At 49.2% G+C, this 274,206-nt stretch overlaps 78 protein-coding genes and 1 non-coding gene across 79 annotated transcripts in view; 36 read left to right on the top strand and 43 right to left on the bottom strand.

Annotated features, from left to right (window-relative positions):
• The window catches only part of GIQ15_06852 (phospholipase D), a gene marked incomplete at both ends in the record, with an annotated part of 5,446 nt that extends 1,796 nt beyond the window's left edge, over positions 1–3,650 (bottom strand). The window contains 2 exons of the mRNA XM_033554269.1: positions 1–3,420; positions 3,534–3,650. The exon at positions 1–3,420 is cut by the window's left edge and continues 1,592 nt beyond it. Of these exons, the coding sequence (XP_033403784.1) occupies positions 1–3,420; positions 3,534–3,650 (3,537 nt within the window). The remainder of the gene's footprint in view (positions 3,421–3,533) is intronic.
• Positions 3,651–4,371: 721 nt separating this feature from the next.
• GIQ15_06851 (uncharacterized protein) lies at positions 4,372–5,521 on the top strand (the record flags this gene model as incomplete). The annotated part of the gene is made up of 2 exons (XM_033554268.1): positions 4,372–4,720; positions 4,797–5,521. The coding sequence occupies 2 exons, from the start codon at positions 4,372–4,374 to the stop codon at positions 5,519–5,521; spliced, it is 1,074 nt and encodes a 357-aa protein (XP_033403783.1).
• A 405-nt stretch (positions 5,522–5,926) lies between these two features.
• On the bottom strand, positions 5,927–6,457 carry GIQ15_06850 (60S ribosomal protein L28; the record flags this gene model as incomplete). The annotated part of the gene is made up of 2 exons (XM_033554267.1): positions 5,927–6,145; positions 6,251–6,457. The coding sequence occupies 2 exons, from the start codon at positions 6,455–6,457 to the stop codon at positions 5,927–5,929; spliced, it is 426 nt and encodes a 141-aa protein (XP_033403782.1).
• A 3,979-nt stretch (positions 6,458–10,436) lies between these two features.
• GIQ15_06849 (uncharacterized protein) lies at positions 10,437–12,953 on the top strand (the record flags this gene model as incomplete). The annotated part of the gene is made up of 5 exons (XM_033554266.1): positions 10,437–10,546; positions 10,601–11,339; positions 11,393–11,512; positions 11,575–12,867; positions 12,942–12,953. 5 exons carry the CDS (start codon positions 10,437–10,439, stop codon positions 12,951–12,953), a joined length of 2,274 nt encoding a protein of 757 aa, XP_033403781.1.
• A 2,551-nt stretch (positions 12,954–15,504) lies between these two features.
• GIQ15_06848 (uncharacterized protein) lies at positions 15,505–17,504 on the top strand (the record flags this gene model as incomplete). The annotated part of the gene is made up of 3 exons (XM_033554265.1): positions 15,505–15,766; positions 15,820–15,953; positions 16,008–17,504. 3 exons carry the CDS (start codon positions 15,505–15,507, stop codon positions 17,502–17,504), a joined length of 1,893 nt encoding a protein of 630 aa, XP_033403780.1.
• Positions 17,505–17,958: 454 nt separating this feature from the next.
• GIQ15_06847 (transcription elongation factor spt6) lies at positions 17,959–23,892 on the bottom strand (the record flags this gene model as incomplete). The annotated part of the gene is made up of 7 exons (XM_033554264.1): positions 17,959–18,448; positions 18,511–18,767; positions 18,845–18,957; positions 19,417–19,665; positions 19,752–23,406; positions 23,486–23,665; positions 23,725–23,892. 7 exons carry the CDS (start codon positions 23,890–23,892, stop codon positions 17,959–17,961), a joined length of 5,112 nt encoding a protein of 1,703 aa, XP_033403779.1.
• A 1,227-nt stretch (positions 23,893–25,119) lies between these two features.
• Positions 25,120–26,894, top strand: GIQ15_06846 (uncharacterized protein; the record flags this gene model as incomplete). The annotated part of the gene is made up of 4 exons (XM_033554263.1): positions 25,120–25,410; positions 25,476–25,633; positions 25,810–26,227; positions 26,286–26,894. The coding sequence occupies 4 exons, from the start codon at positions 25,120–25,122 to the stop codon at positions 26,892–26,894; spliced, it is 1,476 nt and encodes a 491-aa protein (XP_033403778.1).
• Positions 26,895–27,872: 978 nt separating this feature from the next.
• On the bottom strand, positions 27,873–29,399 carry GIQ15_06845 (IFRD domain-containing protein; the record flags this gene model as incomplete). The annotated part of the gene is made up of 2 exons (XM_033554262.1): positions 27,873–29,139; positions 29,203–29,399. The coding sequence occupies 2 exons, from the start codon at positions 29,397–29,399 to the stop codon at positions 27,873–27,875; spliced, it is 1,464 nt and encodes a 487-aa protein (XP_033403777.1).
• Positions 29,400–33,256: 3,857 nt separating this feature from the next.
• GIQ15_06844 (salicylate hydroxylase) lies at positions 33,257–34,600 on the bottom strand (the record flags this gene model as incomplete). The annotated part of the gene is made up of 2 exons (XM_033554261.1): positions 33,257–33,556; positions 33,614–34,600. The coding sequence occupies 2 exons, from the start codon at positions 34,598–34,600 to the stop codon at positions 33,257–33,259; spliced, it is 1,287 nt and encodes a 428-aa protein (XP_033403776.1).
• Positions 34,601–41,140: 6,540 nt separating this feature from the next.
• GIQ15_06843 (uncharacterized protein) lies at positions 41,141–42,535 on the bottom strand (the record flags this gene model as incomplete). Its single annotated transcript, XM_033554260.1, has 1 exon — positions 41,141–42,535. The coding sequence occupies one exon, from the start codon at positions 42,533–42,535 to the stop codon at positions 41,141–41,143; it is 1,395 nt and encodes a 464-aa protein (XP_033403775.1).
• A 2,131-nt stretch (positions 42,536–44,666) lies between these two features.
• GIQ15_06842 (uncharacterized protein) lies at positions 44,667–46,892 on the top strand (the record flags this gene model as incomplete). Its single annotated transcript, XM_033554259.1, has 2 exons — positions 44,667–46,525; positions 46,607–46,892. 2 exons carry the CDS (start codon positions 44,667–44,669, stop codon positions 46,890–46,892), a joined length of 2,145 nt encoding a protein of 714 aa, XP_033403774.1.
• A 591-nt stretch (positions 46,893–47,483) lies between these two features.
• GIQ15_06841 (uncharacterized protein) lies at positions 47,484–48,508 on the bottom strand (the record flags this gene model as incomplete). The annotated part of the gene is made up of 5 exons (XM_033554258.1): positions 47,484–47,743; positions 47,802–47,885; positions 47,939–47,969; positions 48,028–48,278; positions 48,331–48,508. The coding sequence occupies 5 exons, from the start codon at positions 48,506–48,508 to the stop codon at positions 47,484–47,486; spliced, it is 804 nt and encodes a 267-aa protein (XP_033403773.1).
• Positions 48,509–50,346: 1,838 nt separating this feature from the next.
• Positions 50,347–52,115, bottom strand: GIQ15_06840 (uncharacterized protein; the record flags this gene model as incomplete). The annotated part of the gene is made up of 4 exons (XM_033554257.1): positions 50,347–50,922; positions 51,055–51,135; positions 51,199–51,417; positions 51,546–52,115. 4 exons carry the CDS (start codon positions 52,113–52,115, stop codon positions 50,347–50,349), a joined length of 1,446 nt encoding a protein of 481 aa, XP_033403772.1.
• Positions 52,116–52,972: 857 nt separating this feature from the next.
• Positions 52,973–59,254, bottom strand: GIQ15_06839 (negative mitosis regulator; the record flags this gene model as incomplete). Its single annotated transcript, XM_033554256.1, has 1 exon — positions 52,973–59,254. The coding sequence occupies one exon, from the start codon at positions 59,252–59,254 to the stop codon at positions 52,973–52,975; it is 6,282 nt and encodes a 2,093-aa protein (XP_033403771.1).
• A 382-nt stretch (positions 59,255–59,636) lies between these two features.
• On the top strand, positions 59,637–61,675 carry GIQ15_06838 (uncharacterized protein; the record flags this gene model as incomplete). Its single annotated transcript, XM_033554255.1, has 2 exons — positions 59,637–59,728; positions 59,773–61,675. The coding sequence occupies 2 exons, from the start codon at positions 59,637–59,639 to the stop codon at positions 61,673–61,675; spliced, it is 1,995 nt and encodes a 664-aa protein (XP_033403770.1).
• A 1,629-nt stretch (positions 61,676–63,304) lies between these two features.
• Positions 63,305–66,529, bottom strand: GIQ15_06837 (phosphatidylinositol-4-phosphate 5-kinase its3; the record flags this gene model as incomplete). The annotated part of the gene is made up of 3 exons (XM_033554254.1): positions 63,305–64,012; positions 64,071–65,031; positions 65,094–66,529. The coding sequence occupies 3 exons, from the start codon at positions 66,527–66,529 to the stop codon at positions 63,305–63,307; spliced, it is 3,105 nt and encodes a 1,034-aa protein (XP_033403769.1).
• Positions 66,530–74,390: 7,861 nt separating this feature from the next.
• On the top strand, positions 74,391–76,017 carry GIQ15_06836 (uncharacterized protein; the record flags this gene model as incomplete). Its single annotated transcript, XM_033554253.1, has 8 exons — positions 74,391–74,514; positions 74,567–74,583; positions 74,798–75,079; positions 75,283–75,401; positions 75,467–75,680; positions 75,738–75,787; positions 75,850–75,911; positions 75,959–76,017. 8 exons carry the CDS (start codon positions 74,391–74,393, stop codon positions 76,015–76,017), a joined length of 927 nt encoding a protein of 308 aa, XP_033403768.1.
• A 2,641-nt stretch (positions 76,018–78,658) lies between these two features.
• Positions 78,659–79,862, bottom strand: GIQ15_06835 (histone H1; the record flags this gene model as incomplete). Its single annotated transcript, XM_033554252.1, has 7 exons — positions 78,659–78,817; positions 78,869–79,087; positions 79,154–79,221; positions 79,276–79,406; positions 79,468–79,490; positions 79,654–79,679; positions 79,793–79,862. The coding sequence occupies 7 exons, from the start codon at positions 79,860–79,862 to the stop codon at positions 78,659–78,661; spliced, it is 696 nt and encodes a 231-aa protein (XP_033403767.1).
• A 4,394-nt stretch (positions 79,863–84,256) lies between these two features.
• Positions 84,257–85,108, top strand: GIQ15_06834 (essential for mitotic growth 1; the record flags this gene model as incomplete). Its single annotated transcript, XM_033554251.1, has 2 exons — positions 84,257–84,556; positions 84,632–85,108. The coding sequence occupies 2 exons, from the start codon at positions 84,257–84,259 to the stop codon at positions 85,106–85,108; spliced, it is 777 nt and encodes a 258-aa protein (XP_033403766.1).
• A 2,544-nt stretch (positions 85,109–87,652) lies between these two features.
• GIQ15_06833 (uncharacterized protein) lies at positions 87,653–89,687 on the top strand (the record flags this gene model as incomplete). Its single annotated transcript, XM_033554250.1, has 2 exons — positions 87,653–87,828; positions 87,884–89,687. 2 exons carry the CDS (start codon positions 87,653–87,655, stop codon positions 89,685–89,687), a joined length of 1,980 nt encoding a protein of 659 aa, XP_033403765.1.
• Positions 89,688–90,901: 1,214 nt separating this feature from the next.
• Positions 90,902–92,209, bottom strand: GIQ15_06832 (Ubiquitin-conjugating enzyme E2-16 kDa; the record flags this gene model as incomplete). Its single annotated transcript, XM_033554249.1, has 6 exons — positions 90,902–91,047; positions 91,134–91,347; positions 91,501–91,546; positions 91,705–91,826; positions 91,956–92,111; positions 92,168–92,209. 6 exons carry the CDS (start codon positions 92,207–92,209, stop codon positions 90,902–90,904), a joined length of 726 nt encoding a protein of 241 aa, XP_033403764.1.
• Positions 92,210–92,713: 504 nt separating this feature from the next.
• GIQ15_06831 (glutaryl-CoA dehydrogenase) lies at positions 92,714–94,131 on the bottom strand (the record flags this gene model as incomplete). The annotated part of the gene is made up of 3 exons (XM_033554248.1): positions 92,714–92,760; positions 92,821–93,840; positions 93,918–94,131. The coding sequence occupies 3 exons, from the start codon at positions 94,129–94,131 to the stop codon at positions 92,714–92,716; spliced, it is 1,281 nt and encodes a 426-aa protein (XP_033403763.1).
• Positions 94,132–94,839: 708 nt separating this feature from the next.
• GIQ15_06830 (WD40/YVTN repeat-like-containing domain) lies at positions 94,840–99,781 on the bottom strand (the record flags this gene model as incomplete). Its single annotated transcript, XM_033554247.1, has 5 exons — positions 94,840–96,092; positions 96,921–98,551; positions 98,615–98,733; positions 98,792–99,229; positions 99,296–99,781. 5 exons carry the CDS (start codon positions 99,779–99,781, stop codon positions 94,840–94,842), a joined length of 3,927 nt encoding a protein of 1,308 aa, XP_033403762.1.
• Positions 99,782–101,548: 1,767 nt separating this feature from the next.
• GIQ15_06829 (uncharacterized protein) lies at positions 101,549–103,006 on the top strand (the record flags this gene model as incomplete). Its single annotated transcript, XM_033554246.1, has 2 exons — positions 101,549–101,598; positions 101,656–103,006. 2 exons carry the CDS (start codon positions 101,549–101,551, stop codon positions 103,004–103,006), a joined length of 1,401 nt encoding a protein of 466 aa, XP_033403761.1.
• A 443-nt stretch (positions 103,007–103,449) lies between these two features.
• On the top strand, positions 103,450–105,415 carry GIQ15_06828 (uncharacterized protein; the record flags this gene model as incomplete). The annotated part of the gene is made up of 2 exons (XM_033554245.1): positions 103,450–103,696; positions 103,818–105,415. The coding sequence occupies 2 exons, from the start codon at positions 103,450–103,452 to the stop codon at positions 105,413–105,415; spliced, it is 1,845 nt and encodes a 614-aa protein (XP_033403760.1).
• Positions 105,416–106,390: 975 nt separating this feature from the next.
• On the bottom strand, positions 106,391–107,710 carry GIQ15_06827 (C3HC4 finger protein; the record flags this gene model as incomplete). The annotated part of the gene is made up of 3 exons (XM_033554244.1): positions 106,391–106,411; positions 106,469–107,595; positions 107,650–107,710. The coding sequence occupies 3 exons, from the start codon at positions 107,708–107,710 to the stop codon at positions 106,391–106,393; spliced, it is 1,209 nt and encodes a 402-aa protein (XP_033403759.1).
• Positions 107,711–110,085: 2,375 nt separating this feature from the next.
• Positions 110,086–111,159, top strand: GIQ15_06826 (nudix hydrolase 14; the record flags this gene model as incomplete). Its single annotated transcript, XM_033554243.1, has 2 exons — positions 110,086–110,490; positions 110,629–111,159. 2 exons carry the CDS (start codon positions 110,086–110,088, stop codon positions 111,157–111,159), a joined length of 936 nt encoding a protein of 311 aa, XP_033403758.1.
• A 2,265-nt stretch (positions 111,160–113,424) lies between these two features.
• Positions 113,425–114,213, bottom strand: GIQ15_06825 (HAD superfamily hydrolase; the record flags this gene model as incomplete). The annotated part of the gene is made up of 2 exons (XM_033554242.1): positions 113,425–114,162; positions 114,205–114,213. The coding sequence occupies 2 exons, from the start codon at positions 114,211–114,213 to the stop codon at positions 113,425–113,427; spliced, it is 747 nt and encodes a 248-aa protein (XP_033403757.1).
• A 3,454-nt stretch (positions 114,214–117,667) lies between these two features.
• On the top strand, positions 117,668–118,550 carry GIQ15_06824 (uncharacterized protein; the record flags this gene model as incomplete). Its single annotated transcript, XM_033554241.1, has 3 exons — positions 117,668–118,122; positions 118,176–118,485; positions 118,536–118,550. The coding sequence occupies 3 exons, from the start codon at positions 117,668–117,670 to the stop codon at positions 118,548–118,550; spliced, it is 780 nt and encodes a 259-aa protein (XP_033403756.1).
• Positions 118,551–120,231: 1,681 nt separating this feature from the next.
• On the bottom strand, positions 120,232–121,141 carry GIQ15_06823 (aldo-keto reductase; the record flags this gene model as incomplete). The annotated part of the gene is made up of 2 exons (XM_033554240.1): positions 120,232–120,567; positions 120,626–121,141. 2 exons carry the CDS (start codon positions 121,139–121,141, stop codon positions 120,232–120,234), a joined length of 852 nt encoding a protein of 283 aa, XP_033403755.1.
• Positions 121,142–122,146: 1,005 nt separating this feature from the next.
• On the top strand, positions 122,147–123,772 carry GIQ15_06822 (feruloyl esterase B; the record flags this gene model as incomplete). Its single annotated transcript, XM_033554239.1, has 1 exon — positions 122,147–123,772. One exon carries the CDS (start codon positions 122,147–122,149, stop codon positions 123,770–123,772), a length of 1,626 nt encoding a protein of 541 aa, XP_033403754.1.
• Positions 123,773–126,600: 2,828 nt separating this feature from the next.
• Positions 126,601–130,566, bottom strand: GIQ15_06821 (Sec8 exocyst complex component specific domain-containing protein; the record flags this gene model as incomplete). The annotated part of the gene is made up of 9 exons (XM_033554238.1): positions 126,601–127,584; positions 127,640–127,747; positions 127,806–127,951; positions 128,010–128,145; positions 128,214–128,657; positions 128,717–128,833; positions 128,887–129,854; positions 129,914–130,087; positions 130,152–130,566. 9 exons carry the CDS (start codon positions 130,564–130,566, stop codon positions 126,601–126,603), a joined length of 3,492 nt encoding a protein of 1,163 aa, XP_033403753.1.
• Positions 130,567–130,987: 421 nt separating this feature from the next.
• GIQ15_06820 (DNA-directed RNA polymerase III subunit Rpc3) lies at positions 130,988–133,143 on the bottom strand (the record flags this gene model as incomplete). Its single annotated transcript, XM_033554237.1, has 4 exons — positions 130,988–132,013; positions 132,078–132,878; positions 133,028–133,084; positions 133,135–133,143. 4 exons carry the CDS (start codon positions 133,141–133,143, stop codon positions 130,988–130,990), a joined length of 1,893 nt encoding a protein of 630 aa, XP_033403752.1.
• A 419-nt stretch (positions 133,144–133,562) lies between these two features.
• Positions 133,563–135,182, top strand: GIQ15_06819 (processing/enhancing protein; the record flags this gene model as incomplete). Its single annotated transcript, XM_033554236.1, has 4 exons — positions 133,563–133,820; positions 133,922–134,096; positions 134,170–135,032; positions 135,087–135,182. 4 exons carry the CDS (start codon positions 133,563–133,565, stop codon positions 135,180–135,182), a joined length of 1,392 nt encoding a protein of 463 aa, XP_033403751.1.
• Positions 135,183–135,853: 671 nt separating this feature from the next.
• GIQ15_06818 (mitochondrial DNA replication protein YHM2) lies at positions 135,854–137,077 on the bottom strand (the record flags this gene model as incomplete). The annotated part of the gene is made up of 5 exons (XM_033554235.1): positions 135,854–135,908; positions 135,978–136,650; positions 136,730–136,845; positions 136,911–136,935; positions 137,023–137,077. 5 exons carry the CDS (start codon positions 137,075–137,077, stop codon positions 135,854–135,856), a joined length of 924 nt encoding a protein of 307 aa, XP_033403750.1.
• Positions 137,078–138,015: 938 nt separating this feature from the next.
• On the bottom strand, positions 138,016–141,735 carry GIQ15_06817 (citrate synthase; the record flags this gene model as incomplete). Its single annotated transcript, XM_033554234.1, has 10 exons — positions 138,016–138,204; positions 138,264–138,564; positions 138,630–139,185; positions 139,247–139,307; positions 139,369–139,416; positions 139,476–139,560; positions 139,642–139,706; positions 139,771–139,898; positions 140,579–141,351; positions 141,725–141,735. 10 exons carry the CDS (start codon positions 141,733–141,735, stop codon positions 138,016–138,018), a joined length of 2,217 nt encoding a protein of 738 aa, XP_033403749.1.
• Positions 141,736–142,614: 879 nt separating this feature from the next.
• On the top strand, positions 142,615–145,540 carry GIQ15_06816 (uncharacterized protein; the record flags this gene model as incomplete). The annotated part of the gene is made up of 8 exons (XM_033554233.1): positions 142,615–142,734; positions 142,812–143,057; positions 143,313–143,415; positions 143,564–144,586; positions 144,651–144,684; positions 144,742–144,910; positions 144,973–145,177; positions 145,236–145,540. The coding sequence occupies 8 exons, from the start codon at positions 142,615–142,617 to the stop codon at positions 145,538–145,540; spliced, it is 2,205 nt and encodes a 734-aa protein (XP_033403748.1).
• Positions 145,541–150,290: 4,750 nt separating this feature from the next.
• Positions 150,291–153,265, top strand: GIQ15_06815 (plasma membrane ATPase; the record flags this gene model as incomplete). Its single annotated transcript, XM_033554232.1, has 4 exons — positions 150,291–150,728; positions 150,778–151,008; positions 151,059–153,156; positions 153,219–153,265. The coding sequence occupies 4 exons, from the start codon at positions 150,291–150,293 to the stop codon at positions 153,263–153,265; spliced, it is 2,814 nt and encodes a 937-aa protein (XP_033403747.1).
• A 1,344-nt stretch (positions 153,266–154,609) lies between these two features.
• GIQ15_06814 (Trehalose phosphorylase) lies at positions 154,610–159,076 on the top strand (the record flags this gene model as incomplete). The annotated part of the gene is made up of 10 exons (XM_033554231.1): positions 154,610–154,801; positions 154,864–155,261; positions 155,323–155,598; positions 155,664–156,128; positions 156,186–156,295; positions 156,355–157,020; positions 157,732–157,924; positions 157,986–158,127; positions 158,191–158,565; positions 158,627–159,076. The coding sequence occupies 10 exons, from the start codon at positions 154,610–154,612 to the stop codon at positions 159,074–159,076; spliced, it is 3,267 nt and encodes a 1,088-aa protein (XP_033403746.1).
• Positions 159,077–162,007: 2,931 nt separating this feature from the next.
• Positions 162,008–162,497, bottom strand: GIQ15_06813 (uncharacterized protein; the record flags this gene model as incomplete). Its single annotated transcript, XM_033554230.1, has 2 exons — positions 162,008–162,361; positions 162,420–162,497. The coding sequence occupies 2 exons, from the start codon at positions 162,495–162,497 to the stop codon at positions 162,008–162,010; spliced, it is 432 nt and encodes a 143-aa protein (XP_033403745.1).
• A 1,391-nt stretch (positions 162,498–163,888) lies between these two features.
• On the top strand, positions 163,889–164,945 carry GIQ15_06812 (uncharacterized protein; the record flags this gene model as incomplete). The annotated part of the gene is made up of 2 exons (XM_033554229.1): positions 163,889–164,236; positions 164,442–164,945. 2 exons carry the CDS (start codon positions 163,889–163,891, stop codon positions 164,943–164,945), a joined length of 852 nt encoding a protein of 283 aa, XP_033403744.1.
• A 209-nt stretch (positions 164,946–165,154) lies between these two features.
• Positions 165,155–169,049, bottom strand: GIQ15_06811 (DNA-directed RNA polymerase III subunit RPC2; the record flags this gene model as incomplete). Its single annotated transcript, XM_033554228.1, has 5 exons — positions 165,155–167,975; positions 168,043–168,444; positions 168,507–168,730; positions 168,799–168,933; positions 168,996–169,049. The coding sequence occupies 5 exons, from the start codon at positions 169,047–169,049 to the stop codon at positions 165,155–165,157; spliced, it is 3,636 nt and encodes a 1,211-aa protein (XP_033403743.1).
• Positions 169,050–173,213: 4,164 nt separating this feature from the next.
• GIQ15_06810 (pumilio domain-containing protein) lies at positions 173,214–177,229 on the top strand (the record flags this gene model as incomplete). The annotated part of the gene is made up of 8 exons (XM_033554227.1): positions 173,214–173,525; positions 173,966–174,381; positions 174,485–174,734; positions 174,824–175,838; positions 175,895–176,061; positions 176,117–176,230; positions 176,285–176,471; positions 176,526–177,229. 8 exons carry the CDS (start codon positions 173,214–173,216, stop codon positions 177,227–177,229), a joined length of 3,165 nt encoding a protein of 1,054 aa, XP_033403742.1.
• Positions 177,230–183,566: 6,337 nt separating this feature from the next.
• GIQ15_06809 (uncharacterized protein) lies at positions 183,567–184,951 on the bottom strand (the record flags this gene model as incomplete). Its single annotated transcript, XM_033554226.1, has 6 exons — positions 183,567–183,595; positions 183,797–184,127; positions 184,185–184,436; positions 184,486–184,689; positions 184,752–184,819; positions 184,888–184,951. The coding sequence occupies 6 exons, from the start codon at positions 184,949–184,951 to the stop codon at positions 183,567–183,569; spliced, it is 948 nt and encodes a 315-aa protein (XP_033403741.1).
• A 497-nt stretch (positions 184,952–185,448) lies between these two features.
• On the bottom strand, positions 185,449–185,826 carry GIQ15_06808 (uncharacterized protein; the record flags this gene model as incomplete). The annotated part of the gene is made up of 3 exons (XM_033554225.1): positions 185,449–185,514; positions 185,611–185,725; positions 185,795–185,826. 3 exons carry the CDS (start codon positions 185,824–185,826, stop codon positions 185,449–185,451), a joined length of 213 nt encoding a protein of 70 aa, XP_033403740.1.
• A 2,259-nt stretch (positions 185,827–188,085) lies between these two features.
• Positions 188,086–189,604, top strand: GIQ15_06807 (uncharacterized protein; the record flags this gene model as incomplete). The annotated part of the gene is made up of 2 exons (XM_033554224.1): positions 188,086–188,212; positions 188,286–189,604. 2 exons carry the CDS (start codon positions 188,086–188,088, stop codon positions 189,602–189,604), a joined length of 1,446 nt encoding a protein of 481 aa, XP_033403739.1.
• Positions 189,605–190,552: 948 nt separating this feature from the next.
• Positions 190,553–192,498, top strand: GIQ15_06806 (heat shock protein 60; the record flags this gene model as incomplete). The annotated part of the gene is made up of 3 exons (XM_033554223.1): positions 190,553–190,687; positions 190,775–190,916; positions 190,988–192,498. 3 exons carry the CDS (start codon positions 190,553–190,555, stop codon positions 192,496–192,498), a joined length of 1,788 nt encoding a protein of 595 aa, XP_033403738.1.
• Positions 192,499–195,314: 2,816 nt separating this feature from the next.
• Positions 195,315–196,214, top strand: GIQ15_06805 (cytochrome c oxidase polypeptide V; the record flags this gene model as incomplete). The annotated part of the gene is made up of 3 exons (XM_033554222.1): positions 195,315–195,642; positions 195,840–196,033; positions 196,128–196,214. 3 exons carry the CDS (start codon positions 195,315–195,317, stop codon positions 196,212–196,214), a joined length of 609 nt encoding a protein of 202 aa, XP_033403737.1.
• A 1,339-nt stretch (positions 196,215–197,553) lies between these two features.
• GIQ15_06804 (1,4-alpha-glucan-branching enzyme) lies at positions 197,554–200,140 on the top strand (the record flags this gene model as incomplete). The annotated part of the gene is made up of 8 exons (XM_033554221.1): positions 197,554–197,668; positions 197,751–197,875; positions 197,919–198,060; positions 198,119–198,231; positions 198,284–198,975; positions 199,031–199,366; positions 199,424–200,054; positions 200,114–200,140. 8 exons carry the CDS (start codon positions 197,554–197,556, stop codon positions 200,138–200,140), a joined length of 2,181 nt encoding a protein of 726 aa, XP_033403736.1.
• Positions 200,141–200,577: 437 nt separating this feature from the next.
• Positions 200,578–202,700, top strand: GIQ15_06803 (ATP synthase subunit beta; the record flags this gene model as incomplete). The annotated part of the gene is made up of 8 exons (XM_033554220.1): positions 200,578–200,588; positions 200,654–200,844; positions 200,997–201,082; positions 201,149–201,191; positions 201,273–201,589; positions 201,644–201,881; positions 201,945–202,556; positions 202,621–202,700. 8 exons carry the CDS (start codon positions 200,578–200,580, stop codon positions 202,698–202,700), a joined length of 1,578 nt encoding a protein of 525 aa, XP_033403735.1.
• A 1,405-nt stretch (positions 202,701–204,105) lies between these two features.
• Positions 204,106–208,187, top strand: GIQ15_06802 (ATP-dependent Clp protease ATP-binding subunit clpX; the record flags this gene model as incomplete). The annotated part of the gene is made up of 6 exons (XM_033554219.1): positions 204,106–204,148; positions 204,202–204,845; positions 204,902–205,831; positions 206,166–206,688; positions 206,857–207,041; positions 207,090–208,187. 6 exons carry the CDS (start codon positions 204,106–204,108, stop codon positions 208,185–208,187), a joined length of 3,423 nt encoding a protein of 1,140 aa, XP_033403734.1.
• Positions 208,188–214,958: 6,771 nt separating this feature from the next.
• Positions 214,959–216,074, bottom strand: GIQ15_06801 (F-box domain-containing protein; the record flags this gene model as incomplete). Its single annotated transcript, XM_033554218.1, has 1 exon — positions 214,959–216,074. The coding sequence occupies one exon, from the start codon at positions 216,072–216,074 to the stop codon at positions 214,959–214,961; it is 1,116 nt and encodes a 371-aa protein (XP_033403733.1).
• A 748-nt stretch (positions 216,075–216,822) lies between these two features.
• Positions 216,823–218,062, bottom strand: GIQ15_06800 (ribosome biogenesis protein BRX1; the record flags this gene model as incomplete). The annotated part of the gene is made up of 2 exons (XM_033554217.1): positions 216,823–217,699; positions 217,761–218,062. The coding sequence occupies 2 exons, from the start codon at positions 218,060–218,062 to the stop codon at positions 216,823–216,825; spliced, it is 1,179 nt and encodes a 392-aa protein (XP_033403732.1).
• A 402-nt stretch (positions 218,063–218,464) lies between these two features.
• GIQ15_06799 (uncharacterized protein) lies at positions 218,465–220,053 on the bottom strand (the record flags this gene model as incomplete). The annotated part of the gene is made up of 4 exons (XM_033554216.1): positions 218,465–219,337; positions 219,391–219,558; positions 219,653–219,896; positions 219,974–220,053. The coding sequence occupies 4 exons, from the start codon at positions 220,051–220,053 to the stop codon at positions 218,465–218,467; spliced, it is 1,365 nt and encodes a 454-aa protein (XP_033403731.1).
• Positions 220,054–221,227: 1,174 nt separating this feature from the next.
• GIQ15_06798 (uncharacterized protein) lies at positions 221,228–223,261 on the bottom strand (the record flags this gene model as incomplete). Its single annotated transcript, XM_033554215.1, has 1 exon — positions 221,228–223,261. The coding sequence occupies one exon, from the start codon at positions 223,259–223,261 to the stop codon at positions 221,228–221,230; it is 2,034 nt and encodes a 677-aa protein (XP_033403730.1).
• Positions 223,262–224,066: 805 nt separating this feature from the next.
• On the top strand, positions 224,067–226,520 carry GIQ15_06797 (uncharacterized protein; the record flags this gene model as incomplete). The annotated part of the gene is made up of 1 exon (XM_033554214.1): positions 224,067–226,520. The coding sequence occupies one exon, from the start codon at positions 224,067–224,069 to the stop codon at positions 226,518–226,520; it is 2,454 nt and encodes an 817-aa protein (XP_033403729.1).
• Positions 226,521–227,066: 546 nt separating this feature from the next.
• GIQ15_06796 (uncharacterized protein) lies at positions 227,067–227,798 on the bottom strand (the record flags this gene model as incomplete). Its single annotated transcript, XM_033554213.1, has 3 exons — positions 227,067–227,517; positions 227,595–227,647; positions 227,727–227,798. 3 exons carry the CDS (start codon positions 227,796–227,798, stop codon positions 227,067–227,069), a joined length of 576 nt encoding a protein of 191 aa, XP_033403728.1.
• Positions 227,799–229,155: 1,357 nt separating this feature from the next.
• Positions 229,156–229,761, bottom strand: GIQ15_06795 (uncharacterized protein; the record flags this gene model as incomplete). The annotated part of the gene is made up of 2 exons (XM_033554212.1): positions 229,156–229,587; positions 229,660–229,761. The coding sequence occupies 2 exons, from the start codon at positions 229,759–229,761 to the stop codon at positions 229,156–229,158; spliced, it is 534 nt and encodes a 177-aa protein (XP_033403727.1).
• A 951-nt stretch (positions 229,762–230,712) lies between these two features.
• GIQ15_06794 (uncharacterized protein) lies at positions 230,713–231,405 on the bottom strand (the record flags this gene model as incomplete). Its single annotated transcript, XM_033554211.1, has 2 exons — positions 230,713–231,243; positions 231,313–231,405. 2 exons carry the CDS (start codon positions 231,403–231,405, stop codon positions 230,713–230,715), a joined length of 624 nt encoding a protein of 207 aa, XP_033403726.1.
• An 816-nt stretch (positions 231,406–232,221) lies between these two features.
• GIQ15_06793 (uncharacterized protein) lies at positions 232,222–232,735 on the bottom strand (the record flags this gene model as incomplete). Its single annotated transcript, XM_033554210.1, has 3 exons — positions 232,222–232,451; positions 232,545–232,617; positions 232,697–232,735. The coding sequence occupies 3 exons, from the start codon at positions 232,733–232,735 to the stop codon at positions 232,222–232,224; spliced, it is 342 nt and encodes a 113-aa protein (XP_033403725.1).
• A 1,500-nt stretch (positions 232,736–234,235) lies between these two features.
• On the bottom strand, positions 234,236–235,057 carry GIQ15_06792 (uncharacterized protein; the record flags this gene model as incomplete). The annotated part of the gene is made up of 1 exon (XM_033554209.1): positions 234,236–235,057. The coding sequence occupies one exon, from the start codon at positions 235,055–235,057 to the stop codon at positions 234,236–234,238; it is 822 nt and encodes a 273-aa protein (XP_033403724.1).
• Positions 235,058–236,862: 1,805 nt separating this feature from the next.
• Positions 236,863–236,937, bottom strand: GIQ15_t0040. Its single transcript has one exon. It is a non-coding gene; the product is annotated as a tRNA-Arg (tRNA).
• Positions 236,938–237,317: 380 nt separating this feature from the next.
• GIQ15_06791 (uncharacterized protein) lies at positions 237,318–238,212 on the bottom strand (the record flags this gene model as incomplete). Its single annotated transcript, XM_033554208.1, has 3 exons — positions 237,318–237,844; positions 237,904–237,970; positions 238,177–238,212. The coding sequence occupies 3 exons, from the start codon at positions 238,210–238,212 to the stop codon at positions 237,318–237,320; spliced, it is 630 nt and encodes a 209-aa protein (XP_033403723.1).
• Positions 238,213–240,512: 2,300 nt separating this feature from the next.
• On the top strand, positions 240,513–240,983 carry GIQ15_06790 (uncharacterized protein; the record flags this gene model as incomplete). Its single annotated transcript, XM_033554207.1, has 1 exon — positions 240,513–240,983. The coding sequence occupies one exon, from the start codon at positions 240,513–240,515 to the stop codon at positions 240,981–240,983; it is 471 nt and encodes a 156-aa protein (XP_033403722.1).
• Positions 240,984–241,227: 244 nt separating this feature from the next.
• GIQ15_06789 (DUF829 domain protein (PaxU)) lies at positions 241,228–242,136 on the bottom strand (the record flags this gene model as incomplete). Its single annotated transcript, XM_033554206.1, has 1 exon — positions 241,228–242,136. One exon carries the CDS (start codon positions 242,134–242,136, stop codon positions 241,228–241,230), a length of 909 nt encoding a protein of 302 aa, XP_033403721.1.
• A 536-nt stretch (positions 242,137–242,672) lies between these two features.
• On the bottom strand, positions 242,673–243,964 carry GIQ15_06788 (ubiquitin fusion degradation protein 1; the record flags this gene model as incomplete). The annotated part of the gene is made up of 3 exons (XM_033554205.1): positions 242,673–243,490; positions 243,551–243,899; positions 243,962–243,964. The coding sequence occupies 3 exons, from the start codon at positions 243,962–243,964 to the stop codon at positions 242,673–242,675; spliced, it is 1,170 nt and encodes a 389-aa protein (XP_033403720.1).
• Positions 243,965–244,423: 459 nt separating this feature from the next.
• On the top strand, positions 244,424–245,791 carry GIQ15_06787 (uncharacterized protein; the record flags this gene model as incomplete). Its single annotated transcript, XM_033554204.1, has 1 exon — positions 244,424–245,791. One exon carries the CDS (start codon positions 244,424–244,426, stop codon positions 245,789–245,791), a length of 1,368 nt encoding a protein of 455 aa, XP_033403719.1.
• A 340-nt stretch (positions 245,792–246,131) lies between these two features.
• Positions 246,132–246,464, bottom strand: GIQ15_06786 (transcriptional regulator; the record flags this gene model as incomplete). Its single annotated transcript, XM_033554203.1, has 1 exon — positions 246,132–246,464. The coding sequence occupies one exon, from the start codon at positions 246,462–246,464 to the stop codon at positions 246,132–246,134; it is 333 nt and encodes a 110-aa protein (XP_033403718.1).
• Positions 246,465–248,730: 2,266 nt separating this feature from the next.
• Positions 248,731–250,725, top strand: GIQ15_06785 (uncharacterized protein; the record flags this gene model as incomplete). The annotated part of the gene is made up of 1 exon (XM_033554202.1): positions 248,731–250,725. One exon carries the CDS (start codon positions 248,731–248,733, stop codon positions 250,723–250,725), a length of 1,995 nt encoding a protein of 664 aa, XP_033403717.1.
• A 683-nt stretch (positions 250,726–251,408) lies between these two features.
• On the bottom strand, positions 251,409–252,188 carry GIQ15_06784 (citrinin biosynthesis oxidoreductase CtnB; the record flags this gene model as incomplete). Its single annotated transcript, XM_033554201.1, has 1 exon — positions 251,409–252,188. One exon carries the CDS (start codon positions 252,186–252,188, stop codon positions 251,409–251,411), a length of 780 nt encoding a protein of 259 aa, XP_033403716.1.
• A 1,199-nt stretch (positions 252,189–253,387) lies between these two features.
• On the top strand, positions 253,388–254,331 carry GIQ15_06783 (uncharacterized protein; the record flags this gene model as incomplete). The annotated part of the gene is made up of 2 exons (XM_033554200.1): positions 253,388–253,577; positions 253,652–254,331. 2 exons carry the CDS (start codon positions 253,388–253,390, stop codon positions 254,329–254,331), a joined length of 870 nt encoding a protein of 289 aa, XP_033403715.1.
• Positions 254,332–256,455: 2,124 nt separating this feature from the next.
• On the top strand, positions 256,456–258,086 carry GIQ15_06782 (carboxypeptidase A1; the record flags this gene model as incomplete). The annotated part of the gene is made up of 6 exons (XM_033554199.1): positions 256,456–256,777; positions 256,843–257,081; positions 257,134–257,254; positions 257,325–257,480; positions 257,557–257,679; positions 257,770–258,086. 6 exons carry the CDS (start codon positions 256,456–256,458, stop codon positions 258,084–258,086), a joined length of 1,278 nt encoding a protein of 425 aa, XP_033403714.1.
• A 664-nt stretch (positions 258,087–258,750) lies between these two features.
• Positions 258,751–259,575, top strand: GIQ15_06781 (thioredoxin domain-containing protein c; the record flags this gene model as incomplete). The annotated part of the gene is made up of 1 exon (XM_033554198.1): positions 258,751–259,575. The coding sequence occupies one exon, from the start codon at positions 258,751–258,753 to the stop codon at positions 259,573–259,575; it is 825 nt and encodes a 274-aa protein (XP_033403713.1).
• A 1,098-nt stretch (positions 259,576–260,673) lies between these two features.
• GIQ15_06780 (uncharacterized protein) lies at positions 260,674–262,379 on the bottom strand (the record flags this gene model as incomplete). The annotated part of the gene is made up of 2 exons (XM_033554197.1): positions 260,674–262,300; positions 262,369–262,379. 2 exons carry the CDS (start codon positions 262,377–262,379, stop codon positions 260,674–260,676), a joined length of 1,638 nt encoding a protein of 545 aa, XP_033403712.1.
• A 243-nt stretch (positions 262,380–262,622) lies between these two features.
• On the top strand, positions 262,623–262,957 carry GIQ15_06779 (uncharacterized protein; the record flags this gene model as incomplete). The annotated part of the gene is made up of 2 exons (XM_033554196.1): positions 262,623–262,770; positions 262,818–262,957. 2 exons carry the CDS (start codon positions 262,623–262,625, stop codon positions 262,955–262,957), a joined length of 288 nt encoding a protein of 95 aa, XP_033403711.1.
• Positions 262,958–264,856: 1,899 nt separating this feature from the next.
• GIQ15_06778 (uncharacterized protein) lies at positions 264,857–266,263 on the bottom strand (the record flags this gene model as incomplete). Its single annotated transcript, XM_033554195.1, has 1 exon — positions 264,857–266,263. The coding sequence occupies one exon, from the start codon at positions 266,261–266,263 to the stop codon at positions 264,857–264,859; it is 1,407 nt and encodes a 468-aa protein (XP_033403710.1).
• An 867-nt stretch (positions 266,264–267,130) lies between these two features.
• Positions 267,131–267,678, top strand: GIQ15_06777 (RING-box protein 1; the record flags this gene model as incomplete). Its single annotated transcript, XM_033554194.1, has 4 exons — positions 267,131–267,247; positions 267,314–267,392; positions 267,448–267,518; positions 267,580–267,678. The coding sequence occupies 4 exons, from the start codon at positions 267,131–267,133 to the stop codon at positions 267,676–267,678; spliced, it is 366 nt and encodes a 121-aa protein (XP_033403709.1).
• A 1,638-nt stretch (positions 267,679–269,316) lies between these two features.
• On the bottom strand, positions 269,317–271,166 carry GIQ15_06776 (uncharacterized protein; the record flags this gene model as incomplete). The annotated part of the gene is made up of 5 exons (XM_033554193.1): positions 269,317–270,220; positions 270,283–270,612; positions 270,676–270,749; positions 270,810–270,831; positions 270,901–271,166. The coding sequence occupies 5 exons, from the start codon at positions 271,164–271,166 to the stop codon at positions 269,317–269,319; spliced, it is 1,596 nt and encodes a 531-aa protein (XP_033403708.1).
• A 1,453-nt stretch (positions 271,167–272,619) lies between these two features.
• GIQ15_06775 (yqcI protein) lies at positions 272,620–273,564 on the top strand (the record flags this gene model as incomplete). The annotated part of the gene is made up of 2 exons (XM_033554192.1): positions 272,620–272,795; positions 272,847–273,564. The coding sequence occupies 2 exons, from the start codon at positions 272,620–272,622 to the stop codon at positions 273,562–273,564; spliced, it is 894 nt and encodes a 297-aa protein (XP_033403707.1).
• Positions 273,565–274,206: the final 642 nt, after the last annotated feature.

Raw genomic sequence — 274,206 nt, 5'->3', positions numbered from 1 at the left:
TTCATTGATGTTCGCTGAACCGATAATGGCAACCCGGTCATCAACAACCATGCATTTCGCGTGGATGTATAGCTGTTCTGTGACTAGGCTCTTTCTCGGTCCGATTCTACCCCATGACCTCAGACTGAAGAATTGAATATAATCCTCAGGCTCGATGCCACGAGCACGTAGACGACCGAAAATGGAAGTTTCACCGCGACAAATACTTCTGTACTGGCACTGCATGATCAACCTCACGCTAGTACCGCCCTCCGTATCTACCGTGTTCTGGAAACCAGGCATAAGTGGTATCAAAATCACTGCGCGCCATGCCTCATCATTATCAGCGGCACGAATAATTCTCTCCACCAGTGCATCGCCTATATGGTTTTCTATCTTCTTCCCTTCAATTTCGCAACTGCTGATGAAAAATTGATTCTCGATGTAAACGAAATGATCAGACTTCTCGATCATTTTGACGTACGCATTCATTATGCTGCATTCGACAACATCGGGAGTACCCGTAGACCACATGCTGCTTGATCGCACAATTTGGATTTCGCACGTCCCATCTAGACCCAGGGCTTCAAGGTCAGCAGGATTAAAGTCTGGTGGCGGCAGAAGGAACGGAGTCGGTCGCGTAGGCTTGCGCTGACGAAGAATGTAGTTCCATCTTTGGACGAAGTGGCGGGTAAGATCTCGAGCTGGTTGTCCTACTACATGCATAGATATATCATGCCATGGCATGCGTGGAACAACCTCACGGTCATACATCTCTTCATAAGGCTTATCCAGGTCATAGAAATCTTGAACCCGCGGATTCGAATAATCTTTGCCTGGCCATAGCTGACAATGATCCGCATCTTTGGGGGAGTCTGTCATCTCGAACCCAGTAAGCTTATCGTCTGTCATTAGATGTTGCGGTGTATCCCATCGGCCAAAACATAGATCAATCCCACCAACAAACGCCAACGTATGATCAACAATGCAAAGCTTCTCGTGATGGGCCCAAAAGAATGTGTTCTGCCTGAACTGATTTGGAGACCGTTGAACGAAGACGTTGGGGTGTAGGTCTAGAAGGGAGAATTTTGAATATTCAGAATCGATAGGGATGGCGGAGTTGATGTTTCGATACATGATAACGAATACCTTGACACCCTCTTGCGCCTTGCGTTGAAGTAGACGGTCGAGACGCCATTTCTGACTGATAGCAGCAGGACGCCGCATGTAGAGTTCAGGGCTTAGCCACCAATCGTGAATGTATATAACATCCTTTGCCTGGCTAATTGCTCGAGAAACTACCCACATATAGTCACGTCCGTCTACCAGCCATTGTGCGAAACAGTTTGGCCGCACTGGAGCAAAACTATCAAATCGGTTTGGTTTAGCCCATGGGGTTGTGTCTATCATTAAACGAATAGATTCTTCAAATTGGCGAAGCTGTCGTTCATTCCTAGCAAGCAGCCGCATTCTGCGTTCTGAATTCTGGAGTTTTAGCGTGTGGTGTTGGGGGTGCTTCGCAGACTCTTTCGCAGATTTAGCTAACTCCTTGGGATTCTGATCTCGCAGTCGGACCTTCTGAGCTTGAATCTGGAAATAGGAGTCGACTAGGAAGACGTCATAAATGTGCATTTCCTCTGGCGAGTCGACACAGACTATGTAGCTATGTCGAACCAAGAACCACTTGGGAGAATGGCGCGATTTCACTAGGGACGGGCTTAGGGCCTTCCTGAAATCCAACCCTTTCGAGGACTGGATTACCAAGTACCCTTCCTTGCCGTGATAGCTTCCTTCAGCCGCAAGACGGACGCCAAGGGCGGAGAGTTCAAGGAACTTGCAGAGACGGTTACTATCTGGCCGGAAAATTAAGAAGCGTATCATCTTTTGCAAATACGATTCTAGCTTCTTCCGCTGTCTTTCGGGGTAAGTATCCTTTTTGATCATATTGGGCGCCGAACCGTCTACAGCTCTATCAGAATTGGCAGGGGCTTCGAGCCGTGAGGCTAAACTGGATCGTCTCCTGATAAGGCCAACTGATGACCTGCGTTTCTTCTTCCTTGATCGTTCATTTCCACTAGTTGCGTCGGCAGCGGTATCTTCTGCGGCTTCGTCCTCCTCATCTTCAACGTCGCTTTCAAGGCCACGGACACCTCGCATATATGGAAAAGCACTCTTTGGGAAATGCGGTAACTGGTTCCCGGAGTCATGACTTCGTAGCTGGATGTATCTCTGTGTGCCAATCTGAAGTTTATATTTTAAATGCAGGTTGGCAAAGTCTTTGAGTGTCCTATGAATTATCCATTTCATACGGGTCACGCCGTTGCCATACTCAAGCTCAATGCGGAAAACAAGGTGACGGTCGCCCGAGTGGGAATCAAACTCGCTGTCCGTTACATGGACCTTGAGCTGTTCAAGGAGGATAGGAATGCGCCTACTTCCATGTTCGTCTCTTTGAAACATACTGGCTAATAACAAGGCAGCGGGCACACCTGAAGTCAGTTCGGCGAGCAGTTCGGCAGACTTTACGTGGTCAACCGTATTAGTTTCAGCTCTCTTGCGCTGACCGATCATCTTGAAGCCGGCTTTAATCTGTCTCCATTTCTGCGCACTAAGGCTCGAACCACGCTCAGCTTTATGGCGTCGCCAGGCTCCGCTGATGCCATCTCCATGGTCAGAGGTGCCGCCGAAGCCTGTGAGACGCCGTAGATTTGTTGGACGTCTCTCATCTTGGGACGTGTGTCCATCGGTCCGTTGGCCAGTGGTGCTCCGTCCGCGCGTGCTCTGTAACCAATTGCTTCTTCTGCGCCACATGTTGTCCCGGTTCAACCTATCTCTCCCCTCGTCTTCAGAGACACCTTCTCGCAGATGATGAATTGGCGAGGTCAGCGGGACGGTGTTGGCAGATTGGGGGTCATTGATGGGGTTGAGCGAGTTTGCAGCCGACAAGGTTGATTTCGGGGTAGACGGAGCAGTTTGAGAGAGGTCCATTGGCGGTCTCTTTGTCTTGCGCTTCTTCCTCTTCATTCGCACCCCAAATCCTGCTTCTGAACTAGATTCAACATCCGCGTCCGCGTCGCTTCCACCACCTCCATCGTCTACCCTTGGAAATCGAAAGTCTGCCAGGTCAGACGCCAGCCCCGCGCCATCGGACATGGTCCTCTCGTGGGACGGCCCCTCTACTGGCGAAGCCGGGCCAGCTGAACGAGAGTTGGAAGGAGCTGCGGCGAAGGCCCTTAGCTTGGACATGAATTGAAAGTGCCCACGTTTCGGCGCGGTATCCTCATCAGCTGTGAGTACGGAAGGTGTTCGGGAGTAGGAGTGTACAGGCACATCGTTCTCGCCCTCTGGCCGGGCAAACTGTACACTTCTGCGTGCTGTAGGGGTCGATGTACCGGTTACGTAGTGTAGCCCGGTCTCGCTCTGGGGGTAATCTTTATGAGCCTATAGATATATCCGAATTTGGCCCATGCCATTGCGAAGAATCAGCAGCTGGAATTGAATATAATAAGGGTGTTGAGACAGCAAGCAGGGTTACTTGGTCCTGAAACACTGACAGTCAGAGTATGCTCGCCCTTGGCCAAAGGATCAGTGCTTCTGCCGCCTTGCACTTGGGCTGTGTCCGCAGGGTTTACCTGCCCCTCCTGGCCTCTTGTTCCGCTGTTTTCGTCCATATCTCCGTGCAATTGGCGTCTTTGTCAAGATGACAACGGGATAGAAATATATCAACAAGGGGCAGACGTATCGCTGCTTCGACGCCTAGCGAGCCTTTCAGGAGTCTGTCCTGGTGCTCAATCCTTGCAGCTATAAACACCTCGTCTGTCAGTTCCCAGCATGCAGTGTTGATAGGAAGCAATCCGCCTGTATATTCGTACAAGCTGGATGGGGGTTCAACTATACCACTGTATCATATCGGTAGGCCTGCGGTATCCCCAAGGGCCTGTGTCGAGTTTCTTCTCCCCTTGCTGGTGTTGTAGCCAAAGACTCTCTGCGTCTCGGACGTTGGCTCCTTGTTATCCTCCTTGTTCTTCTCCTTGTTCTCCTTGTTGTTCTTCTCTTGCTCTTCTCCTTGCTCTTCCGCCGTCTCAAACCCCGTGCCGCATCGGCCCAATCAGGACAAGGCAGCGTGGGGAGGATGAGTAAGCAGGGACACATCACGTGACTAGACCTCGACCTCGGCAAAACAAGCAACAACTACAACATATAGAAGAACAAGATAGAGAAGAACAAGATATAGAAGACAGGGAAGATATAGAAGATATAGAGAAAGACAAGAGAAGGACATAAAGAATAAGAGAGGATAGGTAGAGAAGAGAGACAGAGGAGAGATAGGTGAAGAAGTGGCTATCTCCCTTAGTGATATCTATGGCTGACCCTATGGCATCAACATACTCGATGTCGCTCCCCGAGATATCCAAGAAAGAGATACCCGTCTCAGGGATCATCTGCTCCGTCTACGGACTCGACGAGATACCCTCCCAGGCAAAGGAGGTATCATGCCTCTACCTGCTGCACCCACGCTCTAATACCCGGGCGTCCATGGAAGGGACCGCCTGCGCGGCCGTGGCAGACTGGAACAAGCGTCTGGCTGCTAACCAGGTTGCCCCGAGCGAGAAGGACAAGGGACTGGTTGCCGTCTGCTTCGACCAGCGGAACCATGGCTCGAGAGAGGTCGACAAGCGGTGTAATGAGGCGTGGAGAAAGGGGAACCCGAACCACGCTCAGGATATGTTTGCCATCTTCAGTGAGACTGCCTATTACATTTCCCTTGGTTTAATAAGAGCATTAGAACCGTGATGAGTGCCGCTAATACAGAGTAGACGGGACGACACGCGATGTGTCTATCCTGATCGACTACATGGAATGCTACCTATTCCCTAAGTTAGAGCGGAGAATCACCAACAACCTCGTCCTAGGTGTCTCTCTTGGTGGCCACGCAGCATGGGGCTGCATCCTTCATGAACCACGTATTACAAGCGCTACCATCATCATCGGCTGTCCAGACTATACCAATCTGATGACTGACCGGGCGCGGCTTTCAAAGCTGCCTACTTGGACTAACAGTAATCCACCCGGCTCCCAGTTTCTAGGCTCAGAGTCCTTTCCACAGCCTCTGATGGAGAGATTGAAGCATTGGGACCCCGCGAGTTTCTTCTTGAGCCAGATGAACGATGCCTCGCTCAAGGAGCCAATGCGCGGCAGCTCTATACGCGAACCGACAGAAGACGAGAAGGCCTCTCTCCGGCCATTGATGAAGCAGTGTTTGGCAGGGAAGAAGATCATGATCCTCTCCGGTGGCGCGGACAGGTTGGTCCCGTATGCGCGTGGTGAACCGTTTTTAACATGGCTGAAGAAAGCTGTTGGGCCAGATGGGTGGTACGCGGAGGGAAGGATATCGCTGGAAGATATCATTTTTGACGGAGTGGGACACGAGGTTACGCCCGCTATGAGGGGGGAGGCCGTCAGGTTTATCGGAGAATGCCTTTCTGTGGGTCAGGAGGATAGTTCATCGAGATCTGCTATGGTTAGGACATCCAAGATGTAAACGATCGATCCATGATAATTTTACGACACAAAAGACCAGAACATGATTTGAAGTATAGGAAAAAGGATTCTATTCCACCTATGTATTGTATGGGATAGACTGATTTCGTAACAGGGAGAGATGGGGATGTCCATAGCCCATCAAACCCAGGTTCAACCCGCCACAGTTTTCGATCTTCTAATCATCATTAAAAATTTTTGGTTTGTAAGATCATTTCACTGCACTGCATCAAGCCGTTCCGTTGCCCCAATCCCATGCTTGAGATGCAAAAGAAAAAAAAGCACGCAACGTGCGATCGATCAGTGAGTCCTCGCGCCACGGAATTGCACGGCACAACTAGCCACCTCCCTCCATCCAACAACAGGTACAGATGTTGGCAGCGAACATCGATCGTCCACAGGGCATTTAGGCAACCAACTCAACAACACCACCGGCCTCCTTGATCTTTCTCTCAGCCTCCTTGCTGAAGAATCGTGCTCGTACAACCATTGGGATCTCTGGCAGGCGGCCCTTTCCGAGGACCTTGGAGTAGCCGAGTGGGAGGAGGTCGAGGACGGGAGCGGTGTCGGGCTTCTTGTTGCTGGTGTAGGCGTCGCGGGTTTCAACTGGAACGAGAGACCATAGCTGCCCGACAGATAATTAGCACTTGGGATTCCCAATGTATTTTCTCAGCAGCTCGCACGCTTCTGTGCGCTAAACTGCTCGCTCCCTAGAATTCAATGGTCGTACCTTGTCCAAGTTGATCACTGGTCTCCAGAACTGGTTCTGCGTCTTGTGGAAGTATCGCATACCAACCTTACCGAAGTAACCGGGATGGTATTTGTCGAGATTGGTTCGGTGGTGATGCTGACCACCAGCCATACCACGACCTCCGGGATGCTTGCGGTGCTTTCCTACACGACCGTAACCAGCAGAGACATGGCCACGGCTAGACATTTGATCAGCGGACGCTCTCGACGAGGACTCTCAGCGCACCAGGCGGCGCATCGCGGGGACACGACTGGATGGAGGGACTCACTGCTTTCTCGTCTTGGTGAGTCTGGTAGGCATCTTGTCGGAGGCGCGGTGGTCGACAAGACGGTGATGTGGTCGATGGAAGATGGTGAAGTTCACGCTTTCTCTCGATGTCCAACTAAAACTTGCTCTTCTTGGCCGTGTGTTCGCTTAGGGTTAGCCCTAACTCTGGATTAGGACATGCTTAGTCATCTTCTTAGTCATATTATTATATAATCATTCTGCTTACGTACATCGTGACTTCCAACGTCCAAGGCAGAAGGAAGATAGAAGGATGAAAGAAGAATACAGAGTAGACAAGAGGAGTAGGTTAGATGTTGCGCTGTCTGCGGCTGAAGAACTGCTCGAGGCGCCCGTCTGCGGCCCCCGACTGCAGACTGCCCCTGATCCAGCCAGGCAGCTTCCCCTGAATGCGCTCAGCCCCGTACCTCCTATCTATCATCAGGATAGCCGCATAGTCCTCCTTATGCCGTATGGCACGCCCAATGCACTGGTTCACCGTTCGCATACATGTGTTTTCGTAAAACGCCCTGCTCGCCGCCTTACCACGGGCTTTTCGTTCCCCTTCTGACAAGGACGCGTCAGCAACCTCGTATGCTCTCTTCTCGACATGCTGCAGCTTCGCCTGCCAGATGGCGTTACGGGTGTTTGGGAACGGGAGGCCAACGACAATCACGCCGCGGCCTAGGGCGTCGGAGAAGTTGATGCCCTCCGATAGCTTGCCGCCCATCACGGACAGCAGGAGGCCGCCTTTCCCTGCGTCGATGGAGGCGGAGTACTGCGATAGGAGTGAGTCGGCGGTGTTGTTGCTACCGTTGATGGATTGGGACTCGTGGAAGATAGGCTTGAGGCGGGAGAGGGTGGCTAGGATGCTGGACCCGGAGCCGGAGGAAGGGCGGTCCCACACCTTTAGGACGGTGGCTAGGTAGTCGTAGCTGGGGAAGAAGACGACGACCCCGTCAGGGATGGCAGAGCAGAATCTTGCTATCGTCTGGCCGAGGCTGGTGATCTATATATCGTTGGATTAATTACTGGAAATTTCGGACTAAAGGATGGCATACCATTTTCTCGGACCGTCGTTGGTCAAAGGTGAAGTTGAACTCGACGTTGTCCACCCCCTTGTCCACGGCTATCGCTATCAGGTTGTCCTTGGGTATGACATGTCCATAGGTAAACGTCTTTATCTTGTCTCGTGGCATATACGAGAGTAAATGGTCCACGTAGTCGTCCATCTAATCAGCAGTTAGCAATTATCCATGTACATGTACGTGAATGGATATGCAAACCGGCTCCATGGTCCCTCCAGCAAGTATGACCGCCCTCGAATCCTCTACAAGCTCTTTAAATCGGCTGGTGGGATCAAGTAGAAGATACTTCATCTGCACGTCGCCGCCGACTTTCTCGTAGAACAGCCGTCCTTCATCTGACGGGTCCATGAGCGGAAGCAAGAAACTCTGGACATGGAATATCACTGGCATTCCACCGTATCCCTTCCGGCTGTCACCATCACCAGGCTTGGTAGTATTGGTATGCTCGATATACCCATCCACTTTCCTAGCCAACTTACTTTCTCTCAAATACACTCCCAGCTTATGCGGGTTGATCATGTCCGCACCCCCCTTTCCAAGTTTACCCCCGAGGACGTCCTGTATCTTCAGCTCTCCATCTGCCTTGTCGGTTTTTGACACTTCATCCAAACATCCAACCATGCATCCAACAAGCCTGATGAGCTGGGCAATATACACGCGGTTTCTACCGCGGAGACGAGTCTTGAACCGTCTTGCATACGTGGTTATCTGGGCCAGGGCAGTTCGTAACTGCTCCAACGAGACGGTGACTGAGTGGATGTTCACAATTGCATCCATGAGGTTATGTGCCTCGTCGATGATGATGACGCTCTTTTTGACAGAGAGGTTGAGTGCTTCACGGGCGGACTGCTGTAGTAGTAAAGGGTAAGGAAGGGTGACTACCTCTGTGGCCGGAGCTCGCATGGCAGTGCGAGATGCATAGTATGGACACACGCCTATTCTGGTGCCGAGGGAGGGTAGGTCTTCGATATCGCTGACCCGAGAGAGCAGGTGGTCCTGGAATTTGGAGGTCTTTAGCTCGTTGTCCTTGGATGGGAGATAGGGGCATTTGTGTTCAGCAGCGACGTTGGGCCGCTGCAGCTCGAGACATCGTTCGTTGATGGCCGTGGGGGAAGACAGAGACTGGACAGACGGGTTGATGCAGAGGGTCTTGCGAGAGGCGAGGGGAGTATGCTTGATCCATTCTTCGTCCTCGTCTTCGCCTATAGACGTATCACCGAAACCAGGAGGGATGCTGGATACAGGCACGACACGACGCATCTCATGCGCAAACTGGATGAGCTGGGAGTGTGTTCTCGAGCAATAGATGATCTTGACGCTCTCTTCATCGTCATCTACATCCGGCTGCTGGGTAGACGGGCCTTTCAGCTTTTCCAGCAACGCCAACGTATCAGACGACAAGGGGTTGGAATCGTCCTTTGATCGTCTGGCTGTCTCATCACCGCTCTCGTAGTCATCCAGCTCAAAGTCTTCCTCCTTGACTTCTGATTGAGATTTCTCGTTATCCACGCGCTACCCGGGGTATCAGCATCACGTCGACCGTAGGGTATATATATATATGTAGGAGAGTACCATCTTCTTGAACGCGCGAGAGGCAAGCTCAAGCTTCTTCCTGTGACGCTCTTCTGCCTCGCGGACTCGAGCAAGACGGTCTTCCAGCTCCTTTCTGCGGGCGACGAGCTCCTGTGTCCTCTCGCGTCGAGCATGTTGGACCATCCACTCCGGCTCGTCATCGTCGCCGTCTAATAGTATCAGCATGCATTTGACGCGTGTAGAACCGTAGAGCCATACCTTCATCCGCCTTTTCCAGAAAGACGGAGCGTTTATGGTCTCGTAGCCAGGCGAGAGAGCCGCATATCAGACTCAGAGATTTGCCCTATCCATCAGATCAGCCTGCTGCCTGATATCATAGCTAGATAGCCGTACATACAGTCCCTGCGAGCGTCAGTAAGATGAATATCTGGTCTCCATGCCACTCTTACCTGTCGGGCTCTCGAAGATGCCAACGCCGCCGTCCTCGATGCAGCCGTAGAGCGCGTCCATGAACTGCGTCTGGATATCGTACGGCGTGTACGGATGGCGGAAGTCCTTGTCCATCCTCTCTATATGTGTCTATCCTCTGTCTATCCTCTGTCTCTTCGGTATATCGTCTGGATCTCGTATCAGCGATCTTCGCCCTGGTCCTGGTTAGTGATATCCTCCGACGGCAGGGAATATCCATCTCAACGGCGTCTACGGACTGACCTGTTCTCATCTGTCACTTGCTCTTCATCCTGTCACTTGCTGAATGTCATGGATGGTCAGCTAAAAATAACTAGACCCTGAGGCAGTGCTTCTCCTCCGATCACTATAACTACGACGACTTCTACAACTTCTACTACAACTACAACTTCTACGACGACTTCTTACAACCTCAACTTCTACACTTCTACACTTTGAATACAGCCTCTACACTCACCCTCCTTATCATCTCCATCCCTCGCTGTATCATCAGCTACTTGTACGCATCTATCCTTGCTGTGTACCCCGCCTGGTCACGCAGAACAGCAGCAACTAACTATCATAACTACTACTAGTTTGTTATACAGCAAAGAACTCGACCATCTCTGTCTTCTCGCTGTCTGTCCAGACACTCTCATGCACTGCGCCGGGTGGACTCATCCTCCAAGCCCACCGTCCAGGGCCCTGGCCAGCATCCCAGCATCGTCCCCAGCCTGAACCAGCGGCGGCGGCGCCCTCGGACACGCTCAGCATAGCGTAGCGCCCTTTTTCCCCCCCTCGTACTTTTTTTACGACCCTCCGCCGAATACCCCATGGCAGCGCCGTACGACTCGTCTCGTCCGCCGCGCTTGGGAGCGACTTTCTATCCAGGCGCCGTCGACGACTACCAGATGCCGGAAGTCATCTCGCCTGCTCCTCAGAGGTACGCCCATACACCATTAACAACGTGGAGACTGCGCTAACAGTGGCCCTTCAGGGTCATGCCCGAAGTCCCAGAGAACATGCAAGATAACCTCGCGCACTTCGAGCTCGACGCCGCTGGCCCTAACTCCAACCTGCGCCCTCATCAGCAGCAGCAGCAGCATTTCCCAAGTCGCGGCTCCTCGATGAATAACCAAGGGGGATTAGGCTACTCTGCTCCAACCTCTCCGTCCTATCCCCCGCAGCAACAGTATGGCGGCGGTGGCAGCGGCTACGAGGCCCCCAACTTTTCTCCCTTTCCACCTCTGATCAACCCTCCCCCCAACGTACCCCCCAGTGACGAAGAGCGCGAAGCCAACCTCGAACAGGGCCGTGTGGCCGTGCTCGGCTCCAACGATGCAGAGATGCAGCTTGCCTGGGCGCAGGATGCCCTCTCCTACGTCGAAGTAGCCATGCAGAACGAACTGCGCAACCAGGTCGCCTACCCCCCGCGGCCGCAGACACCGCAGACGGAACACCAGCTCAAGGCTGATGCCATCAACATTGTCACATTCCTGGCAGAGCAGCGACATCCGCGTGCCATGTTCATCCAGGGCATGTGGCTCGAGTTTGGCAAGTTTGGGTTCCGGGTCGACAAAAAGGAGGCGTTTCGATGCTACTCGCGGGCCGCTGAAGGTGGCTATGCGCGCGCAGAGTACCGTATGGGAATGCAATTTGAGAGCTCAAACGAACCGCTAAAGGCTATCAAGCATTACGAGAACGGAGTCAGGCTGGGGGACTCGGCTTCATACTACGTAAGTCCTACAAGCCCCAATGCAAGGGTCACGGCTGGTCTAACGATATACAGCGCCTAGGGATGATGATACTGCTGGGCCAGCATGGCCAACGGCAGGACTACGCTGTGGGACTTGACCATATACGCTACGCAGCGCAAACATGCGACGAGAACGCCCCCCAGGGCGCATACGTATGTCTCACACCATCCGCAATTACCGGTGGCCCTTTACATCACCACTAACAATGGTATAGGTCTACGGAATGCTGCTAGCTCGTGAACTTCCCCAGGTCTCGATCCCTGACGAATACCTCACCCACGACCTTGGCGCTGCCCGCATCAACATCGAGAAGGCAGCCTACCACGGCTTCGCAAAGGCACAGGTCAAAATGGGCTCCGCATACGAACTATGCCAGCTAGACTGTGACTTTAACCCGGCTTTATCGATTCACTACAACGCTCTGGCTGCTCGTCAGGGTGAACCAGACGCCGAAATGGCGATTAGCAAATGGTTCCTGTGTGGACATGAAGGCGTGTTTGAGAAAAACGACGAGCTTGCATTCACCTACGCCAAGAGAGCAGCTCAATCTGGCCTGTCAACTGCTGAGTTCGCCCTGGGATACTTTTATGAGATTGGTATCTACACTGCTGTCGATATCAAGGAAGCTCGAAGCTGGTACGCTAAGGCTGCTGCGAACGGAAACAAGGACGCCTCAGGGCGAATTGAAAGTATCTCACGCTCCAAGACGCTATCACGCAAAGACCACGAAAAGGTAGCCATCCAGCGTATCAAGACACAGCGTACCCAGCAGCGCTTTTCACAGCAAACCCAGCTCCAGCAGGGGCAGCCAGTACAAGATACTCTTGAGATGCCCGACCCATCCCGTATGAGTCTCCATGACCCCACTCGACCAATGTCAGCAGCACCATACCCAGACGGTCCCCCGTCAGGACGCTATGGACCACCTCGACCAGGCCCTGGTCCAAACTCACACTCCTACGGGCCCGGGGAGCCTCGCAACTCTTCTGCGTTCGGTATCAACCCCAATCTCCGCGCTCAGTCGGTTGGGCCGCCAATGGGGCCACATGGATACCCACAGCAGGGCCGTCCGCCAATGGGGCCTGGGCCTGGTCCCGGTCCTGGACCTGGAGGACCTGGAGGGCCTGGAGGGCCTGGTATGGGATCAGGGCCACCAAAACTAGATATTGGATTTTCTGCCCCTCCAGACCTATCCGGCGCAGATAGGAGGAGGAAACCACACCGTCCCCCTGGTGCTCCGGGGCCCGGTCCTGGTCCTGGGCCTGGTCCAAACCGTATGCCTTCCTCTCCCCCAGGAGGAAGAGGTCACGGCGGGCCACCTGGCGGACCACCAGGCGGAAGACCCGGCCCGGGTCCTGGACCTGGACCTGGACCAGCAAGTCAACCGCCCAAACCAGCTGCCAGTCCAGCAGCAAAACCACCCTCTGCCGGGCAACCTGGCAAAGGTAAAGGACCCAAGACGTTTGAAGAGATGGGTGTGCCGCAGGGTAAGACGGAGAATGATTGCGTGAGTTTCTCCACCCGGTTAAAATATGATATATGATATTGCTTTGAGTATCAAGAGGCTAACTAATTGAGTAGGTTGTTATGTGATTCCTTGCCGTGCTGGTTAGGGACGGGAAAGGGGCAACCATTCGCAGGTCGTTCGCTGGAAAAGTCGATTTGCTACATTGTTTTGTTCTTTTGGTAAATTTATTGATTAATCCGGAGCAATGTCTCAAATATTTCCCTTTTGGTTTCCTTCCTTGCCTCCTTCTTGCTTCCCCCTTTTTGATGTTATGTCCTCTATGAAATCCACCTTATGTATGCATTATTTATATAGCACTTGTTCTTCTATCCGTTCTTCTTCCTTCTTCCATGCTTCAGGTCGTTTCTTGTCATTTCGCATAGACTCTCGAGGTTCATTGCGATGCAGTTTGATAGTATTTTCTTCTTGGGATTTGCACTGTTATTTTTCTCCTTGTTTGCCATTATTTCTTTCTTTTTTGCTTTGACGTTGGTACGTCTTCATAGTGTATTTGCATCTGGTGCTGTGTCTATCGACTACCCGCCGGCTTCCTGTCCCCATTACTCATATTTGCGGTAGTAACGTCTAACCCTCGGTGGCCGATATGATACGATCTACCTGATGCGTTGAATAGAAGTCCACTCCCATATTTCATTCAACTCTTGGACCGTAGCCCGGTTCGTTGCCTGTAACGAGTAGAAGTAACCACTCCATCGTAGCTGTACTCTCTTTATATCAAGATATCACTTCTTATCCTAAAACGGACGCGGTCAGTCGATTCTGCCGCAGGATGTCCAGATTGGGAAGTTATCACGACGTCCTTCTCGACGACATTTTATCCAGCTTCAAACATCAACATTACGATGAGGATAACAATAAACATACAATCTGCAGGATAAAGAAACGCCATGGCACCCAGAAAGGAGAAGGCGGACAAAGGCGAGAAGAGCGTTTCGAACGAAGATGGTGGGTGTTCATTTCCAGCTTCAAGCCCGTCAAACGCGGGAATACTATCGGTCCTAACAGCTATCTACTTCTATTTGACGACGCAGGCTCGACTATGATTCTTAAGTATCTTCGTAAGCATGTCCTAGAAATCATTCCCATCTCGAGAACAGTTATGCTGACCTGGATGAACAGAACAGCAAAAGTACGCAGTTAACACCGGCCCTCAGCCTTTCATCCTCCATCTATATGATGAGACTCTGCTAATCTACAGATATTCCTATTGACTTGATAGTCGACCATACTCAGTAGGTTGAAACCTTTTGATTTTTCTTCGTTCAGACCGGGAAGGCTGGCTAACCGTAGATAGGCAATTGATATCAGTGCCAACCTGCACAACAAGGTGACCAAGGGTATGTAGCATAGACTGAAGAAAATATCAGGTATATTCTAACATAGACCGTCAAGCATACACAGCCAAGGCATTGAAGAGCATGCATGAACGAAAGCTGCTCGAATGCAGAGTCTCAGGTATAGGTGATAGGGTATCCCGTCTAGGACTTCATGCTAAATGCAGTTCTAGGGAAACAAATGGTTTACCACGCTGTGCAAGAGGCTGCTAACGAGGCAACTCCCGAAGAGCTCGCAGCCCTAGATGACAAGATCACGTCTCTCAAAGAAAATCTTGAAACAGCCAAAGGGCGAGAAAAAGAGCTCAGGACGGAGCTTGCCGTGCAAAGCTCCCGTGTCTCGAGCACAGAGCTCCTCGCGCAGATCGGCCAGTCAGAAATTAGAAAGACTACGCTTAGCGATCAGCTTGCCCGGCTTTGCAAGGAGACGGCTACGAGCAGGATAGTGACGGAGGAAGAAAGCAGCCGTGTCAATCGAGACTGGGCAGCGTGGAAGAGACATGCTCTCCTACGCAAGCAAGCCTGTCGAGAAACATGGTTGAAATGCACAGAGGTGTTACCCGAGAACGTCAAGAGCAAAGACGAGCTCTGGGAGACGCTGGGGATGGAGGGAGAGCTGTAGAGCCGTCGTCCAATCGGGGAGCAATTGGCCGTGGGGGCAGATCTGGGGGAAGGAATGCGAGGACAGAGTGATGATTAAACGGTAAAACGGTTCGGTCTCTGGAATTAGCCATGTCACGAAACGCTGATGATGGACATACGGCAGCAACCAAGGATTTAGCTAGTGAGCGTGACGGCACGATGGCGTCGGGTATTACCCTCCAGGTCAGCTGCAGTGAGGTCAGTCGCCGCGAGCTCGCCGTAGCTTGCAGGTCATGAGCCTCTCAATTTGAGTTGTATGTACCTCTAAGTTCCAGTTTCGATGACAATAAATGCTCATGCTCACACTCTCGAAGACATTCATCGATGACTAAGGTCAAAGCTTTCCCCTGCAGTGAATAACTAACTGTTAAATATTTAAGTGAAACTCCTCGCATGCCTCCAAAATTTCTTCTCTCCTCCGGGCTCTTCGAGATTGGTGATTGCTGCATGGCAGATCTTTTGCTCGTCTGCGCTTTCTCCTCCCCATCCACTAAGCGCGAGACAGCAAAAAGCAGCTAACAAGCTAAACTCCGAGACTTTTGCCCCCTCCGCACCACAACAGCCTTCGATCCACGAACCCTAAACCTGCGGGAAAAATCTGTTGGCTGCTCTCCTCCTGCGACCTCCTCCCAACCTCACGATGCAGAAACAGCCGCCGACGCAACCACGGCATCACCCACCACAACATATAGCACAGCAACAGCAGCAACAGCAACAGCTGGACTCGAGGACTCCCAACGACACTCTCGCCGCTACTGCTAGGATGGCTGGAGGCGATCCGCGCAACAGAGCCCCGCTTCCTGTTCCTGGAGGTCATGGCCCATTCCCACAGAACGAGAATGGACGTAACATAGCACCGTTTGATATGGCACGCAGCCCGCCAAACCCGCCCGCCGGCAAGAGTGTGTATCTTCTCACTGACTATGGTGATACTGTGGCTAACATGAATGCGCAGATACTAAGCATGTTCCTTGCAAGTTCTTCCGCCAGGGAACTTGTCAGGCCGGCCCGGCGTGCCCGTTCCTACATTCCACAGACAACACTATCGATTCCGCGCCGTGCAAATACTTTACAAAGGTGATAATCCGCGTCTGTTCAGGGGATTGGGTTGGGCATAGGTAGCATAACTAACAGTGTGAGTAGGGAAACTGCAAATTTGGAGCAAAGTGTGCCCTCGCGCACATCCTGCCCGACGGACGACGGGTGAACCGGCCCAGTGTCGGCTTAGGAGGGAACCTCAATCTCGGCGGGCGAGTCCATCCGCCACCTTACCACGCACAAGACTCAGCTCTAGCAAACTCGCTTCTCTCACAGCAACAAGTCAACGGGCACACCGCGCGATACTCATACCCCTTCGCCTCCCAAGATGAAATGCAACTTCTACCCCCACACGCTCAGCAACTTCAGCAGCAGCAACAACAGCAGCAGCAGCAGCAACATCCATATGGACACCACCAATACGATGGTTCGATCCCAGTTATTGATGCCGGACTAGTATCTGATTCAGGCTCCAAATATGGCTCCCCTCCTGAAGAAGCCCGCCTCCCCATGTCTCCCATCGGCCGCACCGCTCTCGATGCCCCTTTGCCCGCCTCTTTCGACAGCCAAGGCATATCTCACATGGCGCGGTATGGTCCTGTTGCAGCTTCGATGCCGTCGAAATTCAGTCTAGACTTCTCTCCCTCGCCTTCTCATTCTCACCGACCTAATGCCGCCCCCGACGTCCTCCGCAGTCTGCATGATACGGCCTTTGGCTTGGATAGGAAACCACTTGGACTCGGTTCCTCTCCTCCTGTTGTCAGTGCAGATGAAGGCTCCAGTTTCCGTGTAATGCACTCGCAGCGTGTGCCCCGCCAACGCATCCTATCCGCAAGTGTTCCCCGCCCTACCGTTCTTGACGACTGGGAGGACAACTTCACCATGGAGGAAGACTATCTCCCGACGAACCTACATGACGATGTACTTACTCCGCAAGAGCGCATGCGCCGGCTCTCTCGCACAGAACAAGACTTATCAAGCAGCAGCAAGGACCCCTCCGGGCTCGGCATAGGCATTGGAATCGGGGCATCTACCAAGGTGGGCTCCCCACTAGCGTCCAGCCCGTCACGGTTTGGTGCACTATTTGCCAAACAGCGTCAGCGGAAGGAAGAAGAAGCCCAGGCTGCGCTCGCCCAAAACGGACACGTCGGCTCGCCGCTACGCGAATCTGTACTCGGATCACGCACATCTGCAGGCACCATCCGACCCATCGGCAGTTTGCCCGGATCTGGCGACATCTCACCCTTTGTTGCTAGTCCTCGTCAATCTTCAATGTCTATGATCTCCGAACAGCTAGGCAGCACATCACTTCACCCTAGCTCTGCACGCGCGCCAACAAGCAACCCCCGTCTTGAACGCAACGTATCTTCACCCGTGAGCACGGGCCGAATCGACGAGGAGCAAGGTGACCTGGTATTCTCTATGGAAGAAGAGGAAAGTAATAAGCGAAGTAGCGCATCTTGGGGCGCTAACAAGGGAGCTGCAGTCAGCGAGGGTGAAAAGAGTGCTAATACAAAGGCGTCAACGGCTGGTCAGGATAAAAAGGACGGGAACGGAAAATCTTACCTAAAAATGGAGTCTTTGTATGGAAATCGATCTTGATGATCTTTTTGTTTTTTGTTTTTTTTGCTTATTTTCTTGTTTGCATGGTGATGCTTGGTTTGCTGTGCCTTTTGTCGCTTGATGCTTTCAATATGCTGACGCTCCTTTAGTTCTTGTACTTTTCCTTAAAATTTTGAGTTGCTCCTCTCGCTACTTTCCATTCTATATCTCCCTCGGCTCTTTTATACATCGGTCTGCTGGAGAGTTCTGTTCCGTTTTCCTTTCTTCTCCTTTACATTTCCAGGCGCACGTCGAAAATTTACCTGTTACTTTTGCATATCATAACCTGTATATATATGTTCAGATACATACACCGATTCCCGCATGCATAACACCACAACGGATAAACCATTACTGATAAACTCTGTCATCTATCCTTGATAAATATATTCTTTGAACATGTCTTCTTGCTTCTCTCTTTTAATTCTTAACAGAGTGTTCTATGATCGAGTCCTCATCTCACTATCTGTAGGAAGCACATAACCGAGCCATCCGCCATAGTCTTCTCCTTATAGATGTTAAACCCACACTTCTCCAATAGCTTTATACTTGGTGAATTCGCCTTGTTCACATTTGCGAATACCCTCTCCCCCTTGCTATCACCATCACCATCCTCAGAGGGGACTCTAGGCAAAGCCCACCAGGCGTCCAGGAAGGCCCTGACTGCTTCAGTGCCATACCCTTTGCCCCAGAGGTCGGCGTCGATAGAATAGCCTATGTTGGGAATAGGTAGAAACTGGTTCATACCAACGGACCCGATGAATCTGCCAGCTTTTGGATCCTGTCCCGGCTCCTCTTCTCGCATCATTACGGCGTAATGGAACCTGAAGGCTTCGGTTTCTGACATTTGAACCTTTTTGCTATCCATCCATTTATGTATCGCAGGGACATCTGGAGCGTTATATACCAAATATTTCAACATGGGCTGCAGTGCCGGAATCTCACTATAGCCGCTGAATTAGATGCTATAGGGGTAAAGGAAGGATATATGTCTGGCATGCCATACCGCCAGGCCTCTATTAACTTAGTATTAACCCTGACCAGCTCAGAAGCATACTCGTACTTCATCGGTACGAGAACCGTTCGCGGAGTAACTATTTCCTTTTCATGACATGGCAAGGCCACTCGAAATGGCTGTGGCGGTGCTCCGCCTGTAGGATATTTGACATTCTCGTCCTCGTCAGGTTTTTCGGCAGCCATATCGAAGGATTTTGCGCAGATAAAGAAGAGAGACGGGTAAGAAAATTTGGATAGGAAATGATCCTATATCGCGATACCTATGGGCTATTAAATAGTTATCACTTCTCGATGAGCTACGAGCAACAGGGTTTAGTAAATACGACGCTGCCCACAAAGGGCGTATCCACGTTCCAAGCAGCCTCGCTGTCCCGGCGTGAAATAGAGGTCGTGAAGGAGTCAAAGGCGACATCAAATGACAGGCAGGTGACAGGGTCTAGGAACATATTTAGCTACTGTTATGACTCAGGCATCGATCAAAATGTTTCGTCTGACAAGGGGCATGTTGAGGGGCGTTTGAAGGGTCGAGCACGCATGCTTGTTGATTGTCTAGGTGGCTAAAGTGTAGTACATTGTTTCAAGGAATAGGAAATGGGTAGTAGAAAAGCTGGAAGCCATGGATGAAGAAATAAAGTACATAGAATAATGGCTTGCTTGACAAAAAAGGAAGAGCGGCCCAGCGACGTTATGCAAGCTGCAAAGCGAAATGAAAAGTAGAGTCGACTTAAGGAGAATAACGTTCCATAGATGCTTTTTCCCATGTAGTTTGTTCCGGTCTTATATTATTATTGAAAATTTTGTTTTTTTTCGAAATGGAATGAGCAGCAGTAAATGACGTAAAAAAACTGCTGACACCAACTTGCCTAGTCCAATCGCCGTCTTTATTACCTCCCACGTCGCTGCTGCGAGGCAAGCATATTCGCATGGAGGAGCTTGAATCCATTACACAAAGCTCTCATATCAGGATATGGAGTTCGCTGAAGCTCGTAGCCTTGTGGTATCACCTTCACAGGCCAGCTGTTCAGTGGTGCCTTTAACCCGGCCTTGAAGCAGAGGTTGAAATAACCAGGGTGTTTGGTATCGAGACAGAACGCGTAGGCAGACCGTTTGGGGTTGGCAGTCGTGTAGGTTGTCAACCAGCCCTCTGTAAATCGTTAAAGATATGGGTTAGCTCGTGTTGGATAGGTATATATTCAATGTTGGCAAACAAGGATAGCTGTGAAAACGTACCTGTTGCTTCTTTGGTGCCGCTCTGATACTTCTCATGGACCATCATATCATCCACCTTCTTCGCCATGGCCTTGACATGGTTGACAATCAACTCATCAAGATCGGTATACGAATACTTGCCTCCAATCTTCAAAATCCTTCCAACTGTAAATTCATTCTCCTTATCCAGCTCCAGCACATCGACATGCTGGTATACCCCATCAGCAACCTTCCAAGTAACAGCAAGATGGTCGTGGCCCTTGGATGACGGACGAATCACAACATCACCACGGCTTTGTGGTGCAAGGAACTCTTCAGCCTGCTTGCCGTTGAATGGCCGGAAGAGGGGATGTTTAATTACACGCAAGGTGCGTTGATCCGTCTGAGTCTTTTCCTTCATGGCCTCTTGATCGGCACGCTCTTGTTCTTCATCCCACTCGTCGCGCATGTGGTCTAGTTGTCGGCGGTAGGGCTTGCTTACTTGGTCTTCTCGGAGAGAGACATTCGCAACAAAGGCTTTTCGGTTCAGATAGAGAATCTTTGCCAAAGCAGTCTGGTGAGGTGCGTATAAGCTTCGTACAGGAATGTCGTATCTATCAGTCATCTCCATCTCTGGAACAAGGGCGTCAATGCCACAATCAAGCTTGCCGTCAATGTGGTCATCAGAAATCCTCTTGATAGTAATTGGTACAATCATGCCTTGAGCTAGTGATTCGGTGGTTTCACCAGTAAACATGGTGAAAATGGCATCAGTACCGAGGAAGACAAACTGTTTGCGGAGTTCTTCGTACGGTTGCTGCAATTCTGCACGAATTGTCTCAAGCGTAGCTCTCTTTCGCTGGTTAAGATTATTCTCCAGCTGCTCGGCGTATTCTTCTAAAAGAAGATCATTGACTTTATCTTGTGCGTCTTCTTTGATAAGCTTTCGAACAATTGCTCCTTGTCCGTTCTCATCGGTCTCGGCTTTGATATCTTCCTCATCAAGCTCAAGAGCGTCTGCAGCAATCTTCCTGCCAATATCGTAATCCTCAGGGTGCACACGAGTATTGTCTAGGTAATCAGTATCGGGGTCTGCATTGTCATAGTCAATGTAGAGGAAACTGGCGCAATTGTTCCACACTTTCACACCCATGGCCGGGTACTGAGCATTTACACCCAAGAGTTCCATACGGCTATTGACCACACCGCCGTTCATGTTTATAACCTTCAACAGCTGTGAAGCTTTTCGAGGACCAAGACCGCTAACATATGTAAGAAGGTTCGCTGTCGACACGTCGCTAACAGCCTCGTTGATATCAACACCAACAAGGTTCACCATGTCAACCAAAGCGGTTTCCAATTGCTTCAGTAGCTTCTCTTGAGGGATGAGCTGCTGGCCGGGCCTAAATTGGATGGATACAATATCCCTGCCTAGTGAGGCGTATTCCTTCATTGGGTTTTGGAGGTATTTCGCCAGGGCGACACAATAACGGCTCTTGGGGCTGAAACCTGGGTGATCCAACTCGGCCCTGCGACTCGTCTGGTAAAGCCTGGCAACTTCGTCGTTGACAATGACGACCTCCAGGATATCGCTAACCTCCTCATCCCGATCATCGGTGTAAAACGCACCTCGAAGGTCCTTCGACTGGACAAGCTCCGATAGCTGTTTGTATAGTTTTCTGGTTTCGGGTGAAAGTCCAGAAACTCCAATAACGTCGGGTTTGCGGCGCTCAACAAGCTCAACGAAGGCCTCTACATCCTTCCCGTCGGATATCATGCGATCTGAGTCACCAAGGGCAAGGTCAACAAACTTGCCGTGCTCTAACACTCGGCCATCCTCTTCAACCCAGGTCCAGTAGATGGGGTCTTTGCCGACGATTCCAGATCCGTTTGTAAGAGAGAGGACACGTGGGATAGTACCTAGAATCATTCCCTTGGGTTTATAAGGGGCCTGATCCAGTCGCTGCGAGAAAACTTCTCTGCATTCCCTTCCAACATGATTCTCACATTCCGTTCTGATGTTCTCTTTAACACCCTTGCTCATGATCTTTTCCAGTTTGGCAAGTGCCAGGTCTAGAACATCCTTTCGTTCCTTGTTCCAGGCATCTGCGATTTCACTGAAGTTATCGGATTGAATGTCGGGGTATAGACGCTGCTTGAAGGAGTCGAAATTCTTAAAGCGGACCTTGATATCAACGAGGCCTTCGTCTTCTGCCTTAAGCATTCTTAAGAAGAGCTCAGGGCGTCGTGCGATGTCCGAAAGCTGTTGGTCTCGTAGATATTTGAACTCATAGTAAGGGTGATGTTCATCAATCTTCTTCAATCCCTTTTCAGTTCTGAAACATTCGATGACTCCGCTCATGTAGAAGGCCTGTCTCATGACTTTCCGGACCTTGGGGCTCATGGTGAGTTCCTCAGCAAACATTGTTCGAGCGGCCTTCATGGCATGGTTACCGTTCGTAAAGCTCGAGTCGAGGAGGTTATCAGCCATGTCATCCGGCTTTTCACTAGCGTCGTCGATATATTGCCTGCGCCCTGCCTTCATCGCGTTCTGTGCAAAGGCGTCTGGCGTGATACCGAAAGCACGAACTAGCCCGTAGGCTCGGCTGTTGCGTACTCGCTCGAAGAATGTCTTTGTTGAAGTTTTGCGGCGTTGGATAGAGGCACCGTTTTCTCCCTCGTTGCTGTTGAAAAGGGAGATATCCTTAAGCTGTGTGGAGTACTGGAAGTAGAGGTAGTCCTGGGCGTCCTGTAATTCTTCCATGGTAACAGCGGCCGGAAGCATTTCCTCGAACATCTCATCCTTGACGTTAGATATCGTCTGTAGGTTGTCGTACGTAGTCTGGAGGGTATTTCGCTTATCGACAAGAGCGCGGAACTTCAAGTCGTATTCGAAGATATCCCACAGGTCAATCATACTTAGAAGCTTCTCGGCCTCGACGATGTATTTTCCTCCATCTGGGTTTGTTCCGCCATCTGGAACTGGTATCTTGACGGCGTGGATGAGGTAGTCCTTTCGGTGCTGGAAGATGAAGGGTACCTCCCAGTCGTCCGTGACCATAAACTCGAGGACTTTCGCCACAGCCCGCTGGAATGGATCGTGTAGGTCGGCGTCAAGTCGCTTCTTTAACAGCATCAGGTTCGATATCCAAACTGCCTCTTCGCGGAACTGCTCTTCTGTTAGGACGACATGCTGGTATGGCTTTCTGGCAAGCTGGTAACGTTCTGGCTCATCAGTAGACCGTATCAAATTATCGTCATCAGTCATCATCTTCTCTGCAAGCTGCGACGGCTCGAAGACGTCCTTTAGGTCCAGCTGTTTTTCTTCATCTTCCTCCTGCTCCTCTTCCTCGTCTTCCATCTCGAGGGCGAACAGGTAGTCGTTTCCATCACCAAAGGCCATGCGCATATCTTCGAGAGCAGCTTCATCAAGCCCGGTCGCTTCGGTTACGGCGAATCCAGAAAGGCCTTTCCTTGCCGGGCGGGCAATCTCTTCGTCTTCCTGTTGCCGGTCGTCCTCGTCCGAGAAGACATCTTTCTCGATGAAGTCGTCAAGGTCATCGTGCATGTTTCTCCGGTCCCGGCCGCGTCCGTATGTCTCTGCTTCGTCCTCCTCATCGGAATTGAAGATGTCGTTGATTCCCTGTACCTGGTCTCGTCCGACCTTGTGGCCACGCTTTAGGCGCTTGAATTTTGACTATAGAGAGTAAGAAGTAGAGTCAGTTATATAAAGTCGCTTCCCATGCAGCGAAATGTCAGATATCGGCATGTCATACCTCATTGGGCATGGGCAGGTCAAAGTCCGGGTTGTTCTCCCTGATCAGATAGAGATCATCTTCATCCAGCAGCTCGTCCTCCTCCACGCGCTCCTGCCTTGGACGTTTCTTCTTCTCTCGTCTTCTGCGTGTGCGTTCTTCGTCCTCTTCATCTTCATCGACGATAAAGCCTTCTCGGACCTGGAACAATTACCGTTAGAACCGTTATTCTTGCGGGGGGCAATGGCTATAACACGTACAGCGCGAACCGCGTCCTCGTCTTCATCGTCCAGCTCTTCTTCGCTCGAGTCATCGTAATGGCCGTTTTCTTCCGGTCCCTTGCCCTGCTCACCACCCTCTTCGCCGAACGACTCATCCTCCTCGTCGTCCAGCACAGCTTCGGTCTGCACTAGATCATGGGTGCTCATCGTGAGGGCTTCTGGCGGAGGGCCTAGACAGCAGGGAACGTCGAGGTGCAGGCTGCTCAGTGGTCGCCGGGCGTAACAGCGGCCGACCGGTCAAGGATATCGAGAGCGAGGCTTTGCACAGGAGAAACTGTCGTGGGCGCGAGCAAAAACTCCCTTTGGCAAAAGAACGAGAGTTGCCCTTTTGAGGATGCTTCTTCCCAGCTGCAGTCCCACGCTAGTCCTAAAAGGTAAACGCGCGCCAGGCGTCTAAACTAAGCTACAAGCGACTATCACGTTACTTCTTACCTAAGCAAGCCGAAACACGCTATCAATAGGAGCAAGTCGGAGTTGGGCATCACTTTTATATATATATATGTATATGTGTATCTATCGACCAGGAGACGACGAAAGAGAGATCTGAAACAGACGGACGGCCCCCAAGAGGAGCTCGCTAACCGCCTCCCCTCGACGCAGTCACGGTGTGAGGAGCCGGCAGGGCAGGGTTCGCCGTCGAGATCGGATGGGGATCTCCCTGTCGCCCTTCGATGCGGAGTACTAGTAGTTTTATCTTGAAGAGTTAGGACGTAACACCCTGTAGAAAAGCATCTCCGGCGCCCTTCTTCTTCTTCTTTATTTTCTCAGGGCCCCCTTGTCTACGTCTAACGTAAACATCTGCAGTACGGCCTTGCGTGAGAGGTCTCGCTCTACCGTCGTCGGCGTCCATTGGCTGCATACGTCCCCGTCTTCATCTTATCCCGCCGTCCAATACCTCTCTGTAACTCGCACCGCATCTAACAAACGGCGGATAAGCCAACAAGGGAGAAGAGCAAGGTACTGTCCCCAATCACTGGCGCTGCGGAGGGCTTCTCACTGGCGCCCTTTTTTTGTCTTTTATACTGCTACGGATATGGACATGTATGGCTGATTCGCTGTTCTTTTTTTTTGCTCCTCATCCAGGACTTTCTCAACATCTCTCCCTCTCCATCCTTCGTACACAGACAGATTTCCCTCGTTCAACGTCTACAGAACTATACGACGCCAGACTGCGATTTCGCTGCCGTACTGGTTGGTGGAACCTCCTCTCGCTTTGCGGTGCCACCCAAACGTTCTGTTTGACCCTCGATCGCTATCTCGACCACAACATATAAGAAAGAGCAAAACGCCCTATTCTTGCAGATCTTCTGCAGAACTTCGTCCACCCACGTCGTTTTTGTCCCTGGAGCCCGTCTCCACACAATCACAACCACCATGGCGGACGCTTTCAAGGCCCGCTCGCTGAAACGAAAGAACGTCAAGGGTCTTGCTCTCAACTCGGCCAGCTCCAAGACCGGCCTCAAGCCCTCTGAAGGCGATTCACAGATCCCAGGAGCTATCGGAAATACAGACGCCAACAGGACGGATACGCTGGAGATTGGTCTGGAGTTTAAACTTGACTTGCGGAGTGAAGACCTGGTGGTGCTAAAGGAGCTCGGTGCTGGAAATGGAGGGACCGTCAGTAAAGTGATGCATGCCTCGACGAAGGTCGTCATGGCCAGAAAGGTAAGGCCGTCTCTATAGAATCTCTCTCTCGGCCAAAGGTTCTAATGTTTTCTGGTCTGGAATAGATTATCAGAGTCGATGCGAAGGAGAACGTACGGAAGCAGATTCTCAGGGAGCTCCAGGTGGGACACGACTGCAATTCGGCACAGATCGTCACATTCTACGGTGCATTCCAGAACGAAGCCAGAGATATCGTACTTTGCATGGAATACATGGACTGCGGGTAAGGGCACACCCGCTTTATCTGTGATTACAATGAGTTACTCACTTTTTACATAGGTCTCTAGATCACATCTCGAAGAACTTTGGCCCGGTCAGAGTTGACGTGCTGGGCAAAATCACCGAGTCAATCTTCGCCGGACTGGTCTACCTCTACGAAGCCCACCGGATCATGCACAGAGATATCAAACCATCCAACGTCTTGGTGAATTCAAGGGGCAGCATCAAGCTCTGCGACTTCGGCGTGGCAACCGAAACAGTGAACTCGATAGCGGATACTTTCGTCGGAACGTCTACCTACATGGCGCCGGAACGTATTCAGGGCGGCGCATATTCCGTACGATCTGATGTTTGGAGTGCTGGTCTGACAGTCATGGAATTGGCCGTTGGAAGGTTCCCGTTCGATGCCTCTGATACGTCGGCGGGAGACAGGGCGAGTGCAGGACCCATGGGTATTTTGGATCTACTTCAACAAATCGTCCACGAGCCAGCACCAAAGCTACCTAAGAGCGATGCCTTCCCGAAGATATTAGACGACTTCATTGCAAAGTGTTTGTTGAAGAAGCCTGAAGAAAGACCAACTCCACGACAGTTATACGTAAGTCCCTCTCTCGTTCCCCCTGATATACATCCATTTTCTAATCGTCTACCAATAGGATCACGATGCGTTCATCCTAGCGGCTAAACGAACCCCTGTCAACCTCCGGGAGTGGGCAATCAGCATGATGGAACAGCACAACAGGAAATCGTATCTTGCACCTCCTGCCCCCAAGGCCATCACCCGCGACGGCGGATCAGGGGAGGCACCCTCCCGGTCTCGCAACCAGGAAGACACACCTCGCCAACAGATCTTCGCCTCCCAGACCTCAGGGGAAATCCCCCTAAACATCGCCGGAGATATCACTCCCCGCTCACGCCAACAAGGTCCCTATGGGGCCGCAGAAAGCTCTCCGTCAATGGGCTTTGAGAAACTCTCAATCAACACTCAGCACCAGGGCCAGAACTACTCATCCTCTCACTCCCAGAATCATGGCAGTGGACAAGTTCCACGGGGCTCGCGCTCTCCCTATCCACACTCCGCTACGTCTACCTCACAGGGGCCCTTCGCCGTCCCTCGCCCAGCCCCTTCGCCAGGCTATCTTTCTACCAGAAATGGCTCCCAGTCTGCTGGTCTCCCACATATGACCGGTCCTCCACCAAAGGGTCCCCTCCCAATACCCCCTACATCTGACAGCTGGCGAAACCAGCAACATAACAGGATATGAACAACTCCCCTTCCCCCCTATTACAAACCAATATTAAGCATCTCATCATCTACATTACTCACGGCGCTATTTCATTTTGTTGTCATTTTCACTTGCTACTTTGCTTTCGTCCGTGTTTTTAACTACATCATTGCCTTTCATTCCCTTCCTTGATCTTTTTTATTACACTACTTTGATTACGCTCGTGTCTTTAGTTATTGTCACTATCATTGTTACTGTTGTTTGTCACTCTACTCTCAAGTTTCATACCCCCCCATACATACAGCACCACCCGTGTAGTTATCATAATAATGACCTCTCTAGCATGCATGCAATGGTACTTGGCAATCAGAAACTCATATTAGGAATGTACATAGTTCGGATGCTTTGTTTACATAAAATACAATACATGATATTTATCCGGTGGCTGGGATGTTGAATTTCGCCTCTCCCTTTCCCCACCATCCTTGACAGAAAAGATGCTGGGAGAAAAAAGGGGGCTGGGTAAAAATATTCTGACGGAAGGTCCCGTGGAAGCTGGGCGATGAATAGAAGAGGTAGAGAGAGGGGTAATGGTGAAAATTTGAACGGCATTCATTCTCATTGTTGGGGCTGTGAATGGGTTCTTCGCTCTATACATCTAGTCAACGAGTACATTGTTCCTTGATATAGAATTGAATGAAAAAAAATTCTGATCCAATGTCACCAATAAACAGACTATTAAAGAGAAATTGATAACAAAAATAATAAAAATAATATCCGAATATGCAATTAACCTCCCATCCGGCTCGACTAACCAGCCTGCCCCTTTTTATATATTTCTTTATTCACCTGTATGTGTGCCGAACAGAAGGAGAAATAACCTCGTATGAACATGCCTCGTGAAAGAAATATCAAGTAACTGTGCGGTATAATGAATGAAGAGAAAAGATAAAAGAATAAAAAAAGTATGGATCGTCAACAGGCAGTGTCAACCAACAGGAATTAAATTGGAATCAATCAATGCGACGACGAGAGAACATCGGCTCCCTTGACTCTTCCACCGCCTCTCTTTCCGGACTTGGACTTTCCACTGCTGAATGCAGGCCCGGAATTTCCGACACCTAGGGTAACCGGCAAAGTCTCCAGGATAGCTCGATTTCCTTCGAAATAGTGGTCCACGAACCCGCCTCCTAAAATTCTTCGCATCGCCGCGAGACGAATCCACTTCCACCATCTATCCACGCGCATGTAGCTGTTACGATGGAACTTGACGGTCTTTCGACTTCCGTAGTTGTGGTTGGTCTCAGCGTCAATGGCGTTGCTGTACTGTGGACCACGACGAGGGTTAATGACCGTGTTGAGGATGGATGTGAAGTTGGTGTGAAGGGATCGTTTGTCCTTCTTGTTGATATGGCGACCGGAAATATGGGCAAGCGACTCCACTTGCCTGATGATACGGTGCGTGTTATGGTATGCAGTGTAGCGTTTGATTAATTTGGCGCCATTATCGTCTTCGTCGTCTGACGGGGAGGATGAGTGCTCGTCATCGGTAACGTTGTTGTAGTTGTCTTCTTCATCTGATTCATCTTCCTCCTTTGGCGTGTAGCTCTTCTCGTAGAGGAGTGCAATGTTTTCACCAGCTGCGACCTGGACGCTGGTTTCACTGCTATCTAACTGGTCTGAAAAGGCCTCAATGGCCTCCTCGCTCTCGACTTCGAGATCTTCGATGTGGGAGGCCAGGAATCCCCATTCCTCCAGAGCTGCGGTAACGGTATCGGAATCATCGGCGGCTTCGACGTAGGCACCGTCAGACCCGGCTATTTCCAGGAAGAAAGTCATCTGCTCGAGGATGCTATCGTCACCGGCCCCGCCAAAGACGGCACATGCACTCAGGGCTCGGATAGCCGCGGCCTTGACGGCAAAAGAAGAAGAGTCCATGATGGCTCGCTTGAGAACTGAGTTCATGGCTGGGTAGATTGTGTCGTCCATCATGGTCACCGCCATTAATGATGTTGCTCTGAGGGCTAGAATCGCCTCCTTCTCGCTCGGTTCGGATCTGATGCTTTTGGCGAATACTTTGAGTAGCTCGTCCATCTTCTCCCCGAGTTCTTCCTCCTGGTAATGGGCAGTTAACTGCCGGACGAAGGAGTTAAGGTAGTCCTCTCGTCCCTGAACGGAGCTGCGTTTCCGGTCGATAAGCTCGTCGATCACATCATGCAAAGGTGCTCGGCTTCCTTCCGCATCTTGCTCTCCTTCCGGGGCACCGAGCTCCTCGGATACATTGCTATCAAATTTATCAGTCAAACTGCAGGAAAAACAAGCAGACAAATTAGAACGGCGGCCATACCTCCAAGCGGTGCCTTCGCTACGAGTATCATCGTCATCATCCTCGTCGTCTGAAGGGTGTCGACTAACGTTTCTCGAAGACTGGCGAGAACTGTGAGCAGACGGCGTCCTCGAGCTGGGATTCGACACTCCACGGCTCTGAGCCTTCCGGGAGACGGTCTTGTTGCTCTCGAGAGCACGTCGTCGAAGGTCTCGCATGGTGGCGATACTCCGACGTAAGTTGAAGATTAGATAGCTCGACGGTTTACCAACCCCTTCGTGGGCTGTGAAGATATATTTGCGGGGGAGGGGCAGACAGCTCCTTATCAGATAAGTTGTGTGGGTCTTCGCGATGGTTTGTTTTTTGGTTGCTTGCTCCGGCTTGATATAACAGATAAGGCGGATATAGATAGACAGGATGAGCGTTACCCTAAAGCCACGGAATCCGGATAAGGTCTGTGCAGGCGGGAGAGGCGTGAAGGTATGGATTCCATAAGGTAGACGGAGGGCATACGGGGTCCGCGATGGAGGAGAAAGGAGGGCGTCTGGTTCGTCTTGGGCGCTGGTGCAGCAGGGCTAAGGCAGGACAAGGACAGGAGGAGGTTCGTGGTTCAAGTTGCGGCGCGCGAACTGCCAACGTGATATGGGGTGCAGATTATGTAAGATGGAAAGGCGGTGAAGTCCACAGTAACCCTGCTTAGTAAGGGAATTATACTTGTCTATGATTGGCTGATTAGTCGAGTCAGGTGATACTTGGTCGGCTTCTGTATCGGGATAGCACGTGATATATACTTAGTCATGGATTAGTCAGTCACTGTGATGAAAGGCTTAGTCATCTTGACGAAAAGGGGTTTGACAGAACAACAACCAGGAAGCACTCTGGAGACTAATACTGACTCTAGAGACTGATACTACTCTGACTCTGGACACTGATACTAACTATGGATACTGATACTGATGATAGACGATAGCTGACGATCGATGACTGAGTTAGGGGTGAACGACTTGACATGTCAGACGGTGGTGATCCTGGTCTATCAGCTGCTATGGCAGTGTATCAGGCCTCGAGCACCTCCCATGCCATGTTTGATACGCCAAAGCCTATTGAGAGGCGGCGGTCTATCGAGTCATCTAAAGCACCACCATCTGATACAACATATCATATCCCTGCTTAGTCATAAGGGTTAGCAAACTGACTGGCTTCAAACTAGTTTCCGGGGAGAGTTTTGACCAGAGAAGACTCCAAGCTAACCAAGGTTCATGGCAGCTTTCTTTGTTGTCATACTGCCTCTCTCGTGGCAAGATGCGATTAAACCACGGCCAGGTTCACTGCCTGGCCCAGGGCCCAGCGGCAGATGATGCAGACAACGGTGGAGGCGCCCTCCGAACTCCTCCAGATAACGGATAAGAGCTGGGATTATTATTAGCATCTGCAGACATGCAAGGCTGGGCTTGAACTCTCTTTTCATGTGCCGTCCATATAACATTATCGAATTCTTTGTCCTCGCTCTGAACCTATCATCTTCGGGGCGGCTAGGAATCGGCAAGCCGTCGTTGCTCGCCATGAAGTCTGTCTGTCCACTACAACCTCTTGCAAGCCACAATCCCACTTAATCCCTGTCTTCAAACCCAAATTCAGAAGTAAGGAACTGAACAGGCTGCGGAAACGGGGGATCCATCCTCAGTTTCTCCCCAACGCTAAAAAATGCGCCGGGGTGGAGTGCCGAAGACCAAGCCAGCCGCTGCTTCACCCACATCTGCTGCTCCATTCTTCAACTTCATCTCCTCTTTTCCTCTTTCTCACTCCGTTCCTCCATCTCGGGTTGATCCGATCGTTTGGTCAATGGTTCGTTTGTCCACTCGAAGCTTCAAGTAGTGGCAAGATAGACAGTTCTTACCTGGCTCCTGGATATACTTAAAGGCGACATAGGCATCGATTCTACTTTTGTGAGAGTCTGTTCACGAATATATCCATTGAGGCCCTAGTCGGTTGCCTCGAGCCTGCACAATACTACTTCTTCTCTGCTTACAATATTCGTCTCCTTCCAATATTCGTATATATTCCTTGACCGGCTGAAGACAAAGCACACCGGATGCTTCTTTGAATTTTGCGTTGAACAGCCATGGTTGCTGTTGCAGAGCCAAGGCTCGAGGTCGATGTATGCTGAGATCCAACTACTACTCCTAGTATTGCATGACTCCTTGACCAGTTTTTTGATATTGATTTCGGGGGTGTTATCAGGCCGAGCTTGAAGACGACCCTTCCTACAGCGAATTGTAAGTGCACGGATTCCTCTATTTTTCTTATATACCCGTTCCATGCAGCTAATGCTTGTTTATAGCCCCGAAGATCAAAGCTATCTAAGTTCACTCACCTCTAGCGTTGTCAATTACAAGTAAGTCACCCGTTGGCGGCAGGGTATTGCTTGTGCCCAATAGCTGATGTTACTTCATAGATATGAGGTTGGCAGCTCCCGCTATAGATATTATGCTTCCTTCTCGCATAAACACCACTAACAAATATAGAATGGCCGACGGTACCATGCTTTCCGCGAAGGGATATATACACTTGTATGACGGAATATCCTTGCTCTATATCTCTTAACTAGGGCAGCTCTGATTTATATAACTCATAGCCCAACGATAAAGAGGAGCAAGACCGGATGGATTTCATTCACCATATTTATCTGCTGCTTCTAGATGGTTCACTTTACATCGCTCCGATAGAGGATCCGGGAAGGGTCTTAGATCTAGGGACAGGAACTGGTACTTATATTCCTCGTGGCTTAGTGGTATCTAGCTAACTTGTTATCGATATTAGGTCTATGGGTAACTGATTTTGCAGAGTGAGCATCACTCTGTAATATTTATTTCTAGTTATACTTACTAATGGTTTGTTAGTGAACATCCTACGGCCGAGGTTTTTGGTACTTCGTCACATTCGTTGCGGGTTGGTAATAAATATCGCTGACACTCTGCCTCAGGAACGGACCTAAGCGCCATCCAGTCACCATGGTACATATAAGCCTTCTACAACCTGGCCCTTTGGCGAAAAGAATCCCAAGCTAAAATTTTAACCAGGGTACCGCCAAACGTGACGTTTGAAATCGACGACTACGAAACCGAATGGTCGTACTCGGCTGGCTTCGACCTGATACATAGTCGTGAGCTAATGGGCTTCATCTCGGATCACGACCACTTCCTCGCTCAAGCATTTGCGAACCTAAATCCAGGAGGGTGGATCGAGATGCAAACAACTGACCTAAACGTTTTCTCCATCGATGGAGGGATGGAGAGAGCGAAGGTTCTACCATCCTACCTCGAAAATTTGCATAAAGCTAGCGCCATGTTTGGAAAACCTATGACTGAAGTGGGCAGCTGGCCTAGCCGTATGGTAAAGGCTGGATTTAAAGATGTTCAGGTTCAGATTTTTACTGTAAATCATTCCTCTCCTCCATTTATATCACAGGATATTTCTAATCAACATCTTATAGCTCCCAATAGGCACCTGGCCAAAGGACCCCAAACTGAAAGAAATAGGGAAATTCCAACAAGTGCAGGTTTTACAGGCCGTTGGTTCATATACACCTGCTCTCTATACACGTGTTTTAGGCTGGACTCGAGAAGAGGTCAATGACTTATGTACCAAAGTTCGGGCGGAACTCCAAGATCGCTCCTTGCATCTATATCTAAAAGTGCATATTGTTATAGGGAGGAAACCATAGTCCACCATTTCCCCGATGTCATACATACGGTGTGGGCCTATGCTACAGAGAAGATGGTTGGGCGGAGTAATGGCGCAGCGTATGGATTCTATACGATTGGCGGTTATTGGTTATTTAAGCTTCAGAGTATGAGCAAGCAATTATTTTCTACCTATATTTAATCCTGAGATTTAAAATATATACCCGTCAAGATATACATGTATGTAGCTCTTGTAAATACTAGTTCACGTGTGGGTCCTCCTTATATCCGTCTCAAGGACTAATTCTACCTGTTGATATTCATATTTCCTCGCTCAAATGGCAAGATTGGTCATTAACTGTCATAACACTGCATTATATACTACATTATATTCAAGGGATTATAACTGATTCGGCATCCGACATGAAGGTCTTCACGCGAGATTCGTTTGACCACCAAATCCACCAAGGCATTATGGCCTCTTTTAACTTATTCACAAGATACCCACAGTCTCGAACGGTCTCCCACCGCCTCGATGCCTCTTGGTACTGTTCATGTATGCGATCACGGCGCAGTTCCTTATAGACCTTGAACGCCTTTGATAGTGGAAACGATCGATATTTTGCGAGCGTGCGAGTAAACAGGATGGCATCTTCGATCGCGATACCAATACTCTCGCCTTGTGGGGGCATCTATACTTCTCTGTTAGAATATAGGGAAGACCTGTATATGAGGGGGTGAGAACCTACTGCGTGGGCTGCATCCCCCAGTAACATGACTCTTTCCGTGCACCACTTTCCGCCAGGAGGTAGCTTGTAAACCGGGAATAAGAACCAGCTATTTGACGCTGAGATCATTTCCCTTACGCAGGGGAAGGCAGAGTCGCCAAATCTATCCAGGATATCTTCCCTGACAGCATCTTGATCTGCGCCTTTGGTTTTCCATCCATCACGAGAGAGAGTTTCCTTAGCCTCCATCACTGATGCCATGTAGATACTCTCGTGGGTTGGCTCGTAGAAAGTGGCCAGCAAGGATCCCCTTCGCGACATATTCAAGCAAGTTCCCTTAAAATGTAGGTCTGACGGGACTGCTTTGCGATCCACGTATCCCTGGGCAGTGGAGATGCCGGTGTAAACTGGTACACGTTCGGGCTCGACGTGGTTCATCCGTGTCTTCGAGTGTATCCCGTCACAGCCTAGAACTAGGTCTGCCTCGATTGTCGTTCCGTCTTCAAACGACACTTTCACCCCTTTGTCTCCTTCTTTCGGGTTCGAAGCAGGCTCTTCTATCCTCACCAGCTTTTTGCCATAGAGTATATTCAAAGTGACATTCGCATAGGTCGAGGCGCTGATGGCGTTAAGCATGGCTTCCATGAGATCAGACCTCATCACCCTAAGGCCCCTAAAGCTCCCGAGCGGGTTGCCATCCTTGTCGACAAAGTCCATAGAAGCAAGCTGGTCTGGGCCGGAGTAGTTGGAGAACAGCTCGATCCTGTCTATCTCAACACCGCACTTGTTTTGTTTGAGGTGGCTGTACACCCCGAGTTTATCGAGATTCCGCAGTGCATTAGGCATCAGATTGACAGCTCCTCCTGGAGTTGTTGGCTCATCTCGAAGTTCATAAACGGTGACGTTGACAGGCTCATCTCGACTCGATAGATATTTCGCCATTGCCAGAGCCGTAGCGAGACCACTCATCCCACCTCCGATGACGCATATTTCAGAAAGGGGAGCCATGATATAAGGATGTAAAAAGGTAGATGTAGGAATATGTCGGTTTTTAGGAATGGCACTGGTATCTTGGATTGAAAGAAAAGATGGGAGCCCGATCAACCTCTTGACCTCGAGCAGATATTTATATCTCTATCATGTTGCAGGCAGACACCCACGACGGGCTCAGCGTGGCAGGCCATCGACCTGATGCCAGTCAAAGGTCGCTGAATACGAGCTGGTTGATGGAATAAATAGAATGATGCAGACTAACGAACGGCCTATCTCAGCCTTCTATTGGCCACGCATAGATAGACGCGAGTGCGAGCAACCTAGCTCCACCGCGATGAAGCTTGTCTTCAGGGCGAAACAGAAAAGGAGAACCCAACAAGTTACAATCGTGGCTTAGAACTTGACGTCGAAGTGGTCGACCGTCATAGACTCTTTCACTCACTAGTTGTAAGGCTGTGTCCTTTTATACGATGACGGCTTGCTAACCGCGTCAAGGACCAACCAGGCAGTGCTCTTCTGCACAAGGATGATGAATGACATTGTTCCTCCTCCAAAGCAGTCCTCTTATCCGTTACTCCGACAGCGACGTCCTTACGTCCTTCACATGAGCTTCTGAGCTGAAACTGCTGAATATATGGAGCATCGAGCCTCGGACGAACAGCAGCTCCAGACAGCCTGCCAAGTGCACAGCAGAAGGAAATTCGGACGCTATTTGCTCCGATGGGCCTAAAGGTCGCCCTGGATTCATGCCGGCTCAAATCTCTGCACCTTAACGTCATCTTGCTCCATAGAGTCGGCGCGACAGGGCCCGGCCGAGCAGCCCATGTCGAAGGTGTCTATCCGGCCAATCGACGGGCGTGAATGCAAGCCGGATGCACTTCACCACCGCCGATATGTGGACAGCTCTGGGCGTAGATCTTCCAGGCTCGAACTCTCCGTCGACCAAGGCCGGGCCAGAAAAATCCGAGAACCTTGATTCCTGGATTGGGCCTAGATGAGTTATACATCCAGTGTGCTCGGCGAGCTCTGCTCGATCGCCCGGCTGCCATGTCCTGCATATATATATTCATCGGAAGCCCCGGAAAAGGGCTTACCAGATCCGAGGCTCAAATAAACAGCTACACGTTAGCGGCGTGCCTTGAAGCATTGTTGTGGTATCTGGTCTATCAAGTATATAGTTGCCATCATAGCAGCTCTGGGACTGGCCACTTTTACGCCCCTCCTTCCATTCGTTCAATGAGCTGAGATGGCTTCCCAACCCCCTCCCCCTCCTTCTGGCCCCCCAATTGGACTGTCTGAGAAATATGAAAGCGAGATTGTCACCGAGATAAAACGTGGTTCAGTCGATGTACATAGCAGTAACGACAGCAATCCTGCCAACGGTGGCGAAGACAATAGGTATGAATTGGACAATGGAGGTGATGAGCCGGATGCCTTGTACGAAGCCGTTAGGACGTGGTCACCACAAACCCGTCCGGAATTGGTTCGAATTGCCTCTGCCTTCTCTAGGATAGACTCTCATCCTGACGCCCCGTCTGCAACAGAGGATGGAGGCCGGCTCAGTAGGAGAGACACTTTGGCAGGCGTCCAGATTGGCGACCCCATCCTCGATCCTAAAAAACCCGAATTCGATTTCTACAAATGGGCCCGCATGTTCTTTCACATCGTCGAGAAGGAAGGGATCAAGCATAGCAGGGCTGGTGTAATGTTTCGGAACCTTACAGTCTCGGGCTCTGGCTCTGCGGTGCAATATCAGAATACATTTATCTCGCCATTCCTTGCTCCCTTTCGCCCTGGAGAGCTCTTCGGGAAGGACAAGAATCCCGAGAAAGTTATACTCAACGACTTCAATGGAGCCATACGTGAAGGAGAGCTTCTAATGGTCCTAGGCCGACCTGGCAGTGGTTGCTCTACCTTTTTAAAGGCCATCTGTGGTGAATTGCATGGGCTTCAGAAGAAAAAGGAGTCCGTCATTCATTACAACGGAGTGTCCCAGCGCACTTTCAAAAAGGAGCTTCGCGGCGAAGCTGTGTATAGCGCAGAAGATGAACATCACTTTCCTCACCTTACTGTTGGACAAACCCTCGAATTCGCCGCTGCCGCCCGCACACCTTCCAGAAGAGTTCTCGGTGTGAGTCGAAAGGACTTTTCGTCACATCTAGCACAGGTTATGATGTCAGTGTTCGGCTTGAGCCATACAAAAAATACAAAAGTCGGCGACGACTACGTCCGTGGCGTGAGCGGTGGGGAGAGAAAGCGAGTTAGTGTTGCTGAAATTGCACTATCAGGTGCACCAATTTGCTGCTGGGACAATTCGACTAGAGGTCTCGACTCGGCAACTGCCCTTGAATTTACAAAGGCTCTAAAGATCGGCTCCCAAGTCGGTGGCATTACTCAGTGCCTCGCTATCTACCAAGCCAGTCAGGCCATTTACGATATCTTCGATAAGGTGATCGTGCTTTACGAAGGAAGGCAGATTTATTTTGGCCCAACTAAAGCTGCGAAGCAATACTTTGAAGACATGGGATGGCACTGCCCGTCTCGACAGACGACCGGAGATTTCTTGACCTCTGTCACCAACCCCAATGAGAGAATAGCCAAAGCAGGGTTTGAGAACAGAGTCCCGCGGACCGCTGCCGAATTTGAACAATACTGGAAACAATCAACGAATAACAAAGCATTGCTAGCGGGCATGGATCAATTTGAAGCTGAATACCCCCCTAAAGAAGGCCATCTTGATGACCTGCGTGAGGCACACAGTGAAGCACAAGCGAAGCACACGCCGTCGAAATCCCCATACAGAATCAGCGTCCCTATGCAAGTGAAGTTATGTACAGTCCGCGCATACCAGCGTCTGTGGGGAGACAAATCATCTACAATCGCGAAAAATCTTAGTCAAATCATGATGGCTTTGATTATCGGTTCCATTTTCTTCAACACGCCCCAGACTACCGACGGTTTCTTTGCAAAGGGCTCCGTCATCTTCTTCGCTATCCTCCTCAACGCTTTAATGTCTATTACTGAAATTAATGGGTATGTTCAAACACCTCCAAAATACAGGCCTATAGAAGCTAATAAATCTTTAACAACAGGCTATGTAAGAATATATCACATTACAATTCTAGCTACCCCCGCTAATATACGTTTTATAGATGCTCAACGCCCAATTGTCGTCAAACATGTTAATTTTGCATTTTATCATGCATATTCAGAAGCATTAGCCGGCATTGTGGCAGATATCCCCATCAAGTTCCTCCTCGCCCTAGTGTTTAATATCATTATATACTTCCTGGGAGGGCTCCAGAAGTCCGCTGCGAAGTTCTTCATCTTCTTCCTGTTCACGTTTATTACCGTCCTCGTGATGTCTGCCATATTCCGCACTCTGGCTGCAGCGACAAAGACCGTACCCCAAGCTCTTGCCCTGGCCGGAGTTATGATCCTCGCCCTTGTTATATACACCGGATTTACGCTCCAGCCTGCTTACATGTTAGATCCAACCACCCCCTCATCTTCCCTATAATGTACTTGAACATATTGAACTAACGACGGTTATAGGCATCCTTGGTTCAAGTGGATCCTTTATATTAACCCCATTGCATATGCCTACGAAGCATTGCTTGTGAACGAAGTGCACGGTAACAGCTACAAATGCGCATCGCCTGTCCCCCCTTATGGGACCGGAAAGAACTTTGCATGCCCTGTTGCTGGCGCTGTTCCTGGGGAAATGTCAGTTTCAGGCGACGCATGGGTACAATCCAGCTACGATTACAGCTACGCACACATTTGGCGCAACCTAGGGATTCTATTGGGCTTCTTGCTATTTTTTTATTTCGTCTACATGGTGGTTTCCGAAATGAATCTATCGAGTACCTCCTCTGCTGAATTCCTGGTTTTCCGTCGGGGACATCGTCCCAAGAATTTCCAGGATACAAAAGATGAGGAGGCCGCTGCTGGTGGTATTATTCACTCCAACGATCCCGCTCAGACACCTCCCAATAACAATGGCGCAGTCGGAGAAACAGCTCCAGGGGGTAGCGCTGTAGCAGTTATTCCGCCACAGAAAGATATCTTTACCTGGAGGAACGTCACCTATGATATTACTATCAAAGGAGAACCTCGCCGACTTCTTGACAATATCTCAGGATGGGTCCGTCCCGGCACACTCACAGCATTGATGGGAGTTTCTGGCGCAGGAAAGACTACTCTACTCGACGCATTAGCACAACGAACTACTACCGGCGTCATAACAGGAGACATGTTTGTGAATGGGAAGCCTCTCGACTCCTCCTTCCAACGAAAGACAGGATACGTCCAGCAGCAAGATCTCCACTTAGAGACAACAACCGTCCGTGAAGCGCTCCGGTTTTCGGCAGACCTACGCCAACCCAAATCAATTTCGAGAAAAGAAAAATATGATTACGTCGAGGATGTAATTAAGATGCTCAGCATGGAAGACTTCAGTGAAGCCGTGGTTGGAAATCCGGGTGAAGGGCTTAATGTTGAACAACGCAAACTTTTAACGATTGGCGTTGAGCTTGCAGCGAAGCCACAGCTTCTTTTGTTCCTGGATGAGCCTACATCTGGCTTAGATTCGCAGAGTTCTTGGTCCATTGTTACGTTCCTTCGGAAACTTGCTGATAATGGACAAGCAGTCCTCTCAACTATCCATCAACCTTCAGGTATCCTTTTCCAACAGTTTGATCGTTTGCTCTTCCTAGCTAAAGGAGGAAGGACGGTCTATTTTGGAGATATTGGTGAAAACTCAGAGACCTTGTTGAATTACTTCGCAGCCCACGGGGCAGAACGATGTGGTCCCAGTGAAAATCCGGCAGAGTACATGCTTAATATAGTCGGCGCTGGGCCAAGCGGGAAGTCAAAGATTGACTGGCCGACGGTATGGAAAGAGAGTGATGAAAGTCGCCATGTTCAAGGAGAGCTTGACCGAATACAATTAGAAACAGGTAAGAGGAACGAAGGTACTGAGCACTCGTCTGAAAAGGAACCCGGCGAGTTTGCCATGCCATTTACCTCGCAGCTCTACTGCGTTACCACAAGGGTGTTCCAGCAATACTGGAGAACGCCTTCATATGTCTGGGGAAAACTGCTTCTAGGACTCGCCTCGGCCTTATTCATGTAAGTCCACCGGTAACTCTCTATCGAATTAATGCACTGAAACTTACTTACTTTATATAGTGGCTTTTCTTTCTTCCTACAGAATAGCTCCATGGCAGGCCTTCAAAACTGCCTGTTCTCGATATTCATGTTGACAACAATTTTTAGTTCCCTTGTCCAACAGGTAAGCTAGGCAGCCACTTCGCAGCCTCTATAATTCTGATACTGACGAGAGGTTGTAGATTATGCCACGGTTTGTCACGCAGCGAGATCTCTTTGAAGTGCGTGAGCGACCCTCGCGTGCATACAGCTGGAAAGTATTCTTGCTTGCAAACATAATCGTGGAGATACCATATCAGATTCTCTTGGGAATAATCGCCTGGGCCTCTCTCTTCTATCCCACATTCGGCGCCCATCTATCCTCTGAACAACAAGGCATAATTCTACTATACTGTATCCAGTTCTTCATATTCGCTTCCACGTTCGCACAGATGATAATCGCGGGCTTACCCGATGCTGAGACTGCCGGAGGAATCGCAACTACCATGTTCGGTCTAATGGTTACATTCAACGGTGTTCTTCAAAAACCTAACGCCCTACCGGGATTCTGGAGGTTCATGTGGCGGGTGTCTCCCATCACGTATACAGTGGGCGGATTGGCAGCAACAACGCTACATAACCGGGAAGTCAAGTGTGCCCAGAATGAGTTGGCAATCTTCGACCCTCCAAGCGGAGCTACATGTGGCCAATATCTTCAGAAATTTTTGCAAGCCGGCGCTCTAGGCAGACTCTACAATCCGACAAGCACTACGCAATGCGAGTACTGCCCATTATCCAACGGCGATCAATTCCTAGCTGGTTCCGAAATCTACTGGAATGACCGATGGCGAAACTTCGGCATTGGATGGGCATATATTGTCTTCAATGTATTTGCGACCGTCGCATTGTACTACATGATCCGTGTGAGGAAATCTTCCGGCAGGCCCAAGAGAGCAATCAGCGTTATGATGTATCACCTTGGCAGGGTTGGAAAATTGTGCCGAGCTGCGATTACAGGACGATGGGAGAAATTTCCAAGAAAACGGGAGCAAATTGGTAAGATTTACTGAGACGAGATAGTATCCTATTTGCTGGATACAGAATTTTTTTATATATTTTTAGCAGCTCTTTTTATAAATTTGATACCTATCGAGTTGTTCATCTCTAGGAGAACAAACGATGGATTGTTACGCTATGGATAACTATGTTAATCGATAACTGATATTTCTGTGGACGGCCGCTGGACTCCATACTGCTCAATAAATGTGCCTAGGGCAGGAATAGTTTTATATCAAAATTGTGCAAGAATTACGCCATGCCACGCCATGCAGTTTTTATTTTCTATAGAGGGACGTTATATCGTTAGTCGTAAATGCAATTTTTAGAAGTACAGATATTACTGCACTAAACGGCTCCGGCCTCCCTCCTCAGCCCTCTTGTCCCGTCCCCTCCTCGCCGCCAAAGCCAAACTGCTTCCGTAGCCCACGCTCTAGCACTGGCGTGCCGACCAATACCTCCAGCCTTGGCCGGGGTTGGAGTAAGCTTATCATCATCCGAAGTCTCTTTCTTGCCATCAATATCGGCATCACCTCCGGCCTCGTCTATCATACCCGCAACTACCGATTCCCTCTCAACTACACTCCACAACCCACTCACCAACTGGCTATCTTGATCCCCCCATTCCCCTTTACCCAGGCGGTAGAGCACACGGCCCAACACCTGCCATGCTAGACACCGTTGAGCCGGTACGGTAGAGCGTGATAAAATCGCGAGTTCCGGCACCGTATACCCTGCAGCTTCCGGGTCAGCGGCATGATGATGTAGGCCCATTGATGGGGGTAGGGAGAGTGCCGTGCGAGGTGGAAGGATAGTTCCGGTAAGTGAGAAGCGGATGGAGGCTGGCGCGATGGACGTTGCGGTGCTGGAAGGGTGGTAGGCGGACGATGGGTCAGAGTCGGAGTCTGAAGGGCGTAGCCATGAGAGACTTGATGACGAGTGAGGGGTGTCGGGGAAGTAGTGGGTTTGGAGGTCGGCGAGGAATGAAGGCGAGGATGGGTCGAGGTTTGGCATGGGTGTAGAGCGAGGTGGCGGACGGGGGAAGTGGATGGGCGGCGGTGGTTGGGAGGCAGGATGTAGGCCGGACGGTGGGTTTGCGGGTGGAAGGTCGTCTGGTTGGATGTATGTTTGTTCTTTATCGTCGTCTTTGACTTCTTCAAGGGTAGCTTGCTTTGTTGGGATATCAAACGAAACCGATTTCTTCGGTGGTTCCTTGAGAGAGGCGGTGGGACTCGATTCCAACTCCTTAACATCGTCCTGTTTGGCTCCCTGCGATACCTGCTGATCTTCCTCGATGTTTGCTCTCCTCAGCAGCCTTTCGATCAAAGATGTCGGCAAAGCAGCCCTCAGCTCAGCGCGTTCAGCTTCGATCTCTGCCTTCGACATGGCCTCCAGCCTTCTCCTATTTTCTTCGTCAATGGCCCTCTTCTCGTCTACTTCAGTAGAAACATTGTCCTTTGCCGCAGGCTTGTCATCATCAGTGTCGACACCTGCGTTCTCACGCTGTCGCCTGAACGCGGACACTTTGGTGCGTTTTCGGTGCGCTGGGAAGCCGGTGGTGGTAGGTGTCGATTTCGGTGTCGGCGCCGTGGGAGGAGTGGGTGCCGAGGGCGTCCGTTCTTGGATATCGTTCACGAAGCTTCCAAGGGATGGCATGGCGGTAGCTGTAGTTGTAGTTGCTACATTGTCGGGCTCGTCATCGTCGGAAAGGTCAAGGTGAAATCTCTCACCGCGGAAGGCCATGGTCAAGCGAACGTAGGCTACGGTCAGCCACAACCGTCAGCGCCTGTATTGTCTATATGTAGACGCTGTGTGTAGATGTATATGCAGACGCTGTATGTAGATGTATATGTAAACGCTGTATGTAGACGTGTATGTGGTATGTAGATGTTGTGATGATGAGAAGATTGTGTTTGTCCCGCCAGTCTGGGCCGAGCACGGGACCTGAGGCTTAAAACTCTAAGTCCTAATCCGGTCTAGCGTGGAATGGACGGACCTGCAGACGCTAAGCCTAAACAGGGACTAGCGCAGGATATGCACGAGGCGGGCCGCTAAGCCCAATCGGGACATGGGGGCCCTTATTCTTCGAACGACAAACATTCAACGACATCAGAATCTCGACATCGACACTGACGCCCGGCTGGAGGATGTAAGGAGACACGGACGACGGGGAGACCGACGAGGCAGTCGTGAGGGCGAGAGCAGCAAGGTGAGTCAGGCGCGTGGTGGTGGAGCTTACCTGCGTTCTCGTGACCTGCCTAGCTAGAGCGCAGTCAAGGAAGTGAAGGAGTGAGCGAGAGGAAGTGAAGATATACGAGCTTCGGCGGGAGAAGCTGCTGGCAGCAGGATGACCTAAGCTAACAGTTACTAGATGGTGAATATGATGCATCAACTCGTCATCCACCGATCCTCTGCCGCAAGTACTGGATACTGGGTACTGGATACTGGATACTGGATATACTTTGACAGAGGACCGATAGACCGTGGACTAGAGGATACGTCGACACAGTGAGCAGCATGCCCAGATATCCAGATGTCCAGTCTGTCAGCCTATCAGCATGTCAGGACTATGCTGGTCGTTCGATATAAAACGGCTTGACGCTCTAGATATTAAGGGTGACGGGCGCCTCCTTAGTCATCAGGGATGCGCCTGTTATGCGCTAGCCACTAGTTCCTCGCTGCTCCACGCATATCAAGTCTTCGGCTTCTCGATCTCCCTGCTCGAACTTCCTGCTCCTGCGGCCGCCAAGCTCCCCTTTGCTGCCATGTCCAGTGTACGGAGTTATGTAACTTGCTGTTGGCCGTCCGCCTATCTGGAGAAGGCCGTCCGTCAGCTGCTGCCCCTGCTGATACCGTACGCAGCAGCCGTGGCTCCGTAAGTAAGCCCGCTACCCGGGGGCCTGCTCCGTACGATGTATACGCCTGGATACGATAACTGTTAAATATTGAAACTGGCCTGGACTGGAACTGGATGGACTGAGGAGAGGATGTGTAATTAGCGATTAGCCCGTCCCCCCATTCACGTTCATTCTTTGCTTTGCCTTTCTCCATCCATTGATCATTCGCGTAAGCCTTGCCTGCCCGTCGCCTGCTTCTGCTTTCTTTTAATCTCTCTCTCCTGCTCCCTTTTTCCTTCTTCTCTCCTTCTTCCTTTCCTTCCTCCTCTTCTCTCTCCCTCTCTCTCTCTCCTGTTGCTGCTGCTCGCTGCTCTTTTTGTTCCCGTCCCCGGTTCGGAGGTTATAGTCCCCCTTCCCTTACCCTCTAGCTATCAGCAGCTATCGATCCGCCACGCCACGCCAAACTTGAAGCTCGAATTTTCTTCAAAACCAACGTACTTGTTTCACCATCCCCATCTCAACTTTCCGTATCCTGATCCACGTCAACTCCTGTGCATCCGCCAACACAGTCTCTTTTTCATCGCCATTCTGCACTTTCTACGATCCCGCACCAACGCCACTACCATCACCCTAAACTAATCTCCCCTTCCTCTATCAGTTTTTTATTTTGCTCTCGATAAACAACGAACAACGAAAACACACAACACGCAGCTGTTTTCCCAGGCATCCTCGCTACAACAACACGTCACGCCTTTCTCGTCCGCGTCCATCTGACGGCTATCTCGGTACCCGCCAGCCAACGAGTCAACCAGATTAAAATAAATAAATTAATCCAGCTGACTCCTTCGCCGTGAGACTTGCTCGATGATGTCCGGATGAATGGTTTTCGCCATTCCTCTCTGACTTCATTCCCTGACTTCTCTCTCTGACGTCGCTCTCTGACTTCTCTCTGCGAGAGCCCGACATTCCAACTCCAGGCCCAATTCAAACGAACCCGACCCCGAACACCCGCCATCGCGAACCCACGCATCAGCACGATGGACGAGAAGAAGCCCGCCGTGCCTGACGAGCCCGTTGCCGGCAAGAAGAGTGGCAAGGAGAACAGGCGAAACAGCAAAGCTCCAGCCACAAATACAGACACCAGCCATATGCTTAGTCAGCCAGACGCCACAGCTCCCAAGCCGAAGCGTGTCCGAAAGCGGAAAGACGACGACGACAAGGCGAAGACGAAGAAAGAGAAGAACTCGACCGGCGACAAGGCCGCGGGAGGGAAAGACGGCGAGTCGAAGCCCAGGCGACAGCGCAACAGCAATGTCAAGGCCGCAGAGAGCTCTGATGCCACCGTCACAGCCGCATCGCGAAAGAAGGCGAAGCTGGAGCATAAAGCTGATGAATCTACAACGACGACAGCATCAACACCTTCTGCAACGCCGCGACAGGCAAAGATCACAGACATGGTCCCCATGAACTCAACTCCGACTGCGCACCCACAGCAGCAGCAGCTCCAGCAGCACCAGTTCAGCCAGCATGCCCCGCAGACATCCTCTGCGCAGCAGCCATCACCACAGGCCTTCCCGTCGCAAAGTGTCTCGCAGCTTTCTCCGCCACCATCAACCCTTCTTCCGGCGTCCTATCCATCGCGAAATGGTTCCTACGAAGCTGGCGCACCCATCACCTCCCCTTACACCTATCAGCCACCCAACAGCAACTCCAACAGCAACAGCCATCATGGGCCCCCTCCGCAGGTGGCCCCTCCTCAGGCCCGGCCTGCCTCCCTTCCACGCTCCAGCGGACAGAACTACGACCCCATCCGCTCGGCCATTGAGAGCAGCTCCTCTGTCTCTACTCCTGCAATGACTGCTATGAAACCGGCACCAGCTCACACGTCCTTCAGTCCACCACCGAATACTGTCACACCACCACCTCGACCGACTGCTGCTACTCCGTTTCGTGCCAGTGCTTCGCCAGCTATATCCAGCATCATCGATCCTCCCGTGGTCCATAGTACGCCCACTGTCGTCATCCCGCACCCCGTAGCCGCTACCTCAGACAACAAACCCACTCCTTCGCCTACCCACCTCTCTGCAAATGGCGCCACAGATTCTTCCAAACCAACCGCTCACCCCTTAACTCAGTCTAGATCCCAAGACTCAAACGCAATGGACGTTGATTCCAAACCAACCAGCTCGAAACCCGGCCCCAAGAAGGCCACCGCTTCGTCTGCCGGTAACCCTTCCTCCGGCACTCAATCTCCCAAACCCACAGCCGCCCGCAACAAAGAGCCTCCCCGCCCCCTCCCTTCCACCGGTTCCGGATTACTTTCCAACGCCCTTTTTGGAGTTGATACCAGCTCATCGTCAGACACCAAATCCCTCCCGAACATCATCTTACATATCCCGCTAAAGGGCCAATCGAATTTGGTCATAAACTTCGCCCGACTGGCTGAGGAACAGTATGGTTTTGATGCTCTACATCCACGTATAGCCGCACAAAAAGAACGTCGTGCACGACTAGCCGCTGCCAGCGCCGTTCTGGAGAAATCTGAGCGTGCTGGCCGAGGAGAAAGCGGTGCTGAAGACGATCTCTCACTAGACGCAGATCGCGATAGCGATGGCGACGGTGACATCAACATGTCTGGCATGGGTACCAACACACCAACTATGAACGGCACAGCAACTGACGAAACCGCTGCCGCTGGTGCTCCTCCCGCTGCTCCCAACGTCAACGCAGACGGCAAAAAGACTCGTCGGCGCAAGATCGAAGAATACGATCGCGACGACCCATTCGTTGACGACAGCGAATTGATTTGGGAAGAACAGGCTGCGGCATGCAAGGATGGATTTTTCGTTTACTCAGGACTTTTGGTTCAGGAAGGTGACAAGGTTTCTGTTGAGAAGTACGCAATTCGCCCCCCTTTACACCCACTCCTACCCCAAGCTATATTTATATAACCGTGCTAATTATCCTCCGTTTATAGAGCTGATGGAACCACTAAACGCGGCCGTGGACGCCGTGGTGGAGCAAGCGGCACAACTCATGGAAACTCAGGCACATCCTCCCGCGGCCGTGGCGGACACGCGGGCAGCAGCGCCACTACGCATCATCCAAACGGCGATGGAGCCACTGCCGGTAAATCAGGAACTGGACGCGGAGGCGCCAGGAAACCACGCATTACCAAGGCTGACCGACTACAGATGGAGAAAGAAAAAGTTGAGAGAGAGAAGTTGGCAATTGGCCTTTCTGGGAAGACAGCTGCGAAGTAAGGCGTATGCTCACTGACAAGTTTATGCGTTCTTTAAAAGATGCTCTATTAGTTTTCTATATTCTGTGTGCAGCTTATTTGATGTATCCTTCTTTTTTTTTCATTTTTCCCTCATCCTTCATCTTCTATTCGGCGTTGAAAAGGATGGAGCTCAAGCCTGGCTTTGGCTTTTGTTATCAGGAATGGAACAGCATGGAAATGGTGATTCGGCTTTGCAAATACATACCTCGTCGCATACCTTTTCTCGTACTTCATACCCGTCCTAGCTGGGCACTCAGTTCTGTTTCATGTTTCATGTTCGGTCTTAGTCTGGTTTCCGCCTCTGGCCATGTATAGCATTTTACTATTCACCGTTAAACGTTTCAGTGTCTTCGTCAGTCTCTTCCCTCGCTATATTCTTCGTTTACAGGGGCAACGGCGTGATCTAGTGCCTTGCGTGTACTTGTGTGCGAATAGTAGCGATAGGATATTTAAATTTAATAATTCATGTCTATTGTGGTCTTTTTGCTGGCTCCGGTGTGTTTAAATAGGAGTCACCTGGCGTTTCAAACGCACTGGTAGCAGTATAATAAAAGCTCAGCCTATGTAGATATTATGTAGTATATCTGAAATTCGCCTGTTTGAAATCCGACTTATCCAAGAACTGGTCAACCGGATCCTCTTCCTGGTATACACTTGAAATCGCAGAGGAGATACGAGCTCTATCAGCCTTCTTGTTCATCCAAGCTGCTACGGCCCAATATAGCGTCATGAGCAATATACAGGCACAATAGCAAATGAGCATTGCAATGAATCCGCCTGTGTATTCGGGTGCTTGGCTCTCGCGGAAGGTCTGCGGTCCGATAAGATTACCTGTAGTGAGAGATTAGTAGGGCTCTAGTTTCTATACTGGCGAAAGCCCAAGACATACCAACTGCATAGCCTATGTATAGGATTGAGTATTGGACGTTCTTTTTCGTGTGACCGGCTGTATTTGCCTGGGCAATAGAGATGCCTGAGAAATGTTAGCAAGGAGTATATGCAAACAAGGGTACCGACGATTCATACCAACGACGTAAGGGCCGAAATATGTATATAACTATTAAAATACGTTAATTTGTCTCGAGTATGGAAAAGCCGATGGGACACTCTCTCACAAAATATAGCCCAACAATCTGCCCTGGTATATTGGTACTTTTCAAAGAATACACAATAATAGACCCGATAATTGGGACCGCGGACGCGAGCATGGTAACGAGGCAGCGGCGATTTACCCACCTCGCCGCAAGGCTAGAGAACATAAGCGCCGAAAGGGTTGACATTACGCCAGTGGGCATGTTTAAGAGGGATGCCTGGATAGGCGAGAAGCCTAAATCTTTGATAAGGATACCGCCGAATGTGATTAAACCTGTGTAGATATTAGATTGGTTCGTCTCATAAGGGGGGAAACTAGAACATACCTCCGTTAGGAATGTTAATTGCAACATTAAAGAGAAAGATAATCCATGTCTTTGGGTCGAGAATGGCTTCCATTGCCTGGTTCCATTTCCAGCTCTTGTTGACGATACCAGTTTTGTTTTCGGCGAGGCGTTTGACGGCGTGATATTTTTCTTCGTCGGTCAAGAAACGTGCATTCATGGGGGAGTCAGGGAGAAAGATGAAGGCAAATATTGACCAGGCCATTGATACAGATCCTAACAATAATCATATCCTCGCATCGGTGACACCATATAATGAGTTTGGCAAATTGACGTTCTCCACTTACCGACAATGATAAACAAATACTGCCATAACCTCAATGGCGCAGAGGAAGGAATGCGGCCAACAGTATATGAAAGGAAGCCATTAATGACAGAACTAAATGCAGAAAACACAATTGCGTTCCTTGGGGGCTGCTCTCTCTTCTTGTAGAAGCCTGCAATCAACAGTGATATCCCAGGGACGATGATAGCTTCCAAAAACCCTATCCCAAACATCATAAAGTTAGTATAGGGCTACCATTGATTATTTATTTGCTTGAATGAAATGGAGTCGAACCCATAGTGAATCTTAATGCCAGCAAACTTCGCCCTCCAGTACAAGTCGGAAGAAGTAGGGTGACAGCCGACCACCCAATGGAACAGGCACAAAGATATTTGGCTGACGGAAAACGATGGACTAAATATGAGGATGGCCATATGCCAACAATGGCCTTTAAACATAAAGTTCGTTAGCAACACTGCATATGAAAATAGACGAAGGTGCCAACTTACACCAATAGGGAGAATAGACCCTGCCCAAGCATACGCTTGGCCTTTCAAACCCAGATCCTCCCTCAACCCATAGAGAGCTGAAGTCCCCAACGCAACTTTATCGACGGCTCCAAGGGTGGCTGTAAGAAGAAGCTATAGAGGCAACTAAGCTTGTTAGGAACATATTCGGCGGTGATCTGGTGGATGAAAGTACTGAATAAAATCCAGGATAAAAAGTGGTGGTACGGACCATAGGAAGAAGAATCCAGTCCATCTTTCTAACGAGGGCTCTCTCAGCCTGAGGAGTCAATGGAGGGTATTCGACAGTCTTCGCCAGGTAAACGGCTGCCTGGTCCACCATATCGTCTCTCCACGCAGGAGACGCGCCAGAGGGGCTTATTCTGGGTTGCATCAAATTCTTTTTATCCTTCTTCTCGCTGTAGTAGTCCTGCCCGCGTACTATTTTGGGTAGAGTGGGCTTTGGATTTAATTTATGCGAGAATATGATTTTGAAATTTCACATGCAACAGCAACGGGAGTGAATATGAGCCCACGCGAGCACTTTTCACCAAAGAAAACTCTATAGGACTGCCTCAAATCAGGGCACATAATAAATATATATGAGCCCATATATATCGTAGAAAAACAAAAGAATTACCGCCATTCTGCCAACCCGAGCGGGCTTACAGAAAGTAGTCCAAAGTTTCGTACATGGCAGTGGCCTCACGGCATTGATATCCCGCCGGGAGGGACCCCGTACATCGGGGGGGTCCTTGCTATGTATGTGGTACATATGCATGAGCAGACTTGCATGTTGATCGCAGGCCGTCGGCTGCAGCGACATCAAATGCACGCTTAGCTAAGCCTGGACAACAGAATTGAAGCCTGGGTATCCTTGTTAATCAACGGGTCCTAGCAAACGGGAACGCGCTTGCGGGCCGCCAGCACACCCAGGGATGGAGAACTGACGAACCTACACATTTGCTAGACACCACTGCACACGCAGCCTCGTTCACAATCTGTCGCCTTGGGCACATGTCCGTCAAAAATTGGTGGGAAAGAGATGGAGAACCGTGTACTCCATAATTGCGTAAAAAACAAGAATCAAACAAATACATAATTAAGCGAGTATCAAACAGGGCGACGAACATACACACAGAACAAGAGACTCCGTCTATTATCGTAGAAAAAACCCCCATGTAAAGTGAAACAGAAATTTTTTAAAAAAACCCATCTTCGTTCCCCTCATGCCAAGCTGATTCCACGTCCTTCCTGCCCCCAGGTCTTCCCCCGGGGATGATCTAGATCTTTGGCGCGATATGCGGATTCCACAGCCAGTCTTGCACGGCGGATGTTACCCAGATTCCGCGAATTCTGGATATTTTGCAGGCGTTCAAGGATGAACCGGCGATGGTCCTCATTCTCGATATCGACATTCCCAATGACAAACAGGGGCCAAAGGAGGGTGGCCGTATCGGGCAGGGTAGATATTATCGCAATGATATCCGCTACCAATCGCTCTTTCCAGGCCATAGACGAGGATTCGCCCATCACCAGCGGCTGCAGGCCGGGGCTGGCTCTGCTAATGCTCGTATTATATGTTATGGGGTATCGAGCGAATAGACCCACACTTACAGGGCTAAGGATTGATGTATTATGTGGGGTCCCTAGGCGTTGCCGTAGGTAAAGGAGCGCTGTCAATCTCTTGACTTCAGCGACGCGTAGCAAGTCTTCCCTGCCCACGGCGTAGGATGGGAGAGTCTGCCGGACGGCTTGAAGGGCTCGCTCTAGTTCGTTACGAGCGTTGTTGAAATACGAGAGCTCCAAGATCGAGAGTGATCGAGTTTTTGATAGCTTTTTATATATGCACGTGCACTGGTCAGGGGGTTGAAACAGACGGACTCAAATTGAATTTTTCAAATTTTTTTTTTGGGGGGGGAAGCGAATACTCACCTTGGATTTCTCGGTAGAGAGGCTCGAGATCTTGTTGATCAAGGTCATCAGGCCGCGAGAGCAGCCCATAAGCATATCGATCTTCCCAGAACGAGTTAGCGACGGCTCGTATATATGGGCTCAGATGCAGAAAATGGCTCGTACCTCTTCCAAATCATCATCCGCTAGCCATGTACAGTCGGTTGCTTCTGCTTCAGAGCTGTCTTCCACGGCGGTCCGGCCCATTATTTCATGTGCAACAAAGTACATGACAAAAAACTGCCTAAGCATATGGCTTTCCGTCGTTTTCAGGGGGAGCAGGTTCAGAAGCTGCAAGCCACCGCGAAGATGCGTCTTCCATGACGGGGTGCATCCATCCGAGATCTAATTGAGAGACGGAGAGAAAAAACCGCGATTAAGAACATGCACGCAGGAAGTGTGGTCATCTAATTTGCGAGAACAGAAGAAGAAGAAGGAAAGGAGAAAGCAAGATTGGAATGAAGGGAGCATACATCGTGAAAGCAGAGCATCAGGACGGTAGCAACAGCACCGAAGCTGGGTTTTCGCTCATTGATCTCATTCTGTAAGCCGGCAAGCGCACGCTGCTTGTATATATACGCCTCCTTCTCGAACCTGTCATTGCCTAGACGGTAGAACTGGTTCGCGGCGATTGCGAGCAGCGTATTGCGCAGCGGCACATGGGCGAGGGCGAGCGGCGTGACGAGAGATAGATATGGATTGTAGTGCGTGCTTAGGGAGCAGTTTGGCCCGATTCCCTGGATGAAGTAGTCCAGCAGATAGCGCTCGGTCGGCGTAAACGAAGACAGTGGGTGGCCCGGCGCTGCTCGCAGGCTCGGGGTAAAGGGGCACGGCCGTCGGTCCTCCCCGTATAATTGAGTTAAGCTTTCGGCTTCTTCCAGAGGTCTATCGTGCTCTCCGCTACCGAAATCCCAGTAGGTGGTGTTAAGGAACAGCCAACGGTCGGCATACTGGGCGATGGGCACTCCCTGGAAATTCCGCTCGATGTCCAGGTCGGCCTGCGATTTGGTCCCTGTAGTAGTCGTTTTAGCGCCTGATGCCATGTCCCTGGATTTGTTGTATAGAGTGGCGAAGTTCAGTAAATTGAAACTTCGGAGAAACCCCAGAGAACCCCCAGGGAAAGGAGACTGGGAAGCAGCTTGTTGTATCACCTTCACGGCCGAAGCGAATCCCCCTCTGCACGGCGTCCTCTTTCCAGAGCAGTTTCAGCCCGCGAACGCAGTTGAGGTTCAGCCGTGCGCATCGGCTACATCGCGGTCTTTCTTCCGTGCATTGCACATGTTTTTCTGCGGGAAAGAGAAAGGTCCAGACTGTCAGAATCACGGTACGAGACACAGAGGCGATGCAGGGAATCCTCCCAGCGGCATAAGAGGCTGCATCGAGATGCAGGAGGAGGAGGAGGGGGGTTTGTAAATACCCTTGCACGTCCAGCAACCCGTCCTACGTCGACTCTCGGGCTGCTTGCGCTGTGGCCGGGTCATTGAGACGTCGCACGCGGTCGGTCGGGCAAAAGGGACGTTGCTTGCATTCCAGCCATGAAAATAACAAAGCCTGCTCTCCCAAGAAATGTGAACTGGAGATAGTTTTCTTTTGCAGCGAGTTCGAGAAAGTTGTTTCTTCTTCTTTCGTACACTGCTTAGTCAGCGCATATAAATCAAGTCGACCTGAAGGCACTTAACATGAATAGAGATGGCAATGATATGACAGTTGACTGGCGAAAGTTGACTGCAAAGCTGGTTAGAGACTGGCAAGCTGGTAAGATTGGCGAGTGAAATGGCGTACTTGCATCTGATCAAGGCGGATGCATGTCGAGCGTCCGTCAGACGGGATGTATGTACGGTGTAGATGTATTACTCTAAAATTGCTTCTGCCTATGCATGTATCTATACCGTGCTTGTACCTATTCTACACCCTCGGAGACGCCCATGTCCCCGGATTGGATCCTCCAGATCTGCCATCGGGCAGTCTCAATCACTTCTTGCCGTAGCCATCTGTTCTCGGACGCACCAACACTGTCGCCCTCGTGGCTGTCTCTGTTAGCTTTGCTATCGTTACCAGCGCTGTCCGCCCATGCGAAGAGCAGACGTAACTGCCACAGTCGATCTCGAATCACCTCGTCGCCCACGCCGCGCCTAGCTGCTGCAGATACCAGGTTTCGCATGGTACTGTCGAGCACAAGCCTCGTATCGACAGACGTTGGACGGAGCCAGGACGGAGAGCTAACCTTGCTCCGCCTCTTGCCATTGGTGAGAAGTTTCAAAGACTCGTGGAACGGAATCTGCGGCAGCACGACCATCCGTTCTGACATGTCCAGTGACGAGAACGCTGGGAGATCGAAGATGAAATCCCATATGTGGCGAGGCGGCATGCGAGCCTGACCGGATCCCTTGTCATATGGCTGCAGCGAGGCGTGGAGGCTAGTCGGACGTATAGCATAGAATGGCCTTGCATTCCCAGGGATGGACGCAGGCGGAGGTATATCTTGAGCGTCGCTTAATGCAGCAAGGGTAGTAGAGAAAACCGAACATTCCGAGTCGCTGTGATTGGCCCGTCTTCTCAAGTAGATAGACTGGTCTCCATCTCGAAATTTGCTGCGTAAGCTTTCGTTACTGGCGAAGTCCAACGTGACATTCCAGTGGCCGGCGCTCGCGATCTTGATTGAAGATACATCGTCCAGATCGGGTAGCAGACAAGGGGCAGTCACGGTTTTCACCTCCCCTGTACTTAGTGTGAGTGACACCGGTATTGTAACTGGGCGACGCGTGTCAAGGTCTCGAGGTACCAGGCATCGAGGTTCAGCAGCCAAAACCCAGAGGTGGCGGAATGCCTGGAGGTGGCAATTGTTATCAAGGACGGTTGTTGGGAAAACAGGATATAGAGAGCAGAGCAGGGAGGCAACTGCTATATTAGACGTGCCCAGGGTGTAAGTGCCTCCACCCAGGAAAAGCATACCGACGGCCATGTGAGTCGCCATATGGCTTCCATAGTGAGTGTCGGCGTCAACACGGCCATGCAGAGAGCGTATACGCCGGAATGTCACAAGGTCGCCTGTCCCTGCCATCACAGCGGCAGCCGAGAGTGCAATGATATCTTGACAGTTCCGCACAGAGTTCTGCGTTAGTTTCGCGTCGTAGTTAAGAGCCGGAATTCGGCAAATCCGTATGAATTGATCTAGGTGTGCTACAAGAAGGTCTCGCGCTGCCTTGGATCCTGACCCGGCAAATCGAAGGCCAAGCGCAAAGCAGAGTCCAGCGACTATGTTGAAATAGGGCATATCGTCAGTGCTGAGTCGTCGGATTGCCGATAAACGATACCTCCGTCTGTAAAATGATGGGAGGCTCTTTTGTATCCATTTTTGGCTGGCTTTAATGGAGCCCCACATAATAAGATGTCTTGCTAACGTTCGAAGTAGAAAAATATCAGGGCGGACATAGTCGAATTGGACCTCTGTATCCGGGATATCCACCTTTTGGGCTAGAGCGCTATCGTTTGATTTCATGAATATTATTGCGATTGCAATCGTCGCACCTGCTGCTGCTTTGTCGAGAATATGGACCAAATCCACCTCTTTCGTGCCAACAGCTAATGCAAGTAACCTCTCAACAACGCGCATATCTTGAAGGCCTCGGAGATCGTTTCCTTTCCCTAGATTAATGAACCCCAGCGCGAACCCAGCAGCAAGTCGGTATCCTTCATATCGTAAAGGCTCCTGAGAAATTGAGGTCTCCTCTCCCTCCATGTGCTCGATTTCGGAGAGCATCACTTCACTCATACGACGATGCTGGGAATTGCAGTAAAGTAACCCTATTCCCATTATACCTGTTGTCTGTGTCAAGGGGGACAAATTTAGCTCTGCCGCGCCTGGTGGAAGCATTCTCGTCACATGAACGGAAAGTAGCCGAGTGATCAGAGGATCCGTAGTCCCAAGGTAGGATACAGATAATCCTAGAAGCAGACCGATGGAAGTCATAGTGTGTTTTGGGGTTAAATACTTGAAAGCCACCCATTTTGCAAGCGTCTTCAAATGCCCGTTTAGCCCTAAGGCAAGTAAAAATCCAGCATGTCGATTTGTGAGTTCGCTGGGTTTGTTGTACAATATCCACGACGTGTCAATTCCTTTGGCGGATTTTGATATTGCTAATCCGGTTGACACCCCGTTATGAAAGAATGCCCAGCATGCCTTTTCCTCCACGAATGCTGCTCTGTCAGCGCTGATTGTAACATTCGAAGGCTTCATGACGCATTGTAGTGAGAAAGAGGGTATCGGTAGCTTTTCGGTAAGAAGAGGAACACGGCCGTCAAAACCAACCATCGCACGTCCTGTAGGAATTGACAGCGTTCGCAATGTTACTAGCTGGACAAGTTCTTTTTGTGCTTCTAGAAGGTCAGACTCAGACCAGTCTGGCTCAGGTAAACATTCCGCCGTTGGGGCTTTCATTTGGTTGAGAATCCTGGCGGCCTCAAAATACCTCCTGTCTTCGCGAAATATCAATTTAGTTATTGAGTGACGGTCAGCCTCTGCGGAGATTTCGAACGAATTGGTCAAATTATTATCAGTTATTGAACTTCCAATGTTCCGAACATCTCGAAGGGCATCGTGAGGTTGAATAAACTGAGACCGAGAAGCTGGTAGATGAAGGGCCTCACTAGACGTCGAGAGGAACAAGTCCTCCCTATCTACGAGTTCAAGTAGTGATGAACCCCAAGAGAGCGGAGGGTCGCTCTGACAGCTAAAAATAGCCTCATGCAATGGAGCGCTAATACCGTCAGGAATTGTATCAATTAGAGATGCGGTGATGCCCCAGCGAAGCAACAAGGCAACTCTTTCAGAGGCAGTTTGCTTATTCCCAACCTCTGACAGGAACCCGGTCAGAGCTAACGTTCTGGGAGTTAGGTTGACTGCTTGGTCCCAAATTCTACCACCTCCAGGCTTGATCGTAGAGCTAGACACAACGTCCATTAACGTTAAAAAGGAGGAAGGGATACGATGTAGCGTATTCTCAACAAAGCTGAAAATGGATGGAGGGGGGAAAGGCGAGGGGGGCATGTCGAGTCCAGTAATCCGGGTATCTTCGAAAACCCAGCCATCAATACCAACAGTTTCCGTACCATAGTAACTGCCTTCTTTCCAGGTCCAAGAATCCCAACCCAGCCATCCTCCGATCTGAGCAAGGATGGGGAGTAGGAGCCCTCTTTCAGAGCGGGAGTTATCGGTATTAACAATTGATAACTTTAGCTCCTCGCGAAGGAGATGGAGGCCTACTAGGATTGTACCGAGGGCCGTTCTTCGTGTGCCTTGATCTCGTGAAATGGCAATAGGAAGATAGCCTTCCCCGCCAGTTGCCGCCTCGCCTTGTGGAGAGGATAGGAAATCTCGAGCAAGCTGTGAACATCGAGTAATATACGCATTTTTTTCATTTGGTTGGCCCTCTGCTTTGGAGTCGTCATTTGGCCGATCAAATCGAGAAGTGTCCGCAACATATTTGATATTTTCTTCTCGTATCCAGTCCCAAGCTGCGGTTGTCATCCATGGTGCAGAAATGCCCGCCGAGCCTGATTCCTGGTCCACCATACCGTGCCAGTCTGACAGGTCAATGGAACTCCCCGTGCTGGATCTCATGAGGCTACCCCTTTTCTTTCTCCTCGGAACTTTCACATCGGTAGAGCTGTCATCGATAAAGTATACGGCCATCGAGAAAAGCGTGACTACCAAAGCAGTCCACTCTAAATTCTCGTCTCTCACGTCCCTCGCACGAAGCCATTTGAGAGTTTGCCACCACCCTATATGGACCCCATCTCCGGCTCTCTCTGAGTGCCGCAGAACATATCGACAGAGCGAGAGTACCCGTTTCACAAGAGAATTGTAAGGCTGTAGCTGAACCTGTATTCTGTGTCTCCTTTCCTGATTGTCAACAATATCTACCTTACCGTCGGCAGTCGAATGGGTAAGTCCCTGCATCCTCAGGGGGGTCTTGCATAAAACTCGCCGGAGGCCTTCTTCACGGAGGTTGGAGGGAGTTGTTTCAAGGGATATGCTGGATGGCTCGTGCAGTACCATACTATCCGGTAGTTCTACTCGTACAAGCGTACTCCATGGTGCTTGAATAGTGAGTTCTCCTTGTCCGTCACTCGTAGAAGAAAGCACTAGCATTCGGGAAACGCCTCTATCCACCAATTTGCAACAGTCCAGGACATTCGAGCCATGGCGGACATTTAGTGCGCGCACTTTATATTGAGGCCATCCTGTGAAGTCATTGCCCCTCCTTTCATTTTGACGGGCCTGTGTTTGATCGGGCCCCAGAATTTGAGCACTAAGCGTTACGACAGTTAGATCCTTTGAATTCCGGTTAAGAATGCAAACAGCTAATGGTATTGATTCAGGGTCCTTCAATGTTGACTCATCGGATGAAGACAAGGTAAAGACTTCAAACATATGGGCTTTTTGGTTGACTGAAAAGTCATAGGTTGCAGCCCCAGAGGGAACACTCCCTACTTTCGAAAGAATAACCTCCCGTGGTAGGTTAGACACCGTTTCTCTAATACCCATATTTTCAAACCCATCGAAATCACCGCCGCTATTTAAGCTTTCCAGAAGCTTATCGACGGGAGCATCGAGAAAGCTGCTACCATTGCTATACACGGACGCATTCCCAGGGGGGAGGGAGCCTCTTCGGTTGAAACTCTGGCTGAGGCGAAGGCCACTCCCCCCAAAGAACTCTCCCCTCCGTGATCCACCGTGGAAGGATGACTTGAGCTGGCTTCCTGCAAGGTCGGAGAATGTTGCTCTATCATTGGTCGCCATTAGGTCGCTACGAGCAAGTAACGAGCTCACTCTCCTCGAAGCCTTAGATGTCACACCCACGTCCACAAACTCTTGTCCAAGTTGTGTAGCAAGGTCAGCTCCCCCCGGTTTACCCTCGAGGGATGCATGGTTATGATTGAATGGCTGTGATGTACTCCGTCCTTGACTTGGTCCTCCAAAGCTTTCCCTAAAGCTCGATGGCCCCGGGCCAACAGGTGTTGTTGTCCCTGTAGTTATATCAAAATGAGAGCTCCGTCGTTTAGACTGCGTGCTTGACGACTTTCTCCGATGACTCTGTGAAGCTATAGGTCCTTCCTTGAGTCTGTATCGAGCAACCCAGATATTATGCATTCCAGTCTTCGAGTTCAGAGTAACCAGTAGTATTAATGGCGTGTCACTTTTCGTGGATATGACTCCTGAAGGGATTTCACTAGTAGGCGATACATAAAGGAGCTCCTCTGCAGGGTTTAAAATATCGGCAAGTCTATGGGCATTGTCATCATGTGGCGAGGAGGATACAGCCACCAATCCCATCTCCGAGTGGGGATCAAGAAGAGAAAATACTCGCGGGGCTGAATCGTCTTTTTCGGGTTTGAGGAGAAATTTTGAAGGTTGGGATGGAGAGACAGTTAATGCTGGCCGGTTTCCTGTTCCGCTGGAGAGTTTAAACGAAGCAGAATGTCTGGAGGTTGGATGCATAGGCTGCGAAGAAACAAAAGAATTTGGAGGAACAGATGGCACTGGCACATCGTGTTTCTCGGACGACTTCCGTTGAAACAATAGCCCATTTGGGGTTGGCCATATTGAATCAAGCTCAAAGGGCAACGGGACGACATGGCTATCACCAGAGATAAAGTAGACATGGATTTGAGATTTCAACACCACAACTAGCGCTCTGGAAGATTCGGTTTCGTCATGATTTTCATCTATAGCAAGTCCGGGGATGCCACAGGAATCCTTCTGGTCCTGTATAACAACTCTCTTGCGTATCTTCCCATTCAAGCGGCCTTGATGCTTGCTTTTGATCGATGCTGCGGGATGGCCCTGGGGATTTCTCCGGGCTATTTGGCCATCTGCTGAGCCGGTTCCGTTCCCAGACTTCGACTTGCCCGCCGGAAAATGAGTGAAAAGCGCTTCCACAATGCTCTCCCCTTCGATATTGAAATTGAAAGACCTCTTCACGATCCCACCACGCGACCACACGACGCACTTGTCCGTATAGATGAGCTCTTCTTCAATTATCCCGCCAATATCGCTCTCAGAATTGTAGCATCGCCATGTATAGCTATCCTCAGGTGCATCTGCAGGCAGTATTGACTCTGCGACTAGGTATCGGAGGGCTAATGGCTTGTGCAGGCCAAGCGACGTGATCGCGGCCATGCTTCTTCAATTGATCTCAAGAAAATGGCTTGACAGCCACTCCTGATCCGATAGTCATACCCGTATACCGAGACGTTGCGTCGATGTAGGAGCGTACTCCGGAAAACAGCAGACTCGTGTTTATGGAGGGGAGTGAGGTGCGGTTGTTGTTCGGGGCCAAGCTTCAATCAACAAGCGCGGTCGAGCTAGACGCGAGCTTCCAGATTTTGCGGCAAACCTCCAACGTTGCGACTTGACAACCCGCATCCTCCCTCGCGAAAACTGCCTTTGGGGTTACGAGAGACAAGGGCTACAATATCTCTTCTTCCTTGTTATCACGATTTCCCGTGAGATGCTTTGAGGCTCGTCTCTTGCTGTAACTGGCTACGTTTTCACTCACAAGATGGACCTTCACTCCGCGGTGTCGATGGGCAAGTTTGATCCTATAGTGCGCCCTCGGCCAGATGGCCTTCAACTAAGGTATTGGGATGTCTTGTATGTTACCTTTATGAGCTATCTATCTGACAATCGGGCTCTAGTTACCAATTCCCTCATCGCGTGTACGATTCCAAGGTCTACCCGATACAGAGCCCCAACGGCTCCACGGTCATAATATATGGCCATGACTTTGGCATACGGATACTATGGCGAAGCGGCAAGAACTTCAAGAGACAAAATGCCCAGAAAGCGGAAGCAGGAGGGAATAACCTTGTCAATGGCGTTGAGAACGATTCTATCATGATAATCGACTCCGACGACGAGGAACCAGCTGCGGCACAACAGCCAGAAATCACACTTCCAGAGTTTGAGGAGGATGAGGAAGAGCTTGACCCATCGAGACCATTCGAGAATATCATCCAACACACCGATATTAAACTGAATATGAAAGTCTTGGGTATTTCAGTACCGAGCATTCTTCCAGGCGCGGCGCGTTTTCTCGGCTCGATCTCACCCATTCTATCAAATATGATAGTGGTGACTGCTGTTTGTGGTGACTCCTCGGTGCGCGTCGTTTCTGTCCCGCTCACACCACCTCCTCCAGGCCATGCGGATGCTGAATACTGGAAACCTCAAATTATCAGTCTAGGAGAAGGCTCTGTTCAAGGTGTCCCGGCTACCTCCGCTCTCACCTTTACCTGTCAGACACTGAACATCGAAGACAGCAATCGCCGACCCCAGAGCCGTGGACGTGCCAGCCAAGAAGCTTCCACCTCTAACGATACATGGGAACTCCTGGTAGCCATCCACACGTCAGACGCGGCTGGGAAGCTCTCCATATATCGTATCCCTTTCAACAGACAGAGAGCGCAAGGAAATTTATACAGCATCTCCACCGAACCACAATTACCGATCCGACAGCAATATCTTAAATCCCCAGCAAGCAGCATTTCCTTTTCTCCGTGCCAATATCCATCGGCTCGTCATTCACAGCTACTGTTGTCGTTCACAGACGGCTCCGTGAAGATTTATTCTTGTTTATCCGAACCACGGTCGCACACTCTTGATAGAAACCGTTCGGGAACGAGTACGGAATCCAACGACACGGCTGGAAGGTGGCTTATCTCTATCTACACTGAATTCGATCAATTACCTGGGGCAGTCCCTCGCCGCAAATCGATAGTCGACGCAAAGTGGGCTCTTGGTGGCAAAGGTGTTATCGCGTTGTTGTCTAATGGTGAATGGGGAGTCTGGGATATCGAAGCTACTCAGGGCGAGCCTACTCACCAGAGTAAATCAACTAGCTCCCTTAGCTCCTTTGCGATAACCGGGCGTGTTGCACCATCTGAACGCACTCCCAGATCACAAAGCCATGCTGACCCGTCGGGTTCTCAAGCACCGCAATTCGCCCCCTTAACGCCATCCACCCGTCGCATTCGGGAGGAAGCATTGTTCAAAGGGACACCAAACACCACAGGCCAGCATGCTACCAGGGGCGGGATCTGTATCGTTCCGTCAAACCAAACCTGGGATCAACCTGCTGATGAGTCAGTGCTCGTCTGGCATGGCACGCGAAACACATATATCCCAAGCCTCCTCGGTCTCCGACGGAGTAATGGGAAACATGGGTTATTTAACAACAACCCGACCAGCCCGCGACCAGTCCTTATTGAAAACATCCATCTACTCGGCGAGGTGCAAAAGGGAATACAATTCATTTCTCTACCTCTACCTAATGACGAGCGCGGCACTATCTCTAAACCAACTATTCTCATCACTGCAGAACATAGGCTCATCATCCTTGCGGAAAACCCTTTGGAGTCAGTGGAAACTGAGCAAACATCCCAGTCACAAGGTGACACCCCCATGATTCAAGATGACCAAACCATGCTTCAGCGAGGAGAATTAGACCTGACAGGCATGGGTCGAGTCTTGGCTGGCATGGCGGGCGGCAGCGAACTGTCATTCAACCGAAGCATGCAAGGCAGCGGTCTATTTTCATGATACCTTACTCCCACCTCCGACTAACTCCCAGTTACCTGTTTTGATACCATTTCGTGCCATGCTGTTCAATGAGTCTAATGCTGACCAACTCAAGTTTCTACCTTCTGATAGAATTTCAAATATAAACCAGGTGCTCCTTAAATATATCCCGTCATTGCCATAGCCACGACTATTTCTTAGTTCATCCAGTTGGGGGACTTATCCCCTATAATCCAAATTCGCGACGCAGGGTGGAGCACAAGGCGAGAATTCAATGCCTTGAAATTCATCGTTTCCTCCTTCGGGGGGTAGCGGTGGATAAGCTTTGTATTCGATGCGATATATTAAACAATACAGCCCTATTCCTCCCCGTCTATCTATAGATATTCGTTTATTGGTTGAGTGGCGTGGAGTTGGGCTGGTTCTCATTCCAAAGCAACTCGGCGACTCAACTTATGTTGGCTTACCGCAAGCTTAGTATTCAGTTCATGGTAGATGAGACGAGGATAATTGGAAGTAACTACTTGCTCTCCATACTCAATCTCGCGCTGCTCCTATGGCTATTTTATCTTGAGAGTAATGGAGTGAGACACAAATGTTTAGCTAGTAGAACTTTGGATACTTTAAAAACGGTCATAAGTGCATTGAGAATCTAACATCAGTGCTTTAAGTATGGTACATAGCTTTTGCATTCTCTATTAAAGTGACATTCAAAGACCTTATTACCTAAAAGATGATGGTTGTTGTATATCAGTAGAACGAAGATATGTATAATTTATCCCCGATTTATGAAAACTTCATTAACCTTATTATTAATAAACCAAGAAATGCCAAGAGACTTTAACCAAAGTTCCGGAGAAGTGGGTCCGGATTTCACCTGCTTAGTCATAATTGTGGCTTAGTCCGAGGCTTAAATCCACGATTCTCAAAGTTATCACACAGCCAGAGAATAGGGGCAACCCAGTATCAAAAGAATGTATATCTTTTATTTATAATCGGAAGGTTCTTCTTTCATAATAATAAAAGGAAAGGACACAAAGGGAAACAAGAACGGATAAAATCTAATACTAACAAGGCGAGAGACCTTGTGCCGGGTAAGAGCAATAAGAGGAAAAAGGAGGAAAATATAACGACATATCAGAGGGTTGGCTGGCTGGGTTGAGCTGAGATTGTAGTCACCGCCATATATCTAGGGAGTAAGGGTAGTAGGGTAAAACACATTTTGAGAAGAGTAAACGTGGTGAGCTGGCTAGCTGGTTACTCCGTAACTGTGAACGCTGGACTGGAAGAAGGAATAACAAAGGAAGGCAGTCTTTTCAAACCACTCGAGGATGCAATGTCGTGATAGGCGGAAGCAGCCGAGTAGTGGGTGTAGTAATAGGAAAGAGAAAGAGGATATACAGGAAGGTATAAATCGGGTGGGGAAAAAAAATAGAATATGGAAAGAGACAGAGGAAATATTGGCGTGTGCAGCCGTGGAAGGAATGACATGCTTGCTTAAAAGGCTGCTAACAAGATAATAATAACGAAGGCAGAATACAAGAAGGAAAGAATGAAATGAGTCGATTAGGAAAGGGTGCTTCTAATCCTTCGCGCGGTATGGTATGGTAAAAGTACAGTAAGACAAACAAAAGCCAGACGAGAGATGTTCTATGTCGGTGGCGTAGGCGGTGGCCGTTGAGGCATAGGCGGTCTATCGCCAGCTAGGCCGGGTGTAGGGGGCAGCTCCTTATCCCTCTCGGTACTGTTCCTCACAGCATCGTTACTCCTGTTGTCGTCGGTCCAATTGTTTAGAAGCGTGTGTGAGCCGGCGCTGTCGCCATCTATCTTCGGTGGTGGAGGTGGTGGAGGCGCAGATACTGGTGGTGGGCCAGCCGGCGCCCTCGCAGTGCGGAAACTGTATCGCCTAGTCTCTATGCTCGCCCAGCCGCCCACCTGTCCTTCCTCATTCCCAGCGGCTTCGTCCCCTCCCCTGCTCTCATTGCTTCGCCCACTCTTGCCTCCCGTGCTGCTGTTCTCGCCTACTTCTTCGACAACAGGGAGTGTTGCGGATCCGCCACCGCCATTGAAGTCCGATGGAGCATTGACCGTTTTCAGTGTTCGAGATGGCTCCGGGTGCGCAGGCAATGGTTTCTGGACATCACCTGATTTCCTTTCAGAAGAAACAGGTCCGTCTGTTTGTGCTTGGGTAGTTTCTGCATTTTGTTTCTCACGTTCCACTTCCTCCTTGGACTTGGTAATGCTCGTGATAAATTCTAAGAACCGTTCACCATAGGCTTCCGGTGGTATGGGTGAGATCTGCGAGCTGTTATGGGAGAGACCTTTCCAAAAATGTTCCGCCTTCTTAACCATGCCGTACTATAGTAATGATGTTAGTATTCTCGTGTCTTAAGATATTGGTTGTGTTTAGACTTACGTGAGTCAAACAATCGATGACACCGAGATAATATATCTCATCACCTGGCTCCCCATTCTCATGGGTCGCCCTCAATCCCCCATCATCCGAATAGAAAACTAGATTCTTTCGCTCGTCCAAGACCTCATCCGGCATCTTGGCAGCGGTACGCTCCATGGGAACCGGTTTCTCACGTTTGATCATCTCTCTCAACTCTCTTGCCTTGCGTGCATTTTCAAGCCTTGACGGTGTTCGCATGAGTAAGTTTGGCTGCTGTTCGTCTGCCAAGTCACCTCCGGGTTGGAAGATCTGGAGCGTTCGATCTCGTAGCTTCTCTTCGTTGCCTTTTTCAACATCGTGGATCCCGATTAAAAGGGAATAGTCCATGATCTTGAGCCGTTGGAGCAGGGTGACGTCTCGACGGAGCTGGGCGAGGAATACTTCTCGTTTAGCTCGACCGCAGTTTAGATGACGGTCTCGCCGTAGCCAGTTAAGGTCTTTGAGAGTAGCTCGCGGGTTGGCTTCGAGATCTTCTTCTCTAAAGTCCCGTCCAATCGTTGAACCCTTTAAGTCATACATTTGATGAATATCTCGGTGTGGTGGGAACAGGTTGTTCATAACGACAAAGTGAATTTTTCGACCGTATGCCATCTTAACGCGATGTAAGCCGTAGAACTGAGAGATGAGGGTGTTGGGGTTATTCTCGATGTGTTCGTAGTATTCACGAAGTATCTTGCGGAGGAGTTTATGTTCGGCGTGGTGGATGGTTTTGATGATGTACTTGTAGTCACGGGAAAAGTAGAAAAAGCTGCCACTTTTACCTGGCGAGCCTAGTTCGGAGAGGATATATTTGCTTGTGAGAGACATGAGATAGTCGGCTGGATCGAGTTGGAACTTTGAACGCAGCCGTCGAAAGACCCAGGGAGCGTAGTCTTTGAATTTGAAGTCATATTTTGCTGAAGGGGTTAATTCGTTCCCGGTGCTATCAATCAATCGTTAGTTTCAGCTAAACATTATCCAAGTAGTTAGAAGGGGCAGGCATACATATCAAAAGAGAACTTGTGTTTCGCATCAAAATCGGCATCCGTAAGTTCACGATCCAGCTTCGCGTTCGTTCTTGATACTGTGAACCGAATTCCCGTCAACATATTATATGCTGTCACCCAATTTACGTGATGCATGTCGACTTTCGTCCCAACAATAACGCGGTCTTCGTCTTCTTCCTCCCGTCGTTTCCGTTTGCTAGCACGGCGCTGTTTGAATGCTTCTGTCCATCGCGCAGCACCTTCATCCTGCAGGGCTTCGTCGAGATACGTCTCAGACGGGTTAGATCTGGGTGTGAGGCGAGGGATGTTGAAAGAGGCGCGACGCAGAACGGAAGCCGGAGAAGTGACACGGTCGATGGGCAAGAGCGTGTCGTCAACGGCGTTGGGAGTAGAAAGGTCGCGACTAGCTCTCGAGGAGGAATGTCGTGGGACCTGGAGGGTGTGTCGGTGAGCTAGGCGGGTGCTCTGGAGGCTGGATGGGGAGGTCGGTACATCGGACGGCGAGTTTGTAGATCCTGGGAGTGGTGGAGAGGAATGGCGGTAGATATTGGAAGGTTCTGGAGAGAGGCTGGTGGTGTCGAGGTTGATGGTATCAAGGTTTATGGGCTTAGGCGCGGGAGTAGTTGGTATAGCAGTCGGTATAGGCGGAGGAGGTCTGGTTGGAGCCGGTCCTACACTGTCATTTTGCGATGAAGAGCTTGGCGGTGTAAGTTCGGCAGTAGACGGGTATCCGGTGTAGTTGTGAAGCTGAGAGGAGGAGTAGTTCGTGAGTCCTGACCGAGGCCTATATGGCAGCCCATTGACCATCGACTGGGTTTTCATACCATCGCCATTCGCAGTCTGGCACTGGCTGTGATCCATACTATTTCTTGCTCCATTCGACCAGCGGTCATCCGTGAATGCTTCATAGTTCGTTCCGCCATTTGTCCTAGCTTCGTCGTGGCTAAACGCCATTCCTATCGGCATTGAGCTGGATGGCACGGTATGTCCATTCCTCGCCGACGAGTCGGTGCTCTCAGCGCGGTCTCTGGACGAAGGGACAGATACCGTGGCACCAGCCTTCGAATTTGGGCCCTTGGACGAGCGGTTGTCAACAAAGAAATTCGCCGAAGCGGTGACTCCATTTCCGGCATCTCCGTTGTTGAAGTCTGGGTTCCACAGAAACGTGTTATGAGCTGTTGGTTTATCGTGTGATTTTGACGGCGAGTGACCGAACAAGGACGAGGAGGTCGTGGCCGTGGCCGTGACCGTGGCAGCTGTCGTCTTCGAGCCGGCCTGCTGGTGCTGACGGACTGCCGTGTCCGGGGAGGAGAGAGCCGGCATGGCTGGGGGGGATCTTTGTCTCTGGGCTGGAGGAGGAGGCTGTTCGATGACCAGATAGTCGACTCTCCAGTTTCCTTCAGCCTTGTCTTCCCCGCCCGTGAAGGTTAACATAAGTAGATGGCGTAGGAGAGGCGCGAGAAGGGAGATATAGAGGCTGTCTCTCGACCTGGTTTGCCCTGAATTGGCCCGTAAGGCACGGTAGCCTTTGGTGCGGTGTACTCCGTGCGAGCTGAGAAACTGAGAAAGAGGTCGTAGAAAGCAGGCCTGCCTACAGCGAGCAGGCAGGAATCGAGTGAATAGAGCCTTTGCCCATGACAGGACGAGACGAGGGAGAGTCTGGTGTCTGACGGGCGACGATGGGCGACGTAGGAGGAGGTTGAAGGTTGGTTGACGACGCTCGATGACGATGTCACTGTGCGATACACGCCGTTTCCCTGGGTTCAGCGCCAGAAACCACCGGCTCGAGCCAGACGGAGGACAAGGTAACGGTTTAAGCGAGCAGCCAACCGACTCGGTCTGTCTCGTTCGTCTGGGGAGGTTGATGCTCGCGATGTCTGCTATCCTCAACCTCGACGTCGACGATGTTTCCTTCGCCTTGCCAAGCCCAAAACAGTCGTTCCTCCTTCGCTGTCAAGCCACAAAAATCTCCAACTCTACGGAGTACAGCAGCGTTCTTCCGCTGGACGGCCGGGATCAATACGAGGCTAAGAATAAACCACTTGTCGACTGCGGCTACGCTGTACAGCCTTTCGTTCCACTTGGCACCACTGGACGACAGGACGACAGGACGTTCGCTTGATATTCCTACCCCTGAGCAGCTACAAGTGAAGGCCGTACACTGTCGATAGCGAAGACAGTGGCCGTGACGGTGACGATGCTGTGACTGTGTAAGGATAGTTCACGCAATTACCGAGTCTCCGGGCCAACTCCAGCTGAAAGAGCATTATCAGACACGTTAGCAGGCAGGGATAGCGGCAGGCCCACCAGCACCCCCTGGCAAATACTTGTCGAAAGACTCGTTTCTCCCGACGATATTACTCGTATTTACACGGAAGCTGTCAAAAGTCAATGGCGCGTGGAAGGATTTAGCGTGACAGCTCCATAGAAACGATGCTTGATGGCTGCACTGCCACAGTCAACAGAGACATGCAGGATATCAATACATGGAGTAATTTCGCTACTGGCATCGATGCCCCTTTTACCTCCAGTGACGTCGCATACGGGTCAGTCGGTGAATTGGAGATCACGATAGGTCTAAAGACTGCATCTTGACAAGACTCGGACTGGCTACGGAATAGTTTCAAGAGAGATATGCAGTCTCTGGCTATAGTCGAAACACCTCCGTGGCGTCTTAATCCACGATCCTCCCACCACAATATTATCGCTAGCATTATTGAGACCTTTATACAGCCAGCATTGGCCGATGGAGTCGAAGATACAGCCGAGGGTCTATCGTACACCCTATACCGATAGGCAGGGTGAGACCTTGGAACGTAGCTTTCCCTTGCTTTGGCTGATGGCTGGAATAGCTGTGGCCAAAACTACCAACAGCACAGTTTATTAACATGATCCCAGGTTCACGGCAGTCTCTCCGCATTTCATGGATAATGTCTGTCATAAAAGCGTCCTGAACAGTGTCGAAGAGCAAAAGTTGCTGTAGGGTCGACGAGCGAAAGTCTCAACTTTCAACTTCTCAAGCGGAAGGACTTGACTCCTGAGAGAAGCAACCGCCCGGTTGGAAAGGACCCGGAAAGGAACCTTGCCACGGTGACTGCAGTTTCCCTTGACTCTAGTGAATTTCCAATCGAACCTACTCAACATGCACACCTTAACTAATGTTCAGGGAAACCCCTCCAATGAGCTGCATGGTAGCTACACCATTGTAGTCATAAGAATATGATATATCCAAACAATGACTTCTCTCCTGGAGTAGGATCGAAATAAGTATGTATACCAGCCTCTTACCCTGGATTCTGGGTTCAATGCCGCCCTTCTCAAGATACTCTAGCTCTCCATTTCCAAGATGGGCGAGCAGGGCCCTGGAGTTTAAGCTCAGTCAAGCCTACAGTAGATACATCACTCTGTGCTTCCGCAATCAACTTTAAGAGCATATCGAACCACTGACGATATAGTCTGCCCTAGATGCCCCTCAATCGGTTAATTGTGACCCCTCCTGAACATAAACTCCTTAACCCTAACGGTCCAGCTAGAGTGTGGACGTATCTGATATACACAGTTAGCCAGGCTTTATATGATCTTCCCGCACCTATCAGCTTGCTTAGTTCCTTTCGAATACATGGCTAGATTTCGGCATGTCTGGGGATTCTCCAAATAGGCCTCGGGCCTTGTGTCGATCGCAGGCTTCTTTGACCTTCGCCACAGGTTGACGACTACCTATACAACGTTAGCCTTTCACCTCTAAGGGTTCGAACTTAGACTGATGCTCTCCCGGTCAGAATAGGAGACATAGTTAATGCGTAGAACGGTTACGTTGTCGGGTTCATGCATGAACTTCCCATATAGCTATCTCAACAGGTCTAACCTGAAGTCTTGAGTGGCTCTTTATTTATTTTTAGGTATCCAGTTACTTTTTAATTCTAGCTGGCCTAGTGTTCTTTTAGTCTCAATCTTAAGTGTGCAGGTCACTTATACTTCAATCTTCGTAGTTATGAAATAATCTAGTGCAAATGTAAGTGAACAAAACATTATTCCTTTCTGGTATCGATTTCAACCATATGTATGCAAGGGTCCGAAGCACCCGCTTGCTTGTCTGTAGTATTCACGGAATAAGTCACCGTTTTAGATATGTAGTCGTCTCGTTCAACCAGCGTAGCAGAGTCGCTGGTGGGCTGTTCCCTTGGCCGAGAATTCGAAGAAGAACCCGGGCTTTTCCTAGATCCATTGTCTGTGGGTTGACCAAGTATGCCTGGTGCGAAACGAATGAGCAATACTCGAGTAGCGGGTAAACAGGCACAGATAATGGCCACCTGGCATTCAATCATAGACCAGTAGATGAGCGGTTCCATTTCGTCTATGGAGCGGATAGTCAACGGTTAGTCCATGAACGTAAGTATACGGAGATAGGAGATCTTAATATCAAGATCCAGTATCTAGAAAGGTATAGAGGTACTCACAGGTAGGATTTTTGGTAGGATCATGCTTAAACAAAACTATCACTCGTATAGTTGCGATAGCCGTCACACTAAGAGCAACAAAATTCAGTCAGTAATGAAAAATGGAATGCTCAACCAGGCCTATCAACTTACAAGAGCCCCATTGCAAACATCACCGCAACCCCTATTTTTTTTCGCCATGATAATTTCAGCTTTAACACTTCGTACACGGGCAAGGATACCATAACAGTATCCACTGTAATGTTAACGAATCCATTGACATAAGTCGAAGTCATGAAATCAATGCATTTTCCAGGCTCATCCATTTTCCACCCAGTCCAGGCGAGACGGACAGGGGTACAGCGAAAGCTATCAACCAGTATCCATGTAACCGCAATAGCACCATTGATCACTATAATAGTGTTCATAAAGTAGCGGAATATTTTTGATTGGAAAATTCGTAGCATGAATAAACCGACGGATATTTTAGCAAGGGATATAAGTGCTTTGTATGATAGGGCGTATGCAAAAAAGAGCTAAGCGGACGCCCCCAGTTAGCCTGGCTATGCTTTATTTTCTTTAGGGATGTAAGATAAACAAACCTTGAAAGCTGTTGTGATATGCTCCTGCGGGATAATATCCCATATATTCTTTCCAAATCCATGGTATATCACTAAAAATAGTTAGAGGGGCCTCGTCTATCGTCCAAGGAGCCTTAATCTTACTTGATGCGTGTAATGAATAAACAGCGATGGCGAGTACCTATAAGTCGAATAAGCGGAATGGCCAAGTTGATCATAGAAAGGGTTGGTCTTACATATGCCGTTATTATAGTGAAGTCATCAGCCCCCCAGCCACCACCCAGATGCAGTACCTTGGAAATTATCCTGATTGTGACAAAGATAGTAGCGGCTATAAAAGGAACAAGTGTTCCAGCGTCGAGTACGGGGTATAGCGGCTCGATAGGAATATTGCATGCGCGAGATCCAAGGTATTTTGCGGCTAAACTTGGCGTATTAGAACAGTCCAACATGAGATGACGGGGTGACATACTCAGCGCCTCACTTGAAGTGCAGTGGGCTATTATACATTTAGCAGCCTCCGCTTGAAATGACTTATCCGAACAGAGGCAGATTGTGTCATTTCTCGAACATTGCGTAGGAAGGTCAGTAAGCACTTGACGTTGACAATCGACCTAACCACCCGTTAGACATATCTATAAGAAGAGGCAATTATGGGTTCATACAGCACACTGAGGAGCAGCTGGTTCTTCCCTTGGAGCCAGGTCTCTTGGAGTCAACCGCGAGACGGCAACTGGGGATGCCAGTGTGATGGATATCGTTGATATCAAGGTGAATATCGGTAGCAAATGCATTTTTTGTAGACTTGATGGCCAGGTATGCAGCAAGTAGGAGGCAGTCTCACAGAGGAGGATCTAACCGCTATTCGGTCAATGAACTGGTTCAAGGGCGAAACCAGACATTATATGTATAGGTTTTTCTGTTCTATATGTGAAGGGGGGCAACATATTTGCCTTCTAGAATAACGAAAGCTTCTGCTTTGTTCGCCTGTGTGAAGTATTCGATACCTCATTTGGGGTATACCTACCGCCATAACTGGACCTTGGCACACCACCAGGCGGGAAAGAATGCTAAGGTTAATATGTCCGATGAATATGAAGATATAATCCGAAAGCCAATGGATGGTTATAAACAGGCTCCAACTGGACGGGACGCCTGGGGGATCTGCATGATTATTGATTGCTCCCGTGTCGCTGACACCCACCCGTCGCTTAAACTCACCTGTTGGCTACGCCCACCATATTCTCTCGCCTGCCGCTTCCCACTAGTATCAACTATAATACTATCCAACCGTTTTTTGAATCTTGCCACGCCCTTAGACGACCCACGATTGGGCCTGTCTGTGCCTGTGCCACGGCGGCGGACGGGCGGTGCCCCAGATCAATTTTTTGCTTAAACGAGGCCCGACCGCCGCTCAAGCCAATATCAATGCATTGTTATCTCGTTCTAGATTTATAAAGATCCGAGAGTTAGAGGATATCAGAATCGCCCGTTTTGGAATCACGCTCCCGTGCTCAGTCTCTCCTAAAGTGGCAAAATAACACCCCCTTGCATGTTTGAGCCAGCTGTGAAGTAACACTTAATAGTTAACTAACAAAGCCTAACCAACGGTTCCTTTATGACTGGTAGAAAAACATTTTAGGATAACTAGATACTAGTTAGCTCCGATGTCTGGCATATCTCCTCGGTGGTCCCCAAGCGTCGCTTGGCCACCCCAAAACGCCTGACGCCTCATAGGGGGAAACCATGTGATAATATATCCGTTTGACTGTCAATAACGCAGAAATGGCCTTCGGAAGAAGTTTAGGCTGACCGGATGGTTTGAAAAAACGGGCAGGCAACTGCGAGATGGTTGTCAGCGTGCTGAAATACGAGCCGTCTCTCGTTGAAGATGACGCCGGTTGAAGACAGCGTGGAAGACGTTAAGAGATTGGCGGACGGCGGCGGGTACGAGGCGGCTGCCGGCGCCGGGCCGATAAGCGCTCAAACTAATCAGAGCGCGAGAAATGGACAGGCGACTGACAGAACAGTAAGCCAATAAGACTTCGTAATACTATAACTAAGGTTCGAAACTAGCGCCCTCCGCCGCTCATTGGTGGAACCGGAAATTTCAGCAACGACTACACTAAAAGGACCACAGATATAGGGAAGGACTACAAATATAGGGAAGAGATGACAGTTGATATAAATATACTGGCAACTACCATTTCTAATTTGGAGCCATGACGATTGTACCCTTTTCTTTTCTCTTCCACCTTCCCCTCTCATCTCATTCGTTTCCAGCCCCTTTTCGCCTGTTTCTCGAAGCGAGGGCAAAGAGGAAGCGAAAATAGACTGTTTGTAGTTGAACAGAAAGAAACTTATTTCGGTCCAGCCATATACCCTGAACGCTTGCTAAGGACCTTTATTTCTGTACCAACTTGGGAGACCTGCTGGATTAGCACGCAGGCACAGCTCCCGGAGCACAGCCGCCCAACGTTGGGGGGTCGTGAAGTGGCCCGCAGCAGACGAAAGTGGCAGCAGCATTATACAGTGGCCATTTGCTTGGCCCGGGACCTATAATGTGTTAGATATCTTCATTATGTGCACACACGGAAGGTTGGACGTCGTTGTCCTTACATGAGGTGGCGCCTAATGAGCTTTGGGCTGGAGGGATACCGCTACATGAAGCAGGACACACTATGCCGAGGAAGATTCCCAGTCAGTATTGGCTTCATATCCCCTCCAAAATTCTTTCTCCCTATGGTGGACAACTTACGCGATCCTGTACATGACGCGCATGCTATAACAGTTAAGGAGAAGGCGAATAATTGTCAGTCAAAATATTACTCCTTTGAGTATATTGAAAGCACAAGGTGTGGGAAGTTGAGGGGAAACTGACAAACTGAAGGTGGTGGCGGTGGAGGAGTTGCTGGTGCTGCAGGCGGTGCTGGACCTTTGCATGTCACAAACAAGAGCCAAAAGTGACATCCATTAGCCAGAGGGAAGGCACTGGCATTTGAAATCGCGAAGATAGCAATGAGCAAGAGTTTGAAAGGCAACATGATTAGGTACGTATACCGCGGATACGCAATTTGATTGCAGCTATGTGGTTGAACGTAAAGGCGACGGGTGAGATATCAACCAGAATATTTTTTGCAAGGTGCTACTATTCTTATAAAGCCTCCTACCCTTCGGGGAGCCTATTTAACTCAAATAAGGGCCATTTAATCCCCTGTGCATAGGCTCTCTAGATTGCTATCTACTCCCTACCATGACGTACCATTAGCTATGGAATCACGGGCATCTATGCATCAATAACCCGGAACAGTAGCATCTGCCTAATCTGATGCCACATCATGCCCGTGTCTAAAACAACACCGATTATATGTGCTCTCAGGCCTATCTCATGAACCTTCATTTATATCCTGGCCAGACATGCATAGTGTCTTAACTGAATTTTGGGTATTTCTATACCATGTTCGGGAAGCACTGCAATCTCTACTGGATAATTGGCCTTTTCCCCGATCCCGTGAGGGGAAGTCTAGGGGTGACATCCTCCCTGTTCGATCACGATGGTTCCCACTGGCAGGAGCGCTGGTCGCGTTTGAAATATGCACCTCGGATAGTACCGCAGTAAACCTTACGCATAGCCAATCACCCCATATATACAATTCCACCTCCTGGAGAACTTAAGGGCAATGACTCTTAAATATGCAGTCTCACGCATTATCCAAGCACTTTCAAAAATTTGTTGTCGAAATTCCGACACTACAGAATGCAAATGTGGGCGAGGTTCGAATCGACCAGGCTAAGCGGCATAGGTGCAGCAAGGACAAGGGCAGTTGGCCGGCCTCATTCCGTCTACCGACCGAGTTATTTTGCGGCTAGCTGAAACAAAGAAAGAAAACCAGGGGGAAACGATTTGAATAAATCATGCGGCGCCCTTTTGAGATAGTGAAAGCTGTCTGTCTGACGTATGCCTGCCATGCCCCCTGTTAGAATGACTATCAAAATCGCAATTATCAGATTGTCATTCAATGCATGAACCCAAATAAGGAATATGGATTGACCCATTGCATCCCGTATGATAGCCTGGACTTTTCCGCGGCCCGTCTCTTTCCCCTCCCGCCAGGAAATGATACCAAGCGAAAGACCTAGTTCTGACACTCTGGATGAGGCATTCGCTGGCAAGCAAAAGCGTCTACTTAAAGTAGAACTTGGCCACCCTTCTACCTTCTTAGCGAGCAACAAGAACCCCCCTTTTTTTCCACTCAACCCGTTATTCTCCAAACCAAAATGCCTTCTGTCAAAATGTTTCTCGCGTTTGCTGTGCTCGCTCTCACCTATACAGGCTCCCTTGCCCAGACTGTAGCAGGAACTTGCGACCAGGACGATGGCAAATATTTCACGGACACAAAGAGTGGGTTGAGGATTTGGCATATGGCCCTTAGCTTTCGCTAACACTGATATAGGCCAAACGTACAAAATTGTATGCAACTACAGGATAGGGGCCACGGAGTTGTCACGAACTCCAAGACCTAGTCTAGCAAGTTGTATAAATTTATGTTCGTACACTGCCGGCTGCAACTCTGTCGACTACAACCCTACCGACAGAAACTGCATTCAATATGGAGGTTCGGTGGTAGGTGTGATAATTTTTCCGTACAAAGATATTAGAATGGCACTATTAATACAATTAACAGAAAGGTACTCTAGCAGCCCCCGGAACCCACCACGCATACCGTGAGGTTGCGGGCACCCCGCCATCACCATCTGGATCATCTTCACCCCCTCCCCCATCAGGGTCTTCTGGCTCGACACCACCAGCAGAAACCTCTGCTCCAGCAACCTCCCCACCGCCATCTTCTCCTCCACCTTTTACCCCACCACCTGCTCAAGAAAGCCTTGAGATTGTCAGCAACCCCAAATGTGGGACTGATGCTGGAAAAGGATGGGTAGCCGATGATGGTGAGAATGACTTCCAAGTTTGCCATTTTTAGTATTTGTGATATTTGGCTTACCGCTCGAAAGGGACCCATTATAAGATTCAATGCGGCTTCCACGCAGCTGGAAACCAACTCGCAAAGCACGATGGTGTCCCCAGCTTTACTGAGTGTATGAAGAAATGCAGTGAAACGGTTGATCCCCCCCAGCCAAAAGTCAACGTATTGATCTAACTGCTGTGTAGAACGGCTGCCTCTCAATTCAATACATGAACAACCCACCGGCACCAGGCTATACCGCCAACGAATGTATTCTATCCGACGGCGAAGGCCCAGGAACTACCACCTGCGAACATTGGTTTGCGTTAGTTTATACTAAATACTTGAACACACTTTTCACTTATGATACTGATGGTCTATTTCCCCTAGATACACCGTCCCTCCACCCGCACAACCAGAAACGGACCCATTCCCATACACCCTCTGCGAGACGGTCTGCCCCTTCAGCGACGGTATGATCTATGAGAGCGACCATGGCGAACGTTTCAAAATGAGTTGCAGCAAGAGACACGGAATGAAGGTCCTCTGGACCCAGCCAGCCGAAACCTTCGATGACTGTATGGATATGTGCGCAAAGATTGTGGTAAGTATAACTCCTAAGCCAGATACATCGCGTACCTAACATGAGAACAATGAACAGCCATGCCATAGTGTAGACTACCAAGCTAGGACCAAGAAGTGTTATCTAGGGTAAGATCAAACCCCCAACCCCCCCAAACTAGCTGGATCGAGAAGCTAATATCATTATCCAGCGGGAATAATGGTCAGCCGAGCATCGCAGCGGCCAGTTTTGCCAGTGCGACCTCTATCGGATGTGCGTCCTCCTGCAAGAAATCTTGCTCATGTAAATAAACTTGATAGCAGGAGTGGATAAGAAGGATGAATGGAATGGGGATGGATCACTGACTGGAAGAGCTTGATGGACCTTCGAAGAAGAGTGGAGGACCATAGGTTGAGAGCCCTTGGGAAAACACCGACCAACTTGGTAACTAACTAGTCCAACTAGTTATGCACGCAAACTGATTTCTTTTGTTCTCTAATCTTCATTTTTGTAGTCTTCTTGTGTCCCTTTATGGAAGTAGGTAAATAAACCACTACGCCAAGAAGTCCCACTTCGAACCTTAACTCTAACGTTAATTTAGTCTTTTGCTTATGTAAATCTTGGATATCACATGACCATATCCCGTAGTTTCCTCGCTCCCTTTGTCCACTGCTCATGCATCCTCCATACTTACATTAGAATATCTCCCAGCCAGATCCTACGGGAGCTTTGTCAGGAAGTCACCCACCATGTATACCAATTTACCGACCTTGTCCTTTTTAATGGCTAAATGCATACGACAGTGGCACGATCAAGTTATTTATCACCTATCTCAGAGGACTTCAGCAAACCGCCTTTCTCTACAATGGCCCGATCGCTCGTCACTATTGCTAATCGGACCATGAAGGAAACGTCTACCCATCCTGAGGCAATAATGGAATGAAATATATCCTAACTATGAGGACCTACCATTGACTAGATTTCTTGGAGGCGAAGATGTTGTGATGGGCGTTGGAGAGTTGAATCGTAACCACTGCAGAGAGAATTACACATCTTTTCTCGTATTTTCCTCTGAATGCGTACTTGGGTTATATACCTCACCCATGGATAAGGAGACTCGTACTTGGATTGAGCGGAGGCGTTAGAACGAGATGGGAACGACGAAGTTTTCGACGGAGTTCTATAGGTGAGCGATACCAATGCAGGAGTGCTGGACTTGGGTTCATAACAGCCATCCATCGTCCCGTGCCTAGTCCAAGGGCAATATCGCCTAGCATTCAGCTTGTTAACATCCGTACAGCTTTTTCTCATCGCTGAAGCTCCTAGAACCAAGTCGAGTCGAGTCGTCTTGGGCAAGGCTGTCAACTTCCACTGGAGAGGTGTTCCGATACTCAGATCAGCAACTTAATATTGAATAGGACCAAATCGTCACAAAGCCTAGGCCACCAAACAAGAAACAGGAAACAGGAAACACCACTACTGATCCATTGGACGATCTTCTGCCCGAGGAGAAACCTTAGGAGGTCGGCCTAGGACGGAATCCCCCACTACTGGCTAGTTTGGATCCGTGTTTCCCGTGCTGGCATAAATAGGGCCACATGTACGGGCTGCCACTTGGCCTTCAGCTGGAACGAGCGATTCCGGGCATTCTCCGGGCTGATGCTGATGCTGATGTCAAAGTATTACGTTGTCATAACTGAAGGGAAAACATACTCCGTAGCGCTGGATAGCTCTGTTAGTTATACCTTTGTGCAAGGACAAGGGTAATACAAGCATCCTGTCCTCAGCTTCGTGTCTGGCTACCTATTATTCGTCGGGCTTCACAGGACTATCGGTAGCTGTCACAGCCACGACGAAAAGCTGACATTGCGACCAAACTGGCGGCCGCTGACTACCTGCTGGGTCTCAATATTGGAATCCCGGGTAACCGACGCGAATAAGGAGGTTGCCACGTCAGCGTTAGAAGTCACAGCGAAGCCAGTACCTTCAGTCCTTCGGAACGGACGGAGTTTACCCGTAGCGAAAAACCTCTATATCACCACATTGCGTATGTTAGCAGTATAGCTTCATGAAGTGCAATACTACCGTGTTGTAGGGGTGATAACATCAGATGTAAGGAAGTATGTTGGTGTCTGCAAATATTTTATTCCGTCGTGAAAGGGATTGACTCGAGTGAAACTCGCCAGCGGCTGAATGCCCAGTTCAGGGGAGATGGCATCCCATCCAAACGTCTGAAGGAACGGGGAAATAAATACGAACCACGATCATAGCCACGATATTGACACGCCATGGTACGAAAAAAGCAATTAAATAAGCCATTACTAGCTAAAGTAGCGCGAACCTTGCTACATAGTTCGCTACAACAGCCCAATAATTCTTTTCTTTGTCGTTGCATGAGCTGCGAACCAAGTTTACGCCTATCTATCCCTACGCTCTATATCCTACGCAAGGGAAGATGAATAAATGAACGAAACCATAGATTTCATATCCATACACAAAAAAGTTGCGGCGAAACAATAAAGAGCGCAAAGAGAGAGATAAACACATAGCCATAAACATTAACACGAAGAACAGAAGAAAAAAAGGGACGATGAAAAAAAGGAAAAGAAAGGTAATGCAAAGTCCATCCATCCCTATCCCCCACCTCGAGACGCCGGTTCGTTTGTTTGCTTCCCTGCTGGTGCTGGTGGTGTTATATATTGGTATGGTATGGTTTGGTATAGTGTGGTGTGGTATGGTCGTGGGCGATGAGTTGGGATGGGCGAGCGAGAGTCGAGGAAGGAGAGATGAGGTGAAAGAGGGTATTCGGTCCATGTCGGATCCACGGAGAGGGGAGAGAGAATGTGTGTAGAAGGGAGAGATATCATATCAGCCCGTACCAACCAGCTAACCATCCAGTCCACGAGCGCAGCCGGGAAGGCATAACAAGAATGAAGACAAAAAATAAGAAAAAGACCAGTCAGGCTCAACAGGGCACGTATATTATATCATGTTCATGGTTTTTTGGTGGTCCTGTTGGCTCAAGCGGAGGCTTTCTTGGGTGTTCCCTTGGCGGTGCTGGTTCTCTTCTTCTTTGGGGCGGCCTTCTTGGGAGCGGCGGCTGGTTTGGCAGACGACTTGGTTACTCTGCCTGACTTGGTCTTACCGAGGACCTTGGGCACGTCAACGACGGCGGGTGCCTGATATGCTGTTAATAGAGTAGCAGAATTAGGCAGAGAAGGGATACGTACGGAGGTGGAAGCCTTGCGTTGCTTGGTGGTGTTGGCCTTGGTCTTTGTCTTGGTGGCAGCAGCCTTCTTGGTGGTGGTGGTGGTGGTAGCAGCGGCCTTCTTTGGCTTCTCTGCCTTGGCTGCTGGCTTCTTGGTGGTAGTGGTGGCCTTCTTGGTAGCTGGTTTAGCAGCTTGTTTAGCAGCTGGCTTAGCAGCGGGCTTGGTTGCGGCGGCGGCCTTCTATACGGAGTTAGAAAGAGAGCTCTACGATAACGGTAAAGGATAACAGTAGAGCGATGGACGCACCTTGACGGCAGGCTTAGCGGCGGGCTTGCTGACTTCCTTCTTCGCGAGCTTCACGGGGCCAGAAGGACCTAAGACGCGTCAATAGAGGATCAATAAATGTGATGGAACAGAGCCGGCCGTACCCTTTGGCTGGGTGAAGTCGCCCTTCTCGACGGCAGCCTTGAGAGCACGGTTGAACTGCGCGTCAAAGGCAGCCTGGGAGGTGATGTTGACTGTGTTGTTGTTCTGGACGTATTTCTTGAGCGCTTGACGGCTGCAGACACGGATTAGCACGGGACCATGGAGAGAGAACATTGACGAAGCAGACAACGTACCTGCTTCCATTGCGTTCTTTGAGCTGGATGGACGATGAACACGTTAGAAAAAATCTTCAACACGCGACGACGCAAGGGTATCTCTCATCATCTACTCGCGATGATGGTGGAATGTTGATGTTGATGGTGGTGCTGTGGAGATGGAATCGCCACGCAACCACCGCGACTCGGGGCTGATCTACTCACGGCGACAATGGCATCCTTGATCATATCTACACGACTCGAGTCAGCAAACGAACGCGATTCCAGCGAGACCGGTATCGTGAGCCAGCGACGCGGCTGGGTGCTGGATCACGGCCGTCTCTGGGAGAGGAGTAGGGCTTACCTTTGTACGAGGCGTGGGTGGCGGCAGCGGCCTTGCCAGAGGCAGCAGCGGCAGCTTTCTTTGGAGGCATGGCGACGAGATGGAGGTAGCTGGATACTGGATCGACGAGAGAAGCTGGAGATGCGAGAGAACAAGCTGAGAGACGCGTTGGTGGCGGTTGGATGTTGTTGTTGTGGTGGGAAGAGTTGAACGGGCGCAGGGAGGACGGGCAGGCCAGCGGGGCATGGGCGACTTCTTATAAGGGCGCCCCGGGGCGGGCGAGTTGATCTGCCGCATCACCTCTTCCTCCTCTTCTCTCTTACTACTATTCTCTGTTCTGTTCTCTGTTCTGTCTATGTTCTGTTGTCTCATCTTGTCTTATGTCTGTCGCATGTCGTTGTCTGGTCTATGTCTACGAGTTCTCCTCCCATCACATCACATCCATCCTATCCTATTCATATATTCATTCGGTCGTGCGATCGCCTTGACCGGCATGCTTATAGACAGTATCTAACCTGCTCCCATGTATACCAGCGAGGACGATGATATGCCACCGTAGTCCATCTATCCTCGTCTTCATCTCCATCATCGCCATCATCGTCCTCGCCGTCGCCGTCGTCGCATCACCGCGATGAGCGCATCTGGCGGCCATCCTGCTGAAAACACCGTATCCATGGCTGTCTCCCTAGACCGGCGACCGTAGCTATGCAAAAACCGCATCCAGGCCAGCTTTATCCCTCCTGGTGTGGCCGTGTCTTGCTCTTCCGTCCTATCTAGATCTATACAGCCCGTAGCCCGCAGCTTTCATGTATTGGGATCACGACCAGACAGCGGTCATGTACTTCCACCGCAGCCAGGAGACATCTTGCCCTGTAGAAGAAGGAAAACTCGCCTCCTGTCTTCTTCTTGCCTTTACTGTGCGGGATCACTCTCTTCTCGTCTTCATCCTCTCTCTCCAGCTTCATCTTCGTCTTGTATAGTTCGTTTGGTTGTTTTTTTAGCTGCGGAGTGGATGGCTTGGCGCCTACATAGGTTGTATACAAGAGGAACATCGACGGTGGACGGAACAACGCTTGATCTTGGTGGCCACAGGACAGCTATGAGGGTGTAAGATGGTAGATGGGAAGAGCGGTCGTCGCTCTTCATGGCTATCTACTTTACAGGCCGATAGATGCATGGGGAGAGCCCGAATCAGGCGTTGTTCTCGCGTGTACCTGGTACCCAAGGATCACCACCACAACATACGATGTTAGGAGGACAGATGTCAACGATAGAGATGATAGTGATGGTAGAGATGGTAGAGGTAGAAGAGATAGAAGAGATGGAAGAGATGGTAGATGTAGGAAGGTAGATAAAGAGAATGCACCGCGAACGCCGTAACACCGTACAAGAGACACCGTAGATATGCTAGAGAGCTATGCTGCTCCCCTGGGCTTCGCTCCCATCGCCCTCTTCGCCTTTGCGTCCTCCTTTTTTTTCTTCTTGGCCATCTCCACCTTCTCCTCTGCCTTTCTCTTCGCGCTGGCCTTCTGCTCGTCCGTCTTGGCCACCGGCTTGAAGAAACCCTCCAGCCGCGACTGCTGGGCGCTCTTCAGGTTCTTCACCAGCCGAGCAGCACCACTGCGCACCCGGTCTTCACTGAACCCCTTTTCCTCGACCAGGAAACGAACCAGTCCCTCGATGTCGGGCGCAGACCACTTGACGTCGCACTCGGGCGCGTCGGCGGGTCTGACGTCCGGGTTAAAGAAGAGGTCGCGGGCCTGGAGGTACGGCCAGTCGTCGGGGATGACGTATTTCTTCTTCGGGTCGTTGGTGATGGCCTCTACCACTTTCTCGAGCGTGCCGTGGTCGCGGATCAGCTTCAGGGCGGTGTTGGGGCCGACTTTGGGAATGGGATCTAGATAGTCACATCCGAGTAATATGCACAGGTCGACGAACTGTTCACGTCAGCAAAAAGATGTCCTCTCCAAGGGCAATGAGGTAAAGTCAAGCTAACCTGGGGCATCTCCATCCCTAGCCCTTCCAGCACCTTGTCCAGATGGATCTCCAGAATTGGCTCCTTCCGCTGCTCGCTAAAGGTAAGATGTCTCAGCAACACCGGTGCTGCAAAGCACAGCGTATCCATATCCTCCGAGGCAGCACCAAACACTTTCCCGCCCTTTGCAAGTACCGCACACTGCGCCTCTGCTTCCGTGGGCGCATCGATATGCGGGATCCCCATCAACCCCAGTAACCGCTTGCACTCCGCATTATGCTCCTTTGTAACCCTCACCGTCCGACGAGAGAACTTTTCCACTTCCTCCGCCGTGCCTGTCTCCTTGGCCTCCTCGGCAGCCTCCTGAGCTTCCGCCTTGCGCATCGTACGTTTCGCCAGTTCACCGGATTTCAGCTTCGGAGGGGCCCCGTCAAAGACATAGAGCGGCTTTATCCCATTGTCCACCATGCGGAGGGTACGGTAGAACATTCCCATCAGGTGCGAGGTCGTCTCGCCGGACTCGTTGGTGAGCTGTTGGCCATCGGAGCGCACGGCGATAAGAAAGCTGTAAATGCTCATTGACCTGGAGCTTCATTAGAGTTCTATTCCGTGTTCTGGGTAGAGTTGACATACGCATCCTACACCTGTTAGCTGTGCTCACTGTCCGTGGTAAACGGGGGAAACACAACTTACGATGGCCACCTTGCGCCCGAACTGGTTCTTGATCTCGCCCGACTTGACCGCATCCGGGGCATTTTCTGATATTATCTGGTACAGATCTGCGCAGAGTCAACACGGCACAGACGGTTAGACGGGGATTGACCTACTCTTTATACCCATCTTGCCTCGATCGAGTGTTTCTTCAGGTGTATTTCGTGTATCAACTGTGCTTGAAGGTGGAAAGAAGAAGCCGAACGCGGTTAACGCGCTTTCTACGCGATGCAATTTACCATAAACGGACTAGCGCGGCTTACGTGTGGATTAATAATATATTACGTAAGATACCGAGAGAAGAGAGAAAGAGATATAGATATAGATGTTAGAAGTAGATAATAAGATGAATAGATGTTAGAAATAGTGAGAGGGTGAGAAGATGAGAAGAGTTAGAAAGTGAGATGAGAAGACGAGAAGAGTTAGAAAGTGAGATGAGATGGATTGATGCAGTCAGTATATCGCTTCCTGTCGCATCAGTTGGCCGCTGCCCAGATGATGGATTCGCACACTCGGCCATTCGCGCTCGGATGGGCTGTACAGATGGTCTTGCCGCAGCACTGTTTGGACTCTGTGCACTTGGTGCCGCGGGGGAAGCATGTTCGAAACTGTCTCTTGAAGAGGTCCTCGGAGTCTCCGGTGCGAGGACTGAGATCTGATGCCTCGTTGGCTTCTAGAGCCGCTGCTGGTGCTGGTGCTGGTGCGGGAGCTGCCAGGGCGATGGCAGAGAGGAAAAACATGGCCGTGATCTTGTGGATGAACATGTTGGCGTTTGCTGGCTGCTGGCTGATTCCGGCTTGGAGTTTGCTCGTCTGATGTTTGATTGCCTGTCTGTAGGGTGGTATCAATTCATCTGACGCGAGAACTCATGGCTTTATATCTCACTCCGTAGTGACTGTAGTTATCTGTAGTAGTTGTAGTAATTGTAGTGAGTGATAGCAGTTGTACTGACACTGCATAGTGACATAGCATGATCGCTGTACCCTCATTCTTTCAAGGTCGACACTTTCGAGGACAAGCTGATAGAGTCGCCGACTCGCCGTACAACGTCGCCTTTATCTCAGCGTTGATCGGTATAAAAGTCGCATCTATACGCAACGGCCTGCCCTCGCATATGTCTGTACCGCTGACATGGGTATCTAACAGACTCCGAGGCAGCATGCTCCCAGCCTTGTGACCGGCCCATGGCTGGCTGAACTGGACGCCCCGTGAAGGATGGGCGCGTCCAAGGGCGTAGAAGAGCAGAGAAGCGAAGAGAGATAAATATCGGAACCCGAGTAAAAAAAGATAAAACGAGCGTCGCTTATCGTGAGTTCGGACACTAAAAGATATCGCGGGCTCACACTTTAACCACCAACATTTTTCATCTTCCTCTTCTTCCCAGCTATCTTCTTCTTCCTCGTCTTCCTCCTCCTCGTCCTCCTCCCTGTCGGTTTATTCTCTGCAATTGGCCTGTGTTGCACCTCGTCTATTCTTCCGTATTCTTTATTCCAGCCTATCCATCCTTCGTCGACCCCACCAGTCGCTCATCAGGCCTCACTGCATAGAAAATGGGTGAGATGGCCAACAGCACCGAGCTCGCAAAGCGCAAGAGACCGAGTAAGACACTTCTTCCCGTCGCCGATTGAGCCCGATTGCTTTGGTTTCCTCCCCTTCGTTGTCTGGACTGCGCGAGGTTTCACTCTCTTGCTCGTTTTCCTTGCCGAGTCGAGCGTTCGGTGGTTGAAGAAATTTTCCTTTCCCTCACCATCACCATCGTCCATAAACCAATACATCATTATCATCGCACACGCCCAACCATGATGGCACAGCTAAACCTGCCGGTGATAGGAACCCAATCCTGCCCGCCTCCAGAGCTTCCCCAGCTCGTGGCAGAGCAGCATGTCCCCGTCTCCGCGCAGGACAAGGACACGAAGCGCCTCATCGTTGTCCTGTCCAACGCCAGCCTGGAGACATATCGTTCGTCTCATGGCGGTGCCGGACGGCCTGCCAATGGTCGTGAGGAGAAATATTCCCTTCTCAACTCTGACGAACACATCGGTATCATGCGCAAGATGAACCGTGACATCAGCGAGGCCAGACCGGACATCACCCATCAGGTTTGACCCTTCTCCATAGTCAATGCTTTTTGAAGGATAGACGGTCACGGACAAGAGGTAACTTACACCGTACAGTGTCTTCTCACCCTCCTCGACTCGCCCGTCAACAAGGCCGGCAAGCTCCAGATATACATCCACACCGCCAAGGGTGTCTTGATCGAGGTCTCGCCCACCGTCCGCATCCCTCGTACCTTCAAGCGTTTCGCCGGTCTGATGGTTCAGCTTCTTCATCGCCTGTCCATCCGCTCCACCAACTCGGAGGAGAAGCTGCTCAAGGTCATCAAGAACCCCATCACCGACCACCTGCCTCCAAACTGCCGCAAGGTGACGCTCAGTTTTGACGCGCCCATCGTTCGCGTCAACGACTACGTCAAGACCCTTGGAGCCAAGGAGAGTATCTGCGTCTTCGTCGGTGCCATGGCCAAGGGCAGAGATGACTTTGCAGACGCCTTCAAGGACGATACCATCTCCATCAGCAACTTCAGTCTCAGCGCCAGTGTTGCGTGCAGCAAGTTCTGCCACGCCGCAGAGGATGCTTGGAATATTGTCTAATCTGCGTTAAAACTTGGATGTATGTCTGTATATCTACGATTTGATTGTCTGTTATATCTACCATTTGATAATGGCGTGCTAACCTGCTGTCTAGTTATGCTAATGTCTCGTTTGTTCCTTTTGCTATTTAATTGATTTACTAACTGCCTAGATATCATATCCGCCATTGACTGAGATGCTAATTCTAGCAAGCGATATCTCTCACGCGTACACAGCAACAGGTGTCTGCTCAACCTAATCTTCCCACCACTTCGACATATCATATATGCTTGTTTCAACACCAAGCTCGCTCCCAGCGACAGACAGAAAGGAGCAGCACACACTGTACACAAAAAAAACGCAATTTGGCAGATACCACATACAACCAGACAAGGACAAAGGTAGGGGCAATTCTCCACCCCCAGTGTTCCCAGGCCAGATCGTCCACCAAACTGGCGAGGCTCGAGCCAATGATACCAACATCAACGGCTTCAAATTTTGAATATTCATGTACTCTATTTGGCCTGGGAATATCTGGTGGTGAGAGTTGTCTCCATCTTCCTCCTCTGTCTCCGGACCGGACTTCCTTTTTTTCTTCTCTCCCTCGCCTTGATCGTCCTTTTCTTCCCTTCTCTTTTGGCTGGTTTATGATTAAAAAGGGATAATACCCGCTGCCATCACCATCACCATCATCTACTGCTTACTACCCTGGCGTCTACACGGCATCATTGGGATGTATCTTTTCCTTATCTTCTGGCGTGGAACCATGTTGCTGGGTCTCGTTCTGTTTTTACAACCAAAACACGAACACGGGCGATTCAACAGCCTTAGATCATCAGCAACACATAACGGCATAACGGCGTTGGGGATGTTTATCTTCGTTTTTCTGTCTTATTATCTCACGGCATCGCTGGGCCATCTTGTATTCTGCACATGCTCATGTCTGGTGCGTTCACGGATGCAGGAATGAATCTATTTCGTTTGTAATGCTCCATCGTACTCTGTATACGTTGCCTTTGATGTGGGCTCACCACTACGTAGAATGAGACGAGTATACACCGCTTGCCAGCGGTCAAGAGAAAGTATAAAGTATTATCTATTGTACTATAATTCGAGTGGACCAGCCTCCTCGTCCTCTCCAGGACGGCCGAGAAAAAGCCCGCGGACAGCTCTGTATCAAATTGCCGTCACACAGGGATTGCCTGGCCGTGGAGCAGAATACCGCTTCTTCGCGAGCCAGTGGCCGAGGAGGCCCTTGACGTGCTATCCGCATTCTGTCTATGGCGAGTGACATGTTATCCCGGCCAAGTTAGGCGTGGATGCAGGTCACCGCCTCATCTGTGCGATGTCCTGGGCCAATGGGGGAACAACCGCGAGGTCGCCTTGTCCTCAACTCCATCCAACGACATCCATCCCACCACTCCATCCGTTCGTCGCTGAAACACCGTCCTGCACCAGCAGACAGAGTCCTGACTCGCCCTCTGCCCGTGATCGCCACAGGAAACTATGCCATCGACGCATGTACGGCCACCTTACCACCTCCCAGGGCCAACTACAGGGCCTACAAGCAGGCATAAATCTACCCACAGACCGACGACGGACGACCGACTACTATCGGGTCTCGAGACCGCGGAGAGGACTGACTGGCTGGCCCAGAAAGAAACGTCGGGCATTCATCCATGGGGCTGCACTAGGCTGGCTAGCTGCCGCAAGATGGAGACCTGCTCACGCGAATCGTGGAGATCCGTCGTCTCTACGCTGCCGAGAGCCACGGCTAGAGTTACAGGTGAAGTGTGAGAGGCCTTCGATTCTGGTTCTTTTGGCCATCCCGCCATGCATGAGCGTCTGATGGGCAGGTATCTCCTCCTAGCAGAGTTACTCCTACGTGTTATTTGCGCCAGGGAGAGGCTGGATTGGTCCACGGGCCCCTGGACTTTATGCCTTGTCAATGCTGGACGATGGTAATATGCTGGATGGCCATCCCGCAATGCTGCCAATGCTGCCCACCCTGGTCTCATACCGCTTGCTGGGTACTCACGCCCTTTTTTTTGTCCCTGACGACATCGATGCGTGGATCCAGAAGGCCCCCTCGCCCTGGCTGCGAGCTACGATCTTTCATCTAGCTATGGCCATCCATTGATTGGCGGGATTATCTCCGCTTGCTGGCTGTTCTTATGCTCTTTTAGTTTTTTCCCACCTAGCTCCCTCGGAGTGAGATGCGGTGATGTGGGCGGTGGAGTCATATATCAATAATTCCGCCTCGATATATGAGTTCTTTTCTCTTTTCCTTTTCTATAAATATATCCTCACATATACGGAGTACTACAGAGTATATACGTATATATACAGCCCTCGCAGAGCAGAACAGCTTCCTCTTTTCTGTTTGTCGGCTTGTTTATATTTCGTTAATTAATATACATCCCCCGTCTGTTTGATATACGGCCACCCGTACCCGACACTCCTTGTCCTACCAACAGCCGCCCTTGCATCGGATTCTATAATTGTCATTTCTGTGCATCGACTCCAAGAACATCACCAATTTCACCAAATTACAGTGAAATAGCGATGCCTGTCTCCCATCTTACCCTCACGGTCTCGAACCTCCCTGCCTCAACGTCCTTCTTCCTTTCATGCCTCCAGCCATTGGGATACTGTTTTATGGGCCGCCATGAAAACAACGTTGGATTCGGCACAGAGCCAGGGAAGCCTGCGGATTTTTGGATTGCAGAAGAGAGGCCAGGGTATACCATACCCCATACACCATCGATAGTCCTAATCAATACTAACCGTTCATAGTGTCCCAGCTGGAGCAGCACACATCGCTTTCCCCGCTCCATCCCGGGATGCAGTCAGCGCTTTCTTCATCGCGGCGTTGAAAGCAGGGGGCAAAATCCACGGCGAGCCATGCGTGCGAGACTCAGAGCGGAATTACTTTAGCGCTGCAGTAATTGACTTTGACGGAAACAGCATCGAGGCCGTCCATAGGAATGATGCTCCAAGCGTCGCTCCTAGTCGGAGAGGAAGCGTTGTGAACGAGAAAGTACTCTCTGTCGTCGAGAATGGGTCTGTTGTATCAAGACATTCAACGGCTAAATCGAGAGCTATGACTGTTGCTGCAAAGTCGGAAGCTGGATCTACTATGACGGTGAGGAGATCGTCGAAATCAGTCATGGCTCCGCAACAACAGCAACTACAACAGCAACCACAACAGCAGCCACGACAGGAACCACGACAAGAGACCAATGTCCACTATATCGTCACCAAGGAGAAGAGTGGTGATAATCTGTCCGGCGCGAAGGCAGTGGTGGGCACTTTACTTGGGGCTGCCGCCGGAGCCGCCCTTGCATATGCTATGGTTAAAGGAGACTCGCAGTCCCAGCAGGAAACTATTACTCCCGTCACCACCACCAGATACGTCGAGGCTCCTCAGTCCAGTCCCTCCATCTCGGGTGGAGGTGCCTACCGCGGCCTTGAGTCTGGCCAGCAACAGGGGCAGATTGAAGATGGGTACGCCAGGAGCGCCGCATCCAAGAATCCATGGGCTAGCACGGTGTTTGATGGGCTAGAACAGACCAGCCGAATACTTGAACAGGCCAAGAGCTTTACCGGTAGCGCTGCTGGATTCCTACCCGCTGCTGGCTCTGCCGCCGGTTTAGAACGCCGTCCCTCCAGCGGCAGCACCTACAGCGCATCAGGAGAGATGGAAATGCCCATCCGCGCAATCGAGGGTATCCCATCTGGCGAAGACAACCGATCCGTCTACTCACGCACATACCCTTACAACCCTAGCACGTTCATAAGTAGCTTCCACGATCAACCGGAACGTCGTGATCGTGACCGTGGCGATTCCGGCAGTGCTTGCAGCTCCGGAAGCTGCTGCTCACAGCGCAGATCCAGCCAGGGTCAACACATGGAAAGCAACAACTACTACGCTAAGAGCGTTGCCTCCAGTCAGGCATCGACTATTAAGCCGAAATCTAACAAAGCGAAATCGCAGTATTCAAGTCATTCGAGCCATCACTCAAAACGCTCGTCTGCCTCCGCAACTAACGAAAGAGGAATGCGCACCATCGACGAGGATTACGGGTATGACTTCGACATGCCTAGCGGCAGCGTGCATTCCTCTACCCATTCTGCACGCAACATCCCTCTACCAGCCGGAACAGCCGTCTCGTCCTCCTCGAAATTGTCTATTCGTTCAAAACACTCCCACCACACCAGCCACAGCAAACACTCTTCTCACTCTCATCATGACCCTTCCTCGTCCCGCCGCTCATCCACTTCCAGTCACCGATCTGCGCACCAAATCCCGCTCCCACCTAGCGTCGCCGGCGCCAGCACCATCTTCCTTAATGACGGCATTGACGTAGACTCTCACGTCACTCCACGCCCACTGTTTGAGTCCGAGCGTGCATCCAGAGCCTCAGTTTCGTCGAAGAAGTCGAAACATAAACGCTCCAAGTCAAGCAGCAGGTCGAGCCAGGCCAGCGGCCTTACGAGTGGTGGAAGTAGCAAGTTCGACGACCCTGTCCTACCAAGTGACAGCGTCAGTCAGATTGGGAGCTGTGTGTCGAAGAAGAGCAGCAGAAGCAGGCGATAGATGGTAGACTATGTGGATGGGACATGATATATTCTCTTTCATTACCTTGATCATTTGTCCATTTTGATGTTGTGGTTTGGTTGGGCAGGGAAGGCGATACTGGTGTTTCAAGGGAGTGTTTCTTCATGTCTTGCATTTACAATTATGTTTGTTTGATCCAACCGGTTATCCTATTTATCTATCTCCTGTCTCTTTACATATATAGTTTCCCCCATTTTTCCTCATACATACTAATTAGATTGTTTACTACATGTTTGTATTGTGATTGCCTAATTTCGAGTCCTTGAATATAGCTGCTAAGGTTCCTGGAATATTGCGCCCGTAAAGTCATAAGAAAAGCTCTAACTCAACGTATTAAACTGATCTGATGCTCAATTACTCCACGATCGAAAGCACGAACCATAAATACACAATAGTCAATGTAAATGCAATAGATAAGGAGCGTGGGGGGCGGTGTGGAAACTGTTGGATGAGAGAGTGGGCGTTTGACCAAAAGAGAAAACGGGCGGTGAGGGAAGGAAATTAGGAAAGGAAAACCGGAGAAGCTGAACAATGCATATGCGAAGGAAATGCAGCGGAACTAGAATCAAACATGAAATGGACTGAGCCTACTTTACTTTGCCTCGCTTCGACACTTATGTATACCTTGGCTTGTCGTGTAATGACTTAGGCATGGGCACGGAAAGGGAGCGGAGTAGACCAGGATTCTTAGAACCTAAAGAGAAAGGACAGGAGATGAGAAAAGGGATGACATTGCAAGCGTTAATATTTATAGGTGTGGCATGGGCAGGCATAACATAACATAACATAGCATGATTGCATTGATAGGGGGGAATGTGACGCCCATGAGTGCTCAAGGTAAATAAGGTAGAGTGTGTATGTTTTCTGGGGCTGATACATGATGGAAACGCTGAGTATGTGGGTGTTTTGATTTGGAGGAAACGAAAGTAACGGAAGAGGAATTGCGTCCACTTAACCCTCGATTCCGCTTCCACCAAACAACCAAACCAATACCCAAATGATAATCCGCCCCCATCGCTGTACCGTCTTAAGTCGTAGGATTTGAAGGGTAAATCCACGTTGACTATGCCTTTGATTCAGGCGTAGATACAGGAAGTACAAAAGTGTCGGCCGTGAAGGAAATGGTATCCGTAGAAGTAGGTGACCGATTCAATAGAAAAAGGGTCCCTAATGACAGCATCGTAGGGAATAGATCAGTTCTCCATAGCGTATTTAGCAGTCCACTTTCTGGCAACCCCCTCGTACTCCTCCTTATCTTTCTTGTACAAGTTCGCTATCTCAGGCACCAGCGGGTCATCTGGGTTGGGGTCTGTGAGCATCGAGCAGATTGAGAGAAGCACTGCCATAGATATCAGCATGTATTCGTAGCTACGCAGTATAACAATAAGGTATAGATGTTCTGGGGTAAGTAGGAAGCAAACTGACCTTTCGATATAGTCAAAGCAGGGCTCCACTGGTCTCTCAAGATATCCAAGCAGATACTGCCGTTGGAGTTGATGTTGGGGTGGTAGACGGGAGTGGTGAAGTTGACCTTTGGTGGTTTGAAGGGATAGTCTGTTGGGAAGTGTATGGCTAGGAAGAATACGCCGCCAGCAAAGGGGCTCTTTTCAGGGCCCATGATCGTGGCTTGCCAGTGGAACTGCCAGTAAGATGTTAGTATAACGAGTTAAACGAGAGGAAGAGTTCTCCTTGTCTACTAGTAGAGCTGAAGACTGGGAACACGATACGGCTAATATAGATATCGATCTATTCAACTATAGAGGGGTATCGATGGCGGGGCGGAGTCAAGTACCAAATCATCTCCAAGAGGACCAGCAGAGCAAGACGAGGGGGGGTCACTATATCAGATATCGTCAGTTTCGATCTACACTTATTGCACGTCTCTGTTATATATCAAAATCTCGCAGTTGGCGGTCTGAGCCGCCGCACCGTCATAGGCTCAGCCTGACCAGAGCCCGACCAAACTTGGAGATAGCGAAGAGGAGGGTTAACTGACCGTCCCAAGTCCACGAGTTCCTTGTTGATTCGCTTGAGAGCCATGTGGATTATGTAGAGGTGAGATGTGTGAGAGAGAGGATAATATCGTGGTCGTGTGCGTTTCTGATCGAGATTTTCGTCCTATGGCGGGGTTATTAGCTGATACTGAGCGAGAGCGTATTCCTTCACAGCCACGGCGAGAGCAAGGCAGCCCAAGAAAGAGAGAAACAGTCGCCAGAACAGAGAGGACAGGAGAGCAGATATACTCACAGCCGGGGGGAGTTGATGTGTGGCGATGGTGATGGAGGAGGCAGAGATGGGAGGGAAGTGAAGGCCGAGAAACCCGCAGAAAGGAAGAACTTGCTGACTCAGCGCGGCCCCATGCATCTCAGTGGCCAGGAAGGCTTGTTCTCTCAAATAATACTCCTAGCCGTTACTTTAGTTTGATCCTGGCGCCCAAAGGTTGCATTTCAGGCGGTTACAGGGTGCAGCTCTTTATTGGTTTTACGGGCGGGCGAGGACATGCGTGAGTGGCTTACGGCAGGTCTATATTGGTCCATTATCCTATCCTATCAAATGCTTTAGTTTACTGAGTTTGCTTATGAGTTGCTAATGTGATTTCCAGGTTGCCGCTGGGGTGGAGAGATGGGCGTTTGTAGGATATTCTTTATGACCTGTTGATAAAGGCTTTTGGGTAGATGGATGAGACGGCCTGGAGCACTTATATACGGCTCGGCTATGAAGATAGCCATGAGATATAGGCCAAGTTAGGAAGTTGAATGCAACGTTCTATTATCCCAAATAAACTAGAAGTGTGTAAAGAAGTAACATCACCCCCACCAAGAGCTATCCAAAGCTCCCCGCGGGACAAGAAAAAGATACTCCTGAGATTGTGAACATCTCGAGATAGAAGGCATAATGTCGTCGTCTAACCCAGATACGGAGACGGAACCCTCGCCCGCTGAACGACAGCGTCTTGACCGCGAACACAAGGAAAGGGAAGCAAAAGAGCAGGCCACCCTCTGTATCTACACAAATGCTTGCACGCCGGTAATGGCACGACCGAGGATTAAGCCTAGTACGAATGTTAGTTATATCTGAGATCAAGACAAGAGTATGGAGAGAAGGGACTCACTGTGGATGTCACTCTGCCCTTCGTATGTCTGAGTGACAAACAAGTTTGCAACATGTCTTCCAATATGATACTCATCACTGGCCGCATTTCCGCCAAAAATCTCCTGCAGCGTCCTGGAACCTGCTAGCGCTCTATCGCAGTTCTGTCTCTTGATCATCGATATCATTTCGGGCACTGCTTTCCCTTCGTCCTTCAGCCGAGCAACCTGGACGGCAGCTAGAGTTCCATAAGCCGCATCAGTTGCTGCGTCGGCCAGCTTCTTCTGCACAAGCTGATACTTTGCTAGTGGGTTGCCCTTGAATTGCTTTCGTTCCAAAGCATACTCCCTCGCTCGTGAGATACAGTCTTCCAACGCACCCATAGTCCCAAACGCAATCCCTAGTCTCGCGCTGTTTAGGCAAGTGAAAGGTCCGGCAAGCCCAGTCACATCGGGAAACATATTCGCTTCTGGAACCGGACAGTTGTCAAGCTGAATCATGCCTGTTATCGATGCACGTAGAGCGGTCTTGTTCTTGATTGCAGGCGTCTCAAGTGTTCCAGGCGAGCACTGGTCACGCTCAATCACGAATCCTCTTATTTTACCGTCTAGTTTGGCCCAGACCAAGAAGGCATCTGAGATAGGCGAGTTTGTAATCCATGTCTTCGTTCCGGATAGACTATAGTAGCCCTTCTTGGTTGGGTGTGGTTTAGCAGTTGTCTCCATGCTACCAGGATCCGATCCGTGGTTGGGTTCCGTGAGTCCAAAACATCCTAGTATCTTTCCCTCTGCGAGCTGTGGTAGGAATTTCTCCTTGAGCTCTTCGGAGCCGAACTCGTGGATTCCCGTCATTATCAAGCTAGATTGTACGGACATCCCACTACGGAAACCAGAGTCAACCCGTTCGACTTCCTTTGTTATCAGGCCAGACGCAACGGTTGAGACGCCCGCACAACCATACCCGTCTATCGTGGCGCCGAGAAGGCCGAGAGAACCCATTTCACGGAGTATTGTTGGATCGTAGTTCTCATTCCGATATGCGTCTACATATAGAGAATTACTTGTCAGCTAGAGTGCCGTTGAATGTCTCGTATACATGACTGTGTGTAGGTCATCTTACCAAGGACCCGAGGCAGCAATCGCTCCTGGCAATACCGCCTGGCGGTATCTTGGATAGCAAGCTCATCGGCTGTGTATAGATTCTCCGCATCGAGCGGATCCTGCCACTTGAAGCTCGATGCAGAGTGCGCATAGCGTCGATTGGCAGTTATTGACGCCTTGTGAGTAGCCCCTAGCACCGCACGGGGGGTATTCCTTAACGTCGAGAAAGTCATTTCGTGCACCACAGAGTAACTTGGTTATGGCAAACCAGCTGGCAATGGTGGCTGTAAACGCAGATGGCGAATTCAACTAATAAGAGACGTACAAGCAACAGTCATAAAGAATGCATCTTCGGGCCGGAGCAGGCCACGGCAGCAGACCGGAGAGCGCGCTATGTTGAGAATTGTGGTCCCGGGATTCGGCTTGAAGATGGCCTTAGTCAGTTGGTGATGTGGAGCTTCGGGTGTGTTTTGGAATAACCTCGGTGTTTTTTGTTAGGCCAGTGTACTCCGTAGTTAAGAGAAAAATAACGATATCAATAGTCTACACAATACATATATATAACGCTACTTAGGTTTCTAAATACATTGTCACTGCTCTCTAGCTAGGGATTATTGCGTGGGATTATATCACCATACAATATGTTTATTGCCAGTATCGAACGAGCCTGAATTCAGTTTAAGCCCTCCTTTTAGATTGCAGCTATAGCAATCCTCCTACTGGTTCTGGTAAAAGCCAGCCAATTGAAGAACAGTGCCTTCTCTCGTCACTTTGATCTTGAGTCACTCGAAGCCTGAGGAGAGAGCACTGCTCAGCTTGATAACTCGAGCGTTCAAAACTTCATCTCATCTGTGGCTGTAATCTGAGTGATGGTCTTTAAAACATAAACCAGAGCTTCCTTCCAGATTCGAATTCTGTTCAAAGGTATCTTGAGTAGACATCTAGAGTATAATAGGGTCAATGACGGGTAGAAATGTGAGAATTGTCGTTCGGCCCGCACCGGTGCCCAGGGCGAGTGACCTATTCCGGATAGCGGCTGCACCTGGCCTAAAGTCAACTGGAATATATAGGATCTTCAAGTTGTCCATGGTTATCCATTGACTCGATTTATCCATGGAGTAGGTCGGCTGGCCAACCACATCTCGAACTGAGGCAGAGTTAATAGTCTCTGTGGCCACATCCCATACATTCGCTGTGTGAGGGTCAAACCCCAACATAACCCGGCCACTTGTGGGTAAGAATGGTATGCTCGAGATCAGTGGCGAGTAGCCGTCAAACGCCTGCAGCAAACCCCCTGCATCGGTATCTCGTATCTGGACTGTATGATCATCAAATCCTAGCATAACCCTCGTGTTTTTGGATAAGAAGGCTATGCTAGAAACAAGCGCAGAGAAGCCCATGATATTTTCCGCTAGCTTCCCAGTAGCTATCGAGACCTGTAGCTCCCCTGTAGCCTCGTCCCATATACGAACCGTGCAATCCTCGGATCCTGATGCCACTCTGCTACCGTCTGGCGAAAAGGCCACGCTGCAAATACTTCTAGAATGGCCTTCCAGCCTCCGAACCTTTTCTGTAGCCATTTCCAATATATGAACTGCACGGTCATCAGATCCTGATATAATCTTATTTCCATCTGGTGAGAAGGCTAAGCTCCTAACACTGGCATAATGGGTTTTAAAAATCTTTTGCAGATTTCCAGTGGCCACATCCCATACCGAAACTTTGCAGCTGTTGGAAGCTGACATTATTGTACTATTATCAGGCGAGAAAACCAGAGCATTAGGAGTATTGCGACTGAGGGTTTGTTGCAATTCCCCGGTAGCGACCTCCCATATATTGATCGTAGCATCATGGGAGCTTGATGCAACCTTGCTACCATTGGGCGAAAAGGCCACAACACTGTTGACCCAGGAAGAATAGTTAGAGTGCTCCTCTTCTTTATTTGTCGCTACTTCCCATATTCGAACGGTATGATCGTCGCACGCTGATGCAACCTTGCTCCCATTTGGTGAGAATGCCACATTCAAAATAGTTCCCGAGTGGTTAAGAATTTGTAGTGATTTTCTTGTGGCAACCTCCCATATTCGAACAGTTCGATCAGAAGACGACGATGCAATCTTATGACTATCAGGAGAGAAGTCCATCCCAAATACAAAGTTAGAGTGGCCTTCAAACTCCTGTACCTTCCCCGTGGCTATATCCCATACCCAAAATATCTTTCTGCAAGCGCGAAGTGCAACTTTGTCACCATTAGGTGAGAGGGTCAACTCATCAATTGGGTCAGAGTGGTTTAGAATCTGGCGAGTTTCTCCTGTGGCTATATCCCATATTCGAGCGGTCCTATCCTTGGAGCCTGATATAAGAATGCCGCCATCATAGGAAAAGGCCACAGCGTTCACGTTTTGAGAATGACCTTTAAGATTCCATTTCAATTCGCCTGTGGCTATATGCATTACCTGAATGATGCCATTGTCCAAACCAAGGGCAGCTTTTCCATTTCCGGAGAAGGCTATACTATTAACCCAGGCGAAATCGACGCGATCACCTCGGAGAGTCTTCAGTATCTTCCCAGTAGCCACATCCCAAGTATTAACGACACCCTCGTGACTTCCGGATATAATGTTACCATGAGACAAAAAAGCTACCTTCGAAACCGAGGTACCATGACCTCTTAGAACCTGCTGCAGCTTCCCAGTGGCCACATCCCAGACTCGAACTGTACAGTCTCCAGATCCTGATGCAGCCGTACTGCCGTCAGGCGAGAAGGCTATGCCCCAGATTCCATTGGAATGACCCTCAAGAATATGCTGCTGTGCGCTCCAGTGCGTATCCATGCGTGGTAAGTAATCTAGCCAAAGCGGAATTTGGCCCTTGAACGTTTTTTTAATAATACTCATTTCTGGCGCGAATATGAGGGCAGAGCAGTATACTTGAAGAGGAGCGTTTTTAACAACAGGCTGGCTAAAGGAGGTGAACCTTCTAGCATCGTGAGTGAACAAATATAATTCAGCGTTGCTAAAACTTGCTTCCTCGGCGTGCTCTTGTTTCTGGCGCTCGACTAAAACCTCTAATGCTGATATCGCAAGTACCCCATCGGCAGTCTTTTGTAGGAGGACCAGGGATTCGAGCCAGTGAAGAAAGTGTTTCTTTAAAAAGGTATGAACATTCCCGTTATCAGGGACAAGGTCTCCACCTTCCTCAAGATGGCGGATCCAGTGGAGACACGCATATTTAACTTCTGGGGGAAGACATCTGTCGATCTGACCCTGGCTGATATCAGAGAGGAGTGTTCCTGGTGCACGTATGCTGCAAATGTCTCGCTTGAACGAGACCTCCAGTAGTGAGATACACTTGAGAGCTAGTTCCTTGTGTATTTTCCTCCCATCTATCCAGAAGTCCTTATCGCGACATCTGGCATCGTCAAGGAGGAAGTCTCGGAAGGAAGCATGTAACAAACGAATTGTTTGACTGTCTTTATCAGGCACTCTCAAAACAGAATGAAGATCATATAAATTTTGGTACACAGTCCCCTCGGGAACGGCCAAAAGATTCTCAAGCGAGGTAGGTGTAAAAGGTTCAAATAGAATGACAATTGAGCCAATTATATTTTTAAATCCTTCAGTAAGTTCCAGCTTGTCCTCGTCATTTACTCCTCTCATCGAATGTTTCAAAACTCGTAGGTAAAGTGAGTCCAGCTCGAAAGTTGGTGGGCCGGAAGGCATTTTATATGTCTCGTTTTGCCCATCTTTTAGCTCCCTATTTGGAAGAAACCCTTCAAGTAAAACCTGGGCTGACCAGCGCCCCACATAGGTATTGATAAAGCCGCACACAGTCGCCGCATAAATGAAAAGACCACCAGCCTTTCGAGTGAGATCGTCTATGGCGTCATCTCCAGGCCAGTCTTCATCAAGGCGTTCAGATTCGTCTCTAATTTTTGAAAATTGATCCCGAAAATAGAGCTTCATATCGCTATCAACAATCGCCAGTGGCATTTCATGTAGAACAAAATCGTAGTGTAATCCTCCCTTCATTTTTCGAAACCCAAGACGGATCGGCGTTTCCGGCCTGCTAGTAAGAAGAATCCGCAACCGAATAGTCTTGAGGTCAGCAGCCTCGGTCAGAAGCTGGAGGATCAATTGGATATCTTTGTCTCCTTCAAATTCATCTAGTGCATCGAGGACAACAACAAGAGGCACTGTTGGGCCGGTATATTTAGACAGAGGTCCTATGACGAGGTTTTTCCATTGATCTCGGCGAGTTTTTTCAAAGATATCTGGTTGCTTCTCGATTACACCACAAATAAAGCCTCGCACAGCTGGAAACCTGGTCGCAAACTGTTTTGCAATTGTCGGTATGAACTTTTCGGCGTTTCTGACGTCTTTGCCACCCCTTGAGAAAAAGAAGCTTGCTCCAAGGTTTCCTATTTGAGAGAATTCGCGGGCGGTGGTGCGAGAAATGGTAGATTTTCCAGTACCAGCCATGCCACATAGCCAGAAGATGCACTGGTCGCTGTCTCCGTTAGCCCAGGTATATATTTCTTCCAGTACACTCTCGCGTGTGTTCTCTAGGCAGAACGGATCATGTTCGTGTGCTATAGAGTCAAACGCCGCTTCTGAGGCAATTGATAAACGATTAAGAATGTTAATCTCATTTCTAAATTCACATTAGTATTAGTCTGTGCGTCACATACATTAATGACATTGAGTATTAACGGACTGGGTGATATGATCCTCCTTTTTCCTATGCTCCTCACTGAGCCCATTAACCCAAATCCGCAAGACACCCCGTATACTCTTGTACCCGAGATCTTCCCGTCCGACTACTTTTGTCATATTCTAGAGCATCATCATAAGTTAAAAAGCTTCCATGGGTAGGGTGGAGTAGTAGACTCACCCTATGGTCTGCATGTATTCCATACAGCGGATAGCCTGGGATCCTTGCCGATCCCTCCGGCACCACTTTGCCCACAACGGGGAGCTCAAGCTCCTCAAAAAAGCAGGTTATATTAACCGGGTTTTGTGCCTTTGATCGAGTCCGTAGCCAAGTGGCGAACCAGTCTTCCACGTCCAGTAGTGTTTCTGAATCTCTTTTTAGGGTTTCCAATATATTGGTATTCACTCGTTTACCACATGCCCTAAGTGTTTGGGCCAATGCTTTGGCAAATGGAGCAAAATCTGAACCAGAGTGCGGTGTCCCAAGAAAGACAATTCCGTGGGTGCATTTCTCGATTTGGCCAAGGTGTTGCTCTTTAGGGCAGCTGGATAGCTGGAGAGCTCGCTCGACGACTAGGCCGCCGAGGCTGTGGGCGACAAACAAAAGTTCACGATCATCCTAGCAGATCGAATGTGAGCCGGGACTGTCTTATTTGCAAATCATATTTCAAACTTGGGTTCCCACCGTCTTTGTGTCAGATCTTTCATCAACTAAGTCCTTGATCATGTTTTCCGCATGGTTGGTAAGTCGATTTTGAGACGCACCGCCCCAGAAGGAAGCAACATCGGCATCGTAGCCAAATGTGAAGATACGTGCATTTGGAATATCTTCCTTTAACAGCTGCCTTGGCCAGTGGAGATTAGAGTCGGGGTGAGTCCATGTATTCTCAGAACTTCCAGTCAAACCATGCACAAAAACGATATCAACGACTGCTTTGCTCGGTTCCTCTAGCCGATAGACACAATTAAGGCCCCTGTCGCCCTTTGGTATCGCATATTTGGCGGCGGTTGGGCCTATTTCGCTAGGTCCCTCTCCCTCGTGCTTCTCTTCATCCGGTTTCTTTTTATCGGGCCGCTTTTCACCAGGCCAGTTTTCGCCAGATGAGTATCCTTCGGGTAGTTCTTTCTGTGGTTTTTTCTTGGATTTGAGGACCTTTTTGAAGAATGACATCGTACAAACAAGAACACATGGGAAAGCTTTGGAGTATCCAGAAGCAATTGCACATCATACTCAAGCCAGAGCGGGGGCGAGACATTAATACTGTTAGAGTCGGCGCTTAGCAGCCATTTCTTATGCAGCCTTGGACCAGGATCCTCGCGGAACCTGTACGCAGAGAGCTGTAGAGTGCTGGTTGGCTGACAGTGCTTCGATGCAACGCGGCATCATGCATCCTGCATATATTTCCCTCTGGCGCCTGGTCATGCTTGGGATGCACGGCGATGGCAAGAAATTGGGACGTTGGCACTTTTGCCGTCGAAACCGTGGATAAGGTTGACACCGTTGGACCTGGCGCTGGCTCGGGCCGCAAGGTTACCAGAAAAGGCCATGATCCGGGTAGCGGCGAGCGTGAGATGTAGAATAACAGGTCTAAGCCTGGTTATGCAATAAGACGGTGATTTAGGGAGTACTTGACTTGACTGAATTAATTGCATTGTGTGTCAGACTTAAGGTAGAAAATTACCGGATCTGGGTACTCGGATGTTACGTAATCGATGAGGTTGTGAGAAGAGCAGACTACGCAGCAAGAGATAGATAATAGATACAGAGCAAGCGAAGAGAGAAGAAGTTAGAGGAGTAGCAGGAGGAAGAGAAGTTGTCTAGGTAAGTCTGTATCATGGTGAACTCTAGACATGGTCACGTACTAAGCCCGTCTTTAGCGATTGATTCACCTCAGCCTCCAGCTAAGGGTTGACTGGCATCCATCTAAGGATTGACTGGCCAACTATCAGCCGCAGGATAGACGAAGCCGTTGGCGTCGCAGACATCAGTCCATGGCAGCCACTGTCATCGTCCACTTCGACTGCGTTCCAGAAACCTCCAGCTGTCTCCTTGACCAGTTACGAACAAGAGAACATAGGAGAACATAGGAAAAGCTAGGAGGACACCAGGAGAACAGGAAAGCAGCAGGAAACCAGGATCCGTCAGGGGCATCCGGACTGCGTATTTACGTGTAAACGTCCGTCGCCGTCGCCCATCGCCCATCACCCATCGGCCGTATTCAAGGTTAAACATCGCATGACGCAGGTCGGGCAGTGAGAGCAGGAAAGATCCTTGCCATTAGTTGACCTGCTAGCGTGGATAGGGCCTATGGAAGCCACGCATTATCCTGCCTATTGGCTGGCTGACGGTTGGACGTTAATTTCGGCCTCACACACGGATGATAGGGCGCCACAATTGGGGAGCAGGAAGAAGCAAGATGACGGTAGTCGACCTGTATGACAAGCGGCAGGCGGAGACGGAGACGGAGCCAGAGAGCTAGTTGTAGGGAGAAGAGGATATCTTCTTCGCTGTTCAAATGGTTTAAATGAATCCATCCGTCCGCCGTGTTCCATCGTATTATATATCAAAGCAGGACGAAAGCTCCGTCGATAACAGGCACCCTTGCATAAAAGAACAGCCCCTTTCCGACTGAAAAACCTAGCCAGCCGTCAATATTTATATCCAACAGGCAGCAGCAGCAACAGCAGGAGACTCTTCGTTACGTTGTTGTGGAGGATCAACGGCCAAGGACCAGCCTATATCAACTGCTTTTTAAGGTGCGACCACAACGCCAAAACAAACATCCGCACCTTCACCCACAACCTCGACCACCACGACCACGCTTGCTGGATACTCGCAACTCGCTCAGCTTCTACGCTCTTTTCTCCTCTATATCTGCGTACCTTATAGCGAGCCACGGTACATGCTCACCGTCGCTACTCGCTGCTAGCAGGCCCCATGGTTTCCGCGCGGGACACGCCATACACCGTGACCAACTCGTTCAAGAGGTACGCCTTTTCCACCTTCTACCCTGCCTATACACGCGATTAACATGTTTTACGTAGGGGTTTGCTCATGAAAACCTATGCGCGGCCGCTACGGCGCGTGCTCTATCCTGAATCGCGTCCTGACCCGGCCCTGAAGAAACGCCGCATAACGAGCACTCCGAGCGATAACAACGACAATAGCCATGATAATCACATACAGCCGCCTCGTATAGAGGTACTGGGAGACGTTGGGAGTGAGAACAACCTGGTCTGCGCGATACGTGAGTCTTCGGCCGCCATTCTATCCAGCCCGTCGCGTCACACGTCCACCGCAGCCACCGTGTATTCGGAAGATATTCCAGAGCTGGACGACGACCTGTCGACACCTCCCAGCTCGCCGCCGCCGCGTGAACACGAGTCCGAGAGGGTAAAGCTGAAATTGGCATTGACTCCACCGCCCACGAGTAGCAGGAAGCCTACGTTCGGATTTCTGAAACGCAAGAGGTCTGCGCACGATACGCCGTTGACGGAGCTAGAAGTTAACGGCGGGAGTGCCAGCATGAGATCCATGGACCCGCCGGCCAAGAAGAGACAGATATCTCACCCTTCGCAATCGTCTACATCTACCTCTACGCCGGCAACGTCGACGGCTACCCCCCGCCCCGTCCTCAAACAGACACAGCTCGACCTAGGTGTAGGGCCCAGCACATCCCGCAAGACATGTCCGTCCTGCAGCATGCAGTACACTCCCTCGTCGGCCGAAGACAGCGCCCTACACCGCAAATATCACGACCAGCACTCCCAGCATGCATCAGGCGTTGATTTCGGCAAGTCCTTTGTCCGCGCAAACGCTTCCCGATGGGTATACGAGGCCTCGCGCTTCGACGAGGGATACGTCGTTATCGTGGACAGAAAGAGTTCGGCTGGCTCGAAGAACCAGGCCCGTCGTGTGCTGGAGGTGGCCAACACCGACCTGGGTGCAGCAGATATCGAGGACAGCATTCTATGGGGCAAAGTCGAGGGCAAGGATGGTGGGGAAGAGGCAGATCGCTTCAAGTTCTTCCTACATATGAAGGACAGTAAATGCGTGGGCCTCGCTTTGGCAGAGCGCATCTGGGAAGCCCACGGCATCACGACGAGTCCCTCCAAGCGCATCACCTCCTCGCCGACGAGCATCAGCAGCTCCCTAACGCTTACGAAGGAAACGTACCCGGCTCTTGTTGGGATATCACGCATCTGGACCTCGCGATCCTCTCGCCGGAAGGGAATAGCACTCGACCTCCTCGACTGCGTGGTGAGCAACTATTTCTACGGGATGGAGATGGCTCGCACACAGGTAGCCTTCAGCCAGCCGACAGAGAGCGGGTGTGCGTTGATGAAGACGTTTTACGGCGATAGCGACTGGAGGGTGTATACGGGGAGCTGTTAGGACGCCTGCAGAGGGAGGAAATTGTATGACTAGGCTCAACCTTAAGAGGAGCATTCAAGGAGGGAGGGATTCCTTATACCAACTTATTATGTACCGGCGGCTTGGACGGATGGATGACGGCTATGGACGAGGAGTTTTTACCAGGGTTCGGTTTATTTAGCTACTGATATTGATACTGCATGCAATTTAGGTTAGGAAATGCAATACTTGATCAATTACCACAATCACACTCATTAATTTGTATATACTTACTATCCTATTGTCTGTATCGTCTCTACTACTATCCTATTGTTTGAAGTTGAGGTGGTGGTGGGTGATAGCTCCTTGCTACGTCAGGGCGGATGTTAAATAGTTTCTTCCTCCCCGCGCATTCGTCTTCTCCCCATACATACGTCGACATCTCAACGCGCCCATGCGTACACCAGCCAGCGCTCTCATGTACGATGTCTGGACTAAATCCTTTCCGCCATAAGAAAGCTGCCTCTACCGTTGGGACCGTTGCTGCCGGAGACTCGTCGTTCCCCACACTAGAACCAGGCAGCCGTCGTCACCGTCCGGAGCCTCAGGCCTGGGACAGCGAGGATAGACGGCCAGCGACAGCTGAGGAATGGCTACGGGGCATAGATACAGCTGCAGTGACGCAGAGGGAGGACCAGAGGGAGGATGGCGGCCGGCAGCTGTTCGAGAGGGGTATGTCTACCTACGCATCCCTATCTATATACGTCCCACTGAAGCTATGCGTGGCTACATGTATATATATGTGTATCCGGGAGATGTAGCTTGCCGTATATAATAGCTAACGCCTTAATAGCGATGATGGTGGACGAATATCCGTCCCGTCCCACTGCCAATTCGAAGACGGTCCGCATCGCTTCTCCGCCCGCAAAGCAGATTCCTTATTCAGACGAAGACAATGACGGTAGAGAGGGGATCCCTGATGCTACTGCGTTTGAGTATATGGCAACGAACTCGACAGTTCAACATACATCGACACATCGTGTCTCGACGCTGGGTTTGAACGCGGTAGAGGACCCGTTCAATGCTGCCATCGGTAGCTCCGGTAGCTCCGACGATGACGACGAGGAGGATGATAGTACAAGCGATGTGGACGGCACTGGACGTCTGACCACGCGGAGTCAGGAAGGGCTGGGTCTGGGACTCGGTCCAGCTGCAGACTTGCCTGCTCTACGGAGGGTGTCGTATCAAGAAGGCCTTCGACAGGGCCGAGAACATGACCAGATGGAGGCAGCCAAAAGGAAGAGAGCGACGATGGATGTTGACACGTTTAAGCGGTTATTACTTACGGGAGATACGGGGACAGAGGATACCAATGCCAGCAGAGATTTAGATATACGCTCGCCGTCAAACCAGCACCCGTTAAATATAGGGACAGCCGTGACGATGCAGGAAAACCACGGAGATCAGCCTCGGAGTGCAGCAAGTAGCATTTCCAGCCAGCAAAGGTCAGATAAACGACCGCCAAAGCTCCCTCCACCTCCTCCAAAGACTCGACGTGGGAAGGTCATTGCCCGCAGCGCTGAGCCTACAGACTCTACCATGCGGCCTGCTGGAGCTCCTGTCTCCCCTCAAACATCAACGCATACAACAAGTTATACCAAATCTCCTGCGTCTTCCATACATGGAGTTCCACCTGCTTCTCCCATTTCCCGGCGTACAGCAGTGCAATCTGAGCCTTCTCCTTCGAGTATGCAGCATAAGAGACCACCTACACCCCCTCTAACACGCCGACACAGCCAGATGAAACGGGGTAATGCGAGTATATCTCGCATTGACTCGACGAAATTATCCCTTCCACTCAGTGCTACGAAACCGTTGAATAGGTCCGCGTCTTTGAATAGTGCTAGTAACCCAAAGACACCACCGCCGCCGCCATCAAGAAGGGCTGGAACAGGAACGAGCGTGGACCACGGATCCGTCACATCTTCTACACCAGACACCTCGTCACTTGATACTCCGATGTTATCCATGCAGCACAATAAGGATGAGACGGATGATCATTCACAGCGTCACTCCCACTCTACCAACAATATCTATAACCATAACTACACTCCGGCGTCAACATCCGCATCCTCAACCTCCTCTAAACCGTTACCGCCTCCTCCACGCCGCACCATCGGTCCTAGCAATACCGCCCATTCCACAGATATAAATCTCACTCGACGGCCGCCATCAATATCAACAGAGGCGGACGATCACCCCCTGCCACCGCCCCCACCACCACTACGCAAGAGTAGTAGAGGCAGCAATATAGCTGAAGCCGGCACCTCAGCTCCCTCTAACGCAAATGGTATCCTAGCCGACCTATCACAGCTGCAGCAGGAGCTCGATAAGTTCCGCGAACTATACGAAGGCGCAGAAGGGGGCCCGGGCGGTAATATAGGTAAATGAGCTTACCCATCACCTATATACCACCAGCCATTGTTAGGCTACGCTTCCTGAATCCCTTCGCCTATAAATACGCCCCTTCCACTTTTCTTAGCATAGCGATTATTAGCTCTGATGTCTCTAGCTCCTGTTTCTCCTTTTCTTCGTTGATGAAATGTACCAGTGCGATCGTGGCGGGAGTTTCGGTTCATCCGTATAATGATATATGATATATTATGTTTGGTTGATGGGCGTTTAGCCGTGTATATGAGTTGTTATGTATGAGGTAGAAATATGGCAACAATACCAATGCTTTACTGTGAATTTTTATGATAGTCACCTATGATAACACCTCCAAATCACCATATTGAGTATATATGGTGAAGATAGGATAAACCGTATCTCGTTCCCCTATACCAATGCCTTTTTCAAGTTGCAATACTTGAACTGTAGTTTGATTTCACTATAATCTACACGAACATTTAAGAAATCCCACAGGAGGCAAAAAGACCAGTCCCAACGCGAGCAAACCCCTCGCCTATGCGGCAATACATCTAGAGCATCAAACAAGGCTAACTCATGAACGAAATGGTGATGACAAGAAATGATTGAGGGTCGAATAGAACGTGACTTGACAAAGCCGAGGAAGAGCATGGGCATGGAGGCCTGGTTAGATATCAAAGTTAAACGAGGCCGGCTTATAGTATGGTTTTCAGTGCATTATATCCTTATTTCTATTCGTAACTAACCTCAGTACTAGAACTCCAGGGAACGGGGATAACAACCCGAAAGCGTAAGGAGACATGCAATGACAGAAAGGGAAGAAAAGGAAGAAAGCCGCCCAAAGGGAATCATTCGCTGGTTTTCTGGGAATCGCAAGTATTGTATGTGCTAGCCGTCTGCTCCAAGAGGAATAGGTCAAATCCAGGCTGACCTGAATGGGATGGGTTGGTATTAAGGACAACTGTGAGGCTGGGCTAGGTGATTTGAAATGATTTTCTATGAGATGAATATTCGAAGCTAGAAGATAATGTTAACAGCTGCTTATTTATGGAGAGGGGGAATAACATGATATACCTTCTGTCGAACTGGTTTTCGGCACATTGGGCAGGTTGGGTTGCTTCGCCGCGAAATACCCGGCTTGATGTTTTGCATATGCTGGTCCGCACACCATCGACAGAGAACGGCATGTCCGCATGGAATTAACACCGTATCAACAAGCTGACTCATGCACACCTTGCATTCCATGTTGATTGTCAGCTTTTCTGAATCCATCGGTTCCGGTCTTCCATCCTTTTCAACATCGAGTCCGACCTGGAGTTCCTTCCCCTGTGCTAGATGTTCAGCGAATCGTCTTTGTGCTTGTCGTTGCTCGCGTATCAGAAGGAGCCGACTTTGTTCTGCTGTTGCTACATCTAGGGTGCGACCCATGGCATCCATGTATGAGTCGCCTGGTAGAGGAGGTGTGGTGAAGAAGTGTCCACTATATGAGGAATTGGCAAGGGGGGGAGGCGTAGAGGAGATGGTAGCGCTCGGGGTTGGCTCAGGTCGACTGGAGGATGCTGGGGAAACACGAAGCGGTCTCATGCGGACCCGGCGGCGGGTAATTCCATCGCTACCTACTCGAGTATCATGATGGTGATGGTCTGAGTGTTCTGGGCCCATTGCTTGAGCGCTACGGCGACGCTGGGATGTTGCTGGAGGCGTTCCAGCTGATGGTGCAGATGGATTGTTTCCCTGGGGGGCGCCGGGCTGTAAAAACAGATTATCGCTCTCCTGGATTGCTGCCGCTGAAGATAGATTGTTCGGATTATTCCCGGTATGGCCGATTTGGGCCCATGGTGACGAATTTGGCATGATATACCGTGGAAATTCCCGGCCTTGCAAATGGGTTGAGGGAACTCGGGCTGTGGTGTTGGCTTCTGAGCGTTCAGCTTCAACCTCACGATCTAGCTCCTGTTGCATAAACAATGATGGAAACTCAGATCTTGCTGATTCCTGATTACCAGGTTGGACTGCACCATAAGGATTCTGATTAGGACGGGTATGAAGCACCGACGGAGTAAAAGGAGGTATGGGATATGAGCTAAAGTATGGCTGAGATAGGGTGATGGTATCGTTTTGGTTACCTGCTTGCTGTTGGTTCGAAGTATTAAATTCGTTAACATTATCCTGGTTTCGAGAGAAAGGCAGAGTATAGCCTCCTAGCATGAATGTTAGCACCTATTTTGCTTGAAGATATATATGTATATCCATACTTGTTTGATGAGAGCCTTGTCCGTTCAAACTGCGGCCCCAGATACCTGGGGTAGCAGCCATTTGATCCGGAGGCAAGCTCTCTTGGAAATTCAATGTAAAAGGTTCTCGTGGCTGTTGTCTGGTCGTCTGGATGCTCGCTGGAGGAGGGAGGTCCATCAGCTGCGGGCTCAGGCTTGATGCCATACTGGTCAAGGAGGGGACTGGCCGTTCTCCGGTGAGATGATAGATTCGATGGAGGCGATGAGCTTCCCGTAAGGCTGCTGGGTCCAGGGGAGTAACTATAGGTATAGGCCAGTTCAGTGACTGATCATCATTGCGATTATTTGACATTGCTACTATTCCCTAGTAGAAGGGGAGGCAGTAAACAAAACACAGCCAGGGCAGGCCTAGATATAAACAATATGCAAACAGAACAGTCCTGAAGCCAAAAGTGCACAACTTGTGGTGCAGATAGGCTGTCTTTGTGCATGTAAAGTTGAAATGCAGAGTAGAGGTTGAGTAGAAGCTGAAGTGTTGATAAGGGTCAGGATTTATAGGACATATATCAACTCCGGGAGTTGAGGTCCTCAGACGCAGAGAGGGAGTGAATCCAAGCAGAACACCAAATGATATCAGGGATATGCCTCCTTTTAGGGCTCCTTTGCACCAAGAGAAAGCGAACAAAGTGATGTGAAGGTCTGGATATCTGGCATCACATATATAGGGCGGGAAGGAGCACAGCAGAGTAGCTGGAAGAACTGACCGGTAGAGCCCAGCAAATCTCTTATATCACCACTTGATTCCAGGGCCTTGCACCACTGACATCTGTTTTCAGAGCCCGTCGTCTGAGATATGCGCGAGACTCGACGGCAAGGAGGCGTGAATCGTAGGTGGGATCCCGGCGAGATCTTATGAACGCAGCAGGTAGGATGGCCAGGCTGTCTGTTTAGACATGGCATGACGGGTAACGAGGATCCTAGATGCGCACATTTGCTAACTCTGTCCAGGGGACCTTTCTGCGTATCAGACTCGAGATGGTGGGATCTATTCAAATTCATACGCTTAGCAGCTGGTCGGTCAATCAGTCTCTCCCCCTGGATTCCGCCTCGACACGAAAGACGCAGGCCTGATTCGATATATTCCGGTAGAAAATATGGCCACCAACCGGTCTTTGTGTTTTATACTGTTCAGCAACGGACGCTGGCACCATCACTTAATATGACTAGGAGAGGTGGAAGACAGGAGACGGAGAGATGGAATGGCTAGATTATTCCCGTTTCGCCCAAGGAATAGTAGTCTATGAGAGAAGTACAAATACGGACAGACGGCGGATATTGGATTTCACGCCTATCTCAGGATATCTCAACTGATGCTTCCTTTGCTTCCTTGAGTATAGCACAACAGGCCGACGACATCACTAGCAAGGACGAGAACAACAACAACAACAACAACAACAAGAGGAGGAAGAGGAAGAAGAGGAAGAAGAAGAAGAAGAAGAAGAGGAAGAAGAAGAAGAAGAGAAAGAAGAAGAGGAAGAGTCGGAGTTATGGACGTCTAGACAAGGTTCCCACATGACGAGAGCCCCGAACAGCGCCATCTGACGTCGAAACCTGCGCCAAAGCGAAGTCAAGGACGGTTCCAAGGACGTCGAGAAGACGAGAGCAAGCGAAGGACAAGAGCCTCGACGGGTTAACGCAGGCAAAGGGCGGGGGACGCAGATGGCGACGGGCCCTAGTCCTCCCGCCAACAGAATACGACCGTCTATCCTTGAATTAATAATATCATTATGTCAGTTGCTGCGTTGGATCTCTTGGAACTCCCTCTCGTCCTCGTCTTTGAATGACCCGAATCCTGGCTGACGCATGTTGACGCAGGTTGACGAGACTGTTGCATCGGTCGTGCAGCAGTCAGGATCCGATTTGCTAGGAGGCGGCTGGCGCATCCAAACGCCGCCCGCAAGAAAACATCGAAGGCCGTCGAGAACATAGGGGAACAGATCACAAAACGGATGGCGGACAAGACCAAGTTCTAGCTGGAAGAGCCGTACCTCTACCTTACCGGACGGGCCAGCAGCCTGTCCGTCATCCGTATCTTCCGCCTGAGCCTGGCTTGCCACTGTCTGATATCATGCAACATTCTGAGACCCAGGAAAGATCTACTAGGCTTGCGGCAGCCAATCGCTAACGGTGGGCGAACATACGACATCAGCCAAATAAATAACGCCTGCCGCAGGCCTGTTTGCTTTATGGATGGCAACACCAAACGTGAGGAATCCCGAGGTGCAGCCTCTTCTCCATCTGGCACCGACCGACCCCAGGTCAATTCTAGATCTCAAACCATGAACCAGGCACCTTATATTCTCGTTCGCTAATGGATACTATTTTAAGAATGGTCTATATGTGCGCTGTGCCTTTCCTTTGAGTTGACCCGCCTCCCATCAAATCACATCACCCTTGATGCTTCCCAGGCTTGCACAGGCTGCCCGGCGTCTCCCACAGCGACAGCGGCGGCCGTCATCCATCCTCCACGCCGTAAATATGGCCACTTTTACCCTTCCAGGCTCGGGCTCTGAGCCACCCGTACCTGTCCAGTTAACGTCAGACCTCTCGGAGTCCCAGCTGCTTTCTTTTCCAGCGTTCAAAATCTGGTTGTCGACGCTACGCCACTCCCTTGCTCGGCAACGGGACCCATCTCACGAGTTCCATGCAAAGCCGTACGTCTTGCGAAACATAGCTGTCCAGGCTGTCGACCATTTCGGAGCCAGGCTAGGATTTGTCAAATTCAAGGCAGACGTTTCTACCGACAATGGGGACAAGTTACCGGGTAGCGTCTTCTTAAGAGGCGGCAGCGTTGGGATGTTGGTAAGCCTCTTTTACTTGTTACCAGGGGACAGCACAGCGTCTTACTCTTTTTTTACTTTTTTTTCTTTCCTTCACACACGTGAGCAAACCTGATGGAGTTTACTGACTCTTCATCCATCTACAAAGCTCATTCTCCAGCCGGACGACCTCCCAGAATCATCCAACCCATCGTCCGGCGATGGAAAATATGCCGTTCTTACTGTCCAACCACGCATTCCAGCAGGCTCCCTAACTTTTGTTGAATTACCAGCCGGCATGATTGATGAGCAAGGTTCTTTCGCTGGCGCAGCAGCCAACGAAATACAAGAAGAAACCAGCCTTTCGATTAAGCAGGAAGAACTGATCGATATGAGCTCACTGGCTATACTTGGTCCTCACAAAAATAGAAACAAGGAGGAAAGCGAGGAGAAGGAATCCTTACAGAATGCCGTTTACCCTTCTCCTGGCGGGTGTGATGAGTTTATCCCTCTTTTTCTGTGCGAGAAACGAATGCCTAGAGCAGATATACAGCAGATGCAAGGCAAGTTGACCGGACTAAGGAAAGAAGGCGAGATGATCACGCTTAAGCTGGTGCCTTTGGATCAATTGTGGTTGGAAGCGTGTCGAGATGCAAAGGCACTGTCTGCATGGGCGTTATACACGGGACTACGGAGGAATAAATACCTGTGAGACTTACCAACGGTCAAGTGTCACTGACTGGCTAGGAGCGGCCCTGCAACTACCTAAGCAACGATACAGCCATTTAATAAGATTTTACTAGCGGAATGGATGTTGCGGGCTTTGACAGGTGATTTTAATCTGGACGTTTCCATTCCTAGGATTGGCCACAGAGAGATCTTCTGCAGTGCTGTGCACCTGCCAGCAAATCTGCATCGGCAAAGATACCCAATATTCTGTAACACAAAGTGGAACAGCAAGAAATGGATAGCCAGAGCCGCTGAGTTCCTATCCAATAGTGAATTACCCTACTAGGATATTCCTACTCATGGGAAGCATATCCCATGGTAATAGCACGCCTAAAGTAATATCTCAAGGGAGCTTTATTGGTTTCCCATCATCGTTTCTTAGATAGCATATCTCACATGCATCTACTTCTTCATCCACTTAGGCCATATCTCCGTGCAATCTCTATTCCCTCTGCCAGGGTCCCCACACGGGCGTCAATAGCATATCCTTCTTCTTCTAGCCGCTTTGTCTTTTCAAACAGCTTCGCAAGCGGTATGCTGAAACATTCAATAAACTCGTCGTCCTCGAGCGCTGGTTTAGGGTTCTGATTTTCGGGCAACGACATATCGACACGTACATGGACCATATTTAAATTGGTGTTGCAGAATCCTGGATCTAGTGACTTTTAGTAACCGTTTCTATTTCCACGTAACATTTTGCCAAAACACGAAAACAGGGAGATCGAACGAGTAGCCCCTTTTGGGCCTCCTGCTCTCGCTGCGTGGTTTTCTCCGTGTGTTGTCTCATTTCTCATGACGGGTCAGATGGCTGGATTTGCACCCGCAAATCGATCCCTCTCCGTTTTAACGCCAGGTTCGGATCCTTGTCTTTTCAGCCGCGTCGGGTGATATAGTATGCATATCTCATCCTGACACGCTTCCTTCCTTGTTTCCATTTCGTACCCTTTTTGAAAAAGAAAAGAAAAGACGGAGGTACAACGAGGAAGAACCGGCTGCAGCAACAAGGAGAAAAATAGACATACCGTTATATAAGATAGGACCTTTCTGTTCAACAACCCCAACATAGCCAGTTTCTTCCTTCAGTTCTCGGACCGCACAGTCCTCCGCCGTTTCTCCAGCGTCAAGTAAGCCAGCCGGAATCTCGATGGTGACCATGTCGATGGGTGGCCGATACTGTTTTTGCAGCAGAAGTTCCGGTCCCGAAGGCTTGGAGAGGATAGCTACAACGCCTACACCATCTATGGCACCATCCAGCCGAGTCTAGAGGTTGGATTATTAGAATCGATTACGTATTGGTATTGGTATTGACATGGGTCGTGTCGTGTCATTGACATTTTCCCGGACGGGAGGGAAACGAGGGGAAAGGTGACACGAATCATGCAACATTGAAGCAACCTTGCGCCAGGAAAGTCGTCATAGACTATATCTTGCATCGGAGAAAGGCGGGAGCTGCTAGACTTGATAACGGCTTCTAAGGAAAAGACGATGAAGTTGAAGAAGCGGAATTCGTATCACCAACCTGTCTGGTCGCCGATTCCCATACCCTCGTCACGCCATTCGGATCTCTATATGTCAGCTTTAGCAGCTTGATCCAGCGTGCTTCTGACGGGTCCTGGATGTAGACACGTTAGCAATCCTGCCGATATGACGTCCATTAAGGTGGAAACTCGGCCAATGCCCATGAAAAGACACGAAAAGAGCAGATAATATGGCCATGGAACTGGCGTCCTATCGCCATGGCTCAGTCACTTGGAATTTGCGGTGGCATACCAACGGTTCGGTAGATAAGAGAACTTGTTTTTTTGAGCTTGAGGACTGTTCGGACATGATTGCAGAAATGTCCGAGTGCGTTGGTGGCAGAGATATCGGAACCAGGAATGATTATGTCGGGCCTATGACGAGGACTGAATCCATGGAATTTGTTAAGTTCTTACTGAGGGTAGGGAAAAGTGCAACGTTATATCACGTGATTTGACTGGGAAGTTCAGTTGCGACGCTGGAAAGCGAGGTTACCTGTGAGAAGAAGAAGAGGTCGAGGAAGAGATTGAGTAGAAACTGTCTGGATTTTATCTGGGGTCTATCTCGGTCGCCTGGCATACATTATGCGCGTGGCTTGTAACGCCCCGTCTTCGGGTAATATTGGAAACAGGAAAAAGAAAACATCCGGTACAAAGTGGGACATGAGGGGTCATTGCTCATCAGCTATCAGCCTCTATCAGCCATCTAGTAGAGAGATGGGATAACAGGACTAGAGGGAGCTATCCATCTTCTCGATCTGAGCAATGCAGTCGTCCCACTCGGACCAGTTCTTCATGACGACCTTTGCTCCGAGATCGAGCAGCGTCTTGGCCATCTCATCTTGCTTCTCGGTGGTGGGGTAGCTACCAACATACGCGATGACAGGGATGCCGGCGCGAACAGCACTCAAGGCACCGCTCTTGCTATCCTCGATGGCAACGCACTCGGACGCCTCCTTTCCGATAACCTTGAGCGAGTGGAGGTAGATGGCCGGGTCGGGCTTGGTGGTAGGCTTGTCGAGCGAGGTGGCAGCGGAGAAGATGTGGTCTTCAGGGAAGAACTTGTCCTGGTCGACTTTCTTGATCGAAGCCTTGACGCGTCGGAGAGCGGAGGACGAGACAACAGCCATGCCGTACTTGCCCTCGGCGAACAGCCTGACGAGGACTTCGGTGACGCCGACGCAGGGCTGGGCTTTGGCTTCGAGTTTGGCGATAACGCGGTTCTCCTCCTCCTTGACGTAGGCCTCGAGCTCTTCCGGGGTGAGGGTGATGTTGAACTTGGCCTGGATGGAGACCATCATGCCGCGGAAGTTCTGGCCAACGAAGTCGCCGATGAGCTGCTCGCCGGTGTAGCGCTGCTCGATGCCATTTTTCTCGAGGATCTCGTTGGCGATGTCTGCGCAGGCCTCGAAGGCGAGCTCCTCGGACAGGACGAGGGTGTTGTCACAGTCGAAGAGGATGTGGGTGATCTACTGCTGTTAGCTGGGTCGTAGAACAGTGGTATATACTACCTTTGGCATGGTGGCGTGTATCTAGTGGATAGATATCGTGAATGTTGTAGAGAGATGAAGAGTGAGAAGTTGTAGAGAGAGAGGAGAGAGGTGAAGAGAAGAGAAGAGAGAGAGGTGAAGAGAAGAGAAGAAGTAGAAGTAGTGAAGAGAAGAGCACGTTCCTGTCCTGATGTCCTATCTGCAGTGGGGCAAGTGGAAGTGGGATAAGAGAAAAAGGCAGGGTCAGAGGGTCCAAGGATGTCACAAGTCTACTTGTATACTCTTATACTTGTATACTGTATACTTGCTATCTTGTAACTTGTATACTTGTCACTTGTCCTGTCTTTACTTACCTATCTCACAGTCAAGATAGATGATATACCACCATCTTCAAGTCAATGCTTCACAATGATACGCATCGGAACAAGACCTCGGGCACCAAAAGGCTAAAGAGGCTTCCTGGCGCTCCCGAAACTCAGTCATGATGCCCCTGGTAAGTCCTTTGCCCTTGTACTTTGCCCTTGTACTTTGCCCTTGTACTGGGCTTGGTGGCCGTCGATACAGCGGACACGGCGGCTGTGTTTTATATAGAGCAGCAGACTGCATCTACGGCGAGCATCACCGGTCACAGCAGTGTCTTATACACGGCCAGGCGTTGACACAAGTATATGGCCGGGAGAAGGACTCCGTATTCTGGCCTGCCTGATATCGGTAACCTCCAAGCTTAACCATGGTAAACTGAGAAGACTTGGAGACGGACTTCAGGGGTTCGTTACACACGTACAACCTCGCTGCAGTGTTCCCTGGGCGTACGGAGCATCTTCGTAGGAGCATCCTCGTATCTGTTCCTGTTTCTGCAGTGATAGCTACCGTCCAACTATTCGGTCTCTCCTAGCGATTCGTCCATACGATGGAGTAACGGTTGACTGTAAAGATGGATCAATGGTTGGGGTCGACAGCCTGTCTAAAGCAAGACATGATCTTATACAAGATGACGATGCTCGTCAAGTCATGTAAGTACATCTAGTCATCTGAGAAAGACTTGAACTTCTATCCCAGCTGTCTTATGTTGTAACTCTTCGTTCATCCTCAAAGTTGTCTCAAAGTTGCAGTGAAGAACGTCCAAGAGGTCGTTTTTTTATAGCCATCACGTGATCCATGACCAAATCTCTACTTTTTGGTGCGATCAGACATTCGATTTCATAGATAACCACGGCCATCATGAATTGAGAAACTTGTTACCGAGTTGTTGTTTAGTAGCGTATATATAACATGGAGTCCGGCTCTTTCCAGCCGATCGCTCTATCAGATATCCATTTTCCGTCTGCATCCCAGAGCCTCTCCCACCTCCTTTCAGACCTCCGAAGATCTGCCCTGTCGATCACAAACAGGCTGAAATCCATCGAGGCGGACTCGCTCTTTGTTCAGCAGATATCAGAATACTATGGTCTGCCACTTGTTGCCAACGAGAGGTGTGGGAGCTGGTATATCCCGCCAGATAGAAAAGTCGGCAGCTCCTATTTTAAAAGCACAGATGGCCACATGGGTCAGTGGGATTTTAGTCTGAGAAGACTGAATATGCAGGTTTTGGACGTTTTGAAGCTGCATGGAGGGTGAGTACAGGGAGGTGGCTCGTCTTAGGATCTAGGCTGATGACCTTTAGATGCATAATTGTCGATTCAACGAGAAGGGGTAAAAGTATGGCTTCAGTCTTAAACTAGAGTTGTGTATGTTTTGCGACTTTTCATTAACAGGTCTACTTCTTCAGCCATGCCGGATGCCCTGGCCAAAACAGTCCCGATCTGGTGCGCGGTTATGAACAGGGCTCTGTTTCCTGACAAACCCGCCTACCACGCGGTCCAATTTCCACCCGCCTATCTTGGAGAGTCCGAGGAATCTCAAATTGAAAACAGAATAGACGGTTTTGTAGAATCATTTAAAGTAAGCCGATACTCCCCGGATAACACATCCAACACGCTGACTTTCTCCTCGCCAGACATTAAATTTGGATATTAAAAGTATAAGGAATAGGTTGGATAAACCGATCCGCCTCGTTTGGGCTGCCAGGGACTGCTTTGCAGATGATGAAGGGCATGTTTATTCCCATTTACTCGTTCTGTGCTCTGCATCTAAATGTGTCCATGGCGCTGAGATGTCTGAAGGCGGATACATCCAGGGTGCCGGTGATGATAGCGAAGGATGGGCCCATGGTCTCACAGCCCCGTTATTTTGGAAATATAAGACAGAACTGATGGCGGCTGGGGAGCCGGCCCTTCCCAGCCTCATTGAAGAGTTGATTGAGAAAGAGGGTCATTTACCATCCGTGGATGAAGGATGTTTGGTAAAACCGACGAAAATTTTATATATTGGGAAAAAGAGCGGCATCAGTGATGCGCTCTCGTCTTTCGATCTGGTTATCGAATGTACTGGGGACGTGGATTCAGGTAAACCCCCCAAATGGTTGAACCTTGGCTGCCCGTCTGGGAAACTAGGTAGTAGGCAGTTGAGGAAAGTGTTAGGAAGTGTCCAGGGGTTTCTATCTCGTCATTTAGCCACTGATCCATCGCAGTCTGTGATCGTCATGTGTGAGGATGGAAAAGACATATCCGTTGGGACAGCTTTGATGATCCTTTGTTCCTTTTTTGACAATGAAGGTATGACCTATCCCTGCTACTTTATCAAATAACGACTTACATGTATAGGGGAATATTGCGGACCTCGAAACAAGAATGAGATAAACAAGCAATTTATCCGCCAGCGCTTAGCATGGATCGTCATGTCTAAGGAGGATGCTAACCCGTCAAGATCGACACTTCAATCGGTTAACTCATACCTTATGGACAACACTGGCTGAGAGGGCGCTGCGAGCATCTACAGAACGAAGCCTCCCTAATAACGAATATGGAGATTTAGAGTCCAATTTACAGGCCCTATATTTCCCCACTATATGAGTCCTTTGCCTGTCAAAACAATGGTCTCGCATTATCAAGGCAAAATGTGGCCGCCAACACCTAGAAATGGTCATTTCACTATTTCAGTCGCCATAAGCCAGTTTTACTCCTGAGGTATACGCTCTAGGCTTACTTTAGGCCTGCTCTTAGGCATCCCTAAGGGCTAGCTTGACTGATGTGTATGCTCTTAGGGGCTACCTTTAAAATAATTTCAAGAGGTGTTAACGTTAACTAGATAGGTATATAGATAGCCGACCGGAAAGGTGTGGCCGTATCACTGCCCTATAAAACTAACACCTAGTTATTTGTGGAACAATATATTCCCGGTAACTAACTAGTTAGTTAACTAGCTGCCTAGTATCAAAGACTATGCAGGGAGCCCTGGCAACAGCACACAACCCGAATATTCCTACAGGGGGCTTCGTGCCTGTCTACCTTCTCCAGTTTTACAAATAATCGCCCTTGAAATGGCGTCTGACACCTTCTGGCCTTCGGGCTAGGACAAGGAACGTCTACTTGATGCTTCACAAGACATGATATATGCCGAATTGCCCGAAGACCAGATCTATAGTATGTTTGCGGGGCTCGAAGAATCGCTCGGCCCTGAAGGATGGAAAGATTTTGAAGCGGAATCAGATCGGCGTGATCAAGCTAGAATTGAGGCTTCCATACTGGAGGATGAGCCTGTATCTGATACATCTGGTTCTGAAACAAATCTAGCAATGTCTTTGAACCGCCTCTTTGGTGGTGCTGTAGGGCCTCGAGATACCACTCCATGGGAAGAATGGGGATATGTGATTTATCGAACCACATACTCAGATGATGACGATTGGACGCTGTTTAAACGTCGATTTGAAAAGATTATCGGTCGTTATTTCATCGAGGCGAAAGGTACATTCAGAATTGAAGAAGCAAAGAAACTATTTGCCCTTCGATGGGTAGAGGACCCGGCCCTGTTTAATAATGCTTCTCCCGCTCAGCTCGCAAGGTAAATCCCCCGATACTCTATATTATATTACCATTAAATTAATAACCTCTTAGCCACTATCGTTCGACCCAACACCCTAACGGTTTTGATCACACGATGTTCCTTGCAGTTACTCCCGATGTTGTTACATCTGTTTTAAAATCTCCCTTGCCGTGGACTGTTCCCTATGACCGAGCTGGCAAATTGATTCCTTACGTTGTTGCTATCGATTGGAGTACTGAGACCCCCCAGCCGCTTAACGTAGAAGATGCGGATATAGAGGAGCAAGGATTCCGTGGCTATTTTAATGTTGCTGCTGATAGTTTAGTTGGCGATCTTTTTGTATTCATTGCTGATCAGAGTGCGGCTCCTTACGAAATTGGCGTATGTATAAAGGAGAACATGGTTTGGAAAGATCATACGAGGTTTGGTAGACATACATTACCTAGTGGAGCTGATAGTCACACTGAATAGCGATTCTAGATGGCAAAGCACAGAGGACATGTATTGTTTGTCTATATATGCAACTAGAAATACAGGCTTATAATGAATTTAGCAGCATCTTTTACAATCGTGGGTTGGAAGGGATTTCATAGGTCTATGCATTTCTATACAACTGTCAGACTTAGTTTGATATCCGATATCAAGCCGGTATAAAGCGTAGTCTCAGCCACTATATAGAGCTTGCCATCTATATATATAATATATTTGGAAAGTGACGCTGACAGTACAACGCCAAACCGAATTCCGTCCTCATGAATCCTAGTCCGCCGTACAGCACTCGCCCGACGCAACGGAATATCTCCGATGGGTTGTCACAGGCAGAGTATTCAACCGTACTTTATGCCCAAGGCTTTTCATCTCCTAAAAGAACCTTTTCTGTCCTTGGTAACCTGCACGTCCTTAATGACCTGCTCCGCAGGAAGTTAAGCAACAACAATTCCCATCCTTAATGACTTGGCTAGAAATATCAACTAGTTAGCGAAGAGGCTTGAGAAAAGATCACTAGTCTCTACATACCTTTTAAGGCTGATGATATCTTATCCTCCGTTTCCTTGAGGCTCTTACAAGCCTTAGCAAGGATAGTAGCAAGATATTCCGTAGGCTTTAAATAATATAAGCCTATACTTCGGAGCGGGGAGTCAAAGAGTCGAGCTTATAGGAGATGCCTAACTAGGTCATCTCTCCTTGTCTTTCCGCTACCGGCGCAATCTCGAATGAAGCCCAATATTATTGCTAATATTATCTGCTCCCGGTTTTAAGGGCGGAATCCAGGGAACATGTCTGTTCACAGGAAAAGATATTCGACGGCTCGATGGATACTAGCTCTGTGCCCCTGAAGGGCATGCCAGCCACAAGCAGAATACATAGCGCCAGTTGCTTGATGAACGACTCCGCTTGCTCGAGGTATACGGTCGCCGCCGAACGGACTATCGATCTATCTGAATGAAATATAGCTGGCTGCTGGCCGTAGCCTCAACTCTCGATCAATCGATGCGGTTCGAATGGGCAGCCGACATCTGCATCCTCGCGAGAGAAGCTCCCGTACGGAACAGATGAGTAAAGTGGCACTTGGTGGACTCGATGAGCCTCTGAGAGGTCTGAGGTGCGTGAAAGGATTAGCTGCGATGTAGCAGCAGGGTATTAATACCTAAGGTATTCCGTAGTGACTATATGTCTACCTTCACTGGAATAAAAGTGAAGAAGTTGCACCCTTTGTCGTATACACCCACTAAGCCTAATTAGGATATTTAACTACAACTATCTTTGGCTATTTGCACCATCCCCGTCGAATGTCTACAAATATCACCCTAGAGATAGGGCCAGATCCTTCTTGAACCACCGATAAATCGACGAGAGAGACAAAGGATGACATGGGCGAATCTCGTTCAATATCCGATTTACCTTCGATTCGCTCTATCATTGATGACCGGATACTTTACTCCCATTTTTGTTGACATACACGGTGATTTCTCAAGCAGAGCTGCTTATTTTTAATTGATAGTCAAAATATATACATGCCTCTTTGTTGTGCATCATGAAGTTTCTTCATTGTCAAAATAGTTGACCTCCATATGTTCAAACCTGCTTCTTTCCCAGGCTCAAGTATATATCAAAACGTACCCTTTACTACTCGTTCCCCACAAACTTCACAATGGCACCACCTGCCTCCTCATCCAGCCCATCAAGAACAGCCATATCGTCGTCCGTAATATCAAAATCAAAAACCTCCGCATTGGCCTTGATACGGTCTGGATTGTCGCTCTTGGGCAACGGCACCCAGTCCTTCTGAAGCGAGTAGCGAATCAATATCTGGCATGTAGTTTTGCCGTATTTATTCGCCAGGTTGACTAAAACGGTGTTGCTGGCTTTCTTGTTTCTGACAAGCGGACAGAAGGCTTCGAGGATTATCCCATGTTCCTTGCAGTATGCGGCAGCTGTCTTTTGTTGACACCATGGATGGAGCTGGTTATCATGTTAGCCACTCGCATTTTTGTAGCCCGTAGTTGACCGTATATCTCACCTCTATCTGATTAACATGTGGTGGCCATGTTTTCGCATATGCTTTCATCTCTTCCATATGCTTAACGCCATAGTTGCTCACGCCTATCGCTCTCGTCTTCCCTTCTGCGAACAACCGTTCCAGCGCAAGCCACATATCCTTCCTCCCTTCAGCGCCTGAACCAGTACTGTGTACTAGAAACAGGTCAACATATCCCTCTTCACCATCAATCTTCCTCACGCTCTCCAGCGCCTTCTTGTACGTCTCTTCTGGAGTATCACCCGGAGTCAAGATCTTGGTCGTCAGGAAGAGCTCCTTTCGATCAATGCCGCACTTTCGTACTGCATGGCCAACCTCTGCTTCATTGCCGTAGAGCTGTGCAGTGTCTATATGACGGTATCCAGCTCGAATGGCGTTTATACAAGATTCTTCGCACTGGTTGGTGGGGGATTTATAGACACCGAATCCAAGGCGAGGTATCTTTACCGTGGACTTGGGAAGAGTGAGAACGTCTGCGATGGATAATTTGGGAGCCATTGTCACTATATCCCTTTCTTCACACTATGATCGATGCTAACTGGGCTTCGTAGTTCGTTGTAACGAGCGACTTTGCGGCCGTCGCCAAAACGCTCGACGTGGGGTACATAATGACGTTGATGCCGAAGTCAAAAACGTCTTGTTTATCTGCACCCAGCGAGGTCTCGCAGCGACATCAAAGCTGCAAAACATCAACTGGGCCTAAGATCAAGAACGAAAGAGATATAAGATAATGGAAGCCCGGCCAGAGAGACGTTTCACCGTTCTCGGAACGCTCCGGATGCGGATGTGGCTCGGGAGACTGTTGCTCATTCCACGGCTGGTTCCCCTTCAGCTTACGATCAGCTTTCACACCAAATTTACAAGCGGCGATGCATTGTTACATCGTTGGTCCCAGAAAATACTCGAGCGGATACCCATGTTTAGAAGCCTTTGACGATCATCGAGGCTATTATTATTATTATTACTCATTCTTAGCATCCTCGCCTCATCTACTCACGCAACATACGGGGGCTTGTCGGTGGCGGAGCGGCGGAGCATCGCACCAGATCGGATATCTGCAGAACTCCAAACCAGCTCCTAAAGACGAACATCTAGAGAGGAAAAACTCGTGAATGGCTGTCGGGAATTGTTGTTCCGAGTAGCTAAATAGTTAGCTAGGGGTCGATCTTATTGCAACGGGGCCTCTAGTAAGGCTGGCATGGGTCAAGGATGCATCTTCTATCCAGAACAAGATCCCGCCCATCTGAAGGATCAAAGTCACGGCTATGCAGCGTTCGAGAGGTTGTTCACTCCATCTACAATTCGAGGTCCAAGGATATTTTGTCGTGTCACTTGCAGGGAGCGGAAAAATGAGCCCGCAACCGGGAAGCAGGGTGATCCTCCGCTGCAGCTTCCCATACATCCAGATGGTCAAAGATATAAGAAAGACACAGCATCCGCCCGCCTTCATTAAGATTCTGTAATAGCATCAAACAAACAGCACTCACATCCAACTCACTCACCATGCTCACCTTTCCTCTCTCGCTATGCATGTTTCCCCTTGCCGCAGTTCTCGGCTCTGCGGCACCGTCCATTCAAAATGGCGGTGGTACAACCTCTAGTTGTGCTTCTATACCGGCCCCCCATGTCCCAGGAGCCAAAGTCTTGTCAGTAAAAGGCTATGATCGAATGGTCCAGGTGCCTGGCAGCGCACCACTGCACTCCAACATAACCCTCAGCATTTGCAATGTCGATGTCGCCCTCACGCATAAAGGAGTCAATGATAAAGTTCTAGTCACAGTCTGGCTGCCTACTCCCGAGAAGTGGAATGGACGCTTCCAGGCCACGGGAGGAGGTGGATTTGGCGCCGGCTTCTTTGACCTCTATCTTGGTCCTGCCGTCGCTGAAGGATATTCCAGTGCTTCAACCGACGCCGGTGTCACGGTGGACCCCTGGGACGTCAGTAAATGGGCTCTGGATAAAGATGGCAAAGTCAACTATGGCTTGTTGGAGAATTTCTCCACCCGATCGATACACGACATGGCCATCGTCGGGAAAGCTGTAACGAAGAGCTATTATAAGAAGCCGGCCAATTATTCCTACTTCAACGGTTGCTCCAACGGTGGTCGACAGGGGATGGTGGAGGCTCAGAAATATCCAGACGACTTTGACGGCATTTTAGCAAATGCACCAGCCGTTTACTGGCCACAACTTCTCGCTGCAGACGAATGGCCACAAGTCGTTATGCAATCTGAGAAAACGTTCCCATCTGAATGTGTGTTTGAGGCCTTTAGAAAGGCCGGTATCGCCGCCTGTGATAAATTGGATGGAGTGGAGGGCGGGGTGATCTCAAATATCGACGACTGCGATTTCAACCCCCTCGCTCTGGCCGGTAAGAAGGTGGAATGTGGTGGGAAATCGACCACCATTACTCTTGCTGAAGCCTGGGTCGTTAAGAAAATCCACGACGGCCCCAAGACCACATCCAAGCGGAAACTGTGGGATGTAGTGCCAGTGGGAGCCTTCTATAACGGCACTGCCAACCACACTCTTGTGAACGGAGCTCCCCATATTGCCCCATTTCTCGTTTCTAGCTCCTGGATCAAGTATTTCTTGAAGAAGGATCCGAACTTTGACCTTTCCACCCTCACGTACGCCGATATTCCCAAGCTGCTTAAACAAGGTGTCGATGAGTTTGAAGGGATCACCCAGTCAGGCAACACCGATCTCTCTGCTCTCCAAAAGAGCAAGACTAAGCTGCTCACCTGGCACGGTTTGGCAGATCAACTCATCCATCATCAGGGTACGATTAAATATCGCAAGGAGGTCGAGCGTCGATTGGGAGGCGGATCCAAGGTAGACGAGTTCTACCGTCTCTTTTTGGCTCCAGGTGTAAACCACTGCGGCGCTCTTGGAACGAACGACGGCGCGGTTCCCGTCAACCCGCTGGGCGTGCTGGAGAAGTGGGTTGAACAGGGCGAAGCGCCAGAGACGATTCCTGGAGTGGCAACTGACGAGAACACTGGCGCTGTCACCTTCACTCGAAACATCTGCCGTTATCCTCTGGTCGCTCGCTATAAGGGGAATGGTGACAAGAACGCGGCAGAGAGCTATGAATGCGCCCCTGATTTTGGGTCTCACCACTACTAGGAGGCCGTTGACCAAGTATATATTGCAACAGCAGACCTGATAGCTATATAGTAACGATATATTTTTAATAATTTTTGTCCTCTCAATACATCCCTGTCGCTTGATTCTAGCCCTTTGGACCATGCTAGTTGCGGTGTGCACGGCACCAATCCTCGGTATCAGAAAAATAAGAAAACGAATCACCTCTTAGCGCAAGGGTTTTCAGCCTTGTGGGGTGTTCATCGTGTTTCCTCTTGGTATTCGGATATCCCCTATCCTTCAAACGAGAGGAAGCGTCTATATTGACCATTTGTCATGACCGTTTATTTGTCACGGCTAACTATAGCGGACATATTTGTCACTGACGGGCTGAGCGAGCTTCAACTCAAATGATTCCAAAAAATCCATTCAGCCCTGCGCGGGTCTTAAGGACAATTAAGCATCCCCTAAAGACCCCAGCTAAGGCCCCCCTAGCTTTAGCTGTATGCTTAACTAGCCTGGGGACTCCCATATGGCGTCGTTAGGCTGGGAGATCTCTGGCGGCCGGGCGTCTTTCAGCTGTACTGTTGGCCGTTCTTCGAGGCTGCAATATCGCATCAGGGGCCAATTGGAGGATCTATGCATCACTCTAATATCCCGCCCTCAAACAGTTCGTCTGCATGGCCCAGTTTTGTCCGAGTTACGGATGAAATAATATAGCTGCGACTCTTTCAACGGAACTTACGATGGCCCCGCAGATGCATCGTCACCAAGTTAATAACTTTGCATAGCGGGACAAACATATATATAGAGCGAGGAACCTCGGTTTTGTGTTTTGATTTATCGATAGCCTCGTCTTGACAGTTTTGATTGGATATGGAGTCAAGTAAGATACCCGACAGCGTCCAGATGGACTCCAGCGACTCCGACCAGCCAACTCGAGCTTTGAATGCGTGTGAGCCTTGCAGACGAAGGAAGAAGAAGTGCGATAGACAATCACCAGCGTGCGGTTCGTGCCAGAAGTACGCTTCCTTTTATCCGAAGTTCTCATCTCTCCAGGGGTAACGCGGTATGTCATATATATACGCTGACCCAAGAGTGACAACAGATACCTCTTTCGATGCGCATATTCCAAAGTAGGCCGAAAGTCGCAGCTTCGGACTCTTCGTGAACGGTTACGGATTCTAGAAAATGCTATGGCAACTCAGGAGAGCGGTGCCTGGGTACAGGATGACATGCAGGTTGCTGCAACTCTGATCAATGCCTCAACATTCCGGGAGATCGAGCCTCCCCAGATATACCCCGTTGAGTCGCAATGGTATATACCGGAGCTGCTACGATTCTGTAAGTCTAATATTGTCCCCTTCAGACCTACGTATAAACATGGCGAAACTACAGAATATTTGTCTCATTATGCATAGATAGCGGATCCATCGCCATAGAATCACAAAAAAGAGATTCATTCCCACAACTTGATAGATTGCGAAATATATGGATGACAACCGCCTTAGGAGACGCCTGCATGTTTCACGTCACATTATATGCTACATCTACATATATAGACCTACTTCAAGGGAATAGTGACAACGTTATCACCCTCTATCACCAGACAGAAGCCCTTCGGCTTCTCACCAACCGACTTGCTTCCTCTGACCTAGAAATTACAGATGCCTTAATCGCAGTGACAATGACTCTAGCGCAGACAGAGGTATGTCCCTCACTGGCCATATAGACCTCGTTGCAGTTAGAAAATGTACTAATATACTACCTAGAGCCTTTCCGGTAATACTTGTGTTTCCAATGCACATACTGCTGGACTACAAAAAATGGTGAAGATAAAGGGTGGCCTTGAAAATCTGGGAATGGATGGCTTGCTTGCCGAGTTGATTTTCGTGTGAGTGTTTTACTAAGGGGTCACCTACGCGCTCGAAACCTGAGTCCTAATTACCTCCATTTGTTCATAGTGGTGACATTATGGAATCTCTTCTCTCTGATACGGAGCAGGTGTTTCCATGTGCCTCTTCCCCTGCGCCTCCCCCGATGGCACTACTATCAAATATTATTTCTTGGGAGACGTCTTCTCGTGGTTCAATACTCCTTGGCCAAAGCCCAGCTACCATTCTTGGACTAGTCCAGCACTCAATGCTATCTATTGATACTCTAATCAGCTACCCCGTCGAAGGACAAGGAGAAACTTCTTCATTTTTCCAAAAATTCATCTATTTGCAAGAAGAATTTTCATCTCTAAGCAAGGATTATACTGTTGAGCCGGACACTAGCACGCCTTCCACGGACATTCACCTTAGTGAATGCTGTCGTCTAGTTGCCCTGCTACACTGGAACCTTGTCAACAATAAATTTTTCTCCACGGTAGCAGGCATGCTACCTATAGACGTTCGAGAACTCAAGACGGCTTTGGAGAAAATAGACATCATGACATGGTCTAGGGTTACACCAAGGATATTCATCTGGGCTGGCGTGACTGGTGTGGCAGCCTCGCAAGATTATGCAGAACGGGCATGGTTTGCTGCTCGTATGGGGCCTGTAGTAATGGCTCAGGGCACCAGCGGGCTCTCTATGCTTACCCAGGGGATGGGGCTCTATCGATGGCTGAAGAACCCGGTCGCTGTATAGGCAACGATACACTGTGAGGGGATTACCGCACCTCTCCCTTTCCAAATGACTGAATGGCGTGAATGATATAGCTCAGTGGAACTGAGTAAACGACATGAACATAGCAGAAGCTCTGTGTACGATAAATAGCCCGACCAATACCTAATGATATCAATCCAGCCCTTTACCAAAATTAAATCTAACAAGTATATATATACAAAAAAGTTAAAAATTGGGTGAATGAGTAGAAGAATAACCTAAGAGTCCCACATTACCTCACTTAGCCTCAGTAATGCATCATCGCTACCCCGTTTAGCGGCCATGAATTCCTCTCTTGACTCAGGCCCTTGAGGACCCTTGAGTGCTGCAGAGAAGCACAGTTCAATCAGAACCTTCAGCTCATCGTAGGTGAATGGCTCTCCATTGCCTTCTTTCAATGCCTGGCTACCCATTTCCTTAAACCTGTCTCTCTCTTGCTTTGCATGTCGCAGTGTTTTTCCAGAGCCTTCGAGGAACCAATCTAGGAATTTAGCGCTTTGAGGAAGTGCCACAACTTCGGGCATAGAGGCAGAAAGCTCCTTGTCTAACGACAAATTGCTCCTGGATGAGGCCGGAGATGGAGACACGACTATGATGTTCTTGAGGTTCTGTTGAAGGACAAGAACATCAAGCTGAAGTCTTAGTGCACCATTGTTATTCATTGCCCCGATGAAACGGGTACTGGACACCAATGCACGGTCTATCAGCCTTGAAAGGCATGAAGTGATATACCGGCATTCATTTGGCCCAAGATATGTCGACATTCTAGCGCCAAAGGAGATAAGGTCGTTGTTCAACTCTAGCACACAGGGCGAGGCGGACGTTGGTTCAACCGTTAGAATGTAGGCCCAGTTATGCTCTGTTGACGGGTTTCTATCTGCATCTGATTGCCGGCTATCCTTTTTGCCCTTTAAGGCCCGTGAAATCATGTAAATCGACCCACAGCGGATATCAAGGTGGAGAGTAAAGAGGGATGTAAAAGCAAGGCTCTGAATCGACTTGATAGCGTTATCGAAACCAACTACAGATTCTTTTGTCATTGGAAGACGGAGGGGCCGCTCCAAGTCACCAAGTCTTGGTCTCATCGACGTCTCTAGTGTCCAGCGTCGAGTGGGTGCTACCTGCCTCGATTGGGTGTGGCTTGAGTCTGTTTGGTGAGGAGTAATGTGACGCAATTTGGAGAGATTACTTGACAGCCAGTTCTGAGGTAAAGAGTTAGATACAGCTAAAACTGTAGAGTGATACGGAAATTCTCACCATGCTATTATAAAGTAACGACAACGAGCCGACTATCTTTGGATCAGATATCATATCGTACCCTTTCAATGAGATTTCATTGGTTGCATTGATGAGAAGTTCGATTTCCTATATATAGCATTAGTCTGTATCTCTTCATACGACACTTTATTGAGATAACACGCACCTTGTTAATTAATGCCTGTTTCTCGCTGGCAGAGCTTTCCCATATTTTTTGTCCAACGTCACGGAATTCGCGTGATTCGGCAAATGCTGCTGAAGTCTTCAGGGCTACACCACCGGGGTGGTTTGGAGATATTCGAGTCATAAGAGCTGCATCGGCCTCGTTAGAATGATCGCTTGACAGAACAGCATAGAAGTCTGTGCTTACCCTTATACCACCCAGAACATTTATCGTAGTATGTTACGATTTGATCAATGATGAGTTGGGTGAAAGCTTGATCATGAGGTATGCTATCTAGCATTCTGCTAAAGGTTTTTATTAAATTCATGAAGTTTATGGTTCCCTATAAGTTGTCAACTTGGTTAGACACTAGACTTGTCAATAATCTTCAAGGCGAATGATAATACATACCCTGAATATTGGCCTTGTAGAGTGCAAAGCCCACTGAGGATCCTCGGTGTATGAGTCCACCGATATGAAATTAATGGCACAAAGTTCACTAACAGCTTCATCAAGCTGTGGCTGGAAAACGTTTATCAAAAATTCATCCAGGAACGGCGTGAGTGTGCTGGTCACAATATCCGAATTGGGAGGAACTATTTCCTTAAGTCGGTGGATAAAGGAGAGCGCTGGAGGTAGAAGCAAGCTGATATTAAACACGCTTGGCTCAATCAGCAGTTTATGCCCAGTTCCCGAACTTTGCTGGTTTGAGTTGCTGGTGTCGCCAGCCGAAAACATCTGACGTGATTTTGGCACAAGCCCAGGAACAGAGGCTCTCAATATTTCTGCCAGATCATCCTGCTCGGCTTTCAAATCGGAAGCGGTTTGGTCTACTTCGGACATTTTGAAAAGTTTCTATGTTTTCATTTGTTAGACTCGTGTCTGGCAAAGAGTAGAGGTGCTATGAAGCTTACCTTCGTTTTATCACGTTTGATGGAAGACTGGGCGTATCCGTCATCAGCTACTCTAGTGGTAGTTCTGAAAGATTCAGTCCCGTCCGTAGAAAGATAGTCATGTAGTAATGACCGCATCTATACACTCTAATTAGCATCATTATCGCCAACTTGACAAGATATATAAATACCTCGCTTTGATAAAGCTTCCATAATTCCTGGAAGCTGCTTGTCAGGTGGACCTCGTTCGGGAGGCTGTCTCGTTTTACGATGCCATTGATAACTTCATATATGACGCGGTGTCCCTCAGCAATCGTCTCGAATTTGGCGTACAAGTTCCATAAGAATTCAGAGAGAAGATGCCCTCGTTCCGAGGTGGAATCTGGAACCGTACCGGGAGCCCGAGCGTCCTTTTGAATGTTTGGGTGCCTGTTGTTAACCTCAGCACCTGTCTTGTCAACAACACTGTACAATTCGACAGGGAGCCGTTGTTCAATTCGGTCAACCACAAGCTCCAAGCTGCCCATCTTGTGCAGAGCTTCCAAAACAAGATGGATATAATAGAAAGTGTCGGACTCTGGGTTGCGTGATAAATCTTCCACAAAGGGTGTGACTGCATCTAGAGTCGATAGGTATTGATAAAGCGGTTTCTCCCAAGGAGCAGTTCCACCAACTCCGCCAGTTGACGTTCCATCTTTATCAGACGAGGGTTTCCACCTGTCACAACAGTATGGTGATTTCAAGTACAGATGATCGTGTAGCTCCTCAACAAGGATGTCCGTCAACGAAGTTTCCTGGTTGCTGAAATATGTTCGAAGGTCGCCTAGCGAACCTATATTCGCAAGCTCCGGACGACGAAGTAGAACGGTCCCCTCATTAAGTATGTCTACCGCAGCAATAAATTTCTTGTCCGACATCCGTGCCTCAAGCTTTTCGGGGAGGGATTGGGCGTGTTCAATCAGTTCAAAAAGCTGTAAGATGTCGTCGTATGATTGTGATGCCACCGCCTGATCCTTCAATTCCGGCTTCATAGTGAGCAATCCAGCCTTTGCCTCCAAGAGAGCCGTTTTCAGGGATCGAATTTGGTGTTGGGAGCTTTGTAGGTTCAGTTGAATGTTATGGTACGTCCCGAGTAGACTGTTAAAGCCGTGATGGTGCTCTGTGAGAATGTTCAGTATAGCTGCCTCCAAGACCGCTCAGATGAAGAATATCACCCACCGTTCACCACTGATCGCAACGCCTGCTGGATCTGATTGTGTGTTCGTATAAACTCTGGTTCTCTATCTGCGCGTCCGAGTGTGCTTGTATCCATCAACTGCAGGCCAACCTGGACGGGAACGCATTCGTCGTTCGCCATGAAATCCCACTCATCTTCGATACCTTGAACGACATCTAGTTGAAGCATCAGAATTATAATCAGTAAGATATAACTCCCAGGTGGTTCATGGACACATACCATCGATCTCCTCAGCCCCCTTTATCTCCCGGCCTCGTCCACCACGACTGGCACTCCGCTGCCTGGTATTCTCATCCCGCCTCTGTCTCTCGGTGCTTCTAAACCGGCTTTCGTCTCGAGGAACGCCCCATGAAGGGCCATCGTCTATATCCCGACCTCGCGACCGCGCGGATACCTGGGGAGACAACTGTTCCATCGAGTCGCCAGGCGAGGGAGACTCGAGATAGGTCCCTCCGTATCCCCCTGTGCGCCCCTCGCGCGGCCGGCCATATCCATTTGCGGACGAATTCATTGATCCATTATCCAATACGTCTTCGTGGTCGTGGTCGCGTTCTCGTTCAGGAGCGTGTGCAGTCGTGAAATAATCGTTGCTTGGAAAGTAGCCGCTGCCTGGAGTTCTGTTGCTTGTGTTCATGATGTAAATAGAGCTCCAAAAACGCCCAAACCATAGTGGGTCCAATCACGAACTACAACAAGATATAGACCAAGCGTATAAAGCCAACAATGTAAAGACCAATACTGAGAGTGTATAGAGTAGAGCCTATGGTTGATTTGTTGTGGCGGAGCTTCTAATTAACATTTACATCTACCAAAGAATCTGTGACTTAGAATTTGTAGTTGTAAGAAGTAGCATAGCGTACATGCATTCCAAATGAGATAGAATAGTATAACAAGTGTGATATGTATCCATCATTATATCGTATAAGAGTAACGGCATCACAATCCAATGCTGCCTTCACAGTTCAAAATAAACTCTCTGGGGGACTCTCCCTGAAGGGCATTCCTTCACTCATCAAAAGGTACAGTAATACATAGAGATTCAGGGCTGGGGTCTTCTAATAATCTCTTAACACAGCAACAAGGTCATCCAGCCTTGCCACTTCACCTAGGAGCAGTGTCTCCTTGGCTTCCCATTCCTGTAAAGCAGCCATATCAGAGGCAGAGAGGTAGCGTTCCATATTACGCTTCACATCAGAGCGTTCTGCTTTTTCAATCAGCATTTTTAGTTTGCCCCGTTCATACGCAAGGCGCTGGAGGCATCGTGCCATGCTCTTATACGTATCCTCGACAAGCATCATAACAACCCGGTCAGCGTCATAGAACCAGAGATATATTGTTCGAGAAGGCTGGCGTTGGGCATCGCGGGGAACTTCTTGCAGATCTATAAACCCGCCAGATTGAAGGCGTGCTAATATCTGTCTTAGATCCTTTGATGGCATAAGACTTATTTCTTGGAGGCGTTTCTCGTCCAACCTCCCCTTGGCTGCGAGGACACGCAGAACACGCACTGCAACGGAGCCATAGCGCGATTCGACAAGACGTTCGATCTCAAGATGGCGTAGTTGTCGGGCAAGATGTCTGAATTCAACGGCCCATGTGATAATCCCCGAGTCCAACCTCCGCGTAGAGAAGTGGTAGGGCTCTGAGGCGAGTAGGGTAAGATGTTGTGCAACTTGAAAAACGCGACTTTGAGCTTTGGCCTGAGGATCGCCTTCGCCGTCTTCGTCGTCAAAGTCATCTTCATCTTCCTCGTTCTGGTCATGGCCGTTTTCAAGGTTATTCGGCTTTGGTCCCACAGGAGCCAGTCCGGCAATGCTCCCAACAAGGTCCAAGCTAGGATCAAGATCGTTGACTATGGTGTGCAAGGGGATGGGAGCAGAGTAATGTTGCCCTTCTTCCCCTTCCAGAACAGGTTCATCTTGCTGGCGACATCTTTGAGTTTTAAGCTCGATGCGCGAGAGGAGTGTTTCGTAGACTTGTGAAGTCACAGGCGATGTTACCTGATCTGCCATCTTGATGAGCCTTTGACTCCGGAGCGCAACATCGAATTTTTCGTAATTGATGCGGATAACCATATTACTCTATTTCTCGGCGGTTAGCTCTAGACTTTCAGTAATTCAAATCAGGAGCAGATGGTATACTCACATCCAATGTTACATCGTCATCCTCGTCCTCATCCTCATCATTATCCGACAAGACGTCGCCATTTACTCCAACCTGACCACCTTGGAAACTATCATCGAGCCTCGCTCGTTTTCGTGGACCCTCCGAATCCCCGTTCGCTGCCCGCCGTTTTATTCGTTTGGTAATATTTCGAGGAATCAGGCCATAGGCAATGACCCCGTTAGACCATTCCTCTAGCATGATGCCCGCCTTCTCTTCAATTTTCTCCTCCAATTTTTTCCCTTTCAACGCCTCGGTTTCGCCGCTTGCCTTGACCGCTCTCCTCGCTGCTTCACGGAGATCCGACGGCGATTGGAAATGGACATCTTTCACGCGCATAATGTAGCGGTATGCAGCAAGTTCTCGAAGGGCAGAGTTGAGCCTGGAAGCGCCATATCCGTTCTCGTTTTTGTGGTGTCCAGCAGTTCCATTCACGCCGTCCTCCAGTCCGTTCTCCATGAGACTCTCATCTCCATTCTCCAGCGGATGGTCTCCATTCATGCCATCAGTGTTGTGGACGCCGTTGCGCGAAGGAGGGGCAGGCTGAAGCTCGGGGAGGGTCTCCAGGTGGCTAATTTTGACATGTCCAAGGGAGAGTATCGTAGACACAACTTTTGCGGTGTACTCTCCCAGCCGTTCCCTCGTCAATTGCAAGATGCTTCCTGACCGCACCAGCAGATATGCCGCCCGCCAATTCGCCTGGTAGTATGAGACTCCGTCATCGAAGCCGGTGAAATGAAAGATAAGCTGCTGCTGGATGAGGACGGCCAGGCCGTGCTTCACCTGTCGAGGCGATAGGTGCGTGTTATGGACTATCCTTGGGAGGGGTTGGCGCCCATGATGGAGGAGGTACGAGAATATCAACTATGCGCCGTTAACCCTCTTCGAACAACCCAACAAACCCCAACAAAAGAACCAGAAGCAAGGCATACCGAGTATAACTCCCCGAAATTGTCTGTGATCAGGAGTCTGCAGAGTTCCGCGGCATACTATCCTCCTGGTCAGCGGCGTCCGGCTAGTTAGTCAGAGGAGCTCTTACCTGCGACATCTTTTATAACTTCTAGAGAGATGCCAGCTTCTCTAGAAGTGTGCAGAGGTCACGAGTATATATTCATGGGCCTCCTACCAGCGTAGTATCAGATCCTCTTCTTCTTCTTCTTCTCTTCTTCCTGTTCCGTCCGATAATTCTCTTCTTCGTCTTTTTTCGAGCTTCAAAAGAATAAGCGGGACGACCTTCACGTGACACGAAAAGAGGCCACCACGTGACTTAGAAGGCGGTCGTCAAGCTGACCAATCAGAGTGTCCGCATTTGGCCCATTTCGTGACCGACCGGAAGCTTTTTGGCATCAGAAAGTCGAACCTCAGACCAGCGAACTCATCCTCCTCCATACCAACTCTCGCCCTGCAACCCCCCGGCTCCAGCCCACACACCTCTCTCGGTTGTATTTCCCGTCGACACAGAAGGCAATGTTGCTTCCGCGAGCTTCCTTTGGCCGGAATGCCGCGCGCGTCTGGCGCAATGGCTCCTACAAGCAGACCGTCGCCCAACGAGGCATGGCATCGCACGCTGGCCTCGAGTACGAGGCGAGCGAGACCGCTGGCGTGAAGATTGCCAGCCGGGAGGTGTCAGGACCAACTACCACCCTCACCGTCGTTGCTAAGGCTGGTTCCAGATACGAGCCATTCCCTGGCTACTCCGAAGTCTTGGAGAAATTTGCGTTCAAGGTGAGCCGCCGGATGGCCGATTGTTCTATCAATTCGATGGATCACGGCGTATAACGAAGACGATGGAGGCATTGGCTGATGATTTTGGATCTCAATTGCAGTCTACCCTCAAACGCTCTGCTCTACGAATCACCCGTGAAAACGAGCTGCTCGGAGGACAACTTTCCTGCTTCCGATCAAGAGAGAACCTCGTTCTCTCTGCCCGATTCCTGAACAACGACCTCCCATACTACACCGAGCTTTTGGGAGAAGTCGTTTCACAGTCCAAATATTGCCGTAAGGGCCCCCAATTACTCCTGCTTCCCAGTTTCAGAATGATACTAAAGATGTTTTTTTTGTTGATATCAAGGCCATGAGCTCGACGAGCTTATCCTCAACCTCGTTAAATTCTCCCAGAACACCATTGCCGCAACCCCAACCGCTCAGGCTTTGGACTCCGCACACAGCCTTGCTTTCCACCAGGGACTTGGAAACGCCCTCACTATCCCAGCCTCTGCCCCATTGAAGAAGTACGTCAACGCTGAGGGTATCGCCGCCTTCGCCGAGGGTGTCTACACTAAGCCATCCATCGCCGTTGTCTCCAGCGGTTCCAACTCTGCCGAACTATCCAAGTGGGTTGGCCAATTCTTCAGCGAGCTTCCCTCTTCTACCGCTGCCGGCAAGTTCGCCCCCGCCGCTACCCAACAGACCAAGTACTACGGAGGAGAGCAGCGAATCTCCAGCCAGGCCGGAAATGCCGTTGTCATTGCCTTCCCCGGCTCCAGTGCCTACGGTACTTCTGGATACAAGCCCGAGTTCGACGTTCTCGCCGCGCTCTTGGGCGGAGAGTCCAGCATAAAGTGGTCAACTGGATCTTCCATCCTTGCCAAGGCCACCGAGGCATTCCCAGAAGTCCAGGTCTCTACCAACCAGGCCTCTTACTCTGACGCTGGATTGTTCTACGTCACCCTGTCCGGCCCAACTGCCGAACGTGTCACCCAGGCCACCAAGGCTGCCGTCGAGGCCCTGAACAAGGTCGCTGCCGGCAACGTTGCCGCCGAGGATGTCAAGAAGGCCATTGCCCACGCTAGATTCCGTGTCCTCGACGCCGGATCCAGCTTGATCACTGGAAGCGAAGCTACCGGCTCTGCCCTCATCCACGGTGGCAAGCCATTCAGCATTGCTGCCAACGCCCAGGGTCTCGAGAAGGTCACAGAAGCTCAGGTCAAGGCTGTAAGTTGATATCATCACATTTCATTGATAAAACGATCACTAACACGCTACTAGGCTGCCAAATCCCTCCTAAGCAGCAAGGCTTCCGTCTCCACCGTCGGCGAGCTCTTCACGCTCCCATATGCCTCCGACCTCGGTCTTACCGTGTAAATATACCCACAGGAACAGGAATCCCAACCACAATCGCTGAACCCAAAAAACACACACCATAGACTCAGCGCGCCTTTTTGATGTTACCTTACTAGTTGAAATAGTTGAAGAGAAAGAAAGAGGGATTAGATAGGTGGCTTTTCTGCTCTCTTCCCTGCCCTTTATCTCTCCGTCACTCTCCATTTTTGCTCTCTTTTGTTTGTTCTATCTAGTAAATGTACTTATATAAAGAAGAATCCAAGTGTTTTTCATACATATTTTTTTTCATCCTCACTGTATCTTCAGTCACTTGGTTTTTTTTTACAATTTTTCTAATTAGACCAACAATGTGTTCTACAAGGGTTCATTTGGTCTCAGTCATTTCGTCTTTAGATTATGTTTGAACCCAGTACATAAAATGATTAAAAATAGAGATAGAAGATACATAATGAAGAAGGGGAAACAGTTTTTCTACCCACAGAATAGTAGCAAACATGGATGTAAGAATACAGTATCTTCGTGGGGCATGTAGTATTTTGATAAAAAGTGGTGACATGAGAGGAAGATGGTAACGGAGAAAAGAAAAAATACATTATTTCTATAAAACTAATAGAACATGCTGAAAGACATGGGGAAACGAAAGGAAGGAAGAAAAGAAGAAGAATGTGTTTTTGGTCATGGGTTGAAGAAGCTTAGTGTTTAGCGGTGACCTTGTCGCCTGTTAGCTTCTCGACGGCTTCCTTGGCCCTGTTAAATGAAGATGGGTTAGTATGTTAAAATGACTACAAGACACAGGTAAAATGAGGATGAACGTACATATCTCCGAGAGCAACCATGCAGACGGTCTGCCAGATACCAAGGCCGATACGAGGAGCCACACCTCTGTACAGACCCTTGATACCGTTCTGGCTATAAATATAACTAAAGGTCTTGCCGACGGTCAAGTTCTTGGGACGGTTGGGGTCCACTGTCTTGCTCTGCATCTCGACACGGATGACTTCGATAGGCTGGTTCCAAGCCGACAAACCACCACCGATAGTGCTGGCAGCGATCTTCTCCAGGCTGCTGAGTTTCTGTCCGTCTTCCTTTCCAGTGACGCTGCGGATACCGGTCTCGGCAAGTCGGGATAGACCGAATCGCGAACCCCAGTTGGTCGTCTGTCGAATGGCGACGGCATTGACACCCTTGTTGATTCCACGGATTCCCTCGCGGCGGTAGATGTCCATGAAGGTGGCGAAGGTGCTTGGTGGCTTGACGCCTGAAGCAGCCATCTTGGACTTGGTGATTTCGACGGTCTTCATGCAGGTACAGAAACCCATGGTAGCGTAGGCCTGGGCAACACCACCGGCCATACCACCGCTGATTCCGCCGACGAAGTCATTGGCGCCGAAGGTTTTGGCAACGTACTCGGCTTCTGACGCGACGAAGAGGAGAACAGCGCCCTTGGTGGATGCCTCAATCCAAGCCCATGGAATAAGACCCTGGTAGTCTATTTCAAGCAAGAAATGTCAGATTTACTACACTGTTGTAGGAAAAGGGAGGAAAAAATATGAGGTGTCGCTGCTTACACCCAAGCATGCCACCACGACCCCAGATCCGACCCATGGCTCCAGCGAAGGTATCCGACCGGTTAGCAGCCATGGTTGTCTTGATCACTTCCAGCGGCTGTCCGAGGGAGGTAACTCTATTCCAAGCAGATCTCGTCAGCAATTGCGCACGCATTGAGCAGGAATTAATTCAGAAACGTACTCGAACAGGTTCAGACCCGCGCCAACTAGAAAAAAAAAATCATCAGCATCAATCGCAGTCACACAGCAAATCGCCATCACTCATCGTATAAGCCAGCATGGAGGAAACATACGTAGCAAATTGCTAAACTTGACCGGCTTCTTCTCGATCGTTTGGTTGGAGGACATCTTGGATGCTGGGACGCTGAAAGGGGCCCTGACCAAGGGAAGAGAAGTACGGGGTGGGAGGAGTCCTTATTTATGTATCGGACGCGGCTGGTAGGAGCTGACGGAACACACCCGTCGGACCTTGATGTGTATATACTGCAGATGGAGCGAAGTATAGCGTTTGGGCCGAGGAAGCTTCTTGCTTCGCTTTCAATTGAGATATTCAGGGCAATGAGTGTTTCTCGACTCCGGACTCGGCTTTTGAGGCTATACGGCAATTTCAATCGTTCTAACTATTCACAGCAGCGCATTAGTCGGGACAGCTCCAACTCATCACAAGCAACATGATGCCTTTCAGCGGTGGGATATGCTCCGTTGCGGACAGGGGCCAGTGGATCGCGACAGGCACCGAACATCGGACAAGGAACGAAGAGGCCCGGTTAGAGGAAACGGAGTCTAAAGCTTACCTGGCTGTTTCTTCTTCTTCGCGAGTGTATAGCTGAGCGACAGTGTCAAATTGCAAAGAGTGAAAAGAGAGATGAGAAGAGTCGGAGGAAAACTGAAGCTGATATTCGGGTCCCTTTTTCTTTTTTGGGCCTTGAGGCCGCGGCCTGCCTGTGATGGGCTTACATAAGGGGTGAGTGTGGCAGTTTAGCGGGCCATGTTGGGAGGTTTAGTGCTGGCAGGGCGTTAAAACGCGTCCCTAGCAGCTCAACAAATCCTGAGGGAGCCGCGATATACGGAGCATTTCATCCTCAACCGCCGATAAAAGGGAGTGGACAAAAGAATACATTAGATATAAAATACAACTAGGATGCTGCTCCTATAGGTAGTTACACAGGTGAATCAACAAAAGGAAACAGGGGGTGGTGGTCTTGTCAGCGTTATTCTAGACAGCCCTGGAGATCGCGCGACGGTCTATATAGCTTTTTGTTCGCTTTGCGCTTGCAGGCTCAAATTTACAACTTGGCTCCGGCGAGCTTAGCGTAGGCCTCGGTGCTGAAACTCTTTGGTCTCTCGATGGGGGCGCCGACGGCACGGTCGATGATCAGCTGGGGGAGGACACCGAGAGCGCGGGAGACACCGAAGAGGACGGTGTAGTAGCTGGCCTCGGTCAGGCCGTAGTACTGGAGGAGGACACCAGAGTGCTGTGGAATAACATGTTAGCTGTTGGCTCTGATTGAATGACAGGAGTAGTATAACTTACAGCATCGACGTTGGGGTAAGGGTTCTTGGTCTTGCCGTGCTCGGTAAGGACGCCAGGAGCGATCTTGTAGACCTGGCTGACGAGCTTGAAGAGAGGGTCGTCGGGGAGGTGACGGAGGGCGAATTCACGCTGAGACACGTAACGGGGATCGGTCTTGCGGAGAACGGCATGGCCGTATCCGGGAACGACCTGGCCAGCGTTGAGGGTGGACCAGAGGTAGTCCTTGATGGCCTTGTCGCTCAAGTCGTTACCAATGACCTTCTGCATCTTCTGAAGCCAGTTCAGGACTTCCTGGTTGGCCCTATAAACAGTGTTAGCGTTGGGCTACGACAACGGCTAAGCTAGGGGGTAGCGGGTAGAACTTACAATCCGTGGAGTGGGCCTGCGAGACCGTTGAGACCGGCGGAGAGAGAGAGCATAGGAGAGCTCAGGGCGGAACCAACCAAGTGGGTCGTGTGAGCACTGACATTACCACCCTCGTGGTCAGAGTGGATGGTAAGGTAGAGACGCATCAGCTCAACGAAGTCGGCGTTGTCACCGTATCCGAGCTGGTTGGCCAAGTTGAAACCGTAATCCTTGTCCTTCTGGACGGGAGCAACCTTGCCGTCCTTGAAGACGTTGCGGTAGATACGGGCAGCGATGGTGGGCAACTTGGCGATCAGGTCCATCGAGTCCTCGAAGGTGTACTGCCAGTAGTCCTTCTTGTTGATACCCTTAGCATAGGCCTTGGCAAAGGCGGACTCGTGCTCAAGGGCAGTGACAGCGAGGGAGAACTGGGCCATTGGGTGGAGGTCAGGTGGGCAGCGGTCGATGAGCTCCTCAATGAACTTGGGGACATCGGAACGGGCAGCCCATTCGGCGGAGAGCTCGCGGACTTGTTGTTCGGTTGGGACCTCGCCGGTAAGCAAGAGCCAGAAGAGACCTGGTAACTTGTTAGCTCAAGTACTTTTTCAGACATGTGTTCACGGTTTGACTGTATGCACCTTCTGGGAGTGGCTCCGAGCCACCGGGGGCCTTGGGGAGGAGCTTCTGGCACTCAGGGATCTAAATTTTTATGCATTAGCTAAGAGAGATCGTGAAGGTCTGTCCACTTGTAAGAACTTACGGTCTTTCCACGGAAGCGGATACCCTCCTCAGAGTCGAGGATAGATCCCTAACAGAGCATTATTAGATTCAAATTCGCAGTATAAACCTGACCAAGCACATGCTTACCTCCCAGACAAGGGACTTGATTCCACGAGCACCACCGTAGACCTGGTCTAGCGTAACGGTGCCGAGAGGGAAGTCTCCATGATCTCTGCAAATTGTACAAATTCACCGGTCAGTTCAACTCGCTCTGGGCCATCAATTCCTCTCATTACGCAACCAAACGACGTACTTTCGGAGCTTCTTGATCTGCTCTATTTTCTCTGGAATCTGCGCGGCGAAGGTTTCTTTGAGAGACTACAGTTGAGAGATACCTAATTAGCACATGTCTCCATCTCTATCCCGGGCATTGAGTACGTACTGGTGCTTTAGCGCTGGAGTACTGGCGGAGAGCGTTGTAACCAGCGGCCTGGACAGCCGGCTTGGAGGCAAGGGAGGAGGTTCGGAGAGCAGCGCTCCCTAGTCTGAGTGAAGAGGCCATGGCAGCGACTGATGAAAAAATAGTGTACAGGTATAAAAGTACACGGCAGGAAGAAGAGAAGAAGAGCGGATGGATGGGCAGAGGTGGAAGAGATGAAGCTGAAAGGGAGAGGAAGAAGTTTCGAAAGATATTTTGCTCGTGAGGGTATTGTCGGGACCAGAAAACGTGATCAGATGTTATTTACCACGGCAGATCTGGCACTTTGATCGCGTCACGTATGGTAACCACGCCTGGCTCCGGTATTTGTTGGGCCGGCGGTGGTTTTATCTCCCTTTTTTCCTCGCGCTCTCTTGCACCAACGAAACAAGGAGCCGTGGGATCAGGAGCAGCTCAACGGCGGACAGATGCTCTCGCCCGCTCCCCAGGCCACGGCACGATGGCTGCTTCATAGACAGCCCGACGACAGCTCAGATGCAGCGCATAGTTCGGCAACACCGCTGTGCCGAGGCTCAAAGATAGAGTTCCTAGTAGATGCATCTATGGAGATATAGCAGCATCGATATATTCATCGTCATCCCCGAGTGTCTTAGATCGGATCTATCTGTGACGTAAACACATCTGTACATTTGACGACCGTGTGACTTGTGAAAATGAGGATTAAGACGGCTTTCTATTTATCTCAGTGTTAAGTTGATATAAAACTATCCCAGTATATAATCTTGGCCTCAAAAATCTAATGTCTGTATACCCGGTGGCTCATCCCCTGTTAGACCTTTCTCCTTCAATCGCACTGCTCTCCTCTCAAGATACGCCTTGTAGGGGGCCTTGGGTATCATCTTCGCTTCGTCCTCCCATGGCTGATATCCAACTTGCTCCCAAACCTCCAACTGGTCCATAAAGTTGCTGTTCGGCCTGATCTTTCGTCTGGCTTTAACGTCTGCCAGCACGACATCACGGCTTTTTCCGTACTTGCGCATGAGGTAGGCGATTGTCATCGTAGAACCTCGGGAGATTCCTCGATCACAGTGCACAAGGATCACATTGGTGCTGGGGTTGTCTGAAGTAGAGGCCTGACTGTTGTCATCGGGTAGATCTCTTTCAAATTTGCGATTCAGGAGCTGAAGGTTCACATCGGTAGTGTGGTCGCCTTTTGAGGCAAACTGCGGCAGCCATGATGAAGCAAAGTTGCCCTTGTAGTCAATATCCACCGGCCTCCTCGTTGACTTTCGAGGGGCCGCATACACTTCATCAAGAAAATCGCAAAAGAAGTTCATTTGCTTAAGTAGATCCTGTGTCAAAGAGTCGTCACATCGGATGTAGAGGTGGTGGTCGACATGTCGTTTGAACCTCCCCCATTGCCATAGGGCGCAAGGGTTCCCAACAAGCGAGACAACCCCATAAATATGGTTGTCCTTGAGAAAGCTCTCCTCGTAGGTATTCAGCACATCGGCAACAAACAGTCCTGGCTCGATCTCAGAAGCCGGGCCGGGTTTCCAGCCTTTCTTCACTGGCGTGGATATACTGCCCTAATGATCAAAACTGCACTTTGTAGGCAGACATATAGAGAGTATCAAAGAAAGGCTCAATGTGTACGCTGAGGTATTATCCGCCTCTTTTCGACTGTTGTAAATATATGTGCGTTTTGTCTGCTATGGAATAAATAAAATGGTTGATGGATGCGGCGTATCAAGTCACAGGGCCATAACCAGGTAAAAACGAAGCAGTGACCTGCATGCCTGGGTTCTTGCCTGCACATAAGCCTTGATAGTAGTATTTGCAGTATTGTATATCAGGTGTCTAGCCACCTCCATGTAGAAGACTTGTACAATAGAACTATGGCGAATGTCTAGCTCATTACCTATTGGGATGTATATATCCACATAAGCCCACATACACACACGACATAGATCACACTCTATAGGTAAATCCACCCTCCTTCGTAACGAGACGAAAATATATAACTCGGGTCGACTATCCCGTAGCTGGAATAAATTACCCTTTTATGCTTGGTTTCCATATTACTATAGCAACCTCTAACAATCATCTGGTCTCTGTGGTAGTAGCCGCAGGCGCTATCTGTCACCTTCATCCTCATATGCCTTCCTATTGACTTATTTGCCGGTTATTTAGCCTGTTCTTTGGCTATTTATAGCCTGATCGAGATATATATAGAGCTGCCGGCAAGTCCTTATCTTAACAACATACCTCTTCTATATACTTATGATCTACTATGTCTTTGTTACTTCCATATCGAGGTGCCGGAACTACAGTTTAGCCGGACCGAAGGCTTCGAGGAAAGTCCCATCACGTGAATATTACTTCCTATCTGGGCTAGCGTGTTTAATTTTCTTTGCCTTCTCCTTGAACTTGTCAAACCTTTCTCTCACCTACTTACAACCCTCGAACTTCATCCTGTCGTCGTCCTTTTTTTCATCACTTTTCATCGTCTAACGTTAGCAGAGAGGCTGTCTCATCACTTGTATCTGGTCTGCTTGGACTTTATTCATCGCTTTCCTTGGGACTGTTAGTGGAACGGCCGTAGGCCCATCCTCTGCGCCTGTCGCTTAGCCGGGACTGTAGTGACGAGATCACCCATCAATCATCAAATAGAGACATCATCTACTGGATCACGGATAGCTTTTCCAACTCTCAGTAGATACAAGATACAGCATAGTGTGGATTCTTCCGCTCCAAAACCAGCAGATACCAACACAGCCGCCATCGTTGCAAGTATTAGCTTTCACTTCTTATACGCATAATCGGTAGCAGCCTACACTATCAGCCATGTCGTCTGCAGTAGCAGAGCTAGATGGCTATCTCCATTCCATGCTTTCCTTGAAGCCGCCAGGTGTATCAGGATCCAAAATTAATGGCATCACGTCGCTATGCACTGCCAATATTCAGGTTAGTCTTGAGGAACTCGGTGCCCTTTTCATATATCGAACCCCGTTACTGACGTGTTTATTCTCTACTACCTCTAGTCCGAATCAGTTTTGATGCAGAAAATCTATACCCACTTTAAACGAGCACCGGGAACACACAAGTTGGGCGTACTCTATGTCGTAGACTCTGTAACTCGACAATGGGTAGACTTAGCACGCAAAGCCGGCCAGCAAGTTGGCGGCAGCTCTCCAGATGGAACTTTTGCTGCGGGCGTTAACCGAGTGACCGAGCTTCTCCCAGTCCTCATGACTGATATCATAAACAATGCTCCTGAAGACCAAAAGGTACGCGTACTCTTAGACATGAAGCAAACTCAATATCTTTTACGAAACGGAAGAAGAGCCCTACAGTGCAACATATCATAGTACTAGGCATCTTGCCAGTGTGATGTTGCCATAGACACCTAAACCACCGTATCACCCTTCCTTTCCCCCTTTTACAACACTCGACTTTATATCCTCTACCCTTAACCATAGGTTCTCTCGCTTATGCCGTGGCTGAATAATTCCCACTTACGTATATCCCTTTTCTTAATTTAGGACAAAATCAAAAAGTTGGTGGACATCTGGGAGCGTGGATACACATTTCCTGCTCCTATGCTACAATCTTTCAAAGAAAAGCTAAATGCTCCAGTATCTCAAAGTAAGAAACCCCCTTGAAGAAGTCTTCGAATCCGCCCTCTCTGGTTTAGAAGAGACATCTGGCAAACCCAAACAACTCCAGGGAAACTCGAAAGGCTGTATAGGGTATAGGAACCCAGATTTTCTAATGTATTTTCGTCCTTTTTTAGATGTTGAATCTACAACTCCAGAGGGATCACCGGCACCAAATGCGTTTACATTAGGTGGTGGTCAACAGCAGCAGCAACAACAACAACCAGGCGCCCCAGCTGCTGCCGCAGTGCCTGATACGTCCAGTATCTTGAAGGCTCTCGCGGAAATGGCGAAGCAAAACACAGCTGCTCCAGCTGCCCCGGCCATTCCAGCACAGACTAGTTCCAGTAATGTATTAAACGCACAGGCTGCAATCCCTCAAACAAATGCCCCGTCTGTAGATCAGACTGCGCTACAATCTAACGGGCACTCCGTAAATCCCTATGCTGGAAACCTTGCCGCCCAATTCCCTGGTTTGACCAATGCAGCCACCCAGAATATGTTCCAAAGTCAACCCCAAGGACCAGCCGCTGGTACAGCTGGGTTTCCCGCTCAGAATCCGCTTGCACATTTGATGCAGCAGCAACAGCAGCCGGTCGCTCCCGCTGCTACTCCTGATGCCCTCCAGCAACTAAATCTGCTCCAACTCCTCGCCGCGCAGGGTATTCCACAGGAACAGTGGGGGACTGCCCTTCAAATATTAAGTCTTTCCAACGCAGCTAATGCTGGTGGCATGGGTAATATGAATCCAGCTGCATTGGCAGCCTTTGGTCAAATGCCCGCAGCGAATCAAAATGCATGGGGGTCAACTGCACAGGATACCTCATCACGTGACAGAGACCGGGACCAGGACTATACGCGCTCTCCTCCTGGACAGTATCGTCGTCGTTCGAGGTCTCCTGGATGGGATAGACGCCGTGAAGGGTCTCCTCCCCGTCGCCGCGATAGCCCTGTGTATGGTGAATACCACGGTGACTCGCCTGGCCGTAGCCGCGGTGAGCATGGAAGGGGAGGTCGTCGTGGGAACGACTACCGCCAGCGTAGCCCAGCTGGCAGGCGCCGTCGAAGCCCAACTCCGCCTCGCAAGGATAACATCTTACCTCCTCCGGGACCAAAGTTCATCGACTACGATTACTCGATTGGCGATGGAAACATTAAAGGTTTGTTCGCTACCCCTGTCTCCGTACTTTTTTATATCAAACGTTAGCTAACACAGTAATATAGTGCTGAGCCGAACATTGTTTGTTGGCGGTGTCACGTAAGTAACCTCTTACATCAACCAAACCGATCACGGTTAACTAACTGTTATGGATAGATCTTCCGAGTCTCACCTCCGTTCGCTCTTTTCTCGTTACGGTACTGTTCAAACATGTATTGTCAACACTGACAAACGACATGCGTTCGTCAAGATGGTCAATCGGCGCGATGCCGTGACTGCTCGCGAGGGAATGGAGCAGTACAAATCCGGCGACATGCAGCTTAGGGTAAGCATTCCGTTTGTTTCACATTGTTATACTAGACTTGTGTTTACTAACCCTGAATATAGACACGTTGGGGAGTCGGGTTTGGACCCCGTGACTGCAGCGACTACCATACGGGCGTCAGTATCATCCCAGTTGATCGGTTGACCGAGGCCGATCGCAAATGGATGCTCACAGCCGAGTACGGTGGTACCGGCGGCAAAGCCATCGAGAATGGAATGGTCGTCGAAGAGCCTGATATCGAGATCGGTGCCGGTGTTTCCTCCAAAGGTATGTCCTTGGCAACACTACCCTGGATTAATTCTAGCTTAACTAACATTATGAACAGCCATAAGCCGTCGCATGGCCACTGACCAAGGAGGCAAGCGTGGGCCCCAGTCCAGCCGCTACGGCCATGATCGTTTCCGCCGCAACGACCGTGGTGGTGATGACGGCCATAACAGCGGAAGCGGCGACCACGACCGTGACGCCGCATCTGGCGTGAATGCCAACGCCATCGGTGTCCCTCCGGCCGTTCCAGGCTTCGGATTCTCCTTCCCAGGCATGCCAATGTTCCCGCCCGGATTTATACTCCCTGGAACTCAGCCATCCACCTCCGGAGCCCCATCACAACCGCCCACCCAGGGTCAGTGAGTGAACCTTGACCCCGGCCTGCCCATCCACATCTACGGCGTTTGAAGAGTCATTTCGGCAAAGGAAAAAAAAAAACACCACGAGCAGGGCATGTTCTACCGTGAACCCAGCTCGAGACACACCATGCTACATAATCAATACCCCTTTCTTCACACTGGTTTCTCATTCTCATTACCAATTTGGCGTCGGTATTCTGTATTCTGTCTTCCTGGACCTTTCTATGTACTTGTTCTTGATCTCTCTGTTGTTCCATCGTTGCCTTTCTTTCTGGCATGGTTATCACCTTATAATCGTCTGTGTTATACCTCGAATTCAATTTGTACAGTACCTTGCAGTTCTATATCACGAGCGTTACATCCTATCACGTCTATCTCCATCACGTAGTCCATCTTCTACTATATCCATCTTCTATATCCATCACGTAGTCTGTCTATCTGCTGGCTGAATAAGCGTAACATCACGTGTTTCCATCTCGTAACATCAAACGACAGCGAAGAAGCAAACCGAAGCGCAATCAACAAGAAGCAATCGGCAGAAGCTAAGATGGCAGCGAGTTGCCTACGCGACGTCATGGGGTCAAAAGTGGACATCGCCACGCTTCACGAATTGCTTGTTCACTGCCTGTCTGTCGTACAAGGCCCGGAGTATGTCCATCTCTACTCGGTACCATAGTGAGTGCAAGTCCGTTGCTTTTCCCACGCGCCGGCCCTCGTCTCAGGCTAAAAGAAAGCGAAAAAGAAAGGCTGGTAGCTCATCCATCTCGTCTACAAAAAGGCGAAAAAAAAAGGCTGGTAGCTTGTTTTGTTTATGTTATTGTTTTGCTGATCTCGGACAGCGTAGCTCCTCAACCCCCTGCCAAAGCAAGCTGCAAGCCAGCGCAAGTGAGCCAATAATGGGACGACAAAAGGCGATGGTCGCGGTTTCATTCATTTCCACCCAGGTCTCCACACCACCCACGTCCGTCGCCCACGCCCACACATGACGGGCAGCTTGAGCTCCTCGATGACGCCCTCTGGCGGTTGCGCCGAGCAGGATCAGCGATATAGGGGGTTTATGGCGCATCAATTGGGTCGATAAGGGGTCAATGGCGAGCTGGCCGAGCTGGACGACGAGCTGCGACGAGTTTTTCTGTCGAGCCGGGCCAGGACGAGGGTCGAGATAGCTCCAAGCTACCCAGGCATCTCGCTGGCTTCTCTTACTTGCTCTACCTTGTCTGTCTACCGAGCTAGTCCCGTCCCGCAGATACATGCATACACCTTCTATACATACAGATACGAGGCATACTGCTTTTGTTACCGCTAGGAGGACGCCCAAGAATAGATTACGCCGGGATGCGACCAGGGATATACAGATACAGGATACAGGATACAGGATATAGGATACGCCATCGGTACGTGCACTTGTACTGTCGGAAATGGCGCCTGCTCCCCAGAAAAGCTGCGAGAGGACAGGGAGAGGACAGGGAAAGGGGCAGTCAATCAGAGGCCGGCGCTGGTCCCCAAGGCACACTAGCAGCTGCGATGATTTGCATGCATCGACACGGGCATGGACCACCCATAGTCACTTTAGCAGGGAATACGTTACTATAGCTACGGACTACAGACGGTAACCTGGTGACTGTGACAGTGACGGTGACATCGTTGCGGCGGTCAAGGCATTGGTGATATGAGCTATGGAGATATGGAGATGGAGATGGAGATACGGATATGGGTGAGATGGATGCGTGAATAAGAGGCAAGCTTTTCTAGAAGCCGCGCAGAAGAGACAGGCGAGGAAGCTTGGGTGAAAACTTTGATCGCTTCGTGCTGGATGAGGCATTTTCGTGATTCGTGATTATTTCTGATTCGGCGTCGCCCGCGGAAATCCTTCCTGACCCGCCCCGTCCATCCATCCATCCATCCAGGCGACCCGTCGACCCTTCCCAGCAACATCGTCGTGGTTAGGGCTTTCAGTAGGGCTTAGATGGACTGGTCTTGCTCGTCTACCCGGCTTGGCGATTCCATGCTCTTCTGACGCGCTGTCTAGGCCAGGACTACGCAGAAACTACGCCAGGACTAGCGACTTAGGACACGGACTATGCAGAGTATCGCCAGATTAGGACTGCGGGATATTAGGCATTCCTCGCAGCATCCGCGCCAGCCGGAGACAGAGCCGGTCAAAGCGGGAGACCGTTGGGAAGACGTCTGGTGACTTGACAGATACCGACAGATGTGCATACGGCATGGCAGCATAACATGGCAGCATACAGCATGGCGATGGCGGCACGGCGGCATGGCTGACACGATGCGTGCCGGCCGACGCACAGGCAGGTAAATATAGAAATGGAAATGCCGCTCGATTAAGTTGAGCAGGCAGTCGTGTGAGCTGTTATGCGGTGTCCCTCCTCTGCACAGTCCATGCCTTGCCCGCGCAAAAAGTCCCCGACTCTCCCCATCAATCACATCGCGAGACCAGCTATTTTTACGCTTTTCCCTCCTCCCGTTCGTTTTTCCTCTGCCCATGCCGTGCTCTAGCTGCTGGCTGCTTTCTCCGGATTGATCTGATCAACCCCCGCTATCGTCCCCCCATTCCTCGTTTACCCGCCCGGTATAATAAACGTCTATATATATACGGAGCAAAAGAGGGCAAAGAAAAACGAAGCCATTGACCAATGACGCCCCTGCTATTGAAGGCCGTCACCGTCATCGCCCGTCACCTGATCGCTTCGGCATGTTAACGCTGGGCCCTATTCTTCCCGTCGTAAACTCCCGTCCACGACGACGCCATCTCGGGCCCTTGCTGAAGTGTAAATATATGCCAAATGCCCAAAAAGCAACCATCCCATCTGCCATCTGCCATGCAGCCAACGCCCTCGCGCTCGGAGTCGCCTTGGGTGGGAAAAACGGCGATAGGCGTGGGGTGGAAGAGTCTTTTTTTTTTTTTTTTTTTTTTTTCCTTTTAACCCTCGACCTTTTAGCCTCCGAAGCCTGACGAGTTTGCCGAACTTGCCGAAGTCAACCCTGGGACAAATGGAGGAAAAGTTACCTCGTTAGTCAGCCAAGGCAAGGCGAGTGACCTGAAATTTCTTTTCTTGCCAACGCCCACGTCCACGTCCACGGCAGATACGGCGATGCGATGTGGATGGAGGATGGGAAAATGCCGTCAAGACAAGCAAGATAAGCAAGATAAGCAATTGATCGGTGCAGCAGTGAGAAAAGAAATTCACTCGTTATTGTTACCAGTCTTACACGGTGTCAGAAGTATGTTATGTCAGACAAGTACAGTATCGACAAGAAGAGTAAGATACGGCAGAGGATAGGCAGATAGCGATACAGGCAGACTGAAGAGATTGCGATATAGGCAGACTGGTAGACGCCAAGGGCATCGTCCGTACTATGGGTATGCATCGCACATCAGTCTTGGAATCGCACTCCGTACGAGTGAATCCCTTGGCCTTTCCTTCGCCCAAACCGCCCAGATGCCCAGTCAGGAAGGGAGATGGAATCCTCCCTTGGCATTACATAGTGCGCAACTCGTCAACCCATCAACATCGTCAACCTCCAACGCGTCGTTCTGGGCGGAGGTTGCTCGATCTGCGACATGGATATGGACTGGAGGACGCCAAGGGGGAGGTGTTACATGCCATGCCCGATGCCATGCCAGCCATGCCAGCCATGCAGCGGCGGAGAGGAAGATGCCCCATGGGGATACGGCATATCACGAACTACTACAACCTCTATATACTTCAAACACAAGATAAGAAGATACAAGAAAGGACATCCGCGCAAGTACACCCACCGTCAAGCTTTTCACCCAGCAGCCACTGTGCGTTCCTGGGGCGAGACGAGGAAGGCAGACCGCAAGTATGAATGGAGCCGAGCCAGTTCCTGAGTATGTGGAGAGGAAAGAAAATTTCAGCGTCTCTCTCTCCACCGACCCGACCGCCAGACGTGAGGGTGTCAGACGGACGCTGAGTATATGGTGATTGGCTCGGAAGGGAGCCCGGGTCAGTGTCGGTGTCGGTGTCGGTTTCAGAGCCGTCGTGCCGATATACATACTATGGTGCAGTACTCTGTAAAGGAAGTAGTATGTCGAGCTGGAGGCTGATAGAGAGAGGCGTAGATGACGTAGAGGTCGATATCGGCCGATGGAGATGGACGTGAGCGGAAGTCTTCTCCAGTCCGTCCTACCCGTCTCTCCTGTATCTCTCCTGTATCTCTCTCTCTCCTGTATCTGTCTCTTATCCTATCCTATCCTATCCTATGTCTCTCCTATCCTCTTCTCCTTTCTCTCTCCAAGCCAAAAACAAGAAAGAAAGAGAGAAGAAAAAGTCTTGGCGGGAAAAATTCGGGCGTATGGTAAAAGAGCGTAATGACAGGACGGACAAGACGTGACGGGACAGAACGAAAGGACGCAGTGGGCCTCGGCTGTACGTAAGGCAGATACACGGCGGTACATACATATACATACACATACGTATACTGTAAGGGTATGGTAAGGTATGGTGAAGACCCACTTTCATTTCGTTCTTATATCTTGCCCTTTCTCTTCTTCCTCCTCCTTCCTCTCTCTCCTCTCAACCTCATCCTCTTCCTCTCGATCTCTTCTTCCTCCCTCTCCCCTCTTCTTCTTCCCCTTCCACCCAGAGTCAGGTCCAAGCCAGCGTCTTGCGACTGCGACTGCGACTGTTCGATGAGCACATAGACCCTATCAGACCCGAACGACTAGACAAGCCCAGCTTCAAGGAGAAAAAACCACCGTCAATCAAGCAATGGCCGACCATACCGCCCAGGGACAGCCAGTCCCGCACAACCATCTCGGCACCGCCGTCCCCAGCGGCCAGTTCGGTGAGAACAAGGACGAGACCGTCCAGCAGCACCACCAGCGCCAGGATGCTCCGGCCTTCGACGAGAAGAAGCAGGCCATGCCAGAGGAAGAGGAGGACGAGGACATGGACCAGCTCATCGCCGACCTCGAGTCTCAGGACGGCCACATCGATGAGGAAGACGATGAAGACGAAGACCAGCCTGGTGGTGAGCGCCCGGTGCCGGAGGAGCTCCTCCAGACCGACACCCGCACCGGTCTGACCGACGCCGAGGTCACCACCCGCCGCAAGAAGTACGGCCTCAACCAGATGAAGGAGGAGAAGGAGAACATGATCCTCAAGTTTCTCTCCTACTTTGTCGGCCCTATCCAGTTCGTCATGGAGGTGTGTATCTCTCTCTCTCTCTGTCAGTTAGAATAAGCTAACGATACAGGCTGCTGCTATCCTTGCCGCTGGTCTGCGCTCGTGGGTTGACTTTGGTGTCATCTGCGCTCTGCTCCTACTCAATGCCTGTGTTGGTTTCATCCAAGAGTTCCAGGCCGGTTCTATCGTCGACGAATTGAAAAAGACCCTCGCTCTCAAGGCCGTCGTTCTCCGTAACGGACGTCTCGTCGAGATCGAAGCCCCCGAAGTCGTTCCTGGTGACATCCTCCAGATCGAGGAGGTAGGTTTTTTTCAACTCAATTGATGTAACTGCAACACTAACAGGAATAGGGTACCATTATCCCAGCTGATGGCCGCGTCGTCACCGAAGATGCGTTCCTCCAGGTCGACCAGTCTGCCATCACCGGTGAATCGCTCGCCGTCGACAAGCACAAGGGAGACCACTGCTACGCTTCCTCCTCCATCAAGCGTGGTGAGGCCTTCATGGTCGTTACCTCCACCGGTGACAACACCTTCGTCGGTCGTGCCGCCGCCCTCGTCAACGCTGCCTCCGCCGGAACCGGTCACTTCACCGAGGTCCTTAACGGTATCGGTACAGTGTTGCTCATCCTCGTCATCTTCACCCTCCTCGTCGCCTGGGTTGCCTCTTTCTACCGCTCCAACGGCATCGTCACCATCCTTGAGTTCACCCTGGCCATCACCGTCATCGGTGTCCCCGTCGGTCTCCCCGCTGTCGTCACCACCACCATGGCCGTCGGTGCTGCTTACCTCGCCAAGAAGAAGGCCATCGTCCAGAAGCTGTCCGCCATTGAGTCTCTTGCTGGTGTCGAGATCCTCTGCTCTGACAAGACCGGTACCCTGACCAAGAACAAGCTCTCTCTCGCTGAGCCATACTGTGTTTCCGGCGTCGACCCAGAGGACCTCATGCTCACTGCCTGTCTCGCTGCCTCCCGCAAGAAGAAGGGTATCGATGCCATCGACAAGGCTTTCCTCAAGTCCCTCCGCTACTACCCCCGTGCCAAGTCTGTCCTCACCCAGTACAAGGTCCTCCAGTTCCACCCCTTCGACCCCGTCTCCAAGAAGGTCAGCGCCGTCGTCGAGTCCCCCCAGGGTGAGCGCATCATCTGTGTCAAGGGAGCTCCTCTCTTCGTCCTCAAGACCGTCGAGGAAGACCACCCCATCCCAGAAGACATCGACGCCGCCTACAAGAACAAGGTCGCCGAATTCGCTACCCGTGGTTTCCGTTCTCTCGGTGTTGCTCGCAAGCGTGGTGAGGGCTCTTGGGAAATCCTCGGAATCATGCCTTGCTCCGATCCTCCACGTCACGATACCGCAAAGACTGTCAACGAAGCCAAGACTCTCGGTCTCTCCATCAAGATGTTGACTGGTGACGCTGTCGGTATTGCCCGTGAAACCTCCCGTCAACTCGGCCTCGGAACCAACATCTACAACGCTGAACGTCTCGGTCTCGGAGGTGGTGGTACCATGCCCGGTTCTGACATCTACGATTTCGTTGAAGCCGCCGATGGATTCGCTGAAGTTTTCCCCCAGCACAAGTACAACGTCGTCGAGATCCTGCAACAGCGAGGTTACCTCGTTGCCATGACTGGTGACGGTGTCAACGACGCTCCATCTCTCAAGAAGGCTGACACCGGTATCGCCGTCGAAGGTGCTTCCGATGCCGCCCGATCTGCCGCTGATATCGTCTTCCTTGCCCCCGGTCTCTCTGCCATCATCGACGCCCTCAAGACCTCCCGTCAAATTTTCCACCGTATGTACGCTTACGTCGTCTACCGTATCGCCTTGTCTCTCCATCTCGAGATCTTCTTGGGTCTCTGGATTGCCATCCTCAACACCTCTCTCAACCTCGAGCTCGTCGTCTTCATTGCCATTTTCGCTGATATCGCTACCTTGGCCATTGCTTACGACAACGCTCCCTTCTCCAAGACCCCCGTCAAGTGGAACCTGCCCAAGCTATGGGGTATGTCCGTCCTTCTCGGTGTTGTCCTCGCCATCGGTACCTGGATCACCCTCACCACTGTCCTTGTTGGCGGTAAGGACGGCGGTATCGTCCAGAACTTCGGAGAGATCGACCCTGTCCTCTTCTTGGAAATCTCCCTTACTGAGAACTGGCTGATCTTCATCACCCGTGCCAACGGTCCTTTCTGGTCTTCCATCCCATCTTGGCAATTGGCTGGTGCCATTCTTATCGTCGATATCATCGCTACCCTCTTCACCATCTTCGGATGGTTCGTCCACGGCCAGACCTCCATCGTCGCCGTTGTCCGTATTTGGATCTTCTCCTTCGGTGTCTTCTGCGTTCTCGGTGGTCTCTACTACCTTCTACAAGGATCCACTGGATTTGACAACATGATGCACGGAAAGAGCCCCAAGAAGACCCAGAAACAGAGATCTCTCGAAGATTTCGGTAAGCTCACTTCCCATTCCCTTCTCCGTAAAGTTAACCATGTACTAACATTCTCTTTCCAGTCGTCTCCCTCCAACGTGTCTCCACCCAGCACGAGAAGAGCGCATAAACATGAACATAAATATAAACATTACCCCTGCGCTCCTCGGCTATTTTAATACGGAGGCTTCTTTCCTTTGCTTTCCTCATTTCCATTTTTTTTCTTGTTCGCGTCACCACTTGCTTGTCCTTCAATTAGACAGCTGCCAGTCAACACTGGCATGGCACGGCATGACTTGGTCAGCAACATAGTCCCATAGCCAGCGTTATGGGCTATGGCCAACAGTCAAAGAGTTTTAGAGCGGAATAAACAAAACATTTCAAACAAATCAAACCAAGCTCTCTCACCCTCACAAGCAATTCAAACAAACCAAAAGACCAGACAAGACAAGAAACCTCAACTTGGAAGATTGATTGGTTGAAGCCAACGTAGTATGATGGACGGCAGCGTCAGCGTGGATATAGAATCTAATACAAAAAGCAAAACAAACTGGGATTGTGAATAAGAGAGCCATTTGTTCTTTCGCTTGGTTTCGTTCATTGGATGTCAAAAAGGACTACAACTGCACTGCTACTAAATTGATTTGCGTTCCCTTTCCCCTGCACTGAAACACCTTCCTTGCTTTTACTTTGCTTTTTCTTTTCTAATTCGCTGTTCTTCCCTTCTGGCTTTATTGCCTTGACTTGTTTAATTATGCATTGGTTGTGGATGTGGTGATACCAGTTGCTTGTTTGCTGTGTAATAAATATGCATATATTAGATTGAATTCGTCTTTATTCGTTTTCTCTCCCTTCCCATTGGATACATTCCTGGTCCTTAGCTTGCTTTGCATTATATACTTGTCTCGCATCCCTACTCCATCGAGTCGGTGTGAGTGGCCCGATTATATAACTAAGTCCGGCCTCCAACGACATCCAGGAAGTTTCCGTACATCCAGGAATCGCCACAGATACAAACCTTCAACTTCTCTACTTCGTCGTTCCCCTCAGATCTCTCTCGGCCAGAGACTTGCGGCTTGAACTTGTACCCATCCTTGTCCTGCTATGCAGGAAATATACCCGGCTTGACTAGCTCAAGTTGAATATGATGATGAACCGAAACCGGGGCCGTTGGGCCTTGGGTTCCGATCTAGACCGTTTCCCTGATATAATGTCCCTGTACATCGGACGATATATAGCCTTTACAGCTATGCTTTATTGAATATGCTCATATGACCGGGATAACTACTGGTGGGATTGGTGGAAACTGTGACGCAACCATTTCTACTCAACCTTCCCTCCGGTTATCCGATCTATTTAATGCCATCAACATCACTATGCCATCGATTGACCAACTGTTCGATTAGGCAGTATATGTGATATCTATTATATTGATAATTCTGGTTGATCGGTTATATTTACCTTGGTGAGAAAGATGCTCACACAACAGCCGCTGGCTTCGCCCGGCGCACCGGCGCAATCGCCTACCTTCTCACCACATCTAAGCGATGTCGTCAATACAGTTGTGTCTAAGAACCGATTATTCCAGCGTCGAACTTCAGTGTATCAGAAATATCATCTGCTAGAAAATATTCGAAAAAGATCATGGCTCGGTCCGCCATCGGAGGTAAGGCTCGAGATATAGATATATGTCTTTTAACCATACACTAACGTTGACAACGATATTAGACAATCTACGGCGGAATAGCCTTCTCCATCGACCATGATGATAAAGACATCGGAGTTGCCCTCGCTATTCGAGATACAGTCTACTTCCTAGACTTCTGCGAACATCACTTCTCCATTGGTGAAGACGAGTCTGGCTCCAAGGTTATAACGGAGTTCATCATTGACCAGCTACGTACGTACGAGAGGGACCATTTGGAGAAATTCTTCGGCATTGCTATACCGGCTGCTCTATCGGAGAAATGTCCCCGGCTCTGTTCCCGGATGTGGGCGGAGTTAGACATTGTGCCGTTTGTCTTACATACAAGAAGCCCCAATAGTGTCGAGTGGGTTAATATGGGCTTATGGCAGTCCAAGACACTGGATGAAAGAGCGGAATCTATCGCTAGGAAGTGTATTACGTGAGTTTTCTACCCTGCTGATTGTCTTTTATATGTATATGCTAATTAGATATGGTAACAGCTACTTCGGCCCTAGTCAAGCTCCTCTATTGCAGGTTGGGTATCGGGGCCTTGTCGATGTCGATGCCGGCTCTACCGCTGTACTTACTACCCTCTCCGACTATGAGAAGACAGTGGGGGAGAGGACGTGGAGGGCGGTGATGAAGTATGCTGCAGATTTGAAGAAGCGTAATATAAAAATCGCCTTTTTCAGCAGCACTCCACAGGGAGGCGGGGTTGCCTTGATGAGACATGCGTTGGTCAGATTTTCAAACGTCCTTGGAACTGATATCAAATGGTTCGTTCGTACCTGATAACTTCTACACTCTCCGTCACCCTGACTGACCTGCATTACTTGAACAGGTTCGTCCCACGACCACGACCAGGTGTATTCCGCATCACCAAAAACAACCATAACATTCTCCAAGGCGTAGCTGCGCCTGATCAACGTCTAACCGAACAAAATAAACGGGATCTAACGGATTGGATCCTAGCAAATGCAAACAGATACTGGTTTGCTAAAGGCGGGCCACTCGAGCCTCCGGAAATGGGAGGAGCTGACATTGTTATCATTGATGATCCGCAGATGCCAGGCTTGATACCGCTGATTAAACAGGCAACTCCAAACCGGCCAGTCATATATCGGAGCCATATACAAATCAGGAGTGATTTGATTGAAGACCCGACCTCCCCGCAGGCAGAATGCTGGAAATATTTCTGGGATAGTATTTGCCAGGCAGATCTCTTTATCAGTCATCCGGTTGAGGCGTTTGTTCCTCATACCGTGCCAGGGGAGTCTGTTGGATATTTGCCTGCCGCAACGGATTGGTGAGTTGATTTGAATATAGTTGATACCTGAACATTCTACTAACATACCCCCCACAGGCTTGACGGTCTGAATAAAACTATGGACGATTGGGATATCGGATACTATGGTCGTGTATTCAACGGCAAATGCAGAGAGATAGGCATGACCACAATCGACTATCCGAAAGGTAAATACATGGCTAGAATTTGCTTCTTGATTAGGCCACGGCTAACTCAACGAGTATAGACGAATATATTGTCCAGGTCGCTCGTTTCGATCCGTCAAAGGGAATATTCGACGTTCTCAAGTCCTATGCCAAATTCCACGAACTCATCAAGGGCGTACCACACGTGGCAATCCCGAAGCTCCTCATCTGCGGACACGGCTCAGTCGACGACCCAGACGGCGCTCTCGTCTACGATTCGGTCATCGAATACCTAGCAAATGACCTCAGTCACTTAAAATCTATGATCTCCGTCATCCACATCCCGCCCTCCGACCAAATTCTCAACGTCGTGCTTTCCAAAGCCAGGATCGCCCTCCAGCTATCCACGCGCGAAGGGTTCGAAGTTAAAGTCTCAGAGGCCCTGCACAAGGGGAAGCCAGTCATAGCTACAATGGCAGGCGGTATACCTTTGCAAGTACAACATGATAAAAACGGCTTCTTAGTCGAAGTCGGCGATACCGACGCAGTTGCTAAACATTTATATGACTTGTGGACCGACGATGATCTATATGATCGGATGAGCACGTATGCTTTACACAGCGTCAGCGACGAAGTTTCAACCGTCGGCAATGTTTTGTCATGGCTCTATCTGGCAAGTGCCATGACAAAGGGCGATAAATGCAAGCCACACGGCAGATGGATTAATGATATGGCTAGAGAATCGGCAAATGAGCCATACCTATCGGGTGAGAATAGGTTGAAGCGTTGGGTCAAACTTAATCCGTTTGGCTGTTAATATTGATATATTCTTGTGTTTTATGCGGTCTCTCCCCTCCTTCGGGCTACTATATAACTTCACTCGGCTACAATTGGTTGGACTTACTTTGGGTATGTATTAATTTTGGCTTTGTTGTTATATGTACGATATCTCTTAACTTGACTTAGTTTGTTATAATAGTTCCGGGGCCGCATTAGAAACGGCTATAATATGCTACTATCTTAAAAGAAACTAATATTTTAATGAAAAACTACTTCCGAGTTTGTTAAGTATTATTGGATTCTATGATCGTAAGTCTTGACTTTCGTCTTGTTCTTGGAACTTTGTATGTATGTTTACTTTTGATCATCTATACTTTCTATCTCTCTCTTGTATTTTATAATAACTTATTGAATTGGAATTTTGATGTTCATTTTGACTGTTTGGAGTTTCGTGGCGTCTCCGCGACGGCAGCAGGGGTATACATCGGGCAGGATTCGATTTACTCCGTGATCCCGCAGATTAATCCCACAGATTAATCCTGCAGAAGACACCAAAGAGTTTCTTCGTTAGCACATTGATCCAACACCTTTGCTGGGATCAATATCGCCATGATTTATCCAAGCGCAACAAAGCTGGAGGGTCACCCCTTTTCAACCTCGAACCAACTCTTAGTTGGGTCGCTATTTTCTATCTCTAGATGTGATATCCTGCTGGTCACCACTTGATATCATGACCACCCGAACAAGTGTTCTTAGCGGCTTGCCTGCGAAGCATGTAGCTGCCTTTGAGAAATTCTCGAAGCTCCGGGCGGAAAAAGGCCTGCATTCTCGACCCGCCAGTGTCTCGAACGACGAGGAACAAGATGGGTTAAATGGCGATACTGCAGCCTTGTCAGTTCTCCAGCTATTTATTGCAGACTAAAGAATCATTTCCTCTAACCCTGAAGACCAGACGATTCCTCCGAGCCCGCCAGTTCGATCCTGATGCCGCTCTCAAACAGTTTGAAGAGGCCGTTACCACCCACGAAACGAACCATATATCGAAGCTTTATAATGAGATTGACGTGGCTGCCTTTGGGAAAGCACGCGCGCTTGTCAGTATCATAACCATCTGCCTCTAACCGTGTCTTTGACCTCATGCTGACATGACATCGTAGTATCCTCAATGGTCTGGTCGACGCACTAGGGACGGCCTCCCAATCTGCATTCTCGACCTCACCCATCTCAGCCGGTCCATTCTATCGGGGTATGAGAAGAACCGCAGCACAAACGGATCAGGGTCTTGGCCTGAATCCAGCATCACCACGGTCCAAGGTGCCAGTGTAGCCCACGACAACCTCATTCGCTTCGTCTTTCCGCTTTGCACGGCAATGCAGGATCGCCCAAAGCCGACGGCTCCTATCTTTAGTGCAGTCTACTTCATCGATATCTCCTCATTTACCCTCCAACAGGGGTGGGATATCAAGAACTATACACAAGATATAACGAGCTTGCTGAACGTGGGGTATCCAGAGATCATCGATCGAGTTTTTGTGCGTATATACTCCCTACTACTGGCCAGGGAAGGGATAGGTTAACTAACAGGTTGCATAGATCCTTAATGCACCCTCATACTTCACGATGATGTGGAGTGTTATAAGAAAATGGATGGACCCGGGAACGGCGAATAAGATAGAGATTCTTACGGCGAGCAAGGTGCTGCCAACATTAACCAAATATATTGACCCGGAGAACATCCCACGCAAGTTTGGCGGTAGTTTTGACTGGGCCAATGGGATGAACCCGGATACAGATCAAGGTATCAAGGAGGCCTTAGAGTGGACGGGTGAGAAAGAATTACCGCCTGGGCCATTGAAATGGGTTGTTGACGGAGCTGGGAGGAAGACTGTAGTTGCTATTGGTAGTATCGATGGCACAGCGCGGATAGAAGATATAGCTAGATTAAAGGGCCCTGGAAAGGAGGCTGTCCAAACGGATGTTGAAAAGACGGTTGAGATGGGTATGCGCCAGCTAGAATTGAACTGCCAGCTAGAAGTGAACTGAACATGCAATATATAAACAATCATAATATGGAACTGCAAATACTGACCTTGGGCTGTGAAGTAGCTGGCCTTTGCCTTGCTAAAGTGTCTTTATGAAACTCGCGATATTTTAACGCGTCTCGATGCCCTAAAAATGTCAAAGTGAAGTTTGAACCAAACCAGACCACTCGCGTTGCCACCACCAGCAAATATTTCTAGAACCAGCGACAGAATATATTATCTATGTTCTACTACTTCATCTCAGATACTCTATTCCATTTCAAACAGCTATCGTGCAGTTTTTACTTGAAGGAAAGCAAAGAGCCAACTCATAAGTGATATCGCGAACATGAGAACTATTCCGGGATACCATTACGGTATGTCAAACTGCTTGTTTCTTTTTTGGCCCCGACATAATGGAATGAAACCGGCCGCAAAGATTTATACCCTGCTGCTCCATTGTTGTCGAAAGGTTCAAGTCAGTCGCTTTCAACTCCGATTAACAAGACGTTTGCGGCCACAACATGGAATGGAGCAGAGGGCAGCTGTTAAAACACGAATATCCTTGTCTCTTTTATATCCTGTCGCGCTATACCGTACTCTATTGATGAGGAGCCTTACCCTGACTGAAAACTATCAGATCCGGAGAAGAAGAAGTACTTTAAAATACCGCCTGGGCATGTCACAGAGGGCGTGTCGAAGTATTCCAAGGGCGAGATCAAGCAACGTGAGAGAGCTTCCAAGGTAGGAAAAGTGAACCCCTTGTTCAACCTATCGACATGCTCACATTCGTGCTTAGAAAAAGAAACAAAAGGGTTTATATCATGAACGGACACGGCTCGAAAGGGTTAGAAGGGCAAAAGCATTCGGACAACCAATTATTGGCTGTTTAGGAATCGAGCAGGAGACAGGTCGCTGCAGTATACCAGGCAGAGATGTTATCAATCAAAGAACGATAGCATGCACGACGCTCATGGAATCCCGCTGCCTCGTCGACCTTGGCCATAGGGGAGAGCAGTACTGTCACCAATTCGTACGCGACCCCCAGACCGGAATCATTCTCACAGGTATGTGAACCAATTTTAAACTCCAGGCAAGGATTTGGAAGGATTTTGATTAACATATATGGATTTAAAGCCCTGAAACCCACAAGTACATTTAACTTTAGGTATACTGCTACCGTCCTCATCGTCCATGGTTGTATATCTAACCACTGAATTAAACCAGTGCCTTTCGGCCTGTATCAGCAGATAGGCCCTGGAAGTATAACGAATCTATCGATAATGGCATAATCGAATTTGATCATCAAGAATGGGTAAGTATATACAACCTCTTATCTCGTTCGTCATTTATTGACCGACTGATCAGATAAACGCCATCGCCATAAACCATATGGGCAACGTGCTGTATGCATCGAACTATAACCCAAAACTACTTCAACTTTGACTAAAACTTGATCATAGTACTGTATCACAAGACCTTCTATCCGGAGAAGGCATACGTCTGGCTGTCGGCAAAGTTATCGGACCTAGCGAAGCATACGAAAGGAGTAGCAGGTGTTCCTTTGAAAGTAATTGGCCCCATATTGCATTATACACTCATCATTCCTCCTTTGCTAACCACGTGAATTCACATAGATCTCATGATAACCTTCAGACGGAGAGATGGATGGGTTTCTTCAGTTGCGGCATGCCCGAGCACAAGTACGAGCTTATTTGCGGTAGGCTGCTCCGATGAGCTCATAACTGTCAGATGCGAAGCTTCACAGGCTACTCTCAATCGCGTGGAGGAATTTCCCGCGCATATATCAGGGCTTGACTGGCTAGATGATAATGTCATCATTGCCGGGCTCAAAAATTCCACCGTTGCCCTTTATGATATGAGATGCAAATCCTCAGTATTGCGGTTAGTACACTCTCACGGTGTTCAGAGACTTAAAAGGATAGACGACTCCAGGATAATAGTAGCTGGGATTGATCATACGGTGGGTTGCTCATACTCTACATTGCACACTAAACCTTTCAACATCGTTCATATCTCTTCATCCAGCTATGAATTAAGACTATGTCTAATATATCTTTGGTTTACTAGCTCGACATGTACGACTTACGATCTACTCGAGCTGCTGTTAAGAGTCGGCCTGATCCAAATAAAATGAATCACAAATCTACGACACCATACCTTAGGTTTGGTGAGCTCAACTATAATAAACTCATGGATATGGATGTCTCTTCTCATCTAGGACTTCTAGCATGTGGTTCGTTGCTCATCTTCTGGAGCCCCTTCCCATCCATGTAGACAAAACCATTCTAACTACAATGAAACATAGCCACGGATCTGCCCAAAGTCCAGCTCTTCTCGTTACGCACTGGGAAACTACTCGAACCTTCGCCTGTACAGGAAAATAAGACGTCCCGACGTCGGCTACAAACTACACGGCCACCAAACATCCTAGACAAAGATTACTCGAACCCCATCGACTGTGTACGGTTTGAAACAGTGATAGAACCATATGGCTCTGTACAACCGGAAATTGAATACGACAGCCGTCACACTACTAGTAGTATTAGCCTCTTGGTTGGCTCGGGGAAGATAATTGAGGAATGGACTATGTAGTGGTCATCACTGATTTGTCCCAATATGTCCCATCCATTTCTACTCAAAACACAACAGTTGTATTTATATATTAGACAGGTTGGTTGCATTTTGAATGTCTAACGAATTCGCTTGGTAAATACCACAATTGGAAGGCAAATGGAGCGACAAACATAATAATATTAAACTCAACATATACCCTCCGACTCTATCCTCACTCTAAATACATAATGTGACAATGAAATAATCGAAAATCTCTCGTACGACACCGCGATTCTCATCCGTCTATTATAAATGAATATCCCCATGGCCATTGTCCCCCAGGGAAAACGGAGGGGAATGGAAGCAAGCCTTGACTTTACTCGCAGAGGTGGAAGTTTCCGGCGTTTGGGTTCTCACCCTCTCCGTCGTGAGAGATGACACCGCAGTAAAGTCTCGTTTCGGCGGTAGCAATGACACGGAATGGGCCTGGGTTGTCCTTGGGGCGGGAGTCGAAGTTGTAACGGGCGCCCTCGGCCTGGAAGACAGGGTACTCGCGAAGGCGCTCGTTTCTGCAGCCCTTGGGGAACTTGATGTTCTGGAAGTTCTCGAAGTCATGAGGATAGCCGGATCTACCGGTGTCGATTGGGGAGGCACCAAGCTGGCTCATGACGTTGTCAACGCTGAGCTTTTGTTCGTGGCCCTTGAGCGCTACGTTGTTGCATTTAACGTGCTAGGTATCATCGTTAGTTACAGTTCTCACTGTCGGGAGCAAGTCGAGTATCTCTCACGTTGTTGCGGTTTTCAATGGGGGTTGCGATAGCAGTGCCGGCCAGGGCGAAGGCTAGGATAGCTTTGATAGAAACCATTTTGATAGAGGAGTATTGTCTCGTTGAGAATGTTTTTTGTGCTAGGTTGAGTTGTGTAATTGTTCTCGTGCTTTCCATGTAATGCTGCTGTTGATGATGATAGAAAGAATGGGAATAAGTTGAGGAAGACGCTCCCTTATATAGACATTCTTCGTCTCGTCTCGTTCATGATAGAACTGTTGCTTTCTCACGCGAGCATGAAGCTCAATGGACTGTGGATCATAGCCCTGCCATGTTCAGGGTCGAGAATGGATTCAGACGACGATCAAGGTAGTTTTCCTGCAGGGTGTCCCCGATTATGCCCATAGGGTATACTGGTATCTTCATCCATCTCGAGATAAAAAGGAAAAAGGTATCGAAGCTGAAACCGGTGGATATCAGAATATGGTACAAACCCCAGCGATCGCGGGGAGAAAATGCGAAGTACCCACTGCAGTTAAAGCGCTGAACGGTTGCCTTGTCCGAAATTCAAAGGACTTATTTCGTACATGGCGCAGTAACTTGCTTCTGGTTACCACGGCCTGGCTGAGAACTAGTCGAAATCCTCACGATCCTCCAGCCTTGCAGAAACGGAGAGAAACTGATACAGGGACTAAGGTTCCCCGCAAGGCCCTCAATTTCAAGTTTAAACCGCTATGACGACAACGTACTGTAAGTGGCCGCTAGATTTGGCATTATTTCTGATGGTTGACCTGGGAGAGATATTCCAGAGTCCGAGGGATAGGTTCGTCAGGGCAATTTGACAGTTCTATAACCGTATCCATGTGTTCCTGGGGCCATCTCGGGAGTAGCAAGACTGATATCTTGTCCTCTCTGTGACTATCTCCGTCTTCAATGAAGGAAATGATCTTGTTGTCGGGCTTGGATGGAAACCTCCAACTCGCCGTCTTCGTCGATGTTTCTTTTGCATTTTTATACTGATCACCTGACTAGGATTTTTATGGAAGCTTTTTTTATGCTTGTTTTCTCCTAAACCTTAAACATCTTCACTAAATGTCTACTTATACGTAGATATACGGAGTAGAAGGCATCTTTTTGCGAGATGGACATGGTACGGTGAGGTCAGTTTCTCCAGGTTTTAAGATTCATACAGTTAACACTACTCCGTACTTCCATCTGGTGTTGAACATGACATGTACATGTACTTCACTGCGAGAAGGCTTCAGGGGGTGAAAACGAGCGGCAAATTCCGCAGCCAATACGTCAGAGTATGCTCCACTGGAGCGAGGGGTAAATACCAGCGAAGATCCAAGGCTCCAGGATTACAAGACGAAGAAGATAAAAGGAGATCCTCAAGGCTGGAAGAAGGAACAAATATTCCGCTACGCGCTTCTATATATCATCCTATCTCAAGGATATCTTTGAACCTGAAACAAAAACATCTCGATACAATGACGGCTCTATCACTCCGTCTCCCGTCTCTCGAAGGCGGCGATCCCTGGATCGTCCATCAGAAACTATTCGACATTCTCAATGAATACCTGCAGCCTACCAGCAGTACCATTTCATCTGCTGCGGCGAAGGAAATCGACAGCCTGACGCCAAAGAAACGACAAGGCTTAGGCTCTTCCGACGACGCCAAACCCAAGGAGGACTACGAGAGCTTTCTCATGGAGACGTGGGGCACTTTCATTGAGATTGCCCGACAGATTCCAAGTGAGCATGCCTCGCAGGACCGCCTGGTTGAGCTGGTAAAGGCGCTGAGTGAGCTGCCAGCAACCAATGCTGAGATCTGGGGGGTGAGTTCACCTACACCATAGCAAGAGTTGGCGAAGAAGCTACCCTTTGGCCCTTTGGCATGGAGGGAGTGCTGTTGCATTTATATGCTAATTATATGCTGTTTAGAGCACTGTACAAGTCTGGACTGATTTGCCTCTCCTTGGACCATCGATGAGAGAAGCTTGGATACGTAGGAAAGCCCCCAAATGAACCCGCTTGCTCTAGTTATGTATACTTACATATATCCCCCTAGCACCTGCGTCCGGCGACAAGTCTGCTAGCTCCAATGATGCGCAGAGATGGATAAACCAAAACGCCTTTGCAGCACGACTTTTGAACCTTGAGAAGGTGTCCTGGTCTAACTTCGCTGTCTGGAGTCTGCGATCTGCGCTTGAAGAAAATGTTACAAGTGATGAAAGCCATAAGTGCAATGTTGCCGCTGCAGCTCAGTGGATGATGTATAGCGGCCCCTATTTGTTGAAAGAGGTCAAGAGTGATGCTGCTAAAGAAGTTCAGGAGCAAGAGGCAGACAACGGAGAAGCCAAGCCAAACAAGGGTCAGCCACTGGCAGCAGGTACCTTGTATAAGGGTAAAGGTAAAGAGAGGCTATGCCCTGAACGTTGGCAGTTCTGGAAACAACAGTTTGGGGAGATCGCTCAACAGGGTGGTGAAGAGAATGTCAAGAGTGTTGCTCAGCTAGCAAAGGAGAAGATGGACTCTGCCGAGTAAGAGAATGAAGCCATCACCTTCTAGAGAGATGATGGAATAGAGGTATTGTTAAGGGATTTGTTAATAATGAGAATATCGTCCGCTTGTTTATCACGTACTAATATACAATTCGGTCAGTCGTTATGTTGTGCTATCTATCGCTTTTCAAGTTAATCAATCCCAAGATATATGCAAATCATAAAAAGCCAAGTAGCAAGGACAAAATCATCTTACATCCCTCGGTCTTCGGGGAACTCGTCTTGCAACTTCAATCGAGCCACGACGTTCATGCTGAAGAGCTCTTGAACAAGCAGTTTAGCGGCATATGGTATCACCATCTTAACTACCCCGGTCGACGACTTGCAGCGCTGGCACCAGCCTGAGTAACCCATGAACCCGCAACTCTCACATACATCCACTTCGTGGCGATCAGACGATATCATCAGCCGCTCAAGTAGTAGCTGACTCGTACCGTATGCAATGAGACAATCGCGCTCCATCTCTCCTAGACGTAAACCACCGTCGCGAGAGCGACCCTCGGTGGGTTGACGAGTAAGCATCGCGCGAGGTCCGCGAGCACGCGAATGCATTTTATCTTGCACCATGTGCTTAAGTTTTTGATAATAAATTGGCCCAGTGAAGACGTAGTATGTGAGTGGTTCACCCGTGATGCCGGACGTCAAGTAGTCCTTTCCACCATAACTGAAACCATGGTCCACGAGGATAGCAGACATCTCTTCAACTGGGCTTCCACCAAAGGGCGTTCCATAGCCAAATTGACCAGAGATAATACCGGCTTTTCCTGCAACGAGTTCCAACATCTTACCAACTGTCATACGAGACGGGAAACCGTGAGGGTTCATGATAATGTCAGGAACTAGGCCAGAGTCTGTAAAGGGCATATCGGCCTGCTCTGCAATGATCCCAACAACACCTTTCTGTCCGTGGCGAGACGAAAACTTGTCACCAACTTCTGGTCGCCGAGTTTGTCGAGTTTGAACCTTGATCAGCTGGCTCTCACCTTCTGTGGTGGAGATCATCACTTTGTCGATATAGCTATAATCGGGTAGCTTGTAAGTCTGGGGGGTCGGGTTGTATTTTACAGGTAAGCCTGCATCGGAGCCGGTGATTCCAGACGAAAGTGCGTTGTCTGGGGTCTCCTTGTTTATATATACTTCTCCGGGACTGACTTTCTCTCCAACGGCCGCCAGACCGTCATTGTCGAGAAGACCATGTTTTCTTATCGATACTCCGTCTTCTCTGGTGGGTCCAACTAGCCTATCCTTGGTCCCGTTTGAATAACTTTTGAGATTTGCTGAATATTTTCTGAAGACTTGACATCGACCGAACCCACGGTCAACAGATCCTTTATTAAGCACGAGAGCATCCTCAATATCGTACCCAGAATAACTCATCACAGCTACCATGGCGTTTTGGCCTGCTGGGAGCTTGTCATAGTTAGTCAACTCGATTGTTCGAGTTTTGACCATTGGCTTTTGAGGGTAGACCATGGCATACAGCAGGGAATCGATGCGGAGGAACTGGTTATTGGCGATTGCACCTATGGCTTGTTTACCCATAGCGCATTGGTAGGTGTTTCGAGGGGATTGGTTGTGGTGAGGGTAAGGAATAAGGCCTGCAACTGCTCCTAGGACTGTAAATGGTTCAATCTCCAGATGGGTCGTGTTTGCATCAATTTCTCTTTCATATACCGCAATATTTGCATCGTTTTCTTCGTTGACATCGACATATTCCACTAAGCCATTCGATAGGAAGTCATCGAAATCCATCGTGCCGCTGCGCAAGGAACTTAGATGTCGTGCAGTGACCCTGGATCGCTTCTTCTCGACAATGATCAATGGACGACATATACGACCATCATCAGTAGAAACGTGCACAGATTTTTGGTTATGGTTGATGAACACACTGACGAATTCCGAGATCCTGCCCATTCGTCGCAAACGTCGGAAGGCATTAAGGAAATATTTGGGTCGACGTGTTAGCGCAATAGGGGATCCGTTCATGAATACGATATAAGCTCCCTGACCGTAGCACTCCCTGCCCCCGACTGTTTGTATATCCTCAGCCCCCAGAGTGAACACAAGTTTCTGTACTGGCTCTTCCTCGTCGTTGGTTGTGATATGTGTCATGAGCGCAAGATTCTTCACCAGACCGCACGCTTCACCTTCAGGGGTATCTGATGTGCAAAGCATACCAAACTGCGATGGCTGAAGCGCACGGGGGCCAGAGACTTTACGAGTCTTTTCGAACTGACTGCTTATTCGCGTCATCATACCGAGTGCTGCAATATAGCTAAGTCTGCTTAGAACATGTGTAACACCCGCCCTCTCCATTCGGAAACGTTTCAAGCTCCAGTTTCCTGTCGCAATGGCACGGTTCATGCCTTGTGTGATATGGTTGCCATGAATAGCAACCACACCGTACGCATCAAAGGCCTCCGTCCGTACTGGCTTCTTCAGAACCTTATCTATATTCATTTTGATATCAAAGCAGAACTTTTTGAACAGATCTTCAAACAACAACGCTAGGAGCTGACCAGCTAACTCCAGGCGTTTATTACCAACGTAATCACGGTCGTCAACCAAGCTCGGGTCGAGCTTTGCCATTAACACACGTCGAGCCATGTGGGTGACGTATAATGCTTTTGGCCGGAAGTTCATATCCTGCACTTGAACATGAGAAATTATAACGGACGATATGGCCTCAATGGCTTCTGGAACATAGTTTCGACGAGCGGGACCAAATCCGGAGCCCTTCCGGTTAATCTTTATGCGTGCTCCCAGGTATTCGAGAGCCTGTTGTTGCGTAGATATTCCCAATTTTACAGCTTCCTCGAAGTTGATGGCAAAGTCTTCTTGGTATTCCATATCAACTCCAGCAACTAACAGCAACATTTCCTTATCAGACTGTATTCCCATTGCCTTCAAAAGGATGACGATCGGAATATCATCGTTGAGAACATTGTGTCGGAGGTAGATGCGTCCTTTCTTCATGATGATATAACTTTTCGATTTTCGCTCATGTGAAGAACTAGATTCCAGGGTATTAGCAATGCAGCCCGAGGAGGTACAGATTTCCGAGTCTATTTATTTCTTACCTCGTCACAGAAGCCTGTACTATCTCCTTCTTCGGATCAGTCTCAACGATAACTCTGTTTTTGCTCAACTGCTCTTGTACCAAAATAACTTTCTCCGTCCCGTTGACAATAAAGTATCCGCCCGGATCGAGTGGACATTCATGCAATGTGTACATCTCCCGTGATGATTTATTTGAAAGCACACATTTTGAGCTCCGGAGCATGACAGGCATGCGCCCAATGGCAGTACCATTCCGCTTGACTCGTTGACGGCCTCTGACATATTCGAAATCAACCAGAATCGGCGCTGCATAGGTCATGTCTCGAAGTCGACATTCGTTCGGTGTTATCGTGGATTCAACCTTGGCATCTGACTGTTCTTCATCGGCTCGTCGGGGGGTCCCCAGGTAGATGTCATGAAACCTATAATTGGAAAAAATGAGGATTAATTCCGCGCAAACCACCCAGGCGCAAAATGGACCAACCTAATATAAAATTTCGGGTCGATATCACTACGAATCTCGGCGCTGGATTGTACAATCTTTTTCAGTTGCACCTCCACAAAATAGTTATATGAATCGATGTGTTGTTTAACGAGGCCCTTGACTTTGAGAAATGCTGGTAAAAGATTCCATTTATCTCGTTCAGTATTGATAGGATCTGTCAGGTGTTTATCGTAGTAGAATGGTTCTAGGAGAGCTTCAAAGTCCTAATATTGTATAGCCGGTCAGATTCGTCCATAAAACGCTTCAAGTGGAATAGGGTGGGAAATCATACATCAGACCGTTTGCCCTTTTGAGTGTTCGTGGAATGACTCTTATTGCGATTTTCGGGGTCATGCGGATCGTCCGTGGACTTTGCGGCGGCAGCGGTCCCTGTTGATCGTCTACGAGTACTTGAAGAAGCTGTAGGCTATACCGAACTGTTAGTATTTAGCCTGTAAGCTTGCGAAGGCGAACAAATATCACACATACATTGCCCGCCGCGGCACCAACATTCGGGCCTACTGGCTTCTTCTTGGGAGGCATATTCCCACAATATCAATTTCAGGAGCACAAAAATGCAAGAATAATTAAAATAGGCGCTATGAATCGTGGACAGACATCGTGGTTGGATTAAGTGGAATCAGTTCGCCGTGCATTTCTTTCTATAACTTTTTTTCGATGCTGGATGATTGGAGGGGAATTGGAGCTCCGCGGATTTTAGTTATTCCGGCCAGCTCCAACATCCCTCCACGGTCAAGCTTGCTGAAGCAACATCACCCTTTACATTTACCAGCAGTTGATACGGAGATATTGTTCTCAGTGGGTTAACAAGTACTGCCGCTTGCGGAGGGCACAGTCTTCGAACTCCCTGCTGGGCCATTTGTGATCGCTGCACCCAACGAGGTATACTTCGTACAATGACGACAGTTAAAGAGATATTAGAGATAGAGGGGATAGAAGGAGCCAAGATCTAAGATAACCCCCCCTGGAGGACGAGATATTGATTGCTAATGGGTTTGACTAACTGAAGAATCTGAAAGCAGCTGTTAGAGGTCATTTGATGTCTCCAAGCTCTGAAGATTCGGGCTATGAGGTGTACAAACTATATATGGGTAGACAAAGGCGAAGTTACGAAGTACTCATCGGCAAAACGCCGCCTGTCAGTACTTTTTATATCATATTTTGTCTTGCGACGACATGGGTGTGGTTGCATAAGCCACTGGTTTTATCAAGACATCCCACACCCACCCCCAACAAGAAAGACTATCCGTTTGCGCAACATAACATAAAGAGGCCTCAAAACTGTTTATTTTAGAGAGAAACCCCGTCGCAGCTATCAATATGCACACTGGTCGCGGATAATCTCAGAAGCCACTTGCTTAACTGTTGAGAATTCACCATGGTGGATGAATACTTGTTGCAACCTAATCGATCATTGAAGCAACATCTATTGTATCGAATGAAACCTAATCTTAAACGATGTGATCTTCTCCAGCCCACAAGTCGAATTGTTAAGCGAAAATGTGTGAAAAAAATGCCGTGGCTATCAGGGGAGTGTAGCATCAGATACTATTAGGTATCATTGCTTGCCGTTAGTTGCGGCCTCACCGACTCGGTACCTAACTAGTGAGGTGGTGCGTACCTAAAGTACCCTTGACTTGACAATGTGTGGCTATCAAAATAATATCGTGAAGTGGGGAGCTTGACAACAGTTTTATTCGGGTCGCACAGCAGCCTGCACCCCCGGCCGATAGGCTGTAGACCAACGCATTGCAGCAAATAATCTACGATCTATATATGCGCATATAGCTATATACGTACTGCGTACTCCGTATATATATTCAACAGCACAGAATACAGAGTGTATAATGTGGTTGATGGAAGTGATTTTATGCTAAGGGTAAAATGTATGGACTGAGGATGTACAGAAAGGGGGCTGCGATAAAGGAGAGGTGAGCCCACTTTTGCCAGCGATGAACGGAGACCTAGCTTCGCCAGGGCGTCTAGGATGAAGCTCAGTGCATTGACAACGAGTTACACCGACCGACTATCCCGCACGACAATGGGCCCCTATGGAAGTGACCTGCCAATCGCCGCATATCTCGTTGACAGGGCTCCCTGAGGTGGACTTGGCAGTAAACCTGGGGAAAGCAGCCTGGTTGGGCCGGGAGACCTGTTGAGATCTTGTAAAGATATTAGTTGAATATAAATGCTGCTAGAGGTGAGTGTCATTGATGATTTGATTGGACTTTTATGTCCTAGTATCTGATCGTGGGCTGCGGGAACGAAGGGCGGGGACAACCTTCTACAGCGATGTACGGATATGGAGTAACTTGTGCTATGTATATCGTACTTTGAGCGGCTAGGCCTATGGGGGGTGCTTCGTGGCAAGCTTGCATGATTCGAAACCTAGCGCCCGCTTCCATGCTTGTGTTGGCTCTTCCACCGCTCATTCGAGGTCGGATACTGCTCGAACTCAAGCAGCCTCACTGGTACGGTCAGGTCCTAGCATATTACATACTTACATGGAAAGTCGTCGAGATGGATGAGACACATAGCCCTGCTCCCATCCCGAAATCGAGACTGACGTCAAGGGTGCCTGGAGCCAACAACCCCCAGAGAAAAAGCAACGGTAACGGACAACTCCATATTTTGGCCGTGCAACTTCCCATCTTTCAGAGTGACCAGATACGGGGGGTAGTAGAGCCCCCTCCACATCCCATCATCCGTACTCCGTACTCCGTATACACGGCTGTAATTACCGAGAGAAATGAGAATATGTGTGCTAGATTGTGGGGAGTATGACGAGAAATTGAAACTTCGTCTGTGTGTTTGGGGATGCTCGTTTCTTTTTCCTCCCACAGGTTCAAGGGAGCCGGTGATCAGAGTTCCCCGTATGCACTCGCTGGACTCGAGAGTTCGATCAGCGTTCATGACCGTCTTTCTGCCATCGCTCGTGGGCAGCAAGCAGTGAGACGTAGTTGAGCGTGCTTGCTTGATCATCTCTCATCTCTGGTACCATAATATATGTAAAACGGACAGACCCTACGGCTGCACGCCGTGCAGGATGCACAGGTTCTGGGCCTTGTGCCAGTGAGCGACTGAGAAGTTTGGGACTCCGGGCCGCTGTGATTGGGCCGTATATCGGGTGCTGGATGTCTCCACCCACGTCGTCGTGCATGCGTCGATATATGCACCTAAGAGATGGCACCATGTACCTTGCAATCTGATGCGTCGTCCAGATGCACAAAACACTAATATCTCGTAGCCGATAGCTTGCTCTGAGCGCCTTTCCGTCTGCTGTGCCAGCTGTGCTATGTGCGAGTGAAGGTGTCCGTCTCCCTCGACAGCCGTCCTGGCACCGTTGACGTTCCTCCGGCCCATCTTCAGCGGTTGGCGTTGGGGGTGGCTGAAGTCACTGGTACGGCTCACGACGAGGATTCAGCGCCAAAAGAGCGAGTTGTTGGGCAAGGACAAAGTAGCGGTGACCCCTCAGTGGGCCCAAGTAGCGGGTAGCCCTGCCTGACGCAACCCTATTTGTTTAGAATTTTGAGTGTTTCTGCAAGACTATTCCAATCAGAAAATAGAAATCGGCGAATATTTAGGCGTTGTGGAATATCCAGGGGGGTTGACGGACGGCCATTCGTCCAGAGCAGCGCTGCTATCTGTACGTAGGGTTGCCCTCGTCGCTGATGCTCAAGCTGCTGCAGCCATTGAACTGAATCCCCGCTGTCTATCACATAATATTGTCCCTCTTCCTCTTTCTTCATCTCCCTCTTTGCCTCCTTTCCTTTTCTTCCTCTGGGTTCCCCGGCTTCTTCTGCCTCCTGTCTCGCTACTCTGCTGGCACTCACTCCCTCCCCAAGTCTCACAGGGACTTCCACGCTCTGTACAACAACCTATTTTTCTTGCTTTCCCTTCGTTCGTTTCCCGACGATCTGGCTGTCTTTCTCCCGCTGTCACTTTGTCTTAGTTTAGAGAGATCCCCCGTATGTACCAACCGCTCTGGGCATTTGTGTGAACCCGTCCAACTTGGGGTCGAGCCTTTAAGGAACCTTTTGAGATGACCCTGCTCACCCCCTTCTACCAGGCATCACGATCGACTTCCTAGATCTGACCCAATTGACCTGCCCTGGGGGGGAACGCCATCGAACAGTTACCCCGCCAAAAAGAGCATAATTCCGCACCGTGTACTCCGTAGACCAGCCAGTACCGAGTTGACAGCGGCAGCAGTTGAGAACCCGGAGTTTGCTGCTCGCGGAAAAAGGTTCAGGGCACGCCGGCAAACGGGATCAGCCGCCACCCTCGAACAAGCCCGACGACTCGTTATCCTGGGTTCTGCCTTCGTTAAATCGTCCAGCCGTAAGTCACCACGTCGTTTTGCCTCATCTCTCGCCCCCCTTTTGTTACTTTTCGCTGGGCTGGCCGTGTGTCTGGGTTGTGGTTTGACTTCCGACCATTTCGTTCCCTGCGAGAGAAGTCGTCCGGGTTTTCCTTTTTGGCGTTCTGCGGCAGCGTGACGCGGAAACCTCACCGCCTTAGCTCCCCTGAAATCTATCCCAGACAGAGACTCTCCTCGACTCCTCCTCCGCGACGCCCTTCTGCTCCTGTCTGTTATCGCACAGTTCTGCTCGCTGTGGCGGCCGTTTGCGTGTATATGTTTAAATTGAATTATTTTCCGCGTATATATCTGCATCATGTCTGACAATGTTTATGAGTTTTCGCGAGCAGATGCCTGGAAATATGACCTTTAGAAACAGCTTCAGCGGGAAGCTCGACGACTTCGGCGGACCGTCTCCTCAGTCCCCTCCTTCAGAGACGGCCTTCTCTGCGTTCCCGTCGCCTCAGGGAAGCCAGAAGAGCTTCGTCCATACCATCAACCCCCAGCCATCGACGACCAGCGACGTCCGGTCCACCATGCAGCGACGTTTTACCACCGAGTCGGCCACGCTGCCGCAGTGGAACGGCTTCAATCAGCAGCCATTGAAGCAGGCAGAACAATTAGATATATTGTCATCGGTGAGTTCAATGGTCCTTTGTCCTGGTTCAGATGGTGTGATCGAGCTGTGTCGGTTGGTTGGGTTGAAGTGAGGTCGGATATAATAGGGCTGCCTATATTCTACCGCGGGCATATAGTGCTTCATTACTTCACTTGATATTGCCTTATCATTCACTTTGGCTAACAGAACTGTTTTCCTTCACTAGGCCACCCATCTTCATAAATCTCAGCTTGTGAGCAGATCCCCCTCTGTCTTCTTTCTGTCCTCCTCTTAGCAACACACCCCGTCTTCTCCCCTTATAACCAACCTTCAACCTCTCCCCCTCCTTTAAACCACCCCCCTCCTTAAACCACACCTGATACCAGCATCTTCTACAAGATCTGCTGTGATATCCACCCTACAAAGTCAATATCTGCTAGTTGGTTCGCCCGTGCTACGTTCATTCTAACAGGCTTTTAGTTTGAGAAGAAACGACAGCATATTGAGTATATGCGAGAACAGAAACGACGATTTGAAGCAGACCTAAAGATCCTTGATCTCCAACAGGAGAAAGAAAGGCAAGAGATGGACCAGATTGCCAGAGACCTTGCCCAGGTTGGCCTCAACGGTCCAGTCAGCGAACCAACAACCCCGCCTGAGTACTACCGCGAGAGCGGCTTCCCCACTGCCCTCTCTCGCCCAGCTCGATTCTCCATTTCAAATGGACAGGCGTTGTCCCCATTTGGGAGCGTGTTTTCACCAACATCTCAAGTGACTTCTCCTACAAGCAACCAGCCTTCGAACCAGGAGGCCGCCAACCGTACTGGCATGGGGTTGCGTCGAAACTCAGAGCAGACCTACGGAGCAGCCTTTACAGGATTCAGAGCTGGCCATGCGTAAGTTTAACCAATAATATGTGATGAGCTGGTGGTGACCTCGAGCCAGTTCACTTATCTACCTTTGCAGTCCCATTTATACTAATTGTTATGAACTCATTAGAAGCCGATACTCCCTGTCATCTAACGTTTTTGGATCAGCCCTTCCACCTGTCTCATCTCGTGGCAACGGATTCAATAACCACATGGGATTTGGCTCACTTTTTGCATCCAAGAACCCCCTCGAGGATGAGGAAGATAAACCAAAGCATGAAGATCGTATATCCACCCCAGATGTGAAGAGCTACCTTCGCATGACCGATCCAGATGACAAGTTCCCCACGCTGATGCGAAGAGATGATAATCCAGCGGTTGTAAGTTCATGCTCTACTCTGTTCTCATTCACTTTATCCTCAACTTGCCGAGCTTTACTGACCCACCACCTTTATTTAACCTTAAATAGCTCTCCGCCAATTCTGCAGCTGTTGATTTTGCAAATTCCCGCACGCCTGTTCCTGAGAACTTTAATGGTAATGGCCGTCATCATGCAGTCCGCCACAGCCTGCCTCAGAACTCATTGTCATGGCTTCCCGATACCTCAGAATCCATGCACCAAGCCGGAACTACTAATGGAGGTGGTGCAGGGCATTACCATGTTGGACGCCATGTGAACCGTCTTTCTTTGGAAAGCAACCTCTCAGGACTGGGTGCTCTTAACACATCCACCCACCAGTCAAACAACAATATCGCCCATCATCGACCAACATCTTTGCAGTTGTCCTATTCTGCTAATGATGTTCCTACCACCCATAATGGATTCCACACTGATTCTACTGCGAGAACTCAAGCTGAGATTACTCACAATAACTATCAGACTCATAGTCGAATGCATTCTCGCAGCAATGGTGGATCTGCAAACACTACTCCGCCAACCCCGCAATCAGCATCTGACCGTGAGGAGCCAGGTCCTAGCATTCCATCGTTTCAGCCAACTTTCCAGCCTAATGCTGTGTCCCATGCCCTGATCTTGACATCTCCAACCACTATTGCCCCGAGCGCAAATGGGTCCACCACCCCTACTCCAAGCACTTTTGCAACACCAGTTTATGGATATGGAATGCAAGCATATGCCCCAGCTCCTTTACAGGTCAATGGAAACTACCATACCGCGGTTCAGGGCCATCCTATGTTCGGAACGTATGGAGCACCACCACCACCGCAACAACAACAGGCGAACAACTATGCTCGATTTGCTGAGAGTCCTCGTACCTCCCAGGGACGCCGCAGTGGAGATGCTGAAAACCCATTGAACCGTTTTGGAAATGTTCCCCTTGAGAACTACTCTGGTGAAATCTATGGAATGTGCAAGGATCAGCACGGTTGTCGTTATCTTCAGAGAAAGCTCGAAGAAGGTTTGCCTGAGCATGTTCAGATCATCTTCCGTGAAACTCAGATGCATGTGGTTGAGCTGATGACTGGTAAGATGAAAATTCTACGCCTTCAACGTTGGGATTATGCTGACAACTATATTTAGATCCATTCGGCAACTATCTTTGCCAAAAGTTGCTTGAATTTACCAACGATGAGCAGCGTACTGGCCTCATCAACATTGCTGCCCCTCACTTGGTACAGATTGCATTGAATCAACATGGAACTCGCGCACTTCAGAAAATGATTGAATTTATTTCAACTCCCGAACAGGTTAGATACCGCGTTGAGCTATACTTTTGGTCCCTGACTAATCATATATGTATAGATCCAAACTGTCATCAACGCGCTTAGCGGTCAGGTGGTTGACCTCGTCCAGGACCTGAACGGAAACCATGTGATCCAAAAGTGCCTGAACCGACTCTCGGCTCCGGATGCTCAGGTACTAACTCTCTTTTAGTATACATTTTTTGGACATCAGCTTACTTTTATATAGTTTATCTACGACGCTGTTGGCAAAGAATGTGTCGCTGTTGGCACACATCGTCATGGTTGCTGTGTCCTTCAGCGATGCATTGACCATGCATCTGGAGACCAGCGTGCGAGACTCATTGAGCAAATCACCAAGAGCTCCTATTCGCTTGTTCAGGATCCTTTTGGGAACTACGTCATTCAGTATATCTGTGCGTTTTATGCCCCTTTCCTCACCTTGGATTAGTGATACTAACAGAAAATAGTGGACCTTGGAGAACCTCTGTTCACTGGACCACTTTGTGCGACCTTCCAAGGAAGCATTCCATCCCTCTCGAAGCAAAAGTTCAGTTCCAACGTTATTGAGAAATGTATCCGTACTTCCGACTTCAACATGCGCCGTGCCTTCATCAAGGAGATGTTGTTGCCCCACGAACTTCCCAACATGCTGCGTGACTCGTTTGCAAACTACGTTATCCAGACCGCCATGGACTTTGCCGATCCGGAATCCCGTAATACTTTGATTGAAGCCGTACGTCCGTTGTTGCCAGGCATCCGATCGCAGCCACACGGCCGCCGCATTGCAGGAAAGATCATGACTCTTGATTCTCATGCTCGTTCCAATGGCACAACTGGACCAGCTCCAGGAGCCCCATTGGCGCTCGATGAAGTACGAGGTGGTTTCCAGCAGCCTTATACCCTTCCTGCCAATCAATATGGCTCTCAGTTCAACTCCTCAGAGGCTTCAACGACTGCCCCATCCGCGGCTGTTTCTGAATCTGAATTTGCCGAAGCTCGCTCCCCTCGTAGCGAGAGTGGGAATACGACCATCTTTAGCCCTGTTCCTCAACACACCAGCCACGCCATCAACGGTATCAACAACATGAATGGCATTAACAACATGAACGGTATCAACGGTGTTAACGGACTTAATGGATCGAACCCTCATGGATTCAACAACATTTTCTAACTCGGACGAGGGCAGAATTGTATCAACATCCATTGCGTGGAACTGCAACCTCCTCACTGCGCAATGTTTTCATTTCTCAAACCTGTAACACCAGCATGATACGATGCCACGACTCATGATTTTACGGCTCTGATTTTAAAGAATATAAATTCTTACCGCGACGAGAACAGCATTATCGGCAAGACTTCCAATATCAAATACACAAAATCATCCTTTTTACACCTTCCGACTGCATACCGTTAAGACGCATCTTCTTGGAATCTTTGACGATGCCATTTTTCCCACATATGACGATTTTGACATACATCCGTTTCTCTGGTCTTCCAGATTAACTTGGCCCTACCTAACGAATTTGCATTGTTCGCCATTGGTCCCGTCGACTTAGCATATTCAGTCTTCCACGAGGGGATATGGATGATATCTCTTTTACTTCTTGTTATGTTCACCTTTTGCCATTATGCTGATGCATGATATGGCTTTTACATACATTCCGCCCACCTTCAAATACCTACCTTCCTTTTTTTTTTGCTTCCCTGCACTTGAGGGATTTCCTGCTTTACTTTGTTCCTTTACTTCCTTCCTCCATCTTCCCTTTGTTCATTTGTGTTTTCAATCTGGTTACTTTTTCTCCTTTCCGTGGATATGTGACATAGCGACCCTTCGACATATAAGGCCATGGTCTCTTTCCTGGTCTCGGGCACACACACAAAGAAGTCCAACAAATGCCTTTTGGCTGTGGGTTCTCTCTTTGAAGTCCCTAGGGAACTATGTCCATATCTGGTTTTTGTGGTTTCATGATTTCTTTCCTATTCCAATTTGTGAGCCTGACTTACAACTTTATCCCTTTTGATTCCTAGGCTTTGCCTGCCACTCCATGACACATCCTTGCTCAAGCCAAATTTCAAGGATTTCGCCAGACTGATTCGTCGGGTTCGATCACGTCCAACCTCGACCAGGCTGGCTACCACAGTGAGCAGTTGCCTCATGTTTTTTTTCGTCTTTACTTTCCATCCTATCTCCCTTTTGCTTCTTTTTTTTCTTTTCGTGATTTACACTCCTACCCTGATATGCCTATGCAACAAATTATGTACCATCAGTTGTGTTCTGCATTGTTTTGCATTCATGTATCTATATGAGCCCCAATTTCTGGAAGCTCAAATGTTAACAAGATGTTGCTTTTTACCCATGAGCCCCAGTTGACCTAAATTCCGACACACCCACCGATACTCTACACCACCTCTAGTTATTTGATGTTTGCCTTTGCAAGTAAAGTTTTGTTTTATCAGCCTGCAAGTTAGTTAGCAAGTTAGCAAGTTCGCAAGTACAATTAAGCACTACTTTTCGATTTAGCTCCAGGTACGGAGTACCCATATTATGCTTAAATTTAGTGGCCGCCGTGTTCCAAGTTCGTCGTCGGGGGGCACGAACAATTAAGCCTCGCCTTGCGCATGCAGAGACATGGAATGTGCTGTTAGAGGCCCAGAGATCCATGCCGCAGGAAGTTTGGCCTGTCCAGGGCTCGAGTAACCTTAAATCGAAGCGCGCTGCCGCCGTACAAACCTTAAATCTTTAAATCAACGCGCCAATTAGCTAAGCTCAGGAACGTCTCCAACTTCGCGAGATGCGCTGGACGAACAAACCCAGGCTTGTTCACACTCTCTACCAGCCTGCAAGCCAGCTTCAAGGGTCTCTTCATGTTGCCAAACGAGCTTGTTCTATCTCTCTCTCGGCAATGGCCTTGCAGAGAGCTGCAAGCTAGGCAATTGGCTTATCTATTATGCGTTCGTAGAAATCTCCCTACGGCCTCTCTATACAGTTTTATTGATAGCCGATATCTTGTCATTATGCTAACTGCTTTGCCCGATTATCTAAATAGACTTCCTCCCTATCTTCTCCTCCCTCAGTGATAGTTCATGGACCTAAAGGTTCCGGGAAATCGACTATCTTAAGAGCCTTGCTTCAAACGTACGCCGAGAGCCAGAGAGACGAAAATGCAAAGGGAGACCGCAGTCCCGGGCTAGTCCCCAAAGCGAAAAGGCAAAAGCTGTCTGTAAATCACCAGGATAACCCAGAGGCACGTCGCTTTTGCTATGCGATAGTGAATGTTGCGGAGTGCATATCCGCAAACCACTTACTGATGAAGATCGTTTCGAATACGATCGATGCAATGCAACGGGGTATAGATGGAGGATTAGATGGCGAGTGGATGCAGAGTATTGGTGTTTTACGATGCGAACATGTGAGCTCGCTTCCAGGACTGCTTGGGAATATCCTAGGTAAAGCGGGCTGCCAACAGTTTGTGCTGTTGTTAGATGGCATAGACGAGCTACGAGAAGGTGGACAAATGCTACTTGCGGCATTGTCTCAGATTGGCGAGATGGTACGTACATCCGTTTACTTTCCTCGAGATGGCACACTAGTGTGGAGATATTCAAACATAACCTAATGCGATCCGATTCAACCTCCTAGTTGCCAAACGTCTCCGTGATATTTACGTCAAAGTTCACACCCCGCCCACTCCTACTCCATACTGCTGGCGTACCACATGTCAACTTTCCTCCTTACACACGCGCAGAAACTATAGCAATTCTCACCAATTTACCTCCGCCAGTCCTACCAGAACTATCGGAAGCCACCGCTGCGAAGCTATACCCGCCATTTTTGACAACTCTATATGATTCATTGATTGGCCCAACGGCAGGGACGGTTTCTATTTTCCAATCCGCATGCGAGAAGCTCTGGCCACGGTTTGTTGCCCCTATATTAAACCGCGAGCCACCGCCGGGAGGGAACCTGGCAGAATGGGACTTCCCTCGACTCCTGGTGAGGAACAGATCATTGTATCAACACCAAGGAGAACAATTATTGAGCCATCATATTGTTTCTGACGACTATACAACGATACCTACCACTTCGACTTCATCCATAAAACGCCCAGCCTTCACTTTACCTTCTCTTCCATATTTACCGACTCTCGTGCTTACTTCTGCCTTCCTTGCCGCACATATACCCCCTCGCCTTGATTTAGGCCTTTTTTCAAAGTTCACACCATCAACTAAACGCCGTAGGAGGCGTTTAAATTTTGGTGCCCAGCAGAAAACATCTAATAAGCCAGATGAAGACCAGCCTGAAGGTACTCTGAAGAAAGGTGGGAAGGGTGGGAATCAGTCTAAGGTGCCTAAACGAGCTACCAATACCAACTCTGTCCCTGGAGGCACACGTGGAGGCCGAAGTGGCTACTTCGTTAGCCCACATTCCTTTACCCTGGAAAGACTTCTCGCAGTTTATCGCGCCATAGATCCAAATCCACCGTTAGTTGATAGTATATCTTTAGCAGATACGATATACCCGGAGCTAGCGACTTTGCAGCGTTTGCGTCTCCTTGTCCCCGCTTCTGCCGTAGCAGCTGCTGCTGGAGGAATTGTGGACGGAGCAGAGAAGTGGTGCCTAAATATCAATGCAATGGTTAGCTCTGGAAACTCCATCAGCGATGAATGGGTTGTAGAGATGGCCAAGGGAATAGGAGTGGAGGTTGAGGAATACCTGGGACTTGGATGACGGATTTTCAACGAGAAGCACATATAAGCGAATGAATTTACTAGCCATCGAAAACATATGTTTACTCTAACTCCATCTTGCCAATTACCTATCCAAATTCCCAGTTCCGAACATTCCCTGTTGCACACCGCAATATTCACCAGCCCAAGTTTGCTGCCCTTGGTAAATCCACGAATTACAGTACAGCCTTCGAACGTTTCACAGAAACCCCTCATCACTTCTTAGGGTTGTATGTAGCAAATCCGCGACGTCCCCAGGATATTACCCATCAAACTTGTCTAGGACTTTATTTGACCGACTCTTATTGAGCGAACCCTCCACTCCCTGTCCCATATCACACTTACCATTTTACTCTACCTTGCCATTGATACTATAGCCTCCTGGAAGCCATCTTTGACCAGGTCAATATGTGTCAATCAAGCCTTTTTAAGGCACTGTTCGCCCTCTGGCTAGGCATGCAAATGTTGCACCTCGTTCAAGGTATGTACAATGCTCCCCATGAGCCGATGATTGGGGTATAGTTACTAGTACGATCCAGTACTAATACTGCACATAGCATATAGCTCTCCCAAGTCCTGTGCCATGATAGATGAAAACTATTTCTGCTGTCCTGGATCATTAGTCGGGGTGCGTTCCTTGAACGGTGTTCTTCAATCTGGAGAGTGCTGTATCCCACGGCGGCGTATAGCCGACAGAGCTCAGGGAGCGGAGACGAGTAAGTGATAATATATTGTTTTTATTAGTATTTCGGCATCGATAGGTCATACTTATACTGACCCAACCAGAAAGCAGAATCGAAATGCCGCGCTGACGAGATTTCAGTGCCTGTTACAGCAAGCAATTATAACGACCGAGTTGCAGAAGCTATTGGGAAGAACTCGCCAAGTAGCGGATCCTCGAAGGCTGCTGGTCATAGTAATATCTCGCATGGAGGCAGTGCTTTGGCTGCGTCTAGAATATCCGTGATAATGTATGCAATACTTGCGGTGGAGATTCTGGGTATACTACTCTTGTAAACTTCTTGCGCAAGGTAACAGTCCCAGTGTTTCCTGGAAAAGAGTTAGGTTAGCATAGCTTCTTTAGTGGCCTTCAAATTTCAGATTCCACGCCATCCATGCCGAATTGGGGTGCAAAAAAATGTTTTCACACAAAGTAAAGCCAAGTAATATGGACAAGAGTAGATATATTCACCGTTACCGCAATTGTAGTCTAGGTATAAGTTGAAGTAGCCAGATAACCACCCAGCCCACCTTGCTTCCTAACCACCAGGCCATTTCTCATGTGTAGTAAATTTGCTCCTGACCACATCAGCGATCTTTGTGTCGCTGCCCAAATGCCATGTATAAAAATATGAAACAGACAAGAAGATGGATGGAACCAGTTATTGAAGCTTAGCTTGTGGTCCGTTTGGGGTCCCTGAATGGTAAAGCTTCAGATACTTGCGGAACCGCCCACCAATCGTGCCACCGAGACTGCGACCCAACCTCAGGGATCTCAATCGCGAGATTGAGAGGTATGGAGGGATCTTTAGATAAGATAGTTTTTTTTACAGTGTCAATAGCTATACTTGTTGCAATGCATGCCCGGAGCATGTTTTTGGCATTTTTAATCCAATCACTCTCCAAGCCTGACACGGTCTTCGAAGGTTTCTCGCCCGGTACGAGGTAAGGACCATCCGCCAAGTATCTTTCGAGTCCCTTCTTTGCTTCAGCTACAGCTCGCACCGCTCTGTTTAGAACTGCCTTATCGCTCTCTCCATCTAATGTGGCTTCACGTTCGTATATATCAAAGGGCACCACTTCTGGTAGAGAAATCGGAAGGAACGGCTTCATGCGGAGCTCATAACGAAGTTTTGACGCCGAGTAACCCGGCGATGAAGTGCAATTCAGATTAATCAAGTTATGGCGTGAAAGGAGAGTGTACAAGGCGTGTAATGCTATGGAGAATGCATCGGTGACGCCGAGTTCTGTAGATAAGCGGTCGAGGAGGTTAAAGGTGCGTTCGCGGGCTCGTATACACTCCTCAACGTTTGTGCGTGATTTTTCGCTGGACCTGGATAATGCTCTTTGGCCCTCGGTGACAACACATGCCCGTATGCGATCAAGATGAACGAGGTGGGTAGAACATAGATGTGATAGATACCAGTACATCCCCTGGAATTCCCCCGAGGAATATATCGATAACTCAAACCCTAGCTGCGTTACAAGACGTATCTGTTGGAGTTTATGATGATACGTCCAACTGCTTAACGGATAGGCATAGGTTGGCTCCTCCCCATGAATATATATAGGAGCTTCTAAAGTCCATGTGCGGAGTTGAGTGTCACATTCCTCAGCCTTGAAATAGAGAAAGCTATTAATAATTATTGTGTGAATTATCAGGGGCTAAATAACCACATACCTCAGCTTGTAACCTATCCCAGTCGACAATGTTATGACAAAGCGTGCGTCGTACTCGACAGCGATTTAAACAAATGGTTCGGAAGGAATCGATGAAAGGCTTTAAAGGTCAGTAGGAGCACTGTAGAGGAGAAAAACAAGATAACTTTACCTGGGCAATCCGCTGTAAAAAAGTGTCCATTTGTTTAACCATTTGGAACTTGGGGTGGGAAGGGGCTTCCACCTCCTCGTTCTTGGAATCGAATAATGGGCTAAATGGAAGAACAAGATCTTTCATACTACCGCAGCAGAAATTCTCTGCTGGCAATATACCAAGGATCTGAGAATCAAGGAGCAGGAGTGATTGCGCCAAAGACCGGATATAAACACACGGCTGTGGTTTACGGGATTGTAAGGTCCATAATAAATTCTAGCAGAGAGTCAGCATTGCACATACCATAGTGACCATGATAAAACCCATCGAACTTGCTATTGGTACCTACATATAAGGTAAATGCGCTACATGAATCAAGGATTTCTTGTAAGTCGATAGCGTCCTGGCAGAATCGTTTTAGGTATGATATGGCACTCTGCGATTCAATTTTTATTATTGGTCTGGGAGGGACAGTACTTGCGAGTCGCCGCTGAAGCTTTTCGCTAAAGGCATCTTCGACAGGCTTCCCTAATGAAAGAGATTTCTGCACAAGATCTATTTGGTTCAACGTCGAACGTAAGCTTCTCGTAGACCGCGACTGTGCCAGAGCAAGATCCAAAGCCAGGGAATCCAGGAAATGGCGCCGGAATTCAAGCCGATCGAGGAGTGCGCGCTTAACGGTTTCCTCCATAGGTTTTGCTTCGTTATTCAGCCATTCAGTGGCATTATCAAGGAGTACTATAATTTCCTTAGCTTTGACGCTGGGAAGTAACTTCCTGCCGTATAACTGGGTGCTAAAATCTTCCTCCTATAGTAGGTCAGTTTAATGGTTTTTGTCCGTTTTGAGGAAACTAATGTGCCGAACCTCGTAATAAAACTCCGATGCGATCCTCTCATGAACATAGCTGCATGACTTGATCAGTGAGAGGCAGTACGCTCTCAGCACAATATTAACCATGCCTCCTGCTCCGGTATTGTCGTCATTTTCTGGAGCTGGTGAAGCCCGGTCGTCGAATCTTGCGTCTTCGAGAGACTTGGGGACCGGCCATAGCAAGCGATCGAGATATATTGATGTAAATAGTGTCTGCGAGAGCGGATGGCCCATTTGCCATGCTACCTATATAGCTCCAAAATGATATCAGAATGGTCAGCGTTTGGGCTCTCACTTTGAGCAAAACCATGCAAAGCACATCGGTGATGGCATATACCTCATGGCATAAGAGCTGGTCCATGATCCCTAAAACCTCCTCTGGAAGTAGGGCTCTCATCACATCGTAATTATGGTCTAGTGTCTCTCCAGGAGCGAGGTAGCCGCTATCCATCTTGGAATCCATAATCTGCACGACCGCAACGCCTGTAAGCCATATGTCCTGATATAACCAAGATCACCCCGTCGTGATCAGAATATGCAATGCCGGCTTGTGTATCTGACCTCCAGGGCCCCCACGGCCTCGAATAATGTGAAGTATTCATCCTTGACGAGTTCACCGATGACGAGCGCTATATATCGCATCCAACGTTAGATTCGCTTCAACGATAAGACAATCGGATTTCCTCTAGAGACAAACCTGACGCCGCACTTGTGAACTTCTCCGTAATATTGCAATACATCCTCTCAGAGCTATCCTTCATGGTGGTGGTTGACCGTATGTTCAGGGGCGGGGCAAATAGGCCAAATCGTAGTGATTCAAAGATGACGGCCCAAGCAAAGAAAGAAATCAGGCACCTAGCAACATGAACACTATTGCGACGAGCTAGAAAGAGTTGGGCCCTATTATGAGATCTGGCCAAAAGTCAAGGTGTTTGTTTGAGAGAATGCTGGCGATAAAGAAAACTACGGCACTGAAAGTGCGGCCATTTTTGATATGATACAATTAAGGACCTCGTGCTGAGTCAAGATACAACACTTCAAGACGTTGTTACCAGACGAATCGTATATGCAATTGAGTCCAAGAAAATGAGTATTGAACGATTCAATTTTCTCTATGAAATTGATACAAGATATATTTAACACTCCTTGTGCAGTCTATCACCGAATGTTGTTGTACAAGGCCACGACGAGTTCCGGCCATGCATCCTCCCACTTCATTGCACGACACTCAGTCAACTGATCTTCCGCCATAAATCATTTATTTCGCTACCTGGCCCTCGTTCATCTGGGCACCGAGGTCGACGATCTCGCCTTGCTTGCCATTCTATAATCAATTCCGGGTCACAGGTCAGTCGGGTCCGGACACAAGCAGAGATAGCATCATCAAATCGACGCGAGAACCGGACAGCTATGCACTAACCTTCCAGTGGGCGTACTTGAGCTCAGCAGGAGCCTGAGACTCGGCCTTGACACGGAGTTCTGGCTTGAGAGATCGACGGACTGCCTGAGCAGCGACGGTGAGGTAGCGGTTGTAGCTAAAGGAGCAACCGGGTCAGCAATTGAAGCGGAGCAGGCGGAATACAGAGGGCAGGGCATGTACGTACGTCAAACCGGCGGCTTTCCACGCGAAGGTCATGGTGAATAGTGTAGTGTTGACGACTGCGACGTTGACTGCTTGAATGGTGGTTGCTCTTTTGTCGTTTCTTCGCTGCGACCTCAAGTTTGTCTCTCTGGTCACGTGATGTCACCGCCAGATTTTATACGGCACAACCTGCACTCATGCACTCCAGCACTCCACGACGCGATTTACATGCTAACAGGTAGACTGTCAATTGATTTAGGATGTCTAGAGCGGCTTTACTCGGCAGTCGGTACGAACCAGTGCCATTTGAACGACGGTTTGTCCAGAGCGAAGTTCCTGAACGAGACCCGAGATCCAGACGGCGTGTTTAGGTGAAATGCTCATATCAGAGAGATGCGGACTCTCGGGCTAGTTATCGAGGAAAACTTCCGCACGAAGCCTGACAAAGCTCATGTTGCCATTTGAGCCGTTGATCTTTCGACTTCTCTTTGGTTTGTTTCGAAATATGGCACATCGGATGGGAAACACTACCTGTGGCTTAACTCGATCCTAGCACCACCACTCTTCTCATATAATCCAGGACTAAGCTTAGATGAAAGTGCTCAGATGAAAGTGGCCTGTGGTCTGATGGACAGTGTCATGACAATCACTCTTTGAGTTATAAAACGCAGCACATCAGAAACATAACAAGAAGGTTGCAGCCCATTATATATCGCTTTTACTCAGCTATACCATGTTGAGAAACCGCAGTGAGGCTAATCAACTTGTAGCAGGAATATGGATAACAGAGTGGACAACGCCAGGACAATGCTCACTTCTTCTCACCTGTGCTATGGGGGAAGCCTGTAGTTGGAAGTGAAGATTTGTTTCATAGGGATCGCCCTACTAAGACTAACAAACTCGCAGTCACTTTATGCTCATTGTTCCGGACTGCCTCGTCACGCAACGTGGGACCTTTCTTAAATATAAGTCTAAACAGGCGGAGCTTGGTTGACAACCTTCTTTTAAGTCTAAACGGGTGTTCGGGGTCATTCTTAATGAGAGAACATCTCTTGCTCCCGCCAGCCTTGCAGGGAATGTGGTTCTTTCAATATCCACTGCACTGGCCCAAGACAATGTTATAATAAGCCACCAGGCCTAGGAGTTAAGCCTCATTTGTCCAAATTGCTGCACATCCAGCTAGATATCTGCATGTAGAACAATCCAGTGGTATGGTACAGGATGCATGAATCGGCCGTCCCGCTCCAGGTCCGCGGCACTGGCGTATGTTTTCTTTTTCTATGACTTGAACCAGCCTCTGCGTAGGGGTCCGGAGCGGTGAGCGATCATAAGCCGTATATACTTTCGACTGAAGGGAAAGCCGAATGTGCTATTTTCTGGTGGGGTGCCGCTAAGGAGGCGGATAAATGATATAAACTCTATACATTCCCGCTAGATGATCCTCGAGAAACACCAGCTCATTTAGATGGAGGCAAAACGACGGGGTATCGAAGGGGGTATCGTTTCGCTGTCTGAAGGGCTAGAATATAGAAAAAAAAGTGCAGAAGGTTCCTCGCGTAACTGTTATTGCACAAGAACGCCCGCATGATCGAGGTGTGAGAGCGGTTGGGCCCGTAACCCAGTGGGCTGGGACTATAGTGCATATAAACAATGCATTGCGGTGCTGCAGCTTTCTCCTCCAAAAACAACATCTAGTATATGCAGCCGATCATGTCGTCGCGTTGACTAGCAACACAAAACCTTCAAGAATTGCCGAACAGGCTGAACACCAGTACCATAACCCTGGAGGGAACTATCAGGTCGGCTAAGGGCACAACCAGAGGACTGGGTTAGGCCGCGAGCATCTCACTTGCCAGATATCAGATTCCTCGCGTTCTTGTCCCTTGATTCCCCGTCAACAATCCTCTCAGATATCACACTAATACAGCCCAAGCGACTGGTACTGAGAGCACCCCCTCCTTCTAGCCTTCACCCTCCTTTCAACCTCCTCTTCACCATCAGCTTCTCCACCTTACCTTAACAACCACCAACCCGTCTCTCTAGCAACCAGAAGCTCCCCTCCGTTGCGTGTCACCTTCTTACCAGAGAGCTCCAGTTACCTCGACCTCGAGAACGCAGCCGAGCACCTCGAAAACTCACTTTTTGACAGAGACAAGTAAGTTTTGTTTATCCCCAGATAAAGGCTCACTTTTGGTTCGCAGCTGGGTTGCCGTATGAAGCCATAGAGGAATTGGAGGCTATCTCGTTCCATAAGTTAGCCATAGGACGCTGGTGGCTAACATTGATCACATTAGCAAAACAGACTCCGAAGATATGGCCGGCACTAAGAAAGAAAAGACAGCTGAAGCTGGCAAGAGCGCTGCAAAGACAGCCAAAGATGGACCCAATCCCAGCAAGACGCTGTGCCGACCACCAACTAGAAACATCGTTCGCTGGAATGGTATGTATAAAACAATATCCATACCCCACAGCCGAGAAGGGTGAAAGAGCAGGCTCAGTCTAACGTTGACCAGACGACCTGGATAGAAAACTCCTCCTCTCAATCCAGTCGGCATGCAACAGACTTGGAGTTCGTGTCCCATGGACTGAGGTCGCGAATCTGATGCAAAATGGTATCACAGACGGTGCAATCGTGCAGCATTTGGCAAAGCTACGCATCCGAATGGTTAACGCCGGTCTGGATGTTCCACCACCACTCCGTCGAGGTGGAGCTACCTCACCCTTAAAGTCCGCTGCAGCCACTGATACTCCTGAAACATCTGCCACTGTTGCTTCTGGGAAAGGCAATGCACGCAAGAAGGCAACGAAGCGGTCCTCATATGACTCTGGCGACGAAAGCTTTGATGAGGGCAAAAAACCCAACAAAAAGGCGAAAACAAGTAAGGGAAAGTCCAATGCAGGCAAGACAAAACGCAAACCGAAGCGTACCGCCCCTAAATCGGATGACGATACGGAGGATAGCGGTGTAGATGGATTTGAGGTCACTAGCGATACCGAGTCTGTCAACGAACCTGTTGACCAAGAGTACGTCGCTACTGGAGAAGATTTTGCAAGCTTTCGATACGATCGATCCAGAGGCGCGTCTTCTACCAGCGAACTGTCCAAGCCAAACGAGCCTGAAGCTTCTCAGAAGCCAAGCGACGGTGTGAACCCTTCCTACCCAATTCACCATGCGAACGTAAACGAAGCAGCTATGCAGGGTATTCCAGGCGTGGGAGAACCTATTACCGGAATAGGCGAAATTCAGACAATGCAATTCGGTAACGAAATTCCCACGAACAACCAGCAAGGCTTTGCTATAGGCATTGACCAAGCCATTTCCACGGACAACCAGCAAGGCTTTGCTTTGGGTATTGACCAAGCCATTCCCACGAACAACCAGCAAGGCTTTGCTTTGGGTATTGATCAAGCTATTCCCCCAACATTCACTCCACAAGTCGAGATGGATAACATCGCGGGTCCATCGTCCTGGACGGGAAATCCTATGGCTGGCGAGCAGTATCAGGTGCCCCAACAGTTCCCGGAGGTAAACAGCTTTGACTTCATCAACGACGGCATGGATCACCATGCGCCTTTCGTTCCAGATCTTCCACCTCATCCATTCCCAAACCAGTTCGGTCTCGATCACAACTCTCAGCTGCCATTTATCGAGATGGATTCCGTTGACCCAGTCACATTACTGGCCTTTGCTATGCAGGAAGACGAGGACCAGACGCAGGCAGAGCCATCGAACCAAGCATTCGACTGGTCATTTGAGTCTGAGGTTCCTCCCACTGCGCCAAACGAGGAAGAATGCTTTGACGACCTTATGCAGCAACTGACAACGGTTTGATAGTGAAGTCAGCCAGGCCCGATCACTAAATAGATGTCACAAAGCCCTCAGTTAAAATCTGCAGCAAAGTTCACCTAAGGCTCAATATCCACGAGAATGAGAAATGAGACAGGCGTTTGCCCATACTACAGTTCAGCGGTCTTTTTGATATTCCACACACATTGTTTTCTGGAAGGTGCCTCCCCTGGTTTAAAATTCTGGTTATCAGGCCATCCTAATTTTAATTCTGCTTTCATTCATTGATTTTGTTTTGTTTCACTTGCTTCATCCCAGGTCACATTAGACCGAGTTCAAAGTCATAGATAGGCGGCCATACCCCGAGCGGCGTTGCTGATACCCAGTTTTCATATCTCAGGACATTCCAGTTGGGCGTTGGCGAGCTGAAGATATTCTGTTGAGCAATAGGCTTTTGGTAACCTGCATCTGGCTGCGTTTCTTCCTGATATCGGACGATGTTTCTTAAAAAAAAGTGATATTAGACATGGGCGTCAAAGTGACTTTATGTTGAGCGAAAAAGGATTTAATATAACGTTTCCTCATAAAACTATGATACCTGTGCATACAAATAAAGGATGATATCGTCCATTCACTACTTTGCATCCAAGTGAACTCATCATTCCCTGGTATCTCGATCTATACAGACCAAATTCCATGGCTTGTCGTCAGATTTCCCGAAACGGAAAGGAGCTCAACCCATGTCTCACGTGACTTACTAAGGGAAAAAGAAAACGCCAAGACTTCTGGAGAACTTGCTCGAAACATCAATTTTTTTTCTCTTCTTCCAAACTCCCCTTGCAACCTTTCTTCATCTTCACTCTCTTCACGCCAGACACGACTTCTGTCCCCGTTGTCATCTATACCCTTCTTTAATTAGGAGTTTTTGGTTCTTTGTGGGCTACTTTCGCATCTCTTTTATTCCGCTTTAATAATATTATTCCCCCAGTCAAGATGCAGCGAGCTCTCTCTGCTACCTCCAGGGCTTCGGTCCTCTCGTCCGCTGCTTCTACCCGGACTCAACTCTCCCAATTCCGACCAGCTCTTGCTGCTGGCATTAGCCTTCAGCAGCAGCGTTACGCTCACAAGGTAGGATTGCACAATCTCGCCTCTGGGAGGCAGACAATTGCAGCTTCTGTTTACGAGGACATGGGCTAACGGGTTATCGTACAATAGGAGATCAAATTCGGTGTTGACGCCCGCGCCTCGCTTCTAAAGGGTATCGACACTCTTGCAAAGGCTGTTACTGCTACATTGGGTCCCAAGGGCCGAAATGTTTTAATAGAATCCCCATACGGCTCCCCAAAGATCACAAAGGGTATGTTCCTATCGTCTTTTATTTTTCTTCTTATGCTATCCAAGGATGAAACTAATTCAATTGAACTACAGATGGTGTCACCGTCGCCAAGGCCGTTGCTTTGGAAGATAAATTCGAAAACTTGGGAGCTCGTCTTCTCCAGGATGTAGCTTCAAAGACCAACGAAGTTGCTGGTGACGGAACTACCACCGCCACTGTTCTCGCCCGTGCTATCTTCTCCGAAACCGTTAAGAACGTTGCTGCTGGCTGCAACCCAATGGATCTCCGTAGAGGTATCCAGGCTGCTGTTCAGTCCGTCGTCGAATATCTCCAGGCCAACAAGAGAGATATCACCACCACTGAAGAAATTGCCCAGGTTGCCACCATCTCTGCCAATGGAGACCTCCTCGTTGGAAAATTGATCTCCAACGCCATGGAGAAGGTTGGCAAGGAAGGTGTCATCACTGTCAAGGACGGAAAGACCATCGAGGACGAACTCGAGGTTACCGAGGGTATGCGATTCGACCGTGGTTACACTTCCCCATACTTCATTACCGACACCAAGACCCAGAAGGTCGAGTTCGAGAAGCCCCTTATCCTCCTTTCTGAAAAGAAGATCTCTGCCGTCCAAGACATCCTCCCAGCCCTCGAGGCTTCCACCACCCTTCGCCGCCCATTGGTCATCATTGCTGAAGACATTGATGGCGAGGCTCTCGCTGTCTGTATCCTCAACAAACTCCGTGGCCAACTCCAGGTTGCCGCTGTCAAGGCTCCCGGATTCGGTGACAACCGCAAGAGCATCCTCGGTGACCTTGGTATCCTCACCAACGCTACCGTTTTCACTGATGAGCTCGACATGAAGCTCGACAAGGCTACCCCTGAGATGCTCGGCTCCACCGGATCCATCACCATCACCAAGGAGGACACCATCATCCTCAACGGGGAAGGTAGCAAGGATGCCATTGCCCAGCGCTGTGAGCAGATCCGTGGCGTCATCTCTGACCCTGCCACCTCTGACTACGAGAAGGAGAAGCTCCAGGAGCGTTTGGCCAAGCTCTCTGGCGGTGTTGCCGTCATTAAGGTCGGTGGTGCCTCTGAGGTCGAGGTCGGCGAGAAGAAGGACCGTGTCGTTGATGCCCTCAACGCCACCCGTGCTGCCGTCGAGGAAGGTATCCTTCCCGGTGGTGGTACCGCTCTTCTCAAGGCCGCTGCCAACGGTCTTGCTGACGTTAAGCCAACCAACTTTGACCAGCAGCTCGGTGTTAGCATTGTGAAGAGTGCCATCACCCGCCCAGCTCGCACCATTGTCGAGAATGCCGGCCTTGAGGGAAGCGTTGTCGTCGGCAAGCTCACCGATGAATTTGCTGGTGACTTCAACCGTGGATTCGACAGCTCCAAGGGAGAGTACGTTGACATGATTGCTGCCGGTATCGTCGACCCACTTAAGGTTGTCCGAACTGCCCTTGTTGATGCCAGCGGTGTTGCCTCTCTCCTCGGAACTACTGAGGTTGCCATCGTCGAGGCTCCTGAGCCCAAGTCTGCTCCCGCCCCTGGCGGCATGCCCGGAATGGGTGGCATGGGCGGCATGGGCGGTATGTATTAAAATGATTAACATGTTTAATGCGCCCCTGCTTCTACCGTTTTACAATTCCCTCTATGTCTTAAAATGCTCTATTTGGCGTGCTACATTATTTTTGTAACTTATATTTCCTTTCTTACTCCTACTCCATCTCCCTCATCTCACTCAGTTCCTATATCTGTTGTTCTACACCCCAACTCCAGAGATCTGTACCATAACTACCTCCATACAACACTAACTTGACGATGAAAACATCTCTCCACTCTCGCCCTCGTGTCATTTCACCTTATGCGTTTGTTATCACCTCTGGAATAGAGAAAACCGCAGTTGAAGAGGTCAAGGGCGGTAGCAGGCGACATGGGCGTGAACGTTAGGGCTTCTAGCCGGCGTCTTCCATGGTCATGTACTTATATCATAATACGAATTCGAAGATACTGTCTACACATTTCCTTACGAGTAAATATGCTGAGTATATCCGCTAAGAAAACCCCCTACGTTGGCGGACAAAGGCTGAAAACCAACGCTGTAACCGTCAGCCACGCGGCCAGTTTAATATTGCAAGGCAGTGCAAGTATTTTTGTATAATTTTTCCAGCTGTCGACGAAGTTATATTTTTATTTTCGAATTATAGGATGAAGTAAAGATGATATTTCGATTACACAAGAAAATGCATTTATTAACTGCTGCCTACTTGTAGAATCAAAGACGAGGATGAAAGCCCGCACATCAGCAGGCTCCAGCATAGGACAGAATATCCCTTGATAAATGGCAATGCCTGGGGCTATATCTGTCGATTACGTATATTCGAGTGAGGCTGGTCGTAGGAGTTACTTGTTGCCTAGTTACTCCCAGCAACCGATATTTTTGTATGGCGTATCGCGGTACATCCCCCCACCACAAGCAAAATAAGAAACATCTCAGCCCCGCCATCACTCTGTTGCTTCCATCACAAAACCACACCGTTTGCCAACAACCGTATCTCCGTCTCCCCCTGTCACGGTGACCACTTATAATCTTGCAACGTCCTCTTCATCGACGGCCTTTCCTTTCGAGCTTGTAAGTTGCCATTGTTTGGACCCCTCGCCACTATTACAACGGCGCTACTGGCCGCCCCTTTTCTCTCTCCAGAAGAACCGTGTCCCTCGATCCCACTAACATACATCCCTTCGTTGATTTACAGTCCTAGACATCCTCAAGAGGTCCCAGCTATTGCATTCTAGTGTAATCATGTCGGTATGCTTAAAAGAACCCCCCCGTCGAAGTGGTGTACCCCTTTAGAAACTAACGGTGTCTTCCCCTCATACAGGTCGCATCTGGGTACGTCTTCCTTACCTCTACCTCTACCGCCCTCATATATACGTTCCGTGGACAGAACGAGCTTTTGGGAATCACGGCTCCCAAGGCAAACGCTTGTCTCGATTGGATATTACTATAACGAAATGTCTGGGTCCACTGGCTAATGTGCGGGCTATACACAGAGTTTCGATACACCCTGACTGCATCACTGCATACGAGAAGTTACGACTTGGAAAGGGAGCTGGAAGGACAAAGTACATCATCTTCAAGATCTCCGATGACAAGAAGGAGGTTGTCGTCGATGATATCTCCACCGAAACAGACTATGAGGTTTTCCGTGAGAAGCTAGTCTCCTCCAGGGACGCCAAGGGAAAGCCTGTCCCTCGATATGCTGCATTGGATGTCGAGTTTGAGCTCGAGGCTGGAGAAGGATGGCGGTAAGTTTATATCTATATGTGCCATGCTTCCAGTGGCCACCCTTCGATCACTTTCACTAACATATCAAAACAGACAGAAGATCGTTTTCATTTCCTGGGTTCCTACTGAGACACCAGTCCTCGTAAGACCCTTTCTTTCCAGGATATATAAAACTACAGAATATCTTTCTAACAGACATCTGCTTTAGTGGTCCATGATCTACGCCACCACCAGACAGACCCTCAAGGACGCCCTTCACCCACACGTCAGCATCCAGGCCGACGACCCATCCGAAATCGAATGGTCTCACGTATTGGCAGAGGCCGGTGGCAAGAAGGCTAGCAAGTAGATAGTTATGAAATATCTGTGGGAACCCAAGGGACCTTTGACACCGTCACACAAATAGCATTTTGCCAGTGTTTTGATATCTCCTGTGATGATATAGCGTGCCGGTGGCTATTATGTTTCTATCCCCTCCTCTTTCACTTCTGACCATATCAATAATGCAAATTCGACACCACACCATGGGTCAAATTTCGTTTCCTTAGATCTATGAAGCTATATCTCGTGTGTAGATACCCGCTGTTTATAGAGCTTCTCGACGCCGCTCCTTCACACCGGTAATTGTTCTCTCAACCTGCACACTTCGTAGTAGCTCTCTGTAATCGCCCTGATGCGTGGTCACAGTTATATGTCGGCCTGTCAATCTTCTTGTATGTCCGCGGAGAATCGGCCATCCAACGAGGAATTGGAGCGTATGCGTCGGGAGGGAACATCCTGTGAGTCTAGGCCGTCAACCCACGCTATCTGCTTCTGCCGAGAACGAGGAAAACAGCATCGTGGAGGCGTATGTGTGCATCGTCTCTCTAGACGAGCGTCGCTTCTACCATGTATATGTGCTTGCTGTTGAGTGTGGACGTCGCAGCCAATCACAGCACCGCAATTTCCACGCTGAGTCAGCACCACGGAAACTTTCGTATCATATCATTCAAACCTCACAACATCCCAACTTCCTCTCTTCCAAGCGGTGATTTCAGGTCTGCAACTCTCCCTCCCGGCCCAGGAATCGATCTCCATCCACGCCTCGCCCTCTCTCCCTCAGTTCGTCTCTCTCCAATTAGGCCACCATGTCCTTCCGAGCCACCCCACGGGCCGTCGCGGGCACCGTCCGCTCCGTCTCGACTACATGCTCAAAAACCACTGTACGAAGCAATCATGTTTCATCAATTGGCTGCCTCAGCGCCCGTGTGCCAGTGAACAACCAGTCTGCGTCTCCCTCCAAACAGCAGGTCCGCTCTGCCTCCTCGGAACACGCCATTGCCAACCCTGTCCTCGCCGGAATCGAGAAGCGCTGGGAAGCCATGCCTCCTCAAGATCAGGCAGAATTGTGGATGAAGTTGAGAGACCGAATGAAGGTTGACTGGAAGGAAATGACTCTACAAGAGAAGCGAGCTGGTAGGTGATATTTTTATAACCATTGAGCATCAGTGAAACGTTTCTCGCGGAGTCTGCGGCTACGGGTACCTGAAACCGGCGTCATCAATTTATCAGACCTCTGAGCTCCATTGTGTCATTATATTGCGCCGAGGGAACGACCTTGGTTATTTACAGCGAAGAAAAGCCCTTTGCTAACTCGTTTCTTGCCACAATAGCTTACTGGATCGCCTTCGGTCCCCATGGCCCCCGTGCTGAGACCCCCAAGGGTGAGGGTATGAAGATCCTCGTTCAGATAATGAAATACGTCGTTATCTCTGCCGGTGTCTTTTATGCAACTCGTCTCCTCGCCAACCCTCCACCAAAGACCATGACCAAGGAATGGCAAGAAGCTACAAACGAATATGCTCTGGTACGATATATATCAACCTTTTTTCTTTTTCATATAAATTCTCACTCCGATAATGGCTTTGGATGGCTTCTAACATATATTTCCCCTCCAACAGAAAGAGAAGCTCGACCCCATCACTGGTATCAGCAGCGAAGGATATTCTGGCAAGGGTTTTGTACAAAGCCCACCAGCTGGCAAATAGATTCGATAACTTAATACGAAGATCCACAAAGAAAAAGACAAGACTTCCAAGACTAAACGTGAAGGCTTCTCTTTTACAGAATTTCGTTTTTGTCAGTGTGCCTGCCTTGGGGATTTTATATACCCGAACGCACATTCCAGATCAACTTGTGCAATATCAGAAAAAAACAACAATTAAAACTGTATTAATGGAATTGGAGACTGTATAGCCTATTCTTTTCCTTTCTCTTTCTTTTTTTTTCTCGTTCTGTCTGAAAGGAGGATTGCAATACTTGCCCTCTCCGTCCTCTTTACAGGTGTGCATATATCGACACTGGACACGGTCAAGGATGGAGCTCAACCCTCTCCCGATGATATATCCCCGTCCACCTGCCGTCATCCCCTCGATTTCCTATGTTGTTTTCTTGCCTGTACTTCATGTTCTATATATATAGCAAGTCATAGTTCTTTCGTTTCTCTCGGTCCGCTGTCAACTCATTTAGAACGTGTTCCAATGCTGTACAATTTACTACGATGCTACCGAGATGCCAGTCAATGTAGATAATCCAACTATTTGGTGGATTTTATATATCAAAGTACTCCGTATGCGTACCCTATTTTAGTAAACATGGCGGACTGGTGGGGCGACAATATCGTATGATTCTTGCAACAAACAAACAGTGATCTAACGACGTATATTCTACCAATTTACCAGTCAGTTAGAGCTTCGATGATATAAGATTGTTCGCCCGTTATCAAGTTCCATCTTTCGTCTGTACATTATAGCTATGCTGCTCTCCAAGCCTCGTTCCCAGACTTCGTTCCCAGCGATCCATAATTGCATACATTTACTTAAAAATCGCTCATCGTCCATACGTCCAAGTATCCAAAACATCCAATCATTAAATTCGACTATTGGCCTGCTATAAAATAAAACCAAGCTCGAACGACTGGGATTCATATATCCGCGCCTGTGCATGAACCGGGCGATGGATAAAACAAGATTTCCTGCTTAGCGATGACGTTCTGGCCAACAAGGACGGGGAGAGAGGAAAGGTGTAACCACTGTGCCGCCCCAGGCACATAACCTGCTCTTGAATGGAGGAGATAAGGAAAATAAGAAGCTAGTGGTAATCCCGGTGTTTGTCTCACTCAAGAGCAGAGGCGTTGCCACTTATTTTCTCCTGTCTTTTGTTGAGCTATTCTCCCCTCCGTCGTACTGCACCCCTGGGAGCTATCTTATCCCTCGTTCCTTGTCAACCCTTGGACCGATACACCCCTCGATTGACCGGCCAACAGCTCTCTGCACGGCTTTCGAAGTGCCCGTATAAATATCCGGGCTCTACCAAGTAAAGGTCAAGATGCTAAAACATACTTCTCCGCATGAGCCTATGGCTGCAAAGACGCCCAACGGCGCTCAGCAGGAACATACTTCTCCACAGGAACCTGTAGCTGCAAAGACTCCAGACGGCACCGGTCAGTATATGGAATACACTTTCATCTGTCCCTTCATGCAATCTTATTCAAACGACCTGGTTCCAACTTAACCTTTAAATAGGAGTCGTTGATTTGGATCCGTGGCTCGAGCCGTTCAAGGACGCTCTGAGAAGTAGATACAAAAGGACAACAGACTGGATCAAGAAGATCGACGAGACCGAGGGCGGACTAGAGAAGTTCAGCAAGGTATGTTCTCTAGTTCTATATCTAGACTGGGACTTTATAAAAGGTGAATGCTCGTGAAGTCGTCTGGGCTGATCAATATATACAGGGCTACGAGAAGTTTGGCTTTAATGTTAAGAGCAATGGCGATATCACGTATCGAGAATGGGCCCCCAACGCGGTTGCGGCGCACCTCATCGGCGATTTTAGTGAGTATACCATGTTATTATGCCAGTCTATGCATTAAACTAATATATGCACGAAAAGACAAATGGGATCGAACTGCGACGCCGCTGAAGAAGGATGACTTTGGCGTCTGGGAAGGTATCCTTCCGTCAAAAGATGGACAGCTTGCAATTCCACATAATAGCAAAGTTAAGGTACGATTCCCCATGATCTATACAAGGGAAAGAGTGCTGATCACCGGAGTAGATTACAATGACCACGCCATCTGGAGAGCAAATTGACAGGATACCAACTTGGACGACTAGAGTCACTCAGGATCTCAGTGTCTCCCCACTCTATGATAATGTATTCTGGCACCCACCCAAGGAGGAGCGATACACGTTCAAACACACCGCTCCTCCAAAGCCAGAGTCACTTCGAATCTATGAGGCGCATGTGGGGATATCATCCCCCAAGACGGAGGTTGCAACGTATGAGAATTTCACCAAGGTGATGCTCCCCCGTATCAAATACCTGGGGTATAATGCCATTCAGCTCATGGCAATCATGGAGCATGCATACTATGCAAGCTTTGGCTACCAAGTCAACAACTTTTTCGCCGCAAGCAGTCGTTATGGTACCCCAGAAGGCTTGAAGGAGTTGATAGACACGGCTCATAGCATGGGTATCGTGGTTCTCCTTGACGTGGTACACAGCCACGCGTCCAAGAACGTGTTGGATGGCCTCAACATGTTTGATGGGACCGATCACCTCTACTTCCACGCGGGAGGAAAGGGTAATCATGATCTCTGGGACAGCCGTCTCTTCAATTATGGAAGCCATGAAGTTTTGAGGTTCCTTCTAAGCAACCTGAGATTCTGGATGGAGGAGTATCAATTTGATGGCTTCCGATTTGACGGGGTCACAAGCATGCTGTACACTCATCATGGAATCGGAACGTAAGTGCTATTCCTGTTTTTCACATCGATATGCGGTATATTCTAACATGTATAGTGGATTTTCCGGTGGATACCATGAATACTTTGGTCCGTCCGTTGACGACGAAGGGATCACTTATCTCAGCATAGCTAATGAGATGCTCCATCAAATCTATCCAAACTGCATCACGGTCGCAGAGGACGTCTCTGGAATGCCTGCGCTGTGCTTGCCCCTAGCACTAGGAGGTGTCGGGTTCGATTACCGCCTGGCCATGGCAGTCCCGGACATGTATATCAAACTGCTGAAGGAGAAGACTGATGAAGAGTGGGATATGGCCAACTTGGCATTCACGCTTACCAACCGCAGACATGGCGAGAAGGCAATCGCATATGCTGAAAGTCATGACCAGGCGTATGTACCCTGAAATATCTCCACAGTTCTCAAAACTAGGCTAACAATGCATGATAGGCTCGTCGGGGACAAGACATTGATGATGTGGCTTTGTGACAAGGAGATGTACACAAACATGTCTGTCTTGACCGAGCTGACTCCCGCCATCGAACGTGGTATGAGCCTGCACAAGATGATCCGGCTGGTCACACACGGCCTGGGAGGAGAAGGCTACCTCAACTTCGAGGGCAACGAGTTCGGCCACCCCGAATGGCTCGATTTCCCTCGTGAAGGCAACAACAACAGCTTCTGGTATGCGAGAAGACAGCTGAATCTGACAGAAGATGACCTCCTTCGATACAAGTTCCTGAACGAGTTCGACAGGAAGATGCAGCTCACTGAAGAAAAGTATGCCTGGCTTCGTTCGCCACAGGCGTACGTTAGCCTCAAGAACGAGAAAGACAAGGTCCTGGTGTTTGAAAGGGCCGGACTACTCTGGGTGTTCAACTTCCATCCTTCCAGCAGCTTCACTGCCTACCGCGTGGGCGTTGAACAAGCAGGTACGTATCGCATCGTCATTGACACGGACGACAGCGAGTTTGGAGGATTCAACCGCAACGCCAGAGGAACGAGGTTCTTTACCACGGATATGGAGTGGAACGGGCGTAAAAACTATGCAGAACTGTATCTCCCGACGAGAACAGCCCTGGTAAGTTCCAGGTTCAGCCTTTTATGCAAGCTGAAACGCGGATGCTGACTGTCATATAGGTTCTCGCCCTCGAAGACACTCTGTAGAGACTACCGCAGACTCTCTACTCCGTAGTACTTTCATAGCACAGTGCCCAGTAATAACATAATAACCATAATCAAGTCTGTTATTTATTCTGATATTGATATTGATGTACTTGGCAGAGTGGACCGGCAACAAACGGACACCTGTAATTTTTCCACCACACAAAAAGCCGGACTTGGCTGGACGGAAGGCATTTACGAAGGCTGTTCCTGTAATACAATATAATACTGCATCTGTATACTCGTAACCTCACGCTAAACCCTGGCGTATCCGGAAGTACCAAGATGAGACGCATCCCTGTATTTACGTACCGTGACCACTAGCCGTATCCTAAATCAGTGACCACACCCGAACAGCTTTCTCGCTCTTTCTTCCCTTTTGCTTCAACCTCACCTCTTCATCCTCCTCCATCCACCCTCCACTCTTCACGCATTTCACCATGTTCAAGAGGTAAGATACAGGCTCAATGCACTCAATGGACCCTCACCACGCACCAGACTGCGTTTGCTGACCAGTTTTCCTCGCGTTAGCGGCGTTGCCCGGACCTTCGGAAGGTCTGCATTTGCACGACCTGCCTCCTCTGTCCTCTCTTCCACCCGACCAGCCTTCAAGAACAATGCTCTCCAAGCTCTCACAGCCAGATATGCCAGCACGGATGCTGCCAATGTCGGCAAGATCCATCAGGTCATCGGTGCCGTCGTTGACGGTACGTTTGGGCCCCGTAAACACGGTCGATGAAGAAATTTCATCATCTCGTCCGGTTGCCATTGGCATCAATTGAGCGACCTAGCTCGACTGCAATGCCATTGGTGATGGATAGACCTCGTTTTTGATGATGAAACTGATGAATTTGTACAGTGAAATTCGATACCGAAGTTCTTCCCTCCATTCTCAACGGTTTGGTGACCGACAATGGCGGACAGAAGCTCGTCCTCGAGGTTGCTGTAAGTATTCTCCGCATCAATTGCCACAGCAATTCGATGTCGTTGATGGCTAACTCGACGGCTTAGCAACATTTGGGTGAGAGAGTCGTGCGAACAATTGCTATGGACGGTACGTGTTGATATAACTCTCCAGCCTTGGCGTCAATTTCAAACCCAATAAATTCCAATACTAACATATCTTGAACTATAGGTACCGAAGGTCTCGTCCGTGGTGCCAAGGTCACTGACACTGGCTCCCCCATCATGATTCCTGTCGGTCCTGGTACTCTCGGCCGTATCATGAACGTCACTGGTGACCCAATTGACGAGCGCGGCCCAATCAAGGGTGTCAAGATGGCCCCCATCCACGCTGAAGCCCCAGAGTTCGTTGAGCAATCAACCTCTGCTGAGGTTCTCGTCACTGGTATCAAGGTCGTCGATCTCCTTGCCCCATATGCCCGTGGTGGTAAGATTGGTCTCTTCGGTGGTGCCGGTGTCGGTAAGACTGTGTTCATCCAGGAGTTGATTGTAAGTTATTGGAATACCCCATACTCATCGTTTCGAAATACTAATATACTGTAGAACAACATTGCCAAGGCCCACGGTGGTTACTCTGTCTTCACCGGTGTCGGAGAGCGAACCCGTGAAGGAAACGATCTGTACCATGAAATGCAGGAAACCCGTGTCATCCAACTTGATGGCGAGTCCAAGGTCGCCCTGGTCTTCGGTCAGATGAACGAGCCCCCAGGTGCTCGTGCCCGTGTTGCCCTTACTGGTTTGACCATTGCTGAGTACTTCCGTGATGAGGAAGGTCAAGACGGTGAGTTTCCTACAGAAATACTCAGATATAAATGATGGTGAAATTTCTAACGTGGTTTGCTAGTGCTTCTCTTCATCGACAACATTTTCCGTTTCACTCAGGCTGGTTCCGAAGTGTCTGCCCTGCTTGGTCGTATCCCATCTGCCGTCGGTTACCAACCCACTCTCGCCGTCGACATGGGTGGTATGCAGGAACGTATTACCACCACCACCAAGGGTTCCATTACCTCCGTCCAGGCCGTCTACGTCCCTGCTGACGATTTGACTGATCCTGCTCCTGCCACCACCTTCGCCCATTTGGACGCCACTACTGTCTTGTCCCGTGGTATCTCTGAGTTGGGTATCTACCCAGCTGTCGACCCTCTTGACTCTAAGTCTCGTATGCTTGACCCCCGTATTGTCGGTGAGGACCACTACAACACCGCCTCTCGTGTCCAGCAGATGTTGCAAGAGTACAAGTCCCTCCAAGATATCATTGCTATTTTGGGTATGGACGAATTGTCGGAAGCTGACAAGCTTACCGTCGAGCGTGCCCGTAAAATGCAACGTTTCCTCTCCCAACCCTTCACTGTTGCCCACGTCTTCACTGGTATCGAGGGTACCCTTGTCGACTTGAAGGACACCATCCGAAGCTTCAAGGCCATCATCAACGGTGAATGCGATGATCTCCCAGAAGGTACGTTATTCCTCCATCCATAATATCCCTTTTCTTTGAATAACTACTAACTCATAATTTGCAGCTGCCTTCTACATGGTTGGAGACATCGAGTCCGCCCGCGCCAAGGGTGAGAAGATCTTGGCTGAGCTTGAAAAACAATAGATGTGTGAAGATATGTAGATTAAAGAAACCACTCACCTTGTATCCCAAGCTTTGATTCCTGTTCATTTTAATTTAGTCTTCCCAGGAAACCTCTTTTTCATTTGTCGAAAGAAATGTATTTTTTTTGTAAGTTGATTGATATACGGACGGGCATCACTTGATATTTCCACGATCGAGAACTGTTTTATAGATATCATCCAAGGTCAGAATGTCCTTTGCTGTGTGCGTACTCTTCCATCCTTGTAACCTCCTCACTGCAACCGTAGCCCCAGGCCACGATGGCGAATATCCAACATTAGCGTCAACAATACTACGTTGCCACCAAGTCCATTTTATCGCTTCGTCCATGGCCTTGACCTCACTAATGCCCTCAACCAGTATTCCCCTAACCCGCCAGTTCGACCGGCCAAAACATCCGTCTGGAGGACTACTCCGGATAGAGTAAAAAGGTCGTCTCAAGCCGTGACTTCACACACACTAACACACGAACTGCAGCCACCTTCCCTTATCCCTCTGCATGTCTCTCTCTCTCTCTCTCTCTTGTCCCTCTGCAACTACGCCGTGGGGCCCTTCCAGCCAGCAGCTCGTGTCGGGCGTTGATATCTCACTCTCTGGTCCGTTGGCTAAGCCTCACAAGCCGGAATATACGGACACTTTGCCTGATGAAGACGCTTACTCAGCCTCTACCTCGGGCTGCTCTTCGGCGGGCCTCTTGGGCTGTGCTCTTCACATGTTCTGACGGGCGCGCAAGAGATGCCGAAATGGGAATACGAGGCCTGAGAGCTCCAGAAGAGCGCACTGGAGACTAACTTTTCTAGCTGGCCGGGGTTGGGACTACGGGGAACCTGGGAACTAGAGAGAGGCAGCAATGTTTACGGCGGTACTGCCTACAGATTACGTCCTCCTGGAGGGCTTTGCTGGGTGGGAAAAACGAGGAGTTTACGAGCGATATCCCCATCCACAGCTCGACAGGGCGTTTCCTGATGCCGCCTGATGAGGAAATGGAATCGTATCTTCTCTCTGGCTCGATCAGCTCTTCTCCGTATGCAGTAAAGAGCGTCCGAGCCAGTAAATTAGGGTTAAGCTAACTCGGCCAAATCGACAGCTGGGGGTGGAGTGTAGGGGTGGCATGGACAAGACTTTTTTCGTCATCCGGAAGCGACATAAATACCAACTTCCAACCCGGGGCTGGCGTGGGGACGTATATATTCTCTCTCGGTGTCCGTCCGGAGTAGATATACCCTTACTGGAGTTTCTGCATTCTAGATAGAGTGCCGATAACTTCGTTGTGTTCTCTTTTCCCGTTTTGTCCTTCCGTCCCTTTTCTAGATCACGACACATATATTGAGTACCATGAGAAGTACAACGTACTTGGCGGCCCTGCTGCCGCTTCTCGGAGCATCATATGCTGCACCGGAAGGTACCCGATGCCGCTGCACACCAGATCAGTCATGTTGGCCATCGTCAAGTCTATGGCAGACATTAAACAGAACCCTATCAGGGAACCTCGTCGCCGTCAAGCCCGTCGGATCAGTCTGCCACGACCCGACATATAACGGAGGACTTTGCGAGAATGTGCATGCTATGCAGTCGAATTCCCTCTGGAGGTCCTCGAAGCCAGGTGCAGTTCAGAATATCAACTGGGAGACATGGCCGGAAAAGAACGAATCATGCTATATCGACGGCCCTCGACAGGCTCCTTGCGGACAGGGCAGAGTCCCACTATACTCTGCTGTCGTCCACTGCCCTCAGGATATCCAAAAGGCAGTTCGCTTTGCAAGCAGATACAACCTTCGTCTGGTCATCAAGAATACTGGACATGACTTCCTTGGACGATCAACTGGGCCCGAATCCATGCAGATATTGACCCATAATATGAAGGAGATGAACTTCACTGATAACTTCGTGCCAGAGGGTAAGCGGGATGGTAGGGGTATTGGTCAAGCCGTCACCATTGGTGCTGGAGTTCAGCTGTTCGAGTTGTATGACGCTGCTGGCAAGAGGGGAATCACACAGGTTATTGGCCTATCAACCACAGTCGGGGCAGCAGGCGGGTATATCCAGGGTGGAGGCCACTCGCCCCTGGGGCCTTGGAAGGGGATGTCTACCGACCATGTTTTGGAGTACAAGGTCGTCACTGCAGATGTAAGTGTATACACCTCCCTTTTATCCCCATAAACACCAACTGACAGTTTCTCCAGGCGAAATTTGTGACTGCAAATGAATACAAGAACCCAGATCTGTTCTGGGCTTTGAGAGGCGGTGGTGGAGGAACGTTCGGCGTCGTTACCAGCGTCACTCTCCGGACTTTCCAGGATGTTCCAACCATCGCGTCACAGCTCAACATCACCATGGCCGGCAAGGCGAACGAATCCTACTGGGACGCGGTCGAGAAATTCCAAGCATTTATGCCAAACCTCAGTGATGCGGGCGGTTCAGGGTATTATTATCTCGTCCCTAACATCACTCTTGGTGGTCAGAACGCTGCCGCCGTCGTCACCTCATTCTACTTTGTCAATAAGACCGATAAAGCTTATGTTGACAAACTCTACAAACCTCTGTTTGCGAGCCTGTCAGCAATCCCGCGCATCAACGTGGCCAACGCCAATGTCCTGGCACCATCCTCAACTGAAGCCTTCCGGCCTGTATTCGGTGCTACACCACCACAAGATGGAGGTGGCATAAACATCCTGGGGTCTAGGTTGTACTCCAGAAAGCTCTTCGAAACCCCAGGTGGCGCTGCAAATCTCACAGCCGCCATTTCCAAACTCCAGTTTAACAACCTGCAAGTTGCCATCGGACATCTCGTTGCTGGTGGACAGGTTGCCAAGAACAAGGATATCAGAAGTGCTCTCAACCCATCTTGGAGAAAGGCGTTGGTTCACCTAGCGATTCCCCGCGAGTGGGATATCAGTGCCACATTCGCAGAGCAGGAAAGAGTCTCGACCAAGCTCACACAGGTCGAGATACCCATGTTAGCTGCCGTGGAGCCAGATATGGGCGCTTATACCAACGAAGCCGACGTCAACGAACCAAAGTTTCAACAGACCTTCTGGGGCTCGAATTACGGCATGCTCCTCCGCATCAAGAAAAAGTGGGATCCGAGAGGTCTGTTCTTCGTTCGCGCGGGAGTAGGGAGCGAGCCTTGGGATAAACAGGGGTTGTGTCGAGCATAGCAATAATAATAATGATGATAATGTGGCGCTGGTTAGAACATCGGCTGCTCGGCTTTGGTTATTTGAGTCTCGGCATAGGCTGATTAAATAGTTAATGATATTGCTTAATACTGCAACGTGTCTGTTTCTGTCAAGTTGACAACCTTGGATAGTTCTAGGATGAAAGAGAGTAGAGTCTGGAGTATCAGGAGTTGGAAGAGAAGAGGATGTTTTTATCTGATCGAGTCACGTGGAGATAAGATGGCTGCGGGGAGTCACATGTTCTTACCCCAGGTCGACGTTGCTGTAGACCGACTTGCTGCAACCGCCTCTGTCAACACAACTCGCATACACGCCCACAGCAATAGACAGCCTCCGATCCATGAGGTTCCTCTGTCCGTCCAGCTCTCTGCTCGTCCGGCCAGGGATGATGACGGTGACGGCGTCTGCCGCCCACTCCCGAGCTCGACTCTCGTACCTCGCCCTCTACTCAGTCCGTCGGAGCTTCTCAACTTCGGCTCGGAAGTCTACCCAGTTCCATAGATCCGATTTCACCAACCAGCCATATACGGGCAGCTATGAGACAGGAATACCTACACCGGGTCCATTGGGCTCTACACCTTCGTTCGGTGTTCCTCGGGTCACGCCCAAGGTGCTGAAGCAGCACTTGGACAACTTCGTAGTTGGACAGGACCGTGCAAAGAGGGTGCTGAGCGTTGCAGTCTACAACCATTACCAGAGAGTCCAGGAGCTACAGAGGAGGCTGGAGGAACATGAAGAGCTTCTCGCACAGAGAGCACGAAGGGAATCAATGGAGAGTCATCCGGTAGAAGGTGTGAAACCCCGTATCGGGCTAGGTGACGCAGCCTAGTAGTCTATCGTTCTATCGTTACATTCATTCCTAACCGATTCTATGGTGGATGTAGATGAGTTTCCAGGTCAGCAGCGGACCATACATCTTTCCTCCCCAAGGAGATACTATGATGACAATTTACCTCCAGGACGAGATCCTCTTGTTGACTCGTCCATTAACATGTTGGAGAAGTCCAACATACTTTTACTAGGGCCGTCAGGCGTGGGGAAGACGTTGATGGCAAAGACCCTTGCCCGCGTCCTCTCAGTGCCTTTTAGTATGTCCGACTGCACGCCGTTCACCCAAGCCGGCTACATCGGAGAAGACGCAGATGTATGCGTACACCGGCTACTTGCAGCTGCAAACTACGACGTTGAACAGGCCGAAAGAGGCATCATCTGTCTTGACGAAATCGACAAGATCGCCACAGCGAAAGTAAGTCATGGCAAGGACGTCAGCGGCGAAGGAGTACAGCAGGCGTTGTTGAAAATAATCGAGGGCACCACAATACAAATCCAAGCCAAACCTGAACGAAACGCTTCTCGTCCCGGGTCTGGAGGATCACAAAATTTCCCCGGCGGAAATGCCTCTGGAGGATCTTCATATAACCCAACTTCGGGCTCATCTGGAAAAGCGGAAGTGTACAATATTCGAACAGACAACATACTCTTCATATTTTCCGGGGCGTTTGTAGGTCTGCAGAAAGTTATCATGGATCGTATATCCCGCGGGTCCATTGGGTTTGGACAGCCACTACGGGCATCCTCGTCTCACAACGACTCAACACAGGCGAAAAACAACGCACCTATCCCTATTCTCCCCGGCTCTCAGGAAGAAGCACTATATAAGCAACACCTCCCTTTTTTTACGCCAACACAAACACCTACATCACCAGATGAAGAACCCATATATTTTAACCCTCTTGACCTAGCTACACCTAGCGACCTCCAAACTTACGGCTTTATACCAGAACTGATTGGCCGTATTCCTATCACATCTGCGTTATCCCCGTTATCACACGCCCTTCTCCTCCGGATTCTCACCGAGCCTCGCAATTCATTAGTAAATCAATATACCACTCTTTTTGCCCTTTCCGGAATAGAACTACGTTTTACCACTGCTGCTCTCCACAGGATTGCGTCAAATGCATTCGCCATGTCCACCGGAGCGCGCGCCCTACGAACAGAAATGGAATCCATTTTAGCAGATGCAATGTTCGAAGCACCAGGATCAAGTGTGAAATTTGTCCTTGTTACAGAGGTCGTTGCGGCACGAAAGGAGAAAGCCGTGTATCTTTCTCGTGGTCAAAGTGGAAAGTTCCATGCCTTGATCGCTGCAGAGGAAGGCGAATGGGAAGAACATATGAAGAGAGAGAAAGGGGATAGATCGAAGGGAGGCAAGGGCGGAAACCACTCACATAGCTTTGAGGAGTGGAGGTCACGCTCGACTGCAGGGTCAGCCGTGAGCGGAAGCTCTTAATTTATAGGGATGCAAGCGTTATTACCTGGCGTTGGAATTTGTATATAACAGGAGTATGGGTGATTTCATATCTCTTAAACGAATAACGACTGGAGTATTTGTTACTATTAATTTCCTGCTCCATTCTAGCACCTTTACATGTGTGCCAATGAGAAGTCCCTTTCAAATACTCCAGAACATTATCCAATATTCTGATGGAAAAGTTAAACAAGTTGAGGTAAACTTCAAAAGAAGAAACGAACTCACGCCTAGATGGGTATTATACAAGAGACAAAACGCCATTCCCCGTCCTTTTATAAGCTCCTGGGAATACAACCATATTAAGCCCCATTTGTATGTACTGTTTTATTAACATTGTCGGAGAGATGCTGGTCGTTCCGACTTTCCGTGGGCCCAGATGACTTCGCATCGGTAGCCTCAATACCAGCTTTCATGTGTCTGAAACGGAACTCTGGGTAATTCAGTGAGTCGATCTAATAATAGTAACTATATTAGTCTCAGTAGCGGTATTGAAGAGCTTTCCTGCCTTAATTTCTCCAGCGACATGACCTGGCATCTTTGAGAGTAAGGAATGACTTACATGGGTCCAACTCTTCCATCTCAACAGAGGTTTGCAATGAGTTATCACAGAAAAGTGTCTAAATTTTTCAACGTTCATGATTGCCCAGCCAGCGAAATACTCTACCAAGTGGTCGGTATTTCGTTCTTCTTGTGTCAAGCCCCTGGGTATAGTTGGGTGGTCGTTTTCAGGTCTGCAGCCATAACCAGGTAAATGGCGGGTAGAGATGATGGGATGATGCTGACCCTCATCATCGGTTTCGCCGTCTAGACTATCGGGAGACCCTTCTCGATAGGCATTGTAATGTCCAGTAGGATAGTCAGGTATGAGGGCCTTGATAAAACAGTAGATATGAAATAGGCTAGATGGGACCTGAAAGTTAGCCAGTTTCAATGTTTCTAAAATGGAAATGTAATAATGGTCACTTACGTCTCATCGGGCCACGTCTGACATCGTTCAAGTAACCAATCTTCTATAGTTGGCCGGAAAAACAACTTTCGGGTGCCTTTGGCCTCGCTATTCTGGAAGCTAGTGAAGAACCATTCCATAACCCTCAGTGCATTTTTGGAGTCATGAAGGATGAAGTCTTCGGTAATGAGGATTACGTGACCGTCGGGAAATAAACGTAGAATGTGGCAATTGTCGTCTACCCATTTGATTGGTGAAGCTAGGGATATTCTGAACATGCTTGTTCCGTGGTGGAGGAGTTGCTGAAGTTTTGGCATACTATCATAGGACTTAAACTTCTGATGGGACTGTATAAATGATAAACGACCCTATTAGTTGCATAGCCCTTTAGACATAGGGAAGATAGTAATGATAGTACTTACTAAAATTACACCTTGGGTTTCTCCGGTTGGCACGGTTGCCTCTTTTACGAACCGTTCCCAATCTCCCGGAATTCTATGACAGTAAGGTGGTATTCTTTTAAATATCAAAAATTGTTGGACCAGCTGATACTCCTCCTCCATCTCTTCGGGGAAAAGGATATAAAAAACATGTTTCGGATTCTTCTGCTTTGTAGAAAAACTTAGTTCCTCGAAGGAGATTCCAAATTCTTTCCAGAAGTAGGCCACAATATTTAGATCACGGTTAATTTTGGGCAGTGATCTAGGAGCAGCTTCTCGTGTGGGAGATGGTTCTCGCAAAGGAGGTGCTTCTCGTGGAGGCGGTGGTACTCGCAAAGGGAGAGATTCTCGTACGGAGGGTTCTTGCAACGGGGGCTGTTCTGGCAGAGGGGGTGGTATTTGCGATGGGAAAGATTCTCGCAAGGAGAGCTGTTCACGCAGGGGACTTGATGGCTTTTGCAAATGAGGCTGTTTTTCTGGAGCTGGCAATCGTGGTGTATTGATAACGACACTTGTAGTTGTCTGTGAAGACACCCCAGCTATTGGGGGGTTTAGAGTGCCCTTAGCTGGCGGTTCAGCCGATGGTACTGGTTCTAGAGGCGGCGGTGGCAGTGGTGGAGGGGGAGGAGGAGGAGGAGGTGGTGGTGGTGGTGGCGGTTGGGTCAACTCAGCGATGCTGAATCGACTTGTTACGGCAAGCTGGAGGTGCTTAGAAAAGGGGAAGGAATGATTTACGTTGAGAAAGCCCCATTCGGCCGCCTTAGACGAGTAAATGACTAGGTTGCACTGACGTTCTGGGTGGTTGGAAGACCAGAAAGCAATTGACCGAGTCTGAAGTAAATAGTCCGCCATATCCTTTACCTCGTCAGCCGTATCGTCATATGGCGCAACATAGCCGTGGCCAAATATTCTGTTGGGTCTCTATAATTAAAGACGGTGATTAATGATAAGAATTTGTAGCTTTGGAAAAGAGTTCATTACCTACCTGTTGACACATGTCACGATATTTATCCAAGGAACAGACTTGTCCAAAGTCAAGAGCAATACGATAGTCTCTCTTGAGAGAAACAAGCATCTTTTTAATCTGAAAATGAAGGCCCACGAAGCGTACATCTCCAATGATCTTTTTCTGCGCGCCAAATAGTAGATACACCAGAACATCACCTTTGTCAAAGGAGCGCCACTGGCGTGGTTTCTGGGTATCCATATTGTCACGAGGCTCGACGGTTCGATCCTGTAACGATGGCACAATTTCTGGATTGCGCATAATCGTAGCTGGGTTACGGTCGCCTACTTCATCAAATCTGCTTGGCCGTATGTTGACCAACGGCATGCCAGGAGCCCATGAACTGCCTCCTACCCACCGTGGAGGTGGGTCTTCGTATGAGTCTCTCCGAGGTGGAACTGGCGAAGGTGGCCTCCTTGGCTGGGGTTGGTGCATTGGAGCCAATTCTGGAGCTGGCTGTTGCTGTGCCGGTCTTGCTTCGGTCGGAGTCCCTGATACCTGAGCTGGATTTATAAGTCTATCATTCGAAGCAGGAACTTCTGGTTGATTTACAGGGGCTCTCTCAGGTAGAGCGTTAGTATCATTGGTTTCATTCGCGTCATTAGTATCTGGGGGCGGCGGATCTGTAGGTGTGGTGTTCGAAGGAGAATCATCTTCATTTTGGGCAACGAATAAGTCTTCTGACGAAGGTGTCCTGGGTCGTTTTCTAGATATCAACCTTTCCGGGAGGGTTGATCCTGCTGTAGCTGTTAACCACTCGCTGGGAGGCCGAAGGTCAAGTTGGGATATATCAGGAGCCCTCTCAGCCCGGGACATCTTTTGGTGTTTCCATTGGTTGGAAAGGGTTCGAAAAAGTCCGTCATTAGGAGGCTTCGTGGGTTGTCGTCTCCCTGCTGTCACCACAGACGGACCACCCCTACGAGCAGTTGAGCGTGCAGGAAAATCAAATGAGACGGCCGTAGAGACAGTGTTGTTGGCGTTCGAACTGGGCGTTGAAGATGGTTTTGTGAGTGGCTTGTCCTGAGGGGGTTTGGTATTGATAGGAAGTTTTCTGGTGGAAAGTTTTGGAGTAGGGCGCTCGGAATGTTTTATAGTTGGAGGTACTGTCTGTGCTGCTTTTGATGCCGAAGCAGGAGGTATCTTGATCTGCTTGGGCGGTTGAGAGGCCTGGCGCAATGCTGTCTTAAAGGACCGGCCATTTCCTGTGTCCGGATTGCCCCTGGTACCAGCAGATACTGGTGTCCTCCGAATTGGCGACGACTTCTTCTTTGGCAGCAGCTCAATTCGCCCCTTTCCCGAGCTAGGGGAGCTTTCGTCCGTAGACTCACCGCTGCTATCGTCGCTGCTGCTTTCACTGGCTTCCTTATCGCCCTTTAAGCCGGCCTTTTCTTCTTCAGATTCACTCTCACCAAGTCCAAGGCGCATCCGCTTAAGTCTTCGTTTTCTCTTCCTTCGCTTCGTGGCTTCTTCAACATCTTTAACAAGCTTCTCAAACGCAGCCAGGTCAAATTTGGGCTCTGTTCCTCGCTTAATTGCCTCCTTCTTCTCGTTCCATTCCTTTAGAGTAGTTTCAGGGTCTCCAAAATTCTCAACTGGCTCCCAGGACGACCGGTGCAAGGGGTATCCCTCCCACTTGACAAGGTATTCTAGTTCCCCTGTACTTGTGGCTCTTTCGGCCAGCACTCCCACGATGTTGTATTCATCTCTGGGCTCACTGGGCGCTGTAGAGGTGACCGAGATGGCATCATCATCATACTCGTCCTTGTCTACGGCGCGTCTAGCCATCTGAACCGGACAGGCCTAAACAGAGAGTGATACGTTCAAGTTGACCAAAAATAAGCGAGAGGAGCTTGTCATTCTTAGCTAGCTATCTAGCTGTAGAGAAGTACAGGCGCGGCTGCTGTAACTAGATGAGAACAGCTTCGTGTGTTTCTCTTCACTTACTTATAGCGCGGTAACCTGCTCAGCTCACTCCAGTCCATCCTAAGAGGCCATGCAGCCTAGAGACGCGCCCCAGGCTTCTCTGCTTCTCTGCCTCTCTTGACGTTGTCGTTGTCGTCTCTTTTTACATTTCCAACATCGAATTTCACATAGAAGTTCTGATATTGCGCTAAACTACTTTGGGCCTATCAATGACATAACCAGTCTTTATTACTCAGCAAGTCAACCATAAGTCACTTGTACCTTATCTTGAGTGGTAGACAGCATGTAAATTAAGGTACCATATACCCCAGGCAGACTACGCCGTAAAAGCACAACAACCAAACCGCCGTCAAATCCACCAAGTCAGGGGAGCGTCCGTACTAGCTACATCTGCCCTCTTGTTACGAACATTAGACACGAACAGCTGGCCTCTGGGAGAAATTCTACACATCTCATTCGCACCTCGAAGTCCTCTGACTTATTACGCCTTGCGGTTCCGGTCTACAACTCCCGCTTCAACCTCTTTTTACTCCCTGTTCTCACTCTGAGGAAGCCCTGCTGCCTGCTCCTATCGGGATTCCCTCACAGCCGTCCTCATGGCTAACGACGAATATGATGTGAGTTATCCGGCTGCTGAGCACCTTTCGGTTCATGAGATCTAACGCATGACCCATAATATAGTTCCTTTTCAAGGGTTTGTCGCCGCTCCCCGCACGCCTATCCGCATGCCACCAAGATCTAGCTGAAGGCGCCCCCCCTCCGGCATCAAGGGACAGAGAGATAGCTAACGACCTTCGATTTGTATAGTGGTGCTCATTGGAGACTCTGGAGTCGGAAAGTCCAACCTGCTTAGCCGATTCACGCGCAACGAATTCAACCTTGATTCCAAGTCTACGATTGGTGTAGAGTTCGCTACTCGATCTATCCAGGTCGACTCGAAGACCATCAAGTCTCAGATCTGGGATACTGCCGGACAGGAAAGATACCGCGCTATAACTTCTGCCTACTACCGTGGCGCTGTCGGTGCGCTCCTCGTTTACGATGTCAGCAAACACCAGACATATGAAAATGTTACTCGGTGGTTGAAGGAGCTACGGGATCATGCCGACTCGAATATCGTCATCATGCTGGTCGGGAATAAGAGCGATCTTAGACATTTAAGGGCTGTGCCAACAGAGGAGGCCAAGCAATTTGCGAGTACGTTATGATCCTCTCCGGGGTAATGATATAACTCTACAATCCTTTACTAACCTTATTATGTGATAGGCGACAACAACCTCTCATTCATCGAGACATCTGCTTTGGATGCAAGCAACGTTGAACTTGCCTTCCAAAATATCCTTACCGGTAAGAGGCCCTGTTTCGTATGCCAACCTTTGCCTTGAACCTTGATCTGACCATGCCCTTTCTATAGAAATCTTCCGTATTGTATCGAGTAAGGCTCTTGAGAGTGGCGATTCTTCCGCAAACCAGCTCGGTGACCGCAAGGTCGTAGAGATCACCAAGACTCCCGACTCCGAGAAGAAACCAGGGTGCTGTTGATCGAGCCCCCCCTTGTTTCTACGTGTTTACGTTGGATGTCATTCAATGTGCAAAGCAACTCTGAAGGGTACTACTGGTGGCTGGAGCTTCATATACTGGCTTTCTTTTGTGCTGTGTTTACATTTCTGCTTTTCCCGCCTCCGTTCCCTTCTTCATCCGGCTTAGGATATGATCGGTTTCCCTTCTTTTCCAGACCCAATTCTACAACGAACTTTTTTATGTTAGGAAATGTCTTCTTCTTTTTTTTTGTCCTTCTTACATCCTAATTATTTTCTAACTCCCTTCCTATATCCTCGCGGTATCCCTGTGGGTTTAATTTTCACCACCGGCAGCTTTCCTTCTTCCTTCTAGCCATGCTCATATTTAAGAATGCCTTCCCTGTCCTGTCCACTCCACCGCCCATCTTTTCGACAAGTCAGAAACTTAAATCACCAAACCTGAAATATGAATGATAATGGCATATGCGGAGACTGGAGCAATTATTTGTGAGAGACGTTCGAAGCAGGACGGATGGCAGCACTACTTGTCTCGTTTCACCTGTGTTCCATACATGTATGATAAAGATTAACATTTCATTCTCAGTTCTAGGCGGCTCGTGCGGAAAATTAAATAATGCGTCGAATAAGAATGTCCTATTGGGTCACTTGATAGCCTTAAAAACAAAAGCAAAGGATTCAAGGAGCTAGCGTTTATCGGGCTTAATCTTTTATAGTTGCATCTCGGAGATCTTAAAACGAATTGAAAAGCAGAGTAATGATAAATTAATGCAGCCAAAGGCCGAGGCTCACAGGAAACTAAGTATATCAATATTAAAGGAGAAAAAAAAATAACCGAGCTCAATATCTCACGAAACACCGTTCATGGACACTCAATAGAACATTCAAAGTGAACCATCAGAAACCCGTCTTCGCGATGCCTAGTTCCTGGTCACAGATAGCATCTTTGAAAGCATCTAGATCTTCTCCGCGCTCATTAATTACCCACTCAAGGGTCTGACCGAAGGTTTCACCGTTATTCTCAAACCAGTCTCCGATTGACTTGACGTATCGTTCAACTTGCTCCTTGAGCCGCGCATTCTCCCTCAGCCAGATGACCTGTCCCGGATCGAGTTTCAACATGTCTTCCACCACGTAGTAGTGTGGAATTTCATCACCCCAGCCTTCGATGCCTGGGTCATGATATAGATCAGAACGGAACTTGGTGGCATACTTGTTCGTTGAGCCGGTAAGGTAACCTGCGCCAAGACGATCGTGCTTCGAAGGGTCAAGGAAGAAGGTTTCCTGCTCGTGCGGAGGAGTGTGCGAGCGATAGGGATCTGCAAAGTGAAAGTCGGATGAACCGTGCAAAGGTGGGTAGTTCAAGTGAATGTTAAATGACAGGGACTGTGCATTCTCCGGAAAGCGCTTGTGGAACTTTCGTTGGATTGTACCATTGCTGGGGCAAATGTGATTCTGCACCACTTCTCGAATCACTAGTCGTGTATCTTCCATCTCAGCCAGTTCACCAGTCGACCAATTATGTAGCAACTCCGCTCGCTCGCGAACTACTCCAAGTACAGCTCGCGATGCACGTGGATAAAATGGGCTATGAAAAGAACGAGAATATAGCCACAATCGATAAATGGCACGACGAAGGGTGTACCGTTCGTCGTCTGTCAATAGTCGTCTATCCTCGAAGTCAATCTTCCACTTCTTGACAGGATAAATCTCCTCCCACTTTTTTGCAACACGCCCAACCGCAACGATTTGTTGGAGTAAGTTCATCGAAAGCGGAGCTTCACGAATCATATGCGCTGGCTGGCTGGAGTTCTGAGTCACAAGTTGAATAATATCTTTCAGCGGTCCATACTCGGCTTCTGCGGCGTAGGCGAGCAGCGGTAACTTTTGGGATGATGCAAAAATGCCGTGAAAGCGGCGACAGGTAAGTGCTAGATTCAAGACGTCGGCAATAGACGTGCAAGATTGGAATATTTGGAGCAATAGCTCCGTCGGAAATAGATAAGTCAACATTCTGGCAGTAAATCGATAGTTCCTAGTAATTCCGTACTTGTTAGCTCGGTTGTCCGTATATTACAACTATAAGGCGGACATACACTTCTGTAATTTAATTTTGGTTCTTCAACCTCAGGTGTAGTCTAATTTTGGGGCGCAGATTGACCTTAACTGATCCGTTTGGTGACAAAATAAAGGATAATAAAATAATAGAGTATTAAGAAAAAGATTCTGATACCACCGGGAAGCAACGACACGGACAGATAGTTGATAGCTCCCTATTCAAGGTAAATATATCAAGCAATCTCTCCGTGGACGGTAACGTATGGTTCAAAGGGAGGCCACCCCTCCGTCCCGGGGGGCTATAAAAAGGGTGATCACATCCCCGTGATCATTGATCAATGGTAGATTCACACTAGAAGTGTCTCGAAGCCGCAGAGGGCTGGAGCTGATAGAAAGCGCCATTGTTGTGTAGATGGTGGTTGAGAAGAAAAGGAAGAAAGCTCGAAAGTTGAAGTCGCGCGCTGGAATATTTTGATTATGTAATGCTAATTTACATTGAACTGGGCTTGGCATTAAAATGCTTGGCTTTTGATATCAAGATGAAATCGAAGGAGGATGAATGAAAATGCATCAGATTAATAGTTGGACTCCTATTTACACCGGCCAGCTTTTAGAACGTCACGGATATTTGAATAGCAAAAGATCCAGTTTCCACCCCAAGACCCAGGAAGTAAAAAAATGAAACTCAGAAAGGGAACATTGACTATGCGAACAAGACCCTTGAATCGAGCTCATCCACCTTCTTGTCTTTTGATCCCTCAGTATTAAGTCCTAGCTCCGTCTTCTTGACATTTCTATCAATCTGTCCCGTCCTTCTGGCGGTGTATCGAGTGGCCTTCTTAATGCGAATCTCACGACGAACCTGGTTAGGGCTAACATATTCGCGATTTTCATAGATAACCGGTCCACCAAAGCTTCCTTCTAAGATCACGATGGGTGTCAAGACAAATCGTGGCCCAATTTCCACTAGAGAGATTTCAGGCCCGCCCTTGGTGGCGCTGGTGCCCTTTGATTTCTTCTTCTTTTCTTTCGCAGCCTTTTCAAGCTCCTCTTCGGCCTTCTTAGTGGCGGTAGCCACATCTGTCTCCCTAATTTCGTAAACGCGGATCCATATTTTCCCATCCACGGCGAATATACCAATCACTCGATCGATAAAGGGCTTCATCCCTCTAACGCCTCGCTTTGGCACGCTGAAAACGCTTCGTAGCATTTCCCTGACCAAACCCCTCCATTCATTTCCCTTTTGTAGAACAACGTTATCATCAAAGGATGGGTCAAAGACGACAATTCCTCGCCCACCCTTGAGACAGTTACCAGCGAATCCGGTACCCAGTTCGCCCATGGTATGTAAATTGGTGACGCTGAATTTGATGGTGGGTCCGTTTGGAGGCCGTGAGAGCCACAGGTATAGATCCTGACCTTGTTTGCGCGCCTCGAGGAAAAAGACTACATTGCAAGAATGGAGATCGGCGAGTGAGTTGAGGAGAAAGTTGTATCCTTGAGATTTTTTGGTGTCGAGTTTGCTTTCTTTATACGTGTGTGGGAGGAGGGCGGTAAGGTCGGTAACAAGGTGACGGTGTCTATTCAGCAATTAGCACCATACTACGTACGATTTTTTAAGAAAAGAGGGGAAAGGCGTACCTGTACGAAACACCTCTCGAGGTAAGCACTAGAACTCTAGTTTTAGGCATAAAAGAGGGATTCTTTTGCGATTGTGGGCTCTTCTTTGGCGTCGTCTTTACGGCGCCATCTTCATCTTCACCATCCTCCTCCTCATCCTCTAGATCATCTTCGTCTGATATTTCCTCGTCCTCGTCGCCGTCACTGCTGACCTCGTCGTCAAACTCCTCCATCATGTCAACGTCCATGTCCTCATTGTCGTCATCATCCCTGGAAACATCATTCTTCTTCCGTTTCGAAAGCGATTTATAAACAGAAGCCATTTTATCTGCAGCAATTGGGAAAATTGTCGAGTTATTTCGTTTTGCGCAGGTTCTAAGAGCTCTTTCACCATAATTTTTTTAAAGATAAATTATATTGCCAAACCCTACCGCCTTAAATGGTCACGTGTACTCCAAAACCTAAAAATATCCAAGCTTTTTTATCCAATCGCCACAAAAATATAAAAATGGAAGAAAGGACGGAAGAGAGAGGAGAGGAGAGGATAAGAATGATGTAATAAGTAGTAGATAATTTCGTCGTGCTTTTTCCAAATTCATCAAACAAATGTATCGCTACGAAAAACAGCTCTCAAAGCGCAATCATCATGATGTCATAAGATGGTCAAGTTACAATTTCAACGAGACAAGTATGAAAAGAGTACATCAGTTCTCTCCGTTTGAGAGTTACCTCCCCCAATTGCCAGAGTATCCTCCGACATCGCCGCCGTAATGCTGCTGCTGCTGAGGTGGTATGTAGTCATTACGTGGAGGCATGCCGGATTGATATCCACCATATTGTTGCTGCGACTGCTGCCATGACGACCCGTTTCCAGGGTTACTATGCTGCCTTGGGATTCCAAACTGGCCACCGGGAGGCCCTTGGATAGGGTCCTGATATACAGGCCTACCCTGATCCATATGAGAGTCATATATCGGGTTTGGGCCGAATCCGGCTGGTGGTGGTGGAAGATTCCTTGGCAGGCTTTCTGGCTCTCTATACCTGTGGTCATAGTTTCCTGTGGGAGGGCCCCTGGGGGGGTAGGGCTGGCCTGCCGGGCCTGCCTGATACTTTGCATACGACTCTTGCTGTCTCTCCGTCTGTCTTTTCCTCTGTGCTTCACGGTGAGACACGGGGAAGACCGGAGGAGCATTAGGGTCCTGGTTGAGAAGGGTGATTCCGTGTTCCTGGCTTCTATGGCTCTGGCTTGGAGAGACACGAGGGGGGAATTTTCCGGGAGTCACTGGGATGGGCTGGTTTGCAAAACGTGGATCTCCTTGCTGTGGCGGGCCGCCAAATGAGCGAGCGTTGGGATCGTGCATCTGGCCTCCATAAAACTGGCCTTGTGGACTTGGATTCATGGGCATACCGTTTCCATGTTGTCCCATGGGGACACCACCGCCTTGGACGGGGTTTTCATTATAGGACTGGGGTTGAGGGGGGAATTGTTGCTGTAGTTGGTTGGAAGGTGAGCCCGAGGTGGTATGGAACCCTTGTACCTGGCTAGGTAGAGATATGGGCTGTTGGGGTGTATTGCTACCAACCCGTGAATGGCTTGGCTTTGAAGCTGTCAGCTAGAAAGGTCTCAGAAGAACAAGGTGACTGAACATACGCTATTATGGGTCATCATTTCGTCCTGACTGGCCATGGCAGAGAGATCAGGTATGGCGTGAACCGGTGTATTCTGCGCCGAGGAACGTGAGTGTTGAGTGACATCGCCAGCAACCGGCGTTCTTTGTGACCTCGGAGAAGTGCTCTGAGGCGAGAGCTGCTGTGTAGCCTGTGACGAACAAAAAAAGAATGGAAACGGATCAGCCCCGTCATCCCGAGTAACCAGACAGACCCTAGAAGATAAAGAAATCGTTCCCACGTACCGCGAAGTTGCCGTTCCCACCCCACTTCCCATTCCTGACCTCCATCAATTCCCTTGTGGCTTCGGATTCGGGCGAAGTGGAACTCATGGTGTGAGGCGAGGGATACGGCCCAGGACTGGCGGCCGAATGGGGGGTCGATGAAGTCGAAGCGATGAAGGGTTCAGTTGGGATCTCCCATTGGGATTTCCTGGTTACCGGCTGGACATAATACCATCGTTGCTGGCGTCCGTCCCACTGGGCAAGCCTATACGGGTCAATATATACGGCGACATGAAGATATAAATGAAGAGATAGATAAAGGAATAGATGAGAGATACATACCATCCCTCGGGGAGGACTGGCGGTGACGACGACGGCCCAGCGGCATCCGGGCTCATCACCCTCGACGCCTGCGGGCTCATGGTGCCTGCTGCTGAGAGCCGTAGCTTGTCTGTATGATCAGACCGGGCGACAGCACGTATATCTAATCGCCGATGTCGAACCAGCAACAAACGGCCAAACCTCGGAGTGGGAAGAGGGTATTAAATATAGTATAACGAATAGAGGTAGCTATATATCCGTCGTTCCAGGATTATCAGCCACACAAAAGCCAGACTAGCCCAGTAGTCGATAGCAAAGAAGCCCAACCGCGCGAGAGAGATGATATTAAGAATAAAAACGAGCGCGGAGAGGAGGAGAGACGGCTGCTATTGAGTTTGCATGGTGATGTGATTAGTCGTAGATCGGTATATGTCGATGTGATAAGAAAACGCAGAGCAGGGAAATCTGGTCTATCAGGCGGAGATGTCTGGTTCCCCCTTACTGTACAATGCAACGAGCCAACTGGAGAGCGAGAAGCAAAGGAAGAAGCAAGAAGCAGAAGAAGAAGAAGAACAGGAGAAGTGCAAAGGGAGCAAGGATGTAGGAGGTTGTGGTGGTTGTATTTTTGGTGGTTGGGATGCACGGCGTATCGCCCGTACGGATAAAATACACCCTCCCCCTCGCACTTTTTCCTCTTTTCCTCTTCCTCTTTTTCTCTTTTTCTTCTTTTTCTTCTTTTCTTTTTCTCTCGTGCCTAACTAAGGTCAGGTATGAACTGGTAAGGATGGGTGGTTGCATGGGCGACTGTGTTCTGGGCTGCGGCTCGCCCTTGATGCCCAACGGCGAGACTTGGGCATGGGAATCTACATACGTACGCCGTATCTTGGTCTGGCAACCATGGACTACCCCTATACTCCGTATACAAGCCAGGGAGCGTTTGCTAGCAGAGTTTCGAGTTTCGCATATCGGCCTGCAAGGGAGGCCAGGGCATGCGGCAGTCCGTCTCGTGCCCAGCTAGAGCTAAGTAATATGGTATTAATATAGCCTATAACTCCGCACAAGGTCCCTGAGCACTTGTTTGCTTCCCCAGTATGCATATGCCCCTTTAAGTCCCCGAAAGTACGCCGTAGACTCCCAGTAGACACCCTCCGTTTTGATAACCCCCAATGCAGCTAAGTATGATAAAGAAATGGAATAAAGAATACAAAACCCCAAAGTTTTCACTCCACAAAAATCAGTCTGGGACCTCTGTTTCTTATTATTATTATCGATCGTTCACCATGCGTCGTTAATGTCAAAGTCGTCTCCATCCCAGTCGTCGTCTCCGCTGATTTCATGGTCGCTGAGGTTCTCTGCTGGCAGGATAGTGTCTGCAGGCCGCAGGTTGTCGATCCGGATCTTGACCACGTTGCACATGCCTTGCTCGGTGGCGCCAGGATGTTGCTGCTCCCGGGTTGGAGAGGCCATCGTGTTTCGGCTCGATAAATAGCCTGACGGCGTTCCGTGATCGCTGGACCGTTCGCTATCGTCACTGTCCTTGGGCGACCTGCGCTCCGCCAGACGTCGACTCTTTCTCTTCGGCACCTTGTCTTCCGTGGCGCCATCTTGGGCAAGACGAGAAGAGTCCGACGCCGCTGCTCTAGGTGACGGCGTACGCTCCTGCACTGGCGGCTTCGAGCTCCCGTTAGAAACACTGCTCGGAAGCGCAGACCTTCTCAGAAACGTTCGCTCCAGAGTTCGAACCCACTCCTCTCGGAACTGAGCACGATCCCGCCAGTCAGTCTTCAGAATCGCGGTAAGGGTGAGCGTGCGTAGATATTTCAGACGCGGAGCGGCTTCTATCAGCGACTTGAACACGGCTTCTGCGGTGGTGATGTCCCATTTACGCAGACGCTCGAGCTCGAGAGTTTCCAGGTTAGTCGGCCAGGTCGGCACTTGGCCGGGGTGAAGGAGGAGCTCAAAGTGCGGTTCGACATCATGAGCAAGCGTGTAGCCAGAGCTAAAATTTAGATCCATCCTGAAAACGCGCAGGAGAGGGCAGGATGCTCGCAGTCCCACAGTGAAGGACATGTCAATCTCCTTATTGTGAGCCAGGTTGAGAACCTCCAGCTTCCGCCCATGCTCGAGCAAGAAACTCGCCAGGCTCTCCGAGTCCACGCCTTCGCATTGGTCTAGAGATAGCACCCTCAAGTCGACCGGCAACATGAAAAGAAAATCAACGGGTAGCACGCATTTGCTAAACTCCAATACGGAAAGGTTTGGGAGAGCTGCAAGCGATGAGGCTAGATGTTGAGCCGGAGATGGCTGCCTTTCGCCGTCCAGAGACCGCTGTGTCTCCGGTGGCTCATACGGCCAGAGTTTATAAAATCGCAGCGCCCTGAGCAGCTGGAACATGGGATGGAGATGAAAGTCTTTCAATCTCGACAACTGCACTCTAGCACTCCATTCCCAGCTATGAAGCTGGATGTGTTCTGCTGGCATCCAGTCAAACCAGTTCTCCAGAAACGAGAACAGAAACGGCTTCGACAGCTTCCTAGGGGTATCGCTGGGATCGCGGATTCGGAGATGCTTCAGCTGCGGCGTAACATATAGAAGCCTACGTAGGGATGGGCCGTCCACATTGCTTGTATCGCCATGGACATCCAGACACTTTACCTTGTTGCGATAGTTGGTCGCCAGCTTGCTTTGATCCAAGGTCAACAATGCTCCCATGCCTTCCAGCCGAGCAAGGGAGAACGTGGGCGGAGAATAATACAGCGCCGCAACGGCCGGCTCGAAAAAGGATCTACAAAGTCGACTAACTGCCAGTAGCCACCTTACCGATTTCCATGTCTCGGCGGTATTAGTCCCCTCCCCCATGGGCGCGGCACCCAGGAAGATACCGAAGAGAACATGATAAGGAAGGGTCTGCCATGGAGGGATGTTGCCTGAGTCAATAAGCGGTATCATCTCAAGGTCAGCGTCGCCTTCCGGCTTGAGCTGTTTGGGGGAGGTCGTAAGGGCCTTGCGAGAAGCTTGAACGAAGAGAGCTCGCTTCTTGCGGTTCGAGGACGACCTTGTTATGCGTGCGGCCAGCGGTTTGCTGCTCTGCGGCGAGGTTTGTTCGGGCTGAGGTTCTTCAGAAGGGCGGAGCTCAGGGTATATCAACGGCCGGCGGCGAACGGCTGCGGGGGAGCCATCTGAGCCGTAAACCTCATCCGAGTCTGAGCTGTCTTCACGGTAAGTCTTCACTCGAGCACTGGTCAAGCGCAGCGGACGACTCGAGTGTCTCGGGGGGTTGGCGGGTAAAGGGCGAAGACTTGGAGCCATACTGCGGCAGGGACAGGCGCATCGTTGACAGTAAGAGATAAGTGAGGTGGGCGAGCAGGCTGCAGACGGATAAAGGGCCAAACCGCAGTGATATACCGCAGTGATATACAGAACAAGGGGAATTAACGTAAATCAACCAGTGATATCAGGACATCTTCACCCCGTTCTCCCATTGACAGTATTACAGACGTGAATGTTGATAGTTTCTTCACTGGACGTTCCGTCAAATCGCCAAATCGGGAAGAGATCTTGATCCCGTGACCGCGATCGATTTAAGGTTCGGAAGATAGTTGATCCGATAGATAAGATCTTATGTCAGCATTTAACATTATATACCTTCACCCTTAACTCAACTCCCACTCCGCTCTATACTCTACTCTCTCTATATCATATATATTATTCCATACATAGAGACGCTCAAGCAAACGGTGAATAAGTGCTATGCATGTGGGGGCAAAAGCAAGCATCATCACATGACACCTGCTATTTGATGACCGTGCATAAATTAATTTGTCTTAGCATGGAGATTGTTGCTATTTATATCTCGCGACCTTTTGACGCCAAAAGGTGAAACAGCTCCAACTTGCCCCGATTAACGTGGGATGCTGGGAGCTTCGCCGTATAGACAACGCTCGCGAGGACGGCCCAGCACCGGCTCTCCGTATACGACCGCGAATTGGCTCTCGAATCGCCATATGGCAGCCTCCCGTTCCGCCGGCGGTACCTCGTGAATGCGCATACCCGACACCCCAGCTTCCCCCCAAGGAAATGCAATTCGCTTGCACAAGGCTGAAGACGAGCCAGTATGGACGGGCTCCCCAAGCTAGGAGCTGAGGACGGGCCCCATAGACGGCCGCAGTCATCTAACAATCTCGAGCACGAGCAGCCGTTTACTAAATATCCCGACACCCCAGAGCCACAGCAGCACCAGCACCAGCAGGTAATACCGCAGACCAGCAACAACCATAGCCCCCCGCTAGGAAACAGCACCAGCACCAGCAGCGCGCATAACGGTGGCAGTGGGAGGTATGCCATGTCGCAGATGAACCGCGACGTTGCACCGAGCGGCCTTCAACCGTCTCCCAGAGATCCCCGGTCTGCTATCTTATCCCGACGCTCGCCATCGGCCGTGTCCATGTCCCCTCCGGTGTCTGTCCTGTCCCAGGAACGCCAGAACGAGCGTCTCTCCTCCGTCGAATCACGATCTCTCCCCTCACACGATATCACGGATGCGAGTATTGACGATGCGTTTGTCGAATTTATCATGTATTGCAACCCGAGTATACCCAGTTCCACGAACACGACAGAGCTTCGACGCATGTTTAGGTCACCACCTCGCAGTGAAGGGAAGAACTTTAGCACCTACACGCTCTGGGAGTTGATACAGAAGCTTGATCGCAAGGAATTGAGGACCTGGATCCAGCTGGCCATAGAACTTGGTGTAGAACCGCCGTCTGTGGAGAAGAAGCAGAGCACGCAAAAGGTTCAACAATATGCCGTGCGCCTAAAGGTTAGACTGGCATTCCGTTCCCGTTATTGTTGTCGTTGTCGTCTCTGTGTTGTTGCTATCTTGATCCTGACCTTCTTCCAGCGCTGGATGCGTGCCATGCATATAGATGCCTTTTTTGAATTCTGCTTAGGACACCAACATCCATATTACACGAAGGTGCACTCACTAACCGAACAGGAGGAAGAGTGCCGTGATGGCGTACCCAGAGAGGAAGACCTAGCCTTACGAGCCCTTGTGCCGGAGTGGAAGCCCAAACGAGGCCGCAAAAGGGTCGATGAGGTTGGCGTTGAACCCAAACAGCAAAAGAGATCCCGTTTATATACTCCAAACTCTGCAGTTGAGGGAAGTTACCCTACTGACGAGATACCCCAAAGTTCAATGCCCTGGAGCGCATATCCTGATTCCGCCGAACACCACTCTGTCGGTTGGTCGGCAGGCCCAACGACACAGCTGGGCGGCTCAGGAACTCCTAATCGCATGGCAACGCCAGAGCGGCCTATAGACAGCCAGGCCAATTCACGGTGGAGTTTCCCCATCCATAGATCTCCGCCATTCCAATATCCACAGTCCGCAGTTACTCCGCGCCATCGTGAACTTGATGCCTTATTCTCAAACGAGCCGCAGTCTGCTACTACGCCATCATCTGCAGAGAGAGTGAATGGCAAACGGCGAGTGCGACCAACTGTTTCTTCAGCTTGGCTGGGAAATAATCCTTCCGCTGGAAAGGCTAGAGGTCGCCCATTGCAGGGAGCAGGTGTCGATGGTCCACCTTCATCGCTTTCAACAAATGTTATCATTAACCCTGACATTCATCCCAACGGCCCTTTACCTATCAGCGCTCCACATTTAGGGCCACCTATCAGTAATGAGGCGGCAGCAGCCAATGTAGCCCAACCGCCTCGGAACTATGCCCCCTCAAGACCTACCAAATTACATCTCCAAGTCCCAAAATCCGCAGGGACACCGATTCGCCTTGCAACTCCGCCTTTATTGTTAGTCAATGGCCAGAATGGTTCGGCCGGTAACGCAGATTCAACGCGTAACCCTACCGGGGAAATCGGCCCAAATGCAAACGAAGCGTCTGCCTCCTTCGGCCTTACGCTTGAACAAGTCGACGAAGCTCTATCACGCGAGATACAAGGGGCAACTCTATTTGGAAGAACAACGCCTCTTAGCGCCGCTGAATCTCGGGCCATTGCCCACTCAACCCTCCAACAAGTCAGATCACAATGCCATCCTGACACTTCACTAACTGTAGTCGCCAGCTACTGTGCCTTCTCCCTCGGGCTTGGCCATAAACTTGGCCTAGCCTGTAAGGCCCCAGACCAAATGAAGATCAAATTCGAACCTGGCACACCTGACGATCGAATCCGCGTACATTGCCCGCCAGATGACCCTGCCCACAATATCTCACGACCCCCGTTTTCTATTAGTTATACACTTTCTTACGACTTTTCTCCTACTCCTGGCGCCAAGTCCCAGGTGTCTATTCGAGGTAGCGCTCCTTCGCAGATGACGCTGGATGAAGACAGTACAGCTCAATATAGCCATTACAGGCATGGGGAGCAACGCACAACCGTTGGCGGCGAGGACGGTATATCTGACGATGAAGACAGTTTAGAATTTGGCATGACTGACAGGGACTGGAAACAGCGATACTTGCTTCTACGGCAACAGACCAAAAAGAAAGACGCTGCCCTTTTGAAATATAAGAAACATATCCTTGAAGCTGTCATGACCGATATCTGAACTTGATTATGCCCATTTTCTTCTTATTTTTACTTTATTTACTTTTTGCTTTATTTCCGTTTAACCTTTGAAGACCCGATACCCAGTTCTGACATATTTTGAATTTTCGGTTTTGGATTTTGGAGCTCTATATACCCCAGTTTACATCTCTAAAGCTTTGTATTACTATTATTTAATTCCAAATTTCCATCCTACTTGCGCCAGAATCATTTACTGGTGCCTTTCCATTATCTACTCTCTGATTGGATCTCCGTCAAAATTGAGATATATCCTTGTTGCTTCCCTAAACTAAGTATCTCCCAGAGCTATTGACTATATCGATCATCATGGCTCATGTCAATGGCAACCGTTAAAAAAGACAGGATATCTGCAAGACAAAAAAAGAAACTTGAATGTCCATCTTCATACTGTTTGCACCTCCAAAGAGCTCTCAGATTGGACATAGCCATCTGCAGCACTTGGATTCATCGCCATCCCATCCAATACCATCCCATCTAATACCATCCCATCTAATAGGGACACACAAGCGCAAATGCAGAACTCGCCCTACGCGATATCAGCTTCCATTTCGGCCCCATTTTTCCCTTCGATCTTCGCACCGGTGTTGCAGAATAGCTCGAACATGGCCTCTTCGTTACCGTCCGCTGGGGCTTGGGCCAAGAACGGATCGTTGGAAGTACGCAATGGAGATTTATTGTCCGCTTCTTCGCCTTCAGCCTTGTCAGACGCATCAGAGTCCAAAATCTTTGCTTCGGACTTGTACTTCTTGGTGGGACTACCGCTGTTCGCCGCCTTGGGCTTGCGCTTGGTAGGAGTCTTTGCCACTCCAGCAGCCTTGGGCTTGGTGGGAGTCTTGCGAGGGGTTTTGGGCTTTGCTCCCGCTCCGGCTTTCTTGGGGGTCTGGGCTGGAGATCCTGGTGCACCGTCCTCATCTCCGCCATCGTTGGATGATGGGTGGACACCATTTCCCTTCAAGATGCGTTCGTAACGCTTTGCACTATGAGTTGACTCATGTGTCAGCATGTGCAATCCAATAAGTTGGATCAAATTGGTATCAATCGAGGTCCAACTCACGCTGCTCCTTTGGTAACGATACCACATTCCTCGGCAACCGCTCCGAAGTCAACCTTTATACACCATTAGCCCGGGACATACATGGAGGAGATATATCGCTGGATATACCAGCCATGTGGAGTATATACGTACCTTCCCACTGTTCGAATGCTTGATACATTTGATCAAGAAGATGCACGTCTCTTCAGGAGTGACTCGCGACATTTTGACAAGTTAACTCTCAGTTCTGTTTGTTTTACTGCAGGCCAGTATCAGCAGGCTGTTGGGTGCCAATGATCATGAGAGAAGATGATGATTGGTGCTGAGAGTTCAAGATGCTTGAGAGACAAGTAGTTGAGTGAAGGTAGAAGGAATGAAACTTGCCTTAAAGCTGAGAAACCAGGAGGGAGATATAAGAGGGTGGAAGGGGATGATATGGAAGTGAGGAACAAGATGTCTATAACCAACTATCTGAACCCTCACTTAATCTCAAGCAGAATCAAGGCAGCTGCACTCACTTGCTGTCCAGAACTCAAGCAGTATGCTATGGTTAATGAGATAGAACAGCACAGTCAGAAACACAAATCAGAAAAAGCTAGTAGGGTGTGCAATTCATCTGGTTTCCTAATGCTGGTGATATAGAGCAAGGGTGCTAGTTGTTTAAACAGCTTCAGTGAAAAGAAAAGGACAACCAACCTTGCTTTTTGATGGCTGAATGCTTAATAGCAGGAGGATGAGGATGCTAGATGTCAGTAATGAGCAAGAGAATCTGATGTCCAGAAAGGGAAGAAAGAAGAGAAAGGAGGGCATTTTATAGTTGTGAAAACAATGAAGCGCGCTAAGGCTCATAAGGCGCTCATAATAGAGACGCGTTACAAAACAACAAGTGAGATACCCTTATATCTTCCGTAGAGTACTTGCTCAATGGGGCCAAAGGTGTATGAACCTGCCCACTCTCTATCTTATGGCCCAGGAGGATGGCTATAGAAGACGACTCCCTCAGTACACTATGGAATAGTCATTGCTTCAACTCTTACCTTGCCACCAAGCGAACTCATCCCCCGTTATAACAAAGTAGAAAAGTAATATGTGGTTTGAGAATATTTAAAGCTCCATGGATTTGCTATTGGTGTATTACATCGGATCCAACCTGTCTTCTCTAGCCTGAAATAATGGCCTCAAACCCAGTAAAGCAAGTACATATTTGAGACCATGGCTACTATCAAAATCCCGTCATCTCTGGGCCTGAAACTTGAAAGCAGCAGAGGCACAAAAGAAACTCGAAGGTGGAGCAGGAAAGGAGAAATCTCAGGAGTAGAGCCGCCTCGTTCGAGAGCAGAAGGGTATTAACAATCTCCGTGAGAAAGTTGCCTTTAATGGAAAAGTAATGAAAAAAAAAATGGGTGAAGGAAATTGGAGATATTTGTGCATGGAAAACTCGCATTGCGATTATGTGGGCAAAGGGATAAGTCGAAAAGATTTTCGTAAGCAGCCCCTAGTATAAGTTAGATACCGACTTCGGGCCCAGCATGGAAATGATTTGGAAAGGGGGAATATTACCTGGCTGGCAATGCAGTATCATCTAAGCAACATTCTCATCCGTAGCATCCTTCGAAACCCCTTCATCTTCAGCCTTGGGTTCGGTCTTAGGCTCAGTCTTAGGGACCTCTGCCTCATCTTCTTTGGGATCCACATTCTCTTTCTCGTTGGAAGCAGCGGCAGTTTTACGCTTGCGACCGCCGCCGTTGGCAGCAGGCTTCCTACCACGCTTTGCAGGGCTGCCGCTAGGCTTGGCTTCTTCCTCATCGCCTTCTGCTTTGGCCTTCAATGGTCCACGAGCTGCTTTGGGCCCCTTGCGAGGAGTCTTGGGAGCGGCCGGGGTGGCACCGTCTGCACCAGCTTCGGCACCATCGGCAGCACCAATACCCCATTTCTTCTTGATTGCACGTAAGCGGTTTCCCACTGAGTTGTGATTTTTATAGCCCAAGCCCTCAGCAACGGCAGCCAGGTCCACCTAGAATAATATGATTAGCCGCTATGGTTAAAATGGTTGAGGGTTGTAAGGATATCTCTATGACCAACTTACATTGAACGGCCCATTAAGGTGCTTGAAGCATTCAGCCATGAAGGCGATATCAGTCATTTGCTTGCCGGAATTCTCACCGGAGTTCTCGTTCGTATCAGCCATGGTTTCGAGACTGGATGTTCAGAAGTAAGGGGAAAGTTTGCTGGGTCTTGAGATGTAGATGAAGAAGCAAGTAAAATGACGTTTGCAGTGATGTCCTAGCGAAAAGAGGAATGTGCTGATGATGTGGGTGAGAAAAGAGGAGGAGGAGGAAAGAGGGGAGAATGTGGGTTTTATAGTAAAATCTCTGAGCAAAGATCGAGGCGGAACTTATCCTAGGGCAAGCATAGAATGTGTTCCGTGTGACCAAGCCGTAGCCGAGTTCGGTTCATATAGCGGTGATGAGGACACAGGCGAGGCGATACCTGGTATCTGTCGAGATTATGAGGCCGATTGTCTCTTGAACCAAGCAGTATCTGGGCCAAAATACTTTCAGATCAAGACAGCCATATGGACAACCTGGAGGTAGTTAAGACCTCACATTCATTGACTATCTGTAAGAAGCGTTGACGCCAAACAGCTACTAAGAGCTGCGTGAGGCAAGATAGCACTCAAAGATGTAGCGCGATAGGGGGTGTGGCCAGAGGGCAAAGCCAGCGTCATGTCAGATATTAGTCCTAGAACACTAAAGGCAGTGTTCTATAAACCATTATCAACCCAGCAATGTGTTTGTGACTCTCTATTAACTAGAGAATGCCCCAAATTATGGTATCATAGTATTATTATCCAAAGAGCATATCAAGATAAAGTAATGGCCAAGCTTACTTTGCATATTCAGCTATCTTGAAGGTTGAGAACTTCAAGGAAACGACGTGTAGATATAAGATATAGTGGTAAAAGTCCAGTTTCCTTGCATTTTGACAAAAATAAAACAGATACAAAGTGTCTGGCATCCTTCTTTGAAAAAGCACACAGAGACTCCAGAGATGTGAAGTTACAAAAGTTGAAGGGGCAGAAGAAAATCCCCTTTTTAAACCAACATCCACGTGACATCCACCTAGAACTCCAAGACACTCACAGATTTGGTTCTGACTTGATGTAAAGATCCTGCATCTCAGCTTCACCGTCCGCCCTCTCGGTCTTGACCTGTATCCAATTCTCTCCAAACGGCGGAGTCGGGTAGCCAACGACGGGCTCCGGGGTGAAAGAAGGCATCGTCAGGTCCGCGGGAGAGACAGTCGAGAAATCGTAAAACTGGTTATGGACTAGCGTATTCTCCATGCTCCTGGGAATAGCTGATGCCATATCTTGCGGATAGAAATACTGCGGCGACACTCCGACTCCAAATCCAGGCTCTGCTTTCACTTCTGGCTCCTGTTTGACGGCTGGACTGGGCCCTGCTGTGGGAGAACGCTCCATGTTGCGTGCTGGCTCATCAAACATTGCCTTCTTGGATTTCGGAGTTTCTGCCTTGGGCTTTTTCACACGAGGTGTACGGGCGGTTGTTGTATTCCCTTCCATGTGTTGTCGAAATCGAGAGAATCGCATCCGTGCAGCATGGCCGTTGGTTATCTCCAGCTGGGATGCAACCAGGTTCCAATCGATCTGGCATCTATGATTAGCCTCTGTTTGCTTCCGGAATACAGAATCAGCGATCATTTTATGTTAACCTACCGATTTCAAGTCCAGCTGCTTCAAAATCGTGTATAGGAATTTTGTTGTTTGGCCGTCCGCCGGCATGGTTTTGCTTCGCTTGACGGTTGCCATGGTATCAGAAGGCTGTCAGGATGGATATGTTGGGAGGAACAGGAATCGGATCAAGATAGAATTGGAATAACTTGGAAGTTCTTCTTGGGTGTGCTTGCGGTTAGTTCCTCTCCTGGTGTAGGCAGGTTGTTGAAATGAACACTGATGAATCCTGATGAACAAATGTGCAGTTCCAGAGAGGGAGATGCAGGGTAGATATGCCCGCTCACTCTACCCCATTGCCTATTACTTCAGCTCTAGATCTATGACAACAATAATGATCTAGCAGTGTAGTATGCTGCAAGACACGGACCTAGCATTGTCATAATTCCTTTGATGTTGGAATTTAGATATTGCTGAAAGGCTTCCCCTTAGGTATCTTCAACATACCAAGAACATAGCCCTTTGTGTTTCTATACCATCACTGATAATACCCTGCCTGACTATGGCTCTATTTTGTTTGATACACGTAGAATTCCCAGAGAAGGCCAGACTTCAATGAAGTTTGATAGATACCTATGTGCATCTTTCTTGTTTATATGGTATTACAGAGGACACAGCTTCTATGGAGACTCCTTTTCCTGGGAAATTCATATATGGGACATGCTCTACTCTTGGATATTTGACTTCCATGGAATCAGGTCTCAATGCTGGATATGCAATTTTCTGAATAATCTTAACTCTGTTTCACCTTGACACATTTCCTACAATCACACTCGTATATCCCTTCTCTATCTCTCGACCTCGAAGCTACCATGTAAAAAAAGGAGAGTGGCAACGTCTCCATGTTGTCTTGGTGTCACTCTTTTTCACCAAGAGCTGAGGCGTGACGGATAATCAATCACTATCTTCGGACATCGTCTTGCCTCCGCGCTTGACTTTTTTGGCAGGCTTAGCGTCGTCGTTCGCGTCAAGACCACTCTCATCCCCTTCTGCGGATTTCTTGGGGGGCCTGCCACGCTTGGGTTTGATAGGGGTTGTGGGCGCTGAAGACACGTCGCCGTCCGATGGAGTCATCTTGGACTTAATGCGAGCGAGGCGCTTATGGATGGCATTCGTCGTGCATTCTAATTTCCAGGTTAGACATTAGAATTGCGAATACCTCTGAGAAGCGGAATAGGAGGGGAGGCCGTGTTTTTGAGGCCTCTTGTCAGACTTACCATTACCCATCACTTTCGCAACGGCAGGGAAATCAATTTTCGTGACGGATGTAGTAATTATGGCAAACAAGAGCTGATTCCAACGATTCCCGTTAATACCAATGAAACTCGAGTCCATACGCCAAACTTGTCAAGAACATATTCATGCATACCTTTGCATCAGCGGCGTCATCCCACACAATTTTAGCCATCTTGTATTTTCTGAGTAGAGATAGGGATGGATTCCTTGAGCGAATCTGTATCGAGTTGCCTGGTAGGGACGAATGTCAAGGTACTTTGGACAGGAGAAACGGGTCACTTGGTTTGTTAGGAAAACGAACAAATATCAAGAGGCCCGGGGATGATTGGGAGAATAAATACCTTCTGCCATGAGAAGTTGTGTTATTATTCTATAACACAACATCGCTATGGTAACAACAGGCTAAAACCACGGGACTTGCCTCTCAGCAACACAGTCGACATATACAGGGACATTTATTCGAAACAGGCTTTCTAGGTATCTAAACGATATGACTATAGGAATTCCGGCCATGGTATTGTGATCTCTCCCTATATTCGGCCATCCGGGATGATATCAGCCAATGTTCCGAGCCCAACGTGGAATTGAATTCATTGTCGGTTTAGACATCCAAGCCTAGCTGTATGGATAAGTTTAAGGATGCGTCTCGCTCCGTCATTCCAACTAAAGGAAAGAAAAGAATAAACAAATACGTTACTGATTTCAGTTGGATAAAGAGGTCCATCGATGACAATGAAATCTCATTGTAACTGGACCAGAAATCCTGGGTGGTTGTCTTGCATTTACCCAAAAACTGCCTAATACCTCAACCATACATTTATCTACAAATTAAAAGGCATTTCCGCCAGCAGTGTCTGCTTCTCTTTTGGTCTAGAGTCCAGAATCCGATCCAGCAGTTTCCAGCTCATGCATATAATTATAAATACTATTTCATACCTTAAGAATGGCAAAGTATCCAATTAGACAACAGTAGTCCGTTCTCTGGCTACAATTATGAGGAATGGCCTAGAAATCATAGAAAATACCCTTCTAGGAAGCAGATTTAAGGACTAGGCCAGAGAGTAAGTCTGGGGATAAGTTCAGGGACTGGGGTTGGGGAAGAGTTATTCAGAGGAAACTAACGGGGAAAGCGTTTTGAGAATAGAGGCTAGTTATCCTACCTCCAGTGTATCTAAGACTTGCGAGATACGTGAGTAGGATAGTTAAAGGTAGTGAGATCTTTTCCAGCGATTAAAGGAATATTTACAATATATAAAATATAAAAAGGAAGTTAAACGGGGGCAGCCCTAGAGAAAGACATAGAGAAATAAGGAGAAGTGTGGCTCCAAGAAATTTGAAGGTAGTTCTTGAGTCCTGTAGGTGATACTAACTGCGTATCTAACATGGTCAAAAAAGAGATACTGAAGCTTGTGTCGTGAGTCGTTTGTATAGGTAATTGTCCCACCCTCATTACAATAAACGAGGTCGTCATCCGCTTTGTCGAATATGGGACGTGGAAGGGCGTGCGATGGAATAGATGACCGTGGAGCGGATATGCTATGGGAGGCGTAGGTACAAGGCGTGGGCGCCAAACCTCGCAGGTGTATGAGAAAGTGCTATATGGCCGGCCAGGATTCCGTCGAATAGCGTAATGAATGAAGAATATATACAGAGCGCGGCATGGCCATCACGCTCATTGCTCCTTGTGTCGAGTGGCGTCCATTTCCCAAACTTGGGAAGTATCAGGTAGCTCAGCCATGGGTGGATGCTGATTTCCATACCCTCCAGCCGCTGCCTTTTCGGCCTCGAGGATGGTTGGTATCGAGGCAGCTGGCGCATGTGGCTGGGGTCCTGTTACAGGCGAGGCTGGAAGAGAATCGAGCTCTTGGAACCCGTTCTTCGGTGGGCGTGGGGCGAATGGATCGGGAGATGAGTCACTTGGAGCTGCTGCCTTCGCTTTGCGTAAACGATATATAAAATAACCAAAGAATGCAAGTCCTCCCACGCCTGCTATTGATGCAATCACGGCTCCAGCAATTACACCGCCTGATACAGGCGTTGCGGCATGAGGATGCTTTGGCCGTCGAGTTGGTCTCCCCGTGTTAATGGGCGTCTCCATCAAAGTGCCAGTTGTAGTGCCAGTTGTAGAGCCAGTTGTAGGCTCGCCTGTGGATGAAGTAGTCGTCTCAGATGTGGTAGAGGGTGGGGAGGGCTCCGCAGAAGACCCTGTAGATGTTGGCCTGGTAGAACTGCTGGTTGTAATTGACTCGCTCTTCGAGCTGGTGCTAGTCATAGATGTAGATTTGTCTGACTTTGTTGATGGGTCTGGAAGCTCCTCGCCTTCTTTGTTGACTAGAAACGATCTAACCCAAGGCTGGCCGAGCTTTCGCGGTCCCCAGATTGGGCATGACCACCCATTGCGGTCCTGGCAATTGTCGTCCGCAAACAAGTTAATACAATAACGCCCTGTTTCTTTCGGGTTCCAACTGTAAAATTTCCCCTGGTCCATATTCATCTTTTTGCAGGAATGCCTGCCCGAACCGGTCTCGACATGAGCCGCATTATCTGTATCGTGCCACACGAATGACCACGCATTCGCTGAACTAATTAATAGGAGGAGTCCTAGAACAAAATGGCATAGAAATGCCAATCGGGAAGCCATGTCGACTATGGCATCACCGCAAGAAAAGCGTCACAATCAACTGAGAGAAGAATAGATATTATCCCGAGGTACTTGAATAACCTCGTGAATAACCTCGTCGTCTCAGTGAGGTTATAAAAGAAAGAAAAAGGAGGTGATGGCTCTGGTGATGAAAGTTGTTTTCCTTCAAGCAGAGCCGCAGCAGTAGAACATCAACAAGAAATAAACCAGGTACGAGCTGCAGGGGAGAGCAGCATCGTAATATGAGATTCACAGCTGATTAGAATACCAAGTTTCGAAGCAGTTCTCAGGGCTTAGAAAAGGTGCATTGCTCCACCTCGGCTTTTTGTTTGTCTGGTTGGGCGTAAGCTCGTATTCTAGAATTAGAGATCCACCGCTCTGCCATCAACAGGCCATCATTTACTGCAAGCAGTCTAGAGTCAAGGGTATCCTGCATCTTCAACACGAGCAACTCCAAAATTAACAAGCACCGAGAGCCATCACCGGGCTCCGTGGACCGCGGAGCACCCAGCGGCGATTCGGAGTACGGAGTACGGAGTAACTGTGTTACGATATTGGCCTGCTCACGGACTCTCTCATCGTCTTTCCCAACCATGCATGGAACCAAGCCAGTAAACCACGGCATTGTTCCCCGTTGTGTAAAAATGTATATGAGTTTCGGGCCAATGGGTGTATATTCAGGGGTCAAAGTTGCAGTTTATGTATGTAAGCGTTGCGCCAAGATACGCACATGATGATTAAGCAGGACGCACTCCCTCCCATCTTTATACAGCCTATCTTCACTGTGATGTTTACATTCACTTTGATATTCCCTTATATTACGTCGAACTCGCCTGGAATGCAGCAGCTGCTAAGAAGGTTTGGTTGTAGCAAGCCGACTCTGGACCCCCGTCATCTGGACAGGCGCCCTTTTACCGCACACACCTAATACGCTACGGCCTTTACCGTCCCCTGAGTTGTAGACGCCTTGTTACCATGCCACGATATGAGGCATACCTTTCCCATGCAACCGTAAGCCTGCATACGAGACGAGTATGCGGCCACCGGGATTATTAACATGTCCTCCAAGTCTCATGCATAATCTCAATAGCGGATGAAGTTCTGGTGAGACGCTACCCTCGATTCCCTGTGATTTCTGTCTGGTCTGTTCTAACATCTGCGTTTTAGTTCAGTGGTATCGGAATCTTAGACTTCTTCCCCTACCAGCATCAACCGTGGGTGCAAAACGGCCATGGCTAATTTTCTAGTTAACAGTCAAGCAGTCTCCCCACGAAAATACCATGGGGGGACTCTCCGGATACACTACTCCATACATCAGTTTTATGCAACATGATTCAGCGATTAGATGTGGCCAATTATTTAGTCATGCATTTCCAGGAGCTGAAAATGTATACAATAACAAATATTCTAACAGAAGGCAAATAAAACAAAAAAACATACTCAATTTTTAATGCTGCCTTAAACCAAGGTTCGCCTACTATCATCTATATAGCCGACGCTGCGACCATGCATGATATCACAGCTTTAATAATGTAGTGAACCTTTAGGCTTGGCACACCAGTAAGCAAAAAGTTAGGCTTTAATGAAATTCCCTGCAGCCTGACGAAGGAAAAAATAAATTGTTTGGTGTGATATCGAAGGAAGCAAAAAAGAAATTCTGACCGACGCAGGACTCGAACCTGCAAATCTCCTGATTCGTAGTCAGGCGCCTTAACCAATTGGGCCAGTCGGCCTGATTTGATGTTGATCCACAGGGGCAAGTTTCACTAACTTTCGAAACTCGAAGCTGGTGGGAAAGTCTCTATTTTGTAGCATGCGACATTTGATGTTTAAAGGAAGACTTAGAATTGCCTTTGGATTTATCTAACTAAACGGATTCTGCGGCATGCAGTAAAACCGGCCTCTGTCGCGAAAAAGGAACTTTGCATGTCCCATCGCAAATGCAAATGGAGCTGACAGGGAGAGATTTTGAAAAGAAAACATTATTTGGAAAAGAGAAGATGAGAAATCCATTTCATCGCCAACGTTCCGCCAGAGCATAAGATCCAGAGATCAACTTGAAATCCCCAAAGATGATGTCGCAAATTTTGATCCGGCCATGAGGTGTGCGAGTTTAAATGAAGACTTCGTCTTTCACCAAGTCGTCCATGTCTTCATCGTCGTCTTCCTCATCACCGTTTGCTGGGGCGAATTCGCTAACGTCGCTCTGATATTTTATCTCATCTTCGTCAGTATGGTTCTCGTTATATGAAATCATACCCAAGGGCATGGCAGGGGCAGTCCTCACGCGTTTACCCAAAGGCTTTTGCGTAAAGACATCTTCCAGCTGCCCGTTAAAAACGAGATTTCCCTCGGTATCTTCTTCCTTGACTGGTCCACCATTGTTTCTCGGAGTTGGAGTTCCGGGCGACTCCTCTTCTCCTTTCAAACCCTTCTTCTTAGAGCCGCCGGTACGAGAACGCTTCGTGCTTGACTTTGAGCCTCCGGCTTTGGGTCCACGCTTGCGGGAAGCCGGAGTTGCAGGAGTACTGGTGCTGGATACTCCGTTTTTGGCTGCGGCCGCTTTGGCGAGGCTTCGAATCTTATGGATTCGCTCCGTAATAGCTCTGGGGGTGGGACGGTTGTCATCACTCGTAGCAGCTATTGAAGATGTTAGGCGTATATTTATTTCTATAGGATGGGTTGACAGGTTGACGTACGCCATGCCTCCGAGATCTTCTTCGTGTCCACGGTAATGTCGTGAGTCTCAATGAACTTGATCAGCAACTATAGTGGGTTAGTATGGCCGACTCAACAAACATTAAAAAAACCCCAAGCTGGGGGAGGGAAGTGTGATGTGGAAGCGAGCATCTTCTAAACAACAGATGTAAAGCAAAATATGAAGCAACTTGAAGGAAAGATAAAATAAAGTGTATCTGATCTGGGATATTGGGTATGGGGATAAAAGTCACAGGGCATGCAAAGGATAATACCAGCTGGTCATTCTCGCTTGTCCAACGCATTGGCATCTTGCTGGATAGTTAAGATGGTGTGAGGATGTAATAGTAGTTAGTAGTGATTAAAAAGATCTGGAATTTGTGGTGCCAGCGAGTCACTTTCTGTGGGTAGTTTGGTTTTGAAGTTGAGGTGTAGTTGAGATATAGTAGAAGCGAGGGTTGGCGAAAGAAGATATTGAACTTTAAGTGAGGTAAAAAGTAGAGAAGAGTTAAAAGAAAGATGTGACAAGAGAGGAAATAAGAGGAGGGTTTTATATGTGCGGTTACTGTAGCAATCTAGTAAACAGGGACCCAAGCTAAGGAGTAGTGCGAGTGTCCTATGTAGTGAGTTAGTAAACGCCAGAAGATGCTAGGTAAAGAGCAACACATATTGTAGATAGTACAATTTGGTGTTGTAGCTAATCAAGTGTAGCTCAGTTCACCATAAGATGTAAATTAAACTAGAGCAGAATTGAAGTACTAGTAGTACTTAGGTGAGGCAATGCCCCTAAATAACTAACGCAAGCAAATTGCCCTATTTAAGGAAGAAGAAATGAATGCTGTACCAAGTACACTATGTGTATCTTCTGTAGTAGTAGGAAGGCTGCAGCATTCAGGTGTTCAGGTGTCTTGAAGTTATTATGCAGTTTACTCAATAGGTGAGTATTGAAGCTGTTGTTGTTAGCTAGTAGGTGGTGAGCTTAGGCCTAGATAAGGAGTATTTATAGGGGCAAAACCTTAACTAGTGCACAGGCCATGAACCTTAAATGAACTACTTTGTTCGCATCTCAACATCAACCTTTATCTATACCAGCATAGACAGTAAGACTTAACTCCAACTTTTAGTTATACTGCTATGGATAATAGTACTTAAGGAAGGTCTTAGTTACACTATTCTGATAATAAGACTCAAGTCTCTTTGTTCTACCTGTGTATTGATGGATATAATTGTACTAGCTACAATTAACAATTCCCCGACGAGGTGGAGGTTGAAGGCCACTGTGACAGTTAATTTTGTTCTACTCTCGAGACAAACAGCTCTGTCTTCTCGGCCTCTTGATCCCATGTTCTCTATAGACTTCCCTCTGGTACCACACCTGCATTACTTGGCAACTTGTGAGCTCACTGGCAAAGTATTTCATCCCTTGACTTCCGATCTCATACGCCACTCTGAAGCTAGCCTCGGTACACTCTAGAATTCTAACCTTTGGGGTTGATCTTAAGAAACGTCAAGGTTTTAAGGATAGGTCTTCTATCTCGACTTTGACCGCCACAACTTATCAGCAACTTTTGCAAGATGAGTTATACTGTCTATACCGGCAAATTGAAATGAAGCCATATGAAAAGATGACACATTACCATCATAGATTCTCGGGTGTATAGGGAAGATTATACCGATCATTTTGTATGGCCACAGTACTGCAGAGAACTGGACGCTGTTGCGTGGGCCCTCAACCTATGATTACATTTTAGCAATGTAGGGTGTGAAATCGAGGATTAACTAATATAATATCTGCATTGGCGATTAATATGGCCTTGGCTACTTTTTGTTGATTTCTGGAGAAAATATCCGAGATAGTACAGATACCTGTATTACCTGCACCATTGCGAGACGCATATATATACACGTAGCTGCGATCAAGCCATGACCTCGAATCTATCTTATTTGTATGCTTAGGCTGCCAATGCACAGTCCCTGAGCGTAGGTTTTGGATAATGTGATAACCAGCGTTCCTTTGGGGATGAGGAGTCGCCGACTCTCTACAGAATTGACATCTCCTTACAGTGCTTTATGTGTGTTTGACGCGACTTCCTGTGGCGGGGTATTACCCTTTAATAACACACTAGCGAGCCCCTGGATCTTTCTTACAGGCAAACGCCGAGTCATGTCCTCCTCCAACCTTCAAAGTACAACTCCCCCAAATATACCCCACAACCTAACAATTTGCGACGTCTTCAACATCTCAAGACGAACTCGTTGCCATTCCAGCTCAGATCTCGATAACTGTTAGCGTTGATCACTTTATTTGCTCGACCATGGTTATCCCGTGGGATAAAGAGAACGTTGAAAGGATAATCGCAGCCCTACTTGCTGCTCATCCTGAACTTAGTGTATGGCCCTTTTCCCCTCTCCTTGAGTCTAGGTACCGTCGCCGAATTACTACTTCGTGGCTGGCTTAAACATATAGCCGGTTCCATATTAATTGAAAGCAGTGATTTGTTTTGCTATCCTTGTTTTGAATGTTTCCCTTGTACTTGTACCAAAGTAGCCGTCTTGAATGTTATACCTGCCCTTACTGACCAACATCCTATATTAGCCCGATTACCGGACCATGGCAGTCTACTTTGGCAGGGGAGCTTCATACGATACCATATACAATCAATTTAGGAAATACCGGCAGGAGGCAGATTTGATGGTCCCAAACGGCCTTAGGCGGACGGCTCCGTCTACCCCCAATCGTCGTCGGCCTGCGACTACATCTACTCCACGGAGTGGAAGAGGTAGCGTTACCAAGTCTGTTTCTGCAACGAAAACGGCATATACCAAGGCATACCTTGAAACACCTACCAAAAAGGGCATCATTAAGAAGGAAGGAAACCGCGATGATCCAATTGTACTCGAAGATGAAGACGACAATGACGCGTTTGTCGTCAAACGTGAGAGAGAGGACGCCAAACCGAGTGCCGCAGCCAGCGAGGTAAAGCGTGAACCCGTTATAGCGATGGAAGCTATTTCGACGCAGTGGTATGACCAAGGATTCGGGCGATTGCACATATGTTTCAGCTTCTGGGATATTTGGTGAACAGCACAATGAATAGGTTAATAACTACTATGGGGCCCCTCGGTTTCTTATGTACACTGGCGACTATGAACCTGTTACTCAGAGAATAAGATGGACACTTTTGTTTGCGCTGGTGAATGATAATGAATAATGTCCGGTATTCTATCACGTTTGTTCTATGGTTGATATTTGATCTATGTTCTGTTCTAATATATGGCTAAAGGGATACGGTATCCCTCGACTATACAACTTTGCTCATCCCGACTTACTCCACTGCAATGGCCAAATAACGGGCCACAATACTCCAGTAACGAAGCGGATCAAGTCTCATGTGGCCAACGTGAGGAGACCCCGTGAATTTCTCTCTTTCGACATGATAATTCTCGCTTGCGGCTTCATACGAATGTTCCTCAACGTCTTTCCAGGAGATCAAGTCGTCCAGCTCCGAATAAACGTAACATCGTTTCACCCGGCTATCAATGAGTTTAGAATCAGTCGATGCCCTCCAGGCCAGCTCAGTAGGATATTCCAGTCCAAGCAACCGGCAGTAGGCGAATCCACACAATAACCCAACCCAAACAAATATTCCTGCAAAAAAGCGAGGAAGAAAGGACTTCGGAAGGCCGTACGAGATCGCTCGGTGAGCTCCCGACAAACTGGACTTGCCAGGGCAACTGTCCATTATGAGCGATTTCAGTGGAAGCGGCTTGTTGGTTGCCTTGCGGTATGCGAGTGCTATGCTTCGAAGGGTAACGGACCCACCGTTCGAGAAGAGATGGAGGTACAGCTGGTCATCGGGAGACATTCCAAGAGCTGAGGAAGAAGTGCTTGGAGATAGCAAGACATCCACCGCCGGCTGAACACGCCGCATTTGAGCAGCCTCTGAAGCGTTGAAGAATAGATCGGAGGAAGATGTGAGAACAAAAATTATCCGCGCATTGGGTGCGAGCTTGGTATATTCCGAGACGTATTTGCTCGCATAGCGGAGCTGAGCATCCATCCAGAAAAGAATGACGATGGTCAAGCGAGATGAAGCCGTGACAACAGGCGTGGTGCCATAATTGTTGGTTTCCCCGTCCACCGGCGTACGGAAATCACGTAGCCAGATCGAAGGGCCGATCTTGACAAAGGAGGGATCTATCACCGGTGGCAGCTTTTCTAACGGAGAAGCCATGTTTCGATGTCTGGATGGTTGGAAGTGTTTGTCTTCTCTCTCTCTCTCTCTCCTCCATCAGGGGCTCCCCTCCCTGGCTATATGAACCAATCTAGACAGCCGAGGGGGGCGGTCACAGGCCCATTCATTATCCTTCAACGACGTGTCGGAGGTGCCGGAGGATCCCCCCTAACGTAGCGCCATAGGCTAGCGGCTGCTCGACGTCTCAGAATTACGGTCAAAGAAAATACGAGGGCGAGACGGTAACCGGTGGTCGAGATTTGTAGGATTGGCACCCGAGCAGCGCTTGATTGGCAACCGCCGGCGGAGGGACAGGAACCAGAGGCTCAAGAGACACGAACAAAGAGTCCAGGGTACGGGTAAGCTAAACTAGGTCGCACAATATGCCGCTGAATTGCTATTCTCTAAAACGGCTCGTGTCTAGATCTGACCGAGCCATAAGGTACACAAAATCCGAACGCCCAGCCAGCCGTGGAAATCCATCCATTGGTATTTTTTTTTTCTTAAAATTTACTTCGAGCGGCTTGATCTTCCGCCTAGTGTCCGCCCTTTATCTTCTTTTCTGTGTCACTTCCGGAGGCTGGAGTGGACTGTCCTGCAAGCCCTGACCCTTTCTTCTTTCCCCGTAGAGTCTGGCCAGTTCCTAGAAATTTAGGTTGTGAATCCGCTTCGGGGGACGGGTCGCTGGAGTCCTTCTTCTTCACTGGGGTGATGGCATAGCCAAAGAATAGTTTACCTGGCGGCAGTCGTAGTGGCTGTGGGCCGTTTGTTCTTCGCGTGGGAGGAGCGGGCGGTGGATTGCTAGATTTTCCAGAAGCTGGCGTTGCGGATTTAGGAGTAGAGGTTTTGCTTCCCTTCTTCATATTGAGTCGTTGGCCGCTCCCGTGGAAGTTGGACAATGCTGCGTTAGCTGCTCTCGCGGTATCATTCGATCCTGGAGCGATTGCGGTATAGTTGATCGACTGCGCCATTGTGCCGTGGGAATGAATTGTCCCGCCGGCGGTCAGAGGGCCACCCGCAACACTACTCGACGGGGTACTAGTCCCGCTTACTCGTTTTGGTTCCTCATATCCCACTGGCGGTGCAAAGTCGACTTCCAAATCGGTTTCTAGTACGGAGAGAGCATTCTGACTTGTCTCGGGCTTCGTCTCTAGGACGGCCATCTCATATATCTGATCATTGTAGGAAAACGTAAAGACATCGCCCTTGGTTAGACAGGAGAAGTTTCGGAATGCGTTCTCAAGCACGGCCTTGGGGTCACTGATATCGAGGAATGACGTTGATTGAGCTTGAAGCTTGATTCTGGATCCCGGGGGAAGGTCTGTTGATTTTATCTGTACCAGGTCTCCTGGTTCTAGCAAAAGCGTTTGCATAATCTATTCAGCCAACACCGTTAGTAACCGACGGATCTCACCGGGGACTCGTATAGATCGGTCTTCTTCACGCACCCAAAATGGCAGATATATCTTCCCTTCCTCAGCAATGAACTCCAGCACACCAGCATGCGTCATCCGTTGCTTCGCACCGTTATGTAGTTCAAAAAGCATGGGATAGGTGATGTGTAGTCGAGTGAGCTTATCCAACGCACTTGGTGGCATGATCACCTTGCCTCCATGGTTCACATTCTCACGTTCGGGGCCTGGAAGCATCGCTACCGGGTAGCACCGATAGTATTCGTCAAATCGTCGTGAAGAGTGTGTCTGATGGCGCATCATGGAAGGGTGGAGGATCCCGTCCATAGGGTCATCGTTGTAGAATCCGGCCTAGAACAGGGTACGATACGGTTAACGGTCGGTTGGCCTAGAGATAATATCTGACTACTCACCATTACGACGCTCTATTCCAAGATATCGCCGGTCTAGTGTTCTGGTTTCTTCAAGGTGGGAGGCAGGCAAATATCTGTGGAGGCCAGGCAGAGCTTAGACGAAGCTACCAAGAAGCTAACATAAGCCAGAAATATGTCGAAGATGATAGACCAGCTGCAGCCTGAACTGCCTAGAGATAAACCCAATCTGACGCCTAGAGATATGCCTGCTGATGCCTGGTCCTGGTGTTCGTGGTGTCGATGTAGTTGGTGTCTTCAGCTTCATGTCCGCTGGTGGGAGATCCAAAAGCAGTGACGCAAAAGAGTCAAACAGTGCAAACAAGCAACTCGCCGACCTCCGAGCTTCGTCCATCTATATACATCACGGCGCAGAAACACGGCGCAAGACGAACACCCATCTGTGACGTGAATAGAGCTTGTATCCGGTCGTCATTCTAGCCGATACATACATTCCGTGCAGCCATGGCGTCCTCGTTCGCAAGACCGAAGCGAGGGGGCGACGAAGACGACACAGACGGTGCGCCGCAATCCTCGTCGAAAAAACCTCGCTTTGATATCCGCAACCCCTCTGCACTCGCGCCAGATGCCCTGGAAAATGACGCCGTTTTAGACGCAGATGAGTTTGGCCATAGAGGTCAGAGGGTCCGTCGCAACGCCGTGAAAGTGGAAGGATTTGAGTCGGACAGCGAGAACGAAGGCTTCGATGCCCGCGCTGAAGCCAAATCAAACGCCAAAAAGAAGGAAGCACAGGCCGCGGACGATGATGACATATTTGCGGAGCTTGAGGATGACTTTGGGGAAGGTGACGAAGACAACAAGGACGGCGTGAAGGAGAAGAAGCAAGTTCGGTTTTTGGAAACGGACGAGATTGAAGGACAGGTTAATTCTTCGCGAGCCGGGCGGAAGGTCACCCTCGATACCCATACGGCTGGCGGAAAGGGAAAAGGACGGGCAGTCGACGGGGAAGACGATGACGATAGCGCCAGTGACGTGGGTGATGAGGACCGCGCAGCACTCCCAGAAAACGTGGACAAGGAGCTCGGAGCTGGTGGTAAAAAGGAGCATGCGCCTCTTCTCGATGCATTTAACATGCGAGCAGAGCAAGAGGACGGTCGCTTCGACGATGCAGGCAACTATGTTCGAAAGGCAATGGACCCAGATGCCGTCCACGATTCATGGCTTGAAGGAGTTTCCAAAAAGGATATGCGAAAGGCTAGAGAAGCGGCCGAAAAGCGAGAGGAGGAACGACGCCAACAGTCCTTTGCTGCAGACAAGATACTGACGTCCGACGTTCTGAAGACACTAATACAACACCTTGATCGAGGAGAGACTATTCTGGAAGCCCTGGGCAGGCTAGGCAAGGGACTAAAACATCGACCGAAATGGCAGAACAAGAACAAAAAACACCATAAAAAGGCAAACGGTGCTGCTGACGATGTGGAAATGCAGGACGAGGACCCCAAAGAGATAGAGAGGAAGCGGGCTGTGGAAGAAATCACTGAAGCTGCCGATATACTACTTAGCCGTGGCCAAACAGAGATCTACGACGCAGAGCGAGCGCTTCTCATCAGGCAATATCAACGAGAGACGGGGGAGGAGTGGGTGGACCCTCCTCGCCCTGAATCTACAGACTCGATGGCAGCTGAAGGGGGAAGTGATATGTGGGAGTTCCGCTGGTCGGACGCCCGTGACGGTGGTATAATACACGGGCCTTATGACCGAGCAACTATGCAGTCATGGAGCAGCGCTGGATATTTTACTGAGGGTGGAGCGGAGTTTAAAAACACCGGAAGTTCAGGTCCATGGAGGCTAGGAGACCCCTTTTCATGACGTTTAGGTGATAATGGGGGTCTTTGGACGGCCCTCCTGTGTAAGTTATATGTATGTTTCAATTTGCGGGTATACCAAAGCCTTTCGATTTACGATAACGAGGATGTTCTTGCTATGCGCAGGCAGGATATTGCAAAAGGGCTCTATTTCTATTAGTATGAAGTAGATATTTCCACCTAGAACCCGCCGAAAGGGGTGTATCGACGCCATATTTCGTATCGGACAGCCCGTTATCAAAGTTTTGTTTCCCCCGCAAGCCCAACGCGCCAAACTCGTAGCAAAAAGAATACAATACAAAGGGACACGGTCATAAAAGTAGGAGTAAGCCAAGTCGATTAAATTAAGAGACTTCCATAGGATCGCCGCCATTGACTGCAGCCGTAGTAAAGCTGACATTCCCGGCATCACTGATAAACCGTTTTTCAAACTCGTTGACAAATTTGACGCTTCGTGCAGGATCATAGAAAAGGCTATAGCTGCGCTTGATATCTTCAATTCCGACTTCTTTGGATTTCCGCTTTTGGCTGAGGAGGGTTGAAGTCGCGATGATGTTGCTGGCGTAGCGTAGGCCGGATTCCTGTCCAATCTTAGTTAAAAGAGCGAGCGCATCTGGGCTGAGGTCAATCTCCTCTTCTTGTGCACGAATGGCAAGGATCTCCTTTAGATCTTCCATGCCATAAGGCTGGGTGCTGACGATAACAACTCTGTCTAGGAAATCCAATGGCAGGCCATGAGGAGATTGGTATGTTGTGCCCCGTATCCTAGTGTTGCCTCTGTTGCTAGCCATGATAACGATTGGCGCCAGCTCTGCCTCCAGTGCGCGGTTGATGTAAGAGAAGCACTCGATGTCGAGCATGTGTACTTCGTCGATGAAAAGAACTCCAGGAATAATTTCTGCCTTTCCTTCCTCCTTCCATTCACCAACTTTTGAGTTAATCTGGTCGCGGACTTCGCTTCGTATCTCGCCGGTGTCTCCGGAGAAGAGTGCCAAGAAACCCTGGCTTCTCGAATTTATCACATCAATCTCATGAAGACTAACTGTGTGCACGACCTCCTTTCGAACCTGAAGTTCGCCCTCGGGGCATTGGACGAATTTGGTATCGGGACCCATTGCATCATAATCTCGCGATCTGGCGAAGGATCGGCCTAGTTTTGTGATCTTCCCAGCCGCCTTGTCGATGGAAATAACGTCACCCGCCATAACACGCTCCTTAGTCATGGAATCAATCATCTTCGTTCCCATGTCGTAGACGGTTTCCATGTCCGTAGTTTTAATAGTCAACTTTCCTTGTTTGTTGCCCTATGGAAATGGCGCTGTCAGCTTCTCGATTTACCGCGGTCAAAGGAAAAGACAAGCTTACCCCCGTAACACTGCGGTCTATCTGGATCTCAACGACTTCTCCCTCAATGATCTCACTCTCCTCTTTTATCCTCACGCCAATCGACTTCCGGAAAGCTTGGGTAAGAGCTTCTGTTTTCGACATCTCCAACGAGAATATCTCAGAGGACGCAAGCATTGTGAATGGAACATCTGGGCCCAGCGACTGGGCCATGCCCATAGCAATGGCAGTCTTTCCGGTGCTGGGTGGTCCTGCAACGAGCACCGCCCGCCCTGCAATCTTGCCCTCCTTGACCATCTGCAGTATGACGGCAGCCGCCTTCCGGGCCTTTTGCTGGCCAACTAGCCCCTGCGACGAGGCGCGAGTCTGAAGCGTATCCGGATCAACACCGAGACCTCGGATATGGGAATGCGCCGCGACCAAGTTGAGACCCCGTAGGTCTCTGCCTTCGGAGACGGTGGTGATGGGCTAGATGGAACTGTCAGCGCAGTACGGTATATCCGACCGAAGCTCGGGGGAAACTCACAGCCGCCATTGTAAAAGTGTATCCTCTTCCAGGGGCCTTTAACCTATCGAGCAAGTGTCTGCAGCAGAGTCGAGTGTCTTGTTGATGTGTTTTTGTTCCAGCTTCCACTTTCTTCTTCTTCTTCTTTGGGAAAAGCAAGCTCGACGGATCTTTGTTTTGCCGGGCCGATCAGTGCCGCTTTTATGTATTTTTATTCTTTTTTATTTATTTATTCATCTTTTTTCTTTATTTATTATTTGTATTTATATTTTTACTCTTTATCATAAACATAAATGCTATGACCATATAATATGTGTACACACGCGCTGTCAAGCCTCTTATAGCTGGTTATTGAGTACTAAGCTCAGAGCTCCCCACTCTAGCTTAATAGCTATAGGAATACGCGCCTTATCATGGTGGCAGACGCGCCTTAGGATCAGTAAATATAGTACTCTGTAGATATATCACTGTAATTCTTGCAACTATTCTTGATATCGCGCTTGTGTAGATCTATAATTGCGGAAATAGTTAAGCGCATTAAACTTTGTGATAGTTAACAAGTTACATATCATAATCTTTGCCTATATTAAAAAAAAAAAAAAACAAGAAAAATCCTGACATGTAGCCCATCCAACATATATCAATCAAGGCATCTCACCCTTTCCTTACTTCTCTTTGTATATATCAAGAGGCCTGGTTGACTAGGTGAACGCTTGGATGTAAATATTATACCCTTTATTGACCATCTCGTCCTCGTTGAGACCCTATATAAGTTCTACTCTTCTCTCTTTCTCCTTCGTGTTTACCAACTAGCTGATGTAGCTATTGAATGTGACGTCCTGTGAGCTCCTGTGAGTGTTCCCTTTTTCTACTTATCCTGCTATGTGATCTCAAACTGATATAAAGATGTCCAATCGCAGTTCGAGCCATCTCGCGGTTTTCGCTCTCTGCGACTCTCCTTGAGGCCATCGAAGGCGGCTATAGGAAGGCCATGAAGGAGGATTAATATACTCGCTGCTATCTGCTAAAACGCCCTGCGGAGGAATTCTATGATAGATACCGCAAGGCCGAATCGCGTCCGCGCACCTACAACCATGGCTACTCCTCAGCGTACCACTGGAACTTGCAATTTCGAGCCCCCGACAGGACCTCGAGCCGCACAAATCGACATGTCTCGAGACCCTCGCCGTATGCCCCGAAACGAACCTCCGTCTCAGAATAATCCCCCAGCTCCAACCGTACAGGATACAGTACGCGTTCTCAGGCAACTTACCGAAGAAGTAGCTGAAGTCACCAATATCAAAGGCGCAAGAGATCGGCTAATGAGGAAACGCCGTACGGAAGAGCAGACTTTCAGGAAAGCAAAAGAACGCGGGCATGCATACCCATCTTTGCTACAAAGTTTGAGGTCAGGAATGGAGGATCGAGATAAAGAGCTGAAGCGGATAGAGGAGCGATTCAACACGCGTACTGCAAAGAAGGAGAATCTTATGCTCTCTTTAGCAAATCTCATTCACAACCCACCCAGCAAAGCACCCCAGCATGACCAAGTAGCAGAGGACCTGCGGAAAACCAATGCTGACCTACTAAAGATCAAAGATGAGATATCTAGTATGAAAGAGTCTAACAACTTAAGACATTCTGCCATGGAAGAGCGCGCTAGCGCCAACTCCCAGATACTCGATAAGCTTAAGGGTGACCTAGAGTTCAATTCGAATTCTATGAAACAACACGTCTCGGAAATTGGTTCCTTGGACTCTAGGCTGGTGTCATTTCAGGCTTCACTCGATCGGATCAAGGTGCTTTCAGCAACTCTCGAGGCTTTCAAACTTACCATGAAAAATGATATCGATATCAAAAACACCAAGTTGGAATCCCTGGAGAAAAAGGTCAGGGAAATCACGGAAACCCTAGATACATCCAAGTCCGACGAGCAAACCCAGTCAAACCACGCAGCCGAAGAACTTCGTTTAAACATGAAGGCCATCACGGAGCAGGTCAATGCAATGGTTGAAGCTTCTAAGAATCAATTTTCACGCATTGATGAAGTGGTTAAAAGCAAAATCTCTATAATAGAGAAGGATGTTAATGCTTTGGTAAAGGACAAAATACCATCTCTCGAGGTTCAGGCCACCAATAGTGCTAAAGCGATTCAAGATTCCGCTTTAAGACGCAGTGAGGCTTCTTTGAATAATCTGACGCCATCACCCATCCCAATCAGTGATAAGACCATTAGGGTAGACATGCAAACTTTGTCCGATGAGATCGACGGTCTTCGGGAGATCCAAAAGAGCAAGGACGAGCTTCTGTCAAAGGCTTTAGATGATGCCCAACTCGCTATGGACAAATTCAGCCAGGATATCATTGGTCTAAGACAGACCGTTGCATCGATTAATCCCCAGGCGTTAAACCATAAATTCAACGAGTTACATGGTCATTTTATGGGCAACATCAATGCACTGAATAAACAGATTGCAGCTGCTTATGCTGCTGTTCACTCCCTAGAAGACCGATACAGTCAACTTACCACTGAACCAATCGTACGCCAGATGGTCTTGGCCATGCAAGAAATGTATCCTCACGCGAGCAAAGTTGAAGCCGACATTGTGAACATATTGCAGACGGTAAATGAACATCTTACGCAGATTAAAGCTCACTCGGCCAATATCAGTGTCTTAGAGGCAGCTCAAGTGAAAGCAAAAGAGGCCAGTGATGGTCTTATTGCCTTCCTTCATACCGAAAAGAAGGAAATCACAGGGCAAATGAAGACTGTCCAATCGAAGACAGATGAATTAGAAGAAAGCTTCCTGCAAAGTCTTGCCGAACATGGGGCCGATCTTAGGAGCACAATGGAAGAGCTCAAGGACATAAAGGCCCAGGTTCAAATGATGACAGTTAAAAAACCGGTTCCCACCGTTCCGCAAGCTCAAACGTCTCGCGAAATGAGCTCTACTACACCGTCAGAAGGACATGGCAGATCGTCAACACCCCAGTCGGATTTGGACAGACATAGACATAAGAAGAGGAAACGAGACATGAGATCACCCAGTCACCCTGAGTCTAACAATCCTAAACTCGGTGATAGATAGCGGGTTACTTTTGTGGTGATCAATCGCAGCGGGCTTCTTGAATATATCAACCAACCTCTCTCCTTGTATATTTCATTTTCTTACCTTTAACTTTGATACCCATTTTTTCTTCTTACAACCTTCATTTAATTTTTCTATATGAGTTTATTGGAGGTATGAGTTTATTGGAGGTATGAGTTTATTGGAGGTCCGATACGGCTTCATATTGGGAGTGCAAAGGTGGTGTCCCGTTCGTGCATAGTACATATCCATTGTCTTTGGTGCGAAAATTGCGTAATGCCTCAGATAGCCACTTTCTCAAGATCAGTCGTATGAAATAGCTAATAGAATACCTTGTTTCATTCTAGAGTGATACACTAATTTTATACTATCTATCCCCTAAGAACGCAAAGTATCCAAACTAGGGTATCTCTTATTGGTTATGAGTATATTACTGGGAAACATCCGGCTTACACCCAAGGAGCGGGCCCAGGGAGTATCCTTATGGGTGCAGAGGGTAGTTGAAATGTATATATACCAACGAAACAAATACTACTTGAGTTAACCATCAATTGCGGAACATATATCAGCCATAGCGGCTCCTTTCATTAAACTCCCAGCCTCTAGTTATTTATATAGGATAGGTCCATAGCAAACGAAATCTCCCCTCCCAAAAAAATATATCGTAAAACCTCCATACCAGCTCATAGAGCGTTGGTTTCTCTGGCTACCTCACGAATCTGAGACACAACGGCGTCGACGTCGTTGAATTTGATCGGCAGTCGATGATCACCATCCCACTCGACAAGGCGTGTACTGCTCTTCACAAAATAACTCTCACGCAGGTCTCTGTGAAGAGGTAAACCTGGGTCTCGACGCCCGTGGACGTGGACTGTCGGTATCTGTAGAAGCTCGCTAGGCGCAGTATCTTCCGATCGTCCAGAAGCTGAGCTGCCAGCGCTGTTCTCGTTTCCAAGATCCAGGCCTAATTCCAAGAATGGCCCCCGTCCATTCATTATCACGCCAAATTTAAAGTCGAACGAGTTTTCGTCTCGCATGTTCAGCTCTGCTTGAACCTGCTGCTTCATCAAAATGCTTGCACTTGTCTTTGCGCCCTGGCTGAATCCCAATATGCCAACCCATTCACCGGTTGCTCCCCTTGCGTCATCCTCTGCCATCGCCTCTCGGAGTATCTGCTCCACGTAATTCAATGTTTGTCCCCCAAAGTCCTCGGTCACACCAGGCTTCCAGTTGTGCCAGCAGTAGAATGGCGCAAAGTCTTCGTAGACGGAGACGATGCCAGGGCCCGGGGGGCTAGGAAACGGCGCATCGACAAAACATAATCTGAACGTGGACTTGAGATGCGCTCTTATAACGCGGCACTGGGTATGAAAGATCTTCGCATTGGAGCCACCGCCATGGAGACAGAGGATTCGTGGCAGGTGGAGGGTTTCTATATCCGCCGTCACGTCTATTCCGGGCATCGTAATGTCCTATCGTAACGTCTTATCGTAACGTCTGGAGCTGATAATCAATGCCAGCAATAAGACCGTAGGAAGATGATATTCAAGCAAGCTGAAGTGCTGCGGGGACAAGTATATGGACTCGGGTCCGCGTTACACTGATTTCTCCAGCTTTCGCCCAGCGATGCAAGATATTATGATTAACTGTGAAGGTCAGACGGGCCCAACTGTTTCTCTGGGGATGTTTGAAGAAAGAAAGATGTCCCAAATAAAAAATCTTCCAGGTATTCCTGACACAGCCTTCCCAGGACCCCTGTCGAGTATTCGGAGCCCGAAGGGATAGATTAATAAACAACTAGCCGACTGGAAATTCGGAGGGTTTATGAGTTGGACAACAAAGAATCTGAGTGATAAAGGACTGGCAGTGATAGATTATTATAAGAGACTCTGGCATCAGCTTCGACTGAAATATCTTGTGGAGAATCATTTTCTAGTCCAACCGCAGGCGGGTATACCGCATTTCCACGGAGGAATATACAACCCCCATCGCACCGAGGAGGATTCATCACTAGCGATAGAAAGGCCAATCCATTGTCCTGTAGTTAGCGTAGTTGAGTATTTTGGGGCCCATCGGCACCAAACACGTATATATCTGCCATCTCAATTCATTAGACAATCTCAGAGTGGTATCTGGACATAATAGTTAACTAGCTAGCTAGTGGTTCTCCATTCCTAGGCTAACAGCTCTCTATATACATGTTACAGCAAACCACCAGCTGAGATACCTACATTGGTGTGAGTCGACAGTCAGGCTCCTATCCTTAAGCCAGCCCACGCTTGTTTCTCTCAAGCCATTAGCTTGAACGACCAAATGAATACCCCGGAGCCCCTCCAGCCATCACAGCATGTCTGTGCAAGTTATTTTGAGGATATTCTTGTTGGGAATGCAGCGGTTTATAGTCAGTGTCCAAGCCGGTAGACATACGCATTACTTGAGCCATTTTCCTCCTCACTGCTGGAGATCGGCTTGGTGCCGAGATGGCCAGCGCCCCGTTGCAGTGACGTCGGGAAACTCGGATACGTTAGATGGGGATTTTTCGTATCTGGAGTGTATATAAGGTCGCTCCTCTATATAATAATCATAGAGAGGCCATCATCATGCTCTTTTCTCTGCGGAAGCCCATTTAATCAATCATTGCATAAAACTGACTAAAAACAAAATGACTGATACGTCTATTGTCGGCAACTGGTATAACCAGAATGTCACGTTGGAGCATGATAGACTTGTGAAGTCACGCATCGAGTACTCTATCACAATGAGAGTAATTAAGAAGTGCCTTGAGGAGCTAGCCACTACCTCGGACGACCAGATCCGCATTCTCGATATCGGAGGGGGAACAGGAAGATATGGTTTGACATTCTCCCTAGATCTCCGCCTCCTCCGCTCAGATGATAGAAAGAAGAGACGTTAACACATCTCATAGCTGTCGAGCTAGCGAAACAAGGCCATTCCGTAACCCTTTCGGATATTTCACAGTCAGAACTAGACTATGCCGCCCAGTTTGCCAGTCAAAACGGTGTGACTCTTGCGAAAATTGTGCAGGTAGATGCTCGCCAAGTGAGAGACAACGAGCTGCTCTTTCAACATGGCTTCTACGACCTTGTCCTCTGCATGGGCCCAATGTATCATCTCCTCGAGGAATCTGAGAGGGTATCTCTGCTTGAGTCATGCGCTTTGATGACGAAACCGGGAGGCTTCGTTATAGCCGCCTTCGTTACAAAATATGCGCATCTTCGCGACCTGGCGCAAAAAGACCCGAAACGTCTAAAGGATGAGCGGGAGTTCTATACCCAATATTTCTCGACGGGAAAGTATACGCGCAATTCCAACGCCATCGTTTCTCATCATGTCGACGTGGGTGAGGTGCAGGGGCTATTCAACAAAGTACAAGACAGGAAGGTGGTGGATATCGTCCTTGAAAAGTTAATTGGGTGCGAAGCGTTTCTGGGTGGTGGTTTGGCGGCGAATATGGACTTGAATGATAGCGAAACGTACGAGGCTTGGGTGGAAGTTTTAGTGAGATACTCGACAGATATTCACGCGCTGGGAGCATCGGACCACATCGCTGCGGTTGCCCGTCGTATCAACAGGAATAATACTTAAATATTCTCTCCGCGCTGAAAGGAGATTTATGTACTCACTGTCTGAAGTTCAGTGAATTGGGCACTATAGAGTGAATATAGATAAAGAGAACAGCCTACCTTTGATGTCATCTCATCGATGAAAGTAATATGTCGGATCAAGACTGGAAGAGGTACATCGGCCTCTTTGGTATTAAGAATGCTCTCATCTCTGGAAACTAGATGGCAATGGATACATAGGGAGCAGCATATCAAGGTGAATTAGAGGTAAAACCATTAGCGTCAAAGACATCAAATCAGCCGTAGCCGTAATGACGTTGACTCTGAGAAGATTGGTGTCCTTGGGATATGCTCATCAGGGGTATGCCACTCAAGCCGACTTCGCATCAAAGCCTGCACAGCTTCCGCAATTTTTTGGGTCGGAACCATGGCACAGCAGGGTTACGATCAGAATACTGCCAATGATGGCATTTTAAAATGTCAGCTCGAAACGGCGGCAAAGGACCGTGCCGGTGATATTACAGGGGAGAAGGTTCCGCCCGTTCATCTGCTGTTTGAACGCCGGAAGATGCGCCCGAGTCATTTCGTAATTTCATGATGTATGCCACCCCAGAGCAACTATCGTTCTTGCCTAAAAGTTGGGATCTGATAGCGAACTTCGATGGCTTTCTCGTACTGCTATATTGTCAGTCCAAGACAGAGGCGACAACAGAGTGGTATATTGAGAATGGGATCGCAAAGGCAAAAGAGCCAGAGGAGCTTATTGCTATCGAGACCTGACACACGCATATTTATATGATAAAGCTTGTGAGTTTCCGTAAGATTCGGCCAAAGGCACAGTTACAGGCCATGTATCCAGACTACTGATGTTAATGCACCTTAGGTCTCGAGGAATCATGTAGAGATACCCTCAGACCTTGCTTTATGCCATCCTTAAACTTGATCTTGGGAAAATGAATGGAATATAGGAACCACGACGGTTTGGGAGAGTCGTCCGTATAACTAATCTAGGGAATGATTAGCCTCTTGTTAAGCAACAGGGAGGTACCCTGCACACGAAGAAACATCCAGCAAAACACGTCACATGTGTTTCGGGGACAGGTTCCGTCTTTTGAGTCCGTGTATCCCGTTGTAGCATTTGCTAGTGGCCGTACCGTACGGAGTATCCCCGCATATGTGCCCCATCCGATGCCGAAGAGAATGAGGTATCTCTGGTAGTTTGATGTTCATCCTTTTACTCCGTATATATCGCGGTGATCGAAGGATCAATAAGCGTTCCCCTGGGCAAGTTGAGTATGTCACGTGGATAGATCACCTGATATCAAATGGCGCTTGGTTTCTTCTTTCTCCTGGTTTCTTCTCTTCACCATCACCATCACCATCACCAGTTCATGACGGAGCCGCCTCTGGCTGCCACTGCGAGGTTACAGGAACATGACCGGCCACTAAGGTCAGCGAGCCTAACTCGATTAAGGCAATGTGAATTTCATCTCCAAATTAGCCACTATGATGCTGGACCCTGGTATCGTCACGATGGGGTGTTCGCTTGAGCCGTGCCAAACAACCAATTGTTACCAAGCCAAATATAAACCCTGGCTAGTACTCCGTGCACCAAATTCTGCAATGCGCTCGTGATGGACAAGGTATCTTACTTTGCCGCCACTTGCCCTTACTAGCCAGATCTAATGTTCAGCACGCCATTTGATGCTCTGGCTTACCAGGGCCCTGTTATGACGAGAACGGCGACTTACACGGCCTATGGGCGATAGTTTTACTATATATGGCCGTCTATACCCCGCATATCGTATAATGATATTCTCGAACGCCACTATCTTGAGCTTTGCCTCCTGCCGTTTATTTACCCCAGCTTCTGCATGAACCCTGGCAATGCAACCCAACGCAGCCCCATCGGGTTCTTAATTTATGCTTTCTCGGTATAAAGCAATAACAGGTCAGCACATACAGGCGTGGGTTATCTTCGGGAATCTCTTGACGGCATGCCCTTCTTCTCGGATAAAGGATAAAATGCCGAGATATATAAGTATGGCGCAGGAGATGTCAATCTCCCGAGGTCTGGATGATCAGTTCCAAGCCAGTTCGTTTCAGTTTCAATTGTATACCTTTTTGGTAGATATTCGCCATCAAGATGCGTTCGGTCCTGTCGTTCGCGCTGCTTGCGGCCAATGTGGTCTCTGCAGCCGTCGTGGCCCCCTTTGACTATTCTGGATACAAGGTCATCCGTATCCCTACCCAGAAAGGGAACGTCAAGGAGGTGCAAAGAATCATTACTGATCTGAACCTTGACACCTGGAAGTACCCCAAGACTGAAGGCCAGAATGCGGATATCGTGGTCCCTCCAAAGCAGATTCCCTCCTTTATGGAGCGCATCGCTGGAATGGATAGTCAAATCATGCACGAGAATCTTGGCATGTCAATCAGCAACGAGACCTCCTTCGAGGCCTACGAGGGTAAGCCACGCTTCGTTAGCCCTGGCGGTATAGAGTGATAACAGCGCTGACTTGTTCATCGTTAGCTGGTTTTGCCCCTGATATCAATTGGTTCAAGTCATACCACAGTTACCAGGACCATATTTCCTACCTCCAGGACCTGCAAGGTCTATTCCGCAGCCGCTCGGAATTTGTAGACGCAGGAAAGAGTCACGAAGGTCGCACGATCCCCGCCCTCCACCTCTGGGGTAAGAGTGGAAAGAACTCGAAGCCAGCCATCATCTTCCACGGAACCATCCATGCCCGTGAATGGATCACCACCATGGTATGTTGAACTTTCCTGCTCTAATATCCTTGCGACAACTTTGACTCACAAGCCACAACAGGTCACCGAATACTTGGCTTGGTCTCTCCTCTCCCAATACAACAACAACGAAGATATTACCTCGATTGTCGACAACTTTGATATCTGGGTTTTCCCAATTGTTAACCCAGATGGTAAGTGTTTCTTCGACCGTGAGCCGCATTTTTGTCAGGGTGTTTAACTAAGCGCGGCATTTAAACATAGGCTTTGCGTATACCCAGACCAACAATCGTCTGTGGCGCAAGAACCGTCAACCCAACCCCAACGCCAGATGCCCTGGACGTGATCTCAACCGCAACTACCCCTACCAGTGGGTCGGACCTGGATCCTCATCCAACCCTTGCTCCGATACTTACAGAGGTTCGACTCCCTAATACATCGTTTGCTCAAATATTGCAATAAACACATCTAACTCGTGGCTTTCCGTATTTTCTAGGCGCTCAAGCTGGTGATGGAACTGAGATCAAGGTTCACATTGCTAACATGAAGAAGATCTCAGCCTACCATGGCATTGCCATGTTCGTTGACTGGCACTCTTACGGCCAGCTCTTTATGTCGCGTAAGTCAAGTCAACCATGTCTCTCACGTCCCTACTCGTCAAGTCTTTTGGGGCCCAATAAACTCACATAGCCTTTCCCATCTATTATAGCATACGGATACTCTTGCACTGCCCGCCCAAGTACCGATGCCAGACATCAGGAACTTTCCAAAATCTTTGCCCAGGCCTTGAAGGCCGTGCACGGAACTCCATTCAAGACCGGCCCTATCTGCAGCACCATCTACCAAGTTAACGGCGACAGTGTCGACTGGGCTCTCGAGGTCCTTAAGGTGAAGCTGTCTTTGACTGCTGAACTCCGTGACACCGGATCCAGTGGATTTGTCCTCCCAGCTGCCCAGATTATCCCAAGTGGTGAGGAGACTCTTGCTGGAACAGTTGCTATGTTGAAGGCTGTGATCAGCGGTTGAGTAGGGTCTGGAGATGATGAATATATGAGCAAATGGATGTATATAGTTGACCATGATCGTACATAAATATTAAGAGACTTTTTCTGTCTTGTGATCATATATTGAATCTCAAAGTATTTCTTAGCATTGTTTAGGCATAGTCTACCATGCCCATGACGTCTTTGTGTTTAACTGATTCTCCTAAACATGTTCAACCCAAAATCCGTAGGCTTCCGTATCAAATAGGCCGTGTACGTTGATATAAGGTATAGATTAGCTTCTACCTGGCTGCCGATCAAAGAGCGTCATCAACACCCTGAACGAAGGATTTTCAAGGAATATCTTTGTAATTCCGATCCATTATTAATAGGTCATCGGGAGTCGGCAACGAGATATTCGGTCAATGTGGCGATCGACCGGGTATATTTTGCAGATCCTGTTTCAGGAGGGAGATGTTAAGTCAACGACGATCGTTGTATTATGCTAATAATAGTGGCAGGTCTTGCATGGAATGGTGATGAGATCTAGAGATATTAATGGTGATGGGAAAGAAATCACTTTGGCGGGGGAACAAGATTTATATCGAAATTGACCCCACCATCGATCCAGGAACCAATTGTTCACGACAAAGCCCCTGAACATTAACATCAACGTCAACTACCATTGACTGTAATATACAATAAACATGGCCACCGATAAACAACACCAGAAAAGAGATGGGGAGGAAGAGGAAGAAGAGGAAGACCTCCTTGCTGCTCTTGAAGCAGAAGAAGACGACCCCAAATACCGCGCCAACCGTATAAAACAGCTTCAATCAGAGTTATCCGACACCAAGTCCGCTGCCCAAAACTCCAATAATACCTCCAATACCACGTTCGACGCCGGTACGTCGGAGGTGACTTCGCTATCTACGGGGACAGACGCCGTTGTGACGACCCTACTCAACAATTCCCTTTACCCAACTCTCCCAAACGACCAGTCGCTCCTAGACTTCTCCACGCAAATATACCGATGCGTTATCCATTTCTTCCACTCCGGTTTTGCGCGCTGCAGCATAATGGATAAACACATTACAACTCTTGCTGAGGCTCATAATAAGCGGGGGAAGGACGATGCGCGATTCGCTCGTGTCGATGTGCGGAATGTGCCTTTTATTGTTGAGAAATTGAAGATTCGGGTATTGCCCTGCGTTCTTGGGTTTATTGATGGGGCCGTTGTGGAGAGGATTACAGGTTTTGAAGGACTGGTTGATATGAATGCTTTGATGGGCAAGAAAGGTGCTGCGGACAGCAGTGGTGACGAGTTTAAAACAAGCATGTTGGAGTTTAGGCTTGTTCAGAGTGGGCTATTGAAAAATGCGGTATTGTATGGGGATAACGTCGACGATGACGACGATGATAGGGATGAGGATGAGGTTAATGAGAGAACGGGGAAACGGAAAACCATACGGACAGGGAAAACGATGAAAAGAAGAGACGATGGCGAGGAGGATGACTTAGACTGGGATTGAGCGGAGAATGATATCGTCTGATTGATTTGGACTACCTCGGCGTCGGATGGTACGCTCGAACGGGCAGACGAGCCATATACCTCCTCCCTTCTCTGCATTAGCCGTCCAGGCTGGGAGAACGGTTTCGTTTTCATGCTCCCATCTGCTAGCCTAAGCTATAAGCACAGCAGGATGGCAATGGCATATGATTCCTTTAAAAGGAGCCCGAATATAAAACATAGCTTCCCGCATTCCACTTGAGGGGAAGGAACGAACTACGCAAACGTATATACCACACAGGGCACATCTACTCTATGGAGCAGACAATTTCAAAAAAACACACGCTTTCAACACTTTATAAGTACAGTAGAGGCATGGTATTGCATAAAACTCGAGAGTAGGATTTGATAGCATTACAACAGGAACTTCCAATGACTACCTGCATGACAGACCGATAATGAAACCCAAACAGTAAGGAGAGCGAATACTAACAAGAGGAAACTTCCACGTATTGGAAGTAGCCAAGACCCAAATTCACCATTCTTGAACACGCGGGATAAAGAATCGACATTTAAAAGGAAATATGTAGACAGGGCCATCAAAACGAGCAAAAACGGATGGTTGAGGCATCATGAAGGGAAACACGGGGGGAGAAAAGGTATAAATATCAACCAACTTCCAGTAATGGCGAGGAAAGGGGTAGAGAGAAGAGAAATGTTGGCTTGACTCGGTAGAGATACGAGTGCCGATGAATAGCAGGTCAAGGATTCTAGCATGACGAGGAATCATTAACCATGCATGATGCTGCGTGGAAGCAGAGGCTAAGTGAGAATTGACTGACAATACAATGGAAAAGAAGAAAGGAAGAAGAATTCTAAGTTGGTTTCAAAAAAAAAAGTGAACATAGGGCCACATAGGGAATAGAAAGCCCAGCCTATGGATGCCTTTGACATGTGAAATAGAAAGCACGGAAAACCGAGACAATTGTATTAGCCGCTGCAAGGACAAACAAAAGTACATATTAAACAATGGCACGTTTCACTGGAAAAGGACACGAATAAAAAAAAAGTAGAAGAAAGCCGGCCGTTTCCTGTTTATCATGATAGGGGGTGGATGTCTTTAAATTTCAACAGTCTTCATGTCGTCTAATGCATCTGCGTCTAGGCCTTTTGGTGGATTTGGCTGTGGTGTGGAGGTGGTGGTAGACTTGTTCTTATCAGGTGTGGAGGTGTTGTCTTTGGAAGGAGTTTCACCATTTGCTGTCTGTTCTGAAACTGTCTCTGTCTTTGTTTCAGGGCCAGGGAAAGGTTCGGCTTGCTGCTGCAACACGGGAGAAGACAGATCGACTAGGTCGTCTGATTTCCTTAGCTTGCTTTGAACCTTCAAGTCTAGGTCATTTTTATTGTTGGAGTTCACTGGAGAGGATGTTTCTTCTGTCACGCGTGCAAGAGGGCTCGACACGCCCAATGCCGCCGCAGGACTTCCGGTTGGACCACGAGAGGGGAATCGATGAGGAGACCTGCCTCTACTATCCTCGCTGGGGGTTGGGCTACCGTATGGAGAATCCCTAGTCGTTTTACCATTGACGTTTGTATTAACTCCGAGTCCGTTAGGTCGTTTTTTAGGTTGTCGTCTGCCATGCTTCTGGTCAGTTCTCCAACGGAGAATTTCCAGGTATGGAGGTTCGGCTTGTCTGAATGGCTTCAGCTTCAATTCGCCTCCTTCCTCATCAACGAAAACGTGTGGTGAGTGTAGGTCGTCTGCTACAGTTGCAAGGAACGCCGCCCATGACCTCGCAATAACGTACTTGCAGTCATAGTCACGGCCGAAGATGATGACTTGTCCCCATTTTCCAGCTGGTCCAGGTGCGAGATCAATAGCAATGTTGTTGCCACCCCAATCTCTGGCCAGAGGAATCCATGCGGGATGAGCATAGGCCTTTTGTATGGCTCGAGGAGGCTGTGAGTCTTGTCTATCAAGCAGCTCCTGTCTCCATAGGTGGTTCGAGGCGTTTTGATGGGCTGTTGGTGGCGGTGGTGGTGCCGAGGACGACGATGCAGCTGCACCGCCGTAAGCCTTCAGGGGTGGTTGAGGATGGGTGACCGTGGAACCACTGAGGAATTCTTCATTGACAGTCCTCCAGTTTTTCCATTCTTGAACGATTTCTTCACAGTCGAGAAGCATACAGCCAAATATGATACCAGTTGGAAGACCGCCACGTTCTTGTCCGTCGTGAACCTGCAACGACTCGCGGACTTCTAATGGCAGGCTGCAGTCTAGGTCATGCTCGAGCTCGTTGACGTCATTCTGGGTGCAGCCTTCACACAGCTGGTCAAACAGCTCCTCATAGTTGCTCTCGACCCATCGATCGATTTTCCTCCATGAGTGGGTCACAGGGGGTGGTGGAGGAGCGCCATCATGAAAGCTCTGCATCTGTATCTCTCCGCCTTCCATTGCACTCTGGTCGAGTTTCTGAGAGGATAACGACCGCATGCCGGGAGAATATGGTCTTGTCGGGGAAGTTAATGTATGTGAGGTTGAGGACCGACTGAGAGACGGTGGCTCGTCAAAGGAATTAGAGAGGTCCGGCCGAGACTCAATGGCGCTCGTTGCCACGGAGGTGAGCGGTGCATCGCGACTCTGGCTGAGAGGAACGTGCTGGCCGGTCCTGTAAGGAGAGTCGTGTGATGCATGGCGGTCGTTAGAGGTCATGGTATGCCAGAAGGAGCGCCATGTCGAGGAGAATCTACCAGCATCACAGGGTTAGTTTATCAGTTAATAAACGCGAGCGTCAACAACCAGGTTCCAACTTACGAGGCCGCCATTTCGTATACTAAGGAAATAAGGACTCGTCAAGCCGGGAGGGCAGATATAACGAGACAAAGCCTGCTGTGATCAACTGTTGTCAGAGTAGTTGTTGAGGCAAGCTCCTGGTCCGGATGAGTCCAAGCTAGGGGGTTTGCTGAGCTAATCTCAAAACTTGGAAGGGCCGTAGATATTATTGTATGGGGTGCAATGCAGGTCCCGGGAGGGCCTATATACTGCAGTCTCCGAGTCTCTGCCTTTAGATGGGCGGCTACCTCGAGCAGGGAGATGTGACGAGCCGCCACTGGCTAGCGGGCGGTTGTCCTTGGTACGTGGAGGAGCAGGAGGAAGCCAGCGCGGTTACCGGTCGCCAGGGACGCAGAACAACGCCAGGACAGCGAGACGACGCGTGTGAGATATGCTCGATCGGGCTCAGCCGTCGATTGACGCCTGTACAGCTGTCGGTGAGGATGGGCGGAGCGGGTGGACGGCGATGGGAGTGAAGTCCAGGGAGAAGTTCGAGATGTTCGAGGAGGAAGAAGAAGAGAAAACGAAATTACGGCATGTGGTAACGGCCGGTATCGTGGCTCGTGCATAAGGAGAGAACACCCGCCAATCACGCCCGCCCAGGCCCGCCCAAGCCACGCTCAAGCCACAGAGAGTGACCTGAAACACAGTGGAGATCGCCATATTAGCCTATGTACCTCTGGCCCGCTGTTTTGGTATTACCGTTGCCCTGTATTTATATATCGAAACTCCGAAGACTTTTTTTTCCCCTGTCTGACTTCTATATTTACATTCTGATAAAGAGAGTTGAGAGTTGCCCGACGGGAGATGTGAGTGGCTGCTGGTTAGTGGTCGTGTTCCTGGCCCCAGCGGATGTCGAAGATAACCCCCGTCCCGCGGCCAGGACACGGCAGTGGTGGCAAATTGGTACTGCTTCTGCTTGAACAGCGCAACCCAGGTCCAATAAAGTGCACTGTTTCATGCCTGACGGACGCAGTATCCTGCATGGGTGTCTTCACCTCCTTTCCCCTTGGACATACGGAGTGCATGCGTCTACATACATATACGTTTGAGGCATGCTTGAACGATTTCTCTTGTGGCGGGAGCTTCCAGGATTCACGTTCGTGTGGCAACCCCCTGAAAACCTTGTGGACTGGAGTCAGGCTGCTCATAGGACAATCCAGGCTCAAGCAATGTCACCTAGGTGTCATTAAGGCTTTAGTCAAGGTCAAAGGTCGGCTTAGAGTGCATCAAGCAACCGCCCACTAATCACCACTTCGTCATTGGCCCTGCTCTACAACGTGGGCCTGAATCGGTGGAAGATGAGATGAGATCGGGTTTACTACTGATATGGAATGAAACGTCTAATGTTATACGGAGTATGGAGGGAGAAAATGCGGGTGAGCGAGGGTGGTATTATTGCAGCGAACGAAACTATCCGTTGAGTGGTACGGAGTAGAAAAAATGACCATGAACCGCCAACAGTAAAGTCGAGAGACGAGAGACTTCGTTGAATGTCCTGTTCGGCGATTTGACACTGGCGAGGAATGGAGACAAGGAAAGAGACCGTGGACAAACGAGTGTGACAATGCTTGGAAGAAGACATCAGTGGAAGAACAGAATACAAAACCCGAAATGAGAAGACATAAGTAGTAAAACAACGAGAGAAGAGACAAAAAGGACAAGAATTAGTGAAAGTCAAGGTGTTGAGTGAAGACAGTGTGTATAGGCGAGATATAGGGGCCATCAGTGCAAGTAAAGAACTCCATCATCCCAGCACATGCATACCATAATCAAGTAGCTAGCGGCCAGCCGAATCATCCATCCAGGTCCTCATACGAAAGAACCTAGGCATTAGGTGTATTCCTTAGAAAGATCGAGTCATGAAAAACTTCCGCCGGGTTTCTCCCATCCACCGAATCGAATAGAATAAACAGCCAAGCCAAGGCGCAGGTTGAAATGCGAAACATGAGCGAAGGAAAAAAGAAAGGAAATCAAAAAACTCCAGAATATCCTCATCTGACGCCTTGCTGTGCTGTACTAGAAAAATGAAAGAGGTTCCAGTTGTATGGCAGATAGATAAGAAACGAAGACACAAGACTTAGACTCCGGCCTTGAGAACCCGATTAAAACCATGACCATAACAAACATGCTTCCATAGCCCTGGTTGACATCGCAGATGATAAAACTCTGGGGGGGTGAAAAGAAAACGAAGGAAACTAAGCAGGGCTTGACTGAAATACGCATGATAAAGCAAGACCAAACACAGATGACGAAGGCAAGTGGAAAGAAACGCCGTTGAAAAGAAGGGCAAGATCGGGCAAATATAGCAACGTGGGAATTAGCAATTAAAACAATTTCCAACACGGCTTAGGACTGGCTATGCGTGTTGGAATATGCCCAAAAAGCGAGGTGCAAATCAATTGCCCATCTATATAGACATAGTTCCCCCCGGCCCCATAAATCGTTGATGAGACTTGCAAAGGCGTTATTAGGCAATGGTCTGCTCCATGTTGTTGGGGCTACGGCCATCGCCGACGTTAAGCTTCAAAATACGACGTAAGTCATCCTCCATGCGTTTGGTTTCCGTAGCATCTAATCTTGGTGGTGCACCGTTTCTAGCAGGCGGTGTGGCAGACAGCGGAGGCATCGTGCGGTTCGGGGTGGGAGATACGAACCCGCCGGGGGATCCATGATAGCTTTGGTGAGCAGGAGGAGCGCTGGAAAGCTGGGTATATCTCGCAGACCGCTGGCGGGGCGGAGTGACGGGGCTAGTTGGAGAAACCACCGTCCGGAGGCTGGAAGACGGGGCACGATGAGGTTGGGCGCACAAGGATGCTAGGTACTGTTGTGGAACACTGCTATTGCTTTCAGGCCCATGTTCATTGCGAGTCCCTAGAGGCCTGCCGCTATGGGTAAACGGTACTGGAGAAGTGGGGCCTGAAGCATAACGGATACCGTACTCTCCTGACATTCTAAAACTGTTGCCAGCAGGGTTCGATTGGTCGGTGAGTCTTGGAGATGCCGACGCAGCGCGTTGTGCGGTTGGATTGAGAAGTAGATTCTTAAGTGCCTCGCTCTTGATTTTAGCTTCGCTTTCTTGCGTCGAGGCTGGCTGTTTTCCTGGGCTGGTAGCACGGAGAGCATTCATCCGATCTCTATAAGAAGTAGCGAAAGACGGACCGATCGGGGACGATCGTGCATCAGAGCCCTCTAATTCTAGGGGGAACAGTCCACTGTTGGCCTGTCCTTCATGTTGCTGAGAACGCATCACGTTTCTGGATGGCGGCGTGGAAGCTCTAGAGTCTTCAAGTTCACTTAACGGGTTCGTAGTCCTCGCCTGTCTGGCAGCTTTGAAAAGAAAGTCTAGGGGTGAGGCCGTACCGGCCTCTTGCTGGGCCAGTAAGGTATTGTTGGCCTTTGTTGGAGTGGTGTTTCCTGGATCCGAGTCCGGTGAGTCATCCTGGAGGTCGTCCGAGGTAGGATAGTCGGTTTCCGGCACTGATTTCGAAAAGAACGACGGTATTGGGAGTGCGGACGGCGCCGGGGAGGCATGGAAGGTTGGTCCGGCATAGTGCGGGCTATCCCGGAAGGTTGGCGACTTGATAGAGGGCTGGGATGAGGTATGACGATGGCCGTGGCTCGCCTGCTGAGCGGGAGCGGGGGAATTCTTGACGTTATCTTTATTTTTCTTTACCGAGCGTCCCTTCTTTGATTTGGCGGCGCTTTCGGGGCCGTTGTTTGCTGAATCACTGACAGCCCTCACATCTCGAGCTGTTGCTGGACCAGGCTGCTGCGAGGTGGTTTCGGCAGCAGCGTTTTTCGACGAAGGAGTTCGCTTCTGGTTTCGTCGAGCGCTTCGTGGCGCCTTGGGCGTCGTGGGAACCGGAGATGACATCTTGTCGCTGGTTCGGGTATGTGGCTTAATAAATATGCAGCCTTGTATATAAATATAGTAGGAAATAGAGAAAAGGAAATAAACAGAGCAGGACGAACGTTCAAAGACAAAAAATAAAAGCAACAAGCACGCAACAAAGCAGGTCTATTGGCGCTGAAATTCACTGCTAGATAGGCAAAAAGATGGACAGCCTGGACGGTCACGACTCTGCGGTGTTGTTCACTTGTAATCGGGGCTTTCTGAATGGCGACGGCTGGAGGTGTTGGCTTATTTTAGCGACTGGAGAAGTGTGAGGCGCAAAAGAAAACAAGGGCGATCCCCTCAACATATTCATCACGTAGCGGCGGCGACTGGGGTCCTGAGAGTTTCACGTTGGCGGCGGGAAGAGGCGACGGTTTTGGGGGCTGTTTCTGGGGGTCTTTTGGGGTTGAGGTTGACGTTGGGCGCGAGAAAGGCGAGCGAGATGCGCAAGCTTCGATGTCGCTTCTTTGGGCGGGCAAGGCTTCATGTGACTCGGGCGGGCCTTCTTATCTCCGGCGGCGCTTTTGTCCCTGAACCGCCCGAACAAGCACGAAAGAATATCGATGACGCAGTTGGAGCTGGGCTTGGGCGATCGGACGTGAGTAACTTGAGGACTAGCTGGACGCTTGACGGTTGGCATTGAAATAGGACCGGATACACGCTGCGTATAGGTACACACAAGGTACGGGGGAAGCCTGTCTTGCTGCGGTCATGTACTAATGGAAGGCAACAGCCGCTTCCCTAGCTACAGCACATCCTAGAGACACACCGAATTTACCAACGACACGCTTCCAGTTCACACTGTTCACTTGCACGAAGCTGATGACTGTTTGTCCCACCTAAACCATGGCAGACGTTGAGATGACAGACGCTGCGGGAGACGCAGGCAAGGGAAAGGCCGTGTCGAAGAACGTGAAGGGAGACGCAGCTGCTGAGGGCAAGAAGAGATTCGAGGTGAAAAAGGTGTGTGATACTGGGGTTTCTTCTTGCATTTGTCTATCTGAGACCCGCTGATCTGATACGGAACAGTGGAATGCAGTTGCTCTCTGGGCATGGGATATTATCGTAGACAACTGTGCTATTTGTCGAAACCACATCATGGACCTATGTTAGTCCCCAGACGCAGGAAACCCGCCTACGTATAAGTATCTAACCGTGTGCAGGTATCGAGTGCCAGGCGAACCAGGGCTCATCTACCACAGAGGAATGCACAGTTGCCTGGGGAATCTGCAATGTACGTGACTATTCTCTCTGGTGGCCGTTTCTATTTCATCGGCTAACATATCTATTTCCAGCATGCCTTCCACTTCCACTGCATCTCGAGATGGCTGAGAACCCGACAAGTATGCCCGCTTGACAACAGGGACTGGGAGTTCCAGAAATACGGACGATAGATGTGTGACCTCTTGCTATTTTACGCTAGCATGGCTAGCAGTTCATCGGTTACTGCAATAAAAAGATACGACCTTTTTACGACATTCAAACAAAGGCCCAAGGTACCGGCGTATGTAGTTCATGGACTTTGAAGTTATGGGATACCAATAAAGACCCGGTTATTATTATTGTAAATCCTTTCGAAAGGAGCCCATGTCGGCTCGTTTCGGCTCTCCTTCCCACCTGGACCAAGGCAGAAACGGTCGCGTGAGGGCAGGGTAGACCCTCCCATAGTATAATAATGAATGCGTAAACCGACCAGCGCTATTAAATGTGAGACTTGCGCAACCCAAAACCTGATAAAGAACAGAAAGGTATCCCCCTCAACTCCTCGCCTTGTCAATAATGATGTCGTCTCTGCCCACCCCTCCAGTCCCGGTGACCAGCCACGACTCAGGGCGCTGGTTGTAAATAGGCCACGGTGGTACGACAACCAACATCGTCAATACGGTGCCGGCCGTCATTGTCCAGAGCGTCAGGAAGACATCCTCGAACGCATATCCAACCACGAATGCGACGACCTAAACACCAACACTGTTATTATTCCGTACTCGAAATCTTCCCATAACCGAGATATAAAATCCAATATCCAATGCATATTCCAATGCGTATTAACGAGAGGGTATACTGACGGCGAGTATGCTCAGGAGGCCGGTTATCAAGTAGTCCGTTGCTCGTTGGCCATGGAAGTCCTATATCACAGTGGTTAGTTACCGAATAGCTCGGAGAGTTTAGGGAAACTGACAATTGGGCCGTCAAGGGCTTCCCGGAGAGGACCAAGTAGCTCGTCCATGGTTCATATACTGTTTCCTTCTCTACTCCGTGGTCTATGGATTGCAACTCGCTTTCCCCAGAACTTGAGCGATCTGGCCGTTGCACCTGCTTAGTCAGATATACACGTGATCCACACGGTTTTATCTTCAACTTTTCGACTTTCGACCACAATCAACGACCATTCTTCCTCCATGAGTCTCCTGTTCCTACAATATGCCATACTCACTCGTCAGGGTTTAACAATGAACGTTTATACAGATAATATGACGTCTTATAGAACATTACGAGACGGCTGCCCTCCAATATTAGCCGGGTCATGCAGAATATACTCTCCAGCCACTCCAGGGTTCTGTTAGTCGGTAATAAATCAAGGCAGCTTTGCTTGCGCCAGCTTCCCCTTGACTGATGTCATGTTTATCTATCTCACTCGGTGTGCATATAATTTCTTGGCCAACGATCAGCAGGCTAAGCTTTCCGGTCCCAGGATGGAGACTAATTAAGCATCCTGAGCTGGGAAAGCCATCAGATGCCGTACCGGTGGGCAACGGATCGCCCTCTAACTACCCGGCAGCTATCGACAGCAGCATAGCCGGATGGATGCTAAACGTGGCCGCCATCATCGATGCTATTAGGTATGTATCTACTGGGAGCAGGTATCTAACAATATGGAGTAACTTGTTATATGTATGTCGCCATTATTCCCCACTAGCCAAAATGATCCCGGTAGTTATGCTTCCAAATCCTCCCTTATGCACCGTTTCTATTTACATTTCCCTATGTATAAACACTGTTTATATGACTCGAACGTCTCGGCAAGTACAATGCTAGTACCCGTCCTTGTCCACCCCGCTCTCCTGGTATACCTTCAAACTATACTTCGCAAACTTACTGCACGCCCTAACCCGCGGCCCATACCGGGTGAGCAAGGGCGGAATGATGCAGAATATAGTGGCCACCGCCGCGAGAACAGAGGTTGCCAGGTTTGCACCCAACCCTTCATACATCTTGCCCGCGAATAATGGGAAGATTGCGGAAAGAGTGGAGCGCACGAGTGACAAGGCTGCAAATCCACTCGCCGAGTAGCTTAAGTAGCTGTCGGCTAGGTAGCCGGCGAGGACTGCGTCGAACTCATTTACTGCATAACCGATCAGCACCAGAGAGAGACCAGATACAATCCAGCTGACTCCCTGAGCGTGTGGCGGTATAGTCCAGGCGAACCACCAGAGGCCCACTGCTAGGACTGGAGCGCCAATTGAGAACCCGATGAGCTTGTGTTCGGGCTGCAATGTCTTCCCGTCTCTCTGGTATCTGACAATTGTCTTATAGTCGATTATGCGGGTGAACAGGCCGCAGATCAGACCGACGCCAATAGCAAGGAAGGGGAGTGATGAGGTAGTTTTAGTGAACCCCAGCTGTTCATATATCGGAGGCAGAGCTTCTGTGAAGAGATATATCAGGGCAAAAGCTATGGCACTTATCGTGGCCACTAGGAAGACAATGGGCTCTGTAAAAAACAGCTTGATAGGACGGAAGAGGGCGACCCGGATAAACGTGTTCATGTCGGGAGTGTGGTCGGGATTTAAGGCCACTAGAGTATCGATACCCGTGATCTTCCGCAATTTGGCTACCTCTTGAGCGAGAAGCAATGATGGCCTGGACTCGCGAATTCCGAAAAGAAGACATGTGATGAGGGCCGTGAAAATGGCTGCCACATAGAAGACCCATCGCCTGTAACGAACAAACGTCAATAAGGGATGTTAGGTGTTAGACGAGAGGCGGATCAAACTCACCAGTCCAATAGAATAATGATATAAATGCTCATGATGGGTCCAAGGATCAGACCCATGTTAGCGACCACGGCCCAGGTGAAGATCAACCAGATGCGGTCCTTGGAATTGAAAATATCTTCGATACTCCCTGCCACCACAATGGTCGGCATGGCGGATAGGAATCCGGAGAAGAATCGGCCCACCACGACTCCGGATATAGAGGGAACAAGCCCAATCATGAGACAGAAGACGCTATACAGCGCGGTGCTGATGATATATAGCTTCTTGCGGCCAAAGGCTTCTGAGTACGGCGGGAATATTATACCCCCAATTCCCTGGCCTAGCAGATATCTGATAGACGAGCAGGTGATGGTCAGTAAGTAGTATACCCAGACTGACAGAGAATCAACATACACTGAAACAAATATGAAGACACCCAGGGTACGACTAATGCCAAACTCATGTCGTGCATGATCGGCGGCGGCGCTCTGCATGGCATTAAGATTAGCATCATGTCATGATTGGGTTCTGATAAGCTATTGACTTACTCCTGCAGTGCTAACAGCCGTTCTGCACGTGGATAAATACCCGTCAGTAAGCAGAACAATCGTGAACGGAAGGGAGAGGGGGAGGCCCTACGTGAAGAGATCTAGAATGATAATCAACCCGCTATCATAGATCTTTCGTAGTGGGCGCCAGTTTCGAGGGTGATTCGGGTTCGAGCTTAACCAGCGTATATGCTCGCCATCGAGGGTATATTCAAGTCCATGTTCTTCTAGGAGAGTCGATAGTCTATCCTGCTCCTGTGTGAGCACAGAGCCCCCGATCTTCACCATGGAGATTGAAGGCAGAGAGGCCCCCGTGTTAGTTGGAGGCCGCGATGGAAGGTGGCTATATTCAGACATTTTGGGAGGTTGAAATGGTAGAATGAATTATGGATATCGTGGCTGGCTTGGAAGGACGGGCTCCCACATCTGTAGTCTTTGTAGCCAGGAGAAGGACGGGGATGCTTCCTTTGTAGAATGGCTAATTGAGGATATCACAGGTGTTGGAGATAATATTTCGACGGAATATGGCGCAAATTTCTTTGAGCTGGATAGTCCGCATGTTTTAGGACCCATCATATCATGCAGATATGAGGACGTGATATTGCCCCAACGCCCTGTGCGCCGAAGGATCTGCAAACAGGCTCAAGCGACGCAGCTGGATGGACCAGTGGATTCTCCGGACTTCATAATGAGGTCTGAAGGCAACCCCGAACCACGCACAAACTATATATAAATATGTCTAGGCCGTTGAGTTATTGCCCCTGGCTTGTCGTTGTAGCGCTCGGATCTGTACGCTAGTTCCGCTCTTTGTGATAGTCATATTCACTAGGCGAAATCTCCTCGGAAAGATTTAGACTATCACTATTTTAGGTTCGTTCATAGCCTTTGCGCTGCACGTTAGCTCCCAGCTTCAAATAGTTACGTGGGGACGATCCTTGGTAGTCCCCTGGTGCTTGGACGATTTCTAGAACGTCCCGAAATAATATATTCTCTTGGTTCCGAAGCTGCGCTCGAGGATAGGGCGTGAAGAAAAAACCCTGGCCAGAACGTGCTGAGTGCTGGGATGGTCGGTAGATAACGGCCCCTGCTAGGGTTATATGCATGGCAATATCATCCTTCAGAGCGCAGAGATACCCTGAAGTGGACGACGACGACTGATTATACCCGTAGCTACGGAGTACATCGGTGTTAGCTAAAGGTTTGTGTTGGCTCAATTTTGCCCGTTATGGTATCAGAATATCAGCATCCATGGGAGAGACGTGCTGGCAACAATACGGACACTAATAGCATGGCAAGCTGAAGATAACAAGGTCGAGTCGGAGATGCCGCTGTCCGATTTCCAACTCCCCTGGAGAACCCTATTGGGATGCAATGCAATGCAATGCAATATTTAAGTGGAAATTAGGTCATGGATAGCTTTAAGCAACGCGTCAACACGTAGCAGAGCAATGCCGAACGACTCGGAGCTGAATTTGGGCTCAAATCTGAACGGCACGGTGTTGAATATGAGCACCTGGGTCAGGTCCTCTACGTTGAATGGCTCTGCCATGATTTGAAATCCTCAATCATGCGGACTTGACGGAATCATGCCATGGCAAAAGTGAACGTTGGCGGGGCCAGACTTATCCGACCCCTCCCGATATGCCAGCGAAAGAATTCGTCATTGAGAGCAGCGTGTTCAGCTGAATTGGGAGGTCAGGAAGGCTGAATGGCTATATATTGGGGGCGTTGGAGGAGAGGAGAAGGCACATATCTCAACATATCCAAGACGCCGAACCCGGATCAGAATAACCAAGGCATTCCCATCACCATGGCGGTTATTGCCATTGCTCTCGTCCTGATTCTCCTCTATATTATTTCCATTATCATCTTCCGCAGCAAAGACCAAAAGGGTATATCCCAAGAGGGGTTCATCCAGCAGGTTATCCAGTTGCTCCAGAGCATTGACCAGCAAAAAGCGCCTCAGGTCACAAAGATAATAAAAAGGTATATTATGAGCATATCCCGTCTAGGGGAATGACAAGTAACCTCCTATAGGAAAGCGCTAGAAGCAACCTTTGGTCCAACGACATGGCAAAGACAGTCCTATGACGCCTTCCAGGCCGCTGTCTGTTCGACAGACCCTGTGGCATTCCCATGTGTCTATGCCACCAAGGGTTTCAAGGCCAGGGAACACCGTTACATCTTCCTAGAATCCGAAGACATGAACAACAAGAGGAACATTGCCACTTTGTCCGCTGCTCTCAAGGAATACCTCACCACACCACACTCTGAACTCGGCCCCAACACCAGTCTCGTGGTTCTCTTCCCCATCACCGACACTCCATTGACAGCTCAGGAATACCACAAGACATACTGGGACTGCCTCCGCGCGCTGCGAAAGGTAGACACCAAGCCATGGCCTGCAAATATCCCAACCGATACCGACACCCCGCTCTGGAAGTTTTGCTTCAACGGGGAACCCGTATTTAGTGCTGCCATGACGCCTTCCCATGTGAAGCGGCGTTCCCGATACGCGCCATGTTTCTGCATCGTCTTTCAACCGAACTTTGTGTTTGATATCTTATTCGCCACGGAATTGAAGAAGAACGGGGCCATCTCAAAGGTGCGTGGGCTGCTGGCAGACTTTGACGAAGTGCCAATTAGCCCGGAATTGAAGAGTTACGGGGATGTCACGGGCCGGGAGAGCAAGCAATATTTCATCATGGATGAGAATCATTCTTCTCCGCCTTGCCCTTACCCGACGCTCGATTGATGGTGTTCACGGGTCAAACGTCTGAGGGCATGATAGAGCCTAAAGGATAAAACATGGATATTCTGTTCTTTAGGGATAGTAATGAACCCAAATGGATAATTGTGGTGTTTTGTCCATCCTCTGTTGACTTGTCACTTCGGAAGATAGTAGGCCCAGGATATTGCTCTTGGGTAAACATCCAGGCCCGTTGTTTCGGTATAGGTCTCCGGTGATTGGTAGGAGATATTTTGATATATGGGTATCACGGTTATGAAATCCATGGTGTGCGGTGGAGAAAGTCCGAGGAAAGAGCCCTAAAGAATGGACTCTACGTCTAGACTTTGGGCGTCATGTGACATGTTCTCATGTCTTTGCAATCCCATATTCATGCATTCTCTTATCGTGCATTCTCCATATCATGCATTCTCCATATCATGCATTCTCCATATCATGCATTCTCCGAATTTTCGTTTGTATCCATATCTTGCGACGACATCCGTTCCCAGCGGAATTCCTGCGAGCACACCACCCTGCAATCAATCCGTCGTCGTCACTCTCGTAGGGGCCCAATGCCTATGGTCCAATCAGCTCAATGCCCACTGCTGATTACTAACCGACAATAAACAGCCTGAAACGGAGTATGGCCGACATATAGACAGTCTG

Source organism: Arthroderma uncinatum (genome assembly GCF_011692745.1).
Source record: "Arthroderma uncinatum strain CBS 119779 chromosome Unknown scaffold5, whole genome shotgun sequence".
In the NCBI taxonomy this organism is placed as follows: Eukaryota; Fungi; Ascomycota; class Eurotiomycetes; order Onygenales; family Arthrodermataceae; genus Arthroderma; species Arthroderma uncinatum.
Note: the sequence above shows the minus strand (reverse complement) of the source record. Positions and strands in the feature narration are given on the sequence as shown.